A 274,431-nucleotide genomic window follows, 5' to 3' on the forward strand; every position below is an offset into this window, starting at 1 on the left:
TGTAAATGGTGTTCTGTGTGGTAAGCAATCCCTGGTGTGGTGAGAATTGTGTCCTGTTCTGCTTGGACCGTTAACCATCTAGGGTGAAGTAGATCCCTAGGTCCCAACATGCGCCCATTTCTATTGGGATGATTGCCCCGCTTGCAGGCAGGTTTCCTGGGGTTAGTTGTCTCATTAGAGTAGGGACACGCATGACAACGAGGACCCTTGTCGCAGGATTGCAGGCTTAAGTGTTTTGGCGAAAACATGATCCAATATCTTGTACCTAATCTATTCCAACTGTGAATGCATGCAGGTATGCTAGGTGAGTGTATTGAGCATTTGTCAGTCCTTGCATTATGTTTGTCCGTGAGTCCAGTTCGCAGTTCACTTGCTTTTGGTGTTCTGTGTGTGCAATTCTCTAGTTTACGAAGGCACTAGATACAACAAACATAACATCAGGAGTGTACAACTCCAGTTCTCAAGGCAGCTCAACAGCTCATGTTTTTGAGATTTCCTCAGTATTGCAGAGGTGATGTAATTATAGTCAGTGCCTCAGACACTGCCACAGGGGTTCTTACTATAGGATGTTCTGAAATCAAGAGCTGTTGAGGACTGGGGTTGTGCACCCCTGTTTTAAGTTGACACTTAGCACATTAAGAAAAGTTTCTGTGTTACAGCTCATTTGTCCTTTTAATAAATTTTCAATGGCTTTTGTTCTGCTAACATGGCAATAGCTTTTCAATGGTTTGAGGTAAGACAACTTGCTCCAGACAGTTATAGTCAAGTTAAACACGGCATCTGTAACTGCAGTAACGTTTGAAAAAAATAGTGTGTGATTAAGCGTATTCACATTGTTATCTTTTAGGCTGGATCCACTTTACACACACAATGTCTTTTCATTATTCTTAAACGCTCATAAAACGTGCCATGAGTTTTTACAAGCATTTTTTCTTGTACAAAGAAGCCAAAAAGGAATGGTACAAAGAATCTAAAATGAAAAATTTTGCATACTTAGACTTGAAAAATTAGCTATAGGCAGCAAATTAACAATTGGCCTAAACATATATTTTTATGGGGCCTTAAAAATGAGAATGCAGCAAACAGTGCTGCAAAAGAGCAGTGTGCGTGGATCCAGCCTTAGGCCTCGGTCACACGAGCGGTTTTTTCACACACCAGTAAACATGCAAAAAGATCGCCCTTCGCGTGTGGAAAAGATTGCGTGAATGGGTGAATTCCATCCATTTGAAGTAGCCTGTTCACATGATCTGAGGTGCATGGTGCGTGTTTTCCAGCTCCCATAGGAGTCTATGGAAAGCACACTCCAAAGATAGGACAGGTCCTATCTTTGCGCACACCACGGACCTTAGATGCAAGTTGCACTCGCATGTCCTATCTTTGGCAGGTGTAAGTATTTTGCGCGTCTAAAAATCAATCTTGTGAATGCTTCTATAGGAACCCATTGGTTCTTTTAAAAGCGCTCTTTTCACCCGCCTATGCTTGTGCGAAAAAAATACTCATGTGACCGTGGCCTCACATTGCATTCATATAGTCTCTTGAAGCATTTTCATGACATTTTCGTTCGCAATTTAATGGCTTTTTGGGGGGGCAGATTTTTTTTTCCTTTTTGGTTTCTCCTCCCCACTTTCAAAAAATGTCTTCATTTTGCCTTTAACATAGCTGCTTGAAGTCTTGTTTTCTGCTGGATGAGTTGCATCTTTCAATGGCACTAAAATACTTTATGAGGCCTCATTCAGATGAGCGTGTTTATGTGCGTACATACGTCCGCACAAAGCCACACTTCTATTAGAACCATTGGTTCCCTATGGTGTGTTCACATGCACGTGTTTTACAGCCGTGCAAACGTGCACATCTGCAAAACATAGGACATGCGTGCACCATAGGTCCGTGGTGCGCATCCATATTCTCTGCGGGGAGTCCCCTTGTCACTGAACACTGTGTCAGCACTGTCACTGTGTTCAGTGACAAGGGGACTCCCCACAGGGAGTGAAGAATCCCCTGCCACAGCTGTGGCAGAGGAACGCGATATTCTGCCATTACTTTCAATGGGGCCGCCGCTGCTGGCAGCACCCCCGCAGTGATTTTCATGAAAGTGTTTTAAATATAAGCCCTTCCCTGAAAATCATTCCTAGCTTGTGTAAAAAAAATATATATACTCACCTCTCCACCGCTGCTGGGGCCGCTTGGGTCCCGGCAGTGTAATAAAATCCCCACCTGCTGAAAGGGCTGTGTCCGATTAGTTGAGCACTAAGCCAATCAATCACAGGCAATGCTCAGCCATTCATTGAGCCATTCATTTCTTTTAATATTGTTTACTTTTTACAATAATAAATAATTTTACTACTTATTGATTTTTGCCTATTAAGATAATCCCATCGCGCGTTGCTGCGAAGACAGACAGACAGACATACATTTGTTTTTATATATCTAGATAACAACCAATCACAGCGCAGGGTTTTTATGTTACCTCAGTGGTATAATATATAACAACCAATCGCAGCGCAGCTTACATGTTACCTCAGCTTTATGATATATAACACCCAATCACAGCGCAGCTTTCATGTTACCTCAGCTGTATAAAATATAACAACCAATCACAGTGCAGCTTTCATGTTACCTCAGCTTTATGATATATAACACCCAATCACAGCGCAGCTTTCATGTTACCTCAGCAGTATAAAATATAACAACCAATCACAGTGCAGCTTTCATGTTACCTCAGCAGTAAGAGAAATAACAACCAATCACAGCGCAACTTTTATTCTGCCTCAGCAATATAAAAAATAGCAACCAATCACAGCGCAGCATTCATTTTACCTCAGCGGTATAATATATAGCAACCAATCACAGCACAGCTTTCATGTTGCCTCAGCAGTATAAGAAATAGCAACCAATCACAGCACAGCTTTTATTTTACCTCAGCATTCTCAATATGCAGCAATTGTCTTGCGAAACATTCGGCAGATGCATCATTTTGTAGTTGAACACTCATCCCGTTGCTCGTAATGCCTTTTGTTTTTGTGCTTGAGATGGAAATCAAATGATCTTTGTCTGGGGGAGCATAACTGTCGACGATGGATAGTTGTACTATGCCAGTAATCTTCCCAGGAGTGTACTCAACAACTTCCCAAAGTTTCATGGTGATTAGATGAATGGTGTAGTAATGCATAAAGGACAGACAGACAGACAGACATTCATTTTTATATATATAGATGACATCAGGAAGGATTACAATAATTCACGTTCATTTACCTGGCCTTTTACACAAGCCAATTCAGACTCAATGGGCAATGAACATATGATTCTTTGACCTCATTCACTTCCATCACTTTTGGCAGCACATTCCTCTTTCACACAAGTGGAGATGTGCTGCCGATTACGATGGATTTTTCTGACTTCACAAAAGATCAGCCAACAAACAAGTGTTAATATTTTGGCCAAAATACGTGAGTCCACAACCCAATTCAAGAGTCCCCGCATATTGTAGGTGCCTACCCTAACATTAGTTAATATCAGCTGATACCTCTTACATATCAGTATTTATCAATAATATGCAGTGCGGTTTTGAATGCTGGGGGAGTCCAGACTGCCAGTGCCAGTGTGGTTCACCTGTGGGGTGCAGGACAACCCGCTGGATTTAAATATGGCATCATTAAACTGTTAATGACGTGGGGCTTTTTTTTTCATTTTAGTTTTTTCCTGCCCCTTTTAAAAAGTTGTAACGCCTTTGTTAATCGTCGCTGTATGAGGGCTTTTTTTGTGGGACGAGTTGTATTTTTCAAATGGTGCCATTTAATGTAATTTAATTTTACTTCATCTAAGTGGAGTAAAATGGAAAAAAAAAAAAATCGACATTCTGCCATCTTTCAGTGCGTCTTGTTTCTACGGCGCACAAACTGCAACAAAAATAACATAATAACTTTATTCTATGGGTCAGTACGATTACTACAATACCGAACTTATATTGGTTTTTTTTTGCTGTACTTTTATTTTATTTCAAAGACATTTAATTTTTTTTTAATTATTTTCTGACACCATCTTCTGCGCTCAATAACATTTTTATTTTTCCATCGACATAGTTGTGTGAGAGCTCATTTTTTGTGGGACGTCCTGTAGTTTGCGTTGGTACCATCTTGTAATACATGCAACTTTTTTATTGCATTTTTTCTTGGAGACAGGGTGACCAAAAAGCGCATTTCTGGCGTTCAGCATGGGGGATAAACTATACATTACTTTGACAGATCGCACTTTTATGGACACAGTGATAGCAAATATGTATTTTTGTTTTATTACTTAGATTCTTTTATTGTGAATATGGCAAAAGGATTTTTTTAAAATAATTAGTAAAACTTTATTGTTCTTATTTTTACTTTTTTTTAGTCCCCAGAGGGGACAACAACATGCAATGCTTTGATCGCTCCTGCAGTATGATGTAATGCCATAGCATTACATCATAGTGCGATCGGGCAAGCAGTCTATCAAGTTGTAAGCCTGCATGGTTCACTACACATACCATGTGGCCTGACACCTGGTATATACTCTTCTGTGTAGGTATCAACACTAATCAGCCACCCCCTCAGTATAAGGTGGGCTTGTGAGTGGCAAACTCATCAGTGTCCTGCACATGTGTAAGCTACTCCTCTATTTAGTATTCTGGCTGTCTGCATGTTGGGGGTTTATATGCCTGCCCTCTAATATCAGTTTATCAGTAAGTATATGGCCGCATTCTATGACTTTTTTGTCTGTTTGAACATTCAGCTTCTGCGATTTTCACACCATTTTAACATTTATGCACGGTGAAGAATTCGCCAACGCATGTGATATCACTGTTGTACGCACTTCTACTAGAGGAGCAGTCGAGGGGCTCCAACCCCGGCTTGACTTGGGGATGGGAGGAGGCCCTGTGGAGGCCTGTTTCCGGAGAACTCTGGTCTAAATCTTATGCCTTAACACATAAAACAAATATATCACTTAGCTTACAATTTCTCAGTGGTATAGAATCCCAGTCAAATTTCATAAAATATATCCCCCCAGTTTCTGATCAGTGCTGGAGGTGTATGGCAGACAAAGGCTTCATGCTGCACATATGGTGGGACTGCCCCCTCATTGCGCCCTTGTGGCAAGATGTATCCCGACTAAACCCAACCATTTGCGCTTCCTCACTGCAGTTCTGGCCAGAGTTGGTGTCCTTATTAGAGATGAGCGAGCACCAAAATGCTCGGGTGCTCGTTACTCGGGACGAAATTTTCGCGATGCTCGAGGGTTCGTTTCGAGTAACGAACCCCATTGAAGTTAATGGGCGACCCGAGCATTTTTGTATATCGCCGATGCTCGCTAAAGTTTCCATTTGTGAAAATCTGGGCAATTCAAGAAAGTGATGGGAACGACACAGCAGCGGATAGGGCAGGCGAGGGGCTACATGTTGGGCTGCATCTCAAGTTCCCAGGTCCCACTATTAAGCCACAATAGCGGCAAGAGTGCCCCCCCCCTCCCAAAAACTTTTACTTCTGAAAAGCCCTCATTAGCAATGCATACCTTAGCTAAGCACCACACTACCTCCAACAAAGCACAATCACTGCCTGCATGACACTCCGCTGCCACTTCTCCTGGGTTACATGCTGCCCAACCCCCCCCCCCCCCCCCCCGCACGACCCAGTGTCCACAGCGCACACCAAAGTGTCCCTGCGCAGCCTTCAGCTGCCCTCATGCCACACCACCCTCATGTCTATTTCTAAGTGCGTCTGCCATGAGGAGGAACCGCAGGCACACACTGCAGAGGGTTGGCATGGCTAGGCAGCGACCCTCTTTAAAAGGGGCGGGGCGATAGCCCACAATGCTGTACAGAAGCAATGAGAAATATAATCCTGTGCCACTGCCATCAGGAGCTGCACACGTGGCATAGCAATGGGGAACCTATGTGCCACACACTATTCATTCTGTCAAGGTGTCTGCATGCCCCAGTCAGACTGCGGTTTTTTATAAATAGTCACAGGCAGGTACAACTCCGCAATGGTAATTCCGTGTGCACCCACAGCATGGGTGGCTCCCTGGAACCCACGGGCTGTACATAAATGTATCCCATTGCAGTGCCCTGGACAGCAGAGCTAACGTCAGATTAAATGCAGGTGGGCTTCGGCCCACACTGCATGCCCCAACCTGATCGGGGTTTTTAATTCATAGACACAGGCAGGTACAACTCCCTATTGTGAAGTCCCTGTGGACCCACAGCATGGGTGGCTCCCTGGAACCCACCGGCGGTACATAAATATATCCCATTGCAGTGCCCATCACAGCTGAGGTAATGTCATGTTTAATGCAGGTGGGCTTCGGCCCACACTGCATGCCCCAGTCAGACTGGGGTTCTTTAGAAGTGGACACATGCAGTTACAACTCCGTGTGGACCAACAGCATGGGTGGCTCCCTGGAACCCACCGGCGGTACATAAATATATCCCATTGCAGTGCCCAGCACAGCTGAGGTAATGTCATGTTTAATGCAGGTGGGCTTCGGCCCACACTGCATGCCCCAGTCAGACTGGGGTTCTTTAGAAGTGACACATGGAGTTACAACTCTGTGTGGACCGACAGCATGGGTGGGTCCCAGGAAGCCACCGGCGGTACATAAATATATCCCATTGCATTGCCCATCACAGCTGAGGTAATGTCATGTTTAATGCAGGTGGGCTTCGGCCCACACTGCATGCCCCAGTCAGACTGGGGTTCTTTAGAAGTGGACACATGCAGTTACAACCCCGTGTGGACCAACAGCATGGGTGGCTCCCTGGAACCCACCGGCGGTACATAAATATATCCCATTGCAGTGCCCAGCACAGCTGAGGTAATGTCATGTTTAATGCAGGTGGGCTTCGGCCCACACTGCATGCCCCAGTCAGACTGGGGTTCTTTAGAAGTGACACATGGAGTTACAACTCTGTGTGGACCGACAGCATGGGTGGGTCCCAGGAAGCCACCGGCGGTACATAAATATATCCCATTGCATTGCCCATCACAGCTGAGGTAATGTCATGTTTAATGCAGGTGGGCTTCGGCCCACACTGTATGCCCCAGTCAGACTGGGGTTCTTTAGAAGTGGACACATGCAGTTACAACTCCGTGTGGACCGACAGCATGGGTGGCTCCCTGGAACCCACCGGCGGTACATAAATATATCCCATTGCAGTGCCCAGCACAGCTGATGTAACGTCAGCTTTAATGCAGGTGGGCAAAAAATTAATTGGATTACACTGTAGGCGAGGGCCCCAAAAAATTGGTGTACCAACAGTACTAATGTACGTCAGAAAAATTGCCCATGCCCAACCAAGAGGGCAGGTGAAACCCATTAATCGCTTTGGTTAATGTGGCTTAATTTGTAACTAGGCCTGGAGGCAGCCCAGTTAAAATAAAAATTGGTTGAGGTGAAAGTTTCAATGCTTTAATGAGCATTGAAACGTATAAAAATTGCTTACAAAAATTATATGACTGAGCCTTGTGGGCCTAAGAAAAATTGCCCGTTCGGCGTGATTACGTCAGGTTTCAGGAGGAGGAGCAGGAGGAGGAGGATGAATATTATACACAGATTGATGAAGCTAAAAGCTCCACGTTTTTGATGGTGATAGAGAACAATGCTTCCATCCGCGGGTGCAGCCTACGTATTGTTTAGGTATCGCTGCTGTCCGCTGGTGGAGAAGAGAAGTCTGGGGAAATCCAGGCTTTGTTCATCTTGATGAGTGTAAGCCTGTCGGCACTGTTGGTTGACAGGTGGGTACGCTTATCTGTGATGATTCCCCTAGCCGCACTAAACACCCTCTCTGACAAGACGCTAGCCGCAGGACAGGCAAGCACCTCCAGGGCATACAGCGCGAGTTCAGGCCACGTGTTCAGCTTCGACACCCAGTAGTTGTAGGGAGCAGAGGCGTCACGGAGGACGGTCGTGCGATCGGCTACGTACTCCCTCACCATCCTTTTACAGTGCTCCCGCCGACTCAGCCTTGACTGGGGAGCGGTGACACAGTCTTGCTGGGGAGCCATAAAGCTGTCAAAGGCCTTAGAGAGTGTTCCCCTGCCTGTGCTGTACATGCTGCCTGATCTCCGCGCCTCCACTACTACCTGGCCCTCGGAACTGCGCCTTCGGCCACTAGCGCTGTCGGATGGGAATTTTACCATCAGTTTGTCCGCCAGGGTCCTGTGGTATAGCATCACTCTCAAACCCCTTTCCTCTTCGGGTATGAGAGTGGAAAGGTTCTCCTTATACCGTGGGTCGAGCAGTGTATACACCCAGTAATCCGTAGTGGCCAGAATGCGTGCAACACGAGGGTCACGAGAAAGGCATCCTAACATGAAGTCAGCCATGTGTGCCAGGGTACCTGTATGCAACACATGGCTGTCCTCACTAGGAAGATCACTTTCAGGATCCTCCTCCTCCTCAGGACATACACGCTGAAAGGATGACAGGCAAGCAACATGGGTACCCTCACCAGTGGGCCAAGCTGTCTCTTCCCCCTCCTCCTCATCCTCCCCCTCCTCCTCCTCAACGCGCTGAGATATAGACAGGAGATGGCTCTGACTATCCAGCGACATACTGTCTTCCCCCGCCTCTGTTTCCGAGCGCAAAGCGTCTGCCTTTATGCTTTGCAGGGAACTTCTCAAGAGGCATAGCAGAGGAATGGTGACGCTAATGATTGCAGCATCGCCGCTCACTATCTGGGTAGACTCCTCAAAGTTTCCAAGGACCTGGCAGATGTCTGCCAACCAGGCCCACTCTTCTGTAAAGAATTGAGGAGGCTGACTCCCAATGCGCCGCCCATGTTGGAGTTGGTATTCCACTATAGCTCTACGCTGCTCATAGAGCCTGGCCAACATGTGGAGAGTAGAGTTCCACCGTGTGGGCACGTCGCACAGCAGTCGGTGCACTGGCACATGAAACCAATGTTGCAGGGTGCGCAGGGTGGCAGCGTCCGTGTGGGACTTGCGGAAATGTGCGCAGAGCCGGCGCACCTTTCCGAGCAGGTCTGACAAGCGTGGGTAGCTTTTCAGAAAGCGCTGAACCACCAAATTAAAGACGTGGGCCAGGCATGGCACGTGCGTGAGGCTGCCGAGCTGCAGAGCCGCCACCAGGTTACGGCCGTTGTCACACACGACCATGCCCGGTCGGAGGCTCAGCGGCGCAAGCCAGCGGTCAGTCTGCTCTGTCAGACCCTGCAGCAGTTCGTGGGCCGTGTGCCTCTTCTCTCCTAAGCTGAGTAGTTTCAGCACGGCCTGCTGACGCTTGCCCACCGCTGTGCTGCTGTGCCGCGCGACACCGACCGCTGGCGACGTGCTGCTGCTGACACATCTTGATTGCGAGACAGAGGTTGCGTAGGAGGAGGAGGGTGGTTTAGTGGAGGAAGCATACACTGCTGCAGATACCACCACCGAGCTGGGGCCCGCAATTCTGGGGGTGGGTAGGACGTGAGCGGTCCCAGGCTCTGACTCTGTCCCAGCCTCCACTAAATTCACCCAATGTGCCGTCAGGGAGATATAGTGGCCCTGCCCGCCTGTGCTTGTCCATGTGTCCGTTGTTAAGTGGACCTTGGCAGTAACCGCATTGGTGAGGGCGCGTACAATGTTGCGGGAGACGTGGTCGTGCAGGGCTGGGACGGCACATCGGGAAAAGTAGTGGCGACTGGGAACTAAGTAGCACGGGGCCGCCGCCGCCATCATACCTTTGAAAGCCTCCGTTTCCACAACCCTATACGGCAGCATCTCCAGGCTGATAAATTTGGCTATGTGCACGTTTAACGCTTGAGCGTGTGGGTGCGTGGCAGCATACTTGCGCTTGCGCTCCAACACTTGCGCTAGCGACGGCTGGACGGTGCGCTGAGAGACATTGGTGGATGGGGCCGAGGTCAGCGGAGTTGGGGGTGTGGGTGCAGGCCAGGCGACGGTAGTGCCTGTGTCCTGAGAGGGGGGTTGGATCTCAGTGGCAGGTTGGGGCACAGGGGGAGAGGCAGCGGTGCAAACCGCAGGCGGTGAACGGCCTTCGTCCCACCTTGTGCGGTGCTTGGCCATCATATGTCTGCGCATGCTGGTGGTGGTGAGGCTGGTGGTGGTGGCTCCCCGGCTGATCTTGGCGCGACAAAGGTTGCACACCACTGTTCGTCGGTCGTCTGCACTCTCAGTGAAAAACTGCCAGACCTTTGAGCACCTCGGCCTCTGCAGGGTGGCATGGCGCGAGGGGGCGCTTTGGGAAACAGTTGGTGGATTATTCGGTCTGGCCCTGCCTCTACCCCTGGCCACCGCACTGCCTCTTCCAACCTGCTCTGCTGCTGCACTTGCCTCCCCCTCTGAAGACCTGTCCTCAGTAGGCGTAGCAAACCAGGTGGGGTCAGTCACCTCATCGTCCTGCTGCTCTTCCTCCGAATCCTCTGTGCGCTCCTCCCTCGGACTTACTCCAATTACTACTACCTGAGTGATAGACAACTGTGTCTCATCCTCATCGTCCTCCTCACTCACTGAAAGCTCTTGAGACAGTTGCCGGAAGTCCCCAGCCTCATCACCCGGACCCTGGAAACTTTCTAAAGGTTGGGCATCGGTCACGACAAACTCCTCCAGTGGGAGAGGATTCGGAACCATTGCTGCCCATTCTGGGCAGGGGCCCGAGAACAGTTCCTAGGAGTCTGCCTGCTCCTCAGAATGTGTCATTGTAATGGAGTGAGGAGGCTGGGAGGAAGGAGGAGCAGCAGCCAGAGGATTCAGAGTTGCAGCAGTGGACGGCGCAGAATTCTGGGTGGTCGATAGATTGCTGGATGCACTTTCTGCCATCCACGACAGGACCTGCTCACACTGCTCATTTTCTAATAAAGGTCTACCGCGTGGACCCATTAATTGTGAGATGAATGTGGGGACGCCAGAAACGTGCCTCTCTCCTAATCCCGCAGCAGTCGGCTGCGATACACCTGGATCAGGAGCTCGGCCTGTGCCCACACCCTGACTTGGGCCTCCGCGTCCTCGCCCGCGTCCACGTCCTCTAGGCCTACCCCTACCCCTCAGCATGGTGTATTACCAGTAGTGCAGAAACAGAACGCTGTAATTAAATGTGCCGCTTATTGGCCTGTGGTTGGAGGCTGACTTCGCTTACGGAACGCACAGCAGAGGTAGGAAAGAATTTTGCGCAAGCCTGCTGTAACACTTAGCTGGCTGCGTATGAATTAGGACAACTACCCCCAGCAGAGACGCAGTACAGTCAGGACGGTCACAGGCAGCCCAAATAGATTTTTTTTCCCAAATTTTTTTGGAAAAGCCCACTGCGTATATAGACTGGATATGCCTTTCACTGTCCCTGCCTCACCAGCACTACTGGCCGTGGACTAAGTAAAATTACTGCAGACTGTTTCACTCTGGACAGGATGACAGCGGTGATGTAAGAGGCAACGCAGAGGCAGGAAAGAATTTTGCGCAAGCCTGCTGTAACACTTAGCTGGCTGCGTATGAATTAGGACAACTACCCCCAGCAGAGACGCAGTACAGTCAGGACGGTCACAGGCAGCCCAAATAGATTTTTTTTCCCAAATTTTTTTGGAAAAGCCCACTGCGTATATAGACTGGATATGTCTTTCACTGTCCCTGCCTCACCAGCACTACTGGCCCTGCGGTTATGAAACCTTGTTCACCTCTGACTAACAAATGCATAATGCAGACCTTAAAAAGGTTTAGTGAAAATAAGTGAATTAAAAACACATGTGCAATTAACCCATGGCAATCTGTTACTTCAATTACCAGAGCTTGTTCCTCCAACGAAGTAACAGATTGCCATGGGTTAATTGCACATGTGTTTTTAATTCACTTATTTTCACTAAACCTTTTTAAGGTCTGCATTATGCATTTGTTAGTCAGAGGTGAACAAGGTTTCATAACCGAAACGCGTTCTCTGTATTATTCAAGCACCACAAGAAAATAAAAAGCAAGTTTTTCCACAAAAAGCTGTATTCCTGCAATTGGATTGTTTTGCGTCTGTCAGAGCCAGAAGTAGCTGGATGGCAATCAGCTTGTGAGTATACTTGCTAGCGGAACTGAGGTGTGCAGCACATGAAGACAAGGTGGGACTTTTTATTGTTTACTACTGGCCCTGGACTATGTAAAATTACTGCAGGACGCAATGCTCAGCACGGCCGATATACAAAAAAAAATGTGCAACACTGCAAAAAGCAGCCTCAACAGTACTGCACACGGTCAGATGTGGCCCTAAGAAGGACCGTTGGGGTTCTTGAAGCCTAAAATCACTATTAACGCTCTCCCTATAGCAGCTCCGGCATCAGCAGCACTTTCCCTGATCTCTGTCAGAATGCATCTGTGGCGAGCCGCAGGAGGGGCCGATTTATATACTCGGGTGACACCTGATCTCGCCAGCCACTCACTGCAGGGGGGTGGTATAGGGCTTGAACGTCGCAGGGGGAAGTTGTAATGCCTTCCCTGTCTTTCTATTGGCCAGAAAAGCGCGCTAACGTGTCAGAGATGAAAGTGAAAGTAACTCGAACATCGCGTGGTGCTCGCCTCTAGTAACGAGCATCTCGAACACGCTAATACTTGAACGAGTATCAAGCTCGGACGAGTACATTCGCTCATGTCTAGTCCTTATCTATTTCCCCGGGCCCAGTCTCTCAGTTCAAAAAACCTCAGTTGGGCTTCTACTGTAGGATCCCTGAGGCAGGTTTACAGGATGTCACTGTTGACGTCCCTGCCGGCCTCCGTTGGCTGCAGCAGTCACGTGGGTAAACAATCCACGTGACCGCTGCCGCCGTTGTAAACAGAGTACTACAGTTGATCGAGCACACTCTGCCGAGCTTGATGCTCGTTCGAGTATTAGCGTACTCAATGGTGCTCGTTACTCGAACGATCATCACGCCGTGTTCGACCCCGCCCCAGTTTTTGGCTCCTCCTCGCCGCAGCGCGCGTCAATGGCAAGTTTTTGGCTGGCAGGCAGGGGGGGGAGAAAGACAGAGAGAGAGAGAGAGAAAGACAGAGAGAGAGAAAGAGAGAAAGAGAGAGAGAAACAGAGAGAGAAACAGAGAGAGAGAAAGAAAGAGAAAGAGAGAGAGAGACCCGGCGTCCCACATACAAAAATGCTTGAGTCTCACATTGTAGTCAATGGGGTTCGTTATTCGAGTAGAGCTCTTGAATTTTACGGAAAGCTCGACTAGAATAACGCGGACCCGAGCATTTGGGTGCTCGCTCATCTCTACAGAGTACCTGAGCAGCAACCAGCGGAGTCGAAGAATCAGCATGCATCGGGAGGGGAGTATGTAAGTTATTATTTTATTATATACTCTATCCCCCACTGCCAATGATAATTGGGGTTCTCAGAAAATCCCTTTCAGGTATAGCATAGCATGTATATGGCAAAGTTTGGATTTTAATACTATTCCCCCTGGGAAAATTTCTTTCAATTTCACAAGGTGTATAGTAATAGTATATAAACTGCAAATTACCAATCATTTCTTATTTGTTTTTTCATTCAGGAATTCTCTAATAGCAAGTAGGAAAAATTGGTCTAATCATGAAAGGAAGTCTCTGCATGCATATATTGATTTAATCTTGTGGAACAATTGCTCTAGAAATGAATATTGTATCTTTGCTTGGAACAGGTTGTTAGATAAAGGAGGATTAAACAATATTTGCATTTTGCAAATGCTATTATGAATGAATTACTAAAAGAATGATCACTGGGCCTAAGTAACATAAGAATATTTGCAGAGTCTGAAAGTGTAAATACCTTTCCAAATATCCTCTGTTCTTGTCATTTCACAGGGAACATTCATACATAATCACGCGGCCTTACTTCCCTTACCTGAAAAATTGTTAACAAATGTTTATTAAACAATATTGTTGCCATATGAATGAAGGTTTTATTTTGGAGGTTTGGAAACTCTATCTCCTGCAAAACAGGGAAAATGTGTTATCATTTGGCAAGAAGAAGAACGTGTGATTTGTGGATAAAAAATGGAAAGCTGCTACTACCCTGTTTCCCTGAAAATAAGACATAGCATGATTTTCCAGAATTTCTGACGATGCAAAATGATTTTTCAGGCTTTTTGTGGATGCTTAAAATATAAGCCCTACTCCAAAATTAAGCCCTGCTAACACTTAATTTAAAAAGTCAATTTAAATAGTGTCCAGGCAGCTATACATGTAAAAAAGTTAAACCTTTTTGAACAAAACTTAATATAAGACACTGTCTTATTTTCGGGGAAACACGTTAATAACCTAACTAATAAGTTATGATTATCTAAATAACCGACATCATCAACCGGATGCTCCAAAAACCCTTTGTTTTAAAGAGTCAGAAAAACACTACTGTGGCCCATATATTAATATATTTATGTGCACCTGTAGCTTTCTTTTGTGTTGGACCTCAAAGCATTCCATCATATGTGATGACATCACTTTGCTCCCTACAGGATCTGTATAACATTTAAGTGTCAGCCCTCCTCTGGTCAACATCAGGGTTAAATTGGCTTAAATTTATAAACAAACTTTACTACATCCACTCTCATTTCCATATTATGGGTCTGTCTCCCTCAGCACACTGCTCATGAGCCTAACTAATATAGGCACAGTTATGCGCATGTTCTGGGAATGCAACATGTTGCAGGACTACTAGCCAGAGGTTCTTGGATTCATGGAGTCTCATTTAGGAACACCATGAATCATATATCCCAAGGTTTGTCTTTTGGGGCTTGTGGATGCTATCCTGGTGAATGTGGTGACCCGCATCCTGTACAAACATTTGTTTTGCTATGCAAAGACAGTAATTTTACTCAATTTAAGGCATATTAAGACGAGGGCCTGGGGCTGCCTTGACTAATTTGATACGATATTGGGTCGTTAGACAAAGAGGCCCTACAACTGTGTTAGAGATGGCTGCTTAATAGAGATAAGCGAGCATACTCGATAAGGCAAACTACTCGAGCGAGTAGTGCCTTATTCAAGTACCTGCCCGCTCGTCTCTAAAGAGTCAGCTGCCGGCGTGGGTGACAGGTGAGTTGCGGCGGTGAGCAGGGGGTAGCGGGGTAGGAGAGAGGGAAAGAGAGATCTCCCCTCCGTTCCTCCCCAATCCTCCCCGCCGCTCCCTGCCCCCTGCGGGCACCTGAATCTTTAGAACGAGCGAGCAGGTACTCGAATAGGGCACTACTCGCTCGAGTAGCTTGCCTTATCGAGTATGCTCGCTCATCTCTACTGCTTAACTATTTGACCTAGCGTTTATGCGTTGGAGACCCTGCTTTCTGGAGTCCTGCCTTTTCTATCTTTTTTTCTACCAGTCGCAGTGTGCAGATTTATTGTATGCTTTGTTTTTCAATCTTGATCATCCTGGGTTCCCCTGGAGGGAATCCTTCTTCCTTGATTTTGTACTTAAGCATAAAAAAAGAACAAAAAATAGATTTAATCAATGTAAGTTTTTGGCATTTTGTACACGGTCATGCATGCTTTTCTCTTATCCTGCTGAACTGCTGTGGTAGGGTTCTGTATTATCCATGTGTTCTTTGTAATAAAGGTTCCTTTAAAAAAGCAAATTAAAGTGTCCCTCCAATTCTATAAACCCAAGAGATGTGACACTGGCAGGTACAGTTGCTGAGGTCTTAAATTATTTGATCAGAATTACAAAAAAAATGCTCTCGACATTTGAAGCAGACTGGCAGAGTTGGTGGCCACTCACACTTTCCTGGTTCGGCAGGATAAACGTGCTAAAAATGGATTCTCTACCCAAATTCTTATATATATGCCAAACCCTCCCCATCAAGTTACCCAGATCTTACTTGCTGCGCATTCGCACAGCCACAATCAAATTCGTATGGGATAACACTAGACCACGCCTAGGAATTAGGACACTCATATAATACAAAAAGAAAGGGGGTGCGCAATTGCCAAACTTTGCTCTATACCATGGAGCAGCCATCTGCAAGTGTATCCTGGACCCTATGTGTAATCGCTCTTCCAAACTATGGGTAAAAATGGAACAGGATGCCAGACCAAATCAAGCTCAGGGTATTTTCTGGCCACCTCTTCGATCGGACCGACAAATGCCTAACCTGTCAACATTCATGAGTAAACTGATAGATGCATGGGACAGGTTTGTGTCACGCCTAAACCTAGTATCCCGACCTGGTCCACTCACGCCCCTGTTGGGTAGTCCAGAATTGATGGCATTGTTTGGCAGCTCCACACTACTCTCCAGACTGGAGACATACTTACTCCGAGTGCGTGATGCAGTCTCAGGGGTGGGTGTGAGGTACCTGTGAGAAATGATGGGTGAAGGGGGTCCACTGGCTGGGGTATGGTTTCAGTACCCGCAGTTACACACATACTTATAATATCTCAGTCCTGGAGTACAGCTTGTGGCCCCTCTATCTCAGTTCGAAAAACTTTGTATGTCATCCACACCACCTACAAAAGAGATCTCTCAGGTATACCATATCTTGTTGGCAGAGGAGAGACGGAAAGACTCATTGGCATTTAAGCAAGGTTGGGAAAAAGCACTAGGCAAAACTTTTACGGAAGAACAATGGACCAAAATTTTTACTCTGACACACAAAGATTCTAGGTCTAGCAAAGGCCAAGAACTAAACTATAAGCTGTTAACTCAATGGTATAGGACCCCAATGAGACTAGCCAAAATGTTCGCTCAGACTTCAAACTCCTGTTGAAGGTACACCTCAGGTACAAGCTTCTTCATACATATTTGGTGGTCTTGTCCCCTAATAAGGTCCCTGTGGCATGACATAAACAACCTATTCAATGCAGCTTACCATTCATCCCCAACCTTTTCCCCAGAGTTAGCGCTGCTTTCATTGCTTCCAGGCTCTCTGGCACAGACTAAAAAGAGCCAGATTATACCCAAATCATGTGTGATATTAATTGTGAAAATCAACATCACCTCCCACACAGCTACAATGGATAGAGACATTAGATTAAAGGGGTGGTCTCGCGAAATCAAGTGGGTCTATACACTTCTGTATGGCCATATTAATGCACTTTGTAATGTACATCGTGCATTAAATATGAGCCATACAGAAGTTATTCACTTACCTGCTCCGTTGCTAGCGTCCCCGTCGCCATGGTTCCGTCTAATTTCGGTGTCTTCTTGCCTTTTTAGACGCGCTTGCGCAGATCCGTCTTCTCCCTTCTTCTCCCTTCGGCTCCGCTCAGCAGCATCGGCATTTTGGCTCCGCCCCCTTGTACGCATCATCGCGTAGCTCCGCCCCATGATGTGTGCCGGTTCCAGCCTCCTGATTGGCTGGAATCGGCACGTGACGGGGGCGGAGCTACGCGATGATGCGTACAAGGGGGCGGAGCCAAAATGCCGATGCTGCTGAGCGGAGCCGAAGGGAGAAGAATGGAGAAGACGGATCTGCGCAAGCGCGTCTAAAAAGGCAAGAAGACACCGAAATTAGACGGAACCATGGCGACGGGGACGCTAGCAACGGAGCAGGTAAGTGAATAACTTCTGTATGGCTCATATTTAATGCACGATGTATATTACAAAGTGCATTAATATGGCCATACAGAAGTGTATAACCCCACTTGCTGCCGCGAGACAACCCCTTTAAATAATTCACATGGAAGAGATTGGAACGAATGACGACAACAAACATGCCAGCTTTTATAATACTTGGCCAGCTTTGATAACATTGCTAGCCTCCCCGTGCCTGAATGTTTTGTTGGCATCGGGTATTGTGACCCCATAATCAGAATTTACCACATTCTTCATCCTCCACTCATCAAAATATTACTATAAGAGGCTCAAGCCCTACAGCTTGTCAGTCATCACCCCCCTTCCTCCCCTAACACCTCCACCCTCTTTCCTTCCCTTGTTTCCTCACATTTTGCCATGCTATTGAGTTAAGATCTGGGCACACCTGGAGTGAGCGTAGACCTGTTTTTTCTCTTATTATTGGTATTGTTTTGTTGATGCATATCTTGAATGTAAACTCACTCCTCTATGTACCTTGTAGTTCTTCAATAAAATACTTTGGAACCATAAATAACCTCCACATAAATGTAAAGGGAAAACAACAGTTATACTTAGTCTGAGGGTAAATGACAACATTAATGATAATAGACCCTCATTGGTGCAGAGAGTTAAAGCAGCAGGAATGCAGTCCTAAACTCTCGCTCACAACCTGAAGGTTGCAAGTTCAATCCCCACGTGGTTCAGTTAGCTGGCTCAAGGTTGACTCAGCCTGCCATCCTTCCAAGGTTGGTAAAATGAGTACCCAGCTTGGTGGGGGGTAAAAAATAAAATTACCTGAAAGTGCTGCGAAATAAGTTGGTGCTATATAAATAACAAGATCGATTTGCTTGTTATTTTTATAATAACTGGGAAATGGCAGGTCCATCAAACCAGTAAATTAAGCTTTTAACCAGATACTATGCGTGCAGACAGTTCAATTTTGAGTATATGTGAATATTCACAAAGGGCATTGTACACTAAAGGTTATATCACAAAATTACAATGCCTAGTATTTTATGTAAAATATCTCGAATGTAGTGTCCAGTTTTCATTTTTACAGAGTAGTTTGCAAACTTTCCTGATACTTTCAAAGCTATATTGTAGTGTAGGATTAAAATACATGCTGTAATAATAACAATAATCTTTATTTGTATAGCGCCAACTTATTCCGCAGCGCTTAATGCGTTGCAGTGTTTGGCATAATAAAACAGCCACAACTAGCTGTGTATCCTTGAGAAAAAAAAATCTGGGCTTACCATCTGGGCTACGGACACCACTTTTTTATTTTATTTATGCTTTGCTAAAGCTATTCAGCTTCTAATGGGGAACCTTTGGGCATACTCTCATGAGTTTAGCGGTTATTAGGCAGGCCTAGGGACATCTGATAGAGTCCCTTGCCTAACAAACAGGTGAACTTTTAGGAGGATTTGCTCCAGCCTCGCCTAATATAGCTCTCTAGGTTTGATTTTCACTGGTCCTTGCTTGATCGCCACAGACCTTAGTGAAGTAACAAACCTATCACTTAGCCTAGCAACTGGCTGAGCTCCCTCTAATCTAGTCACTATCCAAATTAACTTGAGAGGGCAAAGAGCCAACCCAGGATTCATTTGGCTTTTCAGATCTAGTCGCCAAATAGATCTACAGGAAATAGAATTGCTCTATCCATAAGCCCAATAACCCCTTATACATGCACTAGCAATCTTTTATCGCTTTCCTCACATTTGGAAGCGTAGCGGTCCCTTGTGTTTAGGACATATTCTATCTTGGCATAAAATCAGCCAAAATTTATTCTGGCAAAAAATCTGCCAAAATTTCATCTAACGCATACTCCTAAAGGGTCAAATCTAAAGTACTATAATACTCCTGAGGATCCACCCAATGGGGTGATGAAACGCGTTGAGTTTGAAAGGTCTCGTACTGATGACAAAAAATTGGAAGAGATCTATACCAATGATAAAATTGGAGATTGTGAATTAAGTACCATTGAGAGTGCAATGACAAGCACCATATAAATAAACAGTTGTGGTGAATCAATACTTCTGATGGTGTAGGAACACAACACCACAGATTAACTAGCAGTTCACCAGCTGGCTGAAACATAAACCTTCCCAATACAGATCCGCTATTTTAGCAGGGACTTACCACTGGACTACAACTCAAGCCCCTGTGTTATATATCCATCAAGCGGACCTACGTGTAGGAGTACGTTCATTCTAGAACAATTCTATACAACACCTTCTTGTTCAAATAATGGAATACCTACACCATATAAAGAGAATAACCGTCTATTGTCTGTCCTAAATAATTAGATGTGTTGAAGTCATAGCAACACATGCTACCTCTGTGTTATTGTTTGTGTTATTTGTTGTGCCCTAGCACGAACCTTTTTAAATAAAATTCCTAATAAAGTTTATTATTTTAGTCTAAGTCCCCTCTGTGAATAGCTGTCTATCCTTGAATTAAATAAACCTATGTGTGCTTGCAGCTTGCAAGCAGCAATTATGAAGAGGTGCAAGCTGCACTCTACTGCGAATGCACAGTTTGTTGCCTGGTGATAATGGACAACCTTTTTAAAGTAGAATATAGTCTATAAAATGTCACTTAAACCTAAATCCTCAAGTGTTCTGTGAACTGACAAACAAAAAACACCTAAACAGCATCAACAACACGTGCAACCAGTATAGAAAAAATGGTAACATCTGTGATAATAACTACTGTGTTCTAAGACTCTAAATAAAAGCAAAGTCATGATAACACACCACAACTGGAGAGCAATGTATAATATATAGATCTACATACAGATAATGCATACATAAAGACTTAGTAAGGTCCTACCAAATACCCTCATATACAGATGCATATCACAAACAATCACCATAATAAAACCAAAATGTACATGAAAAAACATGGCATTTAAATAATTACAGACCCTCGCATGTAGGAAACCCCAGCATGAATCTTGTATGATGGCTTCCTTAAAGGGGTGATTACTTTTTTAAATAGTCATTTAACATAGTTATCAAAGAAGATCTAAGAATTTTATATTATTTGCTTCTTTTGTGTGTACTGTTTGGGTGTTTTCTTTATAACATAGAAGCAAAATTGAAAGCAGGATTATGTTTAATGCAACCAAAACATCTTGTGCATGAAAGTATATAACAGAGTCCATAATTTGAGAATATTTACAATCTTAAGAAATTAAACAGAAGAACAAATTTTATAGTCGGAAATTAATTGTTGGAAAGATAGGAAGCAATACCATCAAATATTATTTTACCGAAAGAGCAGTAGGTGCTTGGGACAAACTTCCACCAGATGTGGTTGGAAAATCAACAGTAAGTGATTTTAAAGATGCCTTGTATAAGCATAGAGCTACCTTAAGAAAATAAATAAATAGGACATAATATAAGGGCAGACTAGATGGATCATATTGACTTATTCTGCCACCAATTGCCATAAGTTCCTAGGTTTCAGATTATGTTTTAAGGCACATAAAAGTATTAAAATACATGTTAACATTCACAAGACGTTAAACTAATTAATCTAAGTAGGTCTTAGATTAATGGTTTTATTATTTACAACATGTTTTAGAATTTTTGACAAAGCAAATTGCATCTAGGTTTTATTTGTTTTACCTGTTTACATGGTTATACCATAACATATTTTAGCACAATTTAAATCTTACACTTTTAGGTTTCAGGTCAAAATTTTGCTTAATTAATTATTTTCCTTATTTCATTGTTGTTAACTTTATTTTGTTTCATATAAAGAGTATTTCAATTATGACAAATTTTGCTCCTTTTAGGGAATCAAATTGATGATTATTGTCATTGAGTTATGAGTAAATTGACGAGTGTAGAATGTCATATTTCAGCCATTTAATAAATATACTAGTTAAAAATTAGATTTTATGTAATGCCTTATAAAGTTTTAGTAATTAATTAAATCATTTATAAACTAACCTATACGTTTATCCTTAAAGTTCTATAGTTTCATTCTCGACAGGACAGAAGAGCAAATTCCAAAAAACAAATGTAAAGTATTCATTTAATATTCTACATTTCACCTATTAACATTACATAAACTGTCAGGTTAAATATCTATGAAACGGTTTAATTAAATTTTAACCTGTTCTTTAAATTACTGTTTCAGTTGAAAATACTTTTATTGCCAGAGTATTTAGTAATAATTGCCCAATAACTTTTTGCATGGGCAAATACAAACATCCTGTTGTGCTAATTTTTGTCCAAATTGGAGTAGTTATCCCAGAAATTGTTTTGATTGTCCCATAGTATCTGCACTTGTATGTCCCTGAGAACATCTTGTGTATAATAAATGACCTAAACATGTGTATCCTGTCAAAAAGATAATGAAAAACTGCTGCAAAATAACATTAAATATGAGGCAAAATACAATAAAATACAATGAGAACACTTGTCTGTTCAGAGTGGGAAATCTCTTCATGCATGGCTAAATTTACTAATGATCTTCAGACAATTGTTTATATTACTTTTAAACACTATACTTTCGTTTCTATAGTGATGCTCATATTTCTTTAATTTTAAAAAATTTAATTCTGCCTTAAACGACCTATCGTTCAAATTAAGATTTGATGCTAAAAGTAATTTGAGCATAAAAAAATCTTACATATTGAAATTTTCAGAGTAGCCATTAAGCCCTTATAATAAGCTGATACTTCCAGAATTGGTAAAAACAACTCTTAGCAATCATCATCGTGTCAGAGAGCAGGGTTACAATAAAATATATTACAAAGCTGGAGGTATATAATGTTGGAATTGAATATTGGCAATAGCAGTATTGCTTACTCCTCCATCTCCCTATGCAGTGAACTCTGCCTATATCACATAGGGTGCCCACAACCCTCTCCCATAGGAATTATTTAGTATTTTTTCTTAAAAGAGCAATAAAGTAGAGATGAGCGAACACGTTCGGCCCCGCCCCTTTTTCGCCCGAACACCGAACTTTGCGAACACCTCGGTGTTCGGGCGAAAAAGTTCGGGGGCCGCCGTGGCAGCGCGGGGGGGTGCGGCGGGGAGCGGGGGGGAGAGGGAGAGAGAGAGGGCTCCCCCCTGTTCCCCGCTACTGCCGCCCGCGCCGCCGCGCATCTCCCCGCCCCCCGGCGGCACCCGGACACTTACGCGCGAACACTCCAGTGTTCGCTAAAGCCGGTGTCCGGGTGCGGATGTGTCCGTTACGGACACGTTCGCTCATCTCTACAATAAAGTGAAAATCCACAGAAAAATCCTTTTCTAATAATTCTTTCCCTAATTTCCAATTTCCTCATGTTTGTGTGGGCTTCCTCCGGGTACTACAGTGTCCTCCCACATTCCAAAAACATAGTAATAGGTGAATTTAGATTGCCCAATGGGAATAAAACTCTATGATGTACAATGTTGCGGAATATGTAAGCGCTATGTAAATAAAATTCATTTTCTTATTGTTGTTGAAATAAAAAAAATACATAAAGAATTTTTCTGTGTGTGTTCTAGAAGATCCGTCATTTATCTCCTCCTACTTCTGGCAAACCTATATATGGCTATGAGACAACTGGCTTTAGCAATAAACTCCCCCAACTGTTCTGTCTGCAATAAAAGAAAAAGAATGTAAAGTACCACCCCTTGAAGAAGTCTCACCCACCAGTTGTCTGCTAGCAAACTTATGTCCAAGAATCACATTTACGATGTTCAATTCGGCTATGACCACTGGTTATTGGCCAATGGCATCTTTTAACTCCTCCTACCTTAAGCCATGACCAGCACTATATCCCTCATGTCTCTTGCAGATGCTGCATCCTTCCTCCCCGCAGTTTGACTGCTGCTTGGCCTGCCTATTAAAGGGTCAGTGCACGCAGCCAGCTTTCCAGTACCCGGTCAATATAGATAGACTTCTGTCTATTTAAGGTACCCTTCCACACTGTATTCACTAGGTACTGGGGGGGGGGGGGGGGGTGCTTGAGCAATTAGTCTCCTACTGTGCGAAAGTGCTAACAAATTTCTGTCTGCTCTCCTGTTTTAACTGTGATTGTCCTACTCGGCTTTTTTTGGTTTCTCCTCTCCTGCCCTCAGTTTGCTTCTCAACTATGCAGGAAATCTATCTGAAATCTGTCTGTCCTGACTTCAGCTCTTTCCTTGACTAGGTCTCTGTCTACATTTTCCAGTACCCTGTTACAGTATTCCTGATCTAGTTGTGTCAGCCACTTCTTTACTAAGACTATTTCTGGAGTAGTGGACTGGGGTTCCCCACAAAAAGGACCAAATTCCCATTGGTGGGCTTAAAGGCAGAAAACTATGGATTCTAATGTGCAGCTTTCACATCTAACCCTAAGTTAAATCAGTTTAGAGGCACAGCAAATCGACATCCACTGCTGTGACACATACATATTTAGTATTTTTTCTTGAGGAACCATTTTGGCAGTTCAGGTTGCTATCGGGTTGCTCAAATTAGTATTGGAGCAAAGACAACAATATTAGAGTATTGAATAAAGATTCCTATTGAGAAGGTGAGGCTCCAGCCAGGGTTTTCCCCATCAGGGTGGTTGCTCAGTATTATAGGATTTACAGGAATACAGTAGCCTAATTAGTTATTGATAAGGGCAGAAACTGTTCCTCCCCCTCCCTCTGATATTACTTTATTTGGAGTACCACTCTCATTGGAGCATTAGATGATCGTCCGGACTGGTAAGACTGTTACATTTATTTGTTTGTTTACAACAATATTTGCCAATCGTATTGCATTTAAGTGAGTTTTTCTGTGTTAGTCTTTCACTTGGATATGCTCCCACTTTTTATATTTTTTCACATTTGTCATTGAATTGATCTTAATGTACGATAAAAGTAAATAAATTAAATCTTGCTTTTTATATAATGCCGACTTATTCCGCAGCACTTTCAAGTAATTTATTACCCCCACACAGCTGGGTACTCATTTTACCGACCTCAGAAGGATGGAAGGTTGAGTCGTCCGGCTATCTGAACCACGCAGGGATTGAACTCGCAACCTTCAGGTCATGAGTGAGAGCTGAGGATTGCATTTCTGAGGCTCTAGGTAATTCTAAGTCCATTTATTGAATGTTATATTTATAGTTTTTACCCATTTTCTCCTATTTTTTGAATACAGATTTTACATCCTTGACCCTAAATGTGTGTTTTTTGCTAAAATTCATTTTACAATACAACCTGTATAGAGTATGGTATGCAGTGGATGTGCCCGCTTTTTTCCTATGCACTAAAAACTGTGGTAAAGTCATCAAATCAGGTGTTTTAAGATGAAGGGGAGCCCATGAGCCTAGTAAGGTCTAGAGAGACGCTCCACATAAAATGAGTACAGTAAGGGGAGGTGTTAAATGCTCTAACAGACGCTTATATATGTAGAACTAATTTTATTGCATGTAAAAACATGTGCTTGTATTGTTAAACGTATTTTCAAACGACATTTCCCTTAGGGTTCTAAAAAAAATGTGGAAAAACATTCCTCTCAGTTGCAGCAATATTTATTAGTCATTACAGCTATGAATGCGAAGTGCTTATAATGTATTCTTTTAATCAAAGGAAACTGGATACTGTAATAGGATGACCTAAAACCACGCTACCATGTGCAACAACAAAGACAACACCAGCAAAAGCATAAAGGCTATGTGAATACCAAGAAATGTTTAAGATTTGTAAAAATTTTTTTTTTTATTCTTTCACTTTCTATTTAAAGTGAAGTAAAAAAAAAATGTATGCCATCAATTGACCTAATACTATGCCAGTGATGGGCAACCTTTTAAGCTTGGTGTGTAAAAATTCGCCCAAAAAACGAGCATAACTCGGGTGGTGTGTCACTACGAGAAAAAAAAACATAATTTCGCAATATTTATAGTTTAAATAACAAAAATGTATAATTGTACTATATAACTGTATTTAATAAACCCAAAACACCCATAGCACAGGCCCTCGCCTCTCCCAGCATCCCCCTCACTTATCTCAGAAATGATGAGCCCCCAGCAGTGACAGTGCCCCCCGCAGCGGCCCCAGCAGTGACAGTGGCCCTCCACAGCAGCCGCCAGCAGTGACAGAGACCCCAACAGCAGCCCCAAGCAGTGACAGTGCCTCCCACAGCGGCCCCCTGCGGTGACATTGCCCACCAGCAGCAACAGTCCCCCTCACAGTGGCCCCCAGCAGTGATAGTGCCCCCTGAGACCCAGATACTTTCCCCCTCCACCTTGTGGAAGCGCTGCTGCTCCTCTGCCAGGCGCGCCGCTAGCAGCGATGATCTCCGGCACACACTGTGATGTCAGCGTGCTGCCGGACGCCTCCTTCCCCAGACACTCTCACGGAACCAAGTAGTAGGAGACATCAGGGGAGGGGGGAGGATGATTCCGGCTGCACACTGACATCACGGTGTGGGCCGGGATCAGCGCTACTAGTAGCGCTGCTTAGTGAATACTGGCAAGGAAGCTGGGGCTCCTGCCCGTATTTGCTACTAACGGGGTGAATGGCCGACAGCGGCCGGGTATCAGCGACTATGGCTGCGCGTGTCAGTGCTGACACGCGTGTCACAGGTTCGCCATCACGGTACTATGGAGATTAAAAAATTAATTTTACAGTAAGAAACTATAATAGTAAAACTCAAAATTGAGGTAAAATACGGATTGTAAATTTCGAGGCAGGGTTTATGTTCTGTAGCTGTTTTTGTGTGGGTTTACCAATCTGGTTAATTGTATAGCGCTGCAGGATATTTTGGCATTATTAGGAAATTACTGACAAAGAAATTTAAGTTTAAAAATTTGGTAGTTTTCAGGCCAAGTTCACATGTGGAGTATTTGCAATGGATAAGGCCTCTCTTCTCCACAGGGAGCCCAGTACTTTGAATAAACTATTATAGTCCTCTGGAACGCACTACCAAAGGATACCGGGGCAATCCAGGACTCACAAAACTTCAGGCGTGCTCTAAAAACGCACCTCTTCAGGGAGGCATACCGCATACCCTAAACAAACCCCTCTGTACGCTGCCTGATAACATGCTCCCTGACCTACTGACTGCAATCCCTACTAGCCACCATCAACTGCCCCTGCAGTCAAACCGATTCTGCCATCATACGGCTGAATGTCTGACCATTGTCTATGTGTATAGAATCCCTCACACTCCACCTCACCATACCGTGTACATCTCCAGCCCTTTACCTTCTGTATCACCATATTACTTGTAGTATGTAAGCTCGTTGGAGCAGGACTCTCACCCCTATTGTTTCAATCAACTGATTACTATGTGAGGCCTCGGTCACACGGGTGTTTTTTCCCGCGATTTGCGGATTGCATGATGGATGTGCATCCTCAAATCGCGTGACCGTGGCCGAAAAATCGCCCGAAAAAACTACTCCTAGCCGCGTTCCATTAGAAACGGGCTGGAGCTGTCCAGCGCATTGAATTCAATGGAGCCGGCAATACAGCTGGCTCCATTGAATGCAATGGGCTGCCGGCGAGCACGGGATGAATTTTCGGGAAGGGCTTAAAAATATAAGGGACCAATCAGGGCAGCTCTCAGCTGTCATTCAGCTGAGAGCTGCCCCTGATTGCTCCCTGCGCTGAGCCTATCAGAGGCAGCACTCACTCACCCATTTATGAATTCATGAATGGGTAAGTGAGAGCTGCCTCTGATTGGTGAGGCTGTGACGAATCAGAGGCAGCTCATTCAGCAGGTGGGGATTTTAAATCCCCGGCTGCTGAATACTACTCAGAGCAGTTCAGGAGAACTGCCGGCCGGCCACGGCTGGACTCCGTCTGCCGGGACCAGGTGAGTATATACTTTTTTTTTGCTTTTACACATTTCTGGATGAATTTCAGGGAAGGGCTTATATTTTTAAGCCCTTCCCGAAAAGTCATCCCGCGCTCGCCGGCAGCCCATTGCATTCAATGGAGCCGGCTGTATTGCTGGCTCTATTGAATTCAATGGGCAAATATCATTCTTCTCTGCCACAGCTGTTACAGCTGTGGCAGAGGAGAATGATTTGTCTACTATATGTTCTCAATGGGGTCGGCGCTGCTGCCGCCGGCCCCATTGAGCGCATATAGAGAAGAGAACAGGAATCGCAGATCGCAGATAGGTGCGATCTGCGATTTCTGTTCTATAATTTATCGGACGAGCGCATAAAAAGCGCTCATGTGTCCGATACCATTGCAAAGCAATGGTTCTCTAAGATCGCAGATCGCATGCGCAGGTCACACGGAAAATCGCCCGTGTGACTGAGGCCTAACCGTGGTTTTGTAATCTTTGTACTTTTGTCTGTCTGTATTCCCCCTGTCTATATTAGCGCTATACAAATAAAGATTCTTAATATTATTGTAGTTGGGGGCCCTTTTACAGATTTTGCATTGGGGCCCAGAAGCTTCAAGTTCCGCCTCTGCATATGCATAAATATAATTATTAGCACTGCTTGTAGGGAAATTTCATTCCTTTTTGCTTAGCGAATTTCATTCATGCTTGTGGAATTCCATCATCTCATTGTTTAGAGCTCGCATTATGAACTTTAAGTGCAGTGACACTTGTAACCACATAGTAATGTACAAGGTAGTATCTATGATGTATCTAAGTGCATCTAGAATTGAGAGCACAGATGGCCTAGCTAAGTAGAACTCACACACACACTGGTGTCAGCATTTGTTAGTTATTATAAGGCTGGAAGATGGTGCTAATTTCTAGGTTATTGTTCAGTGGATATATTTAAAGGGGTATTCCCATCTCAGCGTTCCCTGGTTGAGATAAGAAACCTGTGGCTATTGCCTGACTACCTCGCCGGGTGCTACAGAAAAAGCTGAGTCGGCAGCCTTATGCCATCACTGCAACTCCCATTGAAGTAAATGGGAGTTACGGAAACAGCGTAAGGGTAGTTCTACACGGGCGATCGCGAGAAAGTCATGGCAAAATTGTGTCTTCGTTTCCGTGATTTTTTTGAGCGTCAGCGATGGTTTGTTTTAGAATAATCTCGCATTGCTGCTGCCTGCAATAAAATCGCACAATTTTTTTAATCGCAAAAGTCGATAGGATTTACTAATGTTAAAATCGCAAAGCAAGTTTGTGCATTGCAAAGCGATAAAAAAGGAGGCTCCACAGGGAAACATGGGAGATGAAAAAAAAATCACAAATCGCAGAAACATACAGCATGCCGTGATTTTTTGTTTTCACGACATCGTATGAGTGAAAACATCATTAATGTGAAAGAAACCATTGAAAATCATTGCTTTCATCAATCTGCTTTTTTACTCGCTCTCGCAAAAATCACACAATTTTATCGCCCGTGTGAAACCATCCTAAGGCCTCGGTCACACGGGTGTTTTTTCCCGCGATTTGCGGATCGCATAACGGATGCGCATCTGCAAATCGCGTGACCGGGGCCGACGATTCGCTGAAAAAGCTGCACCTAGCAGCGTTTTCAGTGGAACCGTCCTGCAATGCCCGCTATCCTCTGCCACAGCTGTGCCCAGGGCTGCCATGACTGATTGCCTATTGCTCTATAGACTGCCTGTCAGAACACAGTATAATACTATGCTTATACATTATACAAGTGCAAGTCCTCTATGGGGACTAAATAGAAGTGTAAGGATGATTTTAAAAATGTTTTATTAATTATTAAAAAAAAGGTATTCAAAGTTAAACAACCTTTTCACTATATTTATAATAAAAAAATCTAAACAAAAAAAAACGTATTTGGTGCATAAAAGTCCAATCTGTCAAAGTGACGCATTATTTATCCCATAAGAAAAAATAAAGACGACATCAGAATTGAGCTTTTTTGGTCACCCCATCTTTAAAAAAAAAAAATGGAATATAAAGTGATCAAAAAGTTGTATGGACTCCAAAATGGTACCAATAGAAACAACCGGATGTTCTGCAAAAACCGACCTCTCGTACAACTGTATCCACGGATAAAAAAGTTATGGCTGTCAGAAGATGGTGGCAGGAAATAAGTTTATTTTTTTCCAAAGATATTTTACTTTTTAAAAGTAGTACAGCAAAAAAAAGTTATGCAAATTTGGTATTATTGTCTCTTGAACTCTGAATGGGGCATTTAAGGGCCACTGTCAGAATAGACAGCAGCATTTAAAGCATTAACAACCATGATCAGCATTCACTCTGATTGCAGCTGTTGCAGGCAGGTGTCAGCTATCGAAGACAGTAGGCACCTGCTGGGTTTGGAGTGGGATGGGCTCCCAATTCCACTCCATACAAACTCTGTATGCCCAGAACCTAAATATATGTCCTGTATCATATAAATGCCTGGGAGAGCCCAGGGTGGCAGTACCAATGTGGTTCACTATTTGAGGTGCAGAGCAACCCGCCAAACTATTATGGCATCATTAATAGGTTGCTAGTCTGCATGGTGCAATAAGTGTATCAGAATGGTCTGGCACTTTGTATCTACTCTGGACAGGAGTATACACCAAGCAGCCATCCCCCTCTATATAGGAAGTAGTGTGAGTGGCTGTCTCATCGGTGTCCTCCACAGGTGTAACTGGCTCCCTCATTTGGCAGTATGGCTGCCTCCATGCTGATGTTGGTGCACATGTTTGCCCTCCTGAGTCAGTAAGTATATGGCCGTTTTCAGTGATTGTCTGTATCATTAAGAGGTTTAAGTCTTGACTTGGCCAGCAAATTCCCCAGATTTAAATACAATTGAGCTTCTGTGGGAGGATAAACAAGTCCAATTCATAAATCTCTTGCTAACATCTTGATGCCAGATACCAGAGGACACCTTCAGAGGTCTTGTGAAGATCATGCCTTGAGGAGTCAGAACTGTTTTGGCAACACAAGGAGAACCTACACAATATTTGGCAGGTGGTTTTCATATTTTAGTTAATTGGTGTATTTTAAGAATTACAAAATATATGGCACCACAGAACAACTATAATGGCTTGACAGGTGACAAAAAGGCGGATTCTGATGTAATTATTGTCTGGGTACTCACCTGCATTCCCCCCCCCCCCACTCCCACACCCCCTTGCCCCTGTAATGCCACAATTAGCATGTGCGCTGAAGGGCTTAGATGTCCTGTTTATTATATTACAGAACTTAGAAGTCCTGGTTCTGCACGAGCAAACAGTGCATGGATGGTTAGTGGGCCTAAGCTGCTTTTAGACGGAATGATCGTTTGGATTCCAATGATCCAGAGAGAATCTGAAAATTAATCGTTCAGTGTAAATGCATGCACCGACTGAATGCAAAAAACGGAATGACGTATCATTTAGTGTAAACAGGCAGTCTTTCACTTATGAACGACTGCCTGCCTACTGTGAATGGAGGCGGGTGGACTGAACAATCCCCAGCGTGCTGTACCTACATTCAGTCAGCGATGCTTGTTTCTGTGTAAAAGCACAGAAATGATTATTGCTGTGGGACATCTGTTGCCTGATACATCATCCCAATGAAAATCACGCTTACCATGGGGAAATGTCAGTGAGTATCAAGATAAAAATTAGATATTCAGAATCAGCGTCTTTTCACCAAGGCATGCAATGGAAGTGGTGATGGGGGGTTGCATGGTGATAAATTTCCATTAAGGTATTAAAATCTGCCATTAGAAATTTAATTTTGCTATATTAATTATGCAGAAAAGAAAATACTTAGAAATACACTGCCACGTCCACCTAGGGCGTGCTGAAACCGCAGCCTGCAGATCTCACACAAAAATACACAAACTGTGTCAAAATAATAAACCAAAAGATGGGAACTCTTTCACTATCTGAATAACCTCAGGAACAGGAACCTGCCTAGACGCAGCCAATGTGCCCAGTCAAATTTGCCTCGTACCTCGGTCCTTAGTTGACCCTATGTGGGACAGGGGATTAACATAAGAAACACAAAAGAAAAGAAACACAAACTTAGCTTTGAGATACAGCAGGCAAATGATAGGTCCAGGTCTAAGCTCTGACTGAGACCACAGTTAGAGCTAGACTGAAGTTTCAACGGCAATTCAGTCCAGCAACAGCCAGACTAAATAGCCATGACAATTACCCACAGATGCGGCTAAGCATCTCTCACCTAATACCACACCCACCAAGGCCAGAAGATGGAGAACCACCTGCAAAACCTGCACCAGACTAGCAGCATGGTAGCAATCCCAGAACTTTTAGAAGGGGCCCCAGGACCCTTAGGACAAGGTCAATTCGGATTCAGTCTGTGAAAACTTTTCACAAGCCAATCCGCATGGGCATTAGCAGCCGGAACCCATGTCCTCTCTTCAGGACCATAGCCATGCCAATTTACTAAATACTGTTGGGATCTTCTAACTTGATGAGAGTCCACTATGCGACTTATCTAAAATTGAATATCTCCATCCACAAGAACCAGGGATGGTGGAGATGAACCATTTCCTGAATCAACAAACTTCTTTAAGAGAGATTTGTGAAACACGATAGTTATTCTCATACATAGTAACATAGTATGTAAGGCGGAATGAAGACAATGCCTATCTAGTCCAGCCTGTTTACCCTCCTGTATTGTTGATCCAGAGGAAGGCAAAAAACCCCAAGAGCAGGAGCCAATTAGCCCTTTTGGGGGAAAAATTCCTTCCCGACTACCTAATGGCAATCAGACTGTTCCCTGGATCAACCCCTAATAGTTCCTACCTGCCTGTATACCCGGATTAACAATTAACCTAAGAACTACGAATCTCCAAACAAAATGATACAGGATAAATTTTTCCAATGATTTTGAAAGGGCTTATAAATCTAAGCCTAACTTGAAGGACTGTTTGAGTTTTATGTGCTCAGTTGGCAACCACACCAAGTCTCCCACCAAGAAATTAGTCCCCTCAGAACGCCTATTATATGCTACCTGCTTGAAACTTTGAACCGTCCTCTGAAGGTTTTTCTGAATAACCTCCCACACCGCCTCGATATTAGAGGAAAACTTATTCTCCTTTAGTACTTCTGACATCATCTTGGAAAAGAGACCAAAACATGGATGAAACACAGAATTACAAGAGAAAGGTGATGTCCCCGTAGATTCCAACAATCTATTGTTAAGTGCAAATTCAGTCAAAGGCAAAAACCCCAACCAATCCTCCTGCTTCTCTGAGACATAACACCACAAGCACTATTCCAGACTCTGGTTACATCTCTCAGTTTGTCCATTAGTCTCTGGGTAATATGCTGAGGAAAAGGAGAGCTGAATTCCCAGCCACGAGCAAACAAAACGCCAGAACCTGGAAACAAACTGGACCCCATGATTGGAGACAATATTTGCTGGTAACCCGTGCAATCTCATAATAAGAGTAATGAACAATCTGGACAAGGTTTTGGTTTTAGCATTCAGAAGACCGGTAAGAGCCACAAAATGACACATCTTGCTAAACTATCTACTACAACCCAGATGACAGTATTACCTTCAGAAAGCGGCAAATCTGTAATAAAGTCCATAGACAAATGAGTCCAAGGTCTCCTAGTACTGGCAAAGGCATCAACCTCCCGGCAGGGGTATTTCGAGGCAATTTTGTTCTGGTACAAACCTCACAAGAAGAAACAAAAAGTTCTTGTGCGTAATTTTTGGGTATTATTAATCCCCGGATAACCAGCTAACACAGAACTATGTTCTTCAGACAGCACCTGCAGCCTTAACTGAACTCGGACAAAAAGCTTTCCCAGCGGAAGGCTCGCTGGGGCTAAATCCGTGCCTTACGGACCTGCTTCTCCAAATCTAGTTAAACTGCTGACACTACAACCCCTCAGAAAGAATGGGCACAGGGGGTTCGTCTGAAACTACTGGGACAAAGCTTCTGGAAAGCACATCGGCCTTAACATTTTTACTGCCAGGACAATATGTAACCATAAAGTTGAAGAGTGAAAAAAACACGTTAAGACTTTTGGCTGACTCTAAGTATATCAGGTTCTTGTGGTCCTTAAAAAGCATCACCTTATGCTGAGCCCCCTCGAGGAGATGATGCCACTCCTCAAAATCCCACTTAATTGCCAACAGGTCTCTGTCACCAACATCATAATTTTGCTCAGCAGTAGAAAATTTACATGAGACACACAAGGACAATGATTTTGCAACATACTAGTTTCCTGAGAGAACATCGCCCCAACCCCAACTTTTAAGGCATCAATCTCCACCACGAAAGGTATGAAGGAGTCTGGTTGCACCAGAACTGGAGCTCTCACAAGACATCTCTTCAAGGCATGAAAAGATTGTTGTTAGGTCCGCTTGGCGCACTAAAGCGCCAATCCTCAGAATGGGAGCAAAACTGTAATCACTCACATAGTGATTGCAAGGACCAATTGCACCTCTCCAGGCAATGATGGAAGGACCCCTATCCCTTACTAACCAGGGAAAATGGGGAACCCCTGCCTACAAGTGGGGTAATCGTCCTGATAAGGTCGGCCCCACTGTCTTCTTTTGGACCTGGCTATCCCTGATTAGGGACAGGAAATCCACTAAACATACAATGTAGGACACAACTCTGTTCACACACACTGAACCCAGAAGAGGACAGTTCACATCTCATTGAACAGAGAACGGGACTACACATAAAAGCATATGTCTGGCCACCTGCACAGACACAACACAAATCCCTGTTTACACCAACAAACATGGTTGGGCATATGACATACAACAGGAACCCCACCCAGAGCTCACATGCATAAAGATGGTAAGTAATAGCTAGTCCAAGTGTCCTCACTTCACAGGGTATAGAGAGTCAGCCACCGTGCTGACATAACCGGGAATGGTGTCAGGCATCACACATCTGACACATACATAGGACATACGACATCTGGAAGCCGCATCTGCCAAGGGATAAGGAGTAATCTGCGGACGCCTGCATCTGCGGGGTCACCATATCACACACTACTAAATGCACGCATCCCAGAAACCACAAGGAGGGGAGGGGTGGCAGGTGTCCAGACCGTCTTTAGGGAAGGAGACAGACACTTCAGACTAAGCATGCAGACACCAGCTCTGAGTGGAATTACCACAGAGTAAAGCATTAAAATGACCAGCAATCTCTCCCAAGAGTTTGCTGATATTTATCTGCTGCAGACAAGGGGGGTGTCTGCTGGAGAACACCACACCCAGCCAGCTCCACTAACCCCTACCTGTGAAGGTGTGCACATGGAAACCTGCAGAACCACAGGTCCCAGATGCACAACCTTAACAATTGTAATGCCCTTGTGGGCCATTTTGAAGGGAAGCAACCTTTCTTTGTCATATCTGTCAAAGGTTTGACCACCACGAAAATCCCCTAATAAATTTCCTTTAATAATTGGCGAATCCCAGAAACCCCTGAAGCGCCTTCCCATTCTCTGGTAGCACCCAGTCCTGTACTGCCCAGATCTTCTCTGGATCCATCTTGAACCCTCTGGGGGTAATAATGTGTCCCAGAAATGTGATCTTTTGTACGCTAAAAACACACTTTTCCTTTTTTGCAAACAAATTATTATTGCGCAATGCCTGGAGGACCTGACGAACATGAGAAATATGTGAATCAAAATACGACGAAAAGATAAGAATATTGTCATGGTATACCAGAGCAAAACCGCTGATAAATTTATAGAGGACCTCATTGATAAAGGACTGGAAAACCACAGGAGCGTTTGTTAAACCAGACGACATCACCAAGTTCTCATAATGCTCATAATGGGTGTTAAAGGCAGTTTTCCATTTTCCCCCTCTTTAATCCGAATAAAATTATATGCCCCATGTAAATCCAACTTTAAAAACTAGTTGGCGCCATTTAACCGTGAAAACAGATCGGGAATGAGGGGCAATGGGTATGGAGTATGCTTGGTGATTTTGTTTAGGTCTCCGAAATAAAATTTAAAAAAAAGGCTTCCAGTGGGGAATTTGAGGGACGCATGTGCCCCTTTTTAAAACTGTCCCGAATATAAACTTTCATAGACTGTCTTTTAGGCGTAGTGAAATTGTACATATGGCTTTTTGGAAGTTTACAGTCTGGAACAAGTTTAATAGAGCAATCACCCTCCCTGTGAGGCGGTAACTTGTCTGCCCCCTCCAGAGCAAAAATATTGGCGAAATCAGCAATATATTCCGGTAATTCCTCAACTTGCACTGAAGACACCCTTACAGAGATACAAACAGCATTACAGTATGGCCTCCATTTAGAGAAGTCTCCCAATCCACCACAGCATAGGCGTACAATCAGGGGTCGCTGAGGTCGCAGTGAGGGGGCCCAGAGGCCACCCTCCTCCATATACATGTGCACATTCAGTGCATTACCGGCTGGTCGCTTTGTCTGCAGCACCGCACCAATCACGCAGCAGACAGTGCGGCCAGCCTGAGAGGAAACAGAGACGAGGAGGGAGGTAGCCACATGGGCCAGCAGGGAGCTGAGCACAGTGATGATGTCATCATCGTGCTGCCCCTGCCTCCTGCTGAACGGCGGCCGTTGCGGCTGTGTATGTATGTATGTATAGATCTATCTCATATCTATCTCCTATTATCTATATATACATTTTATGTCCTTGATCTTCCAGTTTCTGACCTCTCCCCACTGGCACTTTCACATATGTTTCCCATATACAAGAAACAAATATGGGGAAAAAAAACACATTCATTTTTAATTATTCATTATCTTTTTAAATTATATGAACGGTATACATTTTGATACATATGTTTTCCACCAGAAACTATGTTTTTCTTACTAAAGTTTTAAGGGTTAACATTTTTCTTTCTTTCCTTTAACCCCTTAAGGTCATGGCCTATTTTGGGCATAAGGACACAACAATTTTTAGGGGATTTTCATCTCCACTTTTCAAAAGCCATAACTTTTTTATTTTTCAATCGACATGGGCGTATGAGGGCTTGTTTTTTGTGTAGCGAGCTGTAGTTTTTATTGGTGCCATTTTTTTATGATAGCAAGGAGAAAAAATATCTATTCTGCCATTGTTTTTTTACAGCGTTAATTATGCAACATAAATGACACAATAAATGTTTTCTGCGGGTCGGTACGACTGCAACGATACCAAATTTTTTTTTTTTCTTTAAGGTTTTTCCTCTTGTTCGCAATAAAAACCCTTTTTTAAATTATTTGTTTTTCTAGAATCACTGCATTCAAAGTCCTGTAACTTTTTTATTTTTCCATGGACGGAGCTTTGTGAAAGTTGTTTGCAAGTGTGACAAGCTGTAGTTTTTGTTGGTTCCATTTTGGGAGACATACGGCTATTTTAATCACTTTGATTGCTTTTTTTGGGAGGTAAAATGAAAAAAAAAAAAGCATTTTGCCTCCTTTTTTTAGGGTTTTTTTTTTAAAGCTTTTGGCCGTGCAGGAAAAAAGTGTGTTCAATTTGTTGTACGAGTCATTACAGGTACGACGATACCAAATATATGGGATTTTAATTCTTTTATTTTTTTTATACTAATAGGGGAAAAAAGCACAAAAAATGGGGTCTTTTTACATTTTTCTTTTACAGTATTTTTATCTTTTTTTATTACACTATTTATGTCCATGTAGGGGCCTTGCACCATAGCACCTATGATCGCTATGATAAAGCATTGTAGGACAGAAGTCTTGCAATGCCTTATCGCTTCTAATAGTGATAGTGATCCAATAGGCAATGGTAAAGTAGGTTGCCTGTATCTGGCGTCCTATTGCCATGGCAACCTGCGGCCCTCTGCGATTACTTGCGGGCGTCGGATGACATTATAGATGGACAGCGCGCCCTTTGTGAACCCTTTACATGCCGTGATCTACATATATTGCGACAGGGAAGGGGTTAACAGCAGGGGTCGCAGTTCCGATACACCCCCGTTGTTGCAATGAGAGGTCAGCTATAGTTGACAGCCAGCTCCTGCTGCTGGATAGTGCGAGTTCTCTCCTGATCTAGCAGTATCCACAGGATGTAAGTGTATGCCCCGTTGCGTTAAGTACCCCTCTGCCAGGACAAACACTTACGCCCTGTGGCATGAAGGGGTTAAGGCACATGTGTCAAACTCAATGCCCACAAGCCAAATCTGCCCCTCCATGTCATTTTATGTGGCCTATGACAAGGTCAACAATAGGACCAGCTCTCCACTTTCCCTGGAGGACGCAGACAATGCTTGGCAGCGGGGCGGCACCACACAGGAAGCAGGTGCCAGCTTGGATTCTGAGCTTCGGTGCACCCCTCCATACCACTCTAGGCAACTCACAGGGATGACCCAACTCTGACAGCCATTAGCCACCCTCCATTGTAGGAAGCTCGGGGCTAAAGGGGTGGAAGGTAAGAAACACCATCATAGTGCATAGAGTTCCATAGACATGTTAAGGAGTAGTTACATTTAGGGCTCATTCACATGGTTTCTGTTAATGAAATACGGGTTCGACCCCTGAAATAAGCAACATTTTCAGCTTGAAGCTATGTGATTCATTGTGTATTTGGACCCTCTTGCGTTTTTTTTTGCATGTGTATTCACTGCATTTTTCTTCTGCGCAAAGAAAATGTCCCATAGATATCTCCTGCCTTCATGTGTGAATTTGCATGTATCATGCATATTCACACAATTCCATTGACTTCAATGGGCAAATCGGTCATGCTGTGTTTTTTTTCATGCGTGTGAAAAACGCATGTCTGAATACCCCAATGCAAATCAATGGTGTTTACGCGGTCTGTATTACACGTGTAAAATGAAGAGCCAATACGCCCTTTTCAAAGTGCCCTTATAAATGGCCCTGTGAGGCAACTCTAATGCTGATGTATACCTTTAAGGCATTTGATGAAAAAAATATATTAAATGTATGGAAATGTACAACCATACATTAATTGCAATATTAAACAAAATGTATGTTTCCATACTTTTTTGTGCGACAGAAAAACATAGTAGGCTACGCTTTTCAATCCCATCAAAAATGCATAGAAACATATGTATTGTTTGACTATGTTTAACCCACTATAGCCTACGGGTCTGTTTAATGCTACGGTTTTATCCGTTTTTGGAGTGAAAACACGTACGTTGCACAGATGACCATATAGCAGTGTTGAAGGCCCTTAGGCCTCCTGCACCATGGGCGGGAATTTCGTGGCGGGATTTCCCGCAGAATTTCCACCCGTGCACGCTGCCATAGGATTCCATTAGATAATGCAATTCTATGCAGACAGCCACGACTTTACGGTGTGAAAACTCACGCGGTAAACAAATCGCGGCATATCCTATTTCTTTGCGATCCTTGCAGAGGCCCGCACAGAAACGTCACGGCTGACACGCTGGCTCTGCACTGCGCATGTGCGGCTGTGCGCCAGCCGGCACATCGCAGTGCAGGAAGATTAGATGCCAGACGGGGGAATATAAGGTGAATGTTGGGGCATGGGTCGCATCCCGCTGTGAGAATTCTCGTAGCGGGAATCCGACCCAGCCGTGTGTAGCAAAATTTCCTGTGTATTTTTAAGTCACCTTAAAACAAAGTTAGTTAAACAAACTAATAAAACAAAGTATTAGGGCGCCTGCACACGAGCGGAAATTCCGTGGCGGGATTTCCTGCGGAATTTCCGCCACTGGAAGCCTGCATAGGATTGCGTTAACAAATGCAATCCTATGCAGATGGCCGCGGTGCGCCAAACAAACCGCGGCATGTCCCATTTCTGTGCGGGGCTCTGCAAGCCCCACACAGAAACGTCACTCGCCCGCCACCGGCTCCGGTCGGCGCATGCACCAGCTGCCCGGCAAGCCAGCACATCAAACAGCCGGAGCCGCGGGCGCAGATCAGTACGTGCTGCTCTCTGCAGGTGCTCGGGTCGGGTCTCACGGGGAGAATCCTCGCCGTTGGATCCGACCAGCCTGTCTGCAGGCGGCCTTAGTTGATGACTGGCGAGTTAACAGAACCCTTAAAAGGATACTTTTTAGGCTTTATTCCCACGAGCGCATAAACGCCACGTTTTCACATATACGGTACCCATGTGAAGCACTGATTTCCAATGCAGCCATTCACACAGGCGAATATACGGCACGTACATACGCCAGCAGCGCGAAAAAAAGGACATATGCATAGCCGTCGCATATACACTCAGCCAAAACATAGTTCTGGAACTATCTTTTGGCCAATATACGCCGGCGGGTCCTATAGACTCTTATGGCAGCAGGGAAAGAGAAGGGAGGGGAGGCATTTTTGCAGCGTCCAATGCTGCGAAAAGCTTACAGGTGCCTCTTGGAAGGATTTTGGCAGAGCGAGGGTTTTCTGGGGTGCAGCGTATTTTTTTCGCTAAAAACGACGTGTGAATGGGCAAGAAAACGCTGGCCGTGATCGCCCCATTCAGGCGCTTATACGGAGCAGGCGTGAAAATGTAAAAACGCCGTCGCCATATATGCGCTCATGGGAAAGAGCCCTTAATTATATCACATAAAGGCTGAATACTTATCACTGCAGTAAAGACAATAATGAGAAAACATGATCTATTTGCATAATTCTATTCAGCTGAGCAGTGTCAGCTATATTGTCTCAGAATATTGCCTTATCAGAACCTTGTAGAAGCAATGGTGATCGTTCAGAAAATCGTTTAAACAAATGAAAGTAAATGATATAAGCCACTTAAACGCAAGCCGACGACTGAACCGCGAACAAGAATCGTAAGGCTCTCATTTATCGTTCGGTTTTAGCCGTCATAGAAATCAGCGCCGCCTCGTTCACTCGCTAGGCAGTTCAAACGCCGATCATTCCGTTTCACATAGAAACAGTTAATAAGTGAACGAGAATCGGGCAGTCTAAACAGGCTTACGTCACCAGCTGGGTCGCTGGGGTAAACGAGAATCATCTTCATTCTCATTCTGTCTAAAAGGGCCATAACAACCAAGGGGGATGCGAGTTTGTAGGATGGTCAGCAAGATGAAGAATAGAAGCAATGCTTATCTATACCAGACATTTCTCATTAATTAATTAGAAGACACCAGTATACAAAAAGAAAAGTATCAAAGTGTCTTTTTTGATACAAATGTCGCACATTTACAGAATATTTGTGTGTATAGTCCTAATTGGGGTCAGTTCACTATCCACTGTCAGAAAAGACCTGTTTGTGCTTAGGTCACAGTCTATGTTTTTCGTTTACATATGTGTCGGACTAGTAAACGTTATGTAGCATGTTACATTTTGCACTAGGTAAGATATACATTTATAACGTTTTAGTTATTAATCCTGTTGGCCAGAAACAATGTTTCTAGTTCATTTTCTTGAAAAGTTTTGTTGCTGAGAACCTCTGAACTTTTTCATTGCTTTCTAATGCTTTTGCAACTTTACAGATAGTTGTGCTCTACCTGGTAGTACAGTCCTTCTTGAGACCATAGCCCTACCCACCCCCCTGCTAGCTTGATATAATGGAGAGGGGGAGGGTATGTGTGTGACTGGCAGAGAAACTTTTGTCTGGGACAGGGGGGGCAAGCTGGAGTGCTCTTCCTACTCAGAATGCCTGTCTTACTGGAACTTGCAGAAAAGTTTGCAGTTCAAGGAGTCTTCAGAAGTCTTTGCATCTTTTTCACAGCTACAACAGACTCTTTCACACGGGCTACAAAATCATCACTACTAAACGGATGTATGTGAAGCCCATGGCTTCCAATGGGTTCTTTCAGGCTACAAAACATCTCTCATGTGGAAGAGACCATGTGCTTCACATATATGCGTTTTGTAGCGAGATTTTGTAGCCCGTGTGAACGAGGCCTAAGGCCTCCTTCCCACGAGCGTGACGGGCTCCGCAGCGTAATATTCCGCTGTGAAGCCCGTCACGGCGCCCCCCAGAGCCCCTATACTTACCTGCGGGAGATAGCGTGAAATCGCTTCCCCGCCCACCGCCGCGCGTCACCGCCCGTCACCGCCCACCGCCCTCGCGTCACCAGCCGTGTCACGTGCACGGCCGGCCGTGTCACGTGACGCGGCCGGACCGCGTCATTTGGCGTCATATGACGCGCGGCGGTGGGCGGGAAAGCGTTTTTTCACGCTATCTCCCGCTGGTTACAGCGAGAGATAGCGTGAATGGACGGCTTCCATTGACTGCAATGGAAGCCGTCAGTGCGTACAGCCCGTCCTCACCCGCAGAAAATAGAGCATGCTGCGGGTGAGGACGGGAGAAATCGCGGTGCGTAATTCCGCGGTGGAATTACGCATCGTGAGCATTGTGCTATTAGGTTCAATAGAACCTAATAGCTGCGGGCAACGCAGCGGATTTTCGCCGCGAATTACGCGGCGGAAATCCGTTCGTGGGAAGGAGGCCTAAGGGTCCCTTTAGATCAGACGATTTCTCGTTTGAATGAGCGAACCATGTTGGAGTTCTCTCAGTTAGCCTATTTATACAAGCAAATACATTGTTGGCTCGTTCAAACGAGACATTACTCAGTCTTTCACATTCACTGTAGAAGTGACTGAGAATGAGTGAACGATGGGTATTTAAACCGAACGATCAGTGAACCAGCCAACGATGGTTTGTATGCCTGTATAAAATGAACGATTAACGAAAAGCGACCAATTTATCGTTTGTCGTATTCGTTCGTTGGCTGCGTTTACACTGATCGATCGCCGTCATCTTCGCTTGTTTGAACGGTAATCGTTCCGTGTAAAACGGCCTTAATCCTCACGCTTTTTGTCCGAGATCATCCTGCTGCTTATTTAACTTGTGAACCATGTGGGATAAAGCACTTGATTGATGCAAAGTCTTACTGCTCAGTGCTTCATCGCTTGAGCTATGAAATTTTAGCTTGACTGGTTATCCTAAAGATACTATATAACATTTTTGTGGCATGGTTTCCATTTTCAATGTTGCAGTCAAGAACTTTTGAATTGTTTCACCTGTAGAAGAAAACAAGCAAATAGAAAAACTCACAGCAATTAATGGTAAGTGACGTGCGGCTGTGCCAACCACAAATTGGCTGAGCAGCACACTCCTGATGCCATTTGGCACATGAGAATGCACTCTTGCAATGAAGGGTAACATCTATTATAAAACTGGAGGCAGATAAAACGAGATCACACAATTTACAATAGGAGATAGGGGCAGCTCACTTCCTTCTTCTGCCATGAACAGTGACTTCTCCACATGACCTGCAAATAAGGAAAGATGGTTTTACCGTAATCATATACAGAAATTAGAATATACAATAATAAAAGTGGGAAGATATGTAGCAGGATATAGTTTTAAATAGCAAAATATAGGTGACAAGTAAATAAGTACAGCTGGACCACCTATCAGCCAGTTAAAATCATATCTATGGCTAGCTACAGGCTAGAAACATGCATTTTAATCCAGTTTGAGGGGCATTTTTTGGAGCTTCCGTTGCAAATCTGGCACAAAAGACTGGAAGAAAAAGCACCGCATGCAGAGCTTTTTCTATGATAAAATGCCAGACAGCTGAGCAGAAACCAAATGGACCCCGTTATATAGTCAAAGGGGTCCATTCGGCACTGTTCAGTTCGGTCATGAGACGGATCCCGTTCAGCCAGGGTATTCCTATTTCCTGTTCCCCGAATGGAGCAGGAAAATGGAACCCCCGACACAGATGTGATAGCAGATCTAGTCTTTATTTTAGTTACCATACCAGCCTTAATGTAGTACAGAATAAACCAACTTTTTCTACAGCTTGTTATACAACACATGCTGCCCTATCTCTGTGGTCTAATCTTGCCATTCATGTGCTTGACAGGCAATATTCTATCTGCAGAAATTATAGAACCAAAATTGTTTCCAAGAAACCTCACCCTCCTCACACCCTTGCTGCAATATTTGGAAAGACAAAAATCAAAGTTGACTTTAGCTGATACAAGCGGGTCCCCTGTGGACATTTTAAGACTTATTAATGCAAGTTTTAGAACTGTACCATATAAGTCAAGCTAAAGCAGGTTATACATATGAAATACCTGTTAGCCAAATACTCATGTGTTCCCAAAGGGGAGGGAAGAAAATTGCTGTCAGACAGGTCTTGCAGTGGCTTATCTCCCCGAGAGCAAAAGGATCGGGCATGTTAAAATCCAACAGCTTGATTCTTCTCTCCCCAACATCTGCCATGAAGGGAGAGTCCGGACAGCCTCAGCTCATACACATTAGATGGTTAGCTGATCCAACAAGAATTGGTGGTTTCCGTTGATTTACATCTAATGTATATGGCCAGCTTGATAAAGTGTTTAGAATACTTAGAGGCAAAACAGTCAGTCATTTTAATAATGCAAATTTAAGGTAATTACTCAATCTCTGCATTTATGTAGTTCAATGGATTCTGAAGAATTAGAAAATGGTATAAATTTGATAGAACCTTACAATATACTGGTTGAAACAGTAGATAAAAAGCACAGACTGTACAACCACATATTACACAATGATCTATGGCTTACTACGAGATTTTTTGTTACATTTTGATCAAGTTGTGTAAGGGCACTAGCCCCTTCATAGTGACCTTGTTTTAGCGGGTCCTTATGCTACTTACTAAGTGTGGTCCCACAGCCACAAGACAACACCCATAACGGGGTGACCCAGTAGCTCATCAATACTACTGCTGCAAGGCTGAGCCCATACTACTCTGTATCAATTTGAATGTTGTCTTTCTTTGATACAATTACTCCATTTCATTCAGCCTGGTGCTTTTCATTAGTAGGAAATTGAATAAGGGTGAATGCTTACTTGGATCTCAGACGGGTTTCTGGCATCACATGGACCAGTAAGCTCTAGAGGCCTGTTCACATGGTGCAGCGCTGTATGGTGGCTGCTATTGCAGTGGTGTGGGTGCTCCAGAGCCATAGGGGCTTAGTCTGTCAACAGTGGTGCTACTGGGTCACTCCTTTTGCAGGATGCATATAGGGTGAGACCAGAAACAATATTTTGTTTCCAACGAATATAAAATGTTACTTTATTAGAATATTTTCTTACAAATTGGTGGCTACAGTTGAATCAACTCAAAGTTTCATGTAGTATCAGTTGGTATTACACACAATCCATGTGCGCCCCACCTGTTACTGCTCTGATCACAGATGCATCCTTTCTGAACGAAATTGTTATGGACTTGTTATGAAGTGGATCCACATTGAATTTGCATTTGAAAGCACCATGCACATTCACAGCACTGTTTGTTTTAGAGAATTCCAACATGCAGCAGCTATGCTGCTGTGGAGTGAGTGCCATCTTGGATTTTACTGCCCTCTGACTGTGGAAGGAATGCACAAAAATTTTGCGGGAGAGACATTTTTCGAGTTAGTGTATATTTGAATGTTTGGATTTTATAACTACTTGTAAATCAAGGACTGTTTGTGTTCCCAGGTGTCGCCATGCAGTACTGCACCTAGCTCTGTAGGGACCCACAAAAAGAAGCCACCATGAAGTGGCTAATGAGCTTATACAATTTAATCAAAATGTAACTGAGAAGTCTCATGTTCATCATAGATCAATGCATAATATACAGATGTCCGATCCAGGCTTTTCCCTACAGTATAGATCAATTGAAATATACTAGTACTAAAAACCTGTTCATCAAGTTGAAATCTTGCTGATAAAAAGATTTACACATGTATCCTATGCAGAAAAGTCTCTAAATAAGTGCTGTATCCATTTTTCTCTGTGTAAAGCCACGGAGTGATCCCTATGGAAGCACTTCCTTTGTTAAACCCAATGTATGCAGTTTATTTATTCAGAATTTTGTAGGAATACATAGAGCTCTGCTCTTAGGGACAGACATTTGCACTACATATATTACAAAGTGTTAATTAATAATACTATTCCCTTTCCTAAACACCATTCTCTGAAAATGAAGAATCCCCTTTAAGATATCAGCTTGTCTAGACAAGACCTTTTGTTATAGTCTTGTAACTAGTAACTGTGTCTCAAGTATTCAGCAACAAAAGAAAAAGTTTGTTTGCAGGTTCATAGAGGGAAAACATGTCAGGTCGATGGTAGAAAAGTTAAATTACCTGCAGCTGAGTGCATTATTATAACCCTACAGTTCATAAAGGGATTCTAATAATTGTTAGTTCATTATTGAACTCCCCTATATATCAATGCTCGATCATCAAACGAAGCAGTCTAAATTACTCACACTGCCCTACCTAGAAAATAATTTGATACCTAATTTCTTCTTCCTAATTGTGTAAGAAAATTTAAGATGGTCACATCCTTACTCCCTTCTGTAAGACTCTTATCACTTCCTTTTCTTCCTCTAGCAACTGCTTATATCAGGTGCTTTGATAACATGACTAATTGTACATGTAGCCCAGTCTTTAATAATTACACATGTGGACAGGTCACTACAACTCCTCAGTTGTTCTTCCCCCATCCCACTTCAAAATCACTAGGAAGATTTAAAAAGAGTGAATACAATTTGACACAAGAGAACTCAGGGACTTGCATTTCCAGGTCAATTCATTTTGATCTTAGAGGGAAGATTTTAATGAAGGTATATGAGGATGAGAGGTTGTGAAAATTGACAGCTAGAATGTGTTGAGTTCAGTGAAACTGACTAAAACAATAAAAATAAACAGGACTATAGCCTGCGTTTGAATTAAAGACTAGAAATAGAAATGTGACTCTGCAAATAAGGTATAAAATAAAGGTCTAACATCTGCTTGCAACCATTTCCTGCAAACAAATAAGTAAAAATGTGAAGTATTGCAGGTTTCCAAAGCCATATTGTAGGTATTGAATTCTGAAACTGTTGCAAAGAGATATTTAAAACAATGTAACAGCAAAGTGCAAACATGCATCATCGCAAAGATAATATCATTCAACAGCAAATCAAGCTGCTGTCCAGTGTGCCTACAGCATGCTCAAACATTTTAGGTTTTTTATTTGATTTTCCCATAGTGTTAGCCTACTAGGAAACTGTTTTGGAACACATGCTGCATTTTGGTAACGGCATATTAAAAGTTTCATAAAACAAAAGCTGTAGTTTTCCCATTTACTTTCAACATCAATTTTTCATGGTTTTCAAGATCGCTGCTTGCAGTCATGCATTGGGAATCTTAACTGTTGCCTTCGGGAGATGAAGATATGTCCTATCCAGATGATGATCACACAGGTGTTTGGCTCATAGCAAGCCAAATTTGGGTTCATAGTACTGTACACTAATGAACTGTGTACCTCAGGAATCATCAACAGACCAAGACAGACTTTTGTTTCTTGCAAATAACTAATTCTCCCATCCAATCAGAAGCAGAGCTCTTGATAAAATTGTGTGGAATTGATACAGAAAGTATAGATGAAAATTGTACAATGCTTTCTCATACAACGAACAAGCTTTATTTGCTGAAACTGTAATAACTCCATCTGTAGCACCCAGCAATATAATATTGCATACAGTTGTGATACAGAATGTGGTATCAGACAGAATATAACTAAACGTTGAATTGAAAAACTGGAACTAAAACAGCATTCACCATGCCTAAACTGAAAAGTTTAGGCTTCTGCATTTGAAGTTCAGGAACTAATTATACTGGTCCCTTCACACAGATATCCTATTTATTTTAATGCATACATTACAGACTATAGGGATCAACAGATCCCTGCGGTTGATTCTCCTGCTGACACTAGATAAAGAATGTAAGAACTTGCAACAGAGATAGTTGCATCAAATTAGCAAATAGAGTAAAGCAGATACAAAATGTCTTCTAGTTCCCAGGTTAACAACAAAGTGGTCCTAGTTACACTATTTAAGTTTATTTTGTAACATGGTGAGTTTAAATAAGTGATGCAGAAAAAGGAAACATCTACAATTCCTTCTAAAGTTACAAACATCTGATCAATAAACAAATAGCAGTTTACAATGAAATTACTCATTTCCTCTGTTTTATATTGACAACCTAGAAATGTCTGCAATGTTTTCTTCCCCCTGGTCATTATTCACTTAGCTGAATTTCTCATTGGTTGAAATTTGTTATGCACTTAATCAAGTTAACTGTTAAGCTAAAATAATCAAGCTTTTATTCTATATAAAATAGCTTCATCCATGTTAGCAACACCAAGAAAAGGAACACTTTAGGTAATGATCAATGCAGACAATTCTCTACCCTCAGAAGTGCTGCTTACTTGTTATAATCAACTAAAGCTTTGATTTCTATATTATCTACTACAGTGCACCCTAAAGCTAAATCTGCATCTGTGTTTACTTATAGGATAGGAGTGATTTACAATACTAGATATGATGTAGCAGCAGAATCCCATGCATTGTTTAAAATCTAATTCTGAGATTCCATGGTCAGCATTTATGGGGCTAGAGAGAAACTTTAACAAGGATCATGGGAAATGTGTAAGTTGTATTACAACTTAGCACAGTTAAATTCAATTACATCGACTACTTAAGGGCTCTATCCTGAATTATTTGACGTATTGAGACTATACATAATTGCAGAGCTGAAGGAAGGATTTGATAAAAATACACATACTGGAACATACTGAAATGTCAGGTAGATGGCAGATTTCATGTTTTGTGCATTTGTAATCCTTTCATTTTATTTTACAGTTTCTGAAACACTTATTTTTCACAGATTTAGATAAATTAAGGTGAATTTTCAATTCAAGGGCACTAAATATCATTAGGCAACAGCGTCATTTCTATGTGGAAAAATCAAGTTGCAAAGGTAACTGTTAAGGAATAAATGTTGCTTTACCCCTATTAAAACGGAAGAAGATACAAAGTTAATCTGATACAAGTAATAAATAGCAATCTCTTCCAGAGCATTTTAATACATCAAAAACATTTCTTTCTCAAGTTATTTAGTAAACCTGGTAAAAACAAACCGGTATCTTACATATAAAACTATTTTAGTGAATAGCTTTGAGGCTGTTTAAACCGCATCAGCTTATCTTACTCCGCAATAACTGTGTATTACATTTGATTCCTTTCATATAACTAAAAGAAAGATATTTGTGCCTAATCATTTTAAACAAGATTTTTATCTTTCTATCTAGTAAGTTAGAAACCTTCATTTGCATTTGCAAATACTGTATTAAACAAAATCTTGGAGCAGATGTAATAAACTGCAATAAGTCTGTAATTATGAACAAAAGTTGTTTAATCCTGTGACTATACCCGATCATGAAGGTTACAGAAGTGGCTAAAGAAATGGCTTGTAGCTATTTCTCTCACATTATCTGTTTAATTGGACAGTTGGTGCTGCTGCTTTATTAATCAGCTTGTAAACTATGCACTCAAAAACAATGCAGATTTCTTGTAAAAAATAATCAGAGCCATTAAGAAACATCCATAAAAGACAAATAAAAACCATGCAAAACCACGCAAAAGTGTATGTTTGATGTAATTATTTACTGAAGGACATTTTCAGCTACTTATATTAATATAGAAACGATTATTTAGCAATCTAGGGAACCGGATTTTATGGGTCTAGTATTGTACCTTTAAACCTCATTCAGTGACACAGCGAATACTGTCATGAGTAAATGAGTTCAAGTAAGCAATAATTAAAAAGAAGATTCCAACTAAACATCAGTGGCACTTTGAAAAGTAAAGAAACCGGTGAACCTTCATAGTATCTGAAGGTTACTAGTCAATAGTGATATGACATGCATGTTTTCAAACTTTTCAACAACTTTCTAGGAACTTTTTCTTGATAAGCTTTGGATATTTTGTTAGCTCTGGTTACAATTATCTTGTTGTGCATTCATTTTAAAGGACTACACCAAGATTGTGTTGTAGGTTTGATATGTAATGGTTAGAAAACTTAACAGTTTTCAAAGAAATGAAGCCACAGTCAACGCCAATGCTTCATACAAACAGGTATTTGGAAAGTGCAATTAAGATCCTGCATTAGAATATACACTAGAAACAATATAAACACATTTAAAGTGGCAGAAGAATTATTTATGTTGTTTTCAGTTCCTGAAATGTAAAGTGAAAATCTATAGGTAACTATTAGACAGCAAAAGAGTCATTTCCTGTGAAAGGAAGTTAAACCCATTTTATCCCCACTTAGCAACAATACAGATAGCTCAGGAATGCTAATGTCTAAAAGAGCTATCAGATAGCTGTAGAAAAAAAAGAGATTATTTTTCTTAAGCAGCTAACAAGGTGAATCAAAAAGTAAGAAAAGAAGAAAAACTGAAGAAACAGCAAAAAAAACCCTAATCTACTCTAAACATTTCAGGACTGGTACTAACTAGTTTCTAATAATAGTTACAATATAAATGTATGTACTTTACAAAAAGTGATCATGGTACTAAGCACATAAGTTCTAAGTTCTATAAGCAAAAGCAGAAAAAAAAACTTTTAATTAAGCATGATTAAGCAAGAAAACAAATGTCATTTAACAGCCTATTTTATAACTTTTTAAAGGACAGAGGCAAAAGAAATTCCTCTTATCAACCTACTAAATCCTTGCTGTAATTACATTATACTAACTACCCCAGAGATAGTTGATTCACTTGTGAGGAATTATTTTCTTATTTTAGGAGTTCAGCTCAAAGAATTCCATCCTGTTCTTTTACATACAATCACAGTTGCATTATTTCTATTGGCTAGTCAGTACTGAAATGCAGGTAAAAGTTAGAGACATTTTCAAAAGTCCAATTAAAGTAATGCGCTTTTATTTTCTGCACACATTGATATGTTTATGGGTGGTCACTGCACAGATACTGCAATAAGGCATTTCAGATACTTAACTAAGGACATTCCCTTAGTTTTAGTTCATTCCTCTTCTTTCATTGTTTGTTTTAACCTGCAAATTCCAGCACTCCATAGTAAGCCTCCTCTTCTTTGGTCACGTTACAACATGCATGTGAGACCCTCAGTCTGACATGAGAATTTCCCAGACTCTACCACTAAAGGCCCCTCATTAGCATGCTGACCCAGGGCCACATGGTCTGTTGCAGGGTAGATTGAACATCTGAAACATTCAAGCTCATGTGTTTTGTTCATTTCAATTTCTTTTACTCCATTATTCAAAATCTTAGGGGTTTTGTTGCAATTTCATGGAAACAAGAATGTAACATCATACTTGACCACATTCAAATGTGTTTACAATGTTATGATACTTTCAGAACTTATACTGACTGTTTAGGCAGGATTTTATTGTTAAAGTATACATGTGCATGCTAGCTGACAAATGTATACAATCTGAAGTTTTTATACAATTTTTTTGTACATTTTGGATTATTCAAAATGTAGCATCGGATAAAAGAAGCCTGGATTTAGCTATGGCAAATAATATACAGTTTTCAGGCTCACCTTGTGCCTACCACAAAACTTTGCTTTGAATTCCTGTAGTTGTTTGTTTATGTATATAATAAAAACAAACCTGTGTGATACAATGTATAGAATCTGCCTAGTAGTTATAGATACATCACTTTCATAGATTCCCACTGCATTTGAAGAGTTATGCGTGCAATACAAGTTTACTAACATGCCTAATGATTATGAATTCTTCCGGAAGAATCCTTTAAAGTTTCAGGTTTTGTTATGGTGCATTATGATGTATACAACATTGATTATTCATCCTAACAGAAGAGAAAAAAAAGGAATTTTTTTAATGGTAAGATGTACAATATGAGGTTAATAATATCAGAGGGTTATATGAACATATCTACATGAATTACAAATAAAGAACATTTACATATAGGCGTAACATTCTAGATAAACTATCACTGTATTAAGAAAAGATTACATTACAATTCAAGCTTGAACAAGGTATTCTACGCTACCGAAACACCGCAGTTTTTTGGAACTGGACCTTTGTAAATAAAGCAGCTTTCTAGAATCATTGGATGTCTGCCTTGTGATGGTGTGATCCTCTATAAGATAGATTATATGGAAAGTACTTTTATATGAGCTGTACTAAGATTCCTTCCATTTGTAGTAAACATTTGTATACTGCCCAACACACAAATCTTGGAAAGTAAAAGAAGGATCTCTCTCGCATACATGCACATTTTTATAATATAGATATGAGCAAGAGGAGAATTCATATAAAACATTAATGCATGTATTTGTTCTTTCTCTCCGGGGTTTATAACTTATTTACAGGAAATGTATCACCTATAGGTTTTTTTTTTATTAATTAGAACCAGATACACATTTTAAACTGCCTTTTATGGTAGATTTATTCTGCTTTTCATTACATGATTATGGAGGCAGTCATCTTGCCTGAGCTGCTGCTAACAACATTGTGAGGTATGCTTAACAGCAGTCATATGGACTATAGGATCCTCTAGAGGGGACTCATTGGCTTATATGGGAGAGCATTGTAGGCATGCTCCGTGACCTGTGTAAAGGTCATTATGCAGGGAGGAAGAGGTGAGCTGTGACCATCACGTATTGTGGATGGTGGATCTGATGTTATTTATATCTGGGTTTTAAGCTGCATTTAGACTGAACGATTATCGTTCAAACAAGCAAAACAGAATGATAATCATGCAGTTTAAACATGAGACGATGACTGAATGAACGAGAATTGTGAGAAATGTTTCACGTAGGAATGTGAATCACTAAACAAGAATCATGCAGTCTAAACAGGCTGTACGAGCGCAAGCGAGAAAAGTGAGATTCTAGTTCTGTCTAAAAAACCCAGTAGTTTCTATTGTAATCCTGTCTGTGATAACAAGATGACTGAATTAAAGTGATGTAAACAGAACAGGAGGAACAGGAAGGTTCAGAACATTATGAGCAGCAGTGGCCAGAGTGAAATCTGCAGGGTTTCAGGTTTTTTGTTTCAATACAAGATAGCAATATAGAAAAATTAACAAAAGACAATCACCAACAATTCTTAAAAATGTGTTCAATAGAAAAAGTTGACAAACAATGGGTTATTAACTTATTTCCTATTTCCCTTAATGTAGAAAAGGAAAACCTCTATCCATATACTGACGAAACCCTTAAAAGGTGTAATTCATCCAGGAAATGTATATGGCCATTATTTTTACTAATTTTGTTAGCAATTTTTAAGATTTCCTATGCTGGGTCGGCTAAAGCTAGACTGTCAAATGATACCAGTGTAGAGAAGAGAAACCTAATATAAGGCTCATTCATCTTCTACTGTGGGGGGAAAAAAAGGTGTCATGGAGAGAACACCCATCAATAGCTACAATGTAAAACTATATTGCTACAATGGATGCAGATGGTACAAAACTTCTTCAATATAGTTAGAGAGTACTTTTAGTTTTAACTTTTTTTATTGAGGATTTCCACAAAATAATACTGGTGTACAACATTCATTAAGCCCCACAAAGGGGGACGATTATCACTGACTTGAAGTACTATAAATTTTACAATAGCATCATATTCATAAAAATACAATACTGGGAAGGGGTAACAAAAGGAGTATAACAAGGGGTCGTCAAGGATCCATATCCATTCTCTAATGTTTGTATACTAAATGTTGAGCGTTGGTTTCTGGTGGGGTGGTTAGGTGGAAGATAAGCTATTAGTGAGTACTTTAATTCATTACCGATTTCAGGTTTCCTTTAAGCCTATGATCCGTTTTATCTCAATTGTACACTTAAAAAGGCAGGTCTTTTTTCAGAGTTACAAGTTTTTAAAGCAAAATGTGCTATAAACAGCACAAATAGCACGGCCCCATGTTAGCCAGATAAATCTACATGAAGTGGAATATTTTGGTATGAAAAAAACAAACAAACTAAAACAAAACAAAAACACACACAAAAAAAAGTTTTAAACATCACAAAAAAGATACAATTTAGAAAATGACTGATATGTACGAACATATGCTCATAGAATACTTAAATGTGCTTTAGGTGGAAAAAAGGTTTTATAACTGAGATCTGTGATCTTTTGACCTGAGCACTGATATTGGTTCTCACAAAAATCCTCAATCTCAGATAGAGAAATATGCAGCTGGAGTATAAGTCAGCCATCTTTGAAGTGTAACCTCGACTGCAGACATTCCCAATCATGTTTAACTTGTGACTACCACTTGAGCAGTGTGCAGATTTTATTGTTCTCTCTTGTGGGGCTTCATGCATGAGTTACTGGCACATTTTACTCAATTACATAAGATATTCCCCAAGTAGTTAACCTTAATCCAAAGTTTAAAGTACTAATAAAACAACTTTCTCATTTCCCATATACTAGACTAATATTTAGAAAGGTTAAGCGAAAACTTGGCTGTTTGCTAGTTTGTGACATTAAAATAGTCAAAGTTTCTGAACATTTAAAGAGTAATGAGTGTATCGAATTATAATTAGAGCCTAAAGATAAGTGTTCACATCTGTCTATCTCATACAAATATAAAGCTGAAACTTAAAGGCAAGTTTAGCTAGTAAACTGTTAGGACAGGGCTCTAATACTGTATCAGGTTACGGCTTTGTTTTTGCAAGTTACTTCCCTCCATTTTTACATCAATGGAAGCACAACGAAGGATTATATGATCATATGAAAATATAAAGTACATGTTCAACACACAGTTTGGTTGTCTATATACTGTAGTTTGTTTGTGTAATCAAGTTAGGTCAAGTGATTATGTGCCATATATATAGTTATGTAAAACATGTTCATCTTGTTAGGTTACGTCTGTAATATTTAATTAGACCTTTTACAGGCATTGACATGTATATGTATGAAGGAAATTGGATGTCCATATACTGTACCCTCCACAAGTTTGGAAACACCCCACAGCAAACCACTAGTAACATCTCTAAGAGGAAGAATGGAAATGTATCCTGACCGATAACTTTACACATTCATCCACCGCATGTAGATAGTATTCAAGGATGTCATACAGACAACGAGTGGATACTTAGAGGAGTCCAAACTTATTTCCAGATTTTAAAGATTGAGCAATTCTTGTGTTTTGGTTCAATAAACATGTCCATCCTAAAGCATGACGATTTTTTCCTAATTCTTCCCAATTTTTAATTGGCGTTTCCAAACTTCTAAATGGTACTTTACCTAGTTTTATACTAAGCCCTATGATGACTCATTGTAATTCTAAATAATAGTGATTGTTGTTTGAAATCACTGACAGGTTTTGTCATTGCCTGCGCCTTAAAGGTATGCACACTCCAAATTGTTTTGGTCCAATGCATCTAAAATGATGACTGAGTCGTTAGCACTGTTGCCTTTGAATGCTGGGGTCCTGGATTTGAATCCAAGGGCAACCTCTGCATAGAGTTTATATGTTCTCTTCATGTTTGCATGGGTTTCCTCTGAATATTCTATTTTCCTTTGACACCACCAAACACATACTGATGAGTTAATATGGAATTAGTATTGTAGGAGACCAATGTGAGTGATGACAAACTTTGTATGGCACTATGAAATATGCTGACTCCGAAGAAGTCTTAATCAAACATGTACAATTGTTTTCTGTATGCAGTGTCTATGTAGACCTGTGTGTCTCCATGCTTACAGACAAAACTTGTAATCTGATCCTTCAGTTGCCTTTTACTCCTTTCCCTCTGGCCCCTCTTCTTGATAGTATACAGACAGCAGAAAGACTATAGACAGAAGAGAGCAACAAATGATTGCAGAATCAGACTACATAAAAGGGTTTGTATGTAGTCTGTAATCAAGAAGACACATAGTTCTGCATGGGAGCTGTAAACAGCAAAGTGTAGCAGGGTTTTGAACAAGGTTTGTTTGCAAAGTTTTTTCATTTCAGTTGTTGCTTATGTGAATATTGAAAAAAAGACTTGATTAACAGACGGTTACAGGGAAAAAAAAAAGAGTATTCTAAGCTTTTTGTTAGTTTTTTTCTCTGAATTTTAATACATTGGAGCAAGAGAAAAAAAGGGGGTTGCAACAGTAGCTAGCATTTAAGCTAGACGTGCTATACTGTGGTGTAGACATTGCTTAAAAACAATTACATTAAAATAAACAACAGCAATCGACATCAAATATAAAACATATATAAGGTTTTCTAAAAATATTATCAAATAAGTACAGAAAAATAAACATAGAAACTAAAAAAAAAAGGAGTCTAATAACAAAAAGTAACTATGTAAGACTGCTATGTATACATAGTTGTAAAACGTTTCTTCCCACATGACCCATGTTCCCTTGTGGCAGAAGTCATGTAACTTGTGAAAGAAAAGAAAAACTTGGCAGGAAACACTAAACCATGTTGTAAGTGTGGATATCTATTATCCAGTAACCAAGCTAAAGAAAAAAAAAAAACATTCTTTGAAAGGACACATTAGGGTCACAGCTATAAGGGCACCATATTCCTTTACAAATCGGGGTCTTCTATGCCTTGTGTATGAAGCAAAGCAGAGCAAAAAGTAGCAGCAACCAATAGGCATTATTTCTGTTCCTCTACATTGTCAAAAAAATGTATTTTTCCTACCACAGGGAGACACATACCCAACATAGTGAGACTTTACATATACACAGCGGACATATGGTTTGAATTTTAAAATAGGAATTCCTCCATTTTAGAGGAAACAGTAGCATGCTGAAAGTATGTCGCTCCTGCTATATTCATTGCAGATCAAGTTTGTTTTGCATAAACCCCACAATGGGTCCAACTTACAACCACATTCTTATTATGATACATCATATGAACTTGCCTGGGGTTTTAAGAACATTCCTTACTGGTGCAATTTAGGGTTAGACCATAGGGAATAAATATCTAATTATAAGGGAAGCATATTGTTTGAGTTGTGAAATAAGAAAATACAAATCCGTATCTCCAGTTAGAGAAAGAAATAGGAGCGATGTTGCTTTAATGCAACATTTAGAAATTCTCATTTATCGCTGAATTTCCGGGATTATTTTCTTAGTTTGAAGTGCTTCTGGGTCATGGAAACAAAAACTGGAGTGACTTCTCAGGTCTTCTGGGTCAGAGGGGATATACAGGTTGCTGACTTAGGCTGGACACAATGCAATTTTTTGAACTGTGACCAAAAAAAGCATGTAAATTGTGTCAGAAAAATAGTTTTGTAGCTTTCAAATATACTTTTTGTATCAATTCCTTACAGTTTCAAAATCACTCCTTCAGGTCATTTTATGGGAACACTCATTGCTTACTTCCAGCAGATATCTGTGCTGGGTTTAGCCTGATAGTAGATCTGAAAGCTCGCTATAACATCATGTATTTTTGTTAGCCAGTAAAAGGTATCCTATCTACAGCATTAATTGGCTTCTCTTACTGAGGACAATCAGACTTTGGTCATGTGGACACACCTGTAGGGTCATTACAACACAGAACACTAATAACTGTTAGTTCTGCACCCGTGTGATCGGCTTAACCAGGTGGAATTTAATCCTATCAAAATTTGCAGTGAATGGTCCAAACCACTGAGAGCAAGCAGAGATCTTGAAGTATCCCAATGACTTAATATGCAAAGCATGTTGGAAGATTGTATAACTTTGCATTACGAAATCAATGTGTTTTTTGGCTGAAACCGTAATACCAATATTATATATGCAATATTATACTGTTATTGTCTATCGAGCTGAAAGTTTTTTTTTTTAGGAAAACCATACAGTCAATGCCCGCTGTCCCCATTGGTAAGCTGCATACACACATAGGGGCCCGGTCACACTAGCGTTTGTTTTCATCTAGCTGTTCTGTGCAGCTAAAAACGGCAAGAAAACGGAAATAAATAACGGAAGCAAATTGATAATGGTTTACATCCGTTTTCCATATTTTAAAAAAAAACAAAAAAAATTGAAGTCCGATTTTTTAAACCAGAGCTTTCGCTTCAGTTAAAAAAAAAAACGAAACAATGACAGAAAATTGGCGTTGAAAAGGAAGCTTTTCAATTTCAATGCATGTCTACAAAAACTGACGGTTTTTTTTTCTGTATAGCTACTCGCACAACGGAACAGCTAGACGGAAACAAAAAAACCCTAGTGCAAACTTCGCCTTAGTCACAAGGATTTTACACAGGGAGTTATCTTTTTTTTTTTTTGCATGGGGTGTTCGAGAAAAAATTTTTTAAAAAAGGGCATTAAAATATTTTCAGAAGCATGCGGTGGCATTGAACAGCTAAACTTTAACAGTAGCGAAAGCAGCGAGAAAACGTTAGACTTGTGGCAAAGAAAGGATCATACGGTCCATCTAGTCGGCGTTATATTATTTCCCTCCTCTATCTTGATCCGTTTAGTCCGGGCCGACTCTCGGATACTTTATGGATCAGCCCTCCATGAGGTTCTGTATTCTCTCCCTCTAGATACAGATATACGTATATGTTCATGCCGGACAGGTTTACACTCACTTATTGCTGGTTTCCTAACCACCTCTGCTGGATGTTTGTTCAAGGCATCTACTACTACTACATCAATAAAATTATATATTTTCTGACATATTATATCCTTTTTATTTCCCTCTTAGCATTGATACATGTTCATCCTGGACTGATTTGCATTCACTTACTGGTGGTTTTCTAACCACATCTGCTGGGGGTTTGTTCCAGGCATCTACTACTTCTTCAGTAAAGTTCTATTTTCAGACATGGCTTCTCATTTCATACCACCCCCCTTATTTTTAGGTTTAGTTTCTTCACTTCCCTCCCAACTATATTGACCGCTTCCAATCGTGTCCTTCAGACTGTACTAACTGACTGAAGCCTTTCCTGAGCAGGCTTGGCATATAGTATCTGAAGAGCCGGATACGTTATTGCTTGTTTACGCTGCGATGAAGAACATTTTATTATGAAGTTATATGAAGTTTTCTCCAACTCTTTGCCGGGTCTTTAGTAAATCCATCTTGTATCAAATCGAACTAGAACAGGCATAAAAAGCCCCCCCAAAAAAAGAGACCGGAGATGCAACCCTTTCCCAAACTATAGGTTGTGCGTCAACCACGCCTCGACTCTTTCCTCGCCACGTGTTCCTGTTTATGCGAAGAAGCTGAACACGCACCCTTCTATTACAGCCATCTCTATCCCCTAAACACGTCCCCTTCTAACATCCGGAACAATAACCCTTCGTACACCCACCCCCGTATAATACCGTCCCCTCCTGTCTGACGGGCTCCGGGCAGCAAAGTGTTAAACAACAACAGAAAAAAAAATTCAAATTCCTGCAAACGGCGGAATCCGGAATCTTCATTTGAATGTCTTTCTTTTTTTAACTCTTTCCTTTCCGGACCGGAAAACAACCGCAGCCACTCACTAAAAACAAAAAAACAGAAAACACAACCGGACTGAACACCTTATTCTGCAGTCCCAGATCCCTTGTTTTCGACTAACACCCCACTTTCTACACCCCCCGGGGCTTCGATCTATAGATTAACCCTTCCCAGCCCAGAAGGACAATAATGACACGGTAAACAAGCTAAGTAGTAAAGGAGGGAGGAGGTGCCGGAGGGAGGAGGGGGATGAAGGGGCTGACTTGGCGCCAGAGGCGCAAGAATAGTGAGCGCGGGGAAGCCAATGAATGGGGAGAGGGCAGGAAATAAACCAGTCAGCCCGTGCTGAGGACGCAAACGAGGCTGAGGGGCGGAGCCAGAGAGACAGCTGTCAGCCAATGAGCGGCCACTCACACGACGCTTTACACACACTGGCACTCAATGCTGCACCAGGCGACACGCACCGACCTACTCCATGCGCCGCTCCTACTGCTCACACACGGCGGCCGCGGCTCACCGGAGAGGACTCCCCGAGTGTGCGGCTCCCCCCCGGGGCCTCTCACCCTTCCCCATAGTCGGCACATGTATGTTACACACATGGCGGCCGCTGCACTGCGGGCTGCTCGCGCTGCATCCCCGAGGGCGTAGTGCATGCAAAGGAAAGCAGAAACCCCCATTCAGTCCTGAAAAGCCATGCAATAGTAATAAAGCCCACGGGGCCGACCAGTCTGTTCTCCGAGGAGCAGCTGCTGCATAGAGAACATTCCCGTTCTAGACAGTCTATAACAAACAGCAATCAATGCGCGTCCTCTTAGGAGTTATTGTATGTACTATTACTACATATTATATATAATATATAGATATATATCAATAGTGCAAAAACAAGTCCTGCATCGTGGAGGAAGACCCCTATTATACAGCAGGTCTGTGTGGTTACATATCCATCCATCATCTATATATAATAATAGTGCATAGAACAATCTATTCTTGGATGAGGTTTAGTATAACATTTAGGGGACATTCACACATGCAGGTTTTTTATGCAGTCAAAGCCAGGTGAGAATCATGAAAAAAGAAAAAGTTAAAGTATTGATACTTCTCTTTTTTTGGATCCATTCCTTTTTTGTTTTTTTTTCCCCTTCAAAAATGGCATCCAAAAAAACTGCCCGTGTGAACGCGCCCTTAAATTGCATTTTATTTCCTTCGATATAATAAATAAGGTTTTTTCATATATATATTAGACAATATGGTCTCTAGGAACACGTATGAAGCGGTCTCAGGCCTCTCCAGACCTTCTGAGGGTAATTGAGTAGACTGGATTGCAGCCATGTTTTCAGCAGAGGAGAATATAAAAACTGATAGAGGACACTTGCAGGAAAATAGTTAATATCTACTAAAAACAAGGGTAATAACAAGGCAGCTTCCCTACAGCACTAGTTAGTAAATAACACAAGTATCAATTACTGTGCAGAAAACACTAATAGGTTTAGATTTTATTTGCTTTCATGTTATTTGATAAAGCCACATATCTACTGTAATGTACTTAATTTATATAAACACACTGTGGACATTATATATAAATTATTTTTACACACTATGTATATAACTGAACACACACTAATTAATATATATATATATATATATATATATATATATATACACACACACACACACATTTTATATATACACACATGCACTATGCATAGATACACACATTTAATACATACACATATTACACACATGCACTATGCATAGATACACACATTTTATATATTACACACATGCACTATGCATAGATACACACATTTAATACATACACATTACACACACATGCACTATGCATAGATACACACATTTTCTATATTACATGCACTATGCATACACACATTTGATATATTACACACACATGCACTATGCATACACACATTTGATATATTACACACACATGCACTATGCATACACACACACATTTGATATATTACACACACACATGCACTATGCATACACACACACATTTGATATATTACACACACACATGCACTATGCATACACACACACATTTGATATATTACACACACACATGCACTATGCATACACACACACATTTGATATATTACACACACACATGCACTATGCATACACACACACATTTGATATATTACACACACATGCACTATGCATACACACACACATTTGATATATTACACACACACATGCACTATGCATACACACACATTTGATATATTACACACACACATGCACTATGCATACACACACACATTTGATATATTACACACACATGCACTATGCATACACACACACATTTGATATATTACACACACATGCACTATGCATACACACACACACACATTTGATATATTACACACACACATGCACTATGCATACACACACATTTGATATATTACACACACACACTTGATATATTACACACACACACATGCACTATGCATACACACACACATTTGATATATTACACACACATGCACTATGCATACACACACACATTTGATATATTACACACACATGCACTATGCATACACACACACATTTGATATATTACACACACACATGCACTATGCATACACACACACATTTGATATATTACACACACACATGCACTATGCATACACACACACACATTTGATATATTACACACACATGCACTATGCATACACACACATTTGATATATTACACACACTATGCATACACACATTTGATATATTACACACACATACACTATGCATACACACACACACATTTGATATATTACACACATACACTATGCATACACACACACACATTTGATATATTACACACACATACACTATGCATACACACACACACATTTGATATATTACACACACATACACTATGCATACACACACACATTTGATATATTACACACACACACACACACACACTATGCATACACACACACACATTTGATATATTACACACACACACACATTTGATATATTACACACACATACGATATATTACACACACACACATTTGATATATTACACACACATACACTATGCACACACACACACATTTGATATATTACACACAAATACACACACACTATGCATACACACACATTTGATATATTACACACAAATACACACACACTATGCATACACACACATTTGATATATTACACACAAATACACACACACTATGCATACACACACATTTGATATATTACACACAAATACACACACACTATGCATACACACACATTTGATATATTACACACAAATACACACACACTATGCATACACACACATTTGATATATTACACACAAATACACTATGCATACACACACTTGATATATTACACACAAATACACTATGCATACACACATTTTATTACACACTATGCATAGATACACACCTTTTATATATATTACACACATGCACTATGCATACACACACATTTTATATATTACACACACACTATGCATATACACATTTTATATATTACATACACTATGCATAGATACACATTTTATATATTACACACACATTTAATACACACACATGCACTATGCATAGATACAAGTATATGAATAGAAATAAACACTATATAAATATATGCATAGACAATAGTAAATAATCTGCTAGTATAAATGAATAAAAAGAGAACACAATAGTGCAGAAGTTTTGTATCTTCTCCTGTTAGTGCACCTCTTGCTCATATCACACCAGGGCTTTGTAAAAATTAGAAATAAATACCATATAGCTCTCTGCTGCTTTCCCTTCCCCCATAAGCCCCTTCACTACTACTGATAGAAACCAGAATGGATACTTACAGGATTCTTAGGTCCAACTTAAGTCTAATGCAACTTTAAAAAAAATCTGCAACAAGTGAACAAAATGAAAGCAGAAGCAAGCGAGGAGGCTCCAGTGTGCAGCAAAATACAAGCTTTAATACTAGTGCAGATTCTTGCACCTCCACTCAAACATTTTGTTTTTACTAGAGGCAGCCTCTTCCCATCCCTCTCCCCTCCCCCACAGACCCACCATTGTATTTCCTACCAAGGCACAAAATTATGAATGGCTCCGTGAGTCTGCTACTAAATAGCAGCTGCCTGGATCCGTCTTATGTAGGTTCTATATCTATAGGACTTCTTCATCTGTCACTTGGACACTTTTAAAGGTCTTATCTTCAGTTTATTAGGAATGGGATGTCTCCTGATGAAGCTGCTTCTGAGGAAGTCAGTGTAAAATAAAAGTCACAATATTCAATATGACCATGGGCCACAACGCTAGCATACACCACCCCCTCCCCTTACTCCTTGTCAGTCACAGCTCAGCAGCCAATTGCATTGAGGATCTCAGAAAAGCCACCAAACACGAAGATCCCTGCTACACCCATACATACTAGCATGTCTCCTGGTCTATAGGATGACTGCACTGAAGCCACCACACCTCCTCCTCCAGCAGCAGCCACCTCTCCATCCACCCCCACCCCATCTACCTATTCACAGTCCCCATATTGGCAAACAGCAACTGTGCAACCTCCTCCTCCTTTTGCGAGAGGGAGGTGGTAGAGAGGGCGTGGGAGGAGAGAGAGATGTTCATGGTCTCCCCTTCTTTATTATATTCTCTGTCCTATAATCTAAAATCATTAAACTTGCCCCTACAGGTGAATGTCTTCTGCATTAAGTAAGAGACCTAGTGCATGCAGCTGCTGCTAGTAGTAGTAAGTGACCACTTTCTTGCTGCAGCCATTCATCCATCCATAGAGGAATCCAACCACCAACCCCCATCCAAACTTGTCCTTTTTTTTTTTTTCCTTTCTCCCCCTCCCCCCTTCATCTCCATCACTCTCCTCCCCTCTCCCCTTGTCCCTCTCTCTTCCACCCCTCCCTGATTTCTCTTCCCCCTGCATCTACTACTATCATCTAATTGAGGAGCTGGGATTCCTCACGTGAGAAGTTGATTTGTAGTTTGAACACGTGGCTCATTCAGAAAAGCCGGAATATTCAAGTGATTTTGTCCTCCTCTTCCTCGGGATTGTGCACGGAGAGGCGGCGCCTGCATTACAACGTACAGTGACATTTTCACAGTCTGCCTGTGCCAAAAGGATTGGGGGGGCAGAAGACAAAAAAAAAGTAGTTTTCCTCCTCCTTGTTCCTCGTCAGCCCGCCATTCTCTCGCTGCTAGCGTCTCTCGTCTGCCCGCACATCCGGAGAACAGCGCTAATTGCTCTTTTCCCTCCTTGCAGAGAGCACAGCGCTGCAAACTCGCTGTCCCCGGCCGCCGGCGCAGCCGCCGCCGCTCCCCCTCGTCCTGTGCGCTTCAGTGCAGCCCGGGGATCGTGTTTTGGGGGCGATTTCGGGTTGTTGTTTTTTTTTTATTTTTTTATTTTTTTTTTTTATTTTGGGTATTGTAAAATGAACAAGCTGTACATAGGAAACCTTAGCGAGAACGTCAGCCCCCCGGACCTGGAAAGTCTTTTTAAGGAGTCTAAGATTCCCTTTACTGGTCAGTTCCTGGTCAAGACTGGCTACGCGTTTGTGGACTGTCCGGATGAGAACTGGGCGATGAAGGCCATCGACACCCTCTCAGGTAATAAGCGCTAACCTGTGCGCCGACAAACTTTACTGCAGGGCTGGACACCCCTTCCAATTCATTCAGGGCTGTTGGGTAACCCCTGTATGCTGCAGCTAGCTTGCACTATGGTAGTAAGCGTGCGCTGCTGTTATGGCCGGGACCTTGTGTGTAGGAGCTCGCTGGAGTTATTTGATCATTTCGGAGCTACATTGTATCGTTTGGCCGTTCTACTCCTTGTATACAAAGGACACGGAGTTGTACGCACTGGATACTTTGTAGCAAGTTGCACCATGCCATATTTTTTTACTCGTCACCCATTTCTGTCCATGCTAAATAAATTGCTAATTGTTGCGGCCAATTAAGTGTTTTATATATAAATGAACTTACATTGTGTATATATGTGTGTATTTTTTAAATGTTATGTAAGGCCTACTGTAGTACTTTGCGATCACAGGTAACCTCGTTGCTGTAGGCAGGTGACTTTGCAGGTCTCACCACCCCCCCACCATACACACCCCCTCACCAGCAGCAGCCCAGGGAACACCCCATGCATGCTCCGTAGCGTTCCATCCAATGGTCAGCCCACATGTGTACTGATCCAGACGTGGCGGGTGTGTGTAGTGGGTGACATGTGCAGGGTGTGGGGCTCAGGCAGTGATGAGGGCCCCAGAGCAAGGCTAAAAAACAAATGGGCCCCTTTATTAAGATGCTAGAATTTAGCATCCAGGATAGAAGGGTATGATGTGTTTTTTCCCTTTCTACTCCCTTTTCATGACCCTTTTAAGAGATTTCTCAGCCCCTTGTCTTCGAGCAATTCAGTTCCTCTGGAGAAGGGAATTCTGCACTGGTTCTAAGCTCCCGGTAGAAAAGGGGTGGAACTAAACACTGCTGGGCCCCTCTCTCCATGGGCCCCATAGCAGTCGCATGGTCTGCCTCTGTGGTACGTACGCCCTTGGGTGCAAGGTTTGCTGTGTGGGGCTCATTCATAAAATAGAGCTGCTAAGCAAGCAGGACCCATCCACAGCACATGACTGCTTGGATTCTTCTCTCTGCTGTCGAGGATTGTGTAAGAGAGCTGCCACATATCGTGCCATTCTCACCCATCTAACGAACACACCCCCTCCTTCTCCATTCCTGCTATTTAATAATTCATTATTGCCCTGCTCATCTCATACTGGCTGCTTCTTCGTAATATGAAAAAAATACGTGGTATGTGTGTATATTGTGTCATGGCTGCACCCTCTTGTATGATACAAACATGTTGCATCTTTCTCTTTGCCATTTTTTTTTTCATGCTGAATGCAGCAAAAGCAGCAGGAAGAGAAGTAAATGTGGGAGGGGGATGGTGACCTGCTCTTGTCACCCGTTGCAAACCTTGAACACTAACCTTATACATTTATTTGTTGCAGGAAAAGTGGAGCTGCATGGTAAAGTTATAGAAGTTGAACATTCAGTTCCCAAAAGGCAGAGGTAAATGTCATTTTGTATCAAAGATAGAAGAGGAAGGCTGAGGTGGTGAACCATGTAGTTTATGTATCTTTTTCCTCTAGAATGGGGCACGTGGTTTGTAGTAGAGATTTATTTTATGATGGTTATCATAAAGCTGAAAGAATTGTAGGTTGGGATTGTGAAGGGTTCTAGGATCATTCTGGGTTCACTGTTTGCATGTTGTGTACACTATGGAGAGGAAATTTGCATTTTTTTTTCCTGCTTCAGGCTAAAAGGATAGTCATGTGATCTTGGTTTTTTTATTTGTGCTTTTGAATGGATTTTGTCACTTTTAAGTATAGTGGTTTTTTTTGTTTACCCCCACACCCCTGAGTATTTACTTCACATAGTAGGCCGCATCCTTGCCACATTTTTCCATCCCCCCCACCCCCCCTCTTTTTTTTTTTGCTCAGGTTTTATTGTGATCAATAAAGACCTTTCAACCTCAATGTGTGACTTGCTTTAAATGCAAATGTGATTTTTGCACTTCAAAAGTTGCAGCCTAGAAGCAGATAAATGGGATTATTTTTAGCCCCCTTCCTCTCCCACCCTCCTTACCACCTCCTCCACCACAATCATCATCGCTTCGCTTTTTTTTTTTTTTTACTCCTGGGGTCTGCTCCCACCCCCCCTCTGGTGCTCACATAGAACTTGCTGCCATTTTGAGGCCCAATTGGAAATCCTTATTGCCATGCCAATTTACGCTGCTTGTGGTCTCTCTTTCGTCTACATCAAATAGAGCGCAAAAGACATAAGTCAAAATGTAGATTACGAATGTTTATAAACATGTTCACATTTACTGATGAATATTCAAATTTTAATATAGTTAGCCCATAATTAAAAAATAGTTTCCACGTTACATCTTAGTGGTCTTGGTGTGTACTTGGCCAAAAACATAAATTGGGTAAGTGTATATTAAGTAATGGATGGCAGAACTGCCACCTAGATATTTAGCTATTTTTAAATCCATGGTTTTTGTCGCTGGTTAATTGACAGATCCATTTAGGTTTCAGTTTTGAAGTTTGCGTGGGGTGTGATTTTTATTTATTTTTTATATTTTTGTTTTTAATTTGATGTGAAAAAATAAACTTTTTTCTTTTTGTAACTAAATGTTTAACTTTCTAGTTTTTGAGAACATGTAATGGAAACCTAATATGCGCTGTAATGGTAATAATCACTGTTTAGTGCATTTTGTATCCATAAGGCTTTTTTTTTTTTTTTTTTGTAGCTAGTTTTTCTTATTTTTTGTTCACATGTAGCTGTATTTTATAATCTATAAAGCAAGCTGATGTTTTTGCAGATTTTTAGTGCTGGTCTTTGAACTTTAATCCGCCCCTCTTTCAGCTGAGGATCCATTCATCTATATTCGTGTTCCTATACATTAGTCACCACTGTGCTTTCAGGGTTAAACAAGGTGTGGGTGGTGGGTAAGCTCTTTGTCTGATGTTTGCATGGTAAATGTGTACCCAGTCAGAGCCCACCCACTCAGTTGGTATGTTGAAAATCTAAGGTTCATTTTTCAGTGAGGCCTCTTCTCCACCCGGCATCTTCCGTTTACTGTCTCCGCCTTCCGCCTCTTTTAAATAATAGCATGGTGTTATGTCTTGAGGCTTTTTTTCCCCTTTCTTCTATTTACTATAATCATAGTTGTGTAGAAATAATGAATGGAATTCAAAATGGTTTGCTTGTCTTCCACCCTCCCCCTATTTTTTTTTTCTAGCGCCTCTGAAAATCTTCCTACGAATGTCTAAACTTTCTCATACCATGTGTGTTTTGTGAATGCATGGTTGTCCCCTCCCCCACCTCAACTCATTATTAGTTTGAGTCTTTCAGGAGCGGCCTAAGCTATGCATTTATGGGGGAAGGGAGGAGGCTGGGATATAGCAATCTATATCCTACTTGGATAATGGAAGGTCAAGAGGTGGTGTCAGTTAGGGTTGCCATAAATTTGAGCTGAATTCTGGAGACCAATCATTGCAAAGTGTGCTTAATTTGTTATGCAAAGTAAAATTCTCGGGCCCAGCAGTTACTGCATTCCAAGCCATTTTGGGACTTTGGAGATCTGACGTGGACCCTCCCACATTGCTGGAATGACCTTTATACCTGCTGTGAAAGGCAGGTTGGGAATATGTTGCTGCAGAAGGCTTATTGAAGCATTCAAAGACGCTGCAATAGAAAAAGGGGCCTTGTGGAGGTTTTTTTGCCTGATGGTGGCGATATGGGGGGGATGGGTAAGGCAGTGCATCATGGCTTCATCCCAGTGTTGGTTTCTGATTGCACTACCAGGAGTTTATAGAGAATGTCAAAGGAATGTAGGTTGTCCCTGTTTTATGACGTTTAGACCTAAATGAATCGTGGAAGACCATTTGGCTCCTTGGTGGTGTACTAGTTGTTGTTTTTTTTTATATACTTTTTTTTTTTCACTTCTGCACATTATGTACATTTTAATCATGTTATATTGCTATTTTCTACGCTTTATTATTTTAGCTAAGTACTAATAGGTTTAATGGATTTTACAGCTTTGGAATTATCACTCGAATTCTAAATGCTGTCCAGTTTTGAAAGCGTAAAATATAAACTGCTTTATATACACGAAGAACTATAGGTTGTCGTCTTTAGGCTAGGTGCACACTCGCGGTAAAAAATAAGTGTTGCATCCGCAGTCCATGTTTTCGTACAGCCCCATGTGGCCTCTGTATTCTGTCTGTCATTTTTTCCCCCTTTACATGTTATGCATTTTTAATGTCCACAAAAATCACCTTGCAGCATTTTTATTAAAAAAAAAACAAAAAAAACTGCACTGCATTTTTGTTTCCTCGCCCATAAAACGTATCAGAATGCTTGCGCGGAGTTACTTTCAAGCAGTCTGTCTGCATGAAAAAACTTGTGTTGCAGCATAGAATAACATGGGTTGGTATGCTGCCGGTCTTGTCCATTTATATTTTTTTACGGACTACACACTGATGGACGCTAGTGTGCTGGAGGTCTTACTCTTATATTGCTCAGGTCATGCTTCTGGGGTGGGGGGGTGGTTTGGTAAAGTCCCCCAGTAAAATGGCCTCAGGGGGGAGGGGCACAGATTTCACATCTACTTCTGGTGTTTGACCTTGCTGGTTAATATGCGCAAGGCATTTTTATAATTCACCTAAGGCAGTATTCAGATATGGCATATTTGTCAATTTCTGTAGCTGTGAATGCGGTTTGCTAAAGGAGCAACCCCAGAAAATCTGTTCCACTTAGCTGTATAGAACCAGATTCTCAGTCACAGAAATTTCTACAAAAACTCTTGTATGTACTTTAAAGAAGCAGCTGTACAATGTCTTCATATAATACAACCTAGTATCAGCGCTGCGGTGGTTTTATTTCCCTGGAAAACTTGGCCAAAAAAATACTTTTTTGTCTTTTAAATGGATTTATTATCTTTACTGTTCAGCTTTGGTTTTTAAATTAATTTCTATGGCTGAAGATTAAGGCCGGATTCACATCTGGGGTCCGATCAGCACCCTTTTTGGATCCGATCGGCTTGGGAATTCCCCCTGCCCACTCCCTAAACGGAACCACCAAGTACAAGTGTGAAAGCAGGCTAACATGAACTAACTTGCATCAGCTGTGGTCTGTAAAGAACAATAGCAATAACCTGCACAAGCACATCAGCTTTAGAAAAAAGCCACCTAATTATTTTTTTATTTACAAGTGTCTCTTTTTTTTTTTTTTTTTTTTATAGACTCAATCTTGTGATCTATGGGTAATCGGTTGATAACCCTGTACAATGTTATCCCAAACTTAAATAATTATATACATCACTGGTTTTTAGGTATGCCACTGTGTGGAGGGGCAGTGAGGTATCACTTGTTTGAGTGTGGTAGGGAGGGACTCAACACTATGCCTGTGTGAAATATTTAGAAGTGGGGCTCATGCCCACAACTGCAGGATGATCTGTAATGCAATTCCCTAATAAAACTATACCATTAATACCCCCTTCCCTTCTACCAAATGGATCCTTATGCAATTTGTGCGGGGGTGGGGTTGTGGCATCTCCATGCTGCTCCATGCTTTTAGCTCTGCCAAGTGCATGAAACCTTAAATTGTATCCTGTTTTAGTAGTTGACAAAATTGAATTTTGTCAGCATGGTGGTCTGATTTTGTTTGTCATTTACTGTATAGGAAAGTACAACTGACTGCAGTTTCTTATAGACTGGTAAAATGAAGAAAAAAGTTGGGTACAGTGTTCCCCAGGAGAGCAAAGTGCGATTTTGCTCTCGGTGAGAGGAACCAAGTAATCTTGTAGATAGGATACCTTTTTAATAGCTAACAAAAAATACAGGACGTTACTGCAAGCTTTCGGATTCTCTATTGATCCTTCCTCAGGCTAGTTCCATTTTAGCCTGAGGAAGGATCAATAGAGGATCGGAAAGCTCGCTGTAACATCATGTATTTTTGTTAGCCATTAAAAGGTATCCTATCTACAAGATTTCTTGGTTTCTCTCACTGAGAACAATTACCCTTGTAGACTAGGGCACAGCAAAAAAAATATTGCACAGCATAATTTTTCAAGATTGTGACCAATGGGCGACATATGTGACTGTCCTTCTGGACTCCCTCAGCTCTTGCTGTTAGTTGATCGCTGGATTGTTTACCCAGTGCAGTAATTGGGAATGAAAGTTTGTGTGAGAGGTCATTCAGCCAATCATCTGCGTGTGGGAAAGGGCTTTAAGCCTCTGGCAGATAATATTGAGAGCAATAATATTGGGTATGTGGAAATCCAGTAAACTAAATTCTTTGCCCTGACCTCTCCCATTGGGCGAAGTCCAGACACAACCATGCGCATTAGATGGCTGGCCCTGCTAAAATATGGTGGTTCATTACTCCTTTGTGCACTCCGATCTTGTTAGGTCTACAACTCTTGTATGTGTTCTAAGTTATTTTATTTATTGTATTTTAATGCTAATATTGCTGATAAACATCCCAATACTTAGACATTTTTCGGGAGCACCCATCACTCCGTGGGGTTTCCATATGTATCTCTCTTGCTCAACTGCAATCTAAGGAATCTTTGGAGCTGGCAGCAGCTCTTGTTGCGACCACCCCATGCCCTTTACAAAGCCTTGTGGGACTGCGCATGGTCTGGACTGCTGTTCACTTCCAGACCCTCCGATTAATATTCCAGCTGGAAATGACCAAGCTATGAACAGGAAGTGCGCCTCATTAGGCCAATGAACGGAAGGAGGCAAAGTGCTGGAGAGCTGGGATACATGTCAGCAGGAGAAGCAGAATAACTAAATGATTATTTGAAAGGAAAGCGATAAATCCCTAAATATCCCTTTAAATGAGCCCTGCCTTTCAACTAGCTTTGCATAAATCAATTTAAAAAAAACCCTAAGCTGGTAAACTTTGTAATAGTGTTGGTTCACACTGGCACTGGCATTCTGTTGTCTGGCTTTGGTCTAGGAGCTGAACAACTGTAAACCAGAAGCCCCAGGTATGGCATGTGCCGAACCTGAACGGCGCTGGGCAGACTGACTATAATGGGGTTAATCTGGATTCCTTTATGCCATCTGGCATTTTCCAGGTCTAAGTCGTAATGTATGCAGCGCTGTCTTGTCTTGGATTTTAACGGAAATCGGTGACTGACTCTCTAATCGGAAGCTCCAACACGTGTGAACAAGCTTTTAGAGAAAGATCTTTTTCTCCACTTATTCTCCTTTTCTCCAACCTCCTGCATTTATTGCTCTTTGCTAAAATTTGTCTTGGGGAGGCAAATCTGATAGGGTTACAGATGCTGCCAATAGAAGTCTATGGAGAGGGGAGGTGCAGAAACACATAATAATCTTTATATAGCACCAAGCCTATTCCGTAGTGCTTACAAAAACAGGGGATACAGAAAGACAAAAGTACAAATGCAAAAACCACGGTTACATGTAGTAATCAGTTGATGGAAACAGTAGGGGTGAGGGTCCTGCTCCAATGAGCTTACTACAGATAGTGGGGTGATACAGAAGGTAAAGGGCTGGAGATGTACACGGTATGGCGAGGTGGAGATTGAGGGATGCTATACACATACACAATGGTCAGACATTAAGCCGTGTGGTTGTCTGAATGGGAGTGACTGCCGGGGCGGTTGGTGGCTAGGAAGGGTTGCATTTACTAGGACAGAGAGCACATTATTAGGCAGAGTACAGAGGGGTTTGGTTTAGGGTATATGGTAGGCCTCCCTGAAGAGGTGCGTTTATCGAGCACGTCTGAAGTTTTGTGAATCAGGGATTGCGCGGATAGTTTTGGGTAGCGCGTTCCAGATGACTGGTGCTGGTCTGGAGAAGTTTTGGAGGCAGAAATGAGAGGTTCCAATTAATGTGGCACTCAGTCTGATTTCGTTAGTAGAGAGTAGGGCCCAGGCTGGGTGGTGGATCGAGATGAGGGAGACAATGTAGGGCAGCGCAATGCTATGGAGAGCTTTATGAATGAAGGTGGTGAGTTTAAATTGAATTCTGTATTTGAAGGGCAGCCAGTGCAGTGTTTCTGGCTAGTATTTTACAGTTTCACTACAGCTGCTTCTGACTACTCTAGTATGTTCCTAATTCTACCGCTGCATCTGAGGGTGTGCTAAAAAAGGGGAGCAGGATCTCTTCTTCTTTGTACGGACTATGGGAGACAGTATAGGGAAAATGTAAAATTAGAAGTAGAGCCTGCAGAGTGGAAAACTAGTTATAACTTAAACCCAAGTCATATAATGGATCAGAAATAGTTTCATTCCTCATGTACACAGGGCTACTTGGGATTAAATGACAGGTAGTCTGGGATTCTTGAGTTATTAATATCAGATAGTTAGAGGTCCGACTGCCAGCAGACCTGCCAGTTAGCTGTTTGCAGGAACTGTGGTGCTTCAGATCTAGCACAGCTCTGTGAAATTTGTAGTGGGCTGGCATGGTACTGCAAGCTATCCCATTCACATGAAAGAGACTGAGCTTGCGGGTATAGTTTATGACCGTTGTGCAATGTACGAGCTGTGCCAGTTCTTAAGCTGCTTGCAAGTGCCATGGTGCACATCTGTGCAGGTACTATAACTTAGGCCCCTTCCAATTCGATAATGATGACTTATCCCAAAGAAAGGTCATGACTATAAATGTCCTGGAATACGCCATTTTTTTTCTTAGTTCTTTTTATACTAGTGTATTGGTAAAGATCTGTAGTATGGACATGCTACAGATTAGATTGCCTCAGTGTGTTGTGTTTGAGCTTGTGAAGGGATTCTGTCCAATGGGTCCTCACTGAAGAAGATGCTGTGAAATAACTGACTAGATCCACTTTTTTAAATTCATTAAAACAAATAGAAACATTCCATTATTTTTTTTAAACTCTGTCTATACATGACTATGGGGGTTGCCCATTTCCAGAGATAGACTTAACAGCATTAAGATATGTTTTATGGGCATTCTCATAGGCCAGTCACAAAATTGACAGGAGGGGACCCATAGACTTGTATGGGAGACCATTCTAGACATGCTCTGTTACCTGTGCAGAGGTTATTTTGCAGGGGGGAGCAGATAGTCACAGCTTATACCTATGATGAATCATGTGTGATCTACATATAGGTGTTATTCTGCCTGCGATGATGGTGAGATGACTGCTGCAAAGCTTTCACTACAAATCAGGAAGTTAATTAGGCTCTGTAGTTAGTGTGAAAAATGCAGGGTTTTAGGATTTTTTTTTTAAGATATACAGATAAAGATTGAGCAAATGTTAATTTTGAAATGTTTAAAACAAAAATGTAACTTACAGAAGTCCTCTTTTGATGATGCATTCCCTTTTAGTGCCTAGAATTCTCTGGAGAGTTCCATTGTTTGTAACAAAACAAAAACTTCAATCTACTTAGAGTGGAATTGGTAAACCACATTTGCGCCTGAATTCTGGCATCAAAGTTGCAATTTTAGTGCAAGTGGGGTTTTGCACAAAAATCTAAGTTTTTACAGTTTTCTTTTTTTTGTTTTTGTTTTTTTTTTTTTAATACTAGCTCTGTCACTTTAAGAATCTGGGCATGGCTGTTAGTAACAGGTTACATCTACCGTAATTTGTCAGAAACTGGCATAAATTACAGCCGAAGTCTATGCCAGTTTTTACCTGGAGTCAATTTCACAGTCTGGCGCACAGTGGCCATACATGCAACAAATTTTGATAACAGGCGTGTGCCTCTTAATAAACTTGCCGCACTTCAGTGTACTATTTACTTGCACTACTGTGTAAGACACTGGTCTAAGTAACTCCCCCCCAGAAAAGTGTAAGCAAAATGGTAGAAGTAAACTATTCATGTCAGGTTCAAAGCATTTAAGCTACATGTTAAATTTTAATCCATTAGTGACTACCATTATGCCTTCTTAGGAGTGTCACCAATGGGCTTTAAACTTGCATATGTGCCTTTTTACGGTGTTGTAGGTTTAATCCAGTACGGATGCCCTGCGCTGGGTACAGCAGGGGCTCAACAATCTAACGCCTGGGAGTGGAAAAACATCCACTACTAGCCATTTAATGCCTTCCATGTCACGATGACGAGGGGTTTGTGGCTTGATAAAGGCCTCTGTGGTTGCCATATATTTTAGTTTTAGACCCAGCCTCTGGCAGTGTCTGGTATGCTGCTGTTAGAGGCAGAGTACACTGTGCAACATAAGTAATGCAGTGTACCATGCTAGTGATCGAACAATCCCATCTGCAAGTCCCCTTGAGGGCTCGAAAAGTGGTGTTTAAAAAATAAATAAATAAAAAAAATAAACCATTTTCTGCACAAAACTTTTTATAAACTGAAAAATACCAAGAAAGCTTAAAATATGCATTAGCTTTTGTCACACTTGTAACGACCCTAGTAAGGAAAATGATTTGTCCTGTGCGGTGAATGATTTAAAGTGTAAAAATAAAAACACTATTTTGCTAATGCAGTTAAACTACCGTGTTTCTCCAAAAATAAGACAGTGTCTTATATTATTTTTTGTTCAAAAAGGTTTAACTTTTTTACATGTATAGCTGCCTGGACACTTTAAATTGACTTTTTTAATTAAGTGTTAGCAGGGCTTAATTTTGGAGTAGGGCTTATATTTCAAGCATCCTCAAAAAGCCTGAAAAATCATTTTGCATCCACAAATTCTGGAAAATCAGGCTGTCTTCTTTTCAGGGTATGTCTTATTTTCAGAGAAACAGGGGTAAAAAGTCATCTGTACCCCAAAATGATGGCAATCAAAACTACAGGTTGTCCTAAAATAAACACCTTGCACAGCTCTGGAAATGAAGAGAGTGGTCTTAGAGGCAGTGACAGACTATTTAGGTGCTTCTAGTGTGCAAAAGTAGTAGCATAAACTATATGAACTTTTCACCATAATCATGCTGATCCAGAGAACGGTTAGTTATTTTTGCCAAATGGAAGCTGTAGAAAAAACAGAAGTGATGGAGTTTCTGGCTTTGTTTCTTAATTTTTTTCAATATCCTAACACCCCCCCCCCCCCCCCCCAAGTAATGCAATACATATGTACCTCCAGAAGGGCCATTTAAAAGTACAGCTTGACCTGTGGGAAAGCAAGCCCTTGTATGGCTATCTCAAAGTAAAAGTTATGGCTCTTGTAATGTGCCAATGAAAATACAAAGAGAAGAAAATAAATAGTTTGATCATTGAGGTGCCAGTGGGCCATGCACTAAGGGGTTACTCAAGATTTATACAATATGGAGGGCTTCTGATATGAGTGCAGGTCATTGGATGGTGAAAGCAGTTAAAAGCTTTGTTCATGCTACGATTCAGTCTACTCATTAGAAGCCCTCCATTGACCTCAAAAGTAGCGCAGCATGTGTCAGCATGATGGGTGAGAATGGGCTTTGGCTTCTGTTGTAAACAGCAACTGACTCTAGTGTGAACACAGCCTAGGAGAGGAATTTTCATGAAGCAGTCTGTTCCGCTGCAGCCTGGTGAGTCACTAGTGCTGCTCATAGTTTCAGAATACCTGTTCTCCAGCTTCTTTCAACTGTGTGCATGGGTTCAAAAAATTTTTTTTCTCTCACTTTTTGAGGGTATGGTTTAAAATGTGTACTGACTGATCACTTGTAAGCGGTCAAACTAAGCATATACCTCATATTGGCACAAAGGTAGGAGAAGAAAAGCCAGCTTCACGGGCAAAATGGTTTTGTTTTTTTTTTGTTTTTTTTTTACGAAATACTGCTTAAGACATCAGTCACAAAAGAACCTATAGAGGTCTTGTTAACCAAGGGGTGTGTATATATAGGTTTTCTATAGGGTCTTTTGTGAGTCTGATGTCTTAAGCACTGTTTCGTAAAAAAAATTTTTGCACGTGAAGCCTGCTTTTCTTCTCCTACCTTTTTGCTGATTGTCCGCTGGGACTGAGCAGTGCGAGCCTGCGCTCCGTGATCATTTGCTTCAGAGGAATCCATACTGTCCTGGTTGAGTGAAGGTGGGCACGCTTTCTTTTCCTTCTATTTATTACTTATACCTCACATTGCTTTTTGTTTGTATTTTTTTCCTTGGGGGGAGGGGGGGGAGGATGCATTATTTATTTATTTTACTCAAAACAAAAACAAACTTTTTGTTACATCAATAGGAAAGACTTTTTTTTTTTTTTTTAGATCTTGTGTTGACAAAAAAGACTCTTAGTAAGACCTCATTCACATCAGCATTAGGCAGATTTCAGTTTTTGTTAGTGCTATAAAAATAACGCAGCATTGTTCCCCCCCCCCCCCACCACACCCCCCCCTTGTAAAATCCTTTGTCAGTGCGGCCTGTTGAGCGCCATTGTGGATGCCATAGTTCCTTCTGCTTCTAAAATGGGACTTTGAAACCATGTTCAACGCAGATGTGAATAAGATTTACTGTTTTTTAAAGAAAATAGGTTAAAGCCCTGCGTAGGCTTCAATCGAGGCTCTTACTGCACTTGCAGTAATGAAAAGGGCGCAGCATGTGGATTTTTTTTTCTAATTCGCATCAGCAGCATACACTGTTAAACCACTCTTTTGACCTAATGTGGGAGTGCGTCTCTCAAAAGCTTTTCCTGCAAAATGATGGTAGAGGAAACCAAGTACAGCACACAGTCGGCTACATCATCAGAAATGGCGCTAGACACATAGTAGGCAGTTAACGCCTAAAATCTGCTGCTGGGGCCCAACTCTTAGGGCACATTCTGGAATGGCGAATGTTGGTGCAGATTGGCAGCAGATTTCATCCCTACAATTGAAGGGGCGAAATCCACTGCAGATCTGTGTCAAAATCTGTATTAAATCCACTGTACGTGAATATGCCCATAGGATGGCTTCAGGAATATTGTCTGTGGGGGAAAACTTCACTTAATATAAAAAAAAAAAATGTAAAAAAATATTTTTGGGTCGCTTGATGTTTGTAGTGTTTCACAACTCCTTTTCCTTTTTTTTCTTGTTTTTTCTTTTTTTTGTAGCAGTTTTCCCTCACTTTTATTGAAAATTTTTTTTTTTTTTTTGTTTCCTGGAGGAGGGGGGGGGGGGGCTGTGAACCTTTTTTTTTTTTTTACTCTTTCAAAATGCTTGTAAGAATGAAATAAAGCGTGCGCCACACAATGTTCTGTGGGAGATGAAATTCAGATTTTCAAAAACCAGAGTATTGTGAGAATGAGCGACACCACATGAACAAGCAGATTCCAAAATAGTGTGTAAACTTTACTAAGGATCGCACTCTTATAAATATTAAAATCGGAAGTACAAACATAAGCACCCTTTTATACGAGCCTTCCGCGGTCAGCGAGAATCTGGACAATTCCGTGTAAATGCATGAATGGCAAACAATACATTTGTGTTTCTTGCATGCATAAAATCTGAACTGATTGGCCCGTGTAAATAGATGAACGGCTGCCTGTTTACTATGGATGGAGGCAGGCGGGCTGGACGGTCCCCGGTCTGCTCCGCCTCTTCACTAGCAATGATCGCTCCTGTGTAAAAGCGCAGGGATGACCATCAATGGGGCGACCTTTGTCATCTGCGCCTGACAGGTCGTTCCGTGTAAAAGCACCCTAAGGTGTAAGCAGAGATGATTAGGCACAAGGGACCTATTTCATATTAGATAAAACCTAAACCCCTTAAGAGGGATAGATTTTGGATTGCACAATGCCCACAGGAAATAAACTGATCTCTAAGTACATGCTGGTAGGAGACATGCACTGAAAACCATATGAGAAGGAGAAGGTGCCAAGTGAAATAAATGGCAGTGACATTCAGGTGATCCAATTAAAAAATAACATTTAATGGTTGGATTGTTTTATTGTACTTTGTATCTTTGCAATATGTACGCTGTTTTATACATTCGCTTGTACATGAATTCTGTGCTTTTCAAAGGGAATTCAAATTTAATTAGTAAAAAAAAGAAAAAAAAAAGAAACCGCCTAATGGTAACCCCAGCTGGGTTGTTTTGAAATGCAACACGTTCTAGGTAAGTGTCTTGTGGGTTTTTAAATTTTTTTTTTTTTTTTTTCTGAAGGCATTTTCCCATAGACTTCTCTATAAGGCTACCTTCACACAGGCGAGCACAATATCCGGCCGTGAATTGCGCCCCCCTATTGTGTTGGCCATCCATATGAAGTCCCCATGGATGTAAGCCGTTTTCATGTGAAAACAGCCTCGCATCACTTCAGGGATGCAGGGAACCTCTGTCATGGCTGTTGGCGGCGGAGGTTTGCAGAGTTTCTCCCATTGTTTTCAGTGGGAGACCTCACTTAGCACTGTGTGTACTCTGCACATGGTGCGATGCTGTCGCTGGCCCCATTGAAAATGAAGGGTGGTGTGATGAGAGAGCACGGACAGGATAGAACATGCCATGATTTGTTACCCACATAGCATCGCATCATGGTGCCATGCAGAAAAACAATGCTCATGTATATGACCCCCATTCAAAAGGATGGGGTTCATATTTGTGCGTCTCTCAATGCACAAATGTCGTGCATTTTTGACTCTCGTGAAGGCAGCCTAATTTAGATTTGGATGGAACTCGCATGTGAAAACACATTCATTTCAATGTATTTACAGGAGTATTTTTTGTCCCAGATGAAAACTTTGCAGCATGTCCTCTTTTGGGGCGACTGTTTAAAAATTGCCTATAAGGCAAGCTGAACAGCACTGGATGCACGCCTCTTCTGTGGGAGTAATCCTGATTACCCAACCAAGTAAATCATCAAGAATTGCCCATTATTTCCTATGGGAACCTGAAGAAAAAAATCACATCACACTTGCATGTAAATACGAGCTTCACGGACGTTCGCTGCAATTTTTTTATTTTTACTTTTCACGTATGTGATTTTTAAACGCATAGCACGTGCAGGAAAAATCGCCGGTTTAGAAGTGCGACATCTGTCCAGGTTTCTAAGACTCACCTGCGTGTGTGAATGCACCCTATAAGGCTGCCTGCGGATGGCCGGGTCGGATCATGCTGTGAGAATTCTTGCAGTGGAACCCAACCCGAGCCCCTGCAGGGACCGGTGTGGTGCTCACCTCGCCCACGGCTCCAGCTCCTTGATCAGCCGGTGCCTGCACAGAGCAGCGCCGGGAGACACCCGCACAGAAATGGAGCATGCCGCGATTTGTTTTCCATGTGATTTCACGTGGACAAATTGCGGCCGTCTGCATAGGATAGCGTTTTGCAATGCAAACCTATACAGGCATCCAGGGGCGGAAATTCTGCTGGAAATCCCGCTGCAGAATTTCCGCCCGTGTGCAGGGGGCCTTTAGAGGGGGAAAAAAGCCGGTCAAAAATCTGACCGGCAAAAGTGCCACCAAAAAAGATGGTAAAAATGTTTGCCAATCATGGAATTTTTTTTTTTTGAAAGCCCAAAAGTGCGTTTGTGTGGATGCCCCAACACCTCTCAGAGTGGGTTTTTCAGTGAGTTACATGGGCATTTTAGTGCAGATTTTAAGTCAGATTTCGCTACCTCACTCGAAAAGGTAATATCTGCTCTGATAATCTGCAGCATAAATTGGCATACCAATTCCGTACAGATGATCTTACTAAAATCTCCTACATCTGCCTTGTATGTGCGGACAATCTGCAACATTTACACGACATGTGGACAGATCCTAAAGTTGTTCTTCCATTAATTTTTATGGAAGTCCTTATTGCCTGACTAGGGAATAAAAATCAAATTGGCTTCTAAAATCTCCATGTGTGGTCTCAAATCGGATTGATAGAAACCAAAGTTGGTGTGTGTAAATGAAAGTACGATTTAACTTAATCATCTGTCTTATCTGAAAGATCAATTACCTAACCGAAGAGTACCTATTACAAAACAAAAACTACAACTTCTTTACTGCTGTAATTGTACATTTTCTCTTTAACCGCACTGAGTGGGCAGGAGCTGCCTGGTATGTCCAGCACGGTGCCATGTTCTCTGAGCCGGTCTTAATGGAAGTCTATCACCTGCTTCCAGTTAGAAATGAATTGTATCATAAGATATGAGGGAGTGCTGAAAATAAATGTACCTTGTTCAACAGGTCCGCCAATGCTGAAATATCATGTTATCCACACTTCCTCGCACAGTACGTAAATGACTAGCAAAGGTCCGATGGGTTCACCTTGCATACTCGCCCAGGTGCTCGGCCCATGTTCTTGATTGAGATCTCCAGGCAGCTGGAGACTAGTGTTTTCAGATGGTCTGTGCCATTCTAGAAAATGTTGCATGTGTGTGATACACTCTTTGCCATTCACATCATAAAGGATGTCACTGCGCAGACTTGGTACCTTAAGATCGCTTGGAACACACGGTGATTCTGGCTGCGTGACATGGAGATGTCGGTCAAGAATATATTAAGCGTGTTTTACAGAAATGAGGGGATAGCCCAAATAAAAACGTGAGCTAAATAGTTTGTTGGTGAGGTTCATAGTAATTTACATATTGCTTGGAAAATATTTCAGTACTGGAGGATCTGTCAAACATAACACAGGTACACTTATTTGCAGCACTCTTGTCCATATCTTATGATGCGTTTTAAAATGGAGAATTTGGGTGACTTTCCTTTAAGGTGGCCATACACACTAGGCAGAAGTAGATAGATCAACCGTTTTGCAGACACAGTAATAGATATTTTCCCAGCACTATCTGGAGGATTTTCTCGCTGCCTCTGGGACAAGAAGCTTGAAAGTCCTTTAACCTCCTCAATGCCTCTACGCCAGTTTCCTGTCCCTCTTGAGGAGTGGAAGTTCATTTGGGAGTGCTGTCTACCTGTAGAAAGACTTTCTGTACTTCTGGGAGCCCTCTGTGCATTCTGGTGAAATGGCTGGTGTTGGACCAGGGGGGGCTTTGTGCAGTGTGGGAGGCATCGTGATCATGTGCGCTCTGTCGTTTGCAGTGTAAGCCCCCTATTTTCTGTGCAGGCTCATTCTACAAGAACCGTGGCAGCATTTGGGTAAAATGTGCTGCGGCCTCTTTGGACCAAATTTTCAGGGCTGAAACTTGGTCAAGTCAAATACTGGATGCTTTATAAATTAGTCTCAAAACAAGACTTCAGTTTTGGCCAAAAATGTCTCTTGGCAGTAGAGCCACCCTAAGATAACTTTGTCCTACAGTATTCCTCCTGGTAGTGCTGTCATGGAGGTGCTGGGGGGAAAGATGATTACTCTTACCAGTAATCGGATTTTCCATTAACCTCCACAACAACATTGGATTTTTTTTCCTTACTCAGATGAGTAGTTCTTTGATATGTGTATGGATTGTTAACTCTTTTCAGGTTCTCGATGTACTTGGGGAAGCCCTGGGAGGGAGTTAAAGAACTTTCACGTTATTTCCTGTTCAGGTGACAACTTCTCACATCTGACTACTTTCTACACAATGGCGGTCTGTCATTGGTCTGCGGAATTTCATCCAATGAATTCTTGTTAGGGCTGAACTTCAGTTTGCACCCACTTTAGTTTGTGTATGGAGACCTTTACACATGTGCAGTGAAAGGAGAGGAATCACGTTAACATTTCTCCGGTTGAGTCTTGCACAAACGTTCCCAGGGGAGATAAGCTGCTGCCACGCTTCCCCTCTGGCAGCGCTCATCTCTGTCTCTTTTAATATGAACTTTTATACTCTGCTAATCTGAATGTGTGTCATGCAGATTCTGGGCAGCAGTTTGTGTATGGATAACCTTTGTTTTTAAAAGTGAGTCCCTCTTGAAAGAAAATCAAGAAATGGTGTCTCAAACTCTCGGCCACCAGAGAAGGAAGGCGAAAGGTTGTATGGGAATGGGCCAGGTGCATTATGGGAAGCTCCATACTCCACAAGTTTGGGCGAACTCCTGTTGGAGTCAGATCATCTGCTTGTGCTGCGTTAAAGTGTAAGCAGGTAATTATGCATTTTTTTCATAATGTTTTAATAGCTTATATTTCTAACTATAAATAACAGGGCCTCTTTGAAGATTATCACTAATTTCAAAAACTTTTGGACTGATCTGGCTCCTTTTTCTGGAAATGTTCACAAAGTGAACTATATGGCAAGCCAATGAGCTTTTTAAATTACCTTTTTTTTTCTATTACCATTTTAAAGCTTTTTCATTGCACACAATCTTTTGAATATAGATGTTTCCATCAAGGCTACAATGGCACAAACAACTAGCTATATATTTGCAAATGAAAGAATGGAGCAGTAGTTAAACTTTTCTAATTATACTTTGGTTACGTTAAAGAAGAAAAATTAGTCATTTTTCCGCTTATTTGTGGCAGATGTGATTGTATTTTCTGTATAACCATTTACAGTCTCCTTATCAAACTGGTATTAACCGTTCAGCTGTCAGTGTGTTCGTACAATATGAAGTTGACTGTTACCATCAGTTCCTGAGAACGTAATTAAAGGTGAAAACTAATATAGCTGCACTTTTGTCTTGAAACGTTTACTAAATTGGCCGCTGCAAAACCGCCGAGCTTTCCATTTGCTAATACTGTATATACTTTGTTCAAGGGGTAGAAATATTCTCTTTAAATATGAAGTGTCTTAAGGGTTTACTTATACGTAGGATTGGGTATCTACTACGGCGGAGTGCATCAGACTTCTATCTGCAGCATGTCAAAAAAAGGCCGCTTTCACACAGGTGACAAAATCGTATGTATGTGAAGCCCATGCTTTTCTATGGGTTCCTTCACATTAGCGCTGTTTTGGCTGATGCGATGTTGCAAGGAAAAAAAAATTGCTGTATGCTCCATAGTCTATACTGTAATTTGCGATGTTTTGTAGCCCATGTTTCCCTATGGAGCCTCCTTGTTCATCGCATCTCACAAACTAGTGATTTTTATGAGGTGCGATACATTTCCCAACCCCTAAAATAAGCCCTGGTTGTATTTTCAGGGGGAAAAAAGGTATACTTAGCAGGCTCGGTCTTCCTGCTGCTGTCTGGAGCTCCGCTGGGCGTCCTGCAGTCCTTGTTTGCCCACAAGATCACTTCCTGGTTGCGAGATTCAAAAATCCTGCCTCTGGAAAGCAATGGCTCTGATTTAGTTCATCCAGCATTGGCATTGGCCAATCAATGCCGCAGCGCAGCCAATTAATAAATCCCGCCTCCATAATGAGTTTGAAGAACCAATCACAGCCCTTGCATTGGTTTATCGAGCGCTGCATTGATTGGCTGAGTAGCACTGGGTGAACCAACTGGAGCCATCGCTTCCTGGAGGTGGGATTTTTGAATCCCGCAACCAGGAATTGATCTTCTGTGGGTGAACGAGGACTGTAGGACCAAGTGCAGCAGGATGACCTGGACCAAGCCTTTCAGGTAGGTATACCCTTTTTTTTTCCCCCCGGGAATTTAGCTAGGGCCTATTTTAGGGGCAGGACTTGGGATTCTCATGATAAAATCACATAAGTATTGCTGGCAGCAGCGAAGCAATGCACAATTTTTCACAAGAAAACGTATGACTGATGCTACAAAATCATGGAAACACACATCTGTGATATCGCCATGATTTTGTAGGGCCAATATCTGTTGCCCATGTCAAAGAGGCCCAAAGCTGAACCTACAACCTGACTTTTGGCTGTGATGGTTTGCACGACCACAGATTGCTATGCAGCCCTGCAACTTGCACTCACATTGTGGTCATTGGGGTTGCAGTGCAAGCTGAAGATTGCAAGAAATCCAACCTCTAGAAGATTTTTGGCAAACTAATCAAGGCGTCCTGCAACCCTCCCATCACGTCAAAGTGTCACCCCGTAGCCCAAGTCTATGGGTTTCAGTGATTGGTGCTTTATTGAATGAGCACATTTATGCCTTTGCATCAACACCATATCTCAAGTTAAGCGGCCATAAATATTAGTTATTTTTTGGCTGACCCAGTCCTTCTTGGTAAGAGCTGTATCCAATCTAGTGGGCTAACGGCTGGAGATGCACACAGTGCCTGTAGTTGACAGCTCCACCCCACGTGCTATCCATAAACATGGATGTCTAGATTCACCAACTACCTGGCCTGTGTCATACTTTGGGGAGCTAGGATCTTGAAATTTAGTATACTACATCTTTTTGCTTTTAGATAAGCGGCAGAACTTTCCATGTGGCAATAAACAAGATGTGGCCTGTTAAATGGCTGGCTGTAGTATATGGCCAACTTGAAATTACTGGGAAATCCCATCAAAATTGACTGGCAGCAAAACTGCACAGTATATAGTCACTACTTGGCTTGCTGTTGTAAAAGATCCACAAGTGTTTGGATATGGGCTCCTGCCTACGGACTGATATTTGCTGCAGGTTTCCGCACTGCGGATCTGCAGCAAGTAGTGCCCATAGAATGCTATGGGAAAATCAATTCTTCCTGCACACTCGCGGAAACCAATTGCGGTTTCCGCAAGCGGAGGAAAAATTGCAGCATGCTCCATTTTTAGGTGGATTACGTACGGACGGCTTCCATTGAAGTCAATGGAAGCAGTCGCATCAGGGGACCTTCCGCAATCACAGATTTCGCATTATCGCTAGGCGATGATGTGGGAAAAGCAGGGTTTACAAAAAAAACCTGTTCTGCGCATATCTGATGGGTCGCCATACAGACCATCTGCAGCAAAGATGAAAACTAAAGTGTTGAGGTACACGCTGCTGACAGATGGATTCTGCATGTGGAATCTGCCTGTGCAGGGGACCTATCTGTGTATCATAACCATATAACCATCCTCTGAACGTGCATGTGTGTTTTTTGTTTTTTTTAAACCCCATTGAAATCATTAAGGGGGGGAGGGATAAGTCCTTTTTTTCCATTTAATTTCCGTTTCTTTCCTCCAAAAAAACGGAGCAGATAGATGGAAGCCCTGAACTGACCCCAACACCTGTGTGAAAGCAGCCTAACTTCTCTTTATGGCAAATATGGAATTCAGTGCAGAAATGAAAGTGAAAGCTCCGCTTACTATAAGATATTGCAGACTAATGTAACATTCCTCCTACAGTAACTGTGCCGTGGAACAAATCTCCATGACTACTGTGGATCAGCGTTGCACATGGGATGTGCAGATTTTTCTAGTGTTCTCTGTATTCTGTTCAGTGAAAGTATCGGCCTCCTGGGAGAATGAACCGGTGTATATATGTATATCTATCTATCTCCGAGCTGTCCCCCCTTAACTGAATTGTATTGTGGAATATATATTTTTGGTGACCCTTTTCCGGCTCCCCTTGCACATGGTTTACCTGCTGTGGCGTATTTCTTCTAGCTTTCTTCTTGTTTAACCCTGAAGACGCTCGTAGTGCATTTCATAAACCCCTATTGACCTATAGCTAACATTTGGCTCCGGTATTCGTCCTAAAAGCGCTGGGAAATGACCCTTATTTGCATATGTTATTATGTCTACAAGTATCACATGGAGCATTTGATATAGGGATACCGCAGTTTGTGTCCATGGGTTCATATTGACGTAAAATCGTGTCTTAATTTTCTTGCTATGAAATGCAATGGGTCTTCTGTAAACTATATAACATTATGCAAAATGGTTCTTAGGAAACACACATTCATAAACTGATTTATTATAATGGTGATGAATTCGCTCCTTTACATTAGTGTTTATATTTTGTGGTGCTCTATGTAATTCAATTGTGTTTTTAGTTTGTAGAGGGCTGCAGTTTTGGCTAATATTTTGGTAGTATGTTTAATACAGACTTTTGTGGATGTTCTATATCTTACACTCACTAAATGGAAAAACATCAGGCACCTAGAAGTTGTCAGAATTGAATCAAACTTTGTGTGATTGTAACGTTGATGTATGTAAGAGATTACAATATAGGAGCAAAAAAGTCATTTATTGTGGAAAGCTGAACACTTGAAGGGAGGCTCTAGTACCCTGTTGTACCACCTCTAGATTGGATACAAGATGTGATATAGGTGGGCATGGAGGCTCTAGTACCCAGTTGTATCGCCTCTAGCTTGGATACAAGATGTGATAAGGGTGGGCATGGAGGCTCTAGTACCCTGTTGTACCACCTCTAGCTTGGATACAGGATGTGATATAGGTGGGCATGGAGGCTCTAGTACCCTGTTGTACCGCCTCTAGCTTGGATACAAGATGTGATACGGGTGGGCATGGAGGCTCTAGTACCCTGTTGTATCGCCTCTAGCTTGGATACAAGATGTGATACAGGTGGGCATGGAGGTTCTAGTACCCTGTTGTACCGCCTCTAGCTTGGATACAAGATGTGATACAGGTGGGCATGGAGGTTCTAGTACCCTGTTGTACCGCCTCTAGCTTGGATGCAAGATGTGATACAGGTGGGCATGGAGGTTCTAGTACCCTGTTGTACCGCCTCTAGCTTGGATACAAGATGTGATACGGGTGGGCATGGAGGCTCTAGTACCCTGTTGTATCGCCTCTAGCTTGGATACAAGATGTGATACAGGTGGGCATGGAGGTTCTAGTACCCTGTTGTACCGCCTCTAGCTTGGATACAAGATGTGATACGGGTGGGCATGGAGGCTCTAGTACCCTGTTGTATCGCCTCTAGCTTGGATACAAGATGTGATACAGGTGGGCATGGAGGTTCTAGTACCCTGTTGTACCGCCTCTAGCTTGGATACAAGATGTGATACGGGTGGGCATGGAGGCTCTAGTACCCTGTTGTATCGCCTCTAGCTTGGATACAAGATGTGATACAGGTGGGCATGGAGGTTCTAGTACCCTGTTGTACCGCCTCTAGCTTGGATACAAGATGTGATACAGGTGGGCATGGAGGTTCTAGTACCCTGTTGTACCGCCTCTAGCTTGGATGCAAGATGTGATACAGGTGGGCATGGAGGTTCTAGTACCCTGTTGTACCGCCTCTAGCTTGGATACAAGATGTGATACGGGTGGGCATGGAGGCTCTAGTACCCTGTTGTATCGCCTCTAGCTTGGATACAAGATGTGATACAGGTGGGCATGGAGGTTCTAGTACCCTGTTGTACCGCCTCTAGCTTGGATACAAGATGTGATACGGGTGGGCATGGAGGCTCTAGTACCCTGTTGTATCGCCTCTAGCTTGGATACAAGATGTGATACAGGTGGGCATGGAGGTTCTAGTACCCTGTTGTACCGCCTCTAGCTTGGATGCAAGATGTGATACAGGTGGGCATGGAGGTTCTAGTACCCTGTTGTACCGCCTCTAGCTTGGATACAAGATGTGATACGGATGGGCATGGAGGTTCTAGTACCCTGTTGTACCGCCTCTAGCTTGGATACAAGATGTGATACGGGTGGGCATGGAGGCTCTAGTACCCTGTTGTATCGCCTCTAGCTTGGATACAAGATGTGATACAGGTGGGCATGGAGGTTCTAGTACCCTGTTGTACCGCCTCTAGCTTGGATGCAAGATGTGATACAGGTGGGCATGGAGGTTCTAGTACCCTGTTGTATCGCCTCTAGCTTGGATACAAGATGTGATACAGGTGGGCATGGAGGTTCTAGTACCCTGTTGTACCGCCTCTAGCTTGGATGCAAGATGTGATACAGGCGGACATACAAGTACTATATGGTACCCTGCGGTACATTTGTTGTAACCGAGCCTCTAGATTGTGCAAACTCGTAGGCTGTCGAAGTTGTCATCCCAGATCATCCCAAACATGTTCTACTGGTGATAAAGCTGGTGACCCGGCAGCCACAGAATTGTAACAATGTCGTGAAGACATTCCTGTGAACACCCCCCCCCCCCCCCCCCCCCCCCCCCCCGCTGCAGAATATCCTGAACATATGGCTGAGTTGTCATTGTCCCTCGTACCACTAATAGGGATGACCGACTGTCGCATGTGATGGCTCCTCAGATCTCACACCTGCAGGGGGCAGTGTGCCACTCCACAGCAAAGGCAGGATTGAGGCGCTTACCTCTAGGTCTTCAGACATGAGCACTATTATCAGTGCCCAAACTAAACCGGGATTCATCATTGAAGACCACCAGGTTCACTTCTTAGCAGTCCGGTTTTGTTCACTACACCACTGGATATTATTAAACATCTACTCGTGAATATTCTACTAGGTTCTAGAGTCAGCGGTAACTCGTGACACTAAATCAGTCTCTTTTCAAGGTTTCACGTGCTCTACTGGGATAATGTTGAACTAAGTTGTATAGTGTGCACGTCGGCACAACTGAGGGTGCATTCACACGGCCAACAGTCTGCTGCAACTCGCAAAGCACATGGACACCCCATCCATGTGATGTGTGGGAGAAAAAAATCATAACTCAGTATTTTTAAGACTATAATAAATTAAATTTGTTTTTGCTGTACTAATTTAAAAAAAAAAAAAATCTTCGGGAAAAGTTTTTTTTTTGCCTCCAAAGTTGTGTGAGGACTCTTTTCTTGCATAGTTTTTATTGGTAGCATTTTGAAGTAAATGCAACATTTAAAAATTTTTTATATATTTTTTTGGCGATTGGGTGAACAAAAAATGTCAATTCTGATGTTTGTGGGTTTTTCTTTTCTGATGCTCACCATGTGGGATGCATTACTATGATAAACTCTGACTTTACAGACCCAATGGTATTAAATTTTCTTTTTTTCTCTTGTCATAGATTTTTTTAATGTTTTTTTGGGGGGGGGGGTTCACCCACAGTGGACTTGAACTTGTTTTGAATACCCATGCAATATAATACTACAATCTGACAGGCATTATATCATTCTAATCGGCCATGGCAGTGTTTGGGACTGTCGGAAGGCCAGAGGCTTTCCATACAAACCCCCCCCCCCCCCCCCCCCCCCCCACCACCACCACCACCACCCGAATGCACAGGATGTAACTTCTGTCCTGCGTCATTTTGTTTTACGTTATTTTATTCTTTTGGAAACTATAGAAGGCTTCAAGTGTAAATTTCTTTAGAAGAGCATATCCATATTCTGATCAGTTTTCATGGGGCCTATATACCGATGCCTATTTGTTAATCTGGTGCTGATTGCATGCTTTAGGCTGGGAACGTCACCATCTTCCATAAAGCTGCAGTAATGCTTTTTTTTTTTTTTTTTGCAAAACCATGTATTTACAGCAAAGTTGCACTGTGTTAAACAAATTTAATGGCTTAAATGCAAAGTCAGGGCTGTGGAGTCTTAAGTCAGTAAACGTGTACCTGCTCTAACTACAGGTGGATATGAAAAAAAAAAAAAAAAAGGTTCGCCTGATACCATTTTACTAAATTTTTTTGCTATCCATTATACATGAGGCCTTTTTATGGAGGGGCCAAATGGTGTGAAAAATAACCCTGTCAGATGTTTGGGGTACCAGCTGCAGTCATGTACAGAGTATAGCTGTACGTAAAGCCATTGAGAATTTAATGTTGCTTGTTGAATTGTTCAATATGTTGAAAGAACATTGATGTAAAGTAAAAAAACTTTTTTTCAGCAATTTTTATATTGAATGGTTTAACCAATTAAGTTAGATTCTGAAATGAAATGAAAAATAGAACCTAATGCATTTATAAGCCCTTACATTTTGGGTTGATTTTTGGGCATTTACGGCCTGTCAGCCAAGGGCACCCCATCTGAGGCGAGTTGAGAACTGCATACAAGCTGGTACAGGCAATCTGCAAAATTCAGGCAGATTCCCAGTGGGCCATGCTGCTGCCTGAGATCAATGGGCTGCCCACTAATCATGTGGCAGAATTTGAAGTTAATTGTATGTGTGTCTTTAAAACACTAATACGGTTGACGGCAGCAGTACCACTGCCAGAAGCCTCACTGGGCTCCATGCACCAGCTTCTTCAATGTGATGCAGGCGGAGCAATGGCATAGCGTCGTACTGCAGGATTACCAGCCAGAAGAGGCCAGGCGAAAAATGGAAGGCACCGTGGGGGTGGGGGGAGGTAAGTGACTTCTATTTTACTAAGAGGGACATTTTGGCTGCTACTTCATGGGACTGGGCTTTATTACTACAGGAGGGGGCAGTGTGCCTCTGTTGCACTGGCATTTAGGGGAAACCATCTGTGGCCCTATTTAAAAGTTTATTGTAAGGCCGTTGGAATGCAAGAAACTGAATGGTCCTATTGATGAATCGCCTGACACCTGGGCAATTCTGACCAGACTGTTAAACCCCATTTACACGGGACAAATGTTGGGCAAACTATGCCCGACACTCATCCCCGCATGTACTCGCTCCCGTGCTGTTAGGCTGAATTGACACTGGGCGGATTTGCCGCGGAAATTCCGTCCGGTATTTAACCGCCGCAAATCCGCCTGCGGCTGCTAATCCCGGGATTAGCCAGGCATGTGGACGAGATTTCTCAGAAATATCGTCCACACGGGACAGCAAATCCGCCGCGGCAAAGCCGACACTGCGTCGTGGATTAGCGGGCCGCAGCATGCTCATTCTTTTTCTTCCTCCGCTGCGGCCGCACTCTCCTCTATGGCAGCGCCGGCCGCAGCGGAAGAGCAAGTGGCCGAGCCACTTCAAAACCCACGGCTAAGTGCTGCGGGTTTTGAAGCAGCACTTCTCCCAGTGGAAATCTCGCGGTTTTTCACTGCGGCCAAACTGCGAGATTTCTGCCGGGAATCCGGCATGTGAGAACCCAGGCTTAGGGCTCCTGCACACTTGCATTTTTCTTGCGCAACTTTTTCACGCGATTGTCAACAGGACTTTCTATTGTTTAAAAACTCATCACAAGTTGGTGCTTTGCAATTTTTCTGCAATGAGCTTTTAACATTAGAAAGTCCCATTGACAACCGCGTGAAAAAATGCTGTGATATCGCGTGAAAAAAAAAAACACAAGAAAAACGCAAGTGTGCAGGAGCCCTTACACAGGAGTGAGTATCTCTGGCTCTCTGACACTGGCCAGCGGGGAGGGCTGGAGGAGATTTTACTCCATTCTTCTCCGCCCCTCTCCATTCACTTAACACAGCGGCCGTTCAGAATTGAACAGCTGCTGTTTACACTGAACGATCATCGTTGAGGATCATCGCTTAGTGTTTAGGCTGCATAAGATCCTGAACTATGGTCATTCAGTGTAAACAGCAGCTGTCGGCAACTGCTAACGTGAATGGAGAGGGGCGGGGAAGAGCGAGGAGTGAAGTCTCCAGCCGCCCCGCTGTGAGCCAGTGATACTCACTCCTGTGTGACAGCATGGGAGCGAGTACATGTTGGGATGAGTGTCGGGCATTGTTTGCCCGACATTCGTCCAGGGTAAAAGGGGCTTTAGGTGGCATTAGGACCAGTTGATGCGTAAGGGCACACATGGCGATCGGCCTCAGGATACCCTCGACAGACCACCAGTCAAGATTTTCTGATCCTCCAACAAGCACGAGCAGCTCCACCATCCATAGACAGGTGGTACCATCGTTGCAGACCCCTAAAATTTCTTAGTACGTTTTACATTCATTCTTTCAGGACATGAGGGCTTTCTGTTGCTGCACTTGGCACACAGGATTGCCCAGAATAAATGGCTAAAGGGCAAAACTTCTACAAGTAGGTGTTTTCAGCCTCTCGAATCCATTCACTAATAGCAAGCAGACATCTTAGAAGTAGCAAGGAATTAAAACAAAGTAAATTAGAAAGTTGCCTTACGTACTAATTGCTTTATTTGCAAAATCAGAAAGCCAATGTAAATTGAATGCCTTCAGAAAATGACGACTTGTCTAAATTTGAAATCTTGCCGTTTACCCTGAGATAACTGAGCTTCATAATAGACTGCCACTTCTGTTCTGCAGAGAGAACCCTTCAGTCGTCTTTTCACAGACAGGATGATATTGAAAGGTAACATACATATATAGAATGATTCACCAATCCCAATCGGTGATGGTCACAGATCACCAAGCATGCCTAGAACACGATCGCTGAACATCTCCAGGTTCCTGTGGTCCATATGGCTGCTGCTGTAAAGCAACAATTACCAGCAGCCTGGGTAAGATGACGGTGTACAGAACATAGAGGGAAAACATGTCTGCAATCAAGAAATGGAAAAGCAAATGAATGATCTGCTCTTCTGGTTAGAAAAAATATAGATAATCCTTTTGAGGTTCATGTTCCCTCAGTCCTAATTTCACTCTCGCAGGCTGAGTTCAGTGGGATTCTTATACTGTGTATTCAAACTGTATAGATATGGTGGATCCTGGTGTAAGGCAGCATTTTTTTTGGGGGGGGGGGGGGGGGTAGGTAATCAAAGCCTGGAGTAGATCTCCCTCAAACAGGCTTTTTTGTACAGCCTTTAGCGCTGCCTTTTCAGCGCTGTGCTAAACACTGTACAAGGTTCTTAACCATTTCAATAGGGGCTGCTCACACAAGTCCTTGATGCTGCGCTTTGACAGCAATGCATGTTAGTTTTTGGCTGTTTTCAGCTATGCGTCGCCCATTGAAATGAATAGGCAGCTGTTTCACCGCTACTGAAAATGTGACACAACTTGGTGCCATGGTTTTGGCAGCACTAAATGGAAGCGCTAGCTACACTACCTAAAATTTAAAAAAAAAAAAAAAATCCTCCTTTAGCTGGCACCATCCAAGTCCCCTGCCGCCACTCTCCGGGCAGGCTTCCTGGCACTTGTCATCGGCGACAAAGCATTTTTTGCGAGGGACAGGGTTTGAAGACCCTGCCTCCATCAAGAGGTTGCTCTGATTGGCTGAGAGAGTGCTCGAGGAACCAACCAATCAGTCAGTGCTTGATGGCTGGGATTGGTGAATCCAGCGCTAGCTCTGATTGGCTAAGCCTTCTGTTCAGCCAATCAGAGCAATCTCTTGCTGGAGGCAGGGTTTTCAAACCCTGTCAATAGCAAAAAATGCTCTGTCAGCGATAAGTGTCGGGAAGCCTGCCCGGAGCTCCGGAGAGCAGCGGCAGGGACACGGATGGCGCCAGCTAGGTGAGGAATAGATTTTTTTTTCCAGCTTCCTTGCCTGCATTTTCAGCTGTGCTTAAAATGCAGCCAAAACGTTGTCAAACCTGTATGACAACGCTGCTGAAACTGCAGTAAAGGCAGCATTGAAAAACACCTTTGTGAGGGAGGCCTAAAAAGATAGAAAAGCTGTTAGCTCCTATCCAGTTCTGTATGTAGGCTGCATTCACACTTGTGTGTGCTTAATATAAAGGGGACGATTGACATAAGGGATAATCTGACCTTATAAATTCTATTTTGTTTACATCACTAAGCTGGTCATTGAAATTCAATTGAAACCCTCTTGGTTAGGACTGCACCCCTTGATCCATAGATGTGCAAAGTTTTAGAACCTTGCCTAGGCTGAAGATACATTTAATGGGCAAAATATTAGGTGACCCTTTTTTTTTTTTCCAGTAACTTACCATGTGTCTGGCTCTTGGGTTCTATGGCCTTGGACCCTAGTTCATAGGGTTAATGTGTCTGCGCACACATAGTATTAGGACTCCCTACCACCTCAGCACTGTGGTGCCCTTACTGTACCGCTATAGACACGTAGCTGCTTTTCTGATGGATTTCATGTACAACAGGAGATAATTGTGGCAGGCTCCCTTGAATGCTTTATGTACAGAGATATGCTCTTATAAAAGCATTGTTTTCACCAGAGGGAAGAGTTCTGTGCATATATAGTCGTAGTTCATGGAGGCTGTATGGCTCTTCAGAAAGAAATCTAGTCTGTGTGATGAAATGCAGGCTGTCATGTACCTGATGCCTAGAGGGTACATCCACGGAAAAAATCTGCAGACTTTGTGGCAAAATCTACATATATTAGGCCACTTTCATACGGTGGTTTTTACAGGTTTTGGCTAGCATTAATTTCAGTGGGGCTTCTCAGATGAGCGTTTCAGCACAGCGTTTCTAACGCCATGCTAATCGCATGTTGTCTGTTTTGTTAACGTGCGTCTGCAGGTTTTTTTTTTTTTGGTTTTTTTTTTTGAAAGCCTCAATCGCAGATCTTGCATGCAGTATTTTGATATTTTTATTTTTTTTCTCCACCATTAAAGTTAATCGGGGAAAATCTGCTATCAATTTTTATAAGTCATGCCCCCAATTTGGGGGGGGGGGGGGGACGGGAAATAAAGTGTGATTGTATAAAATTTCATCTAAAAAGTACATGTCACCGCTGCAGTCTGCTTTTCATGCAGCATTTCTGCCCAGTCTGAACTAGGTTTCATGTGTGTGTTCATCCATACGTATACGTTCTTGCATCAGTTTTTTCCAGGGCTTCGGATAAACTTGTGAACATAACAGGGCAGACCTTTTCTTTAGGCTCCTGTTCTCCTGAAGGGCACTGCAGTCAGCCTATCCTCAGCCAAAAGTGCCAGGTTTAATCACATGGCAACAATGTATCCTAAAATCTAGATACATACAAATATATATCTTCCTGCTCTGATCAATTGCCAACCTGCTTCAGCAGATGTTGGTCTGTGGCTGCCTCCATTTCTACAGTTCAATGACACTTGTCTTGTGTATTGTGGTAGGCAATATTAGGCTGCCTGCACACGAACTGATGTGAATTGCGGAATCCGCGCTCGGCACCTGCGCGGACGATCAGCTGTGGTAATTGCCCATTGGAAGGCATTAACTTCAAGCAGATGTGTGGATGTGAATTGCGCTTCCCCCCCCCCCCCCCCCCCCCGAGCGGAAAAAAAGCTGCACTATGCTCTATTTTAGCGCAGATTATGCATGGACGGGCTCCATTGATCTTTAATGGGAGTGTTCAAATCACAGTGCTTCCGCAATTACATTGTAGTAGTGTGTGGATTTGTAGGCGGATAGTTTGCATGTTGCTAGGAGACCACATAACAAAAGGAAGCTGGAATGCAGGGAAAAGATAGTGCAGAACAGATTTTGTTTCAGAGAAGAACACATCATTGTCCATTGCAGTAGCCAGGGTATTCCATATGGACAGGTTCATTGCTCTCCCAAACCATTCTGAAGGCTGTTCTAAGGGTTTTTACAGGGGGTTGGGCAACTTTCTGATGTAATCATCTGCTTGCGATATTTTTTCCAAGCGGGCGATATGCTGTATATCCGCGCGGAAAAGCAACTGCATCCGCTTTCTTCCGCAAACGCTCGCAATTGTTTTCCGCAATGAATCGCAGGGCTTCAGCGGCAAAAATCTGCGTACGGAATCCGACCTGTTTGTGTGCAGGCGGCCTTACACTCTTACTCCTCTTCTCAGTATGTCTGATTTATAACAGTCTATTTTGCTAAGGGCCTTGTCCATAAACCGGACCACACAACATGGGAAGGGGGGGGGGGGGTCTGCAAATGTGTAAGATATCATTTGAACGTGTTATATCATGTAATATGTCAATGACTTATTGTGCCTTGACAGACTTCAACAATGTGTATGATTCATCCATTTCCCACTCATGCGACTATTTGCTACAGAGATTGGGAAGAAAAAACTGAGTAATGTGTTTACATGTGGCGTTTCCTCGATCTGTGATGTAACACTAGTCACAAGGAACAGAGATGGGGCACCAAGGTCTATATGGGTAGCTTATTAGACAATCTTGCATTTTTTCCATTTAGTCAGTGTGTTTTGGGTTTTGTGGCTTTCTTTTTTTTTTTTAACTTGCCACCGTTCTTTAGGTGTGCTATTTCAACCTTTTTAAGTGCTCCTCTGAGTATTTACACTTTTGAGACGATCAAAAGGTGGCACCCTAAGCTAGAGCTTCTAAGCTGTTGTAAGCCATTTCCTCAGACGGATCTGTAGGATTGTTGTAACCCCTTAATAGACGCCTGAAATCCAGGAGTTTCTATTTCTTGACGGCCACATACGTTTTTAACCAGTGGACAAAAACATATTTACGAATCGCTTTATTTAGTAAATCGATGGCGACGCTGCCCATTTTTAAAAAATATTTTATACAAATCTGATGTGACTTTTTCCCTACTTCATAGATTCTTGCTTTCTGTCCTTTTTCACCGCAAGCTTGTGAAATGTCACTTAAGTTGAGCTAAGGTCTACAAGATGCCATTGTCTCATGCTACAGAAACTGTTCATATGCAAAATCCACAATGAACTTCTGTTTTGGAGCTCACCTCTACATCATTTGTGGCTTTCCCCTCTCTCTGCCACACGTCTCCAACAAGGTTGTTACTGTGAAAGGTTACCATAAGCCTTTGCCTATAAACAGAAGATTTACAATCATTCTACAATATTATTTTTCATAGAGGGTGTACACATTGCTATCCTTGTGAACGTATACATAGCCATGATGAAATCCACGAGAGTTCTGTGAGATTCTGTCTCCCGAGCACAGAGGCGCGCCTGTTACACTGTGAGCAATCTCTGCAACATTATTGTGCTAGTTACACTTTCACTTTTTTTTTTAATTTGTAAACTGTGACAAAATAGTGTCAGAGAGATAGATACAATATGAAAACCTATTCCTCGGCTTTTTAAAATTTATTTATTTTTTGTTTGCTTCTTTTTCAACTTGTGTACATATTTACTTCCTATATAATAACTTCGCTTTATAGTTGCTACATGAGATACAAACTCAAAACAAAAAGTGAGTGGTGATAACTCCACTAGTCTTGCAAACCCCCCATTTTTTTTCCATTTCTACCATACCATTGATCTTATAAATTGGGCCCCACCGTTCCCAAGGCAACGTAAGCTGCTGCACTTCCAAAATGGGCAGGATTATATAGCTGGTGGTGGGGGAGGGGGTGTAAGAGGAAACTCTGCATCCTGATGCTTAATGTAAAGGAAGTTGACATGCACATAATTGTGTAGCACAAACGTGGGCTTGCAAGGATTATTCTTGGCCATTACTAGTGTCTGGGGGGGAATCTTTTGTTGTATAGGATGAGAAAGCGGTTGCACCGAAGAGAAGCCTTGTAATGTATTATCTGATAATAACTAAATCTCCCTGATTATGGAGGAAGGGCTTTATGTATTCAGCCATTTTTCTTTTATTTGTGCACACTTAGCAATGTTGCATGTGCACCAGCCTCATGGAAGGCCTTCTAGAAGATGATGAATTAAAAAAAAAAAATTAATTTTTTTTTACTGTTAAGGAAGGAAAATGCAGGTATCTGACAATACGCTGAGACAGTACTAAGTAGATCGGGGTGTGATCACGTCTATAACACTTTGTTTGAAAGTGTAATTTTACATTTGCACGTCTTATGCAGAATAACCTGAAAGCGGTCCTCTCAGAAGGATTGTAATGAGCGCAGCAGTTGCAGTTTTTGGTTTAAAATTAAAACATTTTGGACAAATAATGGGCCAGAAATCTATAGCATAGAGGTGCGAGGGTTCATCTGCAAGGGTGCAGGGATAATGCTGAGGGCAGGACTGTCTACTGCCTTACAATGCCACATGGGGACAAGGGTTTACTAAAATCTTTGTCCTTTTTTTTATAGTGATATATATGTAAATGATCAGAATTCCATATTAGTCGTTTTTTTTTTTTTCTTCCACCAGTATTAGGTTGATGTCTGTCTAGGGGTGTGTAGGCAGACATGCGTGTTCTGCAAGAGTATTGGTCGTTGGTTACACAAATGCTTTAATTGAATTAGTATTGTAATCTCAGATTATATCCAGGTTATTACCCATTTATGGTAAATGTTTGTCACTCACGCTGGCCTTCGCAGGGATTGTGCAGCACGGGGGTGTTGAATCTCTACGCCGGTCGTACAATTTGGATAGCACATATTAAACTGATTACACTAACTCACATGGCAAGTCATGGCTGTACTTAGCAGTGTATTGATGTCAGCATGTATACAGAATGTCTGCACTGCAGAAAACTAGGCTGCATTGCAGCACCATGTCTGTCTTTTTAGTTACTGAGTGCATTAAGGAACTAATAAGCTATTTAAGGGCTGTTTATTAGATGGGTGCAACTGTGGTACGTCCTTCCATGCAAATAGAATGATTGATTGAATTGAACCCGGTTTGCTCAGAGTTCTTGCGCTTTCTTCCCACAAGAATTTGGGGAACAAAGTTCTAAAATGGATAGGGCTGTCCTGGCTCCGATGAGATGCAGGGTTAGATGTGTTGGGGTACCTTCTAACAGGGTGGCATCGCTGTGGGCATTCTACAATGGAATTGCTGCGCGAAATCTGCTGTGGCCAAAGCCGCACCTCCTTAGGTGTGGATTTGGGTGTTTGTTTTTTTTTTTGTTTTTTAATTGTGGATCAGCTGTGGAATTGAACCCCTGTATTTCAAGGGCTGAATCGCACAGCATAAATAGACATGCTGTGGATTTAGAGTTCATAGGCTTTTTAATAGCACTGCGGATTCATCGCAGAGTATTTCTGCACCATGTGAAGATTTCTTGAAATCTCCTCCACATGGCTTCAGCTAGTGAAGACTGCCTAGTTTCACACACAGCTTTTTGCATTTAAAAAAAAAAAAAAATTTATTTTATTTTGTGGTCTTTGTTTTCTTTTAAGCTGAAGCCAGAAGTGGATCTTGCAGGAAGAAGTATTAAAGTCCTTTTATATTTCCCATTGGTTTTCAATCAGCCGCTGGTTTTGGCTCACTCTGCAGCTTAGAAGTGTGAAACCTCCTTTATGGTCCTGAATTCCAATATTTTTCATAAATCTTTTTTTTTTTCCCCCCTCCTTCTCTCATTCCTGATCTTACACCTGGGTGTGTGCATGAGGGGCCTTCACACTTGCGATTAAAGAGAAACGCAAAATTATGAAACCAGTGGTTTCAATGTTTTGATTCCCATTTGCGATGTGGAGTGAAAAAAAAATTGCAGCATGTCCTATCTTTCTGCGTTTAAAAAAAATTTTTTTTTTTTAATTCAATCTCCCGTGTTTCCCTATGGAACCTCCTTTTTATCGCATCGCACAAACCTGTGATTTTCGTGTGATGCTTTTTTAACATTAGAAACTCCTATTGACTTTTGTGGAGACCCTACAAACTTCATGCAGATGTTCTTGGTCACGTTTTAACCCAGGACCCCAGTGCTTCAAGGCAACAGCGAGTTGCCATTCTGCCCATATTGAGATAATAAGTCTTGATTCTTTATAGGTGTCCCTCTAATCGCAGTTTACACAACATCATGGTAATCTCCTGTGGACTAAAATCAGATTTGCTGAATTATGGTCGTGTGTATATATACCGAAAATTACTCTGATCTGACCTTCTCAGTGTAACTGATCCAATGTTCGTTTTCTCTTGCATTGATTTTGAGTTTGCGCCAAAACTGCTATTCCAAACAATGGCATAATGGCGAGTCTCCATGACTAATCCTCTTCGTTTAATGATTGAGTATTGGGCTATTTGATTCTCAAAGCAAGGCAGGACTCGTATGTCCTTGTATACATTCAATGTAACCAACTCTAAAAACAGATAAACAAATAATATATCCTTTGACTCGGATTGCGCCAAAAAGCGGTCGTATACACTGTGCAGCGATTGTATTATAGCTCGTTTTTCATACTTTACGAGAGGCTTGAAAAGTGTCATAAAGGTGGAGTGGCGAAGTGGAGACCTAAAATGTGGAAGTAATATATTTATGGAATGCATAATTATTTGGGGGGGCTAGTGAAAAGGTGGCAAAAGGAAAGCGGCTTTAACCTGTACAGCAAGATGCGCCGCACTTATCACAGGTTTGCACCACTGTAATTTGCCACGGTTTGTCTATATGGTTTTATCATGCTCGAACTATGACACAAAACTGCCCCAGTGCTCAAGAGGTTGAACTAGTGACAGTCACCAGTTTCATCACCATCCAATGAAATAGTGCTTTAAGCAAGCATTTATTTTTATTAGGTTCACAATGTTCTGTAATATGGCAATATACGGTTTCCCCTGAAAATAAGACCGGGTCTTATATTAATTTTTTGCTCCCAAATTTTTTTGCTTTTTTTTTTTTACATTTATAGCTGCCAGGACACCAGATAAATTGACTTTTATTAACTGTAATTAGGGCTTATTTTTTGAGTAGGGCTGGTATTGCAAGCATTCTGAAAAATCATGCTAGGGATTATTTTTTGGGAAACAGGTTATGCAGAAACTAAGCTTTAGGGGTGTCTCGCATGCATATGGTGTATTATGTGTGCTTTGCACGCTTAATACGCTGTACCAATATCCTGTAGGGGGCCATGTTGCGGTTCACATGAATTGCAACGCAAGAAAAATCGCTGCATGTTCTATCTTGGCGCATATTACGTGCGCATACATGCCAAAGTAGTACATGGCAATGGGCGGCATGCAGCCAGTACACAGCGGCACTGCATACTGGCTGCATGCCAAGAGGTTATATCTCGCAGCCAGCACTCTGAGATGCGCTTCTGTGGGCCTGGCCTTAGTGATATGAATGGGAAGTCCCCGCACCCACCCAAAATGAGGCATTTACATTGTTAGCTCCCATAGTCCATGTGAACGGTCTTGCCTCGGGGAGTGTGCGTCTTACCCGTGTATGTAAAGTGAAGTAGGCACGGCGGTATGGCTGTTGGAGTTAGAGGGTAGTTGTCTGAGTGGTTTGCCAAAGGCTAGGGCTGACTGCTGCTGAAGCTTCCTGTTTTCACAGTGGGGAGCCCTGCAGAAAACTGGTATATTCATGATCATGTGAACTACCATTGGTAAGAGGAAATGAAGAATGGTTTTCAGGAAGTAACATCATTAAATTCTCTTCCCGCTTACTGGGTCACCTTTCGGCCTTTGTTTTTTGCTTTTAAGTTTTTTTCCTTTTTTTTTTAAAGTTCACACAAGTTTTCAAGCTTTATTACTGTCAAGAGTTTAAAAAATCCCAGAAAATCATGGCAGTAAAGAATTAATGTCGTTCTAGCATTTTCTTCAGCTGACCCTCCTTGCTTTTCTTTTTTTTTTTCTTCCTTCTCCCTCCCACTCAGGTTTGCAGCTTCTTTATATGCTGGCAGTAAGGCCGTCACAAGCAGGTTTTAATATAGTCCAGTTATGCATGATAAATCATAAACAGATTTGTGCAAGTGCTTTGCTAGCAGATCAGATAAGGACTTCCTATGTAAGAATTTACAACCGGTGTAAGGGTGGATTTGCATATGTGCTGGGGATTCCGCTTCCCTGCTCCGTTCAGGAAGCAGTAAATGGGAATCCCCGCTGCCGAACGGTTCAGTCTCTGGATGGAAACAAATAGCGCCAGGTAGACCCCATTGACTATAATTGGGTCTGCCTGCTTCAAAAATCTCATTATTTGCATAGCGCCAATTTATTCTGCAGCGCTTTCAAGTAATTTACTTATTAGTCCCCCCACCAAGCTGGATACTCATTGTACCAACCTCGGAAGGATGGATAGCTGAGTCGACCTTGAGCCGGCTACCTGAACCACGTGGGGATTGAACTCGCAATTTTCCGGTACTGAGCACCTTTTCTTCTAGCACTTTCAGATGGATCTGCGACCGAACCTCCGGCCATAGGTTCTAATGCAGATGTGAAACAACCCTAATGTATTGACGTTCATACATCACAGGTCTTATTAACACAAACGCATTTGCACAGCATGCTGCACGCACAGTATGCAATGAAAAGTCCGTGGACTTCTATAGGTTCATTCAAGAGTGTATTTTGAACGAGCGTTTTGTTTGTGCAAAAAAAACACAGCATGTTCATTTTTTTTTTTCATTAACCCCTTTCAATCCACTGTCTGACGTCTAAAGACATTATGATTTAAGGCTGTACAGCTCCGATATTGGAAGACGTCAATTAGGGTTCTCTTACTGTATATTGCCAGCCTCTCTGCTGTCGGAGCCTATCAAACGCGTCACATCATGCAGTACTGGCTTTAGCCAGCAGATAGCGCCGTTGTATAACAGCAGAAAAAAAGTAAGCCCCCTAGGAAAACCAGGGTACAAATTGGATTGGAAAGGGTTAATTTTGCACATGAACATAGAACATATTTTACTGCCGATTGAAGTCAATGGGACCGTTTTTTGTGTGTGCAAATACTCACGATGTGCACGCGCAAAAATACAGTAAAATATGCATGCGCACAAACCAGCGCTCATTGTGCAAATGCGCAGCACAAATGTGTGCATAAAGGCACTTGCGCCCATGTGAGGTTGGCCTGAGCTTTAGATCACGTCTAATTCATAGGTCTGTGAATGCTCTCTGCCTTGCATTTACTTGACTCCTTTTGTATCAGTGAGGCTTCCGTTTGATCCGTGTTTAAAGCAACGTGTCATGAAAATCACTATTTTATTAGGAGCGCAGGTCTATTATGTGTATTTTTCTCTTATCTACTAGTATGCCTAATCTCTTGTTTATATTTCTTATGATGGGGGGGTGTGTGTATACAAATTTAATGAAGATCCAATGATTTAAGGGGGAGGGGTTACTTTATTATAAGATTTAGTAGTGGATATAAAGTCTAAACACCTCTGTTAAAATGTCACATTTTTGTCATGTAAAAACCAATAAAGATGAATCATTTTGGGTTTATTTCCACCTACGTTATTTGTACAATTCCATTGAAAAACTGAAATCTTTTAGGGTGGAAAAATGTGGTTGCATGAATATATGCACACCCTAAACTAACACTTTGTACCCTTTTGACAGCATTCAGCCTTTTCGAGTAGGTGTCTATCGGCATGACACATCTTGATTTGGCAGCCCTTTACCCTCATTTCCTTGCAAAAGTGCTCCAAATCTGTCAGATTGCGAGGGCATCTTGTGCGTGTGGCGCCCTCTACAGGTCAACCCATAGATTTTCAATGGCCTTCAAGCCTGAGCTCTAGCTGGGCCGTTCCAAAACTTTGATCTTCTGCGAAGCCATTCTTTTGTTGAGTGGGAGGTAGGCTTTAGGTTTGTCATGTTAAAAGCTTTAGCAGAGGCCTGAAGGTTTGGTGACACAATGGACTGATATTTGGAATGATTCATAATTCCATCCTTTTCTCTTTTTTTAAGGACCAGGCTGTTTTTTTTTTTTTTTCTTTGACACTTTTCCACTGTAGCTGGGGCAACTCCAGTTACAGGGAAAACATCCCCCTGTAGTGACAATAGTCACTGACAGAGCTGATCAGGGTCTACTGGGACTCTGTAGCTCTGCTGTGACCGCCGTCTCGCATAGTGGAAGTTATACTTACTTCCACATTCACTTTTTAGTATGTAGTGCTCCTTGAGCACTGTGTACTAGAGAAAAGAGAAGGTAGATGGGCTTACACTGTGACTAACAGCTGACCACTGCTTCTGATTGATGGCAGGGGCTTTAATCCCCCTCAGTATTTTTACTATTAAAGCCCAGGAAAAAGCACCATAAATTTACTGTGCTTGGTCCTTAATGGGTTACAACTCCAGTTCCAGCAGCAGAAAAACATCCCCAAAGGATAATACTGCCTTATACAATGCTTCATTATGCATGTGTCATTTTTTTGGTGATGCTCAGTGTTGGTTTTGTGCCAAACATACCTTTTTGGAATTATGGCCAAAAAGTTCAACCTTAGTCGTATCTGACCAGAACACCTTCTCCCACATACTTTTGACAGATTTCATGTAGGTTTAGGCAAAACATAGCAGGGCTTGGATGGCTTTGTTTGTTAGAAATGGCTTCTATCTTGCCACTTTACCCCACAGCCCAGACATGATGGAGATGGTTGTCACGTGCACTACACAACCAGTACTTGCCAGAAATTCCTGCAGCTCCTTTACTATTGCTGTGGGCCTCTTCGCAGCCTCCTGGACCAACTTTTTTCTGGTCTTTCCATCACATTTTGGGGGACGTCCAGCTCTTGATGATGTCACTGTTGTGCCTAATCTAATCCACTTCCTGATGACCTTTTCATTGTGTCCCATGGTATATGCAATGCCTTGGACATTTGTGGTCCCCTTCTCCTGACTGATAACTTTCAACAATCAGATCCCTTTGATGTGCTGTAAGCGCTTTACGGCTGGTGCTGAAAAATGCAACTAAGAAAAGGTCACAAAAATCCTCCTACAAGAGCTAAACTTTATATGGGGTAAATTGGAATCGTTGTAAATAATGGCAGCGGAGTGCTGACTACTATTTTTATCATGAGTTTTTAAATGTGATTGGCTAATACTGAATATCCCTAAATACATGAGGGTGTTCACACGTGCGACCATTATTTTAGTTTTTATTTTTTCCACTCCAATGGAATTGTACAGATAATGGGTCAAGTGGAAATCTAAAATAATTCGTCTTTGTCGTATTTTTTTTTGACCTGGCAAAAGCATGGCATTTTAACGGGTGTGTAGACTATTTTTTTTTCTGCTTTTTTGTTTTTTATCCACTGTATTTAGGTAAATTTACCCCCCCCCCCCCCCCACACACACCTTTTTGTCACTGTAATATCGCTGTAGTTTTCAAAGCAAATATATGCCAAACGATATTAAGCTTTGTTTTCATTTCTTTCTAAGGCCCTATGTTCACAGGCAGGTCGGATTCCATATGTGGGAGCCCACAGCAGAGTCCGACACTGCCCACGGCCGGTGACCCTGCGTACGTGTGTCTGCAGGTGGCTACACCCCGTGGACCTCTCTTCCGAGACATCTGTACTGCGGATGGTCCGCACAGCTCGCCATCGCACATGCCCAGTACAGATTTTTTTTTTTCCTTTTAAATCTCCTGCTCTTCCCGTGGATCGGACTGCTTCCACTGACTACAATGGAAGCCATCCGTGCGGGAACCGCTGTGAAATAAAGCATGCTGCGATTTTTTTTTTTTTTTTTTTTTTTTTTTTTTTTTTTTTTTTTCTACATCAAGAGCCTCAAAACAAATCCACCTGCTCCAATTCAGGTGTGGACGCCAATGCTTCTCTATGGGGGGCTTGAATAGCGGATCAAATCTCCCCATGGACATTTGGACTAATGAATGGTTTCACTGCAGGAAAAAAGCTCATTATGATCCCCTGTGCTACATTTGGATTAACATTTAACAACTTTAATATATTTAAAGATTCTATCCCCTTTTTTGTCTATCCTTTAATACTGTATGCCTCATAAATGAGATGAATGGACCCATACTAAAAAAGGCTATAAAAACAAAAACTCCTTCGCACAAGAAGCGGGTTTTCTTAAGACTCTGTTGCAAAACGGAGAAATAATTGCCATGTTTAATGCAACAAGTTATCTAAACTGCATGGTAGAGAGTGGGAGGAGCAGAACACATTGATTATACGTATTTGGGGAAAGAGCCCACACAATCTTGTAATCTATTCAGAGTCTAGGAGTCCAGAGGGCGGGCCTATTCCGTGACTGACAGCTAGATCTGTGTGTACACATAGAGCAAAAGGTTGTCAATCAACTTGTAAGACCGCCCACTGACTCCTGTTCCAAAAAGAAGAGTAGGAATCTTAATGAATAGATTGGAATCTCCTTCCACAGAACTACTCAGTAATCTTACTCTAAGGGGTTGCTGGCAGGAAAGGCAATGTATTCAATGTGACGGCTTCTCTTTGAACTGCAGTATTACCTGTTTTCTGTACAAATTGGGTGCAGTAATTTAGTACTGCAAGTAGGGAATGGCTTGACTTTTATCTAGTTGCTTTATTTACATCATATGATTAAATGGAGGGTATGATTTAATGATGTTTGTCTACATTTCCCCAAGAGAATTCTGTGGAGAATAGTATATATTAATGTACTGTCTACATTAAGAAAACCCTCTAATAATTTTTTTTAATTAAAAATTTGAAGAAAAATTTGAAAAAAAGGAAAAATAACTGAAGGGCCACTTTCTGGTGCATTTTGTAATTTTTTTTCTGGTAACATGGCATTTGGTTGGTTGCACACTTAAAGCACAACTCGTTGTTCTTGCTCTTTACTGAGGTTGTGGGGGGGGTTTTTGTTTTTTTTCCCCCTCCCTTATTTAGCATTATAGAAAGGAAGATGTTTTGGGGCTTTTTTTTGTTTTTTTTTTAATGTAAAAGCCTTACGGGCATACCAGTCTGAGTAAGAGGGAGGCTTCAGACTACTCTATACCAACTAGGCCTAATAGCTGTGCACATGGCAGGCATTACTTGTATTGAAAATCTGCAAGGTAATCCCTTCTAAAACGCTATTCACACACAGCTGAAAATCTCTGTACAAGTTTGAGAACATGTTGGGGATTTAAAACTGCGTCATGCTTCATTCTGCCTCTGATTTCTTCTGGATTTACCACAGCTTTTGCCCATTGCCGTGCGAAGGGTGACATTTGCATCTAATATATGGCAGCATATGTGGATTCCAGGCTAAGGATATTGTATCTGCTGTGTGCACATGGCCTCGTGGAGCAGCCAAATGCCGGAGACTAGAACCGTTGTTGGGGAAGTCACAGGTTGCCTCTTTCCAGGATTTGCCACATGCTGTTTTATGTTCCATTCAATGCTTTGTTCACGTTGCTAAAATAGAATGAAGTTTTTAAGCAACTTTTGATTAAAGATAAATAAGTTCAATTAAAGAACAAATATCTGTAGCCACTAGTTTTACACATCTGTATAAGGCCGGGCTCACACAGGCGGATTGCAATTGCGGAATTTGCGTTTTGCATTGAAAAGTATGTACGATTGCTTTTTCGCTCACACTCGCGGAGGAAAAATCACAGCATGCTCTATTTTGCCGCGGGCTCTACGCAGGCTGCCTCCATTGATTTCAATGGAGGCCGCCTGACTCAGCCCATGTGCAATTACCATTGCGTATATGCTGCGGGTACTCGCATCATCGCTAAGCAACTGCACGGGAAATACGGATATGGGGGGGGGGGGGAGCACAAACTATTATGCATGGCCAACAGTGAGCTGCCGCAGTCATCCGCATTGCGGTAAATTCAAGTACACAGGGTCGCCGACCGGGCTCAGCTGGAATTGGCCACAGGCCTCCGCATGTGGAATCCTGTCCGCCAGTGTGAGCCTGGCCTAAAGGTCTTGATCAATCAGACTTGGTGTAGATTCTGTACCAAAAAAAGCCCAATGGTGCAATGCAAAGTCTAGTAGGTTTTCGAAAGCCTTTTGCTTGCACTACTGGAAGAAAAAAAATTTGTGGATGTGAGGGTATGTCACAAAACTCTGCAGATGGTTTGTTGCAGGTTTCACTTTCTGTATTTCCAGGTACTAAACTTGCACAGTGATGAAGTTTTTTTTTTGTTTTTTTTGTTCGCAGAGTATTTTGCATACTATGTCAGAAAAAGGGTTTCGAGTAATAGTGGTGGGCTAGCCAGCCAAAAAACCTACATCACAATTGCATGTTACACATGTGGTGTAGAAAATGGTGAGTTGGTAGGCAGGCTTAAAGGTTTTTTGTTGTTTTTTTTTGCTTTATAGGTGGGGGAGGGGGGTGGAAGATTATACCCGGCGCATTCTGAAAACACAGAATCCTCTAGAACTCAAGTATCAGTCTTAAAAAGGCATTGTCTAGGGAATCGTATGTTCTCCTAGTTTTCAGTTTTGCACACTATGAAGTGTGGTGTGCCTTTATAGTGTGGATATGCTGTTTCCAAAAGGGTTTCAGTAGTTTATATATAGAACAAATGGCCGTACAGTTCGAGTCTTACCGCTGGGCGTGTATACACACAGACCGCTCACACATGCGCTTTTTACTGGGATTACCGTGGAGTTTTAAACGCTGTGCTAATCTCAGTACAACGCTCCCATGGATTCAATGGGGCCTTGCAGACCTGCACATTTTCAGATGCTGTCTGGTCTATTTTGGTGCGTTTTTGTACTTAACGCAACTCATAACCCTTCCAAATGACGGTATGCGGCAACAATTTGTCAAATGCTGATGAAAATCGCAGCAAAATGCTGCAATCAAAATTGTGCCGTTTTACCGACGCTGTGTGAGTGGTGTTACTCTTTGACAACTTCTTCTAGGGGCTTGATTCTTTACATTTTGCTGCAAAACGAGTCATGCAGTTTCAACTCAGGAAGATAGGAAAATGATTAGTTGTAGCAGATTAGATGAACAGGCTTGCCACATGAGTCAAGAGTGCCTGGAATGCCTCCACAACATCGCTACACGTCTGTGACCTGCCCAGTTGCCAGATGTATCACCAATAAAACATGTATCGGGACCATCTGGGACGCCTAAAGCTCCATTTACACGGGACGAATGTCAGGCAAACGATGCCTGACACTAGTCCCCGTGTTTCCTCACTCCTGTGCCCCTGCAGGGGAGCTAGCAGCGGAACAGCCGCTGTGTTGTGTGAATAGAGGGTGGTAGGGGAGCGAGAGGAGAGAAATCTGCACTGCCTCAGCCCCCTGCTGGATGCTCTGTGTGCGAGCCAGCTATGCTAGCTCCCATGCAGGAGCGCGTAGACACAGGGATGAGTGTCCGGCATAGTCTGTCTTGTATCCAAGCTAAAAGCAGTGCAACAGGGTACTAGAGCCTCAATGCCTCCCGTATGACATCTTGTATCTAAGCTAGAGGCGGTACAACAGGGTACTAGAGCCTCCATGCCTCCCGTATGACATCTTGTATCTAAGCTAGAGGCGGTATAACAGGGTACTAGAGCCTCCATGCCTGCCCGTGTCACATCTTGAATCCAAGATAGAGATGGTACACAGGGTACTAGAGCCTCCATGCCTGCCTGTATCACATCTTGAATCCAAGCTAGAGGTGGTACAACAGGGTACTAGAGCCTCAATGCCAGACTATCATATTTTGTATCCAAGCTAGAAGTGGTACAACAGGGTACTAGAGCCTCCATGCCTCCCGTATGACATCTTGTATCTAAGCTAGAGGCGGTATAACAGGGTACTAGAGCCTCCATGCCTGCCCGTGTCACATCTTGAATCCAAGATAGAGATGGTACACAGGGTACTAGAGCCTCCATGCCTGCCTGTATCACATCTTGAATCCAAGCTAGAGGTGGTACAACAGGGTACTAGAGCCTCAATGCCAGACTATCATATTTTGTATCCAAGCTAGAAGTGGTACAACAGGGTACTAGAGCCTCCATGCCCACCTGTATCACATCTTGTATCCAAGCTAGAGGTGGTACAACAGGGTACTAGAGCCTCCATGCCTACCTGTATCACATCTTGTATCCAAGCTAGAAGCAGTACAACAAGGTACTGGAGCCTCCCTTCAAGGGGTCAGTTTTCTGCAATAAATTCTCCATTTGTTCTGATATCGAAATCACTTATATTAACGTTACGATCCCACAGTTTCATTCTATTCTGACAACTCCTTCCAGGGGAGCGATCTTTTTTTTTTCTCTCCCCTGTATGTGTATAATAGGTTGCACTCCTGTATAATATAAAATTTTACTTTGGTTATTTTCATTGTACCTCTAACATAACTAGGTCCCAGCTTGAACAAAAATGCAGTCGGAAATGGATTAAAAAAAAGTTAAATGTATAAAAGCCGGACTTCACCGCCCTTCTGGATCCACTTCTAGGTTTGGTGCAAACTGCATGCCGTGTGAAACCAGCCTGGATTATATTCATACTGTACCTTGTGCATCTACTGCGGATTTTCTTTGTTTTCCACACTGAATCTGCATCAGAAAGCAGTAAAATGAAGGAGGTTTTTCATAACCCTGGTCACATGACGCAGAAAGCATTGGGGCAAAGAGAAAGGTATTTGCAGATTTTGAGGGGTTTTTGTTTTGTTCTCTTGCATGGCCAAAAGTTTGCAGACTTCACCCGCTGTAGGCTTCCCCTGGATGATTGAGGCTTCTGCTTTTGCTTAGGCTGGATTTCAGACCGACTTATTGAAACGCATCCTTAATATGGATCTGTATTACATGCATGTTTTGGATGACCTTACAATCATTGGCGTCACTATAGGGGATGTGGTTGCACCCGGGCCCAGGAGCCTTAGGGGGCCCATAAGGCCTCTCTTCTCCATATAGGGAGCCCAGTACTATGAATAAAGCATTATAGTTGGGGGCCCTGTGACAGATTTTGCATTGGGGCCCAGGAGCTTCAAGTTACACCTCTGCAAGGGGTTAAGAGAATTTGGTGGTGGGGGGGTGCCCAAGATAAACTTTCGCACTGGGCCCATGAGCCTTCAGCTACGCCTCTGTTTACAATCCTATGTTATCCGTATTTTATCAGGCTTTTCCTCTGTTTTCTACTGGGCAAATACTGATCTGCATTTACCCAATAATGAACACTACAGGGGCACACACAAGGTCATACCAATGTTTGTGCTCCCATCCTCTCTCCAGCCATCCCCGCTTTTCTTTTTAAGGCTTCGTTCACACAGCCAGTGGCATTTTCTAAATGCGATAAAATGAAATGCTAGCTTGATCCATCCTATCTATGACTGAAACAACTGGCATTGGCAGACCCCATTGGTTAGGATAGGGCTCACCCAGCTTCCGTCCAGCCCTTCTGTGCTTTTCCAGATAAAGCAAATCGGATTGCGCTATTAAAAAATTTTTTTTTAAACTTTTCTAGTATTTGGTGCCAGGTTTGTGCTGGAGGTGAAGTTCTGTGCTGGGTTTTTGATTTCCTTTTAGTGCATGCTTTACATGATCTTTTATCCAGCCTTTGTTTTGTACACAATCAATCTCTTTTAATCTTTTATCATAAAATGAAATTTGTATTGATGTGTGAAAAATCACTGCAAAATAGTGAAGGCTTACTGGCCAAATCACCATAGTTCATGAACCAATACATGACGGGTGTAATGTGTTCATTTTAAAGGGAATTCAGCAGAAAGTGCTAAACTACTTAAAGGAGATGTCCCGAGGCAGCAAGTGGGTCTATACACTTCTGCATGGCCATAATAATGCACTTTGTAATATACATTGTGCATTAATTATGAGCCATACAGAAGTTATAAAAAGTTTTATACTTACCTGCTCCGTTGCTGGCGTCCTCGTCTCCATGGAGCCGACTAATTTTTGGCCTCCGATGGCCAAATTAGCCGCGCTTGCGCAGTCCGGGTCTTCAGCAGTCTTCTATGGAGCCGCTCGTGCCAGAGAGCGGCTCCGTGTAGCTCCGCCCCGTCACGTGCCGATTCCAGCCAATCAGGAGGCTGGAATCGGCAGTGGACCGCACAGAAGAGCTGCGGTCCACGAAGGTAGAAGATCCCGGCGGCCATCTTCAGCAGGTGAGTATGAAGACGCCGGACCGCCGGGATTCAGGTAAGCGCTGTGCGGGTGGTTTTTTTAACCCCTGCATCGGGGTTGTCTCGCGCCGAACGGGGGGGGGGTTAAAAAAAAAAAAAACCCGTTTCGGCGCGGGACATCTCCTTTAAGTCACTGTTTTATTAGGTTGGTCAAACTATTTGTTCATATTTCCCCCCTCCCCTGTATGGTAGAGCTCTTTTGTAGTTCTATACATGCAACTGGGCTCACATGACCATGTGCCGATTGTGTATTACCTGCGCATCATACGCAGTAGCAATTGGTCATACATGTATTTTGTGCCACACACAAGACACATGCAGCATGTTCTATCTGGGCACGCATACACGTCAAGATGGTGCATAGTGATTTGCAGCATGTGTTGTCATTGCGTACTTGCTGTGTGTCACGTGCAATGGATTACGTCTGTGTAAGCCTGGCCTAAGGGACAGTGGACTTTTCTCCCATATTTTCTAAGCCACATGCTCTAGGCGTTTTATATTTTTTTATTTATTTTTTTAAAACACAGTTTTAAAAATATTTGTGTATGTATAGATGAGTTTGAGAAGTATTTCTACGTCTCGCCCATTCCTAGGATTTGCAGAAAAGTAGGTTCTTGCTGCCCAGGGGTTTTCTGGGCCCAAAAAACTGAACAATTCTCCGCACAGGTCTTCAATATAACATCGGCGTGGGTCCACCACTTGCAATCGCGATCAATCAGCTGTTTGCTTTAGCGCCATGGCCTCTTCTCAGGCATGTGACTATGAATTCTATTCGGCTTCTGAAATTTTAGAACTTGGAGGTATGTGCGAATGTGTGTATTTGTGTTGGTGAGCAATTTGGAATCCTCTTAGATTGGCAACTTGGATCACGCTTTTGGGTCTGACTTTGAAACGAGAGGTCTTGTACACATTTCTCTATCGCATATGCTATGGAGCTAAAATGTATGGTACAAATAACTTTCTATGGGCCTATACTGTGACTACTGCTTGTTGCACTGAATTGTGCAGATATTTTAATTTTCTTGTGGTAGTTTTTTTATTTTTTTGGTTGTTTTTTTGGGGGGGTCTTGTGAGAAATGTCTGGCATTCTTGTGTCATATTCCAGTGGTATTCTCTCCATACCAATGCAGATCCGTACTGATGTACACAATGTGCTGATGTATATATGTTATGTGTAAATAAAAGCTTTACTGACAATTTTACCGAAAATTTAAAGGGGTTGTCCCGCGCCGAAACGGGTTTTTTTTTTTTTTTTCAACCCCCCCCCCCCCCGTTCGGCGCGAGACAACCCCGATGCAGGGACGTACAGAAAGCTCACCGGAGCGCTTACCTTAATCCCCGCGCTCCGGTGACTTCTATACTTACCTGTGAAGATGGCCGCCGGGATCCTCTGCCTCCGTGGACCGCAGCTCTTCTGTGCGGTCCATTGCCGATTCCAGCCTCCTCATTGGCTGGAATCGGCACGTGACGGGGCGGAGCTACACGGAGCCCCATAGAGAACAGGAGAAGACCTGGACTGCGCAAGCGCGGCTAATTTGGCCATCGGAGGGCGAAAATTAGTCGGCACCATGGAGACAAGGACGCCAGCAACGGAGCAGGTAAGTATAAAACTTTTTATAACTTCTGTATGGCTCATAATTAATGCACAATGTACATTACAAAGTGCATTAATATGGCCATACAGAAGTGTATAGACCCACTTGCTGCCGCGGGACAACCCCTTTAAGTAGTTAAGAGTTTGGGGGGTGGGGGGAGTGACTTCATGGAAATGTACCACAACTATTGCCCTCATTTAGGGGTGGTTCTTTGGCCATTCCAGTATTTGTATAGACTGTAGCAATTTTCTAGAAGTTTTGTTAAAAAAGCAATGTAGACAACAGGCAGATCCAACGTGCCCCTAGCATTTTACATGATTTGAAGAGCCTGCTGCAGTGTGCTCCATGAGAAAACATACAAAAAGTGCCCATCTCTTAGGGATTTTGTGTAATATTACTTTTTTTAACATTTCAGCCAATAGAAGTCTTGTGGGGCTTGCAGTCGGCTCACACATCGTGATGAACTCTCTCCTGAAAATTTCAGGGAACGCTAGTACCTCGTGTCTTTATTTTTGCTGAGTGAAAGTGAAGGCAGTCAATTTTTGATAAATGTCTTATTTTTGTAGTCCTCGTCCAGGTCTTCACACACTAGTACCTCACAAGTCCAAGTATTGGCATTGCTGCATTAAGAGAAATATATATAAAATATAATAAATATTATTATTGCACCATTTATATCTTCAGGCGCTTGTGTGCGGTCGGCTCAGCTTATGTTGCCACAGAGGGATTGCATATCACACTAATGGCTGCTACTTTCAGACTACAGGCTGCTGTAGGCTGGGTTCAAACTTAGTACTTTTAGCAAAAACATTGCAACTAGGTGTCTACTATAGGCTAGTAGTAAAGTATAAAATGCCCTACAGATACTTGTAGATATTTTATAGAATATTTTAGGCCAGTTTCTGGTCTAAAAGTAACAATTTTCTGCTAGATTTGCTTGTGCAAAAATGTTTGCACTTTTGAGGATCTGCACTGCCGTCTGTCACTTTCTATGTATAATTTACACCAGTAACTGGTATGAAACTACCAGAAATGTCTGCCAGGTGGGCTCTGTGTAGGCGCACAGATGGGCAGCGATGCGCATGCACCTCTTCATATATCAAACCTATAGTACACCGGGGAAATAATAAGATCGGCGTTTGAAATGCGAGTCTTAATACATTTTCCCTGATGTGTTCTTTGTAGCGAGGTTCTTTTATTTTGTGCAACTTTTTGGAAATCCCAGGATGCGCTCTATACGAAGAGAGGCCAAAGGGAAAGTCACATGCATCATTAAGGACCACCAAAAAACACCAGCAAAAAAAGCTGTTGGTCACACTTTCGGTTTTAGTTCTTTTTTTTTCTTCTCTCATTTCAACACCAGAAAAGACTGTAGCCTACGGGTATGTTCACACATGGCGGATAATCCGTGGAAAATCTGCCAAGTATTAGTTATAGCAAAGTTAATCGGATTCTGAGCAATTGCATTCACGGGCTGCTGCAAAAATCTGCAGTGCGAAGTAGAAGTGTACGGCCGCTCTCACACAGAGCGCTTTTTACCGCGATCAGAGCTGCACTAATCACTGTGGAACACTCCTATTGATTTTTTTGAATGTGGCTTCTAACACTGCAACGTTCGAGTGCTGCTGCTCTGTTTTTGCACGTTCTTGGCATTATTTTAAGCACAATCACAATGATGAGGTGCATTAAAGGCTGTAGTGTGTTTTTGAAATGATGGTTTCAGGCGTGGCATTTTGTGAACGTGTGTGTGAGAGTGGTCTAAAGGCCCTTTTAGACACAATGCTTATTGCTCGATATTTGCTCTGAAGCCATCGTTTAAGTGGTAATCTTGCAGTTTTCGTTAGATTCACTCATCGTTCGTTTTTCAGTCCGCTTAAAATCCATCGTTCAGCCGTTTGCTTTTCGTTTTTGTCCAATTTTTTTTTTAGGGCAGTTTTCTATGCAGACACCACACAACGATAATACAACGACTGAAAAGCCCGACATTTTCTGACTATTTTCGTTAGGAAAAAAAGTCTGTATTAACCCCTTAACGACTGCCCCATCGGGAAACTACGTCCTCAGAAAGTGGGCCTAAATCCTAGAGGACGTAGTTTTATGCATCCTCTTTGGATTAATGCCCACTTGCCTGAGGACGTGACAGCTCCATGCTGTCGGTGCCCGCAGGTAGCCGACAGCATGGAGCTGTCATCCCAGGATGCGGGCAGTCCCCCCCGGCATTGCGATCGGCGCTAGCCAATGGCTAGCGCCGATCGCAAAAAAGTAAAGAAAACTGTCAAAAAAGTTAGTTCTTCAGCTGCCCTGCTGGATCGGCTCCACCAGGGCAGCTGAAATTACTTACCCGGCTTGTCGGCGGTGTCCCACGGAGATCTCGTCCTCCCGGACCCGCCGGCGGCCTTCTGCGCATGCGCGCCAGACGATGACGTCACGCGCATGCGCAGAAGCCCGGGAGCCCCCGGCAAATTTAAAATCTCCTGGCTCCCGGCTCCTGAAGGTAGCCGGGAGCCAGGAGGTGTTACCGGGGACCGCTGTGAGCGGTCCCCGGGCCCGCGATCGCCGCTATCGATCAGATAGCGGCGATCGCGAAAAAGTTGAAAAAGTAAAAAAAAAGTAAGGTTTCACCTCCCCTCATGGATCGGATCCATGAGGGGAGGTGAAAATACTCACCCCCGGTCCTCTGCGATGTCCCGATGTCCCGGGACCCGAAATCCCGGTCTGCGCATGCGCGCCCGATGATTGACATCGGGCGCGTGCACAGAGGGGCTCGAGCCCCGGGAAATTCAAAATCCCTCTGCTCTTGGCTGCCATGTGTAGCCAAGAGCAGAGGGATGTCACTGGGGACGTGATCACTGTCATCCAATGGATGACAGTGATCATTTAAAGTAAAAAAAAAAGTGCAAAAAGTTAAAAAATAAAAATAAAAAAGGGGTAAAAAGTAAAAAAAAAAAGTGCAAAAAGTTAAATAAAAAAAGTTTTAAAAAGTTTAAAAAACTTGCGTTTCATCTCCCCCCACGGATCATATCCGTGAGGGAGGATGAAATGACGTACCTAAGGCCCACGGATTTATCCGCGGACCTTACCCCAGCTTCTGCGCACGCGCCCGTCGCCAATATGGCAGGTGCATGCGCAAAAGCCATGGTAATTTAAAATCTCCCTGCTCCTGGCTACAAAACTTAGCCGAGAGCCTGGAGATTTCACGAGATTTCACCGCGGTGAGTGGTTCCTGATCACGTGTTCGCCGTTATCCAATGGATAATGGCGATCACGTAAAAGTAAAAAAAAGGTGAAGGTTCATCTCCCCTCACCGATGCGATCGGTGAGAGGAGATGAAACTTTTTACCGGAGGCCTCCGTATTTGCGCCCCGACACAATCTTCTTCCGTGAACGTTCCCTGATTCTGCGCATGCGACCGCCGGCAAAACACCGGACACATGCGCAGGAGTCGGGGAGCACAGGAAATTTAAAATCTCCTCGCTCCCAGCGACCAACGGTCGCCGAGAGCCTGGAGCAGTGACGGGTGGCCTCGTTGGGCGGTCCCGGTCACGTGAAAAAAAGGTAGCGATCTACCTTAGGTCGGTCTCACATGACCGGATAGGAATTACGGATTCCGCATGCGTCTGATCCGCGGTAATACGCAGATCAATCGCATTGGATTACACAATTCCGCTCACATTAGCGGGTCGGAATTGTATAATCCACTCGCAGAAAAGAGAACGCAGCATGTTCTATTTTACCGCAGATATCCGCAACATAGAGCCCATTGTGCTCCGTGGTCGCGGATATACCCGCAGCCCATACGCAACTACCTTGTATACGGGCTGCGGGTACCCGCGTCATCGCTAAGCGACGGTGCGGAAAATACAAACAAAAAAATATATATATACTGCGTATGACCGCCTGTGTGAGTAGGCAGTTATGCGCAGTACATTACGCAGCCGTACGCAGGGTCACAGCCGGGCTCACAGCTGGGATCCGCTGCGGGCCTCCGCAAGCTGATTCTGCATACGGCCGTGTGAGCCCGGCGTTATTCAGACCGCTACCTGTAATACGCAATTTACAAGAAGCCCCGGGAACGCTCGCCTTCCTGCAGTTCCAGGAGCAGCTTGTTGAGCGCCTTCTGTGTGAGACCGCCGCACCTCAGCAGGCTTACGGAGACTCACAGAGCGCCACTTTTTACACCCCATCCCCGCCACTGAGGTCACGAAATACCCCCAAAAAGCATGAGAGGAGGGGGGATGCCTGGTTTTATAGCCCCATGTACCCATCCAGCCTCCGTAATTACCCTTGTCTTTGGAAATATTACACAGTTCACATTATTACTTTTATCTAAGATTTGGGTAACGCCGAAAAGGGCGGGGGGGGGGGGGGGGGGGGTGGGTGGGTGTGTGTGTGTGGGGATATTTTTTTAAGGTGTCAATTTTTATTCCGTACAAGTGGGCAATGGGGCCTGGAATTTATTCAGTTGTGCCCTGAAATCCAACGGATGTTCCCTCCATTACAGGCCTTGCCATGTTTCCTGTAACTAGATTAGGGCCACAATGGGTATGTTTCTGAACACGGGACAAACGGGGGTATCCATTTGGGGGTGAACGTCTTCATTCCTATGTACACTGTACAAAAAAAAATGTTTTTAAATTGACAAAATTGCCAAAAAAATGAAAATCGTAATTTTTTCCTTCTGCTTTGCTTAGATTTATTCAAATACTGTGGGGTCAAAATACGCAATACACCCCTAGATGAATTCATTAAGGGGTCTAGTTTTTAAAATGGGGTCATTTGTGGGGGGGTTTTATCGTTTTGGACGCTCAATGGCTCTATAATTGGGCAATGGGGCCTGGAATTTATACCGTTGTACCCTGAAATCCAACGGGTGCTCCATCCATTATAGGCCTAGCCATGTGTCCTTTAAGTAGATTAGGGCCACAAAGGGTATGGTTCTGAACACGGGACAAACGGGGGTATCCATTTTGGGGTGAAAGTCTTCATTCCTATGTGTGCTGTACAAAAAAAACTGTTTTTAAATTGATACAACTGCCGAAATAATGAAAATTGTAATTTTTCTCCTACTGCTTTGCTTAGATTTATTCAAAAATTTTAGTGTAACAATACACAGTACACCCCTAGATTAATTCGTTAGGGGGTCTAGTTTTCAAAATGGGGTCATTTGTGGGGGCTCTCTGTCGTTTTGGCCGCTCAAGGGCTCTACAAGTAGGCAATGGGGCCTAAATCACCTTCATGCTAAATTTCTGTTCTGAAAGCCACCGATTACTCCTTTCATTTTGGGCCCCGTTGTGCATGCAGACAAAAGATTAGGGCCACAATAGGTATGTTTCTGAACACGGGACAAACTGGGGTATCTATTTTGGGGTGCAAGTCTTCATTCATGCGTGTGCTGTACAAAAAAAGCTGTTTTTAAAATGACAGAATTGACAAAAAAATGAAAATCACAATTTTTTCTTTTTGCTTTGCTTCAATTCTTTCAAAAACTGTGGGGTCAAAATGGGCAGTACACCCCTAGATAAATTTGTTAAGGGGTCTAGTTTTCAAAATGGGGTCACTGGTGGGGGCTTTCTTTGGTTTTGGCTGCTCAAGAGCTCTACAAAAGTGCTATGGGGCCTAAAACGCCTTCAAGCAAAATTTATGTTCTGAAAGACACCGACTACTCCTTTCATTTTGGGTCCCGTTGTGCATCCAGACATAAGATTAGGGCCACAATGGGTATGTTTCTGAACACGGGAGAAACGGGGGTATCCATTTTGGTGTGTAAATCCTCATTTTCATGGGCTCTATAGGAAAAAAATATGTCTTTAAAATGACATATTTGCAAAAATATGAAATTTTATTTTTTCTCCTCTAAATTGAATTAATTCCTGAAAAAAACTGGTGGGGTCAAAATACTCATGACACCGCTCAGTGAATACACTAAGGGGTGTAGTTTTTAAAATGGGGTCATTTGAGGGGGTATCTATTATTCTGACACTTATGAGCCTTTGCAAACTTGGTTTGGTGCAGGAAAGCAAAGTGTTCCTCAAAATGCTGAAAAGTAATGTTAAATTTGTATGTCCTCTAAATGGTTAAAAAAAACACAAAAGTTTTTCAAGTGTGCATTCAGAATAAAGTAAACAGATGGAAATATATATCTTATCAAAAATTTGTACAGTATGTTTGGACATATTTGAGCTATTACGGTTGAAAATGTGAAAAAATGACAATTTTTTCAAAATTTTTCCAATATTGGTACTTTTAATAAATATACACAAATTATATCGGTCTCTTTTTACAACCTAAATGAAGTACAACATGTGGCGAAAAAACAATGTCAGAATCACTTGGATATGTAAAGCCTTTATGGAGTTATGCTACGTTGAACGACGCATGTCAGATTTCCAAAGTTTGGCTCCGTCACTAAGGCGCAAACAGGCTTCGTCACTAAGGGGTTAAAAAGCAAAACCATCGCTCACTTTTATCGTTCTAGCCAATTTCGAGCGATTCTCTGTGTGTCTAAATGGGACTTTAGTCTGCATGTCCAATTTATGCTGTAGATTCTGTGTGGATTTCACATATGAGGGGCTTAAATCCGTGTGACCTGCAGATATTTTTAGCTATTAGGGAAAAAAGTTGTGTAGCTTTTTTCCCCCTGTTTTTCTGTTAGAAGCCAGAACCTCAAATTGTTTAGAAACTGAAAGAAATCTAAAAGACTTAGAGGTATGTTCATAAGCGGGCGTATTTGCTGGAGAATTGTTAGCTCATTCACACCAAGTGGTGCAAATTTTTCCCGCTTGTCTTAGCCATTTACAGTACAAAGGTTGAAATCCACAGGCAAAATCTGCAGCACAAATTGACCTGCGGCGGATTTCAATTTGGCAAAATCTTTCAATTTATGAAACGCTGATTTCATATTAAATATTTCTGCATCATGTGGATGAGTTTTTTGTTTTTTGTTTTTTAAATCTCCTTCTGGCTGGACAGACTTCTGGTTTTCGCTCAAAAAAAAAAAAGATGAAAAAAACGCTCGCTGAGTGAGACAGACCACCCATAACAGTCTATAGAGATCTTCCTGCCTAATTTAATTTGCTCGGGGAAAGGTTTTTCTGATCTCCTAAGGCCTCATGTCCACGGCACGCGCAGATTTTTCATGCGGATTTCCGCAGTGGATGCACTGCGAGTCGCTATAAAAAATAAAAATAAAAAAAAATCCCTTCTTTGGCTTGCGGATCATCGACATGGAAAAAATCCGCAACCCCACTTCCCAGCCTTTTCCCCTACCTCCCTAATTAATTTTAACCGTCAAATTCGCAGCGAATCTGCAAATGTTAGCTCCCGTAGAGATGAATGGAGCACATCCGGGCGTGTTTCTGAGCATGCTGTGATTTATTATTCGCGCATGGCATCCGCAAATCAAAAACAAATCCGCAGGTGTTAAATGAAGTGCGGATGCCCAATGCTCCCGATGGGCAGCTTGATCTACGGATTCCACAAATCAAATCCGCCCGTGGACATTGGGCCAATGGCAGAATCCAACTTTACCATCAGTGTGTAGGACTGTTCTTGTACATTGCCCCTCTCTGCTGGCATCTGGCGGTGGTGGTTTTTAATACTATTATGTATGCCGTTTGTAGTGACCTTAATGCCGCAGATTGCAATTTTATTTTTACACAAAGTTAACAGCGAACACCAGAAATGTTTCAAGCATAAGATGGATTAGTGCCCGGCCGCTGCTGTATATGCCACATGCCCATTTTCATGTTCCTTCCTAGTACTAATACACTACAAATGAGCAAATATTACAGTGGAACAATTTTATATTGTTTTTGTATGTTCACAAATGCTGCGGTAAACTTGCAGCTGATTTTCTCATTTACAATGGGCAGTTGTGCTCCTAGAGGTTCGTATTGTGGGCTGGACTTTTTGCAACTGGGAGACGAGCTTTGGAACCTTTTTGAAAACTGATAAAACAGGTTCTAGTCCTGAATTTGTAAAGGCACAACCCCCTGCTGAGGCTATGTTCACACGGGCGACTTTTCCTGCACAAGTTCTGTCCCAATTCAGAGATGGATAGTCACTTGCACAGGAAAAGAACATTCATTTGAATGGGTTATTACACCCCCCCCCCCAGTTGGACAGATAGTCCAAGTTTAAAATGGCCGCATGCCCTATTTTTGTGCGATGATTCAAGAATCGCCTATTTTCGAAGGCAGTGTGATTAAAGGGAGAGAAAAAAAATTTGCGTGCAATTCTATTTTTAAATGCAGATTCCTATGGGGGGGACCACATGAAAAATAAAACCAGGAAGAGCCTTGAAAAAAGTTTAATATTCATGTGCCTTAAATCGCTTGAAAAATTAGGTTTTTCACTGACTGATATCGCGCTCGCCTGTGTGAACACAGCTGGAATGGGAGTTTAGAATTCCAAGTTTTTACGGGTAACATCTGGCTTGTGTATGTTACATGGTATGTTAGGCTGAACGGAAACAATGTCCATCTAGTTCAGCCTGTTTCCATAAAGTCACATGATTCCCGGTGTGACTTTGAACTTATTTGTGTACTACTAGTAGAATATAATATACAGTGTATCCATCTCCAAACTGATTTTGTAACCAGTGTAGAGCATACAGTAACATCTATGTATGTTTTGCATGTGCATTCTTGGGAATCCCAGGGAGTATGTGGCATTTCAGGCATTTGCTGGTTCATCTTTTAAACACACTGTACAGCAAGCACTTCACCACCACAAATGTCTGGCTCCAAGTTCTAACATAAGAAATGTCTCTTTGCAGACTCTTTAACCAGTGAAGCGCCAGACGTGACTCATCCGCATTGTTAAATTCTGCAGCCCACCAAACTGATTTGTCCCATAAAAGAGAGCACAGCTTGTAGGATAAGGGACGAGGGGCTGGACCAAACTTTTCCCTACCCCCCCCAAACATAGGGGGATGAGGGGGGTTCCGGGTGGATATGAAGTGAGCTAATTGAATGATTTCAACTTCAAAGACCAGGAATGATAGGAATTCCTCTGCAATTGTATGTGATCAGTTAGCTCATAGCCATTTAGAAATCACCCTCTTGGTATTTGATGTTAATCTGACTTGAATATTCGTGAAGTAGAAGTCCCTTTTAAGATCTGTATATTTATCTATATCCTGGGCTCAACGGTCAAAGAAATGTCTAATGCCGGTTAAATATGTTCTTCTGAGTTTTGCACATTGATAACATCAAACTTTTTTTTTCTTCTTGGTTTAGGAGTCGGAAACTGCAAATACGAAATATACCACCACATCTGCAGTGGGAGGTATGTATATAAACCTTTTACATGTGTCCAACCTATCTTAAGTGCTTTAGTAGAGGTTTGTGTGCTGGGTTTTTATTTATATGTGCATACTATATTTCTTGGATGTCTTTAACATAATTGGCAATCCCAATTTTCAGCAGTAGCTGCCAATAGTTTAAGTGGCCTAATAGAGCTTTGGTCAAGGTGAGATAGATATAGATAGATATCTATTATATATACTTATGATAGGCATTCTTTGCTGTATACTACATGAATACTACTTTATTTGCAAAATAGCACTTAAATGCATCTCAGGAAGGAATGCACCAACTTCCATCACTTATGGGTTGTTATGATGGGAAAAGCACTGAAGTTCTTGAGACTTTTTTTTTATGGGCTTTTTGCTACAGGTATGAAAAGTTAAAGATCATGGATTTTATTTTTTCCTTTTAAAGCTTCAAGAAAAACTTAAGCATTACTGTTGAAAAGTTACAGTTTACACTTAAGTTTATTAGATGTAATGTTTTATGTTTAAAATAAGTATTTAGACCAATTCTGTTTTATTTTCACATCTAAAGTTTTTCTTTGTGATGGATGGAGGTTTTGTTTAATATTTAGGCTTTTTAAATAGCAAGAAATCAGACCTCTATCATTGTGAAATTAACTTAACCACTTTCTGATAACCAAAGAAATCCAACGCCGTAGATCAAACTTCTCTATAGATAACTTCCTTTGGTCAGCATCTGTCACTCAATTGTATTATGAAATGCTTTAGTCTGAAGAAAATGGTTCAATTCTGCATCTTATGCCATCTAAAAATCTGTAGTCTTGGAAATCTGGACTATCTAGTAATCGCTATTGCACGTCACTGTATTATAGTTCCATTTCGCATAGTGCCATGATGGGCTGTTATTGAGATCTATGAAGTTTCTGGCGTGTGTGTGATTCTATATTTTGCCTCAATGGGAAAATCTTAGTACATGAGGCTTCTGATGGAGTCTGTATGATGTGCTTGCTACTCTAAAAGCCATACAGGCTCCAGGCACAGAGCTCTGCTGTGTACATGATCCCTAATGAGGAAGAACATTTTATATGAAAAATGTTTAGACCTCCATTAAGTTTGATGATCCTTTACAGGTACTCTACCTTCTTTGGAATATTGTCTTTGGGGAAACGAAATTTAGTGTCCTCTTGGTGTAAAGGATTGTGCATGTTCTGGGAGAACACTGCCTACCTTAAATGGGTAACCTGGACTCCTAGAACAATAGTCATGGCAATGAATGGGTTATTTGGGTATGAAGATGTTTATGCATATCTGACTCATTTGATGTGTGAGTAACTCCTTCATCAAAGTTCCTGGCATTAGTTAACCTAAAATCTATCTTGGGTCACACACGCTCTCCGGAAGCGCTGACATCACCAGAGTAATCTACTGCTAATGCTGCACATGGGCTAAGAAATCTTCAGCTGCCATCCTTGCATTAGAAATGTAAAAAAAAAAATTAGGGTTTGTAGCATAATTCAGAACTTTCCAGCGCTATTCCAAAGCTATTGGTCACGAAGACACAAAGCGACTGTTGGCAGCACTTCAGCTTTTTTTCCCCCTCCTCCCCTCTCTCAAGTGTTTATGCAGCGATACTGGTCTTCAAGTCGAATGCTTTTCAATCCTTGAAGCTGATAAAAGGTTACCTTTTTTTTGGGTTACCTGTTGAGGAGGGCAGAGCTGCTGTATCAACATGCGAGTTCTGAAAACCCGTGACAGTAAACTACGGTACACACGTGGCTTCCGGACAGAATGACAGCAGAAGGATCCTATCTCTTGAGCTTTCATTTTTGGCTGTTCTTGTTGGTTTACACCAAATTTGGCCTGAGAAATTCAAGCTTGGTGTATATATAGATTTCCTTTCCCTTCTTTTTGTTCCGTACCACGAAAACGGAACTTTTGATTCACATGCAAGATTTTTTTTTTTTACTATTTTCGCTCACTAGGTTCACTATGCAGTGAATTTTTTTTTTTTTTTTTTTTTAGAGTCCATTGAACATGCAGTTGTAATATGTGTTCGGCAGCTGAACACAGCGCTTGAGGGTACAGATGCATGTAGATCTATGCAGAAAGTTCTTCCTGGACACAGATACGGGTGGCTTGTGTGCATGCAGTCTCCTAATTTAATGTTTAGTTCCATGCTATACAGTTGCAAGTGATACCTTGTGATGCTTGCCACTCCCTGAAATTCTGGAGTGCAAGTAATCCGTGACGTTTTTACGTATCTGCACAATGCCAAGATTAGAGGAGGGCATATAACCATTTAATTTCGTGCTGTGCCTATAAAGAAAATCCATCCATCCGCTTCCTGAGTAGTTTGAGCATTCGGCTGCTTTGTTCAGGAAGCGATGGTGAGGGGGAGAACTCTCTTTCCTGTAGGATTGGAGAATACTTTTTCAGCCTGATGGATTTGAAGGAATCTGCTTTTCTGTACATGCTTCTCAAAGAAGCGAACCGATCCATATTGCACAAAGGACCGTAATCCTTAAAGGCAATTTGTGACATAAAAAAACTGTCATGAGTGACTAGACAGTTGTAGAGACAGAGATTCCAAAGATGTAACTATCTCTGAGGTCGCTTTCACTTCCCGGTAGTGAGACCACAAATGGTCTCTGCCTTCCATACTTAATGAAGAATCTAGGAGTTCTCTATGGTTTGTCAGAGCTTGGGAGTCTAGGGGTGCATTACATGCAGAGGATAGGCCATTTGCTGGCTAACCGTAAGAGAAGGGTGGGGTCAGAAAGTGAGTTCGGAGATGAGAATTACTTGGATTCTGTCTCTTTGATGTCCCTAATTTATAGTACTTCATGGCCATTTTGTATAGTGAGATTCTCTTTAATGCAGTTCCTTAGAAGGGAAGTGTGTTTTCCAGTACAAATATTTAATAGGATGGGCCACTACTTCCCTCCTATCTTGGAGACCTCCATAATGCTGGAGGTCTTAGCCAAGCAGGGGAGGCAAGTAGTGGAGACTGATAAAATGTAAAAAGAAATAGAAGTATGAACTATGAAGTGAGATATATGTGTGGCACAGAGTGTTAAGGCAGCAGAAATACAGTCCTAAGCTCTTGCTCACGACCTGAAGGTTGCAGGTTCAGTCCCTACTTGATTCAGGTAGCCTGCTCAAGGAGAATCCAGCTTCCGGGGGTTAAAGATGACTGGGAGGCAGTGCAAACCACCCTGCAAAAACAGGCTGCCAAGAAAACGTCACAATATGACGTTGCCCTAGGAGCCAGTCAAGACCCGGTAGACTTTACCTACTTTTCTTTTTTGTGTGTTTAGCAACAAAAAAACCTGTTCCCAAAATGTGGTGAGAAGGCAGCCGTTGTCCTTTGGCATTAAGCTGAACAGAAGATATAATATCTTGTCTAAATAGAATATTAGTTTGACCTGAAATTTCTTCTAATTTTTTTGTTTTTTTAGGATGCATTCACACGTTGCTGATTTGCTGTGGCTTTGGTGCAAATCTGCCGCAGATTTTCCCCCTTCAATTTAAATGTAATTGATAGATTTTTTTTTTTTCCTTAAGCAATGTGAGAGGGAAAACACAGAATTATGAAACCAATGATTTTCCGTGGCTTCATTCCCCATTTGCAATGTTTTCACTTATGCGATGTCATGTGAAAAAAAAGTCGCAGCATGCCCTACCATTCTGCGGTTTTTTTCCCCCATTTTTTTTCAATCTGCCTCCTATTTATTGCATCGTACAAACTTGCGAATTTCATGCAAATTCGCAACATTAGAAACTCCAAACTTCTTTTGTGCGAGAAAATCACGGCCCGACAGCCATTCGAGATTCAGGAAAAAGCATTGACTCAAAGATCGCGGAAAGAAAAAAACGTCGTTTTGCCACGATTTTCTCACGGCGATACCGTGATCGCCATTGTGAAGGGGCCCTTAATGAGTCCTGTCAAGTGCAGAGAACTATTACATTTCCTTGCATGAATTGGCTGTTCATTAGATTAAAAGTACATCAAATGCAGAGGGGTAATAACTAGAGAGTAGATCTACTGTATTGGGTATGCAGCATGAACCCCCCCCCCCCCCCCCCAGATTAGATCTGCTAGCTTTCAGTTGTGTACTAGTAATGTGTCTGCGTTGGGTTTTGCGCTGTTTCTTTGCAACATATTAGATGGACTAAAACAAATATTACGGTAAAACTTTTATGCTGCTAGTTTAGTGGAAATGGACTAGATATAATCTAATGATTTTCTATTTTTCTTATCCTTTTAAAAGATCTCTTTTGATTTGAACACATTTCTAGGTTTTTTGTTTATTTTGGGGGGTTTTTGTAGCCACAAAGCTACAGTTTTTTAAAAATGTTTTTGGGTTTATTTTGCATGGCCAATAAGAGAACACTATGTACATATTTTGTGCAAATGTAGCTGCAGTACAATAAAGGGTGAAATTAGCATAATTTCTGCCCTTTTTTTTCTTGTACGTTAGGTTCCTATTTCAACTTTAGGGTGGTAACATGTGATCTTTTATAGCCGGCCCCTACTATACAAGCTGTATAGTACTGCAGACAAACATAAACCTCCTATAGCAGGGAAGTGGGCAGAGTTTTAACTTAAACTTCATACAGTGATTAAATAATTTAGCATCACAACCAGCACATGGAACAGCTGCACCAGCAAGTGGCTTATGGAATTACAGGATACGGCATGGCAATACCATGGCCATTCATGCATGTGCACGACCTTGAGTAAAAAAAATAAATAAAACCGTAGACATCTGTCACTTGGGTAGTTCAAGTTTGGTTAAAAATTGTGCCAAAATTTACATTTGTGAACTTAATTTTGACTAAATACATGGTTGGTCTGATTAGTGTCTGAAAGACTTGCTCCATTTATGGGAAAGGAGAGCGTTTCACTTTGAACCAATTTTCTAAAGGGGGAAAAAAAAAGTCCGTATAAGTAATCGTATCAAAAATGTGTAGCTGTTTTATTTCTGTGCCAAATAAGGCAATTGCTTTACGGGCTTTATGTTTCATATCTGAATGGTCAGTGAGGAGAATGCACAAGAGTGTATGCAGCCCTGCCTACTTGTAGCTGGTGGGGAGAACATGGTAGATGTTCTACTAGAATTGTTTCTACGGTTTTACATACAAAAAAACTTGATACCTGCAGCTGCTGCCATTCGGAGCTGTAAATTTTACGTTGTTGGGGCATGTCTACGCTCCCTTCCCCGTTCTTTGAAGAATTATGCCTGTCTTTCATGGCTAATGATTTTTGAACAACTGTTGTGCTTGTTTTATTTACATCATCTCCGTTCGAAACAGCTGGAAGAACAATTCATTTTTTAACAGCGGGGATGGAAGTGCCCCTCCCTGACCACTTTAACATACTCGGAAATTGTTTATTCACATTTTACGGTGGCTTTATAAAGGACAATCAACGTCCGAATAGTTGCTCTATAGAGGGAATGTAAGCAACAGTTCTTTGGAAAGGCAGCAACCAACAGGGGGACTAGCGAGAATGTGTTCACTAGTTGCTTTGTTTTCGGCTAGTATAAAGGATCATGCATGGTGTAATGTGTATACCGACGATAATGGTTTGGGTGGTGACTATGCCAACAGCTAAATGTAGCAATGATTTAGATCAGCTATTCAGCCAATAGTTGTTGTTCCTTTATAAGTCCATCCATTACCCCATCACGAAGTACAATCTTACCTTTTGTAGACCTACACTTGGGGAATCCAGTTGGAGATCCTGGGGCTGATTGCTTATAGTTAAAAGTGCAAACACCTGAGCTTCCTCAAGATCAGAGGTGGGACTTATGGGAAGTCATGTGGGGACATAGTAGTTTTAAAAACTTATAATAATCTTAATTTTAAAATTAACTCCCCCCCCCCCCCCCCCCCCCTTACCCATTTGCATGGTTTCCTAACTAGTTTGTAGCCCCCCACCCCATTAAATAAGAGCTAAACACATCAAGACTTTAAGATATCAAGATTACTCTAGATTCTATAAAATTATACTATATTCATTTTTTAAATTAAATTTCATATTGTTCAATTTGGTATACTTGAATTTAAGGAATATCTTTAAATGTGAGACCTTCTCTGTCCCCGTTCTCCACTTAATCAAATGTAGCAAAGTTTAAATTGCGTGGTAACTTTCTGCAACAAGTTATCTTTAGCCATTTCAAAAATTAACTTCTTTGTGTTGTAGTTTGCTTACCCTTTTAATGCCTTACAAGAGGTTATGATGACACATTTAACCTAAAGTTAAACTCTGATAGGTCTGTAGCATGCCAGTCATTGAACACAATGCATGGATACACTTGATTCTGACACCTAGAGGGAAGTCCCGAGTGGGGGAGCCTTTTATCTAGGACATTCACATGCTTGCATAGGGCATAAAGATTGTAGTTGTCCTCATAAGACCTTTTTCGTTTAGTCACTGAGTAAATCGTGAGGTATTCTGCACCGTGACTCACGAGCCTGTAATGACTTTAGCATAGTTGAAAATAAAGGGTATTTTTAACTGTCTATTTAGTTAAGCGTACAGGACCACCTTATCTCTCGACTCCTACATTTCACACCACCTTGACTTAATTTTTAGCTCTGTTATGTGCATCTCTTTAGTCCTAAAACGGAACTTGCGAATTGTTACGGAGTTTTAAAAGCCTGTGCTTGAGGCGCCCTCTAGTGTAAACCTTTTGAATGGAAAGATGTAGCGATGTCTCCGATGAGGTACGTTTTTAATTGTTCTACTTTGCCCGTAACGGCATGTGAGTAATAACTTTATAGCGTACAGCAATTTTTTTTGTGTCTAGGGACTTAAAGGGGCTGTCCAGTTGCTGAAGGTTTTTTTTATCTTATTTTTAAGGATCTCTGCAAATGTGTAAAAAGCCGATGTACTAACTTGTCATTCGCCCTGGCAATCCAGCCCCACAGTCCTCCTGGCCTTTGTATAGGAACAGATACCACCTGAGTGCTGAGCCAGCCATTGGCTGCAGAGGTCAGGTGGTTTCCGTTCCTTAGCCAAGACCAGGATGACTGTGGGGCTGGATCGCCAGGCAGAAGGACCAGGTAAGTACAGCTGCTTTTAGCACATTTGCAGCAATACTGGTACCTTTACATGGTTGTAAATAACATATTTAGGCAATAGTCGCCCTGTGTACAAGCAGCTATCGATAGGACACTGAGCAACAAATTGCTCACGTCTCAGTCGCTTAGTTTTTCTTGCCTAAAAACCAAGTGACTGTAGGCCTGTGTAAACAGAAGTCACTCAATCTTAGAGCGACTCAATGGAGGTGGGCTGGCCAGAATGATCCCCAGCCTGCTCCGCCTCCTTTCACAGAACGCTCGCTGCTGTATAAAGGACCTTACCATGTGAAAGGAACCTTCAAAAAATGTTGGCAACTGGACAACCCCCTTTTAAGCCACAGCCAGACAGCTCTGGTGCCGGCTTATCTCTTGCGGAACAAAAGGATCAGTATTGAAATTCAATGTCCCTGAACTTTCTTTCCTCTGACATCTGCTGGCGGAAAGTTGAGCCACCCCCCATACACATTAGTCATCTCAACCCACCACTAGTCCTCTGAACCCACCAATAAAGTGGGTATGAGAGCCTTGAGCCCAGGCACTCTGGTGCATTCTACCCTGACTAGGGTATTGGGCGCAACTTTTTTTTTTTTCATATACAAGATCCTCTTTAGAGGTTGCTCTCAAGTAAGTTAGGTTAGGGTAGCTACACTGACTTTGGTCACACAACATGAACGTTGCAGTGTTGAACTGCAGCATTACAGCTGATTGTCAATTAGATCTCAACATGAGTTGCCAAAAATTGTACTGATTATGGTATTCAGAGTTCAACTTTGGAGACCTGTGGTCAGGCCAGGACATGCTTCTGAAGTCTATACGTGAAACAGATTGTGTAAAAGACAGTGTAGTCAGTGTCATTAACCCCAAATTTGGGTGTTTGACTGCTAAATTGCAGCCTGAAACGAAGACTTGATAACACTGCTGCCATGTAGCCCTAGCCTAAAGGTTAAAGGGGTTTTCTGACAGTAAAAATATATGAATAACAACGAATGGGTTAAAATAAAACCTAAGCCATATTAACTGTGCATAGGGCATTTCAATTCCTGCTGCTTCAGTCCCGACAATCTGTGGAGGTCGCATGCCATTCATTGTATACATGGCTGTTCAGCCAAACACTGGCTTTAGTAGTCAGGTTCTGTCTAGGGCAGTTATGTAAACTGGTGCATGTGCCCAGTAGACTTTTTAATCTCGTTATGCTTAAAGGGGTTATGCAGGTGTTTAGATATTGATGGTCTATCCTCAGGACAGGCAATCAATTTATTAGCGGGATCAGCTGCCCAAGACCCCATGCCAATCAGCTGACTAAAGTGGCCACAGTGCTTGTGTGAATACTACAACCTCTATATAGTTTACACTACAGTAAGATCATGTGAGTACTTCAAATGCTGACTTTATATTGGCCGTTCGGAGTACAGCAGGCTTGTCTCCTTCACGTCAGTGGGAAAGTCCTGCAGTACTCAGAACGGCCACTATTAAACGTATAGGATTGCACTAGGTTGTAAGCATTTAAGAGGCTGCAGTGCTCCCATGATTTCAGTCAGCTGAAGTCCCAAGCGATGGACCCTCACAATCCGATATTGATGGTCTTTCATGAGGATAGATCATCAATTTTTAAAGCCTAGATTACTCAATTGAAAGGGATCCTGTCACACTTCAAATGTAATCCATTCTGCAGGCAGCAGGTTATCTAGCAGGAGGAGCTGAGCAAATTGATGTATGGGTTTGTGGGAAAAGATGCATTATAACTTGTGGTCCTTTAACTCCTCAATGACTGCTTTTAGGAACATCCATCTGGTGCATAACCTCTCGGGATCAGTAACGCAGTATGAAGTGATGGCTGCATTAAGTTCTTCTGTCCGATAGTGTTCTGTTCTGTCCTCTGCATTGCAGAAGGCAACCTTTTGTATTCATGGGTAAATGTGGTATCTTAAGTGGCTTTGACTGTGAGCAGATTGTCCCTGGAGGTGCGGTGCCTTTAATTCTGAAACAATTGCACTTGTTGGCTGTTTCTGAACTGTGGTATTAAGTGTACAAAGACTGGTTAAACCATGGACAGACATACAGCAGAAGATCAAACAGCGGCAGGCCACGTGTGGTTGATCCTAGATGCGAGTATTGGGTTACAAATCTGGTACCTCTGCAACAAGTTGCCACAGTGGACTAACCTATCTAGCAGAAGAACAGTGGGGAAGTTGGACAAATTTCTACAATAACCATGTGGCGTTTTTTTGCATTAACTGGGGTTTAACAGCCGAAGACCAACAACGGTGACTATGATGATCCTGCATAATCGTCGACACTTCACGTCCATAGACCTTGGACACTTGGCAGAAGGTCATCTAGAGTGAGGAGTCCCATATTCTGCTGAACCATATGGATGGGTAGGTCCATATCTGGCATAAACGGCACAAAGCTGTATCCCATCAGTGTACCATTGGGTACAACAGGCCGGTGGTAGCTATGTCATAGTTTGGGGAGTTTTTTTTCTCTTTCTGGCATGGTGTAGGACAGTTGGTCACCATAACAGAAGCCTTGAATTGTGAGCCCTATGGGGAGCTGTTAGCTGACCGTTTGGACTTGTATCTTCAGGAAATCTTTCCTGACCACAGTGTCATCTTTTAACAGGGTAACTCCAAATCATCCACTCAGATCACTAGGAAGTCATTGGAAGAATATAGCAATTCCACGCGGACTTGGCACCCAAACACACACTAACCCCATGCATGGAATATGCTTAAAAAAGCTATGAGATCTGCTCTCCCTTATCTGTAAAATATGAACCAACTGGTGCTGCTGCCGTGGGCATAAGTCAAGTTCAGTACAGAGGATGCTTTCCACCTTGTGGAATCTGCTCAGTGATGTCTGAAAGCCGTGATCACCCAAAAAGATGGACCAATCCATTGAGTAGGTGTTCCTAATGTAATGATTGTGTAGGTAGAATGTAATCAAACCTCCCTGGGCATGGAGTGCCATCAAGGATGCAAAGATCTTGTAGAAACCTGAAGAGCCATGGCCAGCCTGATGGGGAGGACCACAATTTAAAAATGATCTGAGTGGATTGCGAGCCACTTTGATGGTATGAGTGACTCAGGATGTGGAGGTATGGATCCTAGATGTCTATGGATGAGAGGAATTCACCTTGTTCCATTGAAGCTATGACAGTCAGGAGTGACTTCATCTGGAAATCGTGCACCCTGGTGAAGCATTTCAGGCGCTTGAGATACAGGGCTGGATGGTCTGACTCCTTGTTTTTTGGGATAGCAAAGAGATGGAATAGAAGCCCGTGAAGCACTCAGCTGGGGAGCTGGGACAATGACGTCTTGGTCAAGAAGGTATTGAATCTTCAAGGAAAAAAACCCAGAAGCCTTGGAAGGAAAGGCTTTCTCTTTTTTTGGAGGAAGACTGAAGAGATGCCCTGTTCTGAGGAAGTGGGAGCTTTTTCCACCTGTTGCTTCTGATATGTCACATAGAAGGCTACGAAAGAGACCTCCTTAGATGTGACGCCATTCAGGATTTGAGCCATAACATGCAGCGAATAGCTACAGAGAGGGCCAAAGCACAAGCCAATAATCTGGCGGCATCAAGGGAAGCTTCACAAATATATTTCTCTGCTTGGGAAAGTTGGTGAGTGATATCACCCATCTGTTCCAGAGAGTCCCTCGGGAGAACACAATGGTGCAGCTGTCTGTCCCATTTTGAGTATGCCCAATTGATGCACGAGGATGCAAAGACTGGTCTGAAGGCAGACCTGGCAACTTTGAAAACTTGGCAAAAGACTCCAGCTTCTTATTGCACTGGTTCTGAGAAGATGATGCACCAGCCATCAACAATGGGGTGCACATTACCAGGCAAGAAACAGGTAACGTCCACAGAGGAGGCAGTTGACCAATTAACTGAATCTCCTGGGAAAGGGTACATAATATCCTGATGCTTAGGTTTGGCAAAGTGTCAGTCTAGGGTATTCCACTCTTTCGTGAGTGCCACCTCAAATTCCGCGTGTGTGGGAGATATGTTTTGTCACCATTTGAGATGCTTAAACGAAAAAGGTTCAGTGGACGGAAAACGATCTGGGTCTTTGACCTGAAGTATCACCATAGCAGCTGAGATAAGATTGTCCACCATAGACACTTTTAAAGATTGCTCCTCCTGTAACGCCCCATTTACACAACAATTATCACTCTAAATTCGTACAATCGATGGCTTTTGAGCAATAAACGTTGCATGTAAACGCTTTCCCCTCTCTCTTCGACTGAACAACGATTTTTAGGCGAGCATAAAATCAATCGTTAACTCGGATATAACAGGGACCGCATGCTGTGTTCTGCATGGGAGCAGCTGAATACATTGTATTCAGCTGACTAACTCGCAGCAGCCCTTGCGAAGACAATGCATCTGAGTTCAAGCAGCTGCTAGAGGCAGTTGATAAATGAAGCTGATAAAGTGCTAAAGGCCATTAGTGCCCATTAGTACTTTATGCAAAATGATCTCTAGAACGGTCAATCTTTCAATCATTTGAAAGATTGTCTTTGCATGTAAATGAGCTTTAAGGACGAATCAGAAATGGTAACACTAGTCAGACCACACATGGAATATTCAATACAGTTTTGGGCAGCAGTACTCAAGAAGGTACTCATATCGGAGCTTGAGCAAGTACAAAGGCGGGCAACTAAAATAATAAGCAGAATGAGTGGACTACAATAACCAAAGGTTATCAAAATTGGGATTATTTAGTTTCTGATAGACTCCAGAAGAGCCACCTAATTGGGTATAAATCATGGGACAATACAGAGATGTCTACCATGATCTGTTTATACCCAGGGCTGTGACTGTAACAAGGGGGAGCCCGCTACGTCTAGAGGTAAGTTTTCTGCACAACATAGAAGGGGCTTTACTGTAAGAGCAGTGAGGGATACAATATTATATGCTCTAATTATTAAAAACTTCAAAAAGGTTGTTGATCCAGGGATTATTCAGATTGCCAGATTGGAGTCAGGAAGACATTTTTCCCTTAAATGGGGAATTTTGGCTGCTACCTTGGTGAGGTGTGTGGTTTTATTTATTTATTTATTGCCATCCTCTGGATCAACATTGGGGATAGCTGAACTTGATGGATATGTCTTTTTTGACCTTACACACTCTGTTACTATGCATCTGTCCTTTTCAACTGCTTTACAAAGTTATCATGACGCAGGAAGTGTTTTGGCTACATTGGTACTACTGATGTATCAGGAGGGATGAATTCAAAATATCTATTTGGAAACTTAGTTGACAATTTATTTTTTCTTTATGGTCAGTTTGAGAATCTCTACACCCTGGGTACCTCTGGATATTCTACACTTGACATTTTCTGGCTGAGCATTTAAATATTTTGTACTAGTTAGATATGTAGTAGCTTATAATGCATTGTTTAACCCCTTAGTGACAGCCCCATAGTGTTTTTTAGTCCTAGCTAAGTGTGCTTTAATCCTCAGGGACGTAAAAACATGCTTCCCCCCCCCCCCCCCCCCCCCCGAAGATTAGAGCCACGTGGGCTGTGGACATGACAGCTTCATGCTGACAGCTCCTGGAGGTAGGGAAGCCTCCCCCCCCCCCCCCCCCCACCTTCGCTCCCAATTCCCCGGTCATGCGATCGGTGCTATCCAGTGGATAGCGCCGATCGCATTAAAGTTAATAAAGTGGAAAAAAAAATGTTTCAGCTCTCCTCATGGACTGCATTCATGAGGGGCACTGAAACTACTCACCCCCATCCTCCGCAATGTCCCGAGATGATCTGGTCTGAAAAAGACCTACGGCCGTCTTCTGCGCATGTGTGCCAAAGGAAAATTGGTGGTATTTGCGCAGAATACTGGATCCATGAGGGGAGGCGAAAATACTCACCCTCGTCTTCTGCGATGTTCTGTGGCGATATGATCCTTCCGGGACCTTACGTTGCCTTCTGCGCATGCGGGCCCGACAAACATCGGGCGCTTGCGCCCCAGGAGATTTAAAATCCATCCTCCCTGCCAGCATGTGCAGCTGTATGCGGTTCCCGGTCACATGATCAGTGTTATCCAATAGATAAGTGATCATATAATTCATGAGGGAGGATACAATTACATACCTAAGGCTAATGAGGTTCTTCAGTCATTCATTTATAGCAGAATGCTGCATACAAGGCCTGATATGTTTGTTTTTCAGCAATATATTTGCCATTACATACCTAAGGCCCCTGGATTTATCTGCTAAGGGGTCTAGTTCTCAAAATGGGGTCATTTGTGGGGGGTTCTCTAAGTGGGCAATGGGGCCTAAATCACCTGCAAGCAAAATGTCTGTTCTAAAAAAAAAACCCAGCTGCTCCTTTCGGTTTGGGCCCCGTTGTGCATACGGACATAAGATTAGGGCCACAAGGGTATGCTTCTGAACACAGGACAAATGGGTATCCATTTTGGGATGTAAATCCTCATTTTCATGTGCACTATAGAAAAAATGACATTTGCAAAAATATGACATTTTATTTTTTCTCCTCTAAATTGCATTAATTCCTAAAAAAAAACTGTGGGGTCAAAATACTCATGACCCCCCCCCCCCCAACACCCCCTCAGTGAATACATTAAGGGGTGTAGTTTTTAAAATGGGCTCATTTCTGCGGATATACATCATTCTGACACCTATGAGCCTTTGTAATCTTGGCTTGGTGCAGGAAAACAAAGTGTTCCTCAAAATGTTGAGTAAAGTTAAATGTGTACGTCTCCTAAATGGTTAAAAAAAAGTTTTTTAAATGTGTGCCTAGAGTAAAGTAAACAGATGGAAATATATATCTTGTACACTGTAAATTTGTACAGTATGTTTCCACATATTTTTCACATTTTCAACTGTAATATCTCAAAACATTCCCAAAATGTCCCCAAGTTTTGGCGCTTTTAATAAATATACACGAATTCTATCGTCTATTTTTACCCCCTAAATGAAGTACAATATGTGGCGAAAAAACAATGTCAGAATCACTTGGATATGCAAAACCTTTATGGAGTTATTCTGTGTTTAAGTGACACATGTCAGATATTCAAAATTTGGCTCCGTCACTAATGGCCCATTTAGACCCAACGATTCTCACTCAAAATTCGCACAAAGCCATCTTTTGAGCTATAACCATTGCGTCTAAATGCACGGACATCAGGCAGTTTTCGTGCACGAGTCATTCCTTGCTCAATTCTAGTTTTCTTAAATTGCGCGATTAACTCTTATCAGCGTTGCAGGCTGTTATCACAATCGGCAGCACTGATAAGATTCTTACAGCCCGTATCCCACTGGTAGTTCACAGCTGTAATCGCGGAGAACAATACAGCTGTTTGCTTATGCAGAACAGCTGTATTTGCCAAGTGATAGCTGTGGTGTCCTGCTCTGCCTGCATCGCTCTTAAGTAGCTACTTAGCTACTATAGACTATGCAAAGATGATCGCTCAAAATTATCACTCAAACTATCATTTGAGCGACTTTTGACCGGTCATCTGTCAGTGTAAATGGGGTCTAAAATAGTTAAACACCACTAAATTATTGAACCTTTTCCAATCCACTGTCTGACGCCTAAAGACATTCTGATTGAAGGCTGTACAGCTCCGATGTCGGAAAATGTCCGGCAGGGTATTCTCACTGTAGATTACTGGCCGCTCTGTTGTCAGGGGCCTCTCCAGCATGTCCCACACCGCAGTACTGGCTCTAGCCAGCAGATGGCGCCATTGTATAACGGCAGAAAGAGTGAGCCCTCTAGGAAACCCTGAATTCAAAATTAGATTGCAAAGGGTTAATACAATCTTTCAACAAAAATGTTTGCTGCATTGGTTATATTGAATCAGGTTGATAGTCTTTACTTTCAAGTAGTCCTGGTAGCCACAACATTGCTACCAAATGTGGATCAAAGACTCAGCCCACCCAGATTAAACGGGTAGCCTTGACTGTCAACAGACTCTTCTGTATGACTCACCTCTGTTGTGAAATCTTGCTAGTACCCAACAGGTTGCTGTAACTGCTCCCGTGTGCCTTGTACGGAAGAGTGCTGGTCACAGCATGCTTCCACAGGCGTTCATTGGCACTTTAGCTGTACTTTGGAAACCGTAAAAATTGAGGTGTACCTTGTGCTTGTACAGAGCTGTATTTTCCTGCTCCTCCAACATAAGGCAAAAACCCAAAGATCACTTTAATGTAAAGGCCAATGTAACACTGATGTGGTTTTCCAGCACTTATGAGATTTGTTTTATACTTTGCACCCTATGCATGATGCTGCTCTTGAACCTTTAAGTATAATGCAATCTACTCCACAATACAATATCTGTAACAGTATAATTTAGTCAGGCAGGCTGACCTCAATGAATTTACTGCTTTTATATTTTCCCTAGAGCTTTTGGTCATTCTGGTTTAACATGACGCGCTGTACACAATGTCTTGATTTTTTTTTTTCTTTTGTTCTATTCGCTTTATTTTATTGAACGGCTAAATTGAAGGTTTATGGGGAATGAAATGTCTGAAATCTGCAGTCGTAACAAAAGCAAACTGATGGACCTGTAAGTGAGGAAACATTTGCACATGGCCAGAAAACAGCGATTTGGCAACATTTTTTTGCCATGATTGTCTGGAGTCCTTTCTTTGTTTGTTTTTTTTTTTTTAAGGAAGCTTTTTACAGAAGATGTTCCTCTAACTTTCCATAATGAACCACTTAACCCTTTCCAATCCACTGTCTGACCTCTGAAGACATTATGATTTAAGGCTGTACAGCTCCGATGTTGGAAGATGTCCGTCAGGGTTCTCTTACTGTATATTGCCAGCGCCTCTGCTGTCGGAGGCTATCCAACATGTCACTTCATGCAGTACTGGCTTTAGCCAGCATATAGCGCCGTTGTAGAATGTCAGAAAGAGTAAACTCTCTAGGAAAACCCGGATACAAATTGGATTGGAAAGGGTTAAATGAAATGTGGCATCAAAAATGACAAAATTAAACACATTACATTCATTGTCAAAAAAGCAAATCTAACCCCCCTAGGAGTTGTCAAAAGCAAATGAAACTTCAGTATGTCTAATTGTAAAGTTTGATAGAAGTAATTCTAATATGTCTTTGGATGGTGGAGAATTAATCCGTTGGAACTGCTCATGCTGGTCAGCCGATCCTCTACTGGTGGACTGTTGTGTGCCTGCCTTCAACCACTGATCCCGATACCACCGAACAGTCTGGTCAAGATAGCAAAGGTGGCGTGGAATTTGTCAATACGACCATCCAGCTTCTCACATTCCAATAATGCGCCACATCTCAAGCTCTGTTAACTGGGCAAAATCTCTTCAAATACATTATAGAGGCGTCTAGTGGTCAACAAGCTCTACACAAGCGGGAAGAAAGGTCCATAACACACAAGGAGCCTTGTGAGAGCCACAACTTTGATCATTTGCATATCTGCCTGAAATGTAACTCAATGCTGAGTTTTACTGCAAAATGACAATTTCTGGGGGCTTGGGGATTTGTTTTTGACAAGTGTAGATTTTAAATATTTTCTTTCTAAATTTCCCCTGCCACGACAAACGATAAAAAAATTTTTTTTTAAATCCCGAACTCCTGATGTTTTCACTCTGACCATTTAATAAACTTGACATTAACTATTCAGTAGACATCACTTTACAGCAGTTATCTTGTCGCAGCAGGACTACAATGAAAGGTAACAGCAATATATAGTTAACACTGGATCCACCATTCCCAGTGGATGAGCACAGCTCCCCTCCTTCCCCTCCCTGCATAGGGATTTCTGCACAGATCACAGAACATGCCCACAACACACTCGCATTAGGGTCAATGAACATCCCCAGTCAACTGGTTTCTATGCTCCGTGTGATGTTTAGCTCTAAAGCACATCTTTGAGCCGCTGTTAACAGAAGCATCGGCAAGATGAATGCCCCCATATTATGTACAAAAGATGGAATTAAAAAAACAAGCCATAATCTGAAAATAAAAACATGAATAAAAAAGGACACTTAAAACCTGATACAAATTTTTAAAAAAGGTATTCCAGCCATAAAGTTCTATCATGTATCCAACATGAGAGGGAAGTGCAACTGCTGGGACCCCCACGGTCACCAGAGTGGTGGCTGGTTTCATCCAACTTCAAGACTGACTGTACTCTTTTTCCTGCAGCGCCATAGGTACTGCAGTGCACATGCTTGACTGCCACTCCTTTCAAACTGCTCCTAATTGTTGTGTCTCCAGTTCTGATGATTGATTGGAGTTCAACTGCTGGGACTACCACAAACTATGTAGCATTTATCGCTATTGAGTAGATAAGCAAAACATTCTTCTGACTGGAAAACCCCTTTAATGGTACCTCACCTGTATTTGGGCCACACCTGCTCTACCCTTATGAGTGGATACAGAAGTGAGCAAGTTCTTTCTGTACTGTTCATTTTGGTTTCAGCATATATAGAGGGTTTGGGGATGTATGCATGAAATGTCTCAGTTCACAATACAAGCTCTAAAATTACGTCTAAATTTCAAGACTTGTATTATGATTGCACCCGCCTGTCATGTGACAAATGTTTTGCTACATAAATGGCATACGTTATGTTACAATGTCCGAAGTTTGACAGGCACCGTTGTAAGGGTTAAAAGCTCTCATACGCTATGAATGGTGCCATTTTTTTTTTTTCTTTTCCTCCTCTTCCTTCTTGGATGACTCTGACTTCACTAAGCTCCCCGCATTCTCATTTTATGAATGAAACGCTAGTTCAGTATGACATCTGTGCCACAACAAGCAATGTGGGCTTGAGCGTTCACAAATGCTGCAACTCGGCACAATAAGCGACTTCCCCCGCTTAGATTTAGTGAGACGGAAAACAAATACTCTTCTTTTCTATTGCCCCCTCTGAATGGCAGCTCTACCAACTTGGCTTGGTTCCCCTCAGATTACATGAGAGAACTGGATAATGAGAGATTGCTGCAGAACGTCTGAAGATACTTTTTTTTTTTTTTTCCCTTAATTTTCTATTGATTTATGGGTTTTTGGTTTTTTTTGTGTGGCCACCTAAATGATTCACTTACATTTTCTGAACTGGTGTCCCCTGAGGCTTTTCAGTTTCAGCTGCAGTTGTGTTTTTTGTTTTTTTGCCAGTTTGGCAGTTATCCATATCATGTATGATCAAGCACTACAGTGTTGTTTAGAAACTGCAACTTCCTTCTAGATACAATTATTTCACATCTCATCTGTTTTTGGGAACTTGCAAACATTAGTGATCTTTGACTCAATGCTTAAGAAATGAATCCCAACAGGTTTGGGTTTTTTTGCGCTCTTCCAGTGATTGTGGGCAGAGAAGTTATTAATCAGGTATAGGCTGGCTGTCCACGGGCGATAGTTCATAGCGTGATCCGTGGCGATAAATCGAACGTGGATCACGCTTGAAACGCTTTCCATAGGATAACTATGGAAAGCGTAGCCGGATGTACACTAGTGGGAAATCAATCACAACTTTCCACTCTCTTCTAAAAACCGTGATGAACCTATCATCATAATGATGGGTTCATCGTGGTGACTTTATATGATCTCCCGCGGCAGAAATCCGCTCGAGATATTCCACCCTGCCCGTGGACAGGCGGCCTTAGAAATGATCTTTTAATAGTTGTCAATTTTTTTCCCAGTGCTAGAAAATCATGCACTCACTAAAAGGGCCACTCTGGCGAAAACACACTTTTCCATGACTGCTGCCCTCACCGGTAGCCTGTCGCACTCTGGACATCTCTTCTGTGTTCTAGTCACTTGCATGCCTTGCAGCCTTATCACACACCATCTTGATGGTAATATTTTTTACTTTCAATCAGTCCCATGATGCATCAGTTTAGGCTCTACCATTTTTGCCTGCCTATACCATATTCATCTTTAATAAGCTATAGCTCAGAAATTTAAAATCTGAAGAATGAGCTGTGATCCAGCTTACGTGTTTTGGGCCTAAAATACTAACGCCCGCATTTATCAGTGTGCGTATTTTATGCATGCGGTTGGCTATAGATGTTGGAGGAGCCCAGGCTGACATGCCAGTGTAGCACACTTATAATGCAGGGCAATCCACTGCTTAGTCAGTGCGGGTTGTATCCCTGTTTGTGTGGTGCACATATCGATGGCGGTCTTCCTGGTATCAGTTCTTACGGTGCAAGCTGGGTCTGTTGGCAGTCACCCCTCCTCCACCCTGGGTTGAGTTGAGTGGCTGATTAGTGGGCACCTGAACATTTTTGCTCCTCTACATAGCAATCTGGCTTTCTGCATGCTACCAGGTTAAACGGCGATTGAGCCTTTCCTACAGTGTAGCTCTTGGGTATTGGTGTATCTTGACGCCAGCGGAAGCAAGGGGTTTGACAGGAGGAACGCCCCTGTCACACCCCCAGTTCCTGATAGGGTCAAGAAGCAAAGGTCTTGGAAGGACCTAGGAGCTGGGGACGGCACTTACAGCGCGGGGGGGAGCCGAAGTGGGAGACATGCTGTTGGAGGAGTGACACCCGGGGACCACAGTGACAGTGCTCCCGCCTGCTTTGGCCGCAGGGGGAGCCTACAGTGTGGGACTTCAGCGGGGACACCAGTGACAGCGCCCCCGCCTGCTTGGCCCTTTGGGGAGCGCAAGGGGGAGGCAACTTTGCCGGTGGTACAGAAGTGGCACCCGGGGGACAACAGCGCCAACGCGACTTACACCGCTCACGGCTGGTTTGGCCGTGGGGGGAGCAGCAGTGCCATACTACAGTGCCGGGTGAGCGACCGCATGGGGGACGCCGCTCAATGCACTCCCGCCTGCTTCGGCCGCAGGAGGGGTGGCAGCGGGAGCACAGCCTGCCATGGGGGGTGGAATCCTGTCAGCTACGTTCACGCATTGGGAAAATCGTGCAGCCTTTTTGTGTCACGGATAGAGGGTTAAGGTGAGAGGTAAGTGTAACAGTTAGCCTTACAGTTTTAATAAAAGGCTAACACTGACACGCTTACCCCTCACCCTAAACCCTCCACCCCTGACAAAAATCCTAAAACTGTGCTGGGTGGAACGGAGGTGAAGGACTCCATGGATGCTAGCTGCCACATGAGCTTACTGGGCTGCAAGGACCTGCAGCCCATTCAGCTCTGCAGCCAATCAGGTGTTGTGGGCGTCACCCCACTCTCAATCTCAACTCCACCAGGACTTCTTGGTGGCGCCAAGATACACTAATGCCTATCTCTTGTATCTGGCCTCTTTCTGTGAGTTATGTCTTTGGGCATTTTTTCTCACCTCTGTGATTTTGTATATATATATCTGCCATAGCTTACCCAGAGTTGGGTCTCTTTCAGACGGGTGTAAATTGCTGTGCGATACACAATGACATGCATACATGCTGCGTTCCACTAATCCCTATACACTATCTTGGCGCGCGTGTGATATGTGCCAAGATAGTGCATGCCGTGCTTTTTTTTTTTTTTGACTGCACATTTATTGTGCAACATGGGAGTCTATGGGAAATTGATACTGTATAATACACGGTGACCATACGCTCATTTGAGAGCAGGATAGATTTTCTGCCTATCAACTTTTTTTTGTTTTCTTTTTGGTCTATACTTTTATCCTGGTAAATGGGTCTAAGTTTTTTGTTTGTTTTGTTTGTTTTTTTCTTGTTTCATCACTCCCTTGGGTTGAATCCTTTTCATGGTCGTACAGTGTTGTGATTTTAACTATTTAATAATGTTGAAAGCTCAGATATGTAAATTTGGTTTTATTTTGTTCCTTTTTCTATATTCATTTCTAACTTGTATTGGAATGTTTTACCCTATCAGAATTTTGGAAATAATAAGGATTACACATCAATATGGAGCTTCTAATACTACTTGACAGTCTAAGTAGCAGGCTCGCCTAGAATATAATGGAAATGGCTTGTGTTGAAAAATAATGGGGTGGATATTTTTTTGCTTTTCCAAGAGGGGGTAGTTTTCATGTGACTTGCGATAAACTCATGTGGTTGTGGTAATGGCATGAATACAGTCCCAAGTATGAACACGTCTTGGCATTTCTATATGATGACTGTTTTGGGACTATAGATTTCAGTTGACACACTAGACTGATTTTTTTTAATTTTTTTTTTTGCAATTGAGACGTCCATTAAATTAACACCACCCATATAGGACAGTTGAGATTTGAGAACCTACCAGGATATAATTAAATTTTTTTTCCCCAACCCAGATAGCAGATTAAGAAATGTCTTCAGCAGCAACTTGCATTCCTGTGCTATACCAGAGATCATGTTAAACAATTCAGGGTGTGGAAATCCTGCAGATGCTGCTAATACTTCCGAGTGCGTGCGCTCACAACACATGGCCAGATGGAATGCTCTAGAAACTCCTCTTCCTCTGGGACTTGGTGCATTTTCCCATTGTCCAGTCTGAATAGAAAGTGTTAAGCTAAAGTCCAGCTCTGTGTGTCCGATGAGCAGTTGTTTCGTCGCAGGAACAGGTCCTACATCCAAACTGCAGGGAGAGATTAGACAGGGATGGGTGCGAATCAAGAAACGCATTGTAGTGTAGGTTTTGGTTTCACACCCCTCCTATGGCGAAGGGAGTGATGGGGAGTAGATCATCTGATTGGCAGGAGCTGCCATGCTTCCAGTATTCTCCGAGCTGCTATTTATATCTCTACTACTGTTTGCGCCGCTCTTCATCCTTTCAGCTGACATGGAAACTAAAGCTTTTATGTTGGCACAAGATGGGAAGTCTGTAGTAAGTGTTTTTATATATCCAGGTGTAGTGCTGTTATACTATATTGTTAGGCTAGCAAATGGATCTATACATTAGGCTGTATGCATAATGAGCCCTTTGTGGTGCAGTGTGTTAAAGCAGCAGAAATGCAGTCCTAAGCGCTCACTCATGACCTGAAGGTTGTGGGTTCAAACCCCACTTGGGTAGGTAGCCAGCTCAAGGTTGACTCTAAGGTCGGTAAGTACCCAGCCTGGGGTGTAAAGATGACTCTGCCAAGATGATGTCACAATGTGACACTATCCTAGGAATTGGTCATGACTCGGTGCTTGCACTGGGTGACTTTACCTTACCATACTGTGTATTGTTTTTTTGTTTTTTTTTTATTTCAATTGTGATTTTCGGAGTGGAAAAATGAAACTGAAATCGCACAAAAAATTGGAATGGAGATATTTACATGTCGTGTGTGTGTGTTTTTTTTTTAACTTGGAAGGACAGACAAAAAGGGCAAAGCGAGATCTATTTTGGTCCGATTTTTCAGACAAGAATGGCTCATTCAAGTCAATGGGTGCATGCAAAAAACAGCACTTGTGTGATGCAAGTGCAATTTCACTTTAAACACATGTGACCATGGGGACCATAAACGCTTTCTGGTTCTCTTATTTTTTTATTCTCTTGGGCATATGGAAAGCTAATGCAGAATGCGTGTGAAAAACGTCCTCACATGAGCCTATGCTACCGTGTTTTACGCAGAAGCAATCTTTACTTTGACTTTCCATTGTACCTCACACAGTGTATGTATTACACTCCAAGATGGTATGTAATACTAGTGAGTGTTTGTTTTTTTTTTTTCCTTTTTTTAAACTTTAGTTATGTACTTATCCCCTATTGTATGTGTCACCTAGTATTACCTTGGTTAGTTATTCTTTACTGTCTGAAACTCCCCAGCCTCTCTTCCTTGGATTGTCATATGATCTTATTTCTGACCAGCTTTAGATCTACTGTACTTGGGGTTATAGGTTCATTTTCTAGTCAGTTCCTCAGTTTGTGAAATGCTGTTACATGGATCTGCCTTGGAAACTGTGAGGGGTAGACAGTCGTTACAGTTACTGATGATCGCACAGCTCCTGTCAAACAGTTATAATAGAGGAGATCACAGCCCATTCTTCTGACTGTATACCCAGACTTACCTAATGCTGGGCTGATGTATCATGAGATTGATTTGAAAGTGAAAATTAAAGAAAAAAATCGCAGCATTGAGAGGACGCCTGACAAAAGGCTGCACTGCGGGGAAGTGACTAGAATATGCAAAAATTATGTTCGAAGTGTGAAAGGCAATAAGGTGACATGGACAAGCATGGGAAAAGTTGTGGGGTTTTCTTGTTTTTTTTTTTATCAGAGTGGCCTTTTGAGTGTTTCCAATCCACGGTTTTATGGCTGAGGAATAAGATCACGGTTTGAGGACTTGTTGGCTCCCCCAACTTGTAACACCCAGTTGTTAGGTAATTCATGAATTTTTGTAGGATTAAGGCTGGTGACACTGCCATATTTTGGCAGCTGTCTTGTGCCCATAAAACAAAAGGGCATCCCGGCCTGACCTTAGGTCTTTTGACTTGAACCCTGGGCATCATACAGCCCTGTGGTCAGGACAGGATGCTCTTCCATATAGCGGATGCAAAACGGCGCCCAAAATCCAGCCGTGTCATCAGCCTTAAAGGAATGGCAGTGTGGAGTTCTACGATAAGATGCTCCAGTCCAAAATTGTTTCATGTGGTATACAGATATTTCCTGAACCTATCAGGAGGGATGAGAAGTCCTCTTTAAACTATATGCTCTACAGAAAATGGGGCCATGTGCCCTTTTAAACCTTAATGTGGCAGTGGCGGTTGGAGGTGCTTCTCCATATTTTGGTGCTAGAATGTCCCAAGTCCAGCAGATGGCTGAATTCCACTTGAAATCTTGCATACCTTTTATACTGGATTATTGCTAAGCACCTTGCTGCTGGCTGATCCGGTCATGCAATGCATAAAGAATGCAAGGTCAACCTCTCCTTTTGCAGGCCTCGAAGAGCTTTCCATCATGTACGTCTACCTTCCTGTACCGTATCTTCACTGACTTCCAGGTTTCTCTGTAGGTTACACAATGTAACCCTTGTCTGCTGACCAAAGTCTTCGAAAGATAGTAGACACACTTGGCCCGACTGCTTATCATCCCTAAAATAAAGGTTCAGTCATTCTTGGATCTGATCTGTGTGGTCACTGCTTGTGTAATAGAGTGCTGTCACAAGAATCTATTTGGCGTCCCTGAGTGGGGATTATGTTACGGAGTGCAGTTTTTTTTTTTTGTTTTTTTTCCCCTTTTGTTTTTCTTTTTCATCCGAGGGATAGCTTTGTTCTGTTCTAGGAATTTTTGTGCTTTGAATATCCTATTCATCTGGCGCACAAGCTGGTCTGTTGCAAAGCGCCTGTCCACCCATGTTCTCCACTTTCAGAGTTGAGGGCAGCTGCAGGCCTTGCACATGGTAGTAAAACTCTGCATTTGCTGGTTACCCAATGAAGATGAAGCACATGAAATTTGAAGAAGTCTCTTGCGACTTCTCTTCACTCTCTCCTACCTCCTTACTACAGTGAAGGATTCGGATTACCACCCTGTAGGCTTCAAGGCCCTGCAAGCTTTCTTTTTTGAAGTGATTGTTTTGGGGTTTTTTTGTTTTTGTTTTTAAACATTTTTTTTGCTGCGGGGCATAAATTTACATCATGGGAGCAGGATACTTCCCGCAACAGGGCGTACACTTACGTCCTGGGCATAGCACGAGATCATAGGTGATAGCTGGCTTCCTGCTGCAACAGCAGGGGTGTATCGGAGCAGCGACCACCGCTGTTAACCCCTGACCTGCTGCGATCTATGTAGATCGTGTCATAGGAAAAATAATGTACAAAACAGAAAAAAAAAACTTTCTATACTTTTCTCATATTGGCATAAAAAAATTAAAGAAAATAAATAAAATCCCACATATGTGATATCGTTGTGTCCGTTACGATGTGTACAATAAGTTGCACATGCTTTTTATCCTGCACAGCAAAAAGCGTTAAAAAAAGCTAAAACTGCTAATTTTTAGCATTTTGCCTCCCAAAAAACGCAATAAGTAATCAGAAATGCCATGTACCCCAAAATGGTAGCAATAAAAATTACAGCTCGTATAGCAAAAAACAAGCCCTCGCAGAGCTCCGTACATAGAAAAATAAGTTATATGAATTTTGCGATGAAAACCCTTTCTTTGGATTTTTTTTAGTTTAAGTTTAAAAAAATAAAAAGAATTTTGGTATCGTAATCGTACCGACCCACAGAAAATTTTTGTCATTTATACTGCATCATTAACACTGTAAAAAAAAAAAAAAAAATTTATCGCAGAATTGATGCGTTTTCTCTCCGTTATCATTAAAAAAAATTTTTTTTACAATATAGTCTATGTACCCAAAAATGGCACCGATTAAAAACTACAGTTCGCCACGCAAAAAAACAACCCTTATACGGCCACGGAAAAATACAAAAAGTATGGCTTTTGAAAAATAAAGATGAAAAGCCACCAAAATAGGCCATGCCCTTAAGGGGTTAAGGGTAATTTTACTATGTACATTGTCCACTTGGCAGCATGTTATGGTAGACTACACTATGAAAAAAGTGTTTCTGAGAGAGAAAGGGGTCTTGAAGGTGCATCTGTGGGTTTAGGGAGAAATTTACTAAGCCTGGCACTTCCAATATTAGTGCGGTGACCCGAGTGGGAGGCCCGCCACGACAGGGGCGACCACGAGGAAATAAGATGGAATGTCAAGGGTGGCTCTGTGGTCTCTCCCATCTGCGGTGCCAGCTTGGTCTAGCCTAGTTATTCGCAGTATGTAAAAGTAGCATTAAAGAATCTGAATGTCACAGGACGCCAGCACCTCTTTTAGGCCGCTATTCACATGCGCGAAATAGAGTCCACAGTTTAATAATGTTTTCCAGGAACTCAACCGGAGGTGCATGGTTGAACTTTACTCCTAGGTTTTCAGCTTGGATTCTCCAACAAGTAGTAAATAGTGCGGAAATAACAATCCTCTTTACAGATATTCACTTCCTCACCTTCTATAGTCAGCCACACCACAACTTCGGGCCACTGCACTGGCTTGTTTTACTTCCCCGATATACGATGTATCTAATAAATGAGGCGCATCTCCGTGCACCTACATAGAAACGTACACCAGATCTGACCTGCTGGGCATTCTGGCTTCTGAAAAGCTGCAAGTTTTTGTGCAATCTGCGAGTTGAGCAAAAATGTGTGGATTTTAGGCTTTGTGCTGGCCTTGCTACTTTTGAGGGGAAGTAGGCAGGGCTTATCAGGAGGGGTGGGGCCACACGGATTGACAGATCTGTGCATAATTTACACCAAAAACTAACATATATTATGCCCTATATGCTAGGTTGTACTTTTCTGTGCATGTGCACGGAGATGCCAAGATGCAACGAATACATGAAGAGGCGTATTCTTGGGTGTATCTTGCATCAGGGAGAATTATACTAAAGACTGCCATTAGAAGTGCTGAGCTTGGTAAATGTCCCCCATAATTTACTTAGTCATTGAATGTAGTAAAATGTTCACTAGAACTTCTAAACATGAACAACGATGGCAATATATAACTATATCAGGCCTACATAAATCTGTATACAGGCACTCAACGCTGTATTTTCTTTCCAGGTACTGGACAGTCTATTGGCACAATACGGAACAGTGGAAAACTGTGAGCAAGGTAAGAAAATAAAGTAAGGGTTTTTAAGGGTTAATTGCTGCTTTATATTGGGATACATTAACTTTCTTCTTTTATCCATAGTGAACACTGACACTGAGACTGCAGTAGTGAATGTAACCTATGCGAATAAGGAACACGCAAGACAGTAAGTAATTAATTCTAGATAATGGATCAGGGCGGGGATTGTATGTATGCACATCTGTAGCAGAGCATGGTGCACAGAGGCAGGTTTATCAAAGATGTCTGCAACATTTTGTAGCTTTGGCTGGAATACCAACCAGGCATGGATGGAGCAGAAAGACAGCTGATCAGCATTGGTCATGGGCGGTGGAACCGTGCCTTTTCTGCCCAGTAGCCCATGCTAGTCAGTGTCCTGCATGGCGGCCACGGTAGTAAGTGTTCCCCCTATGGCGGCCACGGTAGTAAGTGTTCCCCCTATGGCGGCCACGGTAGTAAGTGTTCCCCCTATGGCGGCCGCGGTAGTAAGTGTTCCCCCTATGGCGGCCGCGGTAGTAAGTGTTCCCCCTATGGCGGCCGCGGTAGTAAGTGTTCCCCCTATGGCGGCCGCGGTAGTAAGTGTTCCCCCTATGGCGGCCGCGGTAGTAAGTGTTCCCCCTATGGCGGCCGCGGTAGTAAGTGTTCCCCCTATGGCGGCCGCGGTAGTAAGTGTTCCCCCTATGGCGGCCGCGGTAGTAAGTGTTCCCCCTATGGCGGCCGCGGTAGTAAGTGTTCCCCCTATGGCGGCCGCGGTAGTAAGTGTTCCCCCTATGGCGGCCGCGGTAGTAAGTGTTCCCCCTATGGCGGCCGCGGTAGTAAGTGTTCCCCCTATGGCGGCCGCGGTAGTAAGTGTTCCCCCTATGGCGGCCGCGGTAGTAAGTGTTCCCCCTATGGCGGCCGCGGTAGTAAGTGTTCCCCCTATGGCGGCCGCGGTAGTAAGTGTTCCCCCTATGGCGGCCGCGGTAGTAAGTGTTCCCCCTATGGCGGCCGCGGTAGTAAGTGTTCCCCCTATGGCGGCCGCGGTAGTAAGTGTTCCCCCTATGGCGGCCGCGGTAGTAAGTGTTCCCCCTATGGCGGCCGCGGTAGTAAGTGTTCCCCCTATGGCGGCCGCGGTAGTAAGTGTTCCCCCTATGGCGGCCGCGGTAGTAAGTGTTCCCCCTATGGCGGCCGCGGTAGTAAGTGTTCCCCCTATGGCGGCCGCGGTAGTAAGTGTTCCCCCTATGGCGGCCGCGGTAGTAAGTGTTCCCCCTATGGCGGCCGCGGTAGTAAGTGTTCCCCCTATGGCGGCCGCGGTAGTAAGTGTTCCCCCTATGGCGGCCGCGGTAGTAAGTGTTCCCCCTATGGCGGCCGCGGTAGTAAGTGTTCCCCCTATGGCGGCCGCGGTAGTAAGTGTTCCCCCTATGGCGGCCGCGGTAGTAAGTGTTCCCCCTATGGCGGCCGCGGTAGTAAGTGTTCCCCCTATGGCGGCCGCGGTAGTAAGTGTTCCCCCTATGGCGGCCGCGGTAGTAAGTGTTCCCCCTATGGCGGCCGCGGTAGTAAGTGTTCCCCCTATGGCGGCCGCGGTAGTAAGTGTTCCCCCTATGGCGGCCGCGGTAGTAAGTGTTCCCCCTATGGCGGCCGCGGTAGTAAGTGTTCCCCCTATGGCGGCCGCGGTAGTAAGTGTTCCCCCTATGGCGGCCGCGGTAGTAAGTGTTCCCCCTATGGCGGCCGCGGTAGTAAGTGTTCCCCCTATGGCGGCCGCGGTAGTAAGTGTTCCCCCTATGGCGGCCGCGGTAGTAAGTGTTCCCCCTATGGCGGCCGCGGTAGTAAGTGTTCCCCCTATGGCGGCCGCGGTAGTAAGTGTTCCCCCTATGGCGGCCGCGGTAGTAAGTGTTCCCCCTATGGCGGCCGCGGTAGTAAGTGTTCCCCCTATGGCGGCCGCGGTAGTAAGTGTTCCCCCTATGGCGGCCGCGGTAGTAAGTGTTCCCCCTATGGCGGCCGCGGTAGTAAGTGTTCCCCCTATGGCGGCCGCGGTAGTAAGTGTTCCCCCTATGGCGGCCGCGGTAGTAAGTGTTCCCCCTATGGCGGCCGCGGTAGTAAGTGTTCCCCCTATGGCGGCCGCGGTAGTAAGTGTTCCCCCTATGGCGGCCGCGGTAGTAAGTGTTCCCCCTATGGCGGCCGCGGTAGTAAGTGTTCCCCCTATGGCGGCCGCGGTAGTAAGTGTTCCCCCTATGGCGGCCGCGGTAGTAAGTGTTCCCCCTATGGCGGCCGCGGTAGTAAGTGTTCCCCCTATGGCGGCCGCGGTAGTAAGTGTTCCCCCTATGGCGGCCGCGGTAGTAAGTGTTCCCCCTATGGCGGCCGCGGTAGTAAGTGTTCCCCCTATGGCGGCCGCGGTAGTAAGTGTTCCCCCTATGGCGGCCGCGGTAGTAAGTGTTCCCCCTATGGCGGCCGCGGTAGTAAGTGTTCCCCCTATGGCGGCCGCGGTAGTAAGTGTTCCCCCTATGGCGGCCGCGGTAGTAAGTGTTCCCCCTATGGCGGCCGCGGTAGTAAGTGTTCCCCCTATGGCGGCCGCGGTAGTAAGTGTTCCCCCTATGGCGGCCGCGGTAGTAAGTGTTCCCCCTATGGCGGCCGCGGTAGTAAGTGTTCCCCCTATGGCGGCCGCGGTAGTAAGTGTTCCCCCTATGGCGGCCGCGGTAGTAAGTGTTCCCCCTATGGCGGCCGCGGTAGTAAGTGTTCCCCCTATGGCGGCCGCGGTAGTAAGTGTTCCCCCTATGGCGGCCGCGGTAGTAAGTGTTCCCCCTATGGCGGCCGCGGTAGTAAGTGTTCCCCCTATGGCGGCCGCGGTAGTAAGTGTTCCCCCTATGGCGGCCGCGGTAGTAAGTGTTCCCCCTATGGCGGCCGCGGTAGTAAGTGTTCCCCCTATGGCGGCCGCGGTAGTAAGTGTTCCCCCCATGGCGGCCGCGGTAGTAAGTGTTCCCCCCATGGCGGCCGCGGTAGTAAGTGTTCCCCCCATGGCGGCCGCGGTAGTAAGTGTTCCCCCCATGGCGGCCGCGGTAGTAAGTGTTCCCCCCATGGCGGCCGCGGTAGTAAGTGTTCCCCCCATGGCGGCCGCGGTAGTAAGTGTTCCCCCCATGGCGGCCGCGGTAGTAAGTGTTCCCCCCATGGCGGCCGCGGTAGTAAGTGTTCCCCCCATGGCGGCCGCGGTAGTAAGTGTTCCCCCCATGGCGGCCGCGGTAGTAAGTGTTCCCCCCATGGCGGCCGCGGTAGTAAGTGTTCCCCCCATGGCGGCCGCGGTAGTAAGTGTTCCCCCCATGGCGGCCGCGGTAGTAAGTGTTCCCCCCATGGCGGCCGCGGTAGTAAGTGTTCCCCCCATGGCGGCCGCGGTAGTAAGTGTTCCCCCCATGGCGGCCGCGGTAGTAAGTGTTCCCCCCATGGCGGCCGCGGTAGTAAGTGTTCCCCCCATGGCGGCCGCGGTAGTAAGTGTTCCCCCCATGGCGGCCGCGGTAGTAAGTGTTCCCCCCATGGCGGCCGCGGTAGTAAGTGTTCCCCCCATGGCGGCCGCGGTAGTAAGTGTTCCCCCCATGGCGGCCGCGGTAGTAAGTGTTCCCCCCATGGCGGCCGCGGTAGTAAGTGTTCCCCCCATGGCGGCCGCGGTAGTAAGTGTTCCCCCCCATGGCGGCCGCGGTAGTAAGTGTTCCCCCCCATGGCGGCCGCGGTAGTAAGTGTTCCCCCCATGGCGGCCGCGGTAGTAAGTGTTCCCCCCATGGCGGCCGCGGTAGTAAGTGTTCCCCTCATGGCGGCCGCGGTAGTAAGTGTTCCCCTCATGGCGGCCGCGGTAGTAAGTGTTCCCCTCATGGCGGCCGCGGTAGTAAGTGTTCCCCTCATGGCGGCCGCGGTAGTAAGTGTTCCCCTCATGGCGGCCGCGGTAGTAAGTGTTCCCCTCATGGCGGCCGCGGTAGTAAGTGTTCCCCTCATGGCGGCCGCGGTAGTAAGTGTTCCCCTCAAACAAGTGCCTGACACTAATGACATGGAGGCTTGCTGGCTGGATAAGTACCCCAGCCCGCTTCTCACTGTGCACAGCATTACAGCGCTGTTAAAGTTTTCTTTGTAGGAGCTGACAGGCATCGCTAGCCTGACGGCTCCTAAAGAACAGCGTGCGGTCACATGGCTACGTCTGGCCTAAAGTCATGTGACCAGCGTCGTCAAGAGCGCGCTGAAAAAGTGAAAGAATTGCATCATGGGAACTTGATGGCGGCGCCATCTTTGAATCATTTAGCATGATAGTTTTACAAGGAGACTATAAGGCCGGCTTCACACGAGCGTGCCGGGCTCCGCTGCGGAATATTCTGCAGTGAAGCCCGTCACGGCGCCCCCCAGAGACCCCATACTTACCAGCGGAAGATAGCGTGAAGACGCTTCCCCGCCCACCGCTGTCGCGTCATGTGACACGCCCACCGCGTCACATGACGCGGCCGGCCGCGTCACGTGACACGCCGGCCGTGTCATATGACGCGGCGGCGGTAGGTGGGGAAGCGTTTTCACGCTATCTCCCGCTGTGTTATAGCGGGAGATAGTGTGAACGGACGGCTTCCATTGACTGCAATGGAAGCCGTCAGCGCGTACACCCGCAGCAAATAGAGCATGCTGCGGGTGAGGACGGGAGATTTCACGGTGCGAAATTCCGCGGTGGAATTCCGCATCGAGAGCATTGTGCTATTAGGTTCAATAGAACCTAATAGCAGCGGGCAACGCAGCGGATTTTTGCCGCGAATTTACGCGGCGTAAATCCGTTCGTGGGAAGGAGGCCTAAGGAAGATAAAGGTAAGCAGAATAACGTTTGTCGCACTGTATGTTATAATGCTTTTCCTTTACAGGGCATTAGTGAACAACTCCTTTAAGGCTATACAATTTTTGCCAGGGAAGGGGAACAGTTCAATTATTACCTTCTATATTCACTTAAATAACCTTCAGGCCATAAGTATACAGTCAGGAGAATAAGCTGTAGTCTACTCTATTATAACTGTGTGACCGAAGTTTCCACTTGTAAGCAGTTTTTGTGGTAGATCCATGTAACAGCCTCACACAGACTGAGATTGACTCGAAAATGAATCCATAACCCCAAGTAAATCTGAGATGGAATCCGAGGGGGAAAAAAACAAAACAAAACTGGGTGACTCGGAGAGAAATAACTTACCAAGGGAACGTTCGCTCACTTATATATACGCTGGGGGTGGGGATAGCTATATAATGAAAGGGGTTTTCCGTGGAACTACTATTGATGACATCTTCTCAGGGTAGGTTATCAGTAGTTAATAGTTGATTGGATGGGGTCCACCACTCGGGACCATGACCGATCAGCTGTCAGCGCCGCAACAGAGGTCGGAGCGGGAGCCTCTGTGCCGACCTTTCATGTAGTGGCCAGCGCTTGTAACTGCAGGCACGGCTTTCATTGAAATCAATAGAGGAGTTTTACCACGATTAGCGTGACGTTTGAAATGCCACGCTTATTGCGGTAAAAAGCAGGCTGTGTGAGTAGTAATATCTGCAGTTTGTCTGTTCTGCCAAGAGAGAAAAAATCATAAGTTACCTGTAAAAATGTTTTGCTTTTTTTTGCATGCAGCTATTCTGAAAAGTGGGGGTTTTTTTTTTTTTGTTTTTTTTTCCGACACGAGGTAGCTCGCCAAATATACTTATTTAGAAATGTGATTGTTCTGTGAATGTCCGCCAGCGAGTCCATGCGCAATATAGATTTAAATGTTTCCGTGCGGACACCAGCCATGGTCTGAGCCGGATTCCGCCGCAGGCTCTCGCATGCGGAATACGTCCGTCTATGTGAGACCGGCCTAAGTAGGTTTGACAGCTTGCTGTAACATCTGTTAGCCATTAAAAGGAATCCTATCTACAACATTACTTGGGCTTTTTACATGTAATGATTTTTAGTGCAAAATTCGTTCATACAAAAGCGCTATAATCGTCACATCTAAATGAAAAGCAATGGAGCACTGTTCGTTTACTTTTCGTTTGTCACTCAGTTTCAAAAAGCATTAAAAAAAATCATAGCTGGCTCGCTCGTTTCTCACGATGTCTAAACGCTCCCCGCGCAATGTTTCACATACTCGGAGATCTGCCTTTCTAAACATTCTGCACGAGTGTGAACTAGCGGCGACGTCACCCGCTCGTGCACTCGTTTAGCCAACAGTCGTCTCGCATAGGTACCAAACTTTTTTTTTTTTTCGAATGGTGAATGGGTCATTTCATTCATTCAGTATATTCCTTTCTCCATCTGTATTTATTTCATTGCGTGTACTGCCACCTATTGGCTGACTTTCCGCATTTGATACAATCAGTCACATAAATAAGAATGAAGAACTCCGGGAGTCGCTCCTTTTAGAGATTGAGAATCTGCTATGGTCTAGTGTCAATCCTTGCAGCATTCTGCTGGTGATGGACAAACAAATGTAGACAGCAGGCAATAAATGGTGTGTCCTCCTGTGGTTTAGGTTTATCTGTTTATACCAGGACAATGCAGACAAGGAAAATGTGACACAATGCAACCCTTCTAAATAGCTCACCTTCCAAAGAATGACCTGTTGTAGAAGTTTTTATGTTGCACATGTATCAGAATTTTTTTGTGTGTGGGGGGGGGGGGGGGGGTGTTAATACATCACAATGTATATTAAAGCCTAATATCCTGCAGTTTTCACGCTGACCACTAAACTCAATCTGACACTTCCTGTTCTGTATAGAAAGATTTTCAGTAGGTCTCATTATTGCAGGCAGGATTACAATGAAAGGTGGATATAAAGTCTCCACACTCCTCCTGCTTAAAATACCATATTTTTGTCATGTTAAAAAAAAAAAAAGAAAATCCAACAAAGATGAATCCTTTCAGATTTATTTCCACCTTCAGTGTAACCCATTATCTGTACAATTCAATTGAAAAGCATACTGAAATCATTTTAGGGTGGACAAATAAAAAAAACAAAAACACAAATGTGATTGCATAGATATACTCTAAAACGAATACTTTGCTTATGCACCCTTTGCCTTTATGATGGACACCTACTCAAAAAGACTGAATTCTATCAGCATAGCACATCATAACTTTGCCCACTCTTCTCAATCTGTCAGAATGCGAGGGCTACTGCCCTCTTCAGGTCAAACACAACTTTTCAATGGGATTTGGGGTCTGGGCTCTGGCTGGGCCATTTTAAAACTTTGATCATCTTCTGGCAAAGCCATTCTTTTGTTGATTTTTGGAGGTATACTTTGGGTCGTTGTCATGCTGAAAGGTGAAATTCATCTTCAGCTTTTTAGCAGAGACCGGAAGGTTTTGTGCCAAAATGGACTATTTGGAACTGTTCATAATTTCCTCCAACCTGACTAAAGCCTGAGTTTCAGCAGCAAGGTCCCCAAAGTATAATGCTGCCTCCACCATGCTTCACTATGAATTGGTGATGCGCAGTGTTGGCTTTGCACCAAAAATACTTTTTTGAATTTATGGCCAAAAAACTCAACCTTGGTCTCATCAGACATAACACGTTCTCACACATACTTTTGGCCAGCTCTATGTAGGTTTTGGCAAAACCTAGCCAGGCTTAGATGCTTTTTCGTTAGAAAAGGCTTCAGTCTTCCCACCCTACCCCACAGCCCAAACATATGAAGAATGCTCAAAAGGTGGTTGTCACATGTACTACACAACCAGTACTTGCCAGGAATTCCTGCAGCTCCTTTAATGTTGCTGTAGGCCTCTTGGCAGCCTCCCAGACCAATTTTCTACTACCCTTTTCATGAGCTTTTGAGGGATGTCCAGTTCTTGGTAATGTCACTGTTGTGCCAAATTTATTCCACTTCCTGATGACGTCTTCACTGTGTTCCATGAAATATGTAATGTCTTGGAAATGTTTTAGTCATCTTCTCCTGACTGATACCTTTCAACAATCAGATCCCTTTGATGTGCTGTAAGCGCTTTACGGCTTTTGCTGAGAAATGCAACTAAGAAATGTTAGGAAAATCCGACTAGAAGAGCAAAACTCTTTTATATGGTGGAAATCCGAATCCCTTTACATAATGGCAGCCATGTACTGATTACTGTATATCATTGGTTTAAATGTGATTGGCTGATCCTGAACACAACTACACACCCCAAGTATAAGAGGGTGTTCACAGCTATGCAACCACATTATTTTAGGATTTAGTTTTTCCACCCTAGAAAACTTCATCTTGTCTTTTAATGGAATTGTACAAATAACGGGTCACATTGAAGGTGGAAATAAAGCTGCAATCATTTTTTGTCGGGTTTCTTAACTTGACAAAAAGATAACATTTTAACATGTGTAGACTTTTTATATATCCAGTGTAGATAAGAGGGTCTAGTAGATAATCATAACTGGCCACAGAAGATAATCACAACTGGCCTTCTCCCCTCCCTGCACAGTGACCTCTGCGCACACAGATAAGAGCAGGCACAGAATGCTCACATAGAAGTCAGTGCGCCCCTTCCTGTCCACTATCTCTACAGCCCATAAAGCTGTTGTAAAGCATATGGCGAAATGCTGCTAAAGTGTACAAAACTTTGTCCTGGAACCCAGAGAAGGGGGAGGGACACTAATATTACCTGGCACTCTTTGTACAAAACCCACTAGACCAAGACTGACATTACCAGTAATAACACTAGATAAGGGCCAAATAAATAATGCTGACATACCATGACCATATATTACCGCATAGTGATTAAAATCACCATACTGTCACTAAACAAAGACTGCTACAAAGATTGGTATTGCCAATAATACTATGAGGACCAGACTGTGACCAAATACCTCCCATAGTGGTGTTAAAAAATGTAAACAAAAACCAATATTAACCCCATTAAGTAACCATAGCACGGTAGATACCAGTTTACCAGTTCATTGTAACCGTACACAAGTACTCTTCAGACTGTATAAATGAGTACAGTACACTTCTAGTGATCACAGGTAACATCTCCTCTCTGAGTTAGTTCACTTTCCCTTTTCTGCCTCTGGCCCAGACTGCAATCATGACTTCTCCCGGTCACAACTTGTCTCTGCAGAATTTGACACACGGACATCTTTGACTCCTCAGTTTTCCAGCCACCTGCCTTCTATTTTCACACCTTGTATACAATCTTCCCATCCATAGTGCCCCAGATAGTAGTAATGCATAATAGTATCTGTTTTTTGTTCTCCCTTTAGGCCCCACACAGTTATTACCACCTTCAGTGACCCTTTGTATGCCCATACTCAGTAATTCCCCTCATGGCCTCCTTTGTGGTGGTAATGCCCCTCCTGCCCCACCCCTTTCTAGTAGTAGTAGTACTGCCCCTCAGGGTTACTTTTTAGCAATAATGTCCACCATGGCTGACTTCTAGTAATGATGATAATATCCCACTTGCCTCTTACATGCATTAAATAAAAAATGCATAGACTCACCTGAGTCGATCCTCCTGGTCTCTACAGATCCTACGACAGCGGCCCCACACTGACTTCTGTGTTGCACATGATCACGATTGCTATGTCTAGTCCTGAGGCCACATGATCTGCAGAGGCTGGGAGGATCAGGTGTCTGTATAGTATCTTATTTTGTCACTTATGCAGCAAAATCTTTAGAAAGTGTCTTCTCCAGCATCGGCCCACCCAGATTTTTTCTGATTGGTTCAATGGCCAAGTCCGCCCGTGGCTGTGACTGATCTAAACTTGTGCAGGCTACACATGAGAAAATAAACCCGTTATGCCCCAATGTGAAAATTGGAACTGTGTAATCTCAAGTGCACCTATGGGCATGCGCCCTTATACTACTACCATAGAGGTTTTAGGGGTTTTGCATTTACACCTGTCGTAGATTCCATAGGTGAAGAAAAGACTCCAAAATCAACTGCCTTTTTTGTTGAACTGTATAACCAATAATACTGTTAAATTAGAATTTTATTTGCAATGTTGCCAGTGTCTTCCATATGCAATAGTAATGTAATGTGTGTGGTTTCACCTTTTATTGAAAATAAGTTGTGTTGTGACGCTTTTTCTTATCCACTCCTCACCCTATAACTAGGGGGCTTGAAAAACTGAACGGCTATCAGCTTGAAAACTATTCCCTCAAAGTGACGTACATTCCCGATGAGATGGCTGCACAACAAGCTCCCACTCAGCAGCTACAGCCCCAGCCCTCTCAACACCCACCCCAAGGAAGACGTGGATTTGGACAAAGGGGACCTCCTAGGCAGGGTTCACCAGGTGCTGCTGCGAGACCTAAACCTCAGTCGGAGGTTCCACTACGTATGCTGGTTCCTACACAATTTGTAGGAGCGATAATTGGAAAAGAAGGCGCGACTATCAGGAACATTACTAAACAGACCCAATCAAAGTAAGTTTAACTATTCAGTAATGCAGACACACGTAACAGGATGCCAATATGCATACTTAGAGGGAACCGCTTCATTGGTTGAATCCAAAGGCCTCTATCATGCTCTGGTGACCAGTAAGCTTGTTCTATACTGTAGTACTATTCGGTAAATGCAATGTGAAACTAAAATCTACCACATTCCTTCCTCACAGAATTGATATTCACCGTAAAGAAAATGCTGGCGCGGCAGAGAAACCAATTACCATTCACTCAACTCCAGAAGGCTGTTCAACAGCTTGTAAAATAATAATGGAGATTATGCAGAAGGAAGCTCAGGATACCAAGTTGTAAGTAAAGGGCATAAATTGGTGATCTACAATATTCTCTACTATTGAAAGGAAATTCAGACTGGTGGGAAGTGGGGTGTTTGTGGTGTGTTTTTATTTTTATTTGTGGTGTTGCACTTAAGTAAATGCACTCGTTATAAAAAAAGAAAATCAAGCGCCTAGAATGAGTTGTCGGAATTGAATGAAACTTTTTTTTTTTTTTAAATCTATAGGTGTAGCATTGATAAAGGTGATAGCAGGAAAAAAGGATAATTGCGGAAAACTGACCCCTTGTAGGGATGCTCTAATACCCTGTCGTACCGCCTCTAGCTTGGATGCAAGATGTGATTCGGGTGGGCATGGAGGCTCTAGTACCCTGTTGTACAGCCTCTACCTTGGATACAAGATATGAAACCGGGGGCATGGAGGCTCTAGTACCCTGTTGTACTGTCTCTAGCTGGAATAAAAGATGTGATATGGGTGGGCATGGAGGCTCTAGTACCCTGTTGTACTGCCTGGTATTAGTGTATCTTGACGCCACCAGGAATTCCAAGATTGACGGGGTGACGCCCCCTGATGCTGATTGGCTTAACAGCCTCTTAGACAGCAGGTGCTGGAAGGCCACTAAAGATGTCTTGAAAAAGGGATACAGCGGCGGCCAGCGCTGCAGCCGTGCACCCACATCTGCAAGGAAGTTTCCGTGCGTCCGAACGCGGTGTCGGTGTAGAAGGGGTGCGCAGCGTCCGATTGCCAGTTGGGAGTGCGTGAGCGGCCGTCACGGAGCACACATGTGGCCGCCGGCACGGCGCTTACAGCCAACTGCCAGGAATTGGCAGCGGACGCGTAGGATGGATGCCTTAAATGCCAGCCGGTACTGAGGTGAGATGTTGCACTGTCTGCATTCATTTCTGCCGGCTGTGGATGGTTAGGCTGAGGGTTACAGTTCTTCTTAGGCTTAGATGATGAAATGTAAATGCTGGCATGTTACAGCGGTAACATGGCAGCATTTACAGGTAATAATGTAAGTCTAACAAGAACTGTAACCCTCTGCTTAACCATCCACACCGGCAGAAATGTCTCCACAGGCTGCTAGGCCCTTCCTAACTTGAGCCAATCGTGTGCTAGGGGTGTGATAGGGGCGTTCCTCCTGTCAAACCTCTAGCTTCCAGTGATGTCAAGATACACTAATACCGTACTGCCTCTATCTTGGATACAAGATGTGATAAGGATGGCCAAGGAGGCATACAGGTTCTGTATGGCATCCTACAGCACTTTTCAAGTTTGCTGTAACTCAGCCTAGATTATGCGAACTTGTAGGCTGTTGAATTTGGTGTCCCAGATGTTCCCATACACGTTCTATTGGTAATAAATATGGCGACCTAGTAGGCCACGGAAGTGTGGTAATGCTGTGGAGGCATTCCTTTGGCACCCTTGCTGTGTTCCTGTTGGAAAGTGCCTCTTGGAAGCCCTGCCATGAAAGGCAACACATGTGGCTGCAGGATGTCCTGAAGATATAGCTGAGCTGTTATTGTTCCTTGTACCACTACTAGGGTTGACCAACTGTTGTATGTAATGGCCCGCTCAGTCAAGCGCTTGTGTAAATGGTTATGAAAAACCCAAAGGCCTGCAACGCTGGTGCCACTTTCCTCTGGATGGTGGACAATGAAACAGTTGGAGCTGCTCGTGATTGTCGGTTGATCCTCTCTTCTGGTGGTCTGTCAAAAGCATCCTAAGCCTTGTCACCTGCTGGTCTCGGAACCTCCTGAGTTTGGTCATAACAGCCCATGTGGGCAAATACCTATACAACCACACAGTTTCTTGCATCCCAATAATATGCCCCCTCTCAAAAACTGTTAACTGAGCTAAATATCTTTGATAGCAGTCGTCGAGCTCTACACAAGCAGAAAAAGATCACTACACACAAGTGGCCTCTTAAAAAAAAAAAAAAAAAAAAAAAACTTTTATAGGCCAAGGGTGGTGGAACCACTTTTAGAATCTCAAGTGACAAGACTGTTCATCTAATCACACAACATCTCTAATCATTTGCATATCTGCTGAGTTTGCCAGCAAAACAACTCCTCCTAAGGGCGCGATTTTTTTATTTTTTTTTGGACAGTGTAATTAGATAAAGAAGATCAAAACCTTTTTTTCAACATGAGGCTGTCTGCACATGGGCGATCCGGATTTCACCTGTGGGAGCCCACAGCGTACCTTCTGTTTACTGCATTGCGGATGACCGTGGACACTTGTCGGCCATGCGTAGTACAAATTTTTTCTTTTAAATATTTTTTTCCCGCACCGTCAGAAGGCGATGACTTAGGTAGTACCCCACGGCCTATCCGCTATATCAACTGCAGATGGGCTGAGGGTCGGACGGCTTCCATTGACTTCAATCGAACCCGTCTGTGCGAATTCTGCACAAAAATAGAACATGCTGCAATTTTAAATCCATTTGCAGAAATCTCTTTTCGCTCATCTGAGCGGACATGCGAATGTTCTATTTTTTTCAATAGTTGCGGAATACTGCAGATCTTCCGCTTGGGTGACTATCGCGGATTCCGTAACTGAAATCCGTTTGCGTGCAGCCGGCCTGACTTTTGGAGCCCACAATAGAGGCCTACTTGATGCATCAGAAACCTAGATCAAGGTAAAACTGTATGAATCCTGAACAACTTTGAATCAACATGTTCTTCATCTAAAAATGTAAAGTTTTCCAAACTGAAAACGCAGGGACCTAAAGGCACGAATGATTCTCCATGTAAATCAGCAAGGAAGCTTGTAGTGACCGCTTGTCATGCTGGCCTACATGGTCACAGTAGTAAAGAATGAAGTGTTTTTTTTAGGTATAGAAAAGAAATTGATGTAAAGAATCAACCCTTCATAACCAAGTAAATCACTTAAAAATGATACTTTTCAGAAATGCCGATTGTTCTAACTTTGAACCACTTGATATTTTTTAGCACAGAAGAAATTCCCTTAAAAATACTAGCACATAATAACTTTGTTGGACGTCTTATCGGTAAGGAAGGAAGAAACCTAAAGAAAATTGAGCAGGACACGGATACAAAAATCACAATATCTCCGTAAGTTCATCAAACCCAGACGAGCTGCTTTTTTTTCTTTATTTTTTTCTCTAATGGGGTACTCCCTAACTATTTTTTTTCTATTTATGGCCATAGACTTCAGGACTTGACACTGTATAATCCTGAACGGACTATTACAGTAAAAGGCAGCATTGAGGCATGTGCCAAAGCTGAGGAAGAAATAATGAAAAAAATTAGGGAGTCCTACGAAAATGATATTGCGGCTATGAATGTAAGTGATTGTTCGGTGGGATCTGGGTGGGTGGGAGGTGGGAATGTATTCCTATAACATTGTACAGAGTTTAGCATGAAGCTGGAACGGAAATGATCCAACCTGAATGGAATGATGTTTCAGATTCTCTAGGACTTGGTAGAGCTTTAATCTTGCTGCAGAAATGCTCTTTAACCCCTTCTTTGACAAGCTCCTTCTAGAAGTATACTCTTAGCTGTCTCTGGGTGAACTGGTGTTATGTACATTATATGAATCATTTTGACTGTATTGTTTCTCTTAATCACAGTTCGACTATCTTTTTGTTTTGCTTTGTGATTCATACGTAGCCAATTAAGCGTAACCATGTGTAGGAATTCTACTCGGCCCTTTGTTTAGGAGTGTAATTCCATAATGTGCTCCCTCATTCTTCTCCTCTAGTTATTATGCATCTTCCTTTTTTAAAACTGCTCTAGGAAATGGAAGACCACATAACAATTTGTTTCTGGGGTTTGTGCGCTCTTTATTTATTTTTTTTGTTTGTTTGGGGGGTTGTGTCTGCACCGAATTTCCTTCTTAAAGCCTTTTTTTTTTTTTGCAATTGTAAAATTTTTGAGAAGGGGGGGGGGGGGGAGAAGCTCAGATTACAAAAAAAAAAAATTCAACAAAAGAGCTAAAATTTACGTGCGCAGTACGCAGAGAATATAGCCCATTGATTTCAATGGGTTTGTTCACCTTTCCGTAGTTTTCACTTGCCTTTCGGTTGCGCAAAAAACCTGAAGAATGCTCCATTTAGCTGTGCACCAAAGGTCCCCGTGCAAGTCAATAGGGGGTTCGCAAATGTTCGTGCAATAGGCAAGGAGATGCGTGATATGCTGGATAATTCTGCTGGGAAGAAACACATCTGGAACTTATTAATTTAGCAATTTCCACCGATGCATCTTTGCCGAGCAAAATACCCCAATCTGCACGCAAAAAAACCCTCATTCAGTGCACAAAGTTACATTGAGACGTGCGCAAATTTATATAGGTTTGTTTGAAGTAGCTCATAAACATACAGTTTTAGAATGCTTGAGTAGGACCCTCCCTAACACCTGATTAGAGGGCCACTGTGATGGGCTTTGCATGCTTGGTTGTTTGTGTTTATTTCAGTTTTTTTCTTGTGTTGGGAGTTTTGTGGCTGTCCTGCAGTGTTAGTGGTCTGCCTAGGGTTGCAACAGCCAGATCTTTTTAGCAATTGGTTGTTCAGCAGGGCAGCCCCTTCATTTTTTTTTACTGCCTTTCTCTTTCGAATTTGCCAGCCCTTAAAAAGAAACAAACAAAAAAAAACCTCCACTTTTTAACCCCTCTTCCCCACTGGTTACCTTGAGCTCTTTTGCTTCAAATGGCCAAGACTCTTGGCTTAAAATAAGACCAACAATGTGTCTTTGGCTGTAACCTAACTGGAGCTACAGGCATTTGAAGTTTTGAACAGGAATACTAAATTTACAGCTGTTACTTCAGTCTATGTGCAAAGCAAGAGGTGGGCAATGGGACATGCAGGTGGCAAAAAACCCCCTAATTCTTCTGCCTATTTCAGTGGAGGGGTATTATGAACTTTTGTTAGTTACTGCCCCTTATCAGTCAGAAAACATAGCTGATTATTATGTATGACGGATTTGTGTGGTATCACACCCATTAAGCGCTAAGGATTTGGGGAAATTTTTTTTGTTACGTAATTTCTAAAAATGGAATTAAGGCAACTGAGTTATGTGGTTTGTAGTTGGAGACAAAAAAAATTTAAAAATCTACATGTTTAAAGTGACCTTTTCCAAAAAGTTCTTCCAACTTTGATATGAATGTTAAGAACTTCCTGCAAAAGAGGAGTCCTCAAAAGAATCAAGGTGATCAGCACAGAGATAAAATGTAAAATCTCAAGTAACTTTATTACTACATGTTAAAACCCACCAAACATTGAGGAACAAAATTGGAACCCTTGCATGTTTTGAACAACTTAACTCACACTACGTGATTAAGACATGGCAGAACATGAATATTTATGAAGGACATCTGTGACTCTAGCAACAACTGATAATCCCAGTCATGCTTTACTGTGACTTCTTTTTTTTTTTCTGTTTAAATCACGAGAGGTTTGATTCATTCCTTCGATCGCTTGATTAACATTTCTTGTGAAACCATGTAGTAGTACTTGACCATCAAACCAGCGTCTCTTGTGAATGTTCATAACAAGGAATGACCTGCTGATCATATGATCACAAAACCTTGAAGCTGTTGCCTTGTAACTCATTTGTGATGAGATGTTGTAGGTTGAGAGTTTGTGTTTAGGAGCTACAACATAATTGTCAAACATAAGCGTTCCTATTTAATGCGTTAAAGGGGTTGTCCCACTTTAAGCTGCTTTCCTGCAGGAAATGGACAGCACTGTACATTGTGCAGTGGCCTGGTTTGGTACTGCAGCCTGAGTCCCATTCACTTCAGTAATTATAAGCCTGCAGTACCTACTTGGGCCATGGTGTATGGTCTGCTTCCTGCAGAAAAACAGCTTGAAGTGGTACAACACCTTTGATGTCTGCTGGGTTTTTACATGTTCTAATAATAAAGTTACTTGAGATTTTTACCTCTTACCTTTAGGCCTCCTTCACACGAGCGACATAAGATCACCACAAGAAAAATGGCAGCGATATTGCATCGGTAGTCCACAGTTTTGTGGTATTACAAAGTGGCGCAATTTTGTAGCACCACTTGTGAGGATTTTTGGGGCGGGAGAGGCTTGAAATTAAAGCCCTACCCTGAAAATAAGCCCTAGCTGCAAAAAGAAGCAAAAAAATAAAATGTTTCACCTAGAAGCGCTGTCCGGCTCTGCTGCATGTCTTCTTCCTGGTCCCTGGCAGTTGTCTTCAGCATCTCTTCTGGCCAGGGATTGGAAAATCCCCGCCTCCAGGAAGCCCTGCCTCTGATTGGCTGAAGTGTCACAGCACCCAGGGAGAAGACGTGCAGTGGAGCCGGACAGTGCTTCTAGATGTGTGTGTCGTTTGTTTTTGTGTTTTTTTTGGTTTTGTTTTTTTTTTTATGCAGCTAGTGCATCGCACTGTACAAAAAACGTGTTTTCATGCAACGCAACAGAGAGGAAGGCTCCATAGGGAAACGTGGGCCACAAAACCTCACAACTCGCATGCATATTGCGAAGTCCACAAGGTTTTTGACTCCCAATGTCACATGCTACAAAACATTGAGAATGTGGAGGAACTCATGGGCTTTTCATACATGTGTTTTTATAGCATTGTCGCAACACGTGAAAATTGCTTAACTTTGTCACCCGCGTGAACGAGGCCTTATACTGGATCACTTGGATTCTTTTGAAATCTGAAAGTACAGTTGGAGAAGAATGCTTCAGTTTCTGGATTGAGATAGGTTGCTCAAAGAATAACGTTCCCACGCTCCAGGGGTACGGTATAAATCAGTCTGTATAGAAGGGTGTCAAATAGATGGGACTGTCCCTTGTGTTTTGTGGGGGGTTCAATGTGCAAGAACCCCCTAGAAATCCCAGTTATACCTTCTGCTTGTTTACCAATACACCATTACTTTTTGAGGACTGCCCTTGCTTAAATCGTTTCTGGACTGAGCGATAAACTTAGCCCTTAGACCCATTTTTATTGACCAAGTATCAGGTCACCACATTGTTGGAATCTGCTTTGAAAAACTGGAATTTTTTTTTTTTCTTGCTGAGCCAACACAATCCCTTATTAGAAAAACGTTTACATGATAGTTTGCAAGAGGAGCAATGTACCTTAATTACCTAAATGATAAGAAACAATGGCTTGGCTGCTTGTATAGGAACCAATGTTGCCAAGAGAAAATTAAAGTTGCACCAAGTCCTGTTCTTTTTGACATTGACCTCAATTGGAAACCAGTGCAAATGCAACCGCATGAGTATTTTTAAATAGTTACTTTGAAGCTTTAAAACCTTCCATTTGTGTCTTATTCCCTACAGCTACAAGCTCACTTGATCCCTGGGTTAAACCTGAATGCATTGGGTTTATTCCCACCTTCTTCTTCAGGCATGCCACCTCCTTCAGTTGGGGTGTCTTCACCCACGACCTCCACTTCCTATCCACCTTTTGGGGTAAGAACTAATACATACAATATAATATAGTAACTGGGTTATCCCCTTTTGTCTGACATATATAATAGTTTAAAATACAGTATTGCGCTCAGAGGTACTAAACAGTGTAGCCCGCTCCAGTACTTCGAAGTATTGATAGAATTCTTTAACTCTCTTCCCCTTAGCAACAACCAGAGTCTGAAACAGTTCATCTTTTCATACCAGCATTGGCTGTAGGAGCAATTATTGGCAAGCAAGGACAACACATAAAACAGCTTTCACGTTTTGCTGGAGCCTCCATAAAGGTACGGGATCGTTGAGTACTATTTCTCTTCTACCCATAGTTTTGTTAACAACTTTGCTTAAGGCTGTGTTACTTTCAGATTGCTCCAGCGGAAGGACCAGATGCCAAACTGAGGATGGTGATCATCACAGGACCACCAGAAGCCCAATTCAAAGTAAGCCATGTATATTTGTGTTTGAGTGTCTATTTCAGAACATGCAGGAATATTGCATGATTGGACTGACTAATGAAGGCAATCAAAGAATACACCAGATACAAAGCTTGAGTCCGCTGTACTCTCCATGAATACACCAGGCTTCTAAACGAGGAGCCCCGTGTAGGTCCATTGCTTCTATTAGCTAAACAGCATAGTCCTTTTACTGCTTTGGCTAATGTGAAAGTGGACCTGTCTGATGACAAATCTGCTTTAAAGTAATCATACGTCTCATTTGAAAGTAATGTGTAACTCAAGCATACTAGAAAGGAACAATGTCATTTTTCACCCCACTTCTGTTGTTTTAATATGACTTTCTTGAAGTTGTGCTGCGTTTTTTGTTTTTTTTTTGTGACGTCTCTGAATGGTAACCAGCTTTTGGTCTAGACAATCACATGACTTCAAAATCCCAGATTAAAAACGCTGACATTACAAACTTTGGACAAATACCAAGTGAAGAGTGTGCTTCAGCTCTCTATCAAAAGCTCATTTTCTATTAACATGGCATTGCGTCAGGAGATCACCCCTTAGAAATGTGTATGAAAAGTGAGACTTTGCCTTTAACCCCCTCCACCCCCCCTTCCCTTCCCCAATTCCAGCAGTAGGACGGCCTCCGTTCGTTCTGCAGGAAAGGGGCATCATAAATAAAGTAGAATGAGCTATGTTTGTCCAAAACAAATGGCTGTTGTTGGAATTACAGACCGTTTGAAGTGGAGTTGGGAGTACTGATTTTATAGTTGTCACTCTTCTGTGTGTGTGAGGAAGGCGGGACCAAGCCTGCAGCAAACAATTGTGATTCTCCCGAATACCTCCCTGTCACAGAGGAGGGGTGATGTGAATTTTTGTTCATGTTATTACCCCCATTCCTCCTACTCCAATCAATCGGAGAGCATATTTGCTCTCTGATTGTCACACATGGGTTTTTACTCAGAAAAGGAGTGAAATGATGAGGACTTGCTCACCTAATCACTCCTGTACACCGTTTAACCCTGCAGATGATGCAGTCATTGCTGACCTTGACAGCTAAATGTTTTTAACTTTTTATATTTAGGCTCAAGGAAGGATCTATGGTAAACTTAAAGAAGAAAACTTCTTCGGACCTAAGGAAGAAGTTAAACTGGAAGCTCATATTAAAGTGCCATCATATGCTGCTGGACGTGTTATCGGCAAAGGAGGCAAAACTGTATGTGGTAAACCTGAATATAAATCGTCAATGTTAATAATCATTTCTATCTTGCATCTGTTTCAAGGATTAGGCTGACTGCACACAAACGGGTCGGATTCTGCCCCGGCCGGTGACCCCCGCTTACCTGTCCGCAGTCGTCTTATCTGTGCTGCGGACGTGCTGGCCGGCGCACATGCGTAGTACTGATTATGCCGCACCATTGCTAGGCGACGACACTAGTCCTGCGACCTTTCCGCAATGATGTTTGTGGAAGGCTCGCGGGTTGGATGGCTTCAATTGACTTCATAGGAAGCTGTCCTCATGGAATCCGCTTGAAAATATAGCATGCTGTGATTTCCGTTTTGGTTTTTTCCCCCGCAGGTGAAAAATCGCAAATTTCCGCTCATGGGCTGGAAAAATAGCTTTTCCATAGCATTCTATGGTCTATTTGCTGTGGAATCCAGAGGTGGACACCCGCTCCAGATTCCACAATGCAAATCCGTCTGTGTGCAGCCCCCTTACTGTAATAATGACTAAGATTTGTCTTTCTGAATTTTTTTTTTTTTTCTTCCCCCTCATAAGTTTATATATACACTCTCATTGCAAGAGATGTGGGTGCAAATGTAGATCTATTCCTGCTCAATCATTTCTCCTCATCTTGAAAATTGATCTATCAGCACTCCTAGGGTTAACACATTCTCAGAAAAGCCTATAGAATATTTTAGAATATTTTGTGCATCATAAACTAACTGGAAAAAAAAGATGAGGGGGTAAAAAAATTCAAAAAACCAAACCCTTCCCCCAGATGTGAACGTTGATTGTCCAAGCCAAACTTTATGATTTAGGTTCTCAGAGCTGCCCATTAATTCATAACTCATTAAGTGTTTTGTGAATGTGCAGTGAGGCGAGGAGGTTGGTGGGGAGAATTGTAATTATTAAATTAATTTGCCTTTTTATTCACCTCAGTCTGAATGAGATGTTTGTCCATCTACTGAAGTTTTCGCAGGCTATGGTGACGTGTTGGGTCTCTTTTTACATGGGACGACGGTCGGTCACTTCAGTTGTCCCAGTGATCGTCGCCTGTGCTTTTACACAGGAGCGATCATCAGTCAGTGAATGGCGGTAGAGCGGGACAGATTGTTCCGAACCGCTCACCTCCATTCATAGTAGACAGGTTGTTCTTCATAGGTAAACAATGGCCTGTTTATATGGAATGATGCAGCGGCAGACCAACGATAATCTACAGGAAAGATCCGATCATGGATTTATTGCTCATTGTTCTTCCACTGCATGTGTTTACACTGCACCGCTCCATCTGACTAGTGATTTGCGTGATCGTATAAAAGGGGCTTTAAAGGTGGCATGGCATAATAACTGAGAAGTCTTCAACTGTGGTCACTGCTTGAGTCCACGTGGTTGAGTTCATTCAGGGCTGCAGTAAAAGTTCCTAGCCACTGTAACTTCATGAGTTGTTTTTTTTTTTTTTTTCTTGAAACCATACTGTTGCATATAGATTTATTACTGCTTTTGGCTGCCTGCCCACGGCCGGATTGGATCCCTTTGCAAGGCTCGCACAGAAATAGGACATGTTGCAATTTGTTTACCGCACAAGTTTTTACGCGGTCAAATTGCGACTGTCTGCATAGGATTGCATTATCTAATGCAATCCTATGGCAGCGGGCACAGGCAGAAATTATGCGGGAAATCCTGCCGCGGAATTTTGGCCCGTGTGCAGGAGGCCATGATCATATATACTGTGATATCACAACAAACTCCTATCCTGCGGGCTATTCTTAACCCTTTCCAATCCACTTTCTGACGTCTAAAGACATTATGATTTAAGGCTGAACAGCTCCAATGTTGGAAGGCGGCCGTCGGGGTTTTCTTACTGTATATTTCCAGCCTCTCTGCTGTCGGAGCCTATCCAACGTGTCACCTCATGCAGTACTGGCTTTAGCCAGCATATAGCGCCGTTGTATAATGGCAGGAAACGAGTAAGCCTCCTAGGAAAACCAGGATACAAATTGGATTGGAAAGGGTTAAATGCGCTTTCCACCAGCAGTATTTGTACAGGAGAAGTGCAGGTCCTGCAGCTGACTGGAGCACACCTGGTTCTTCGAAGGCCGGTGAAAAGCCGAGCGCTTATGCATCCATAATACAGACTAGCGTACCAGCCTGACTGCGGGTACTCTGACCCGAGCTACGAACATCGGAGATTCCTAGGTTGCTCTAAGTTTGGGTCAGGAAACCCGCAGTTAGTCCGGGACACTTGGCCATATTACAAATGCATAAATGCAGCCAAAATACACACTTCTGTTAGCGTCCTTAGTGTAGTGTTGGATTTTAGTAGGAAGTTTACTTATTGCTTGAGGTGTAATGAAACTACGTTCAGCGCTGCGGAGTAAGTTGGTGCTATGCAAATAAAGATTATGATTATTCAGGAAGTGGGGACTTGTGGGAGAGCTTAAACTGTCTACCCTAGAACACTATGGGGATATTTATCTCCAGTATAGGGGAGAAGCTTTAAATCACTGGGTGTCTGACTGCTGGGATCCGCAGCAATTCCAATATCTGTGCATTCCGAATGCCCCATGTGAATGGACCCTGTACGTGCTTCATTCACTTCTATGGCAGGGGCGGAAATCTATATGCTTGGCAGTCTTCCGTCCCATAGAAAGAAGCTGATGATGTAGGTCAGTATTTCTCAATTCCAGTCCTCAAGGTACCCCAACAGCTCATGTTTTCAGGATTTCCTCAGTGTCGCACAGGTGATGTAATTATTGTCGGTGCCTCAGACATTGCCACAGGTGTTCTTACTATAGGATATTCTGAAAACATGACCTGTTGGTGGTCCCTGAGGACTGGAGTTGAGAAACACTTATGTAGATCAAAGGAGAAGCACTTTATAAAAGGGTCTACTGAGAGTTGATAAAAAGTTCTGGGCTGGGAATGGGCTACAGTTAAGTAAGCAATACTCACCTAGCAGTTGCCCTTCGGGTCCCTCCTGTTGGGCTGCACCACTCCGGAAGGCTTCTGTGCAGTCGTCAATGCCGATGGAGCATCTTTTGCTGCTGACGGGGCTTGAATATCCCGCCTTCAGGAAGCGATTGCTCTGATTAGTTCATCGAGTGCCTGCTTTCATTGGTTGAGGCGGTGCTCCTGAACCAATTGCAACCGTTCAATGATGTCATTCAATAAATGGCTGTGATTGGTTCATCGGGCACCGGCTTAAATTGGCTCAGGCAACGGAAGCCTGCAGGAGCGCGGCAGCCCAATGTGGGGGACCTGAACTGCTAGGTGAGTGTAGCTAAGGCTTATTTTCGGGGTAGGACCTATATTGCACGCACCCCCCTGAAAATCGGGGTAGGTTTTATTTTTGGGAAACAGGTGAATATTGCTTATTTTATTTTGGCCAATTATCTGTCCAGATCTTTTAACTTTAAGGCTGGGTTCACACGGGGCGGATTTGCTGCGGCAAATCCGCCTGCGGCCGCTAATCCCTTCATTTCTCAGAAATCTTGTCCACACGGGACGGCAAATCCGCCGCGGCAATGCCTGCAGAAGCCGGCCGCAGCATGCACATTATTTTTACCTCTTCCGCTGCGGCAGCGCTCTCCGCTCCTCTATGGGAGCGCCAGCTGCAGCGGAAGGGCAAGCGGCCAGGCCACTTCAAAACCCGCGGCTAAGTGCCGCGGGTTTTGAAGCAGCGCTTCTCCCAGTGGAAATCTTGCGGTTTTTCGCTGCGGCCAAACTGCGAGATTTCCGCTGGGAATCCGGCATGTGAGAACCCAGGCTAAGGTCATACAGGGTTTTGAAGCTCTGTATCAGTCATCATCCAGATCTTGCACAAACATTCCCCAAGAAATTGAGGTATATCTTTTCTGTCTGTATACCATGTAAAAAAAATATCTTCATCCTAAAAATCTATCTGGTTACAGGTCAATGAGCTTCAAAATCTAACAAGTGCAGAAGTTGTTGTTCCCCGTGATCAAACACCCGATGAAAATGATCAAGTGGTTGTTAAAATAACAGGCCACTTTTATGCAAGCCAGGTAAGTTGCACAAGTTTTGAAAGATTAACCATAATGGGGCAAAAAGGGCATGACTAGGGGTATTAACTTGCATCAAAAGTTTGGAGTTACATTAAATGCTACATTTTATGACACTATTGATAAATCTGAGTATTGATTTGTACACGTGATGTCGAATGGTGGGGATACTTTTCACTACCAACCTTTTACAGTAAAGGCGCTGTCTGAGTTATAACCTCGCAGGAAAACCCCTTCCCATGCCGTAACAACAAATATCTTTACCTCTCCCCGCTCCTGCTGTCTTCTCTGCCGCTGCTCAGTCCACTACTTCTGTCTGTGTTTGCAGCTGCCCTGTTTAAGGGATGATACAGGGGCTGCAGCCAATAAGAAAGCTCAGGAATCAATTGGGGAGAGTTGACTATCTCTATTTCTAAGTGCACGGCGAAGGGATTGTACTGAGATGTTACAACTCTGACAACCCCTTTTAAGGTATGACCACTTTCTGGGAACAACTTTATCTGGAATTATACTCTTGTTACACTATGTAAAAATAAATAAATCGGGGAACTGAGCAGAAAAGCCTCCCTCATCTTCTGTACCGCCGGTGCCCCCTAGTGGCGTACTGGTGTCAATGTCAAGTCAAACTTGGTAGATCTTTTTTTTTTTTTTTTTATGCCGAACTTTACATTAGCCCAACTCACTGCATGTTTAACATGTTGACTTTAGTTCAGATTTGTCAAGAAATCACTGCAGATCCCACTCCTTGCAATGCCAACAGACCTATTCACATCAATTGCCCGACCAATCCACATGCAATATGCGGCTTTTGCTGTGGACACCTTAAATTCACCTTCATTGGAATTGTAAATCCATGTATAACGCATGTTCCTTAAATTTTTAGCTTGCACAGAGGAAAATTCAGGAAATATTGGCTCAGGTAAGAAGACAACAGCAGCAACAGCAGAAGACTGCGCAAAGCGGACAGCCCCAGCAAAGACGAAAATAAAGGTTCAGGAACACGGCCCTTCACAGAGACAGATGCCAGACCAAAGACAGACTGAGGAATTGACAGGGACTTCAAACCTGTCTGTGCTAAGCGGTTGCAAAACACTAATTAGCGTGTCACCTGTTTGAGGACCAGGCAACAATTTAAAACTGTCTCTGAGAATGTAATTTAGGCTCTCAAACTTTTGAAACCCAGCTTTAAAAAAAAAAAACAAACAAAAAAAAAACCTAAAATGAAAAAAATAGAAAAAAAAAAGGAAAAAGAAAAGGAAAAAAAAATATATAAGGACCCCTTCACTTCCCTTTTGATCTATTCTCACGAGTTAACATAAACCTTGTTAGTCTTTTTTTATTGTTCTTATCCCCCCAACAATTTTAGAACTTTGTTTAATGAAGCTTTCTCTTATGAGTTCTCTGGTGTAAAGAAAAGGCATTGCTCTTTATACGTCCAGTTAGATTAAAAAGAAGAAACAATTAGTAGAGGGTGGGATTATTGGTTGGTTAGTGTTGGATATTGATGAAATTAGGGCTACTTTCACACAAGTATTTCGGTCGGCGCCTTGCCTCCGTATTCGTACGCCAAAGCCAGGAGCGGGTTCGAAGTACAGAAGAGGCGCAGGTCTTTCTATTCTACTTTTCACTGTGTAGGTTTCACTCCTGGCCTTGACGTACCAATGCGGTTGCAAAGTGCTGCGTCCTGTGAACGTGGCCCAAGTGTTAGTCCCGGTGTTGAACAAGTGGCATTTTTTTAATTTGGTTGCATTTTTACTTAACACTGCCATGAATAACCTAAGGGAAGTGTAGAAAGGTGTTGGCCAGGGCATAAAAAGATGAATATGCATTTTACTAAACTACCTCAGGCATTTAGTACCTCAATGAGAAATTTTGTTCCTTTTTTGCTTTTTTTTTTTTTGCTTTTTTTTTTTTATTTTATTTTTATTTCTTTTGGTATTTTGTATACTTTATAAAGCTAATAGTTCTTGAGCATTTTATTTTTTTAATAAAAAAAAAATAAAATATCAGCGACCAGCTAGACATGCAGAAAAAAAAATATTTGGTCAGAGAATGCATCTGCTAGCTGATGGCTGATGGGGAGTAAAAGATGGGGAGTTGCCTCAGTTTCTCTGAAGCCTTCCACACCATCATTTTGCTACAGAATTTCAGTGAATGTTCAAATAATCGATACGGAAAAGACGCCACCATACTGATAGCAGCAATGCCGTTTATTTTTTTCTTTTTACTATGGGATGAAAATAAAAAAAAAAAAGTTTGACGGTACTTTTTTTTCTGGGAACACCACACAAGGAAGTGATGGAAAGAGGCCAGCTGGGTTTGAAGGGGTGGGGAGGGGGAAGAAAAAAAAATTATATATTTTTTTTCACTTTTTGTTATTTTTAAAAGGGTGCTAGAAGACTGGATTTTTTGTTTTTTCATTTTTTTTTTCTTTTTTGTGCTGCTTGGTTGAATGCAATGAACCCTTTGTGCCTTTGACCATCACTACCTAATAGTGCTACATTTGAAACATTTTGCAGCCCGTTTTGAACTTTGCCATTCTGTTCAAAGAGCAAGCTTCATCGTCAGTTTGGTAAAACTAAAAGAAAAAAAACAAAACATACTTGATCTGTGGGAGCATAAATATATATATGTATAAAATATATAAATATATATATTTTCTTTCTATTTTTTTTTTCCACCCCTCTTTCCCATAACCATCAAAACCGATGCTTCCTTATCAGATCAATTGCATATTACATTCATTTACCATGATTGGGGGAGGGGAGAGGGAATCGGGGGGAATTGGGTCAGACGTACGTTTGATCGCCACGATAGATAACGACAGGCTTACGTTTACATATCCAGCCTCAGTAAAGTATGAAAAAAAATACAAAAATAAAAAATAAAAAGGGCCACACAAAGCTACTTGGAAGGTTTAAAGCTGAATACAACCGTCTTTTAGTTTTGAAATAGATACAGCAGGGTTTATGCACACTTTATTTTTTATGTTTTTACAACCAACCATTTATCCTTCAGTCGTCGGCGGCACGTGGATGACACGGCCACGCGCTTCGGACAGTACGAGGGTATGAGAAGAAAAAAAAAAAATCCTAAGGCAGGGAAAAGGAAAGCTACCAAATTCTTTTAATTTCAGAATGTAATTTGAATGATTGTGGTAATATTTACACATTCAAGTTTCTACAATAAACTTCAGTCTACCTCAGTTTTGAAAATGTGGCGACACGTGGTGCATAAAGACTGCTGTGTGTGTGTGTATGTGTGGTCTTAACAGAGCCATGCGGTTTACCTCTGAACCTTTATTTTTTTTTTTTTTTCGTGATGTTTTTGTGCATGAGATGATCACAATCACCATGCTGCACTGATTTGAGGGGCACAACTAGCAAAAACCATTTTGTTTCATCATTTTGTTGATCTACCTCTTAGTCATATTGAAATAGAGGCATTTCTACATAGAATAGATAATTTCCCAAAGATCATTGTTGTACAGATCTTCTTTTCTTTCTTTTTTTTATTTTTTCTCAATTCTTCTTTTTTTTTTCTTAATGGTCTGAAGTGTGTTCTTTCTTTCTTCTTTTTTTTTTTTTTTCATCATCTACATCTTACTAATTTGGATTTATTAAAAAAAATGAAATAAAAAGAAACTCAGAACCTATGTTGTAGTTTTAAGAAAAACCTGAATATTTTTTTTTTCTTGACGAGTGACATTTAGCGTTTAGAATTTTTTTCTTACATTGATTTAAAATACTGAACTATGAAAATAAAAAAAAAGTCATTTGAAATAACAGTAAACGTTTGTTGCGGTCTAAGTACAGACCCGACTTTCTTTTTTCTTAACATGATGAAGCAGACATAACTTGATTTATTTTCCATGAATTTTTACTTTACAGATAGGTGCTGCATTTACATCTGCTGATTTAAATACTGTCATATCTCTTTAAATTTCTAGACTGTTAGTGTGGTAATCATGTTATTTTTCAATTGAGACTTGGTAACTTGGAGTATTTTGGCAATACAGTAGAAAGTTATACTGTAAATGAGTTTAATATCTGCAAAGCATGGATCATTTTTCATCTGTAATGTGCCCCCAAGCAGCTCCACTTGCCAGATGCCTCTGAATGGAATAAAGAGTTTAACTCCTATTTTGTGGTGGTGTCTCCTTATTGGTGAACTAAAAAATGGGAATGTATGGCAGAACCTATATTAGGGATTATTTACATAACTTTGTTTTAGTGTGTCTTGGTTAGACCATGAAAGCTCCTGATTAGGGATGAGCGAGTATACTCGCTAAGGCACTACTCGTTCGAGTAATGTGCCTTAGCTGAGTATCTCCCTGCTCGTCCCGAAAGATTCGGGTGCCGCCGAGGGGCGGGGAGCTGCGGGGGAGAGCAGGGAGGAACGGAGGGGAGATCTCTCTTTTCCTCTCTCCCGCCCGCTCTCCCCTGCTCCCCGCCGCAACTCACCTGTCAGCTGCGGCGGCCCCCGAATCTTTAGGGACGAGCAGGGAGATACTCTGCTAAGGCACATTACTCGAGCAAGTAGTGCCTTAGCGAGTATACTCGCTCATCCCTACTCCTGATGTATACGCTGAACATGTCCATTGGGCTCAATTCGTCAAAACAGGAACAAGAGTCTCTCTCTGGCCTCTGCAGTGACCAAGGTGCAGGCCCTCAGCCAAGGAGACAGCGGGGTAGAGATTTTAACCTTGTCACAGGGGTCTACCTTCTCCTCCCTAAGGGTAGCTTGGGACCTGACCTCGTTACTGCTGGGGGAGATCACAGGAACAGTAACCATGGTTCCTGTAGTCAACTTGTCACTCGTGACGCCAACGTTCTGTCCTCTGCGGTGGATCCCACTGATGTCAATTCCAGGAAATAAAGTAGTCCACGCACAAAGTACACTTTTATGAACAGGAACCAGGAATGTTCGGTTCTGCGCGTTGACTTAAACATGTATTGATGATAACCGTCTAACAAGTCTTACAGTGGTGATGCAGGGAGGATTCACAGGGTATTTGTATTTCTACAGTCCCAGTTATCTGTGGGCATTAACGCTTGCCAGTCACGCTCTCTCACTGGTTCCTTTCTTCCTCTCTGGACTCATGCAGTTTTCATGCATTTCTTCCAGTAGGAGTACATTTACTTGTTTTAGAGATGGCTAAGGGGAGTTTCTCTACAAGGCTAAGCCCAGGCGGGAACAACAGACCACCTCTTGAACTCGTTCATTCTCTACACTGATTCTCTCCCTCAGGCCGACTGTCTCCTACACAGACTCTCTCTTTCTCTCTGGCCTGGACAACAGCCGCCGCCGACGACAGACTCAGCAGACAGGAACTGACTCCAGACAAACCGGGACAGCTATCCCCACATCACATGACACTACTTTTATACCAAAGGCAAGGATCTGTATAAGCAGCAGCACACCTAAATAAATACCACTTTACGTGGGGGTGCAAAAAACAAAATGGGTGCAAGCTTCAGCAGGAGTTCGGACTTCAAAAGGCTCCAAAGAAATAGACCATAAATATGTAGAGAAGCAGCACACCAAAAAAAGAGATTCTTCACAGGATTCTCTTCAAAAAGTAAAAAATACTTAGCTTTATTTGGACTTCATCATGTCTTCCGTGTGTCAGCTGTGTTTTTTTTTTCCTTTTATTTCAAGATGCAAAAAAATTGGACTTTCAGGTTTTACTGCAAACGTGAAAAACCTAACACATGCAAGTAAAAAAAAAATAAACACAAGGAACAAATATGGAGGCTACACGGATGGAAAGTCTGTTTTTGTGGATGTAACATGGACTTTTTTTTTTTTTTAATGCAAGTGTTCCCCCTAGCCTAGTTAATGCGAACCTTTTAGAGACTGATCGCCCAAACTGCAATCCAAAACCCACTTATTTATAGCAAGGTGCCAACACGTCAGGGGGTGGGGCTTATCACAACGTATGATTTTTTTATTTTTTTTTTACTACCCCCATTGTTCTAAAAAGGACAGGGCTGTTTCAAAATAGACAAGGTGCAAATTTTGACAGTTTTTTTTTTGATGCGGAAATGCTGAGAATGTCCTCAGCGGAAATTTCTGTGGAAAATTCTGCAGCCTTTCAGCAGCAAAAAAAGCAGTCAAAATCCGCACTCTGCACGCTGTCTATTTCGAAACAGCCCTCCCATCCCATCGTGGCTCCCAGTGTAATAGCGACATATCATGGCAGTCCACAGTAGTAATGGGGACGTCCCACAGCGGCCCCCAGTAGTAATGGGAACGTCCCACAGCGGCCCCTCAGTAGTATTGGGGACGTCCCACAGCGACCCCTCAGTAGTATTGGGGACGTCCCACAGCGGCCCCTCAGTAGTATTGGGGACGTCCCACAGCGGCCCCTCAGTAGTATTGGGGACGTCCCACAGCGGCCCCTCAGTAGTATTGGGGACGTCCCACAGCGGCCCCTCAGTAGTATTGGGGACGTCCCACAGCGGCCCCTCAGTAGTATTGGGGACGTCCCACAGCGGCCCCTCAGTAGTATTGGGGACGTCCCACAGCGGCCCCTCAGTAGTATTGGGGACGTCCCACAGCGGCCCCTCAGTAGTAGTGGGGACGTCCCACAGCGGCCCCTCAGTAGTAGTGGGGACGTCCCACAGCAGTATTGGGGACGTCTCACAGCGGCCCCTCAGTAGTATTGGGGACGTCTCACAGCGGCCCCTCAGTAGTATTGGGGACGTCTCACAGCGGCCCCTCAGTAGTATTGGGGACGTCTCACAGCGGCCCCTCAGTAGTATTGGGGACGTCTCACAGCGGCCCCTCAGTAGTATTGGGGACGTCTCACAGCGGCCCCTCAGTAGTATTGGGGACGTCTCACAGCGGCCCCTCAGTAGTATTGGGGACGTCTCACAGCGGCCCCTCAGTAGTATTGGGGACGTCTCACAGCGGCCCCTCAGTAGTATTGGGGACGTCTCACAGCGGCCCCTCAGTAGTATTGGGGACGTCTCACAGCGGCCCCTCAGTAGTAATGGGGACGTCCCATAGATGTTGCAGTCCATAACCACAGCACATGGGTAGCTAGACAGAGGGACAGGGCTCCCTTTGTCCCCTGCAAATCACAGCATGCCTGTTAGCATAAAGGGAGAAGGGAAAGTGACTTGTTTGTATAGCGCCAACTTATTCTGCAGCCCTTTCAGATAATTGATTTATTATCCCCCAGTAAGCTCATTTTACTGACTTTAGAAGGATGAGCCAACCTTGAGCCAGCTACCTGAACCAAGCAGGGTTTGAACCCACAACCTTCAGGTCGTGAGTGAGAGCCTAGGACTGCATTCTGCTGCCTTAACACTCAGGCATACAGCTATGGCATGCTTTGCGTTCATGCGCAATTAGGCTGTGTTTTGTCTGAAATATTCAATTTTCTTCAGCCTCGGTCTAATTTTGTATAGGAATATTATTCAAATACCTACTGATTTTCAAAATCAGGACATCTGACATCCTAAACCAGGGTTTCTCTTTTTTTTTTTTTTAATTAAGAGGAAAAAGATTTTTTTTTCCTACAGCTTTTTCATTTTTAATCAAGAAGCCAACTGGGGAATAAACAGTTAACCATTCCGTTTTATAACAAAAACAAGTACAGATCGTGGTAAACTCAGAAGTGTGGGAAGGTATAATCTTCACGCCAGACATTGCATTCAGTGATTATGACGTTCAGGTTTGCAGTATAACTAAGTATGCAAAGTAGAATAAACTTTATGTAAATTTGTGAAGTTATCCGAGGATAAAACAGAGCGAAATAAAAGGAGAAAAACGAAGAGGAAGGAGAAAGAGGAGAGAAGTGAAAAGGACTGAGGGCCTGACAGACACCCGCTCCCCATAGGGAAGATTCCAAGGGTTGTTTTTTTTTGGCTGGTGTCTTTAGGTGGAGCCGATGAGTACTCCGTATTCTTGTGTATATTCAAAAGTATGGTACCAGGAGTCATATTTATGGTATAATGAAGCTGTAAGTTCCTCCATCCTCTGAGTCTACTCTACCGTATGGACCCAATGAGCTGGGGAAGGTGGTAAAGAGGACTTCCAATGAGCCGGCATACAGGAACAGCCTGCTTTGATGGTGGTCGAGTATGGATTTGGGGTTAGGCTTGAAAAAGATCTGATTGGTCGAAACGGTCCCTGTTTTATTCTGCAACATGGAACAATAAAGAACATTTGATTTTTCTATTACACAGCTGATGCTGCCACTGCTTCTTTATATTCTGGATTTCACTTGAAGCCAGAGGTTCAGGGTTCCTGTTTGTGGCACTGCATTTATTCACCTTGACCAGTATCTGGATATTATATATAATTGTGTGCTGCTGGAGAAGATTTCAGGTGCCAGGCTTCATATAAAAGCATAGTCAGGTGGGAGCCCAGTAGTTCTAGGGGTTCCAGCCTTGGAGAGAGGTGCTGCGGGTAATCTAGGAGCAGAGTCACACAGTGAGTAGGGAGACATGAAGGAGGTCGAAAGATGGTCCGCTGTTCCCTCTTGGGCCTATCCTTCCTGAACAACTCCTCACCGTAACTATCTATCAAGAGTGCATGTACCCGGACTGAGAGAATCCAAACAAGAACTGTGTCCCCCCGGAGAAATGGAAGAGCCGCTGGAAAGCGAGAGAAACAGTGAGCAAGTGACAGGAGAGAGAGAGAAAGAGAGTTACCGGGAGAGTAAATGCCTACAGATAATGGGGACTGTAGAGATACAAATACCCCGTGAATCCTCCCTACTTCACCAATGTAAGAATTGTTTGACTTATCAGTTATTCATGTTTGAGTTAACGGACAGAGCCCAACGTCCAGAAAAGACACTCTGTGCATGGACTACTTTATTTCAACTCAAAGTTTCACCGCAGAGGACTGAACGTTGGCATCACGAATGACAAACGGGGCTTCAGGTAACCACTGTAACGAGCTCGGGTCCCGAGCTACCCCCAGGAGAGGGGATTGTAGAGCCCCATGACAAGGTTATCTCTCTAGCCCGCTGTCTTCTCGGCTGAGGGCCTGCTCCTCAGACACTGTACTATGGACTAGAGAGTAGTACGTATCTCACCCATCTGGGTACGCTGTATACCAGATATCCATTAACTGACGTGACTGGAGAAGGCGTTAACGCAACGTGGATAAGGGAAAGCTATGTGGGATGTCCCTTGTGAAGTATCAAAAAGAGGATCAAGTGTTAGGTTGAAGTCTCCTCGAACGTACAGGGTGCCCTCTGAGAACTCCGCTAACCTTTCAAAAAATACCATTTAAGGCAGTCAGCTGGCTGGAATTTGGTAGGTACACATTCACAAAGGTACCCGCCAATTTCCCCTTAACAAATAAGAACTGTACCTTATCAGTGCAAAATTCACTTGGTCCCCATGGCATCTACTGGGAGATGAGAATACGCACAGCTCTGGCATTTGTTCTATGGTAACAACTGTGGTAGACATTGGAGTACCTAGGTGCGTGGAGCGTAGGAATCGAGCAGTCTTTGAAATAGCGTTCCTCCAGGAAATCCTTATGGACCCTTTTGCTTCAGCGAAGCTGGAGGAGAGAGGATCTCCACTCCGGAGAGTTGATACCATGCTTGTTAAGCGTGGCAAAGGAAATGGTGTCCATGCCCATGCCACGGCCATAAAGAAGGAAAAAGAGAAGAAAAGGGAGGGTAGACAGGGGTGGAGGAAAGTAGAATTAGGAGAGACAAAAGAGAGTGAGGAAAAAGAAAAACTACCAAAAAAATAAGCATAGGCCACTAGAATACCAGGACTGGCCCTAAAACCGATCCTGCCTACTTTGGAACAGGAAGAAAGAAAAAAAAAAAAAAGTGAGAATATTCACAATGGCAAGTTTCAGGCAACTAGGTGTTTGCCAGTGGCGGCCTACGAGTCACACTATTAGGGGAAGTGGAGAGGCAAAGACCAGAGATGATCCCTGGGTTAACCGCATGCCCCCCAACTAAGGTGAGGAGGTAGCTGCCCGGCTCTGAGAAAAAAAAAAAATCACACTCTGCATGTATGAGAGGTCAGATTCCCAGGCATGCGCAGTGCCAATCGCAGCCTGTACACGGTCTCTGCCGGCAAAACGTATAGGCTGTATTGCACACAATGCTGCAGGAAACTCAGTGTTGTACGCATTCGCCTGTGTGAATGAGCCCTAAAACTAAGGCCAACAGGGTACAAAAGAGTGGCATCAAAATGGACAATGAATGTCGTAGTAAATATTACTAAGGGGGTAGGAAAAGAGGGAGGACAAACCACGTAAGGTCAGTCCAAACATTTATCTTTCTGCCGCTGTAGTAGTCTAAGACATGTTGCTCGAATTAGAGAAGATCTCAAAATAACATAAAGGATCTTGCCATGAAAAGGATCTTGTCCTTTATCTTCCTGTAGATGTAGAAATCCATTCACACTGTCCAGAACCGAGCGACCGGGTCTGAAGGTCCAGCTTTGCCTATGTCGCTGGGGCAGGGGTTATTGCTGCATAGGGGCTAGTGAAAAAAACAGTCAGTGCGGGATGGACATGTTCTCTAGACCCAGGAATTGGGCCACAGCTTGATCTGGGGAGTGCAGGTGGAATATGGATCTATTTTTTCGTATGACAAGGTGGAAAGTATATCCCCATCGCACTTAACTCGGTGAGCTGTATCAGAAGTTTCAGTAGGTGCCTCATCCCCAGGGTATGTCGGGAGGCTATGGGGTCCTGTCTCCAGGCTCGTTGTAGGATTTCCTCCTTTTTTCTGAAGAAATGGATTCTGCACGAAGCATCTCTCGGCATGCAGAATTCAGAGTCATGGGGGCCCATAACTCTGTGGACCCTATCACTTCAGATCTCCGTGGACTCTGTTCTGATCAGGATTTTGTTGAAAATGAGTGTTACAGTGTTGCGGAGGTCAGAGGGGAGTATGGACTCAGGGATGCAGGGTAGTTTGATGATGTTTCTGTGGCCCCTGTTTTCACGATCATCAACTTGGAGTAGAAATGCTCTATTAAAGGCACATTGAAAGGCTAGGGTTTGCTCAACTCTGGTCAAAACTAAAGAACATGTTCTGCAGTTGACACACATTGGACAATGGAGCAGAGTTCTGTTTTAAATGCTGAAATTGCTTTTCCCTTACGCTCATGACCTCATCAGTGAGAGACCACATCCTATTCAGACAGGAACCTCACAGATTTCTTTAACCTTTTCCAATCCACTGTCTGACGTCTTCCGACATCAGAGCTGCACAGGCTTCCAACAGAATGTAGAAAGACATTCAGCAGGGTATTCTTACTGTATATTGCCGGCCGCTCTATTGTTGGGGGCCTCTCTGGCATGTCACATATTGCAGTACTGGCTCTAGCCAGCAGATGGTGCCATTGTATAATGGCAGAAAGAGAAAGCCCCCTAGGAAACCCTGAATCCAAAATTGGATTGCAAAAGGTTAAAATCAGGAACACCCTTCATCTCCCCAGTTCCTGGTTCCTGTTTCCTGTCCATAGGAGAGGTTGGAGGAGATAGCTGCTGGTTGGTTCTGCTCTTTCAAGGATTCTTCCAGATCTTTAAAGGTGGTTGACTGCAGGGCCTCACTCCCAAACTCCATGGCATGAGAGGTTACCTGTCCCTGGTGTAAGTCTCCATAAGGAGTCACTTGGTAAGCCTGGAATCATGGTCTCGTCTCCTGCAGCGGATGCTGTGCTCTCCTGGCTCTGGAGGTTAGGAAGGAAAGTCCCTTTTGCTACCTTATGGGATTCTTCTGCAGTTTTGGGAGAACCCTTCAGTGGTGGTATATATTCGCAGTGGTGTTGCACCTGGCCAGGAGGTTTGTGAGGCTTTCATCATCATATGGCGTTCAGGTGTGTACTACTTTTTGGGCGGTCCCTAGTAACCACTGATTGGAGCTGGGAAAGAAATGAGCACTTTCTGAGAGGATCTTCAGCCAGTCCAGTGAGCAGAATTTCCCCGTATAAGGGATTGAATTCTGCCTTTGCTTTAACCCTTCAACAATTAAAAATTTAAGGAGATGGTGATATGTACGCTCAATAATCGGATTGAGGATGTGTATGGCTTGGTCTATGGTCTCTGGGCTTTGCATTTGACCTTTTGGATCTCGACCCGATGATATGCTCGCCAATGTGCAACTTTTCCGCGAATGCGAGGCGGTTTTGTAACAAAACCACCTTGCTGCATCACTTCAGGGAAGAAGCGATCCTCTGCTGCGGCTGTCAGCCACGGCAGAGGATCGTAGAGTTCTCTCAATTGTTTGCAATGCAGAAATCTCGCATCGCATCTTCCATTGCAGATCATGCACAAAGCTAGGACAATAAAATGCACCTCCATTATGGGCATTTGTAAGGATAAAATTGATCACAAAGGCAATCTTGATGCATTGTTTAAGCAAGCCAAGCATTGATAATAAAAAAATTTAAGAAAGGTTGTCCCAAGATTGCAAGTGATATCCTTTCCACAGGATGGGGGATGACTGGCTGGTTGGTAGGGGTCTCATCGTCGTCTACACTACATGGTTGCTGCACCTTCCCTTTCAAGGGGATTGCGGAGACAGACGAGCGTCAAGCAACTCAGGTACTTCTGTCAGCCCTATTGAAATGAATGGAGCGTGACTGCGCATGTTTGGCCAGCACTCCATTCTAACATCAATGGGAGGGAGAAGTGACCCCCCACAGTGACAGTCAGACGGGAACATGGTACCCCGGTTCTCGAGATCTTGGTAAACCATCTTTAAAGCTTGCTGCACACGTGCATATTTGTATTGCAGAATCCGGAGCGGCCATCAGCCTCAGGATTGCGCAGCAAATACCGCCATAGCATGCTATGGAAAAGTGATTTTTTTCTGCACATGAGTGGAAATCAATTGCGATTTTCCGCTCGTGGAGGAAAAGTCACAGCATGGTCTATTTTTGAGTGGTTTCCATGCGGACAGCTTCCATTGAAGACAATGGAAGCAATCCAAACTGTAGTCCTTCCACAATCGACATTGTGGAAGGTTTGCAGATTTCGTGTCATCGCAATCTGTACTGTGCATGTCCAACAGCAAGACATGCAGTTCTTAGATTCAAAATGACAACAAAAGCATTTCAATAGCGAGAATGGAAACGGCAGAGGTACAGCTGTTTGAAGTGGGACAAACTCTATTGGCCCAAAATTATCATGTCCTTGTCCAGTAGTAAGAACAGATTTTGGGGTCGTCTGTAGGGGGATTAGATCCTTTAAATTGTGAGGTAGGGCCTCCATGGATCGAACATGTGTTTGCAGCACATCCCACAAAAGCTTGATCAGAATGAGAACTGGAGAATTTGTAGCCCAAACCAACGTCTGTGTGTTGTATTCTCTAAAGCACTTCCAAACAATTGTTTATAGTGTGACAGAGCGAATTATCATACTGAAGGAAGGCCACTACCATTAGGGAATGCCATTAGGTTTTGTCTAGAGCATCACACTGTCTTTGCCAGTTTGCTTTCTTCCCATAGTACATCCAAATGCCATCTCTTCCACTGGTAAGCAACACAGCCATCCAACATGATGTAAAAGAAAATGTCATCCATCAGACCAGGCCACCTCGTTGCTTCATGGTTCAGTTCTCATGCTCATGTGCCCATTGTAGGCACTTTCAGCAATGGACAGGGGTAAGCATGGGCACTCTGCCCAGTCTGTGGTTACACACAGCAAGCTACAATGCTCTGTGTGTTCTGTCACTTTTCTATCGTAGCCTGAATTATCCCTTTCAGCAATTTGTTCTAGAGTAAGTCTTCTGTGGGATCAGCCCACGTGGGCTAGTATTCGCTCCCCATGCACAGCAGCAAAGCTTGGGCGCTAATGACCATGTCACCAGTTAACTGGTTGTCCTTCCTTGGACCTCTTTTGGTAGGTACTAACACTGGATCCTAAGAATACTCTACAAGACACGCAGTTTGGGAAATGCTTTGTGGTCTATCCATCACATACAACTAGGAGAGATGGACATATATAAAAGATGCACCAAATCAAAAGGAGAAAATGTGGCTTGGCAGACTTGGTGGTGATTAATCTGTGCTGGCTGTATTGTGATGTGCAGTCCAATTTGAGTTTTATGCTGAACTCTTTAGTTTGTAGGACCTGAAAGTTCTTCTATGAGTGATTATTAGAGATGAGCGAGCACCCAAATGCTCGGGTTCGCGTTATTCGAGTCAAGCTTTTCCTGAAATTCGAGAGCTCTACTCGAGTAACGAACCCCACTGACTACAATGGGAGACTCGAACATTTTTATAAGTGGGACGCCAGGTCCCGAGCTTTTTTTTCTCTTGGTTCATGTGTTCCCTCTCTCTCGACAAAAAATTTGCCAATGATGCACGCTGCGGCGGGGAGGGGCCAAAACAGGCACGTCACAGCAGAACGTCAGGAGCCAAAAGCTGGGGCGGGGTCGAACACGACTTGATGCTCGTTCAAGTAACGCGCACTATCGAGTACGCTAATACTCAAACGAGCATCAAGCTCCGCAGAGTACGTTCGCTCAACTCTAGTGATGATCTAAGAGAGACAAGCAGATGTGGCGTTTCGATTAGCCAGTTTGGAAGTGCCCCAGTTTCTTATACAACTGGAGGCCAAAATATTTCACAAAGTTAGAGTTCCTCGGAATGTGATTTTGTCTTTCTGGAAGGGTTGTCTTCAATTATGGATCATGTTTCAAGATGTTCGTGTGTGGTAGTAAGTTTCTGAAACTCGTGATGAAACTGAAGCCAGAATGGTCCCTTCTATCTGTCATGACTTTTTACAGATCAGCCTCTTTGAGTAAGACCAGTGGACAGGAACTGAGGAGGTGAAGGGTCTGCCTGCCTTTAGCCCCTTAATGACGCGGCCTTTTTTCCCCCCTATTTTTGTTTTTTCCTCCCCCCCTTTAAAAAAATTGTAACTCCTTTATTCGCCGCTGTATGAGGGCTTGTTTTTTGCGTGACGAGTTGTATTTTTCAATGGTGCTATTTAATGTACCGAAAAACTCTTAAAAAATTCTAAGTGGCGTAAAATAAAAAAAACCAACATTCCGCCATCTTTCAGTGCGTCTTGTTTCTACGGCGCACAAACTGCAACAAAAATGACATAATAACTTTATTCTATGGGTCAGTATGGTTAACATAGTGTTTTTTTGAGAGAGTGACAAGCATGTCGTTTATATGGCACAATATAAGCAAACTCCCCCAGAACTGTGGTGTGGAACCGCTGCCAGAAATAAATAATTCCCTCTATATATTTCAATTTCATTAATTTTTGTACTATACAGAGATCGATATGTTGTAACGAGGGTTTTTGAGGGTAAGACATTTCTGAAGATGCCTACCCATGTGCAGTCAGTGGAGACGTAGCTTCTAAAAGCAAATAAAGGCTTTGTGACGCAAGTTGTTGTGTTACTGCGGGTCGTTCATGATGTTCCCCTACTGAATATACAGTGTCTGCACGGGTTCATTCCTGGAGATCGGATACCCATCATATTCTTTTGTAAGACATCAATTCTATCTTTGATACCTGGCTGATATTTTCACCACACTGTATGCGGCCCATGAACGAAGCACAGCGGCCCCAATTATTAGGAAATATTTATTCTGTCTTCAGTAAGCTCCCCCTAGTGGTGGCTGCAAGAATCCTGAACTTTGTATGAAGGAACCACAAGATTTGGAGCTTCATAAGAGAAAACAGTGTGAAACCTCTATAAAGATGGGATCTAAAACTAATCTGGAAAACAATTTTTTTTCCCAGGTCCAAAAAGATATAGAGATTGAAAGACACAAAAGTCTTTTAATTTGCCTTTTTTGTAAGAATTATCAAAAATAATATAACCACTTCGGCCCCATTTACATCTGTATTTGGGCTCAGTTAGGACTTTCCATTAACTTTTGGAACAGACAAACCGAAAGCCCTAACGGAGGCCTAATGCAGATGTGATTGGGGCCTTACTGTCTATAAAGGGAGGGGAGGGGGAAATCACTCTTTATGCTGCTGCAGTCCAAATGTAAAATCCAAAGGTAAGATCTCCTGTGGTATTTGAGACAACTGGTCATCATGTGACCGCAAAGTCCACAACTTCTCCAATTCAAAGGCCTCTCTGGTTTCAGGCAGCATGAAATGAACGACGATGTTTCCTGGTTTAAAAAAAAAAAAGTTATATTACTAAAGAAGTTACATCAACAATGAAAAACCGCTGCAAGATCTGCTTGGTAAACGATTGGATCCAAGGATTTAACCCCACAGCGACTACTTACAATGTACCTCGATGACCATGCAATTGTTTTTTCATTGCCGATGCCAGGGGTCACATGACTGATGGCCATTACTATGGACAGACCTATCCATGGGCTATACCACTCTACTGTGCGGATAGGGGCTACTACACTGGTATGAGAAAGGGATGTGCGCAGAATTTTAAATACATGTATATTAGAAAACTGTATGATTTCCTACTCTGTAAATAAATACTAACTGTAAAAGGCAGACAACCCCTTTAAATGCCAGTACTGGGCAATAAGGCACTTCAGTCACAGTAAACACGGTACATGAACTTGTTGTGTAATGTATGGGGAAATTATATAAAATATACATACACACACTTACCAAAATCTATACACATCCAGTCATCGGTGTTCTTTCCCTCTAGGCAAACAAATGCCTCATTTTCTCCTTTTAGAAACTTATGCTGAAAAACAAAATAAATGACAAAATTATTCCCATTCATGCATCTAGTTCTCTGTACAAAGAAAATAATAAAAAATGAATGAATATAAATTTGTATTCAGTTTAGATTATACTGAGCGCTACTCAAAACCTACTCCCCATTCTGCATGATGCCTATAAACTGCAAGCATACCAGATCAACATTACCACACACCCAGGATGATAAACCAATAGTGAAGTCAATTCAAAGACTGCCTGTCCCCTGCTAGTGACATCACAGCGCTCACTACTGCAGTTACTGCTGGAAGAAACAAGGGGAGGGGCAACACTGCGGCGACAGTCTCTGGGACTTTGTGTCTTTTTACCGTTTAGTGTTTCAGATAGGGTTTCAAGTAGGGATACTTAGGGACAGTGGTGTCTGGTGTTAGGGTCAGTGTCAGGGATACATTAGATAAATGCTTAGTGAAAGCTGGAGTTATGGTCAGTTACCATCAGTTTATTATCTGAGTACCAGCGCCCACTTGTTTCATCATATAATTGACATTCTGTTACTGTCATTTCTCAGTGACTTCTTCTTCCTGCATCTTTGTTACCTACTAATGCGGATACTGGCTTCATATTATTGCTCAATCAACTGTCCAGTTATGACATAATTCGGCCTGCTACAATCACTGGAGGGTAGTGCCAGTGCTATAACTACTGGAGACGTGAGGAGATAACACTACTTGCTGTGACTACTGAGGTGCAGGAGTGAACGGAAATACTGCTCTGACCGCGAGAGGGTGAAGAAACACGATAGGGACTACTATGGGGGAAGAAGGGCGAGGAAAAACTGCAATGACCAAGAGAGGAAAAAGAGGGGAATGAGACTGCTTTCAACATGGCTGAAACTGCTGTAGGGGGGACAGGAAGTTCTAAAAAGGTCTCCTCCTTTGACCACCAACCTTATTGACATAAAAGTTATTAGGGCAGTGGGGAAAATTTTTTTCATATGAGGATTGTTTCAAAAATGAGGCAAAAAAAATCACAGGAAATTGTCTTAAGACAAAATGTACGCTGCAGTCTGCGAAAACGACTACTTCTGCTGACAGTATTAAATAAAATGCTTAGACAATGAGAAATAACTCGCTTTACTTGTATATCACCTTGCAGACATGTAATCAGAAGCAAACGTCATCTGTGATATACCACGAGGCGTGAAGTCTTAAATATCGACGACTCATTTTAGAAAACCTTCCTCATATTTCTGAAGAGGCCGCTCCGAGCCACATTAAGGCCTCATGTCCACGGGGAGAATCAGGCCCGCCGCGGATTCTCCATGCAGAATCCTGCAGCGGGTCCCTCCTTTCCCGCGGACATGAGGCTAAAAAGTAAGCATTACTTACCTGTCCGGACGCTGCGGATCTGCCCTCCGTCGTGGCCGGATCTTCGTCCTTTGGCTTGGCGGATGTGCTCGGCACGCCAGCAGCATGCCACGTGCACTTTTCTTTTGAACTCCTGCTCTCCCGCGCCAGAGAGCAGGAATTCAGCTGCGGGTGTGCTGCGGATCCAGACGGCTCCCATAGAAGCCTACGGGAGCCGTCCCCGCGGGAGACCCGCATTAAAATGGAGCATGCTGCGGGTGTTTTCCCGCACACGCAATCTGCGCCTCAGGGGAAAATGACATCCGCAGGTATGGGTGTCCAATGCATGCCTATGGGGCGCGGATCATGTGTGCTGGTGACCCGCTGCGGATCTGTCCCTGTGGACATGAGGCCTAAAGCTGGTTCCCAGAGCCTATTTTTGCAAAAATGACACTTTTTTTTGCATCTGACACATCTGATTATTAGTTTTTAGGCAAAATAAAAGGTTTTGTCCTGATGAGTCTAGTGTTTTTTTCTGACTGGTTTTCCATAGGCTTCTCTTTGGGGGAAAAACTCCAAAAAATAAAATGCATCTGTGGTTAAAAAGTGCCACCAAAAAATGTGAGTAGAAAACCACAAGCATCATTCAAACATGCATGTCATTCTTCTAGTATTTTTGGCAAAAATACCAAAAAGAAAAACTGGAGAAAGTCCGATGAAGATTTCAGCATTTCTACCCCCCCCCCCCCCCCCCAAAAAAAAAAACAAAAAAAAACACAAAAGCTACAAAGAAAGCTTTATAGCAGCTGTAGACCTCACCACTTTCAGTATGTATTGCGCCATAGCTTGGAGATGCCGATTCGACGTTCCTCCAACAACTACAAAGTAGTCCACGTAGTTCATCTCCGGGGGGATTCGGATGACACACAAGTCTTTGCCATTTTCCTGACGTAGCAAGTTGACAAGTAAGTTGATATTAAACTCCTGAAGAGCTTCATCTGCAAGAAACAGCAGTGATTACCGCCCACCGAGTACTTGTACAAGAGCCACCGTCGCCCAAGAAAATCACTCAAAAGAGCGATTATAGTTGACTTTCATCCCATGTAAACACGGCAGCCCACAGGGAGAATCGCTGACCTGTCAGAGTCGCTTGGTTAAAGAGATTCATGACACCGGTGTGGGCGGGGCATAAGGACGCATTCACACGACCGCGATTTCACCATATATTACGCACGTGATACACGGTGGAGTCAATTAAAGTACATGGATTTTTATTGATCCATTCCCAATAGCGTCTAGATATGCATGCTCTACTTCACCGCATATCACACAGGGACAGCCCTATACTTCACTATGGGCAGCGTATGCTTAACAAAATGCAAAGTGAATGAACAAAAGAAAACCGTAAAATAAGTCAATATTTGGGGTGACCGCCCTTTGTCTTCATCACAGCATCAATTCTTCTAGCTACACTTGTACAAAGTCAGGGATTATGTAGGATTATAGTCAGATGTGCGATTAACCAATTCTAAGCAGATAATAGTGTAGGAGGCTTAAAAGTGGGTGAGGAACAGCCAAACTCTGCTACAAAAGGTGAGGTTGTGGAAGACAGTTTCATGTCACAGGTCCTACACCATAGCAAGACTGAGCACATCAACAAGATACAAGGTAGTTATACTGTATCAGCAAGGTCTCTTCCAGGCAAAGGCTTCAAAACAGACTGGGGTTTCAAGACGAGCTGTTCAAGCTTTTTGGAAGAAGTACAAAGAAATGGGCAATGTTGAGGGCTGTAGACACAGTGGTCGGCTAAGGGCTAACAGTGCAACAGATGAAAGGCACATCACGCTTCCCTTTAAAATTGGAAGATGTCCATCAGTGCCATCAGCTTAGAACTGGCAGAAACCAGTGAGGCGCAGGAACACCCTTCTACTGTTCAAAAGACGTCTGGCCAGAACTGCAGCCAAAAAGCCATATCTTCAGTGTAAAAACAAAGCGACTCTACTATGCATGACAATATAGGAACTGGGGGGCAGAAGGTGGCAGCAGCTCTGGACAGATAAGTCAAAATGTTAAGGATTTGGCTGTAAAAGAAGGCAGGTTGTTCAGTGAACGGCTGGAGAGCGGTACAATAATGTGTCTGCAGGCAGCAGTGAAGCACGGTGGAGAGCGGTACAATAATGTGTCTGCAGGCAGCAGTGAAGCACGGTGGAGAGCGGTACAATAATGTGTCTGCAGGCAGCAGTGAAGCGCGGGGAGAGAGTGGTACAATAATGTGTCTGCAGGCATAAGTGAAACATGGTGGAGAGCGGTACAATAATGAGTGTCTGCAGGCAGCAGTGAAGCATGGTGGAGAGCGGTACAATAATGAGTGTCTGCAGGCAGCATTGAAGCATGGCGGAGAGCGGTGCAATAATGAGTGCCTGCAGGCAGCAGTGAAGCATGGTGGAGAGCGGGACAATAATGAGCATCTGCAGGCAGCAGTGAAGCATGGTGGAGAGCGGTACAATAATGAGTGTCTGCAGGCAGCATTGAAGCATGGTGGAGAGCGGTGCAATAATGAGTGCCTGCAGGCAGCAGTGAAGCATGTTGGAGTGCGGTGCAATAATGAGTGTCTGCAGACAGCAGTGAAGCATGGTGGAGAGCGGTGCAATAATGAGTGTCTGCAGACAGCAGTGAAGCATGGTGGAGAGCGGTGCAATAATGAGTGCCTGCAGGCAGCATTGAAGCATGGTGGAGAGCGGTGCAATAATGAGTGTCTGCAGGCAGCAGTAAAGCATGGTGGAGAGCGGGACAATAATGAGTGTCTGCAGGCAGCAGTAAAGCATGGTGGAGAGCGGGACAATAATGAGTGTCTGCAGGCAGCAGTAAAGCATGGTGGAGAGCGGGACAATAATGAGTGTCTGCAGGCAGCAGTAAAGCATGGTGGAGAGCGGGACAATAATGAGTGTCTGCAGGCAGCAGTAAAGCATGGTGGAGAGCGGGACAATAATGAGTGTCTGCAGGCAGCAGTAAAGCATGGTGGAGAGCGGTACAATAATGAGTGCCTGCAGGCAGCAGTGAAGCATGTTGGAGAGCGGTGCAATAATGAGTGCCTGCAGGCAGCAGTGAAGCATGGAGATCAGTACAATAATGAGTGTCTGCAGGCAGCAGTAAAGCATGGTGGAGATCAGTACAATAATGAGTGTCTGCAGGCAGCATTGAAGCATGGTGGAGAGCGGGACAATAATGAGTGTCTGCAGGCAGCAGTGAAGCATGGTGGAGAGCGGGACAATAATGAGTGTCTGCAGGCAGCAGTGAAGCATGGTGGAGAGCGGGACAATAATGAGTGTCTGCAGGCAGCAGTGAAGCATGGTGGAGATCGGGACAATAATGAGTGTCTGCAGGTAGCAGTGAAGCATGGTGGAGATCGGGACAATAATGAGTGTCTGCAGGTAGCAGTGAAGCATGGAGGAGATCAGTACAATAATGAGTGTCTGCAGGCAGCACTGAAGCATGGTGGAGAGCGATACAATAATGAGTGTCTGCAGGCAGCAGTGAAGCATGGTGGAGAGCGGTACAATAATGAGTGTCTGCAGGCAGCAGTGAAGCATGGTGGAGAGCGGTACAATAATGAGTGTCTGCAGGCAGCAGTGAAGCATGGTGGAGAGCAGTACAATAATGAGTGCCTGCAGGCAGCAGTGAAGCATGGTGGAGAGCAGGACAATAATGAGTGTCTGCAGGCAGCAGTGAAGCACGGTGGAGGTTCCTTACAAGTTTGGGGCTGCATTTCAGCAACTGGAGTTGGGGATTTGGTCAGGAGTAATGGTGTCCTCAATGCTGAGAAGTCCAGGCAGATACTTACCCATCATGTATCATCATCAGGGAGGCGTCTGATTGACTCTAAATGTATTCTGCAGCCAATGCCACTATCTCCAATGTAAGGCCTAATGCCCACGGTCGGATTTCTGCAGCGCTTCCTGCAGCCATTAGGTCCTCTTGAACCCAATAGCTCACTGTTCGCGCTGCAGAATCCCGTGAAAGAAAATTGCTCTAATTGCCGCGGAAAAACGTGTAGCCGGCCGTCACAGGATAGTGATTATGCATCACCGCGTCATGCGCTGCCGGGCAGGAATAGCGCAGCGTGTCCGGAGGGGTGAGTATGGAGTTTTTGTGGGGCGCCGTGTCAGACTCCACTTGCAATATTCGGCTGGTGGAGTCCGTCACGGTTGTGGGCATGAGGCCTAAGGAAGAACAAGGAGTCCTGGAAGTGATGATACGGCCCACAGAGCTCTGATCTCATCATCATCATCATCTAGTCTGTCTGGGATTACATGGAGACAGAAGGATCTGAGCAAGCCGACATCCACAGAAGATCTGTGTTGGTTCTCCAAGGTGTTCGGAACACCCTACCTGCTGAGTTCCTTCAAAAACTGTGTGCAAGTGTACCGACGGGAGAGCTGCTGCTCCTGTGAAGGCCGGTGGCGGTCACACCGAATACGGAGGGGATTTACATTTCTCTCTTTTCAGTTATTTTGCTAATTGACAAACTATTAACCCTTCTATTGCTGGCAGGTCTGCAGCACTTTCTCCACAGCCGCCAGTATGGATGTGGTCATTAGTTCAGTAAGGCGCCGCCATGTACACCCCCCCGCCCTTAGTAACGACAGGTCAGTATATACCCGGCCTGTCCGCGCTCTCCTCATCAGGGATGCGGCCGCTGTACAGCCTGCTGCTCTGTAGCACACACGTCCTCACGGGTGCAGCCGGCAGCGCCTCTGAACAGGTCATCCAGCCTGCAGACACACCAGCTTGGTGCCGACACCATCGGATACCAGGATGCAGCTTGGTTCCCGACAAGCCGCGCGGAGCAGCAGCGAGCCGGACACCCAACCGGCTCAATCTTGGAGCCCACATCTTGGGCACTTGTCCCTGCACCGCATTCCTTCCACTGCCTGGAACGCACCAAGAAGCTGCGTGGTTATTGGTTACTATAACACCAACCGGCACAGTGATAGAATCACGTGACTAGGTAGTAAGTATACTGAGTGCAGACAGACGCGCGTGACGTCAGCGCCGATTTTTTGTCTGATCGCCAAGCAGCGCGCCACCTACAGGCCGCCACGGGATCTACAGCGCAACCTAGCCGTTGCTAACAACACGTGTGCTGTGAGCGGTATTTGTTGGCGTGAAGTAGTACGTTGCTTTCCGGCATGATCTGAGAATCGCTCCCTGCGTACTTTACGACATGGTGGTCTGCAACTTCTACCTGCAGGGACGCTGCAAGTTCGGAGACAGGTGTTGGAATGAACATCCGAGAGACGGACGGCAGTATGGACATAACCGGTACCAGGAACAGGGCGCAGGTATCTGTTACTAATATTAGGCTAGGATGGTTGCAGTGGCCTACCTAGAAGAGAGGGGGCGCTATAGCAAAGACTGAAGTGAGTGGCAGAGAGTGCAATAAATATCCACTGGATGGCGCTCCGGCAGTTCTGGCCATCCATAGGGATCAGTTGATCAGCGGTGTCCCGAGTGGCGGAGCGCCGCTGATCTGCTATTGATTAGCTCTCCTCAGGATTGGTCATCGGTAGTTGATTGCAGGGGTCCACTGATCGGGATCGCTGTCAATCAGCTGATCGTCCGGGCTGCTGTCGGTGCGGCGGGCCAGATGTCGCCATCCGTGGGCCATGTAGGGGGTTAAACTGCCAGCATCTGAGGTTTCTCCGTTCCTGGCAGTTAGAGCAGGAGCCTGGCCGTCAGCAGTCAGCCAAGACATCGCCTTAAAAAGATCTACTGTATGCGCAGGTTTAAAACCCTTTAGTGAGTGCCGTAAAAAAAGGCGTATTGGCAGTCATTAAGGGGTTAATGTACCATATAATGTGTTGAAAAAACTTTGGAAAACTTATTAGGGTGAAAGGAGAAAAAAATAGTTGTATCGTTTTTTTTTGAGAGGGGGATCTTGTTTGTAAGAGCTTGCGGTTAGTGCGGCTCGTTGTGATTGGCCGGCTGATAAAATCAGGCTGAGTTTTGCTAAAAATCGCCAAAATATTGTCTCTTCTTTAAGTAGAACGGACAGTGTGTTGGCTCAGCAGTGCTGGAGGTCCGAGCTTGAATCTGACCGTCATGGGAATTGAACTTGGGATCCCACCACGGCAAGGCGGCAGTGCTAACCTCTGGTCTATACAGCCGCAAATGGCTTTTTTTTATGGTTCTTCCTAGTTTATCGCATCTCACGAACTAGCGATTTTTGTGCGATGTGATACATTTTCCTACCCCTAAAATAAGCCCTAACTGCATTCCCTGAAGAAGGGGAGAAAAAAGTTATATTTACCTAAAAAGCCCAGTCCGGGTCCTCTTGCTGCTCCACCAGGGGGCCTGCAGTCCTCGTTTGCTCACAGAGGATCACTTCTTGGTTGCAGGATTCAAAAGTCCCACCTCCAGGGAGCAATGGCACTACTCAGCCAATCCATGCAGGGCTCGATGAACCAATGTGAGGGCTGGGATTGGTTCATCCAGCTCTGGATTGGCTGAGCAGAGTTTGAAGAACCAATCACGTTGTGAAGGCGGGATTTATGAATTGGCTGAGCCGATTTATTTTCTGCTCGCGGAATTCGCAATTCAAATCCACAGAAGCTCATGCTTTTTTATGGGCGTCTTCAACAGCGGATCGTCTACGCGGATTACGCAATTTAAATCCGCCCTGCCGCTGAAATGAAGACCAAAGCGACAAGCATGATTGACTGCACAACTATCAGCCATTCAGGGCCTATCCTATTGATCTGTCTTAAGATGGGAACCACTTAGATGTTTTCTTGCATGGAGACGTAACCGCGCTATTCTTTATCTGCCTCTAAGCTGCGTCATCAAACTGGGGTTCGTCAGGCCAGCGATACGTGCAGCCGGCTACCTTCTCCAAAAACCTAACCTGGACCAACAAGGACGCCGACAGAAGTGATAATAGAAACAGGCATTCCAAATCCAATGCCCCTTCCGGATTCTTCACACCGCAAAACCGATTTACTTCACTGTCAACGGAGGACCACGCCAGAGGAGACGGCGGGCCGGACAAGGAGAGAAGCCCCTTGTGAGTACTTACACCTTTTTTAGGCCTCCTTCCCACAGACGGATTTCCGCCGCGTAATTCGCGGCGGAAATCCGCCGAGTTGCCCGCAGCTATTAGGTTCTATTGAGCCTAATAGCTCAGGGCTCACGGTGCGGAATTCCGCACCGTAAAATCTCCCGTCCTCACCCGCGGCATGCTCTATTTGCCACGGGTGTACGCGCGGACGGCTTCCATTGCAGTCAATGGACGCCGTCCGTTCACGCTATCTTCCACTGTAGCACTGCGGAAGATAGTGTGAAATCGCCTCTCCGCCTACCGCCGCCGCGTTATATGACTCGGGCGGCTTCTAGACAGAACCATTACTGCTCAAACGAGAGAAAGTGAATGATAATTGTTTGGGTTAATCGCGAGCCAACGGCGAATGAGAACCGTTTGATGTTCATATAACGGAGGTATAAAATTTGCTAATCGTTCGGTTTAACCGGCGCTCGTTGTGTCGTCCTCCCTCACTTATATACAGTGAATGTGAACGACTGAACGATTCTCGTTGGAACGAGCCAACGATGTATCCGCCAGCCTGAACAGGCTGTGCGAACGAGCCAGCGGTGACATCACTTGCTCGTTTAAAAGGTCACAGGACGTAACTGTGCGTCTTGGCAGGGAGGTATTTAACGCAACAGGATGTACACTTACGTCCTCGGGATAGCGCCAGATCATAAAAGATCTTGCGCTATCTGACAGCAGAAGCTGGATGTCACCGATAGCCGGCCTTCTGCTGCCACAGCGGGGGTGCATTGGGACAGCGACCCCCGCTGTTGGCCCCTTCCCTGCCACGATCTATGTAGATCGCGGTATGTAAAGGGGTTCACAGTGCGCTCCCTCTGTGATGTCATCGGACTCTCATGATGAAATCGCAGAGAGCTCGACGGGTTCTCATGGCAACAGGACGCCACTGACAGGTGTCTTGCATTGCCTATGATCGCTAATACAAGCGATAAGGCATTGCAGGACCAAAGTGCCCCCATAGCAGAGGAGAAGGTAGAGCAGAGCGTTTCATATGTACATGATCGCTTATGGCTGGTCATTACCCTAAGGCCATATGAGGTCACGTCGCTTGTCGGGCACATGAACGCTGCGCTCGGACATCGCCGCACAAGCTAAATGGATTCCAATTTCTGTACTGATACTTTTTTACAATGACCGTATGTTGTCTCTAACGTTTGTCTAGAATTGACATCCTACAGGACCTGGAGGCGTGGGAATCTTCTGGGCAGTGGCTGTTCTCGGTGTATTGTGTCTTGAAGGACCAGAAGCACTTATCCGGTAATGCAGTGTAATGGTATTGCAGTGTTACATTGTCATGGTGACCACAAGTGGCCAAGTGACATTTTTCTATTTCTTTCTCTGACAGGTTTTACTGACATCTCGCCTGAAGAGTTGCGTTGGGAATGTTATAAATCTCACAGTGAAGGACATTTTCAAAATTATGTAATTTTTTTCATTGTTTTAATATTTATTTAGCGCGATTAGATGGCGGCACCCGATATACCGCAGCGGTGTGCTGCAGGCTTCAAGGCCAGATAACGGGAGTTACTAAACTTCTCTCTTCAAGACATTTCACAAAAACTAGTTCGGGGTGTTCCGTTGAGGTGAAGGTCCGCCCTTCCGTACCATCTTATTTCCTTGTACTGAATACATTCAAAATTCTGCGCCAATTAATTTTTCAGTATATTTTTGTTGTGGTGTAAGTTTTGTTTCCCTTCGGCTTACTTCACACAGGCGAGCGCGATATCGCATATTTGCGAGCGCGATGTTTAAGCAACAGCGATCTTTTTTTCTGGAAAATAATATCGCATCGCTGCAGCCCGCGGTTTTCTCGAGCGATAGACTAGAACAGGAGTTACTGATATTAATAACGTATCACATGCGATGCGATAAATCTGAGGCTCCATAGGGAAACACAGGCAAGAAAAAATAGCAAAATGCAGAAAGCTAGGACATGCGGGGATTTACAAATCTCGCAGCATCGCTGGACCGGAAACATCGCACATGGGAACGAAGTAATTGAAAAATATGGGTTTCGTAATTTTGCATTTTCTTACACTCTCGCATCGCTTAAAATCGCACGATTTTCTCGCCCCTGTGTGAAGGCGGCTTTAGGCCACTTTCACACGCCGAGAAAATCGCACGAGATTTATGCGTCGTGAGATGTACGAATCTGAACCCCATTGTTTACATGTGAAAGGCTTTTTTTGTCCCGCGTATTGCAGTGAAAAATTGCGGCATGTCTCCTTTTTTTAAAAATATATTTTATAGTTTTTTGTTGTGTTTTTTTAAATTAGTATATTTGCGCTAAAATAAAGTATTGGAACGGGTTCCTCATTTTGTTTCGGACATTTTGATATATAATATGTATAGTTTTGGATTACAGGGCACATGTGACGATTTTGGTTGGTGTCGGCTTTGGGGTATTTTTCTTTCTTTTAGGTACATTTATTTTATTCTGTAATAATGGTTTTTACTATCTATGTCCCCCATGATGTCATATAAGACCTCTGGGGGACATTCACATGTTGTTGTGTTTTCTTTTTTTTTAATTTGTTACTGTTCCACTGTAGCTTAGGCGTCCATAGGAGCCCCAGTTACAAGGAAAACACCCCTTGTAGTGACAATAGTAACCGGCAGAACTGATCAGGGGCTGCTAGTACCCTGCAGCTGTGCTGTGCCAGGGAATCCAGGCGGTCACGGAATCGTTGGCTCGCGTAGTGGAAGAAACCCTTCCACTTTCACTCTTTTGTACCTAGCGCTCATTGAGTGCTGTGTACTAGTGAAAGGAGAAAGGCAGAAGGGGTTAAAAACCTCTACTCCCTCTTCCTTCGGGTTATCAGCTTTTTTTTTTTTTTGACACTTTTCCACTGTAGTTGAGACATCCATAGTAGCTCCAGTTACAGGGAAAACATCCCCTGTAGTGACAATAGTCACTGGCAGAGCTGATCTGAGTCTGCTAGGACTCTGTAGCAGAGAATCCCAGGGATCATGTGACTGCTGGTTTGTGTAGTGGAAGTTATACTTTGACTCTTTAGTACATAGTGCTCATTGAGCGCTGTGTACTCGGGGAAAGGAGAAGACAGAAGGGGTTAAAAACCATTCCTGCCTTCTCCTCTGGGTTATCAGCTGTGACTAACAGCTGACAAGCCGACATGCTTCTGATTGATTGCAGAAGCAAGGGCTTTAAACCTCCACCGTATTTTTTTTACTATCGGCTGGGTTTAAAGCCCAGGACCAAGGGACATAAATTTACTGTGCTTGGTCGTTAATGGGTTAATCAGATACATGCCTTTTTACTAATTGTCTGACTTGTTTCTGCTTATCAGGTGAGTTCAGTACAACAGCTGGTCAACCAGTGGAAACAAAGGACACATGAAATTAAGAACTGGAATCCTTCCTCTGTCTCTGCACTGGTAAGATAACATCACATTGTTGTCAGGTAGTAGTCCTGTAGGAGATATTGGATTGGATTACATAGATACTGAAGGCCCTTTTACACACAAAGATAATCTTTCAAACTACTGAAAGATTAAAAATTTTGCGACCTATTTGCATAAAGTGTTAATGGACATTCATGGCCATTAACACTTTATCCTCTTTATTACCATGTAAATGGGCTGCCAGGAGCTGTTTGCAGAGCCCAGTGTGCAATTAATTGTTCTGTTCATGGTTGCCGGCAAATTACGATATTATCTGCCGTCTCCCGTGGAGATAACTGTGTGCGGTCTGTTGAGAGATACTTTATCTATCAGTGTCTGAATGATGGATTTTAAGTTCATCTTAAAGTCATCGTTCAGACAAAAAGTGCATAATGTCCGCATTTACATGTAACAATTATCACTCATTTTAGGTCGTTTGAACGGATTTTGAGCGATATTCGTTACGTGTAAATGGGCCTTTACTTTTCAAGCAACTTGTGCTTATATGGTAGGAAGTGTAATAACTAGCAAAAGTGCTATTCACTTCATTGACATAAAATAAGTATTTTTGCTGAAAAATCCCTGTGCTGGCCACTAGGGGTCTCCTTTCCTCTTAACTTGCTGTCCACTGCCTGCCGGCATCTCTGTAACTGGAGATGGCACAAGGGCAAAACAGGAAGTGGCAGAGGGGATGAGTCTTAGTGCTTATTGAAGTCTGTGAGAGGAGAAGGAGGATTGGGGACAGAGGCAGAGACTCGCACAGACCTACTTAAGGTGCTTTTACACGGAAGGAATATTGTTTGGATTCCCAAGAACCAGCAAGAATCTGAACAATTCTAGTTCAGTGTAAAAGCATGCAGCAACTGAACATTTTCACTCCTAGGTGCAGAAAACCGAACGCCGTATTGTTGGGTCTAAACAGGCAGTCATTCACTTATGAACGACTGCCTGCTTACTGCGAACGATCCCCGGCCCCACTCTGCCTCCTTTCACTACAAAGCCTGCATTCAATCGGCAGTACTCGTTCCTGTGTAAAGGCACAGGTAGGATTATCGCTGGGACGGACTGTCGGGCATTTGTTGCCCAATAGATTGTCCCGTGTAAAAGCCCCCTTAGAGCGAATAGTGCGTTATATACTGCTCTTTATTTACATCTACACTGTTCAGTAGTGCTGTACACTCATACATAATGATATATCTGGATGTGCATCACATTGAGAGCAGAATCTGTAGTTCTCTGTGCACAGTCTATAGAACACAGCACAGCAGCCTGGCTCCTCCTACCAGTACTGATAGAACTGAGAATCAAGAGATGCAGCTTGTAGAGGAGGAATACAGGATCTACTGTATTTTTCGCTTTATAAGATGCACTTTTTCCGCCTCCAAAGCGGGGGGGGGGGGGAGTTCCTGCGTCTTATGAAGCGAATGTGCCAAAAATTCGTTCCGATCACCATTTTTAGCGCGGACGCGATTTATTTAGCGCGATTGTGCGTTAAATTCGCAATCGCGCAAACAAATGTGCGATCAGTTAGAAGATTTCTCTCCTGTCAAAAAAAAAATATTACTCACCTCCCCCGGCATTCTGCGGCGCTGCTGCAGGCTGTCGCTCCCTGCTGGTCCCTGGTAGAGCATTGCTTTCTGGACGCGGGGCTTGAAATCCCCGCCTCCAGAAAGCTAATACTGTGAAGTAACATCATTGAATGGCTGTGATTGGCTAACACACGTGCGCCTTCAGCCAATCACAGCCATTCAATGATGTCATTGAATGGCTGTGATTGGCTGACGGCGTGTGTTAGCCAATCACAGTATTAGCTTTCTGGAGGCGGGGATTTCAAGCCCCGCGTCCAGAAAGCAATGCTCTGCCGGGGACCAGGAGGGAGCGATAGCCTGCAGCAGCTCCGCAGAACGCCGGGGGAGGTGAGTAATAATTTTTTTTCCCCTATTTTCCCGCTCTAAAACGGGGGTGCGTCTTATAGAGCGGTGCGTCTTATAAGGCGAAAAATACGGTAAGTTATATAATGGCCAGAAATAATGTTATGAAAAGTTCTGAAAAGTTAGCTATGCTTTAAATATTTATCCACAGTTCTACTAGACTAGTACGAAGAAGCACATGACTTCACACTACATTGTATATACTTTAACCCCTTATTGCCATGTGCTATATTTTTACGGTGGATATGTGCAGGGCTTGATTTATACAGGAATTAATTCATACATAGCGGTCGCCAGCTGTTTTATACAGCGGCAGGCATCAGCAATAACTCTAATCCTAGTTGTTGAACCCCCTTAGATGCCACAGTAAATGGGGTGCCCACTGTCAGCCCATTGGTCCTTGGGTGTCAATGAGTTGCCATGTCAGCCAGAAGCCTGTAATTGGCCTCCAGGATTGCCATGTATGGTAGCTTATTAATTGGAATTGCAATGTTCATAAGGGTCTGTATTTTATACAAGTAGTAAAACACAAACTATGCACCTTTGGTACCGCTGTAATCATACTGACCCACAGAATAAAGCCAATTTACAATTTAACCGCAAAGTGTAAAAACAAAACCCCCAAAACTGGACAATTGCTGCATTTTTCCACTCCAACCACCAAGCCCCTCCCCACCCCAAAAATCGCAGAAGGTTATGTTTTTCTTTCCCGCACACTGTATGGTACATTAAATGGCGTCATTAAAAAAATCCAGGGTTAAATGTAATATCGCCTTGTTCATGTATTTTCAGCTTAATCAGCTCACCAAACCAGCGCCATCATCGTTTGGAGATCCACAGCAGTCCGGGTCATTTGGCGGTTTACAGCAGTCTGGTTTTGGGGCCTCAAGTAAGTACTCATTGTGCGCTTGAAACAGTTCAGCCAAGTTACTTCTCTATTAAAGTAATTGTTGTTCCCTCACTCCATTGGGCCGCTTTCACAGGGGCGACACGATATCGCAGCGATGGCTCATCTGTGGTCTGTGCGATATCGTGATTTTGTGTCGCTACAAAGTCAGTGTTTTGCTGGGATTTTTGGGTGGGGGCTTGAAATATAAGCCTTACCCTGAAAATAAGCCCTATCTACATAAAAAAATAATAATAAATACATGACTTATCAGGCACTGTCTGCTCCGGCACACTTCTGTAGTCTTCAGTCAGCACTTCCTGGATTGGAGGTTTAAAATCCCCGTCTCCAGGAAGCACGGGCTGTGATTAGCTGAGCCGCGGTGCTCAAGAATCAATCAATGAACATGTTACAGCCATTCATTGGTGAACGTAGCCTAACTTTTTTTTTCACAGTGACATTTATTGCTAAAAAATCACAAAAAATGGCCGTTACTTACTGACTGAGGAGTGCATATAGATGCATCCTACATCATAACATTGATATAAGTGATTACAATATCAGAGCAAAAGGATCATTTATTGTGTAAAACTGACCCATTGGAGGGAGGCTCTAGTACCCTGTTGTACCGCCTATAGCTTAGATACAAGATGTGATACAGGCGAGCATGGAGGCTCTAGTACCCTGTTGTACCGCCTCTAGCTTGGATACAAGATGTGATACCGGCCGGCACGGAGGCTCTAGTACCCTGTTGTATCACCTCTAGCTTGGATACAAGATGTGATACCGGCAGGCTTGGAGGCTCTAGTACTCTGTTGTACCACCTCTAGCTTGGATACAATATGTGATGCAGGCATAGAGGCTCTAGTACCCTTCTGTACCGCCTCTAGCTTGGTTACAAGATGTGATACGGCCATGCATGGAGGCTCTAGTACCCTGTTGTACCACCTCTAGCTTGGATACAAGATGTGATACGGGCAGGCATGGAGGCTCTAGTACCCTGTTGTACCACCTCTAGCTTGGATACAAGATGTGATACAGGCGGACATGGAGGCTCTAGTACCCTGTTGTACCGCCTCTACCTTGGATACAAGATGTAATATGGGAGGGCAACTCATATAGTTCCTGTATGGTATCCTGTGATATATCAGTCCACGTTTAACTGAGCCTCTAGATTGTGCAAATTTGTAGGCTATCGAAGTTGGTGTCCCAGATGGTCCCATACATGTTCTAGGGGTGACCGACTGTTGTATGCGATGGCCCGCCAGACCATCACACCAGCAGGGGACAGTGTGCCGCTCCACCTCAAAGGCAGGATTGAGGTGCTCACCTCTAGGTCTTCAGACACAAATATGGCCGTCGTCGGTGCCAAAACTAAACCTGGATTCGTTGCTAAAGACAACCTGGTTTCACTCCGTAGCAATTTAGTTTTGTCATTCCCAACACCAGTGCAAATGGAGGCAAAGGTGGTTGTGTGTCAATGGCAGTACACCTAGTGGGCGCCGTGAGACCAAATATCCTTCAGCCAAGCGTCAGGAAATGGTTCTTACAGAAACTTTTATTGGTAGCACTCACATTACTGATCCCACCATGTCTTACTGCGTTGTATGGTGATTTATTTATTTTTTTAATTGGATTTCCTTTTTTTTCCAGGTACTTCGCCCAACAAAACTGTTACAGCAGCCAACTTCAGTTTTAAAGTAGACACCCCTGCTGCTCCTCCAAATGCTGGGGCCCCCTCTAGTTTTTCCAGTCCTCCAGCATTCAATAGTAAGCCTTCATTTGGATCTGGCGATATGGGGGCTACGTCTGCCGCTTCATTTTCTTTTGCACCAACTACTACTTCAGGTGGAGCAGCCTCAACGTTCTCCGGCTTTGGGTCAGCTTCAGCTGCTCCTAGCACGGCTGTTCCTGCCTTTGGTTCAGCAACGTCCTCTGGTTTTGGAGGAACAACTATGACTGGTGGCTTTGGAAGTAATGTAAGTGGAGGGAACACTGGTACTTCTGGCTTTGGAGGACTGTCAAGTTCTACAGGAACATCTGGTTTTGGGGCAGGGACCACAGGCACTCCATCTACACCAGGAGCTTCATTATTTGGGCCAGGAGTCACAGGTAGCTCTGGAGCGGACGCTATGTTGTCCAGCGCCTTGTTTACGCCCCGGAATGAACTCTCCCAAGAAGACCTCCTGCAGTTTGAATCGAAGATGTTTGCACTAGGAAAGGTTCCTTTGGTGCCTCCACCAGTAGACCTCCTAACCATAAAATAAATCACTAATCGTGCTGCCAACTTGTTGTTTGGTCTTTGTCATGAATTGTATATAACTGTAAATGGACTTATAGAAATCATTGCTATTTCTAGAATTTACTAAAGATATGTATTTTTATGAAAGTCTTCCACTTTTAAATAACTTGTATGTACAGCAATGCTTTTACTAATAAAGTATACATTTTGGTGTAATTTGGAAGATCACAAAATTTACCAAAGTTGTTCCCATCAATTCCAAAAAAGATTGTTTTTGGAAGACGTCAGACTTGGGTTTCTCTGAATGTGCAGACAGATTGTATAATGTATTGGACTTCGGCCCGTTTCACTTCTTTAGAACTGAACTGCAATACCAACCGCAATCCATGGATAGGTGTGACTCTGATTCTGGAAGAAAGAAGCCGTGGTTTACTAATAATGGATGACTCCTGTCATTACAGGAGTTTTCCAGGCATTTACTTTGGATGACCTATGCTGAAGATGGGTCATCAATAGTTGATCGGTAGGGGTCTGCCGCTTGCGATCTCCAACAATCAGCTGATCCTCTGGCCTGCTGTAAGTGCATCGAGTCTTGATGTCCGCATCAGTGGTCAGAGCCGCAAGTGTCATAGAAGACCGCATCTGCTGATTTCAATAGAAGTGAAGCTATTCTGTTACGCTTTTGGCTCTGACTACAGTGAGCGACTGGAAGTGTTATGGAAGGCATCACTGCCATCCATTTATTTTTTATTTTTTTTGTGGGAGCAAAGCCATTCTGTTATAATTCCAACTCTGACCACCAATGACACGCTGGCGAATCAGCTGATTCTGAGCAATGGGTCAACTATTTATGACCTATCCTGAGGATAGGTCATTAATAGTAAATTCCTGAAAAACAACTTGTTTAGCCTCTGAAGTACATGTGCGTCATAGGGAAGAAGGTGGGTATTGAGAAGGTTCAGGAGCTGAATCTGCTACATACCCAATGGGGTGGCAGCTAACATCTATAATAAAGACCTCTCTCTCGAGATCTCTAAAATGATACTTGATCAAATGGTTAATTTTCAGGATGAAACGGCTTGTGTCTGCTGGTTCAGTCATATGATGACCTGGCTGCTCCTTCTGTCATGTGCTCTTTAGTATTATTGAGTTATCAGTAATTACACCCAACATGCCCGAAATATGTCGACATGCCAACTGAAGGTTTCCTTTCAACACAGAAAAGCAGGAGTGTTCTGTAGAGTCCCGTGTATCCCGGCCGTGCAGAAAACCTTTTTCTGGGTTTTTTATCATGTATGTTAACCTAGTTCTATATTTTCATGTACAAACTATAATAATTAAAAAGACAAAACTGCAATTTACTTTCGATTTCCAGGTCAATGTTTCGGAGTTGCTGATCTCTGCCTTTGGCTGCCTATCCACAGGCGGAGAATCATGGAAATTCACAGCATGCTGTGATCTGCTGGCCGTGAGCGCAGAATCGCTATGATTCTCCGCTTGTGGACGGGGGGGCTGCACTTTCCATAGCAACGCTATGGAAAGTGTGCGCTGCGTTCTCCGCAGCCGGATTATCGCTGCGGGGAACACAATGCAAAAACATCCGAGGACAGGCAGCCTTTATATTCTTGTTTGTGAATCATTACCTAATGTTATGGCTGTAAATACACTGAATGGACACTTTATTAGAGCCCCCCCCCCCTATCTAGTAGCACGTTGGACCTCCTTTGGTCTTCAGAACCGCAGCAATTAGTCGTGACTTCTATTCCACTAGGTTATGAAACGGTTCTTCAGGGGTATTGGCCCATGCGGACAGGATAGCTTGTATGCGCCGCAAATTAGAGGTGCTGACCTGCTCTTGAACACCTGATGGGAATGGTTTATCAATCACGCTGCTTGCGCCAAATTACAATCAGCATGGTGCAATAGAAATCTGGATTCATCTGACTAGGTAGGCTGCTAGATTGCGGGTTGCTAAATATTGCCACAATTTGCAATGTTTTGTAGCCCATGTTTCTCTATAAAGCCTCCTTTGTGTTGCATCTCATGAAAACGGTTTTCTTGCGGTGCAACACAACTTTTACAGTAAGAAATCCTACTGATTGTCCCTAAACTAAGCCCTATCTACATTAAAAAACTAAAAAACACAATACATCACCTAACAGCTGCTGTCAGTTCCACTGCACTTCTCTGCGCAGGTTACCCAGCACTTGTTTTCAGTCTTTCTGTCAGCGCTTCCTGGATTAGGAGATTCAAAAACCCCGCCTCCAAGAATCGCTGGCTGTGATTTGGCTGAACTGTGGCGGTCGAGAACCAATCACTGCAGCACTCGATGAACCACTCACAGATCCATTTTCACAGGAGCTCAGGTGCAAATGGATCTGTCCCATAAATGCTCGATTGGGTTAATGTCAGGTGAATGTGCACGCTGCACCATTCGTAGAAACTCTCTAGAATGTTCCCTGAACCAGTTCTGAACAACCTGGGCCCAATGGCATGCTGCATTATCCTGCTGGAATATCCTATCATTATGGGGGCACATGAAGTCCATAAAGGGCTTTAAATGGTCACCAAGGTGAAACATATTGGACACCAGTCAATGACATGCTTAGGTAGACCAGTAGACCCAACCTATGCCATGAGAAGACATCTCACCCCAGTATGGAACCAACAACTGGGGTCCAGGGCTTCATGGGTTCTGTACCATACATGAACCCTACCATCAGCTTGAAACAATTGGTGCTGTGACTCATCAGACCACGCCACATGTTGCCAGTCCTCTAAAGTCCAGCTGGTAAGTTCACAAGTCTAGGTGAGGTGCTGTGTCTGGAGTCAACAGAGGTACTATGATGGGTTTTCTGCTCCAATATCCCTTCTCAGCCCTAAACCGCAGCCCCCTGTGATAGATCTCAGTGCCGTAGAGTTGTCTGCTTACTTCAAGAAGAAAATTGAAGACATCTGTCAGGAAATGACTTCCCAATCCCAGACTAGCCTGGACCCTAGTCTTGTCAGCACTGCATCTAGCTCCTGCTCACTGTACTCTGACCAATGACAAAGGAAGAAGTCTCCAAATTGCTCTTCTCTGCTCGCCCCACCACCTGCGCTAGCGACCCTCTCCCCTCACACCTCCACCAATCCCTCTCCCCAGTGGTCATCTCCCATCTCACCACTGTATTCAACCTCTCTCTGACCTCTGGCATCTTTCCCTCTTCTTTCAAACACACCATCATATCCCCACTGCTAAAGAAGCCGACTCTTGACACGACTGATGCTGCCAACTACCGACCCATCTCTAATCTCCCTTCATCTCCAAACTACTAGAACGCCTAGTTTACTCCCACCTTGTAAGCTATCTATCAGAGAACTCTCTCCTAGACCCCCTACAGTCTGGCTTCCGACCTCAACACTCAACAGAAACTGCCCTTACAAGGGTATCCAATGACCTACTGACAGCCAAATCGAGGGGCGATTACTCCCTACTGATCCTCCTCGACCTCTCCGCAGCATTTGACACTGTTGACCACGAACTCCTCCTCATATGCTTCGCTCCATCGGCCTAAAGGACACTGCTCTCTCCCGGTTCTCCTCCTACCTATCTGACCGCTCTTTCAGCGTCTCCTTTGCTGGCTCTACCTCCCCTCCTCTTCCCCTTGCTGTTAGGGTCCCCCAGGGCTCGGTCCTCGGCCCCCTCCTTTTCTCTATCTACACAGCCCCTGTTGGACAAACCATCAGGAGATTTGGCCTCCAATACCACCTGTATGCTGACGACACCCAACTATACACCTCTTCCCGTGACATCTCTGCACCTTTCCTCCAAAACATCACCGACTGTCCGCTGTCTCTAACACTATGTCCTCTCTCTATCTAAAACTAAACCTCTCTAAAACTGACTTACTGGTGTTTCCACCCTCCACTAAATGACCTCATCCTGACATCTCTATCTCAGTGTGTGGTGCCACCATAACTCCTAGACAACATGCCCGCTGCCTTGGGGACATATTCGACGCTTATCTATCATTTACTCCCTACATCCAATCTCTCGCCCGAACCTGTCAGATGCACCTCAAGAACATTGCAAGAATCCGCTCTTTTCTCACTGTAGACACGCTAAAAACGCTCACTGTTGCCCTCATCCACTCTCGGCTCAATTATTGCAACTTGTTGATCGGCCTCCCCTGCACCAGACTCTACCCTCTCCAATCCATCCTGAATGCAGCAGCCAGGCTCATTTTCCTGTCCAGCCGCTGCTCGGACGCCTCTGCCCTGTGCCAGTCACTGCACTGGCTGCCCGTTAAATACAGAATTCAATTTAAACTCGCTACCTTCATCCACAAAGCCCGCCACAGCGCAGCGCCCCCCCCCTATATTGCCTCCGTCATCTCAATCCATCACCCAGCCCGGGCTCTCCGCTCAGTTAACAAAACCAGACTGAGTGCCCCTTTAATTCGAACTTCTCATTCCCGCCTCCAAGACTTCTCCAGAGCAGCACCGGTCCTCTGGAATGCACTACTAAAGGCTACCCGGGCAATCCAGGACTCGTAGAACTTCAGGCGTGCTCTAAAACCGCACCTCTTCAGGGAGGCATACAGCATTCCCTAAACAAACCTCTCTGTACTCCGCCTGATAACATGCTCCCTGACCTACTGACTGCAATCCCTGCTAGCCATCATAAACCGCTCCTGCAGTCATACCGATTTTGCCATCACACGGCTAAATGTCTGACCATTGTCTATGTGTATAACATCCCTCACTCTCCACCTCACCATACTGTGTACATCTCCAGCCCTTTACCTTCTGTATCACCCTATTACTTGTAGAAGTAAAAGAATGCTGCACTGACCTGCGGAATATGCACGTATGGGGCCTCCTGCAATAAATATAGATGTGATTTCTGTCGGAGTCACTTGTTATTTGCATGGACAATTTTAGCCAGACGCCCCCAGTCACAATCACTAAGCACCCATAGGCAGCCACTGTGCTGTCCACTGAGGATGGTAATGCCATTAATGATGTTTTGTTGGTACACTCGTGACACTGAATTAAGCAATGCTAAATGTCCACACGACTTTGGAAATTGAATCTTCCACCTGTCTGGCACCCAATATCATGCCTACTTCGAACTGCTCCAACCCTTGTGTAGTGGCCGGTGCTCATAATTGCTACCGCAGATCTAACTGAAATAAATGGGGAAACCCCTTTAAGTAGCTGTCCCATAATATTAATTTAATCTTTCTTTACATATCATTATCTCTCTATTCAGCAGCTTTTTTTAGCAATCATGCTGTCATTGTGGTAGTCTTTCACAACGATAACTTCCGAAGGGATAATTGAGAATGTTGTTTTCCTGAAAGCAGCGTGAGGTTTATCTGTTCCCTTTTTCTAACAAAAGAAACCACATGCAAAACGCGTCTCACAGCTGACACACGATGTGGTTTACAGAAGAACACAACAGCGTGCAAAAAGCAGGGCCATGTGCCGAGAGCCTGTAAGATGGCATGTGGAGCCCCTCGTGGGTGTCCCCAGGAAGTGATTGACACTCATGGTACTCAGTAGGGTGGACTAAAGGGGTCACCTCAGTGGTTTAAAGTGGGTTAGAAACTATATGTGTTTTTAGACGGAACGGGTTATCGTTCCAGAAAATCTTTCAAACAACCGAAAGTGGATGATAATCGGCAAGGCAATTGATTAAGCTGCTTATAAATGTTTCCACAGTTTACAGTCTTAACACAAAGCTATATAGTAGTTGACTTCTATAGGCCTAGCGGTAGATGGCAGAGAATGTGTTCCACAGCAACTGGCACTTTCGCAACAATTTCTACAACGGAGGCTCCTGGGGGAGCGCTGTTCTTCTGCAGCCCTGTCTTTCTTCTCTATCCCGGGTTCCCCCTACACTCCCACGTGGCACTTGCCACAACTTCAACTCTCTACTCAACTTTCATATCAAGCTAGTATAAAGCCCGTACCAGGACAGCAACTGCTATCTTTATTTGCCCATAGCAACCAATCACAGTGTAGCTTTCATTTTATCTTAGCAGTATAAGAAATGAAAGCTGGGATTGGTTGCTATGGGAAACAAAGACATTTTCTTTTCGACAGCTTTCATAAGAGTGTAGTGCCAGCCTACTTTTCCACGGCCCACTCTGTAGATGCTATGGGGACGATGACTTAGTTTGAGGCACTAATAATAAACTGCACCACATCATGCTAAGGGACATTTCACACTAATGTTTTTGCTTTCCGCCTAGCTGTTCTATCGCTTGACCAAGACAAATAGCACAATAATCTCACACTGAGGGAGGGGCAAGGCCAGGTGGGTTCTAATCAGGAACAGGTGGAGCTAGACCAAGGGCTGGATAGTAGGATCTGTAGCAGATAGTAGAAACAAGGCTAGGTTCAGCAAGGAATTCCCCAAATGTCTGGGTGGCTCAACAGAGAGATTTTGTGAGATTAGAATATAGACCCAAATGAAGACCTCAAGGCTCATAAACTCCTTTATCTCCTTCCATGGACATACTGCGAGCTTAGCATGCAGAACATCTACTAGAGGCTGCAGTAGCCAAGAGGACCCACCTCCACTCCTAGGCAAAAACTTGGTGATCACTTTGGATGATGGATATCGAGAGTGGATGGTGAGAGGAACACCAAGAGGCCATAAGAATGAAGGAAATCATATCAAGGAAAGAGTGAAGACTAAGATAATTATAAACTACTCACATGCTGCAGACGGTTGCAGTGGTGTAATGTGGTCCTATGCTATCTTTAGTTATAGGGCCCCATATTACATGGAACTGTTCAGACTTCTTCCACACTGTACTCAAAAACTTGTAGATCATTCAAATTCTTTGCTTTACTTACTTTCTAACGTAATAATGTTATCTAGCGTCATGCAGTAAATTATCATATCAAGGAAAAGACTGAGAATTGTGAAACACAATGGTCTGTCTGTTATACGATATGAAAAAGGGGAAATTCTCATCATGAGAATATTGAATCAAACAGAGAATCTTACATAAGAAGTCAAGTTCTAGCCAGTTTTTTTTGAGAAACCAAATAGCAATCTAAGCTTCAAGCAAAGATGGACTAACCATTTGGGCCTGAGGACAGTGCCTTAGGACCCATAACAAGGAGGGCACCACACCCTGACAGTCAGTCAAGTGTGATGCTGGTTAAAGTCTACTACATGGTTCTGTTATAGGGACGGATAAATTGCTGCAACAAGTTCTGATCATCTAAGGATTTGGGCAGATGTCAATAAAACAACAATCGTTCATGACGTCGTTAATTTCTATGATTGTCAGCGGCACATTTTCTGTTTACATGGGGGGATGTGCTGCCAACTAATTATCATTTTTCTGTGCACACATGCAATCAGCCAAGACACAAGTGTCTGCTTGCTTGTCAATTCATCACTGGTTTCTCTACAAGGACCAATGATTGGAAACATACATTCATATGAACCTTTGTGTCAGGTTTAGAGATGAGCAAACACGTTCGGCCCCGCCCCTTTTTCGCCCGAACACCAAACTTTGCGAACACTTCAGTGTTCGGGAGAAAAAGTTCGGGGGCCGCCGTGGCAGCGCGGGGGGGGTGCGGCGGGGAGTGGGGGGGAGAGGGAGAGAGAGAGGGCTCCCCCCTGTTCCCCGCTACTGCCGCCCGCGCCGCCGCGCATCTCCCCGCCCCCCGGCGGCACCCGGACCTTTACGCGCGAACACTGCAGTGTTCGGCAAAGCCGGTGTCCGGGTGCGGATGTGTCTGTAACGGACACGTTCGCTCATCTTTAGTCAGGTTCTGTTGCTTTTCTATTAATTGACCACTAGTGGTTGCAATTTCACTCCTTGAAAGACTGTGCTACACTTTTACTCCTTACAACTAGAAATTGCTATTTTGCCCCTTCACATACCCTTAACCAATATGGTCAATGTTGCCTTTTGTAAAGGCCATTTTGTTTTCTGTTTAGGCCTACCTAAAAGGCTATGGAAACCTTTGTACATGAAAAATCAATACACACATCTTACTAAAATGATAATGTCATGCATTTAGAAAGCCTCATACTCAGTTTGCAGACTCTCCTACATTCAAATGAATGGCTTAAGGGCGTTTCCAGCACTGTTCAGCTGGTTTCTCTCATGAAAGTACACAAGCTCAGTTCCCTCTCTCCTCTCTTCTTTCAGAGGTTGTGTAGCATAACCACACCCACTTAATACTACACAGCTTTCTCTCCATCCTCTCTCTGAGTAGCTGCTAGTCCTGTTCCCTCTCACAGCTGATAAGAGCAGAATTTCACCCAGATTGAATTATAGCCCTCTATAATAGTAATTTTTCCCTGCTCTCTGTCCTCCTGATCACCTCCACCATCACCTGGTACTGTCATACAGCCCTCTGTAATAGCTCAGTGAAAAGGCAGTAGATGCACATTCACAATAGGGAAGCAGGCTAGGGGAGGAGTTAGTTTACTCTGACTGCCATAATTTCCTAGGATTTCAGTCCACAAGTCTGCAGTGCCTTGGGAAAGAATAGAAGTTAAAAAATCAAACAATCAGAATTTTGTAATGAAAACCAATTACAAAGTCTTAATTTCCAAAAACATATTCATTTAAAAAGGAATGCAGAGGTGTACATAGATTTTAAGACCACATGGAAATCCAAACATTGACATCTTCACTATGCTCAGCTCCTCTCCTCCAGTATAGTAACAGATTTTTTTGATCATTGTACTGTGCAAAAGGGCCATTAAATTTTTTGTAATGAGGAGAACAAAAGGTGTGAAGCCAATGGATTGCTAATGTATTTAACTTAAGGTCAAACCAAGCAACAGGGTCTATAGGACTCTGGATTCTTCACCCTTGACCCCCAGAAGTGGGTATGGATTTGTTCATAAGGAATCCCCAGATTACTACCTTTGGAGTAGCCTTCATTAGCAACAACTAGTGCATAAATGAACCAAGTACTGACACCAATTCTCACTGCTAAGGGAGTGAGCAGGAAGCCTAGTTAGACAGTGCATTGGTTGAAGTAGGCGGAGCTCAGTCATAAGCAGTTGATTGGCCCAGGTCAAAGTAGGCAACAAACAAGAAGAAGTGGTCAAGTATCAAGCTGGGTTAATGAACAGAAATACCTTAGTAAACTCTAAAACCTAGAATACCTTACTGTACAGGTAAGGAGAGATGGAAGAAGTGTATATACTGTCCCTTAAAAAAAAAAACAGCAGCTGGCGCATGTGAGCAACCTATGACTAAAGTGGTGTGATACAGTGGAAGATGGTAGCAGGATGTGGGGCACTGCCACAGGTGAGTTGGTGAATTGTTACAATACCCCTGCCCCTTGATCCCCCCACTTTTTTTGACTTGTGAAGATGTTATTGGTGACATTTTCGGATGAAGGGTGGGGGCATTAATGTTCTCCACAGGTTACCAAAATTTTTAACGAATTAAGTTTTTTTCAAACAAAGTGAGTAATTTATTTCTGGATTTCTTGATGTCCTGGATTTAATTGATCTTATATTCAGCATCAGGACCAGACAGAGTCACTGGAAGGGTAGTATAGTTCTTGGAGAAATGATTGAGAATGAGTGGTTGGAGGAAAGCTCTGAAAAGAATTTGCTACTAAGGAGGCTGGAATACTATTTTTTGTAATACAATTAATTCATCTGTTTTAAAATGGTATATGGTCCCAAGAATCAAAAAGCAAGTTCATAAAAGAGGGTCTTTAGTTCAATAGATTTTTATTTATTTAGTCTATCAGTGATATACAATAAATGCAATTTAGTGAAACTAGGTATAAAGTAAACAGTGTTGACATACAAGGTGTTTGTCTTCATTTTTCAGATTACAATTTTGCTCTTCTTGAGGTATCTTGTTTTAACTGTAAAAACACTTTTATGTAACTCTTATAACGTTTATCAATAGCATACTAATTACTTAAACATAGGTAAGTATGTTGATCTGAAAAAGAACATAAAAGGAAAGAGCCCAGAGTGGGCTATGTTTTAGAACAGGTTTCGAGTTGATTGCTGTTGGCAACTTTCTCAAACTTTTTGTTAACACTTATTATTATAACTAAAACTTAGAGGGTTGTTTGTGCCTCAGATGCATTCTGGAAGCCGGGAGTTCTCACCCACTCCTGTAGCATGGGTCTTGTTGATACTATTCTTACTTCGCATCTTCAGTTTTGCTAATAAGGAGAGAGGAAAGAAAAGAAAGAGAGGGGGGAAGCGAAAGGGGTATAAGAATGGGAGGAAGGAGGGGGAGAGGGGTAGAGGAGCCACTAGGGGCTCTGAGAAATGTGATCAGAGGGGGGTTCTGGTCCGCTCGGCAGGAACCCTCCACTGTTGGACACTGTCTGGGGCAGCGTCCCATGGTAGTTATATTCAGGTCGGCACCACTCCGCTATTTAACCATTGATTGAATTTGTCCGAGGAACGAAAGCTTATCCATATCGCCCATGTAGCGTAGTAAGTAGAAGATTTAGCATCATCCCTGGCCGTTAGTTCCTCCATGTATTGAATGTCGTCCATGGCTTTTGCCCACATTAAACGTGGGGGAGACTCCGTTGTGTTCCATTTTTGCGGGATCACCTGTCTCATTGCCAGGAGAAAAAATTTGAGGATTCCCTTCTTGATCAGGGCTTCGGGGCCTGGAGTGATGGAGAGGAGAGCCATCTCTGGTGTAAATGAGATCTCCTTTTTAGACAGGACATTGTATAAGGCGTTTATCTCCCTCCACCTGGAAGACACCAGAGGGCAGGACCACCAGATATGAATCATTGACCCTAGGTTACTGAGGCATCTCCAACAGTTGCTGCTAATATTGGGGTACATCTTGGCCAGGCGCGCCGGGGTGCGGTACCACCTGGACAAGATTTTGTAGTTCATCTCGTGGTGTCTGCCTGAGACAGACATCTTGTGGGTCATGATAAAGGATTTGGCCCAGTCACTATCCTCAAGACACTTGCCGAGCTCCTCCTCCCATCTTCCCCTGTATCCTACCCCACCGTCTGGCGCATCCCCGGCCACCAACATGCCATAGACCGTGGAGATCTCCCCTTTCCGATCAGGGGACGTATCACACATCTCCTCGAAGGGGGTGGGCTGGCGCAACACCTCCGAGACCTGACCCTGCGCCCGTATGAAGTGGTTTAACTGTCGGTATTGGAACCACGCACCGGCCCTCTGGCTCCCCTCTCCCAGTAGAGCCTCTAGTGGCATGATTCCCCCTGTTGTCGTTACATCCTTTATTCTAGGGATAAGTGTTTCTAACCTATCTAGTAGGGGTAGACCTCGTGCACCCAGCGGAAATTCCGGGTTACCTACTAGGGGTGTCCAGGGGCCGGGTATCGAAATCAGGCCTGTTTTTGCCGCGAAACTGTCCCATTGTTTCAGGATGGTCTCTAGGAGCGGAGAGACCGTGATCCCTCGGCGCCCAAGACCGCCTCTAAGCCAGAACAGGCCCCGCCCATTAAAGAGGGCTGAGTCCTGTTCGAGCTCAACCCACCGCTTGGTATTTCTTCTGAGCATTAGGTCGAGTACACATTTGCTTATTGCCGCCCTATGATACTTTGCGAGGTCCGGGAGACCCGCCCCTCCCGTTTCTTTTTTTTGGGTTAATATTTTATAGCTTAGTCTGGGCCTTGCTCCGTTCCACACAAATTTCACCAGCGCTCTTCTGAGACGTGTGAAAAAGATTTTAGGGATCTGGATCGGTAAGGTCTGGAACAAGTAAAGGAATCTGGGAAGAGCGTTCATTTTCAGTGTGTTGATCCTACCGAACCACGATAAGGTCAGGGGTCGCCACCTCTCTAGGTCCTTCTCTAGTGCCGAGCACAGGGGTTTGTGATTGATATCGAACAGGTTGTCTAGCTTGGAAGAGATATTAACACCCAGGTATCTAATGTGATCGTCTTTCCATTTCAGTGTGAATCGGGATTTTAGGAGGGCGACTTCCTCGGGAGGTAGATTTATGTTTAGGATTTCTGACTTGTTGATGTTTATTTTAAAATTGCTCAGTCGGCTATATTTTTTAAATTCTTGTAGTATGACTGGTAGACTAGTTTGGGGGTTAGTCAGATAAATGAGTAAGTCATCTGCGAATGATGCTAGTTTATGTTCGGTGCAGGGGGCTGGGAAGCCTTTGATGTCTGGATTGCTTCTTATTGCGTTTGCGAGGGATTCCATTACTAGGACATAGAGAGTGGGTGACAGGGGGCAGCCCTGTCTCGTGCCGTTGCGGATGTTTACGGGGGATGAGAGCCTGCCGTTGACCCGGATCTGTGCCGTGTGACCTCTATATAGTGCCATGATCCAGTTCCGCAGCCTAGGCCCGAGTCCTATTTTTTGGAGTGTGGCTTCTAAGAAGCCCCATTCCACTCGATCAAACGCCTTTTCGGCGTCCACAGATAGGAGGCATAGGGGTCTTCCTTCTTGTTGGGCTCGTCCAATCAAAGATATAGTCCGTATGGTATTGTCTCGGGCCTCACGTGCCCAGACAAACCCCACCTGGTCTCCATGTATCAGCCCTGGCACAAGGGGTTGTAATCGGGTGGCTATGGTTTTAGCAAAAATTTTTAAGTCCACATTTAAAAGGGAAATTGGTCGATAACTTCCGCATTGTAACGGGTCTTTACCCGGCTTTGGAATCACTGTTATGATTGCCTGTAGCGCCTGAGGTGGTAACGGGCAATTCTTAGAGATGGCGTTGAAGGAACTATGTAGTAGGGGTGCTAGTAGGATCCCGCATGTTTTATAGAATCTAGGCGTGAAGCCGTCTGGGCCTGGGCTTTTACCGATTTTGAGCTTTTTGATCCCCTCTAGAATCTCCTGTTCGGATATGTCGGCCTCTAATGCCTCTGACTCCTCGACGGATATGGGGCCTGGGCCATGCTCCTCCAAGTATGACACCACTCCTGTGTCCCCGGTTCCCTCAGGGCCCGTGTCGTTATTGTGGATGTTGTAAAGCTCCTCGTAATATTTACGGAAGCATTCTACTATCTCTGTGGTGGCATGCACTTTTTTTCCTCTAGAGGCATTCAGTGCAAAAATGTGTGAGTGTGGTTAAAAGAGGGTCTTTAGGTGAGTGTGCTTAAAGGAAAGACAGACTTTGCATCTAGTTTAAAAAGAAAAAGCTTTTTGTCAAACAAACCTGACAATATTTGGCTTTTAGTACCCTGAAGAGCTCAGAATAAAGAAGAGGCACACTGGGTTGCTGTCCATTAACAATAAAGAAGAGTGACTATTATAGGCAAACTGACCCAAGGAAGCAAGTCCCCCCAGTTGTCCTGCTGCAAGGAGACAAAAGCTTCTGAAAGCTTGGTTTGACCACAGGTCTTTGTATTGTAGGCCAAGGATAAGTCCAACTTGACTTTCAGCATTTTACTGAGTGCACACCAGAACTTGAACATAAAATGAACACTTCTGTCAGATATATGCTTATGGAGCCCATAGAGGTAGGAAATGTACTTAATATAAAGAGAAGATACATTTGCCGAAGAAGGTAGACCACTTAATGGCATAAATTGGGCCATTTTGGAAAGCGGTCGACAACTACCCAAATGACAGTGCAACCAGGAGAATTTGGTAAATCCATAATAAAGTCCATAGAGATATAGACTATGTGGTGTCTAGAATAGGCGATGGAAGAAGTAAACCTGTGGGCTGTTTTGTGACCCTTTGTTCTTAGCACAAGGGGAGCAATCCACAACAAAGTCTTCAACATCCCGAACCAAAGACAGCCATTAGTAAGTGTGTGAAATGAAATGCAAAGTTTTTTGCACTCCTGGATATACTGCAAGCATAGAAGACAGGTCCCAATAGAGATTCTATCTTCTCAATTGCAGATAATCAACGATCGTTCCTGGAGGAATATATCTTTAAGTAAAGTTGGTTCTGCTGGAAGGATGAGACAACTAGGGTTGATGATAAACTGTAGCTCTTAAACTTAATCACCTAGGTGCAAGGATCAAGACAAGACATCCATCTTTAATTTTTTTTTAGCGTGTTGATAACGAAGCAAGAAATTGACTCAGGAGAAAAAAAAACTATTGACGTGCTTGTTGAGGGTTCAAGCGCTGGGTGCGCAGTCAGTCGAAAAAGGAGTTTTTTTATGGTCAGCATAAATGATCAAAAGTTGACAAGCTGTTTAAAGCAGATGCCATTACCTACTCTAACCACCCATCACCTGTCTAACTACCTACATATGTACCATATAGATGTTAGCTCTTTCCAATCCAATTTTGGATTCATGGTTTCCTGAAAGGCTTTCTCTTTTTGCTGTTATACAACGGTTCCATCTGCTGGCTAAAGCCAGTGTGTGTGCGCCAGAGAGGCTTCAAAAGCGAAGTGGCAGGCAATAGACGGTAAGAATACCCTGTCTGACGTCTTCTGACATTGGAGCTGTACAAGTTTCACTCAGAATGTAGGAAGATGTCAGACAGTGGATGAGAAAGGGTTAAATGTTGTTGGAAAAACAGTGAGGTTCATGTATCAATGTAATTTTCTGTGCTATAGCACAAGCTGCACCCCTCCTTCAGATGGCACACCATTCTGCCAGAATGCCATACATGATCTCCCTTGTGTGATCCAAATTTCCAATCCGATGTTTTGACTGTTGGTATTCAAGGCAGTTAGAATGTAGACATTGATATAAATGCTGATTTGTAGCTACACACTGTTGAATTGTTAAAACAATGATATTTATTAAAGGTTTACCTTGATAAGTTTTATCTAGGCCTAAGTGAAGTTTAGGGCTGTAAAGAAAAAAATGGCTGCTTTTTTTCTAAAAACAATGCCCCACTTGGGTGTGACACTGCAGCTTGTCCACATTCACTCCAAGTAGAACCAAGCTGCAATACCAGACACAACCTGTGGATAAGTGTGGCACTCGTTTTGGAAGACAATGGCCATGTTTTTGTAATCCTATGTAACAGCAGAATCACATACCCCGACAGTACTAGAGCTTACATTGCTGGCACCTGATACAAGTGCTGATTCAGAGTTACTTGCTCAAGCTGAAGTTCCTTTTAGATACTGAGCAAGCATGACCTGTACTTCCCATTTTGTTGTCATATGAAACTTGTCTTCACGGCATCAAGTGATTAGCAAATGAATACACTTTTCAGAGCACATGATTCTATATACCCACAATGTACAATCTCAAGACTAGCGGAGTTTATGTACTGTTTGTAATCTCTGAAGGAGTGCCGTCTACACAACATGCCACCCATCACCCATCTGCTATCCACATTAAATTGCTACTTACGGGAAAACTATACATTATCATTATGGCATTTTCATAGAAAATCCACAAAATAATAGTAAAAATACCTTATTCTCTTTGGGTAAATTTCAAATCTGCTCAGCTATTCTCCCTTAACATCACGATAACTGCTTATTGCAGCCCAAAGATTAGGCAGAGTTTATAGAAAGTCCTATTGTGCAGATGTTAAAGGGTAACTATGGTTATTATTCCTTTTGCATAAATCAGCAATCCATATTATTGTGCCAGCTAAGTGCCCCTGCCTAAAGGCTCAAAGCCGTTGTTTGAGCAAGAATCGTTGGGTCTAAATGCACGGACATCGTGCAGTTTTCGTTCACAAGTCGTTCCTCGCTCAATTCTAGTTTACTGGAATTGAGCAATGAACTCATATCAGCTGTTATCACAGTTGGCAGCGCTGCTAAGATTTTTTCAGCTCGTGTCCTGCTGGTAGTTCACAGTGGGATGCGAGCTGTAATCGCGGAGAACAATACAGCTGTTTGCTTATGCAAAACAGCTGTATTGTTTGCCAAGGGATAGCGGGGGTGTCCTGCTCCGCCTGCATAGCTCTTAAGTAGCTACTTAGCTACTATAGACTATGCAAAGATGATCACTCAAAACCGTCACTCAGACTGTCGCTTGAGCAACTTTTCAGCGATCATCTGTTAGTGTAAGTGAGGTCTAAGGGTGTAAGTGCCAGCCTGAGCCCTCAGTTGCTGCAAGTTTCCCCCAGCAGTGCCCTTGTAGAGGAGGACTGACGTTTATTAATATTGTTTGGTTGTAACATTTTGTTTAAGTTGAGCACCTCCAGAGTTTGCGGGAAAGTATACAAGATGGCAGGGATGCATGCAGTATTTCTAAAAGAAAGATGTTCCCTGTAAGAGGGTGCCTCCCATTGGGCCGGCTGTACACCAACACTGTTGCAAGTAAGCTTGAAGAGAGGCCTGTTCCTGGTTGTCTCAGCCTGAGTGTTCCTGGACATGCTGAATCCAGAAGAAGGAAAAGCTCATGCTGTTGCGTTCCTGATGACCCTGCGCCTGATCAAACTGGCTTCAATGAACTGCCAGTGATGTGGCTATTAAAGTTTACGTTTGAGTATAGCTCTGGAGATATCGTCACTCTTACCCCCAACAACTCGCGTTGTGCTTCACCGGGTAAGACATATGACATTTTACAAGATCAGAATTTGTTGGGGCCATCTTAGTTTATAGAAAGTCCCTGCAGCAGGCAAGGGAGGACTTGGAGCGTTGTCTCCTTGAGGCAGAAAACTGTTATCTTATGGCTCCCTCTGAGGCAAATCACTCTGCACTTAACTGTCTGAGGAGAGAATATAAGTTACTTCTGCTTGATTATACGAAGAAAAGACTCCCAGCATAGATCTTTGATCAGAGGGATAAAAATGGTCGACTATTAGCCTATCTTGCCAGCGAGGACAATGTTATTCCCCCAATCGTAGGAAACCTGGGATGCGTCCAGGGTCATGGTCACTGACCCTGAGCTCATCAATAATGTATTTGTTGCCTTTTACACAAATCTATACACCTCCCAGCTCATTTGCCCCAATGAAGCCCTGAAATCCTACCTTGACACTATTACTTTCCTGACATTGCCTCAGACTAGTGTGACAATACTGGATGGGGATTTGGAGCATGAGGAAATTGTGGAGGCTATTTAGTCTTGCCCAAATAGAAAATCCCGGGTCCTGACTGACTCCCCATGGAATGGTACAAAAAAACCGCAGAATTTAAAGCCTCGAAACTCCTTGTGCTATTCAACACTATCCTTCGGGAAAGGATTCTGCCACCGACTATCCATGAAGCTTTGATAGTCTTGATTCCCAAACCGGGGAAGGACCCAGGGGGACTGTGGCTCGTACCAGCCTATCTCCCTACTCAATAACGATATTAAAATCCTGGCTAAGGTTCTGACAATGCATATTAATAGGGCCTTTAGTCACATCATACATGCTGATCAGTCAGGATTTATGCCAGGCAAGAGTACAACTATGAATATCAGAGAACTTTTCACTAACCTCGCGCTGTCTCATTCCAACCGAGGGAAGGGTACCTTAGTCTTTATTGATCAGGCTAAGGCCTTTGACTCGGTGGAGTGGAGATATCTGTGGGAAGTGATGGCTTGTTTTGGGTTCGGGACGACCTTTATTAAGTGGGTACAGGTGTTGTATCATTTTCCAATGGCCCGGTTCCGGACAAACACCCATATATCTATGCAGTTTTTCCTTGGTAGAGGAACGCGTCAGGGCTGTCCTCTGTCTCCAGCCCTCTTCACTATCACAATTAAGCCACATGCACTACAGATTCAAGCATCAAAGATGGTCACAGGGTTTCATTTGAGAACTTATGAAGAGCAAGTGGCATTATATGCAGATGATACTCTTCTGTTCCTACATGACCCAGAATCCTCTCTGGTCTCCATGCTTTACATTTTTAACATTTACGGAGAGTACTCCAGAGTAAGGGTTAATTGGGATAAAACCGGTCTGCTGGTGGTCGATACCCCTGCGGCATCACTCTGCCCCCCTGGGGTGGACAGATAGCGTCACCTATTTGGGAATAGTGGTGCGAAGATCTACTGACCATTTTTACACAGATAATCTTGCTTCACTTTTGGACTGGGCAAGAGACATGGCAACGCGATGGGCTTCACTCCCATTGACCCTAGTTGGTCGTATAAACCTAATTAAAGTTGTTACTCAAATTTTTGTATATATTTCAGGACGCCCCTATTGTGATCCCTGAATGATTCTTTACAATTCTCCGTAAAATACTCCTTCACATATTACGGCGTAGAGCTCCACCCCAAGAATCAAGTTGGAAACTCTCTGCCTGCCTATGGATGGAGGGGGGTTGGCCCTTCCCCACTTCTACTATTACTACCTGGCTAGTCAATTGTCATGTGTGGGGTGGTGGCTGTCATCTACCAATTATAACCCAGTGGTGGGACTCGAGTGCAGAGTGGTGGGCTCAGAACAAAGTTTGAGAGGCTTATTACTAAGGGGTCCGGCCTCGCGTGTTAATGCCCTACCTGCGCCTATGTGAGTAACTCTCAAAATTTGGAACGCCGCCCTTCATTTGATACCTGATGAGGCAACCAAATGGTCTCCTCATACCCCTCATACCCCTCTATGGTGTAATCCCAACCTCCAACACTTGCAATGCATGCCCGATATAGTCTTCTGGAGACTCCATGGGATCACTACCCTCTCAGATGTTGTTAAAGGTGGCATTTTCTGTACCTTTTCACAACTGCAGGCACGTTTCTGCCTCCCTAGTAGCTCACTTTTTAGGTATTTCTAATAGAGATGAGCGAACGTACTCGTTTCGAGTACTTACGCACCCGAGTACCGCCATTTTCGAGTACTTCAGTACTCGAGTGAAAAGATTCGGGGGGCGCCGGGGGGCGGGGAGAGGCGTGGCGGTGCGGGGGGTAGCAGCGGGGAACAGGGGGGAGCCCTCTCTCTCTCCCTCTCCCCCCCACTCCCCACTGCTACCCCCCGTGCCGCCACGGCGCCCCCCGAATTTTTTCGCCCGAGTACGGAAGTACTCGGAAATCGCGGTATTCGGGCGAAAAAGGGGCGTGGCCGAGCACGTTCGCTCATCTCTAATTTCTAACAATTCCCCAGGTTGGGAGTCTTGGTCTTCTTTGTTATAATGGCCAAAGTTGTTTAAAATAAAAAAGGGGGTATTATAAACTCTTAAGGGAGTGAGAAAACTGTAATGTTCTAATATTTTGAAGCATTCTTGATGGCTCTCCCTTGTTGTTTTGTATTGTGATGTATGACACACCCAATAAACGTTCCTAAAGAAAAAAAAAAGAAACAATAGTCATAATACAGCCAAAAACTAAAGTACGAAAGTCCTAAAGGCTAAGAGGTTGTAAAAGCACTAGCCAGAATATATTAAATGGTATGACCAAACTTGCTGTATTTTTTTAAAAGCGGATAAAAAATGGGGTGCGATCATGCAAAAACGGTGTGAATAAGTCACAATTTTGGGCACAAACCTAGCTCGTGCGGTATTAATTCATACTTTTTAAAAATTCGCACAGTTTAAAAATTTTTTTTTTAAAAGTGCCCATCCCCAATCGACAGATTTATGTATAATTTACGCCCAAGATGTAAATTATACCAGAAATGTACCCCAGCTCATAGGTGGTATACGTGTCTTTTTAAGCACACAAATTGCAATAAAAAGTCACGAAAAATAGTGAGCAATTGTTCAGCATTTACATTGAACGATTATTGCTCAAATTCCCATAGACACTCCAACCAGTGCTAGAGAAAGCTGAGAGGAAAATCCAAAACGGCACTAGCATAAACCAGACCTCCATGAGCGAAAACCAAAACCTGCCACAAGACTTCACTTACCTTTCTGAGGCCTAACCCAGAATTACCAGCTATGTTTTCAGTTTTTTATTCTTACTTTTTCATCCTTACTCTGCAAGAGCTATCTTTTTTCATTTTCCATTCGCATAGCAGTATATAAGTTTCCTGTGAAATAGCAAAATAAAGCAATTTTGACATTTCTTTTTTTGGGAGGTATCTTGTTTTTACAATGTTCATAGTGAAGTAAAAATTACATGTTAACTGTGTTCTGCGGGTCAGTGTGCTTACAGCAATACCAAATTTATAGATTTTTTAACAATTTTAAAAAATATAAAACTTTTAAAAAAAATTATTTTTGTCTACATATTTTGACCCCCCCCCCCATAACTTTTTTTAACTTTTCAGTCAATGGGCTTGTTTTTTTGCTGTAGTTTTTATTGGTACTATTATGGAGTATATAAACCTTTTTGGTCAATTTTTAGTCATTTTGGAACAAAATTGCATATTTGTTTTCTTACTTCTTCACAGTACCTGATAAATAATGCAATATTTTGATAAATTTTAGATTTTTATTGATGCAGCAATACCAATTATGTTTATAGTTTTATTGTTTTTATTTTTTTAAGTGAAAACTGGGCACAGTTTTTTTTTACTTTGAATATTTTTTAATATTTACATTTTATTAAACTAAACTTATTTTTCGCCTTTTTACTCACTTATACAATACGCTGCAATACTTCAGTATTGCAGTTTAATGTGCCTTTGAGTACAGCCTATTAAGCCTTGCAACAGGCATGGCCTAATAGGCTAAAATCAAGGACAGCGTTGGGAGCCATCACAATGCCCCAGATTGCTACGACAACACATCAGCATACCGATTGTGTTTCAGGCAAGGGAGGATAGGGGGGTGCTGGAAGGCTCCCCTTCAACTTGCTACTTAGACACTGTGGCCAGCATTGACCATGGCATTTAAGCATTTAAATGGCCATGATCTGAGCTCGATCGGACTGCGGCTGCTACCAGCAACCTGTCAGCTGTACGGTATTTGGCAGGCTTAGCTCCCTATGTATATACCTGTGCATTGGCAAAGCTGTTGAACAACTACAAACACTGTAAAAAAATGTTTTATTGGTTGTCCTTATACAACCGTTATAATACAATAAAATGTAGTAAATGAAGATTGATAATGAAGTCTTTGTTACAATGATGTTTGTTGTGAACCATTTAACTAGCACAGTAGATTCATAGCCACTGGATTGTGCCCTAAAGCAAACAAAAATAATAGGACAATTCATATTTTCACAGAAATACCAAAGTAAAAATGTTGATTGAAAGAAGGGATAACCACAGAAATTCTGCCATATATAAAAGTTTTGTGGTCATTTTATTTTCTTGTGCAATGATTTAGTAACATAATAACATAGTGTATAAGGCTGATAAAAGACATATGTCCATCTAGTCCAACCTATTATCCCCCTAATGTTATTCCAGAGGAAGGCAAAAAATACCCAATGAGGTAGAAGCCAATTTTCCTCATTTTAGGGAGAAAAAATTCTTCCTGACCCCAATCTGGTAATCCGAATAATCCCTGGATCAACAACTCTTCTTAAGTAATTAATGACTATAACATATAATATTGTAATGCTGAAGAAAGGCGTCATGGCCCCTCTTAAACTCTTTTATTGAATTCACCATCAGGCAGAGAATTCCATAGTCTCACTGCTCTTACAGTAAAGAACCCCCTTCTAGAAACCTCCTTTCCTCTACACATTTTTTTTTGAACAATAATTTTTATTGAGCTTTCAATTATACATACAAAGGCACAACAGTATGGAAAGATTTCCAGCTCTAATACAAAAATGTAGTCATAAGCCTTGTATCTTCTGAAAGGGAATATAAACAAAATGATAGCATTCCATTGTTACTTTAGTTCACAGCTTTCAGTGCTATTTTTTTAGGAAGAACATTATAAAATAAACAACAATGGCCTGGCCAGGGCCAATTAGTATTTCAAGGGGGGAAAAGAAGGGTTGGATGGTGGGGTGGGGTGGGGGAGTATTTCTTCTCTCTCAGGGGCAGAGGCACCAGGTAATCATGTTTAAGTTAATAGGCTTATCCCCGTCGTAGGAAGGGCATAATTTATCCATGGAGTCTATATACTAAGAAACTTGATGATGCCTCATTGTTACAGTCACAGTCCTTGGTATAAATAGATCATTTATACAGTTTGAAAGTGAAAGATAATCGTTCAGTCTAAACTTGAGCCAACAGCGGATGAGAATCATTCACTTCTTGTTCGTCGTTCAGTTTCTGCAGACATAAAAATCGTTGCTGGCTTATCGTTCTTAAACAGCAATCGTTCGGTCCCTTATACAGGGACTGAATGATTCTGACTGATTTTTGTTTGAACGAGCCAACGATACATTTGCCTGTCTAAACTAACTGTGCAAAAGCAAACAAGTTAGCGGTGACGTCACTTTCTCGTTGACTCGTTCAAATGACATTCGGCTTGTCAAAAAAGGACCCTAAGAGGTCTTCTTTCCATGTGAAGTATTAGGACATATGGACGTCATAGAAGGGGTCGTTAGTAGAGATGAGCGAACTTACTCGTTTAGGGAGTTTTTGCACTCGAGCACCGCTTTTTCCGAGTAACTGACTACTCGGACGAAAAGATTCGGGGGGCGCCGGGGGGCGGCATGGTGGAGCGGGGGGTAGCAGTGGGGAACAGGGGGGGGTCTCTCTCTCTCACCACCCCCCCGACTCCCCTCTGCAACTCCCCGCTCACCCCCGGGGCCCCCCGAATCTTTGCGCCCGAGTAGTCAGTTACTCGGAAAAAGCGGTGCTCGAGTGCAAAAACGCCCTAAACGAGTAAGTTCGCTCATCTCTAGTCGTTAGTAAGGCACTGCTTGTTAGCCAAAGTAGGGAGCTGCTGACAAAGGACAGCTCTCACTCTGTCAGGCCAACTGCCCAACAATAACATGGTTGGCCATTCCTTTAAATAGCCAGCATGTAATTTCATAGGACGCAGCTATTTGGCCAGTATGGCCAGCTATCTCTTGATCAAGACAACCCCTTTTTACAATGAAACTGACCAGGAGATCGGTTGATCAGTACGGGTGTGGCTTCTGAAACCCCCTCCTGTAAATAGGGTTTGACTTAATAAAGCCTCATGTCCACAGGTGTTTTTTCACCGCGTTTTACGCATGTGATGCACAGTTGCGTGATACACAGTGAATGGAGTCAATGAAAGTAAATGGACTTTCATTGATCCATGCACATGAGCATGTAGACACTGTGTAGATACATGCAAGAATTAGATTGCAGCATGCTCTATTTCTCGGCGTACAATTATGGCGTATGGGTGGCAATTCATACGCAACCTTGATATGAAATAGCGGGAAATTTAAAAAGAAGACAAAGCCACACTGCGCATGACTGCGTGCATGAGATATGTGAGCATGCCCAGTACACTTGCTGCCCATACGCAGTCTGTGCCGGCATCACAAACACCGGTAAAACACTGGGGGGACCCTCAGCATTTTACCATACGCCCGAATTCCACATGAGCCCTAGGACAACAACTTTAAAGTTTCTAATTAAAATATGCAGGTTTTCATTTTCAGCATTGATATCAATTGGCGTTGATAACTGCTATATATAGCTGCTATACGTCTGTATCCTAGTTTCTTTTTCTGTGGCATGAAATAGGGCAGTCTGCTGCACTATCCATTCAGAGGACTCTAGTAGAAAAGCGGATACTGCAGGGAATACATTTTTTTTAAACATGGGAGCCTATAGACGATGGATGTCACTGCATGCGTATACAGTGGCATCCATTGAAGATCTAAGTCGGAAAATTCTTCTGACACATACTTTCGGTGGATACTGCAAAATTTAGTGTAAAAGTATCCTTAAAGGGATTGCCCAAGTTGTCACATTTGTGGACCATCCTTCCACATACAGTTATATAACAAATGGTGATATACTTAGCTCAGTCCAGCATCGCTGCTCAGTTCTCCGTTCTGGTCTATATTATTAGCTGCAGTCCTGCCTAATTTACGGTACGTCATTGGGTTTACAGGCAATAGCAGAGCCCAGCAGTCTAAATTTCACAGGGTTTTACCCTATTTACCGCACCATGTAAATAGACCCTAAAATGTGACGGGTGCTGGCTGGAGCACCGCAGCTCCCTCTATCAGTCAGAACCCCACCAATGAAGTATCTATCGATGGCCTATCCGAAAGATACACCATTATGATTAAAGTCCTAGAAAACCCTTCTGAAATCACAGCAATTTAATGCATCGAGATTAAGTTAGGAAAAAGAAGAAACATTGTAAGAAAAAGTTTGAGATTCCAAAGAGTGACTCATAAGCACATGAGCAGGGAGGATGGCTCCTATACTTGAGATCAGACATCTTTCCTTAATTCCATCACATGATGGGCCTGCAGGCTTTTCATAAACAGGAGGAGGGATCATGGGGACTGAAGACAAGAAATTGCAGCTGTGACTTCTTGAGTCCAATTTAAATGCCGTTGCACACATCCTTGACCAGCTCATTCACCCTTCAAGATGTTGGTGAAGCTTCTTGTGGTGCTATGTCTAGTCTTAGGCATCGAGGCAGGCAAACGTGAGTGAGGGTTTAACACTTTCTGTTATTGTACTTTTATGTGTGGAGGCTGATGGTTGGCTGTTGCTCTATTACAAAATCTAGAATCTATGCTGATCAACTAAGCATTGACATGCAGTATTGTATTGTAAGGCTGATATCTGGGTTGTGTAATATCTATCCTTATTAAATGCCAGTACTGTACTGTAACCATCACCCTTCTGTTTGGGTCTATCTTGATAAATCTGTGCAGTTCACTAGCACCGCTTGAGACTTAACGGTTCATAAGCGAAGTATAATTACAGAATTGGAAACTATATGTTGTAAACTTTATTTTAAGAAACTGTGATCTGTACAGTTCCATAAAGTTTAAGTATTTTACAGGTCTTTATTCTCAACACAATCATATTATATTATAAATCTGCACCGTGTTAATAACGTAGTTAATCTCAAAATACAAAAATAGTACTGACTATTTTCCTGCCCCTTTGTAGAAATTTGTGGTTTTGTAGCCTTCCAAATGTTGGCCCTTCGGCTTAACTTTATAACCCCCTGACTAAATACATGAAGGTCATGTTGAAAGTCATGAATATTATGACTTTTCTAAAATCAATTAAAAAAAAATGTTAAACAAAATTTTGGCCCTTTTACACGAAATGATATTGTTCAGTTTATCGCTGGATCGTAATACTTGTTCGGTTGAATCACTGCCAACGATTGAATCACGAATGATAGTTCATTCGCTTATCATTTGTCATTCAGTTTGTGCAGGCATAAAAATGAAACTATAAACAACCCGTGTAAACAGGCAGTCGTTCAGTTATAAACAACTGCCTGTTTATTGTGACTGGAGGTGGGCAACTAGAAGCAAGCTCCGGCACAATTCCACCTCAGTGAGCGTATAAAAGCATAGAAGCGTTAATCATCCTGCGTACAGGGACTGGTATAAATAGTATTTTACGATGCTTGACTAAACAAATCTGTGTAAATGTCCTTTTTAGATGAGCTAAGTTCTTGGCCCAACCTAATGAACACCGATTGACATGCATATCAATCAGCTTCATTTTCTTTTGCTTAGACCATAAATCAACTTATCGGTCCTAATGATTGGTGGTACGATAGTTCATCCCTATAGATTTGCTGTAGATCTGGGGAGATGTACCGCCAATCAGCAAGCATTTTAATGCTCAAGGAAAATGAACAAACAGCCAACGAACAAGCTTTGGTCCTTTTACATAGCTGTCAGGTGAACAATAGAGTTGAGTGAACGTACTTTGCCGAGCTTGATGCTCGTTTGAGTATTAGCGTACTCGATGGTGCTCGTTACTCGAACGAGCATCAAATCGTGTTCGACCCGGCCCCAGTTTTTGGCTCCTCCCTGCTGTGACGTGCCTGTTTTGGCCCCTCCCCACCGCAATGCAGCGCGCGTCATTTGAAAAAAAATTTCTGGCAGAAAGGGGAAGGGTGAGAGAGAGAGAGAGAGAGAAACGCGAACCAAGAAAAAAAAGCTCGGCACCCGGCGTCCCACATACAAAAATGCTCGAGTCTCCCATTGTAGTCAATGGGGTTCGTTACTCGAGTAGAGCTCTCGAATTTTACGAAAAGCTTGACTCGAATAACGCGGACCCGAGCATTTGGGTGCTCGCTCATCTCTAGTGAACCAGCATTCGGAGGAATGTTTGGGCCCAGTGATCAGCCCGTGCAAAAGGACTTTTTAGAAGCCAAAAATGCGGGCCCAATGATTGAAATCTCAGGTAGGTATCCAGTAGATGTGGATCACGATGTCTCTGGATATGTACTAGAATTTTGGGTTTTCAGAATTGGTCAGTGAAGGTTATCTTTCTGGATGACAATCCCAACAGTTAAAAAGAAACTACTGACCTGGGATTCTATTGACGGGCTGCGAAACTATTTCGCCCAAACAATCTTATAGGTATTACAAATGACAGACAACAACAGAAAAAGTCACTCATCAAATCATAGTTTTCAGACATATCTTGTGGTCAGTGTCTAGCAGACGTTCGCGTCATATAAAAATGGTGGCTTACCGTAATAGGTGGTGAAAACTGTCATTGTGAATGACAAGAATCACTAGTACACAGCTAGGTTTAGTTCAACTATGAGAACTCACTGAGGGCCCCTTTTTGCTTCTTTTATAAACCTGACACAACGTTCCCTCCTCTGCGCCAAACAGTAAGACATTTACCCCTTAGTGGCCACAATACACTTTTTTACTGACCTCACTAATGGGCTTTTAACCTACAGATATATATTTTAAGGCAGTGGCTTGGCTTACTGCTGACAGCCAGGCTCCTGCTCTTACTGCCTGAAATGAAGAAACCAGATTCTGCAATTTAACTCCTTACATGCCAGAATCAATAGCAATTGAAATATGTAAACAGATAACAAGGGAGTGGTCCTCCTATCACCCATCGGCACCCCACAAAGTACCAATGGCTTCCCATGGCAACTGGACGCTTGACAAATACATCCATGTCTGTCATGTAACTCAGCCTACTAGGCTCCGCTTCCCTCAGAGTTTAATAGGCTGCTGTCGTTGGTTTACTAGAATCCACTACATAAGTAATGCAGTGTACTATGCTAGCGATGCATGATTGCATCTTCAAGTCCACTTCATGGACTAAAACATAGTGTCAAAAAAGTTAAATAAAGTTTAATTTAAAGAAAAAAAGGCAGTTTAAAAAAAATAGATCACCGAGGGAACCACTAACTAATAAATAAAATATAACCTTTAATAATAAAATTTTAAAAATATTTCCATATGTATAAAAGGGCGTGATTAATTCTTTATAGGTAACGTGCCTGTCACGACCAATCGGCACCTTTCAAATGATATGATACCTTGAAACAATTTTGTTAGATGAGAACACTTGTAGTGTACTTTAATAATACCATTGGGCTATATACCCCGAAGAGTAGACACCAGTGTATATGCTCTAATGGATATGATAGTACTCATATCCCCATGTCATATGTCCCAATAGGGGTAGCACAAAAGCGAGATGTATATCCCTTATGGTGAAATGGTAGTAGAAATTCGTGTTTAGATATAACCTGCACGATTTTGTCAAACCAATTGTTCAAGGTATAGATTCATCTAGTATGTAATTGGTGGCTAAAGTGTACTGCTCACCATATACATACACTAGATTGCTGCTTAGTGCTTATTCGGATTTACTTGAGAAAGCACTCAATAGTTATAACTCCATCCGTGGTTACCAGAAGTCATTGTTTAGACCAGGTGGAACCACCTAATTATAAGTTATAAGTAACTCAAAGAAGATCCAATAAAGAGGGCAGGACTGATTTATAGTCCTCAAAAAATTGCCTAATGATTGGACTTCTAAATAGTGCTAGAACCCGTATAGATAGCACGCATAGAATCAGTGTCAGGGGCAGGACTGGTTTTACTACGTCCAAAAACGCAACTGACACTAGATCTATTGATAAGCTGATTAGCCCACTTGGTAGTGCAGTAGTAAAGTGACCCCAGTATTGCCACACTCAGTCACACTACTGATCACTTAGTCTAATGAACAGTACCATCTACGCGTTTCAACAGCTTATAGCACATAAGCTGTATCATCAGGATGGTCTACTAGATTGCAATCGCAAAGTAGAGAGATTGCATCACAAATTTAGCAAAGTATTGCAGCAGTCATCGATGTATGAGACTGCGCTGCAACCATAGCTTGTGTAAACGGGTAGCGAAGTGAACAGCCTGACCGGCTGTATACAAATGAGCAGCTGTTGAAACGCGTAGATGGTACTGTTCATTAGACTATCAATAGATCTAGTGTCAGGTGCGTTTTTGGACGTAGTAAAACCAGTCCTGCCCCTGACACTGATTCTATGCGTGCTATCTATACGGGTTCTAGCACTATTTAGAAGTCCAATCATTAGGCAATTTTTTGAGGACTATAAATCAGTCCTGCCCTCTTTATTGGATCTTCTTTGAGTTACTTATAACTTATAATTAGGTGGTTCCACCTGGTCTAAACAATGACTTCTGGTAACCACGGATGGAGTTATAACTATTGAGTGCTTTCTCAAGTAAATCCAAATAAGCACTAAGCAGCAATCTAGTGTATGTATTTGGTGAGCAGTACACTTTAGCCACCAATTACATACTAGATGAATCTATACCTTGAACAATTGGTTTGACGAAATCGTGCAGGTTATATCTAAACACGAATTTCTACTACCATTTCACCATAAGGGATATACATCTCGCTTTTGTGCTACCCCTATTGGGACATATGACATGGGGATATGAGTACTATCATATCCATTAGAGCATATACACTGGTGTCTACTCTTCGGGGTATATAGCCCAATGGTATTATTAAAGTACACTACAAGTGTTCTCATCTAACAAAATTGTTTCAAGGTATCATATCATTTGAAAGGTGCCGATTGGTCGTGACAGGCACGTTACCTATAAAGAATTAATCACGCCCTTTTATACATATGGAAATATTTTTTAAATTTTATTATTAAAGGTTATATTTTATTTATTAGTTAGTGGTTCCCTCGGTGATCTATTTATTCCTTTAGGGAATTTTTTTCTGTCTCGGTGACGAAGTTTAAAAAAAATATGCATTTTCTCCACAAAAGAAGGTTTTAAATGGACTTAAATCCCCCCAAAATATTTTAAAAAGCAACACACAATTAGTAAGTCTTACCGTGTTTGTAACATCCCAGACAATAAAAATATTTTGCTATCTATCTCGTATTGAGAGGTGAACATTAGAGATGAGCGAACACGTTCGGCTCCGCCCCTTTTTCGCCCGAACACCGAACTTTGCGAACACTTCAGTGTTCGGGCGAAAAAGTTCGGGGGCCGCCGTGGCAGCGCGGGGGGGTGCGGCGGGGAGTGGGGGGGAGAGGGAGAGAGAGAGGGCTCCCCCCTGTTCCCCGCTACTGCCGCCCGCGCCGCCGCGCATCTCCCCGCCCCCCGGCGGCACCCGGACACTTACGCGCGAACACTGCAGTGTTCGGCAAAGCCGGTGTCCGGGTGCGGATGTGTCCGTAACGGACACGTTCGCTCATCCCTAGTGAACATCATAAAAATAATTTTAAAAAGTAATGCCAGAATTGCTATTTTTTTCTTTTGTTTTCCTCTCAAAAAAACATAATAAATGGCAATCCAAAAGTGATATAAACCTCAAAATGGTACCACTAAAAACTACAACTCTTCCCACAAAAAACAAGACCTCACATAGCTCAGTTGCCATAAAGGTAAAATGTTATGGGTCTTAGAATACGGCGATGCAGACTGAATTGTTTTTCTTTAAAAATGTTTTTGTACATAAGTAGTAAACATTAAAAAATTATTTACAGTAATCGCGCTGATACAGGTAAGAAAGTCATCATATTATATATGGAGAATAGTGTAAAAACAGAACTCAAAAACAATGGCAGAATTTCTGGATGTTTTTTCCATGTGTTGCTTTGAATAGCCAACAAAATGCATTTTTGAAGAGTTATTGGGACTAGTGCTTTTCTTTAGTAGTCTGGAGTGTAGCATGTAATTTTCAAGTCTGCTTGATATCATTAGTGGGTGAAGGATGTTTGACAACTTTACTGCATGAACCTAGATAAGGAGCTTTCACACTAGCAATGCTAAACAGAGAAAGTGAGCATTTGGTGATGCTGATCAAATGGTCATGTGGGGTGAAATATCAGCATTAGAGATGAGCGAGTATACTCGGTAAGGCACATTACTCGAGCGAGTAGTGCCTTAGCCGAGTATCTCCCCGCTCGTCTCTAAAGATTCGGGGGCCGGCGGGGGGCGAGGAGCGGCGGGGGAGAGAGGGGAGGAACGGAGGGGAGATCTCTCTCTCCCTCTCTCCCCCCCTTTCCCGCCACAACTCACCTGTCACCCGCGCCGGCCCCCGAATCTTTAGAGACGAGCGGGGAGATACTCGGCTAAGGCACTACTCGCTCGAGTAATGTGCCTTACCGAGTATACTCGCTCATCTCTAATGCTGATATTTCACCCCACATGACCATTGGTTAAGGCCCATCTACACAGAAAGATAATCTTTCAAACAATTGCAAGATTGAAAAATGTTGCAATCTATTTACATAAAGCGTTAATGGCCATTAACACTTTAACATTTTCATTTGCGTTTTTTGTTTTTTATGTCTCTGTAGACCCAGTTGTTCAAAAACTGGAATTTTACGTCTATAGAGTCCAACTATTTCAGTGGGCCTAACTCCCGAATGATCCATGGTTTAAGTATAACTACTGAATGGGTGCTTGCTAGGGACTTAGCATTTGGGAGTCTTGGCAAATATTGGCATGATTTGTTATTTTCCTAGTTTCTATACTAATGCAGCGGTCCTGTGAGACTAGCTATTTGGTATGTTTTTCCTTTTTTTTTGTTTGTTATAACTGTGAAAGATTTTACAAAAGATCTAATAAAAACATAACATCTTCATTTATATGTAAAAGGGCCTCCAGGAGCTGTTTACAGAGCCCAGCGTGTGATTAATTACACGCCCAGCTAAGCAGGCAGCTGCATTGTTCTCCTTGGGGCTGCCAGCAGGCTAGAATGTTATCTGCCGACTCCTGTGGAGATAACAGCACATGGTCTGTTGAGAGATACTTTATCTCTCACTAGCTGAAAGATGGATTTTAGGTTCACCTTAAAATCACCATTCAAGTGAAAAGTGCGTTAACATGTAACGATTATCGCTTATTTTTGGTCGTTTGACTGAATTTTGAGCAATATCATTACGTGTAAATGGTCCCTTAGAGCTAGGTCAATTTGGCACTCTTGCCTACACCCCTTACCTCACGTTACTAAGCCTCTCTGATCTGGGAAGAAATGGCACAATGCAGGACCTAAGGCCTGAGGGGACCATAGGACCCTTGTCTACAAGACACGCAAGCCTTATAAATGGCATAAGGTAGGGTCACTCTTCCAGATCTTGTATCGGCGCCCCAGCGCTGCAAATGACCGAATGAAACTGATAGTACAAGTTTATTATGTAGAATGTGACTAAGTGCAACACTATTACAGTGAATGAGCTGCACTATATAACATATATTCATCGTTACTATGCTGCACTACTTCTAGTATCATTATCATGCGACACGTGTCTCTTCTGTCCAGCTGAGAGCTGTCCAAGTAGGGTACATGGAAGGTGTATGGAACTACTAACTACGTAACCAGCTATACTGGTAGTCTTGGTTGCAAGGAGCGTATGCAGCAGATCAGTCATGTATATATTGTACAATACACTTTGGTTTTGCAATGAATACGTATTAAAACACGATGTACGACTACTTAACAGGGTTTCAGGATGTAATGCAGTTTGGAAGGAAACCTGGCTCTAAAGGTCACAGTAACCACATAAACGGCTGGTCTCCTGATACCAACACATGGGACGAGACCCTGTACCCTGCCTGGAAGTCTGGAGATGCTAGATGGGAAAATTGCTGGAGAGGTATTCCTTCAAGATCTGCTTAATGATCTTCAAATTCTGCATAAGCCTTAGGGCGCCCACCCACTGGCGATTTTTTTTCCCTGCGAAATTCGCAGCATTTTTTTCTCTGCAGGGGTCTATGAGACTTGTAATGTTAAAATCGCGATCGCGCAAAATCGCGATTTCGCGGTAAATTGCGATTTTGCGCGATCGCGATTTTAGCATTACAAGTCCCATAGACCCCTGCAGAGAAAAAAATGCTGCGAATTTCGCAGGGAAAAAAAATCGCCAGTGGGTGGGCGCCCTTAAAATCATGCTAACTCAATCTACGTCTAACTAGGTGGCAAAGTGGTGGCCTTGTTGACCAGTGACAGTCCTGCACTGATTGGGTCAAATGTAACTTTTGCTGTGATGCTGCAGTTTCCTAGATGCCAGAAAGAAAATGACGACGGAGACATTGTTTATGCAAGAGGGTGTGGAAATGGTAAATACAGTCCAATGGGGCAATGCTATACATACAGAGATTTAGATGGGATTATAATGAATTGTCTATGTCCTAGTTTCTTCCAGCGTCTCAGACCAATACGTGTATAACTGGACCAAGTGGATAGATTTCTGTAATGAAGGAAACTGTAGCTTTGCCAGTCACTTTCCAGATGGAAGACCGTTCCCACATCACCCCCAGTGGAGACGACATAACTTCATTTACATCTTCTCTACCCAAGGTAGCTTTGTTGTGCTGTAATCTCCTAACCCTTAAAGGGTCTGTTCACAACAGGTGGATTTTCTGCTGCGACGCAGATCTAGAGAAAGAAAAGTGCATCCGCCTTCTGCATCTTCTCCCTGCTCTGTACAGAGACTCGCCGGTCTCTACTGGCCTTCAGAAACAATTGCTTGACCCATGTGATCACTTGTCTGTATGACAAGTCATCACCAGAAGCCGGGATGCAGAGATGGGTGGTGGAGCATGCAAGAGTCTCCATGGGGAAGGTGAGTAAATGGTGGTTGGGGTTTTTATGACTTCAATGGAAGCCGGCCCTGCGTAACCCGCACTAAATTGCAGCATGCCGCAAATTATTCTCTGCGAGCGCCTGCCCGCCATGGACTCTGCAATGCAAATACGCCCATGTGCAGGAGGCCTTAAGCTTACACTCACACTAGCTATAAAAAGTAAGCAAGATTTAGAATGAGATGAGTGTTCACCCAGCCAAACAGATTTAGGGTAAACTAATGCCAGAAACTGGTATAGTGGTCACGGTTTGTACATGTTGTAGTTAATTTTGTAGTCCATGTACCTCAGATTGAAGAACTGTGTTGTCTCTTTATTAGGCCAGTATTATCAAAGCATTGGAAGATCTTCTGCTGTTCTGTCCATAAATACTACAAACATCACAGCCGGTACACAAATGATCGAGGTCACCGTTTTCAGAAGAGGTTACCGGAAACACTATCCAGTTGCCAAAGCAAGCAGCATTTATGTTGTAACTGGTAAGTTGTGAAATTTCAAGGCATTTTGGAGATTGGACCCTTCAGCTCAAGCGCACACTAACAAATACTAGCATGTGATAGCTGACGCTTTTTTGAGATTCAGTTTTGTCTTAAAAGGTACTCTGATAAATAAACCAAATACACGATTAGGAAATTCTGAATTAAAGGGATTCTGTTGCCGGGTTCATGCTGCCCGAAGCGCAGGCAGGATAAACCAGGGACATGAATGCCTGTTGCCTCCGTGAGTGTTTTATTCTGAAGCGTTGCGGTGTTTCAGAATAAACACACTCTTAAGCTCGACTCAAGGCTGAGCTCTGAGTCACGAGGCGGGCCGTGCCGGTTCCTCTCCGAACTGCTGTATGAAGACTGACAGCTCTCTCCTTATACACAAGCAAGGAGAGATGCTCTTAGTCTTCATGCAGTGGGTGAGGAGAGGTTGGTGTGGCCCACCATTGTGACTCGGAGTTCAGCTCTGAGTCAAACTTCAAAGTATATTTATTCTGAAATGCTGCAACTTTTCAGAGAAAAAATAGGCATCTCTGTTCAGGGTTCATGCTGCCCATGATTCGGGCAGCATGAACCTGATAACAGAATCCCTTTAAGAGGGTCGTGTACAGGACTCTCAATGATGAGAATGGAGCAACTACAAAAAGTCTTTCACTCTAGAGAGCTATCACATTTGTGTAGAACACCGAATGTCTTTACGTTAATTTGGAGAATGTGCAGTACTTCATTTCCTCTTTAACCCTTTCTAATCCACTGTCTGACGTCTTCCTACATTCTGATTGAAACATGTACAGCTCCAATGTCAGAAGACGTCTGACAGGGTATTCCTACCGTCTATTGCCAGCTACTCCACTGTCGGAGCCTCTCTGGCGCACATACACTGGCTTAAGCCAGCAGATGGCACCGTTGTATAACAGCAAAAAGAGAAAGCTTTTTAGGAACCTTGAATCTAAAATTGGATTGGAAAGGGTTAATGGTGCACATAAACACTTGCTTATAAGTTTCTCCATAGATTGCAACTAGTCACTTGGGATTTATACCGAATCTGCATGCATGGCCAACACTCCTAAAACATTATTTTAACCTTTCCAATCCACTGTCTGACATCTTTCTACATTCTGATTGAAGCTTGTACAGCTCCAATGTCAGAAGACATCCAACAGGGTATTCTTACCGTCTATTGCCAGCCACTCCACTGTCAGAGCCTCTCTGGTGCACACACTGGCTTTAGCCAGCAGATGGCACTGTTGTAGAACAGCAAAAAGAGAAAGCCTTTTAGGAAACCCTGAATTCAAAATTGGATTGGAAAGGGTTAATAGAAGCTTTATCTGGATTGTTTATTCTTCAATTTCATTTAAATGCGTGACAAACTTTATTTTTTTAGATCAAATTCCATTTTATGTGAAGCTTTCCCAGAAGAATGACAAGAATGCATCAGACAGCATCTTTATTAAGGATTCACCAATCACATTTGACATCCGAATCCATGATCCAAGCAAATATCTCAATAAATCTAAATTGACATATGACTGGGACTATGGTGATGGGAGCGGATCATTTGTTTCTAACAACCCAGTCACTAGTCATAATTATACCTCGCTTGGAAATTTTAGTGTTAACTTGACAATCAAAGCTGCCATTCCTGGTCCTTGTAAACCTGTTACCTCCACACCAATCCCTACAACACATCTACCAACTACCACTAAAAGTTTCACCACGACTAATTCAACAGGTAAGTTGTAAGAAATTATACTTAGAGAGCCACTCTGGCAAAAACACACCTTTCCATCCCTGCACCCCTCACCTGATTGCTAGTCACACTTTGGATGCCTCCTATGTATATTGGAGTCACTTCCATGCAGTGCAGCCTCCTGTCTGATGCTGATCAGGCACCATTTTGATGCTGAGATTTTTCTCTGCTTGATCTCCTCTATGCTATGCTAGCTTTTTCATGACGTATCAGCACAGAATCCCATGACCAGCTAGAGCCAATACCATCTCTGTCTGTAGGGAGGACAGTGTATATTCACTTAAATAAGCTTTGGACTATAAGTATACAGTCAGGAGAATGAGCTGTGATGTCTTTCATTATTACTGTGTGATTATCATCAGTAAGGTTGCATTCAGACCTCTGAGTGCGAATTGCGCCTGGGATTCTCAAGCACGCCTCGCATCAGACAGCACACGGACAACCTGTCCGTGTGCTATCCGATGTGCGGGAGAGTGCACATTGCATTTCCTACTCTTATCCATCGTGAATTCCTCCCCAACCCCTACACAGAGCCTGTGTTGTACAATCCATCAGTTCATCATACAGCTATTATGCTGACTGAAAAACTGACTCCTTGAGACAATATAAAGCCAAGTAATTCTAAGGGTGTTAGAATGAGATCACATGACCAACTAAGGAGAAGGACTCCAGGAACTTTCAGATAAAAAGGAATAATTAACCAATGTAATACTAGCCAATTTATATATACTGGGTGGGGTGGGGGGGGAATTAGTTATATAATGAATTTTTAAAAATGCACGGGACTGGCTCTTTAAGCTTGTATAACTAAAGTTTTTCAGCCTCATGCACATGGCATTAAACATCAGGAATTCAGTGCACGGTCATAAGATGCCGTTGAGTGCCAATTTCAGATGTTAATTCAGCACTTGTAGGTACAGTAAGGCCACACTGAGCTGTAATATGTACTCGCTGCTGATCGGCCTCCCCTGCTCCAGACTCTACCCTCTCCAATCCATCCTGCATGCGGCAGCCAGACTCATCTTCCTGTCCAGCTGCTACTCGGACGCCTCTGCCCTGTGCCAGTCACTGCACTGGCTGCCTGTCAAATACAGAATTCAATTCAAACTCGCTACCTTCATCCACAAAGCTCTTCACACCACCACACCACCCTAAATTGCTTCCCTCATGTCAATCTAGCACCCAGCCCCGCCCTCCACTCCACTAATCAGATTAACTGCTCCTTTAATTTGAACCTCTCATTCCCGCCTTCAAGACTTCTCCAGAGCAGCACCAGTCCTCTGGAACGCGCTACCCCAAACTATCCGGGAAATCCAAGGCACACAAAACTTCAGGCGTGCTCCAAAAACGCACCTCTTCAGGGAGGCATACCATATCCCCTAACCAAACCCCTCTTTACTCCCCCTGGTCACATGCTCCCTGACCTACTGACTGCAATCCCTGCTAGCCTCAATCAACTGCCCCCTGCAGTAACATCAATTCAGCAATCACATGGCTTAAGTCTGACCATTGTGTATGTGTATAGCATCCCTCACTCTCCACCTCACCATACCGTGCACATCTCCAGCCCCTTTACCTTCTGTATCACCCCATTACTTGTAGTATGTAAGCTCGTTGGAGCAGGACCCTCACCCCTACTGTCTCCATCAATCGATTACTACATGTAACAGTGTTTTTTGTATCTTTGTTTTTTGTATCTGTTCTTCCTTGTTTTGTAAGCGCTGCGGAATATGTTGGTGCTATTAAGATTATTAATATTATTACATGAGGCCTTAATAGGGTTTTTGGCCTATCATTGCAGGTAACTCAACAGAGATGCCACCCTTTGAAACAGAAACTTTCCCACTGACAACTGAAATGCCAACTACTACTACTCGCCATACAACCACTCAATATACAACTCCTATTCCTGGCTGTTTCATACATAGATATGGGTATTACAACACAAAGATTACAGTTGTAGGTGAGTTGTCTGACCCCTTTTTACACTGCTGATTTTACAATGTGCAGTGCTTACAAACTTAATTCCTCTTCTCAAGTTTAGATGGTATCCTGGAGGTCAACATTATTGAAATGACAACTATTCAAGTTTCTACATCTCAGACCGGAAACTCTCTAATTGACTTTGTGGTGACTTGCCAAGGAAGGTAGGTCTCTGCAAATTGAAATTCTGTAAAACTGATAATGCCGTTCCCTGTCTGAAGTGACAATTGTTCTTTCAGCCTTCCTACAGATGCCTGCACTATAGTCTCAGATGCTGGTTGCATGATTCCCCAGGACATGGTCTGTGATAACGTTCCATCTTCTGATCAATGCTTACTGACCTTAAGAAGAGCATTTGAGCCAGGCTCTTACTGTGTAAATATTACACTGAGTGATGGTGCAAGTTTGGCTCTTACTAGTACGCTGGTGTCCATAGGTGCAGGTAAGTGACAGCCATTAGTTATTATGTAGATTCTACAGAATGGCCAGTCTGAACTAGCTCAAACTATAGCAGCTTACACTGTACATGTTGAACACCTTCAAGAGCCTTTGAAGGGCCTATAAATAAGGTACTTTGCTGCCTCAACTGTTGGTGTCTTCCCTATCATTATAGCCAAATCTTAGAGTTAACCCTTGTGGAGTATCATGGGATCTATTTTGACCCCAGCTTTGCTTTTTGCAGTCCTGTACTTTGAAATTGCTACTACACAAGGGTTAAAAGTTTTACCATGGAGTTTGTATTTTTAGTTCAGCCTTCCACCCCTTAGTCCCATTTATAGATCACAATCCAAAGTTGTCCTGGACACTTAGACCTTTTCATGATGAAATTTGTGTGTAAGTTGGAGGATCTCAAAAACAAAAGGGTTTATATTGGTTTTTTTTCTTGCTCTAGGTTCTGGATCACAACAATCCGTTTCGGCAGTACTCATTCCTCTAGCTCTGGTTGCTGTTCTTGCTGTGGTGATTGGCATCACATTGTACAAGTGAGTTAACGTTCCTGCACTTAAACATGGTTTGTCTGCTTCTAATGTAACATCCTCACCTTCACAGCAGTCACATGTCCAAATTCTACTTCCCCTTTATGCAGCCTTATCTAAATGAAAATCTGGATGTCACTACTTGGGGCAAAAAAAAATTTCTGTCTGGCCAGGGAATTTGGAGTTCTGAATCCAGAAACACATCTCTATTAGTTAGAAGGCTGTTTGAGATCAGAACTTCTATGTATATTAAACTAGCTTGTATACCCATCATTGCTGAGGTAGCCCTTGATGCATTGTCTCTATCTTTCTCTTTTTTTGAATTTGGGCCTTGATATCCTGGCTCTTTCCCACAATACTTGATGTCGGGCAACACGCTGTCCCATGGTTTCTGACTACCTTGATGCACTGGGTCCTCCCTTCTCTTTTTGAATTCTGGTCTCCCGGTGTTCTGAGGTCTCTGCAGCCCTTGCCTCACTAGCTCTATTTCCCTTTTGAATTTGCTCTTCCCGCTGTTCTGAGGTCGCTGCAGCCCTTGATGTCCTGGCTCTTACCCACTCATTCTTAAGTCATTGGTCACGTTGTTTGCTTGTATCAGTTGCAGCAATTTTACTTTCTTTGCTTTCGGGTTGGTTTGTCTGATGGGTTTCCGTTTTGTTGGAGGCATTCTGGATCCACCACGTCTAAATTATTTACTACGCTGAATCACAGTGCATTTTATTTTATCATAGATTTTACAATAGGCCTCATTTATTGAAACTGAGTAAAAAGTGTTTAGTACAGTGTGTTTGTTGCACATGACAACCAATCACCATTCCTTAAGTTGCTCTAGTAAAATGAAAGCTGTGATTGGTTGCTAAGAGCAGCTAACAGTTAAAACACTGGGGGGAAGGATTTCAAGTTTGATCATGAATAGTTTCTGTACCAAGATTGATTGAGATCCACCAAGGCATGTAGGAGCTAGAGATGAGCGAGCATACTCGGTAAGGCGATATACTCGAGAGAGCATCGCCTTTTTCGAGTACCTGCTGGCTCGTCCCTGAAGATTCGGGGGGACCGCGGGGTCGGGAGCGGTGTGGGGCAGCGAGGGGGAGGAGAGTGAGAGAGATCCCGCTCTCTCCCCCTCCCGATCCCCTCTGCAACCCCCCGCTCACCCCCTGAATCTTCAGGGACGAGCCAGCAGGTACTCGAAAAAGGCAATGCTCTCTCGAGTATATCGCCTTACCGAGTATGCTCGCTCATCTCTAGTAAGAGCCTATCAAGAACAAACCAACAAAATTTATATTTTATATAGTATTACATATGCATGCAATGGAGAAACTCCATTTATGAAACATCCAGAGAAATCCTTGCCTGAGGAAGAACTCTTTAGTATTCCATACGTATTAAATGAAAACTATGATCTGCAAATCCAGATCTCCTTACCTAGATTGTACTAAGAAATCTGCACTTTTTTTCTCCTAGGAAATACAAGGTATACAAGCCTATTGCCAATGCTTCGGATCAGAGCGGTCAAGGACTCACTGTGTACTTCAGTCAGATCAAAGATGTGATCTTCAAAAGAAACAATGAGCATGATCCTCTTCTGAAAAGCAAGGCTGCAATAATATAAGTTTCGCCTATACTTGGAAAGTCTGCCATTTATTGGTATTCTGCTGTTTGGCTCATCGTAAAGCTGTAGTAGGAATGCTTGTCAATAAAGTGTTTTCTATATTTATATAGTCCAACACTAGAATTCTTAAATACATCTGTATCTCCTAACTGGCTTCCGTTTTTAACACTTCAAGGATAAGTTAACACATGTAGCATAGATGATGCAGAATTTCCACCCAGAAAATCCCCATTATTTACAGTACAAGCCGTATGAATGAGGTTTAACAAATCTCATCCATGTAGAATTGACAAGCAATGCAGGTTTAAAATCCGTAACGTGTCAATTTATGCAGCAGATTTCACTTCCTCAAATGAGAAGGTGAAAAGGGACTTTTTAAAAGTTTTATCAAACAAAGGAGCAATGTTTTAGTAGTGATTACCAATGATGACCATGGTTGGCCTTAGACACATGCAACCTGTGCAGCCACACAGGGCACCAGCCACCATGTTGTAAGGGAGCTACCAGACAGATGTAGACTAGAGGTGATTGCCCCCTTATGTCCACCCGGCCAGATGAGGTTTTCCCTCCATGCAGCAACATCTCGTGGAGCTACATGAATCATCCTCCTCCTGGCTCTGTCTCCAACTCTCTGGTTTTCCGAGATGCTGCTATCAGAATATCAGCGCCTCTGTAACACAATCGCTTAGTTCTACTACTGTATTTGTGTTATGAGTTTGATTTTGGATTTGTATCCATGTACTGAGTTTGGTTCTAGTGCTGTATTTATGTACGGAGCTTGGTTCTGTTACAGTATTCGCTGAGCTGTTCTGGTGTGGGTATGCTGCTACCTCTATCTATGCAATATATATATTTTTTATGCTTATGATGGGGGTGCATCGAAAACAATTCTGCACCGGGAGCCATCTAACCTAAGGTTGGCACAGCCGATGCCCCTCTTATTTTAAGTGAAGCATGTGGTCTGAAGACTAGGATGTTCAATGGATGTACAAGGAGGACATCTGCTGATCAAATGATCTTCTGCCACGCTCCTTAGACCAAAGAAGACAGTGGGGCAAATAAACTGCCTGCTCCTTTCTACAGCGCAGCCGCACTGTATGCCTCAGTTGTAGAAAGGAGCAATCAGATATCTTGTTCCATTTAAGGGGTGAGCAAGTCAGAAGATCAGCTAAAGCCTAATTTAGACACGACTTTTATCGCTCAAAAGACATCTTTTGAGCGTTAATCGTTGTGTGCATTTGCACAGCAAGATGCCGCTCAAAATTCGCTCAACTGGCAGTTTGAGTGACAGTTTTGAGCGTTCACTTTGCATAAGTTTGTAAATGAAGACTCAGGCTGTGTGCAGAAGACAAGCGGGACCGCTATCTTCTGTATGCAGCTGTTGTCTTCTCAGAGCGCTCAGCGGGGTATGCAGAAGACAGCTAGAACGTTGTCTTCTGCACACTCCTGCTGTGTTCACGGAGCGCTCAGCTGGTATACAGCTGAGGGCTCTGAGCGGGGTATGCAGAACACAGCTGGAGCGCTGTCTTCTTCATACTCCGGCTGTGTTCTTTGAGCGGGATATAAGCTGAAACAATAGTATTAGCGGTATCCCGCTGAGAACTCAGCACGCGGCATTGATAAGGCTCATCGTTCTCTTTCAGCTTGCTGAAAGACAATGATGAACGACTCGTGCACGAAAACTGCGCGATGTCTGTGCAGTTAGACCCAACGATTCTCATTTAAAAGACGGCTTTGCGCAATTTTTGAGCGGAAATCATTCGGTCTAAATGGGCCTCAAGTGGCAAATAGACATCTTACCACAACTACTGGACGTCGCAATCTTCAGGCCATGGGACCCTAAAGAACAATGGGAGTCACAAGCTGCACCCAAAAAAAAAAAGTTCATCGGTAAGTTACTTGTATGATCAATACTAAAACATTGCCCCTATTTTTTATTAAACGTAAAACCCCTTTAAATCCGCATGTTGCTGGGTGAAGTACAGTGGCTCAATGGTTAACACTGTTGCCGTAGGGCTCCTTCACACTGGTGAGTGTGATATCGGGGCGTGATTCATGGCCCGATATTGCACTTAACACCATGTGAAAACCGCTGTGGGGATGAAGGGTATCCCCACCGCATCTGTGACAGCCGCGGGAGAGGAACGCAAAGCACTCCCACTGCTTTCAATGGGGCCGGCGTTGAAAACAATGAGCGATCTCTTAGAAAGATAGGACATGCTGCGATGTGTTCCCCGCATAGCATCAAATCACGGTGTCATGCAGGAAAGCATTGTTAATGTGAATGAACCCATTGGTTTCATATTGCTGCGAGATTTCTGCGTCTCGCAATGCACAAATTGCTTGCGATTTTCTCGCCAGTGTGAAGGTGCCCTTACAGCGCTGGGTTCAAATCCAACCAAGGGCAACATCTGCATTGAGTTTGTATATTCTCACAGTTTTGCACGGGTTTCCTCCTACACTACAAATACATATTAGTAGGAGAATATAGATTGTGGGCCCTGTTCCCATAGCACTCACAATGTCAGTGAGGACAATCTGTGTACAGAGCTGTGAAATATGTATGGACCAGATAAATGAGAAATAAATGTAACACTTGCCAGTTTTAATGCAGTTCCGCACCAAAATCCGCTACATACCAAGAACACCCCATAAGTCCTGCCAATATACCCTGAATCTATTAATTAGCCAAAAGTTAACCAACTGACAGGTGAAGTGAATAACATTGATTCTCATGACATTGACACATGTGGGATATTAGGCAGGAAGTATACAGTCAGTTTTTGATGTGTTGGCAGCAAGAAAAATGGGCAAGTGTGACAAATTGTGAAGGCTAGATCACTACGTTAGGCCTCCTTCACACGGGCGATACCGCATCGCTGTGAGAAAATCGCAGCGATGTCGCATCGCTGCACCGTGCGATATCGCTGTGATTTTCTCGCAGCAATACCACGATTTTGTAGCGCTACAAAGTTGCATGTGACGCTACAAAATCGTGCAACTTTGTAGCATCACATGCGAGGATTTTCGGGGGCGGCTTGAAATATAAGCCCTACCCCATAAATAAGCTGTAACTAAAGGAGAAAAAAAAAGTATACATCACCTCTTCATCGCTGTCCGTGGCGCCGCTGCAGCTTCTCCCCAGGTCCCGGCACTGATCTTCTTCCTCTTCTGGCCAGGGATTGAAAAATCCCTGGCTGGTGGAAGCGCTGGCTGTGATTGGCTGACACTTAGTCAATCACAGCTAGTGCTCGAAGAAAGCCTGTGATTAAATGGCAGTGATTGAACCAATCACAGCCATTCTTTGAGCACTGGCTGTGATTGGCTAAGTGTCAGTCAATCACAGCCAGCGCTTCAAGGAGGGGGGAATTTTTGAATCCCTGGCCAAAAGAGAAGAAGAAAATCAGTGCCGGGACCTGGGGAGAAGCTGTGGCCGGGCTGACAGCTCGTCTAAGGTGATGTATGCGTGTTTTTTTCCCCCCGGCAGTTAGGGCTTAGATTATAGCTTTGACAGTAGCATTTGCTACTGTCAAAGTTGCATCGCATCGCATGCAAACCGCGTTTTCGTGCAATGCGATGCAACAGGGAGGAAGGCTCCATAGGGAAACATGGGCTACAAAACCTTGCGTGTCGTGGGCATATCACCGGACCCGTGAGGTTTGTGTGTCATTTTGTAGCATGCTACAAAACATCTCATGTGTGAAGGAACCCATAGGAAACCATGGGCTTCACATACATGCGATTTGTAGCATCGTAGCAATGCTACAAAATCGCGCGACTTTGTCGCCCGCATGAAGGAGGCCTTAGAGAATCTCCACTGGCAGGTCTTCTGTGGTGGTCCCCTGGTATGCAGTAGGTATTACCTACAAAAAGTGATCCAAGTCAACCAGTAACAGAGTCATAGGCAACCAAGACTCGTCAATGCACGCGGGAAGCAAATAATAGCTTGTCTGGTCTGATCCCACAGAACAATTACAGGGCACACATTCCTACAAACCTTCATGCTGGCTATGATAGAAAGCTGGCAGAATACACGGGGAGTTTATCGTGCTAAAAGTGGCAAAAAAAGGCTAGGAATGTTGGTGCAAGCCTGCGTGGGTAAAAATTTGTGACTTTTCAAATTTACATTGTTCATGCCAGTGTAAAATAAGTGGGCATATCTTACCAGGATGGGGCATGTCCTAAAAGCTCTAAGTACAGTCTACTCCAGAAACTGGCGGAAGCTTATACCAGAAATCTGCTCCAGTCTTACAGCCGGTGTATGGGGGGGGGTTTCTAGTTTTTTTATCTCGTCACAGACAGCCCGAGATACATCCAATACCGTAAATCCGGAGGCACACTGCTCTTAATACATTAGGCACATCTTGCTCCTGTCGACAACTTATTAAGACTACTGTCTGAAATGCCAGCAAAATACGCAATTTCTGTAACTCCCAAGTTCCGTAAATGGTGTAGTGTTCTGTGCTAGGTGGTTTCCACAATACTGGCCGCGGAGGTGAGCTAGCTCAGGGTATCCCAATCTGAAGATAGAAGCATGTTCCAGACGTGGGAGTGTGTTTGTGTGTGTTTTTGATCCCCTTAAGTTTTTTGAAGTCCTATGGGGAAGCCGACGGAAAAAAATACATATGCTATGGATTAATAAAAACACCACCGACTGACTACAAACGCCGAATGTGTGTTAGGAGACTTTACAATATTTAACTACAGACTTTGAAATAACATCTTGCTAAAGTGTTTCTGAGCAAGAACCTGAAAAACTCCGCCGAGAAGTAAAACTGCCCTGACAGGCTAATGTTCTTCACTTCTGCAAATTTGGAGCTTCCACAGTAAATAAGTTGACTACAAGCTAGGTTTTTAAAAATTTATTTTACCAGTGCACTGGTTTGCAAAAGTTAAATTAAACAACCTTTCATGTCCTTCGAGCATACTAACTAAATGTATGAGCTCATAGGAATAGGATAGGTGATGTGAAGTATGGGGCCGTGCGTTACAGTTACCCAGCTCGCTGTTCCTTTCCTGCCATCCAAGGCAGCCACTACTCAGACTCATCTCTGCTTTTGGTGTACACTTACAGAGAACAGTATGTGTGTGCAATGAAAGTGGAGAGGAGTCTGCTCAATGCACTAAGCATCAGCTTCCCAAAGGAACTGAGAGCCAGGTAAGTATAAAAAACACACCCCTGGACTACGGCTCTTGTCCTACGAGCCAGTAAACCTATGTCACGGTGCTCATCTATGACATCATAGGATCACTAACAGAATCTGCCAGTTTACTTTAAAAAGTTCATATAATATATATGTCTATAATAATTTATGCAAATATTTCTTTAACTCGCTAAGACTAAAATTTTAAAACCATGGATAAATGACGTGTTTCCAACAGGCGTCCCGTCCCCAAAGCCGCTAAGTGCTGGGGTGCTTTGAACTCCGTCTTTTCTGTTCTTTTTCTTTCTGCAACTAAAAAGCATGAAATATTAATGATGCATTTAAAGAATATTCTGGAACGAACTAATAACAATTAATAAAGTTACTTTCTTGGCCAGTAAGGTTGCCTGTAGCTACATGTAGCGTCCAAGAACTCCATTATACAAACTGCATAACAGACTTCCTTTAAAACATATAATATGTAAAGTATTGGCCCACATTTACTAAGGGTTCATGCACATGGCGGTATTATGGCTCTGCTTTGTATCAAGCCATCATAGGGCTGCTAGAGCTGTGCGGTACCCCTTGATGCCACTAGTTTCTTTTTTCCATACAAAGCCTACAGAAAAAAAAATTTGTGGCATGTCGCTCGTATACTGTTGTGGATTCAGAATTGCTTTTTTCAATTCAGAACTAAGAATGATCTTGCACATGTAGAGGGAAACTCATCAGTGCTGTGGAGGATGTAAAGGAATATGAAATTCTGTGGAACATCAAAGAATAATACTAGAATATAGTAAGTGTCAGAAATAAAGGTAAGTGGGACCTGATGGGTTTGTTCCTATAGCCTTAGGCCCCGTTCAAAGAAAAAAAAAATAGAATTAACATGTTCATTTTTGCCATGGTTTTCATGCAGAAACTGCGGCAGATGACTGCATGCAAATCCAAATCTGCATGCAAATCCGTGGCAAAACTCTGAATATCAGCCTTGGAGTTCTGTCGCTGATTATTGGAACAGATACACATTGGATGTACAAACAAATACTCCACATGAACATGCCCTTACGGTTACTGTACAAATATGTCACTTTCTAAGGATCTTCCGCCCCCTACATACTACTCTTTCAATCAGTTACATACCCTTTCCTGATAGCGCCTTTCGAAAAAAGCCATGTCCTGTTCTTCTGAACCAGATACCTGTTTATTTCCAGGAGAGAGCTCTAAAAAGAATAAACTAGAAGTGAAGTATATATGCCACCTCATAACATTTACAAGCAGACAAACCTTATAATAGTAAATGCATAATGGAAGAGGTTTAGTCTAACTGGAGAGGTAAAGAGGACGAAGAGTATAAATATGTGTGCGTTTTACTCCAAAATAATGTTGTATCTTCCGTGCATCATATTTAATACCCATTTACGCTGAAATTTAAAGGGGTTGTCTCGCGGCAGCAAGTGGGTCTATACACTTCTGTATGGCCATATTAATGCACTTTGTAATATACATTGTGCATTAAATATGAGCCATACAGAAGTTATTCACTTACCTGCTCCGTTGCTAGCGTCCCCGTCGCCATGGTTCCGTCTAACTTCGGTGTCTTCTTGCTTTTTTAGACGCGCTTGCGCAGATGCATCTTCTCCCTTCGGCTGGTCTTGGAAGCATCGGCGTTTTGGCTCCGCCCCTTGTACGCATCATCGCGTAGCTCCGCCCCATGACGTGTGCCGGTTCCAGCCTCCTGATTGGCTGGAATCGGCCCGTGACGGGGGCGGAGCTACGCGATGACACGTACAAGGGGCCGGAGCCAAAACGCCGATGCTTCCAAGACCAGCCGAAGGGAGAAGATGCATCTGCGCAAGCGCGTCTAAAAAAGCAAGAAGACACCGAAGTTAGACGGAACCATGGCAACGGGGACGCTAGCAACGGAGCAGGTAAGTGAATAACTTCTGTATGGCTCATATTTAATGCACGATGTATATTACAAAGTGCATTAATATGGCCATACAGAAGTGTATAGACCCACTTGCTTTCGCGAGACAACCCCTTTAATGACATTTGGAAAACTGCCGAAAGTTTATAGAATTGAAGAGAAGAAAAATTTGGCTGACTGGTTGAACAGGATTGACAAGATTTATGAAATGTGACTATTAAAAGATGCAAAACAGTGACAAATCATAAATGATAAAGAACAAAAAAGGTTACATCTGTACTACACAACAACACTGGTATAAAAGAGTGGCAGTATGAAAGTTAATGAATGTGGAGTCATAAATGTATTACAACTAGCGACGAGCGAACGTACTCGGTAGGGCCGATTTCGCAATCAAGCACCGCGATTTTCGAGTACTTCACTACTCGGGTGAAAAGATTCGGGGGTCGCCGGGGGCAGGCGTGGCGTGGTGGAGCGGGGGATAGCAGCGCGGAACAGGTGGGAGCTCTCTCTCTCTCCCTCTCCCCCCCACTCCCCTCTGCAACCCCCCGCTCACCCACAGCGCACCCGAGTACTTTTCACCCGAGTAGTGAAGTACTCGAAAATCGCGGTGCTTGATTGCGAAATCGGCCTTACCGAGTACGTTCGCTCATCTCTAATTACAGCGTATTTTAATGAATTAGTCTAGCTTCGGTTGTGATCTCCCACCGACCTAGACATTGGGTGTGGATGCTACTGCACACCGGGCAGTAGAGTTGCTGTTGTATACGTATAACGCCTAATTAAGAGGACCCATGTGTGATACAGAGGCGTAACTTGAAGCTCCTGGGCCGCAATGCAAAACCTGTAACAGGGCCCCCACCTATAATGCTTTATTCATAGTACTGGGCTCCCTATATGGAGAAGAGAGGCCTTATGGACCCCTAAGGCTCCTGGGCCCAGGTGCAACCGCATCCCCTATAGTTACGCCAGTGGTGTGATACTTTATGTCTTTCGCAAGTGACTTAGACAGCCGATACAATACTATTTTTGATACCCCTACAGCAAGGGTACACATTAAAGGCTCCCTTTCGAGTGTGGTTCAGATTGTAAACTGCACCAATCAGGCATGTCTTCCGTCTCCACATCTGTATACTCTGGCAAAGAGACTTAACAGCAATTTAACAGAATCCTGACTACCTGTAGGCTAGCAACAAGAGGGTAAGATGGAAGGGAACACACCAGAATTCATTACCTTTAATGTTGGAAGATGGTGGGCCATATGCTCTCATAAAGGGGTGGGATCCACCATCCTCAGGAGATTCGAAAAAACGCCTATTAGGAGCACCTAAAAAGATCCAAAATGGTTGTTGGTGAATATGAATACATAATCTGTAAGACAAATACATAGAGACAATCGACAATGGCTTGAACAAGGATCCACCAGACAATCGATCACATGCTTGTTCATCATTACCAACTCCATCACTGGAGATATGCCGGTCACTGATATAGGCATCACATTTGTCACATAGTCCACAGAATATTTACTACCTCTAAACTACTGTCTGGAGATCAGAAGGATGGAACCCTTAGTGTATATTGTGGTAACTATCTACATTGTTGGTAAAATAAGCAATTAATATCTCTGACATGTAAGTGACTTGAGGAAGTAGATCAATTCCGCTAATAGGGGACAGTAGATACGTGGAAAATAAGTTACTTATACCCGCTCCCTAGTATCTGTATGCTGTCAATTGAGAAAGGAGGAGGCCGTCATGATATGCAAAAGACTAACAGGCATGTACAGTATTACGGCCCTGGTGTAAATGCAATTTTCTGAAATATATCACTTTTCATTACTTGGCGTTTCATTACTTTCGACACAAATAACATCAGATGCACCAATGGCTATTGTAAAAGTTATGTATAATATAAGAACATGCAAGTACTGTACATACCAACACCACTTTCATCAAGTCTCATGTATCCTTCAGCAAGTGAGCTGAAGCCAGTCAGACCTCCCATAGCCGCATACGGAACATCTTTTCCAACAGGCTTTCCCAGAGCTTGGCGTTCCTCCTTTGTCTCTACAACAGTGTCGTGAGTATACGCTGGCTGAGAACATCCACAAGTAAAAGAACTATGAAAGCCCGCACAGTTTGAGCCTGTGTGAAAAATGCAAAAAAATCAAAAAGAAAGTCAAAAAACTATCAAGAAGCAAGCCCATCCATGACTAGAAAATCTATGGTCATGTGGATTCATCCAGCTCATCTAGTAGTGGTATACTTGGACACATTCAGAAATCATGATAAAATACCAAGAAAACATTACTATCACCATTAAAACCCTAAGACAAATAACAAACTGACCCCTACTAGATGAGGCCGGGTTCCCATAGATCAGTTGTGTCCAGCCAGTAGTTTTATGCCGAAGTCGGACACAACTGATAGCTGGATGGCTGAATTAGAAAGCAGGTAGATATTCTGGCTGGGTACCCCGACTCCTAATGGTCTCATTGACCGTTCTGGATTTGGTTATTTTCCGTAGTTGCCTTTTACTGCAGGATGGTTTGTAGTGTTTAACTTATAGGATTTTCAGTCTCAATCTTATTTACATAGATTTTTTTCGGTCGAGGAGAGTAAGTATAAAGGTTATGCTATCAAGTGTCTGGGAGGAAAACTTTATGAACTATATGTATTGGAAAATGAAGATTCTGAAGGATTATCCTATCTCTTCAGCTATTGACTATTGATTAATATAAAACATGCTTAAAAAGTGTGTTCTGGGCATTTAACTCCTTTCCGTATTGATGACACCCTCAAGATAGGTCACCAATAGTTGATCAGTGGGGGCCAGCCTCTTGGGACCTCTGGTGATCAGCTGATCTCAGCCCTGCACTGACAGCAGCGAGACGGACATCCATGTTGGGGCCGGAGCCGAAAGTGCAATAGAAGGTTTCAGCTAATCTCAGCCCTCACTCTCAATGCAGCAGGCTAGATGCTGACAGTTACATCTGCATTGGGGTCAGAGCTGGAAAATATAATAGAAGGCTTTCTATTGCACTTCCAGGTCCAACCCCAATGCGGGTAGAGCTGTTAACACCCAGCCTACTGTAGTGAGTGCAGGAGCTGAGAGTTCTGAGTAGCGGACCTGCAACAATCAACTATTGATGACCTATACTGAGGATAGGTCATCAATACTGCAAGGGGATAAATGCCACGAATACCCTTTTACCTGTTGCTGTGAACAGGTGCATATCCAGAGAACAGGCTAAAGTCGGGGCTGGCAGCACAGGTGCAATAATGTGGTCCAGGCAAAAATTCAGGGCAGGTAGCAGGCAATAAAATGTCCAAAATATAGAGCTGAGGTCAGGAAGCACAGAAGTCAGAATCGTCAGGAACAAAGGCAAGGGTCAGAGCCAGAATGCGCAACAATTAGGGCTTTGCCCCAATGGCTGATAGGAACAGTTGCTAAGACATTCACTATGGTGGGAGGATGCCTAATATACCAGGATATCGATGGTGGTTGGTGGGAGACCTGTTTAGGGTGCATTGATTGGCACTTTAATAGAAAGGGTGGAAGCATGCATGCATTCTATGGGCACACACTAGGGATGCAGCGGAGGTCAGAGCATGGCGTTGAAGATGCTGGCACCTGACCAAGGCCCCACTGACAGGTGAGATAGGGAAGTGGCAGTGTCACACCATGACTAACATAGATCTAAATCTGTGGAAATAATAAAAGCAGCAGTACTTACCCGTCCTCACACCCATGTGATCGAGCTTTGCAGTCCCTTCTGTTCTTGGTTTTGGAATGGAAACCACCTGACCCCTGCAGCCCAACAGTGGCCAGGTGCCATTCTCCTAGCATTACCTGAGCAGTGATGCCAGGAGGACAGCACCGGACAGCTTCAGCCTCAGATTGACCGCCGCAGTCAGGTAGTTTCCGTTCCAAAACAAAGACCGGGTAGACCGTTGAATCACCCGGGGGTGAGAACGGGTAAGTACTACTACTTTTATTGTTTTCACAGATTTGCACTTATGTTTAAAAACTAATCCAGCACCCAGATAACGTTTTTGACCCTTGCCAATCCACTATCTGATGTCTAAAGACATTCTGATTGAAGGCTTTACAGCTCAGATGTCGGAAGACGTCCGGCAGGGTATTCTTACTGTAGATTACTTTGTTGTCGGGGGCCTCTCCAGCATGTCACATACTGCAGTACTGGCTCTAGCCAGCAGACGGCGCCATTGTATAATGGCAGAAAGAGAAAGCCCCCTAGGAAACCCTGAATCCGAAATTAGATTGCAAAGGGTTAATTTCTGGTGAAGTGAATCCAGGTTGGTTGTTGACTATCTGCCTCAGCGAATTACAGCTTTGTGAAAAAAGACAAAGCAAAAACTTAACAGCAAAGAGGCAGAAGTAACAAACACATAAGATAACCATAGAGAAAGAAGGCAATAGCTCTTACATTTGGTGCAGTTGTAAGATCCTGTAACATTGTGGTCATCGGCAAAATGCTTACATCGGCAACGGATCGGTTGGGTGCCATTGAGAGGGACATAATGATATGACTTGCATGGGCATTTACTGACTTTACATGGCAACTGAATAGGACGATCCTTTGGAAGCTCCTTAAAGTCTGTCTTATGCTGTTTATACCTAAACAAAGTATAGAAGGTAAATTACATTAGCACAGCATTGGATCTCTAAGTGCCTTTTAAAGACAATTTCCCCTTACGACTTTTTTCTCCCACTATGCTTCTCATTGGTTACCATACGTGGTTGCTTTCCTGGCTATGTGTTAGACTATGTATGTCAAATGACTAAAATGTGATTGTTCTCAGTAAGATTAACCAAGTAATCTTGTAGATATGATACCTTTTAATAGCTAACAAAAATACATGATGTTATAGCGAGCTTTCGGATCCTCTCAGAATCCTTCTTCGGGCATAATGAAACATATTTGAATGGGGCATATATAAATACAAATGATCACACATGAAAGGGCACAGAAATTGGAGACTGATTTGTATTTAAGACAATACCAGACAAGATGAGCAGAGAGGTAAATACTTAATCAGTCCACTGCTAAGGAATGTGACAGTTTTATGATCTCTACATTGGGGCTAGGAAGGGACAGGCCTGTGTGTTATCTCTCTTTCAGACCTGCACAGAAGAAACATGAAACAATATCTCCGCAGCGCACCATTGGATGGCAGCATTCCTTTAAATCAATGTATGAATTTTTACAAAGTCTTTAAACCAATGATTGGGAAAAGCACCTCTCCTGGGTGCCACCTTCCCCTCCGGGGAGAGATGATGCTACCCCCCGACCCACCCACCCCGGGTCCCTCCCCCCCCACCAGGCGCCCCCCCCAAGGACCCCCTCTTGACCTCCTTCAGACCTTTCATTTTCTCCACTGATGCAAGAACCCCACTCCGAGGTTCATTCCATTCTTGAGGGTATTAAAAATGGTCATAAATTTATACTCCCAAATTCTTCTGTGACGCTGTGACTTGAAGTTGCCCTTCAGTATGATAACTCTCATCTGCTCTATCCTGTGTCCGTGACCACAAAAAAGTTTTGCCACAGGTAATTCCGTCTTTCCCGCTCTAATTGAGTGGCGATGAGATCTCATCCTGGCTTTTAGCTTTTGTCCTGTTTCCCCGATATAAAGCCCCCCAACAGGACATTCTCTGCACTGGATAAGGTACACAACATTTGATGTAGAAATGCACTCCTGATTATAAAGTTCCTCAAATTTGGAGGTTGCCTGTAACATAGGAGGGGAGAGTCCGGCAATATGGTTTTCAGACGGTCATCCTTGTGTAGGGTAGGAGAAAAATTGAGAGCCAGGATGAGATCTCATCGCTACTCATATGTCACAGCTGCCGTACATATGTAATATTGGGCACTTGGGCATAATAGACAAGGGGTGCCCTGCTTGAGACCCACATTTAGAGTCTGGCAGCGCTTAGTCCCCTCTCCTATGGGGAGGTCGGGAGAAATAGCGGTCAGAGAAAAGAGCATTTGGCTGACAGTTCTCTAAGGTGTTTGAGTACCTGTGAGTACAGAAGCAGGGAGTCTCTGGGCCCACAAGCTTGCAGTCAATTCCTGTTGGTGATCTCCAGCTGACGAACAGTCGATTTTGTGCTCTAATTGGCAGCACTGTTTTCTTGTATGCTTCATATTCTTCTGGACTGAAAAGTTTACCTCCGTCATCTTCTCCAACGATCCTAATAAAGAGAAGGTTCTTTTAAAACATGCATTAAGATCTAATAAAGCCTCATATCCAGGGTTTGTCACTGGCCATTAATTGCTTTTCACGTACAGTCCGTAAAAATAAGGGAATTTTTTCCATCATCCAAAAAAATAGACGTGTCCATGATTTTTTGAGGCTGGTTGTATTCTGGCAATACAATTCTGGACCTAAAACTGATATGGAGAGAAAAATATAAAATCAAACAATCTCTGAAAACGGCCATAATACTTAGGCTGGGGTCACACAGGCAGGTTTGCCACAGAAATTCCGTCCGGAACTTCACTGCGGTCAATCGTCAAGGCTCCTTGCGTCGTGAGTCCCTACACTAATATAAATGTATCACAGAGAGAAAAATATAAAATGAAACAAGTGGCGGTTTTATTGGTGTCCAGCACAGGTGTAATTGGCTCCCTCATTTGGCAGTTTGGTCGCCTGCATGTTGAGGGGATGCAGCTACCTGCCCTCTTGTATCAGTAAGTGTCTGGCTGTTCTCAGTGATTGTTTAATACTAAGCTAAGTATGCACAGTGAATCTAATACCAGAAGGGAGCCTCTGGAGACCTATGTACTATGATGGTCATTTTCCACAGAAGTTTGCTGTAATTTTACTATTATAGTGGCCACAAAAATCAATAAACATAATACACATTAAAACTAAGCCAAAACAGTCAACTTTAAAGTAAAATATTGTGTTTTTATGGATTTTTAATATATCCCTAAGGGCTCATTCCCACAGGAGTATTGAAATTCTTTGACCTACTTTTTTTTTTTTACTTGCTTCTGACATATTGTATTTTATGTTAGTGGTCAATTTTGGTCAATGTGTTTTATATTTATTTGTAAAGGGAAAATCTATATTCGTGAGACTTGCACGAATATGAACTCATTCTTTGGAATGGACTTATTCCCATGAGTGATTCGTTCGTGCTGGTGCGTTGTGAGGCCTGTCTGTTTAACCAAGTTGCAATGACGAGGAGGAAAGAATCTGGTGGTGCATGTGTGTGCATTATGGCGCTCAGGCACAGAATATAAGCAAATGCTACTGTGAATACTTTGCACTGTGAGGCTGCCCATGCAACATTGGAGGCAACAGCAAATATTGAGCAAGGTGATCATGCTTAATGTATGGAACACTTAGACCATTTTGATCACTTTACTGAGAAATACTGTGATGCGGAAACAGGTTGGCAACAACTGCTTGTTTAGTTCCTGCAAACCCTGGTAAGAAATGCTCATGAACCATCTACAGTTTTTTTTTTTTTGGCTCTGATGGTATTTTTAATACATTATCTCACTGTGTAATTGAGAAGGGTAAGCATGGCCCTGCTTTATATGATTCATCTGCCTCTGCGAATACCATTATGCAGGCTGTTTCAACCCAAGCTAGTGGTGTGGATATGCAAAATAATACTCAAAATGAAAATACTCTATGCAATTGTTTTTCTAGCCAATGCTGTTTTGGCTTCCCTCTCTGCTCAGGTTGGTAGCCTAAAAGAGGATGCTGGATTTATAAAACATGATCTGCAGAAAGTTACTGAAAGATTGTCTGAAGCATAGACACATGAAATGGAAGAAAATCTACCACGAACTGTGTCTGATCACTCTCCACTCTATGTGCTGTTGATTATGAATGGTGGAGGATTTGGTTTGGATAGTGTTCGGAGGTTAAATCCCTCTTGGTTGAACCCGTTTGATGGTAATGCTGGAATTGTGGAGGCTTTATTGGAATTCTTTCAGTACAATATTGGTTCTTCTTCAGTGTCTGCAGCGTGGGATACTATGAAGGTATTTATATGTAGTCATTATATAAAGATTAGCTTACATAAATCTAAATCCATGGATGTCATTAGAGCTTTGGATGCAGAGCAAGCGTATATATATATATAATTTCACAGTAATCCAGTAGAAATCATTCGGATGGAGGCACAGTCACGATCATGTGAGAGGTATTGTGAAAAGGAAGTGTTTTTTTTCTATGAAGCAGAAGATCTTTGAGAAAATGGAAGCCAGGGGTCATTTTTAGGCTTTTATAATTAAGACAATCATCATCTTATGTGGCGGCATTGAGAAGGCCTGATCATTTTTTGGTTATAAAGGATGGTGACATTTTGGAGACATTTTCCCTCTATTTTAAAAACCTGTATGCTGTATTAGAGAGGAATATTAGAGACTCTTATGAAACTGAATGAGCTAAGGGATGCAGTGGTGTTTAATGGGTCATTGGATGAAGACATACTTCCATCATCAATGAGAAGCTGGGATTGGCTTAAAGGGGTTGTCCCGCGCCGAAACGTTTTTTTTTTTTTTTAACCCCCCCCCGTTCGGCGCGAGACAACCCCGATGCAGGGGTTAAAAAAACAAACCGCTCAGCGCTTACCTGAATCCCGGCGGTCCGGCGTCTTCATACTTACCTGCTGAAGATGGCCGCCTGGGTCTGCTCCCTCCGTGGACCGCAGCTCTTCTGTGCGGTCCATTGCCGATTCCAGCCTCCTGATTGGCTGGAATCGGCACGTGACGGGGCGGAGCTACACGGAGCCGGCATTCTGCACGAGCGGCTCCATTGAAGAGAGCAGAAGACCCGGACTGCGCAAGCGCGGCTAATTTGGCCATCGGAGGGCGAAAATTAGTCGGCTCCATGGGAACGAGGACGCTAGCAACGGAGCAGGTAAGTGAAAAACTTCTTATAACTTCTGTAGGGCTCATAATTAATGCACAATGTACATTACAAAGTGCATTAATATGGCCATACAGAAGTGTATAGACCCACTTGCTGCCGCGGGACAACCCCTTTAATTCCTAAACCGGGAAGGGATTTGTTTCTTGACGATTCCCATCTTCCAATATCTCTGTTAACCACTGATCTTGGCGAAGGCACTTGCAAATAGATTACTTCTAGTAATGACACATTTATTACGTGGGGATCAGTCCTGCTGTATGCCAAATCAATCAACCGCTATTAAATTAAGGACGTCATATCTGAATCATCAGGCGGATCATTGAGTTAGTGGGAGCAAGGCTGCTTTTTTACTCCACGTTGCTTTTGACGGACGCTTTCTTACTGTTTACAGCAGTTCAAAGGTAAAAGAAAAATGGTGAAAAAATTTAGGCCATATTAGCAAAGATAAATGAGCCACAATGTTGCGTATGATTCCAATGAGATCTCTATCCGAAAGTCAACGAGTATCCCAACTGTATTTAGTGCACAGAGTTTATCGGACTCCTTTAAAGATGTTAACATGGGTCTTATTTTAAACTCAGACTGTCCGAAATGTTGTATGGATGGGGCAGATTTAATGCCTATTGTCTGGAATTGTGTAAAACTCGGTGAATTTTGGAATGGGGTACTAGAGATAATTAAAAATATATATATCTTGTCGATATTGGTTTCAATCCCAAAATTTGTATATTGGGTATTGTTGATGGGCTTAGAAAGAATTGTATCAGGTGCCGAAGCCGATTATTGCCCATTGGATGTAGCCTGCGCCCCTTCCCCACCAATGACAGTAAGAGATTTTGTTGCAAAGGTAACAGTGGTCCTTAGAAAGGGGGATACACACACATATATATATATATATATACATATATACACGCCTGCTCCAGACTCCGCAGTGCAAATATGTCCGTGTGCAGGCGGCTTTAGTCAAACAGACTCATATATATATATATATATATATATATATATATATATATATATATATAATGAGAGAGAGAGAGAGAGAGAGAGAGACTGACTTTATTGGAATTCTTATATATATAAAAAGAGTGTGTTTGATTGCAGACATATTTGCTCTGCGGAGTCTGGAGCAGGCGTCCACCCCCGGGTTCTGCAGCAACTGCCTGCCATAGCATTCTATAGAAAAGCGCTTTTTCCTGCACACAAGCAGAAATCAATTGCGAGGAAAGATCGCAGAGGAAAAATTGCAGCATGCTTCATTTTAGTGTGGTGTCCGCACAGACGGCTTCCATTGAAGTCAACGGAAGCCATCCAACTCACGGCCCGTCCGCAATTAACAGTGTAGATAGGTCACGTATTCTGTGTCATTGCCTAGCGACGGCACAGGAAAATCTGCACTGCGCATGTCTGGCGGCAAGCCGACCGGACAATGCGCAGCACAGATAATGCAGACGATTGACAGGTACATGGGGTCATCGACTGGGCACAGGGTTGGATTCCACTGCGGGATCCGGAATCCGAACAGGTCCTGTGCATCCGGCCTATGGCCCAATGCACGCGGGCGTAATGGCATTGTGGAATCCAGAGGGGCGTCAGATTCCGCAGCAAATATTGCCCATTGACATGCTATTTAAAATCAATTTTCCATGTCCACGAGCGGAAAACGATTGCGATTTTTCTACTCGTGGAGGGAAAAAAAAAATCACAGCATGCTCTGTTGTAGGGTGACTACCCACTAGCGTTTGCAAATTTGCTGCATTTTTTCCCAGGTGTCTATGGGGCTTTCTAATGTTAAAAACGCATCACGGTAAAAATCGCAATTTACCTCAAAATCGCGATTTGGCGCGATGCAATTTTAACATTCACAAGTCCCATAGACCCCGGAGAAAGTAAAAACACTGTGAATTTCGCAGTGAAAAAGAACTGTAGTGGGTAGTCACCCTTAGGCTTCCACTGATTTCAATGGAAGTCATCCTTGTGGACTCCACACTAAGGCCTTAGTCAGACGGGCATTTTTAGCTGCGATTTGTTAAAACCATTCTCCTGAACTGCTTCTCGGCACTATTCAGCCGGTGGGGCTTTAAAATCCCCGCCTGCTGAATGATCTGCCTCTGATTGGTCACAGCCCTGACCAATCAGAAGCAGGTTTCACTCACACACCCATTCATGAATTCATGAATGGGTGAGTGACTGCTGCCTCTCAGCGCTGAGCCAATCAGGGGCAGGTCTGACTCACATCCATTCATGAATTCATGAATGGGTGTGAGTGAGACATGCCTCTGATTGGCTCAGCGCTGAGCCAATCAGGGGGCAGGTCTCACTCACACCCCCTTCACACCCACTGCAGGACGGCCGCGCGGAGCTCCGGCTGCCGGGAGAAGGTGAGTATATGTATATTTTTTATTTTTACACATTTTAGGATGAATTGCAGGGAAGGGCTTATATATTTAAGCCCTTCCCGACAATTCATCCCGGGCTCGCCCGCAGCGCATTGCTTTAAATGGAGCCGGCTCTATTGCCGTCTCCATTGAATGCAATGCGCTGGACAGCTCCGGCCCGTTTCTAATGAAACGCGGCTAGGAGCAGATTTTCGGGCGATTTGCGGGCGACTTGCGCACACCGGTCACGCGATTTGCGGATGCGCATCCGTCATGCGATCCGCAAATCGCGTGAAAAAACGCCCATGTGACTAGCCTTTTTTTATCGCTGTATTTTTTTTCACGCGATTATCAATGGTACTTTCTGTTAAAAACGCAACGCAGCACAACTTGCGTTTTTGGTGCGCTGCGTTGCATTTTTAACATTAGTCCCATTGACAATCGTGTGGAAAAAAAACGCAGTGATAAAAAAAAGGCTAGTGGAAAGGCACCCTTAGTGTGGAGTCCACAAGGATGACTTCCATTGAAATCAGTGGAAGCCGTCCGACCGGCGGCCCATCCGCAGCTGACACTGCGGACAGGCCATGGAATCCGCGTCATCGCCTAGCGACAGCGTGGCATAATCTGTACTACACATGTGTGCCGGCTGGCACATCCACAGCACAGATAACAAGACAGAGGACAGGTACGCATGGGGCACCGACCAGGCAATGGGTCGGATTCTGCTGCGGGATCCCGCATGTGGAATCTGCCCTGGTCATGTGCATTTGGCCTAAGGCCTGCACACAAGCGGATTTGAATTATGCCTCCAGATTCTGCAGCACATCCAGCCCATAGCATGCTATGACAATATGTGATTTCCTGCCCAAGAGCAGAAATACATTGTGATTTTCCACTTGCATACTGCGATTCTGTGTGGGCTACGCATAGCCGGCTTCCACTGAAGACAATGTAAGCCATTCGTCACACGCCCATTCTGGAATCATCATTGCAGAATGATGTGGCTACTACGACCATCGCCATAGCGACAGCGCGGAGTCCTCTGTACTGAGCATGCGCGCAGGCTGGCACATCAGTAGCAGAGAAGAAGATGGCGGAGAGTTAGGCGGGGGTCACCGGCCAGGCACCGGGTCGAACTCCTCTGCGGGAGTCCCGCATACGGTGTCAGACCCGCCTGTGTGCAAGCAGCCTAAGGCGTACCTGTTTGGCGTCCTCTTCTCTGTGCTGCGGATGTGCCGGCCTGCGCTCCGGCACGCATGCGCCGTACAGAGGATGCCGCGCCGTCTGCCATTCTTATCACTGATTGGACAGTGCAGGGGTCTTTTTACACGGGACAATTATCGCCCAGTGAATGGAGGCGTAGTCGGCCGGAGATCACTTTCAGCCGCCTGCCTCCATTCACAGCAGTCATTCAAAGATGGATGACCCTTCACGACCCTCGGTGACCCTAAAGGCGAGCTCCCTCCATGTTTTTTGGTTTTGCACTGCTTCTTTCAGTTGTGTGATATCCATGCCAGTATCAGATTCACGTGTGTATGCACATTTGCGCATGCATAAGAGTAGCATGTTTGCGGAACGAATTATACATTTCTGCACAAGCATCAGCGTATTTTACTGTACTTTTTCTGCCGCAAGACATGTTCATTCGCGCGTGGCAAACAAAGACGGACTGATTGAAATGGCTATTTAGTCGAATGAATTCCAGATTTGTTCTTTTTCCAGCGGAATTACGCAGTGTATCACGCATCTCCGGGCGCTCACCCCGTTGACTTCTACAGGGACTGTTAGTACGCAAATGCAGAGGAAAATAAAGCATGCTACGTTTTTTTATCGGCTGGGGACCGTCGCTCGGGACCCCGACCGATCAGCTGAGCGGGCACATGTTGTCAGCGCTGCAATAACATAGAGGTCAGAGCAGAAGCCTCAGCACCGCCCTCTGTGAAGTGGCCGGCGCTTGTAACTGCAGACATGGCTCTCATTGATTTCAATTGGAGCCGTGCCTGCAGTTACAAGTGCCGGCCACTATACGGAGGTTTGCGCAGCGGCTTCCGCTCCGACCTCTGTGTTATTGCGGCGCTGATAACATGCGCCCGCACAGCTGATCCTTCGGCGTCCCGAACGACGTATCCCAGCTGATCGACTATTGATGACCTATTCTGAGGATCACCGGAAACCCCCTTTAGGCTGGGTTCTCACACATCGGACTCCCGGCGAAAATCTTGTGGTTTGGTCGCAGCGAAAAACCGCGAGATTTCCGCTGGGAAAAGCCGCGGGTTTTGAAGCGGCCTGGCGTTCACTTTTCCGCTGCGGCCGGCGCTCCCATAGAGGAGAGCACAGCCGCAGTGGAATAAAATTCAAAAATGGACATGCTGCGTCCGGCGAACTCACGCTGCAGCGCTGGCTTTGCCGTGACGCATTCGCCGTTCCGTGTGGACGAGATTTCTGAGAAATACCGTCCATATGAATGGCTAATCCCAGAAATAGCGGCCGCAGGCGGATTTGCCGCGGCAAAATTCCCAAACAGAATTTCCGCGGCAAATCCACCCTGTGTGGACCCAGCCTTAAGGTCCCATTGAAAACAATTGGTGAGGCTTTCCGAGGGAGCGCCTAAAGACAGAACAAGCGATTCATATTTGTACGGGTGTTGTGCGCATCAGATCACACAAAACGCGCGCGAAAATATTGCTCGTATGAATGAGCCCGCATAGATTTGTCCTGCGCCCTTTCTGGACATTTTTCGGGTGAGGTTGGGCTCACTTCTGCGCCTTTCCTTTCCATCGTTCGGCTCCATTATAGGAGCTGAGCGACAAAAATAAGTGGCACGCCCTATCTGGCACGTGGCGAACACGAACAGCCCCCTCTGACTACAATGGCGGCTGTTGACACAAGACAAAACAGCAACTTGTATCATTACTGTATTTTGTCCAGCAGGAGGCGCTGGCCAACCTGTGGCATCAGTCCCACTACTGTGACTACTGAGGCCAGGAGTTGGCCATCTACTGCACATGGCTTCCTGACTGGAGATATTCACTACAGAATACCAAAACATGGCAGCAGCTTCCTGCAGGCTGTAACAAACATCATCCTGACTCACTACAACAAGGCACAGCAGCCCTTTCTACATTTTGTGAACAATTAAAACTTTATTGAATGCGGTGACAACGTCGAACAACTTCCTGGTCGCCTAGCAACAAGCTGGGTCAGCCCGATGCGCCCGGCGCTATAGTAGCACTGCTGTGGCTGTAATGGACGCGGTGTGGTGTTACTCACCTCCTGTACTCCAGGTACTCGTCTACAGCCCCCGCAGCACCCTGGAAGTGCAGTCTCTCCATGGCTGCCTGTCAGGTGAGGGAGGAGGCTGCTCCAGGAAGAAGGGAAGGGAGCGGACACCGCAGGGGGCGGCTCCTGGAAACAACCTGTGCCATAGCAACAGCCAGCACCGGGCGTGGGACTACAGGTCTCAGCATGCCGGGTGTGCCTTGGCACAGAGTCCTGGGACTTGTAGTTCCATTATAGGCTCTGCCGATTTATAATGGTGCAGTATTAGGGGCACAATAACTACACTCCTTGTCAGTAATCTCCCTCCCCTGGAAGGAGTATATATATATACACACACTCCTTGTCAGTAATCTCCCTCCCCTGGAAGGAGTATATATATATATATATATACACACACTCCTTGTCAGTAATCTCCCTCCCCTGGAAGGAGTATATATATATATACACACACTCCTTGTCAGTAATCTCCCTCCCCTGGAAGGAGTATATATATATATACACACACCTTGTCAGTAATCTCCCTCCCCTGGAAGAAGTATATATATATATACACACACCTCGTCAGTAATCTCCCTCCCTTGGAAGGAGTAATATATATACACGCACACTTCTTGTCAGTAACCTCTCTCCCCTGGAAGGTGTATATATATATACATACATACACACACACACACACTTCTTGTCAGTAACCTCCCTCCCCTGGAAGGAGTATATATATATACACACACACACACACACACACCTCCTCAGTAATCTCCCTCCCTTGGAAGGAGTAATATATAGTAATATACATACACGCACACTTCTTGTCAGTAACCTCCCTCCCCTGGAAGGAGTATATATATATACACACACACACACACACACCTCCTCAGTAATCTCCCTCCCTTGGAAGGAGTAATATATAGTAATATACATACACGCACACTTCTTGTCAGTAACCTCCCTTCCCTAGAAGTTGTCAAAGTATAATAAAACTTTCTAATATCAGAGCAAAAGGGTAACATATGGTAGAAAACTGCTCTGGTACCACCTCTAGCTTGGATACAAGATGTGATATGTATGGACATAGAGGCTCTAGTACCTTGTTGTACCACCTCTAGCTTGGATACAAGATGTGATACAGGCGGGCATGGAGGCTCTAGTACCCTGTTGTATCGCCTCTAGCTTGGATACAAGATGTGATACAGGTGGACATGGAGGCTCTAGTACCCTGTTGTACCACCTCTAGCTTGGATACAAAATGTGATACGGGCAAGCATGGAGGCTCTAGTACCCTGTTGTACCGCCTCTAGCTGGGATACAAGATGTGATACGGGGGGGGGGGGGGGGGGCATGGAGGCTCTAGTAACCTGTTGTACTGCCTCTAGCTTAGATACAAAATGTGATACGGGCAGACATGGACGCTCTAGTACCTTGTTGTACCGCCTCTAGCTTAGATACAAAATGTGATACAGGCAGGCATGGAGGCTCTAGTACCCTGTTGTACCGCCTCTATCTTAGATACAAGATGTGATACTGGTCGGCATGGAGGCTCTAGTACCTTTTTGTGCTGCCTTTAGCTTGGATACAAGATGTGATACGGGCGGGCATGGAGGCTCTAGTACCCGGTTGTAACACCTCTAGCTTGGATACAAGATGTGATACAGGTGGACATGGAGGCTCTAGTACCTTATTGTACCGCCTTTAGCTGGGATACAAGATGTGATACGGGTGGCATGGAGGCTCTAGTACCCTATTGTACCGCCTCTAGCTTAGATACAAAATGTGATACAGGCAGGCATGGAGGCTCTAGTACCTTGATAAAAATCCATTTTTATCTTCTTCTATAGCATTGTACCTTGTAATTACTCGATCGAGCACCGCGATTTTCGAGTACCTCAGTACTCGGGTGCAAAGATTCGGGGGACGCCGGGGGGCGGGGGAGGCGTGACGGAGCGGGTAGTAGCAGCGGGGAACAGGGGGGAGCCCTCTCTCTCTCCTTCTCCCCCCCCACTCCCCGCTGCAACCCCCCACTCAACCACGTTGCCCCCCGAATCTTTTCGTCCGAGTACGGAAGTACTCGAAAATCGCGGTACTCGGGCGAAAAAGGGGCGTGGTCGAGTAGGCTCGCTCATCTCTACTAGTGATATCTCAATTTTGTCAATAATCCAGCCGAAAACAATCGGTGACATCCGAAACCGAAGAAAACCGAGGCAATTATTTCCATATGAATCACTTACATTTAATGGGAGTTGTGTGCAGCCTGCGCCTCTATCATATAATGTATGACTTTTATAACTCCATGACTCCGCTGCAGATCAATGACACTTCTTAACACTGGATAACCTACAGCACAACCTAACCAGCTGTATTCCATAATGCCGCTGATTGGCTGGAACCGCTTCAAACTTTCACTTGTGTGGGTCTCTGGGAGTTGTAGTCTTAGTGGACACCGAGTGTCTTTTCAGAACACTGATATAAACTACAACTCCCAGAGACTCACACAATTGAAAGTTCAAGCCAATCAGTGGCATTATGGAATACAGCGAGTTAGGTTGTTCTTTAGGCTATCCAGTGTGATTGATCTGTAGCGGAGTCATGAAGTTATAAAAGTCATACATCATTATATGATAGAGAGACATTAGCAGTGTATTCTTGGATCATACTGAAGAAGAAATACCGTCAATATTCAAATGAATACTTGAAATATGGATTCATCCCTTGTCCTACAAACGGACAGCTTCTCTTGTGCCTCGTTTGTGAAAAGGCATTTTCGAATGAAGCTACAAAGCCTTCGAAACTGAGTGAGCACCTTGCAAAAATGCATTCAGACAAAGTAGGTAAGCCTATTTCATTTTTCCAAGGCTTAAAGTCAAAGTTTGAGAACTGCAGCACTGTAGGCAAGCTATTTGGAAAATCTGCTCTCAATGCTGACAAAGGCCTCCTTGCTTCCTATAAAGTCTCTTTATTAATAGCACAATGTGGCAAATCACATACTATTGGGGAAACACTTATGTTACCCACAGTTCACACGAAAGGCTCCTCCATGTATAAAAGAATGGAAGAATTTTTCCAAGAAGAAAACATCCCTTTTAACAAATGTACTTGCTTGTGCAACCGACAGAGCTGCATCCATGATTGGTCGATATTGCAGATTTATAGCCCATTTAAAATCCGCTATACCTGGAGTAATGGCGGTCCACTGTGTGAACCATCCGCAGCACCTTGTTGCTAAACATTTATGTGATGCATGATTCTCTACGCTATGTAATTAATGCTGTTAACAAGATAAAAGCGCACTCTTTGAACGAACGTCTGTGCCGCAAGCTCCGTCAAGACCATGACGAAGAATTTGAACATCAACTCCTACATACCAAAGTGAGACTGTCAAGAGGAAAGTGCTTACGACGTTTCTACAAACTTTTTGACACAGTAGTTGAGTTTCTTCGGCCAAGTGACCCAAGCCTTTGTGATGCAATCGAACTACGATGTCTTGACATTGCCTATCTCGCAGACATATTTGACAAACTCAGCGAGGTCAACACAAAGCTACAAGGAGACAAAATGAATTTCATTAAGGCTAAATGTATAATCTCTTCCTTCATTGCCAAACTGGACCTCCATACCAATAACCTGAGTCTACGCAAGATCTGTTAGACTCTTCAAGAAATTGCATTGAAGACAGAGACAAACTTCGAAATTCAGACTTAGATGTTTTATGCGCACACCTCAAACAAGTCAAAGAAGACATGTAAACCAGGTTTTATGATCTATGTACCCTTGAAATACCAATGTAGGTACTAAATCCATTTTCAGCAGATGCAGGAGAATTTCATCCCAGATTACAAAAGCAGTTGATCAACTTGAAACACACTAGCGAAGCCCAAGCACTTTTCCAACAATATGGCTATGAATGTTTTTGGGTGAAAGTGAAGAATTCCTATCCTATCCTGTGGTAGGACGTTAAGTTGCTAGTGTTAATTTTTCCATCTACGTACTTGGTGGAGAGGGGCTTCAGCACGGTTCAGCAGCTCCTGACAAAAGCGAGAAACAAACTTCAGATATGTGTAAAAGGCAACTTGAAACTGCGGTTAATGAAGATAGAAGCAGATATCGCGAACTTGGCGTCCGCTCATCAGGCCCAAGGCAGCCATTAATGACACAGATTGATTATGGCAAACATTATTATTATTAGTCGAATTTCATTGTTTTTGCATTGTAATTAATCTTCTGACCATTAAGGATTAGGTGTATCTTGCATATTCTTTATATGTTGTACATTACTATTGAATGATTAATTAAAGGTGGTATTATTGCTTGCTTCCCCAAAACAAATTATCTTCTGCAATTAAACCTATTTATTATTGTATCCACAATTAACCTGTTTTTAAATCACATGTCATAGCCACTAGGAGACAGTACAGAAAGTCCCAATAGGAGTTACGCTGGACATGGTCTCATAGTAGCATGATGAGGTTTTCGGGTGATAAAAGCATTTAGGGGACAGTTCCACAATCATCCACCAGATGGTGGTAATAGCTTATTTCTGTAGCTCAGCAGAAGCGTCATATAAATTAAAAAAGACAAATGTCCATACAGTTCAGCCTGTTTCCACCCCATTCCCCTTTTGTTGAACCAGAGGAAGGCAAAAAAACCCCCAGTGAGGCAGAAACCAATTTACCCTCATTTGAGGGAAAAATATTCCCGACTTAATAATGGCAGTCAGAATAATCCTTGGATCAAGATCAATGACCCTTCTGTCTATATCCTGTAATATTGTAGGGTTCTAAAAAGACATTTAGTCCCCTCCTAAACTCCGCTATCGATTTTGCCATCACCAAGTTCTCAGGCGAAGTTATATAGTCTCACTGCTCTTACAGTAAAGAACCCCCTTCTGTGTTGATGATGAAACCTTCTTTCCTCTAAACGTAGAGGATGCCCTCTTGTTACCATCATAGACGTGTTAAATCCACTCATCTGAAACTGGCCTAAGGACATTACTATATAAGAGGTAGCAGCCTCCTACCAACTCTTGCAATTTGCTGCTAATTGCTTGAGGTTGCAAGTACAGATGCAGCCAGGCAAATAGTAAGCATTATTGGCAGCTGCTAAGGCTGCGTTTAGGCTGCTTTTGTCAGGGTGTGCTGCTGGGATCTGTAGTACTAATGTTCCTAGCAGCAAAGCTCCACAGGTGAGGGTTGAGCTGACTGGGTGTGGTATTCTCCAGCAGCCAATCCCCTTTAGCCTGCAGCACATATAAACCCAGCTCCTGTCAGTAGTTGATGCTGGTCTTGTACTGTTTGGATGTATCTGTTTTGTTCCATCTCAGAGCTGTGTTTTCATGTAGGTCTGTTGTGTCTCTCTGGTTCCCTTAAGACAGTTTGGACACCTGTAGTCCTTCTCAGTAGCACATGCAGAACCCCTTTTCCCTTCCCTTGGCAGGTGCGGCCTCCAAACGTCTTATGTCTCGCTCTGTGTGTCAGTTGGTGGATCCCTGACAGTTCCCTATGTCAGCTCTGTGTTTGACTGTCTATTCCCCCTATATGAGGACAATTTGACTTTCTGTGAGTTTCATCTCTGTGCATGTGAGCTCTGGGTGGAGTCTGTGTGGTTTGCACTATATGTTGTATTCTTCTGTAAGCCAGTATTCTTTTAGTCATTATCCTGTTGTCTGTCCTGTGCAGCTTGCTGTGTGATGTGTCCTGTTGTCTGTCCTGTACAGCTTGCGGTGTGACTTGTGTTCTGTTGTCTGTGCTGTTGCAGCTTGCGGTGTGATCTGTATCCAGTGCTGCTGGACTCCTGGTTAGTGTAGGAACTAGCGGTATAGCCAGGAGCTGTGAAGTGGCCTGCTAGCTTCCACGTTTTGATCAAAATGTCAATACCTGGTATTATATTCAGCTTTACTATTTGCTATTAGTGGTTGCTGTATGCTGTGTATTCTGGCTCTGTGTGTCCTGTTGTGGCATGTGTATGTGTCCTGTTCTGGTGGCGTGGTTCCCAGGAGTAGCTAGGGCCCAGATCCGAAGACCGCTGGGCCGCCCTTTATCAGGGCGAGGTCTTCACTCAGGTAGGGCCATGTCATCCTCCCTGTAGCACAGGGTTAGTTTTCTGTAACCCTTGTGTGTATCCGCTCTTGGTCACGATCGTGTGGGCCCCGTATTTATTAGCCCACACGATCTGAGAAAATTGTGCGATATTTGTGCATTGCAAGATGCACAAATATGAACCCCATTCTTTTAAATGGGGTCACATACATGATTATTTTTTCCCCCATGGAAACAAAACAAAAAGAAAAAAGAAAAAAATTGATGCATGTCTTATCTTTAGGCGTTCCCTGGGAACTCCTCACCCATTCTTTTCAATGGAGCCAGAAAAAAACATTGCATGGACTGTGATGCAAAATTTTCCTATGGAAAACAATAGGAAAAACTTGCTGATCATCCTGCTGTGTGACACAAAAATGCCTCACACCCGCGGGCACATCGCTCGTTCCCAAGCTTCAGATTGGCAGAGTTTCACAACATTACACCCGTCTAATAGCATCTTAACTAGTGAAGCACACGATGTCTCCTTATGTTGGCACGATTAGGGGTTATTGATGATAATTTATCCGTTCAGTTGTTTTCGTCTTTTGGTCACTTTGTGGATCAGCATACGCCATGCTTCCCTATCTTTTTGTCGCTTCCTTCGGATTTTCCACAGTCACGTTTGAGTCAACTTTGTGTCTAGCCATCGTGTTCTTACGTGTCCTCTTCTTCTACACCCACTGACTGAAAATTGGCTCGTACAACATGACCAAATTACGAAAGCCATTATTTGGTTATTTTGCTTTCTAGTAATACTTTTGGTCTTACACAGTTATTAGGCACCAACAATAACTTGTTGATATTGAGGGGTTAGAATCAAGAAAAATGGACAAACATAAGGATCTGACATGGACCCAAATTGTTGCTTGACTGAAACGCTGGTTCACCACGATCAGGCCATGTAAAAGGGATCAATGATCCAGCTGATGAATGCTCAAAATAGTTCTCTGATCAGCAGTAAATCTGCCCATGTGAAGTGGGAGATGTACACCTAGCCTATGGGGACGAACACTTGGATTAGCTATTGTTCACCCCCATAAGTGTCAATTTACATACGTGTTGATTGGCGTTCATTATCATGGAAGAGAATCTGGCCCTTATAAAAGTGCCTTGCTCATTTGTCAGCCGATTACAGTTCATGCAGCCCAAAAAATAATCATTTGATGGCCGTACGTATCTCCATGCATAAACAAGGGATTATGCTACAGGCAACGAGGGGCCTGTATAAATAGCCCTTTAAAACGACCGTTGATGGACACTGGCTCCCAGGCAGGGTGACATCTGTCAGATTTTCACAACATAATAAATGGTGTCTAAAGTCTACATGGACTGTAGTTTAATTCTGTGCCGAATCCTTGCAACAAATCCAACACCACATTTGAACTCATCCTAATTTAGAAATCAGGGAAGATGGTGGGTGGACAAAATATATATATTTTTTCCCATGCATGCAGCTATTAAGTCAGATAAAACTAGCATTTCATTTTTTTGTTTACAACTTTTGGCTACCCATTAATGCATTTTAGAGTGCACACACAGCAAACCCTCAAAACTCACATTAGGCGTATAGTGTTGGCCAACCTTGAAAAAAACAGAATAGGGTAGGAGAAATCAAAGCTCTCAGACTGCTATGTGCCAGCCAACATGGAGATTAGACTGTCAGCAGGATTCCTTGAAAGATCTCACGACCCTTTTACATGACTCAATTCGAGTCAAATGATGATCACTGATTGACGAGATCAGCATGGAATGCGCTTTCAC

The 274,431-nt window shown here is 43.4% G+C and overlaps 5 protein-coding genes and 1 long non-coding RNA gene across 7 annotated transcripts; 3 read left to right on the forward strand and 3 right to left on the reverse strand.

The window, feature by feature from the left end:
- The first annotated feature begins 63,294 nt into the window (after positions 1-63,294).
- IGF2BP3 (insulin like growth factor 2 mRNA binding protein 3) lies at positions 63,295-176,097 on the forward strand. Of its 2 annotated transcripts, none has more exons than XM_066585668.1 (15): positions 63,295-64,001; positions 65,396-65,456; positions 121,587-121,635; positions 148,139-148,190; positions 148,272-148,335; positions 158,235-158,546; positions 158,738-158,872; positions 161,812-161,934; positions 162,031-162,166; positions 166,134-166,265; positions 166,430-166,549; positions 166,628-166,702; positions 167,793-167,924; positions 171,845-171,958; positions 172,839-176,097. In XM_066585668.1, the coding sequence occupies exons 1-15, from the start codon at positions 63,827-63,829 to the stop codon at positions 172,941-172,943; spliced, it is 1,785 nt and encodes a 594-aa protein (XP_066441765.1). In that variant the 5' UTR covers positions 63,295-63,826; the 3' UTR covers positions 172,944-176,097. The 2 variants fall into 2 exon arrangements, with proteins under 2 accessions (XP_066441765.1, XP_066441766.1); XM_066585669.1 differs by lacking the exon at positions 63,295-64,001 and adding an exon at positions 64,790-64,926.
- On the reverse strand, positions 91,472-157,758 carry LOC136587151 (uncharacterized). The gene is made up of 3 exons (XR_010787428.1): positions 157,619-157,758; positions 95,830-95,914; positions 91,472-91,793 (listed from the first exon to the last, which is right to left on the reverse strand). It is a non-coding gene; the product is annotated as an uncharacterized lncRNA (long non-coding RNA).
- Positions 176,098-187,005: 10,908 nt separating the features above from the next.
- MALSU1 (mitochondrial assembly of ribosomal large subunit 1) lies at positions 187,006-194,873 on the reverse strand. Its single transcript, XM_066584650.1, has 4 exons — positions 194,577-194,873; positions 190,738-190,916; positions 188,516-188,597; positions 187,006-188,046 (listed from the first exon to the last, which is right to left on the reverse strand). The coding sequence occupies exons 1-4, from the start codon at positions 194,809-194,811 to the stop codon at positions 187,889-187,891; spliced, it is 654 nt and encodes a 217-aa protein (XP_066440747.1). The 5' UTR covers positions 194,812-194,873; the 3' UTR covers positions 187,006-187,888.
- A 153-nt stretch (positions 194,874-195,026) lies between these two features.
- On the forward strand, positions 195,027-206,790 carry NUP42 (nucleoporin 42). The gene is made up of 7 exons (XM_066584557.1): positions 195,027-195,260; positions 196,753-196,981; positions 198,189-198,283; positions 198,372-198,448; positions 200,335-200,421; positions 203,151-203,247; positions 204,898-206,790. The coding sequence occupies exons 1-7, from the start codon at positions 195,143-195,145 to the stop codon at positions 205,509-205,511; spliced, it is 1,317 nt and encodes a 438-aa protein (XP_066440654.1). The 5' UTR covers positions 195,027-195,142; the 3' UTR covers positions 205,512-206,790.
- Positions 206,791-229,515: 22,725 nt separating this feature from the next.
- GPNMB (glycoprotein nmb) lies at positions 229,516-245,058 on the forward strand. Its single transcript, XM_066584865.1, has 11 exons — positions 229,516-229,700; positions 237,006-237,158; positions 237,478-237,621; positions 237,698-237,862; positions 238,467-238,625; positions 240,016-240,363; positions 242,183-242,344; positions 242,426-242,528; positions 242,604-242,806; positions 243,257-243,347; positions 244,806-245,058. The coding sequence occupies exons 1-11, from the start codon at positions 229,643-229,645 to the stop codon at positions 244,951-244,953; spliced, it is 1,734 nt and encodes a 577-aa protein (XP_066440962.1). The 5' UTR covers positions 229,516-229,642; the 3' UTR covers positions 244,954-245,058.
- Positions 245,059-249,800: 4,742 nt separating this feature from the next.
- Positions 249,801-266,737, reverse strand: FAM221A (family with sequence similarity 221 member A). The gene is made up of 7 exons (XM_066584655.1): positions 266,594-266,737; positions 258,073-258,246; positions 256,478-256,668; positions 253,965-254,171; positions 253,259-253,351; positions 251,238-251,317; positions 249,801-250,409 (listed from the first exon to the last, which is right to left on the reverse strand). Exons 1-7 carry the CDS (start codon positions 266,653-266,655, stop codon positions 250,356-250,358), a joined length of 861 nt encoding a protein of 286 aa, XP_066440752.1. The 5' UTR covers positions 266,656-266,737; the 3' UTR covers positions 249,801-250,355.
- Positions 266,738-274,431: the final 7,694 nt, after the last annotated feature.

The sequence above is a fragment of the Eleutherodactylus coqui genome, chromosome 12 (assembly GCF_035609145.1).
Source record: "Eleutherodactylus coqui strain aEleCoq1 chromosome 12, aEleCoq1.hap1, whole genome shotgun sequence".
Classification (NCBI taxonomy): domain Eukaryota; kingdom Metazoa; phylum Chordata; class Amphibia; order Anura; family Eleutherodactylidae; genus Eleutherodactylus; species Eleutherodactylus coqui.

What these genes read in the sequence shown, in the direction of transcription:
- IGF2BP3 (XM_066585668.1), top strand. Translation starts at nt 63,827, where the DNA reads ATGAACAAGCTGTACATAGGAAACCTTAGCGAGAACGTCAGCCCCCCG. An exon ending in AGTGGAAAACTGTGAGCAAG is followed by an intron (nt 148,191 to 148,271) that starts GTAAGAAAATAA and finishes TTTTATCCATAG; the next exon opens with TGAACACTGACACTGAGACT. An exon ending in CTTCCTATCCACCTTTTGGG is followed by an intron (nt 166,266 to 166,429) that starts GTAAGAACTAAT and finishes TCTTCCCCTTAG; the next exon opens with CAACAACCAGAGTCTGAAAC.
- MALSU1 (XM_066584650.1), bottom strand. Translation starts at nt 194,811, where the DNA reads ATGTGGGCTCCAAGATTGAGCCGGTTGGGTGTCCGGCTCGCTGCTGCT. An exon ending in CGCAATACATACTGAAAGTG is followed by an intron (nt 188,598 to 190,737) that starts GTGAGGTCTACA and finishes TTTGTTTTTCAG; the next exon opens with CATAAGTTTCTAAAAGGAGA. An exon ending in CTGGATGTGTATAGATTTTG is followed by an intron (nt 188,047 to 188,515) that starts GTAAGTGTGTGT and finishes TTTTTAAACCAG; the next exon opens with GAAACATCGTCGTTCATTTC.
- NUP42 (XM_066584557.1), top strand. Translation starts at nt 195,143, where the DNA reads ATGGTGGTCTGCAACTTCTACCTGCAGGGACGCTGCAAGTTCGGAGAC. An exon ending in AAGGACATTTTCAAAATTAT is followed by an intron (nt 198,449 to 200,334) that starts GTAATTTTTTTC and finishes TCTGCTTATCAG; the next exon opens with GTGAGTTCAGTACAACAGCT. An exon ending in GTCTGGTTTTGGGGCCTCAA is followed by an intron (nt 203,248 to 204,897) that starts GTAAGTACTCAT and finishes TTTTTTTTCCAG; the next exon opens with GTACTTCGCCCAACAAAACT.
- GPNMB (XM_066584865.1), top strand. Translation starts at nt 229,643, where the DNA reads ATGTTGGTGAAGCTTCTTGTGGTGCTATGTCTAGTCTTAGGCATCGAG. An exon ending in TGCAAGAGGGTGTGGAAATG is followed by an intron (nt 237,622 to 237,697) that starts GTAAATACAGTC and finishes TCTATGTCCTAG; the next exon opens with TTTCTTCCAGCGTCTCAGAC. An exon ending in CACAAAGATTACAGTTGTAG is followed by an intron (nt 242,345 to 242,425) that starts GTGAGTTGTCTG and finishes TCTCAAGTTTAG; the next exon opens with ATGGTATCCTGGAGGTCAAC.
- FAM221A (XM_066584655.1), bottom strand. Translation starts at nt 266,655, where the DNA reads ATGGAGAGACTGCACTTCCAGGGTGCTGCGGGGGCTGTAGACGAGTAC. An exon ending in ATCTTACAACTGCACCAAAT is followed by an intron (nt 254,172 to 256,477) that starts GTAAGAGCTATT and finishes TTTTTCACACAG; the next exon opens with GCTCAAACTGTGCGGGCTTT. An exon ending in ACCATCTTCCAACATTAAAG is followed by an intron (nt 251,318 to 253,258) that starts GTAATGAATTCT and finishes TATTCTTTTTAG; the next exon opens with AGCTCTCTCCTGGAAATAAA.